Source organism: Nelumbo nucifera, chromosome 3 (assembly GCF_055504915.1).
Source record: "Nelumbo nucifera cultivar China Antique chromosome 3, China Antique-T2T, whole genome shotgun sequence".
NCBI lineage: Eukaryota > Viridiplantae > Streptophyta > Magnoliopsida > Proteales > Nelumbonaceae > Nelumbo > Nelumbo nucifera.
This window is the reverse complement of record NC_142651.1, coordinates 96,733,016-97,021,373: the sequence shown is the minus strand read 5'-3', so window position 1 is coordinate 97,021,373 and position 288,358 is coordinate 96,733,016. Positions and strand designations below refer to the sequence as shown.

Sequence of the window (288,358 nt, the reverse complement as noted above, 5' to 3'; positions counted from 1 at the left end):
CATCAAGTTGAGCGGGAACAACTTTAATCTATGGAAGGCTCAGTTCATGCCAATTTTCAGACTTCATCAACTATTGGGATATATTGATGGTACGAATCCCTGCCCTTCTCAATATGTTAGGAGCTCTGTCCCTGGAACTGATACTAAAGACACAATGAGTGTCAATCTTGCATATATTACTTGGCAACAAAATGATCAAATGATATTAATTTGGATCATTGCCTCTCTCACTGAATCCACTATGGCACATGTTGTTAGCTATTCTACATCCTATGATGCATCGCAGAAACTTACCCGAACATATTCCTCGTCCTCTCGTGTGAGAGTTCAACAACTGAGACTTCAATTAGCAAATCTCAAGAGAGGATCTACTAGTTGTACTTAGTACCTTGAGAATGTGCGTATCATTGCTGATAATCTTGTAGCAATAGACAAACTAAAGTCTGATGAAGATCTCATTTTGGCCGCTCTAGGAGGCCTTGGCCCTGAGTATGGACCATTTGTTACATCTGTCACTACAAGAGCAACTCCTCTTTCCTTTAATGACTTTTGTGGTATGCTTCTTAGTCAAGAATATCGTTTGAATGATCTTTAACCTCACAACTCAGATCTTCAAATACCATCAGTTAATGCAGATACGAAGTCCTATCAAGGTTCACACTGTGGTCACAACAACAATTATAAGGGAAAACAACAGAACACCCACTACAAATAGCAAGGCAAAGGCCAATATCCACATCAACACAATGGTCAGAATCATGGTAGTGGCAAAGGCTACAAAGGGAATGGTCAGTACTCAAATTATAATCATGGAGGTGGACCACAGTATCCATGCATCTACAGTCAACTCTGTAATCAGTCGGGACACAAGGCTCTGCATTGCCCACAACATTTCAACCATGCACTCATAGGTGAAATGACATCCAACATGGCTACTACTCATTTTAATAACTTTAGAAATGTGTGGTATCCTGACTCGGGTGCTTCAAATCACTTAATTGCAGACATATCCAATTTGTCCCTTCACTTTGAATATCAAGGTCCAGAACAAATTTCAATTGGTAATGAAACAGGTTTGTGTATCTCCCATGTTGGCTCTTCACAATTTGTCTCTAGCTCTTACCCCTATATGATGAAAGATATTCTCCTTGTTCCTAAAATCAAGAAAAATCTTTTATTTGTTAGTCAATTTACATGAGATAATAATGTTGTATTTGAGTTTCATCCTACTCATTTTGTGATCAAGGATCGAGAGACGGGGAAGGAACTAGTTCAAGGCCCGAATAAGAATGGCTTGTACTAGCTCATAGTAGATCGTGTTCTCTCTACAAATAAATCTCATTTGTCAACAATGACTAGTGAATGTACCACTTACACTCAATGGCATCATCGGTTTGGACATCCCTCCATGAACGTTTTGAAGCGTATTCTCAACCAACATGGTTTACCTTGCATAAATAAATTGGACAAATCTCTATGTGTTGCATGTCAAACCAGCATAAGTCATCGCCTTTCTCTTCAATCTAGTTCTACTAAGAGTATTGCACCACTACATTTGATCTTTTCAGATGTTTGGGGGCTAGCACCTGTTGCCTCAGTGGATGGTTTCTGTTACTATGTATTGTTTATGGATTATTTTTCTAAATATACTTGGATATTTCCCATCTCACATAAATCTGATGTGCTTCATGTGTTTATGAGATTCAAACGTCTAGTTGAAAATTACTTTGACTGTAAGATCAAATCTCTTCAATCAGATTGGGGTGGAGAGTATCAGTCATTTTTCAAGTTCCTTGACTCTCAATGTATAGTACATCGGGTTTCTTGCCCTCATACCCATGAACAAAATGGGTCAACAGAGCACAAGCACCTCCAATTGTCGAATCTGGCTTGGCTCTACTTCATAATGTTGGTCTTTCATCTACCTTTTGGTCGTATGCATTTACAACTGCTACATATCTTATTAATCGGTTACCCATGAAGTCCAATGGTAATTTATCACCGTATGAGTGCCTCTTTCATCAAGCTCCTAATTACACCTTTCTAAAAGTTTTTGGGTCCTTGGCTACGACCATATACCAAGAACAAACTTGAGCCCAGGTCCAAACAATGTTTTTTGTAGGGTACAACCCCACTCACAAAAGCTATTTGTGTTATCACCAAGCAACAAAGAAAATTTTTATTTCTCGGCATGCAGTCTTTGATGAATATACTTTCCCCTTTGTAGCAGCAAGTACCATTGATCACTCATCCAAAGAAAGAACTTTGTTGCTGCTTATTATTTCTTCTCCATTATAGCATAACGCAATGTCTTCATCTATGCCACATGCTGAACCTCCACCATCTACTAGTAATCTACCACCATCTATCAACACTCCAAGACCCACAATTGACAACCACTCATCTATAACTATCTCTCCATCTAATGTTGCTACATCATCCGCTCCAGTTTTTGTTGACAACACATCATCAAATGTTGTAATGCCTCCAGCACCCACTCGATGTCATCCTATGGTCACTAGAAATCAAGATGGGACCCGGCAGCCAAAAATTCTTTTTTTAGGATTTTGCAATACAAGTGATCAAATAGAACCCACAAGCTATTCACAGGCAGTTAAAGATCCACAATGGCGTCAAGCCATGACCGATGATTTTAATGTTCTCATCAAGAATGGTACTTGGGTATTGGTTCCTCCCAACTCTCATTAGAACTTTGTTGGTTGTAAATGGGTTTTCAAAATTAAGTGGAACCTAGATGGTACTATGGAGCGTTATAAAGCCCGTCTCGTGGCCAAGGGCTTTCATCAACGAGAGGGGGTTGATTACAAAAAAACATTTAGTCCAATTGTGAAGCCCACAATGATTCGACTCATTCTTGCCATTGCTCTCTCACAAAACTGGATGGTGTAGCAACTCGATGTATCCAATGCCTTTTTACATGGCTACCTGGACGAGAAGGTGTATATGTCCCAACCCCCCAGGTTTGTGGATCCTCAATACCCATTCCATGTTTGTTTACTGCAATGCTCACTCTATAGGCTGAAACAAGCCCCAGGAGCTTGGTTTCAGCGTCTCAACAATTTTCTTCAAGCACATGGATTTGTTGGATCTAAAACTAATTCTTCACTCTTTATTTACTGCAATGGAGGCACTCTCATTTATTTTTTGGTGTACGTTGATGATCTTGTCACGGGCAATGACACTTTCAACAATGAACTCTCTTTTGCAGTCCCTTGGTTCTACCTTTGCTTTACGGGACCTTGGTTAGCTCAATTATTTTTTAGGTGTTGAAGCCACCTACAACTCTACGGGTCTATTTCTCAGTCAATAAAAATACACTAGGGATCTTCTCCAACGGACTAAGATGGCTAAACCTAAGGCTATCCAAACACCCATGTCTCCTTCTACCACTTTAACTTGCACATCTGGTTCAGCTCTCCCTGATCCAATAGAATACAAGAGCATTGTTAGTATGTTATAGTACTTAACTATTACTCGACTCGACATAGCCTTTGTGGTCAATCGTGTATCTCAGTACATGCACAAACCGACCATTGAACAATGGACAACCATCAAACACCTTCTTCATTATCTTAAAGCCACTCTTCACTTTGGATTGCATTTCACTTGCTCTTCCTCTTTCAATTTGTTTGCTTATTCGGATGCGGATTGGGCTGGCAATCCAGATGATCGTAAATCCACAAGTGGTTATGCCATCTATCTCGGGCCCGACCTTATCTCATGGGCCTCTCGCAAGAAATGCTTGATAGCAAGGTCTTCTATAGAAGCTGAGTATCGCTCTCTTGCCTCTGTAGCAGCTGAACTCACATGGTTACAGTTTTTAATTGGTGAACTAGGTCTCTCTTTCACCACTCCTCCAACACTATGGTGTGATAATGTTGGTGCAACATACCTAACTGCCAACCCGATTTTTCACTCTTGCACCAAACACATGGAGATAGAGTTTCACTTTGTTCGCGACAAAGTGGCCTCTCGCAATTTAGAAGTGCGTTATATTTCAACAAAAGATCAGGTTGCAAATATCCTCACCAAAGCCCTTCCTAAGGCCCATTTTGTTGATCTTCGTTTCAAATTGAACATCACTGAGAGTGAGCTCAATTTGCGGGGGCATGTTAGCACATGTACAGCTCGACAATTACTGACTCAGTCACTCACTAATTCTCCTATTAATTACTTAATTATTTTATAACTAACCAAATTTACCATGTGTCTTTTTTTTGAAATTCAATTTGATATTGTAGCTGACAATTGTATATATTTGGTTTCAATTACAATCAATCTCACGAGAGAAAATCCTTTTTTTCTATACTGTCTAGTTTTTGCATTCTTCCTAACTGAAACATATTATAATGCTGATAAAGTAACAAAGTCCTTTACATTAGGAGCCCATGAATGGTAATTAGTAATAGTAAAAAGATCCTGGTTCAGAGTTTTTGCTTTCTGAGCTATTGTGTGTGGGCTTGGAGATTATATCCCCAATTTAATTACAAAACAAAAAGAGAAGGAATTGAAACTGTTAAGCAAATTTTCAGTCTTTTATAAAAGCGAGAGGTAAGACCAAGGAGAGCAGCTTAGTGCTTGCAACACCAAAAGGGAGTCCAAGCAAATGAGAATATGTCCTTGAGAAAACTGCTTTGCAAATTGGACTCCTTGGAAAATTGCCAATAGCTCATCTTCGGCTGCAAATCCTCGACTTTGAGCCTTTCCATCCACTAAACCTAGGCAATAGAAGGAGTTATATAGGTAAATCACCCCAAAGGAACAATTATTCGCGGATAATGATCCTCCATTAGTAAATAAGATAATTTGTATATGAAGTTCTAAGTGCAAATTAAAGTTCTAAGCTGCAAGATTTTGTATAAGATTAGGCTTGGGAGTGTTTAAAAATAAGTGTCTATTTGGGTCGAGACCGTACCATGCATTAATCACTTATTGGTGTTTGAGAAATAAACCTGAAATAAGTGCTTATTTAAAAAATAAAGGCTTATCTTGTAAGCCCAAATTTCTAGCTTTTTTAAAGTGCTTATACAATAAGCACTTATTCAATTTTTTTTCCAAAATTATCCCTAGTGGAATTGTGAAATACCACTTATAAAACTATCCCTTGTTGAATTTTATAGAAGTGCTTTTATTAAAGTGCTTTCATAAAAGTACTTTTATAAAATGCTTTCATAAAGTACTTTCATAAGAGTGCTTTCATAAAAATATTTTTATAAAAGTGCTTTCGTAAAATGCTTTCATAAAAGTGCTTTCTGCTTTCGTAAAATTTGAAAGAAAATGAAGGAAAAAATAGTCACATGCTTATTTAAGTGCTTATCAGAGAAAATTAAAGACTATCAAACTCCCAACATGAAATATGTGCTTATTTTTTGAAGCACTTGAAAAAGTTGGGTGCCAAATGTAAATAAGTGCTAATTTGAATATGCACTTGCTTTTAAGCACTTATTTATAATATGAGCATTCCCAAACATGGCCTTAAGAGATTATTCACTTTCATTAAGATCCAATGCACAGAAATTTGGTGATCCTTGAAACATTTTTTATCGCAAGCATACCAGATATAGTAAAAGGCTAATGCATACCAACTTAAAATCAAGTTGGTTAGATTCTTATCTGGGATAGAATTGAGGAGAGAATTAATGCACTGGAGCCACGAGTCTTGGAATAGGGAGTGGAGTGAAATGTTCCGGGGGCTGCAAATAAGATTGCTTTGGAGAAGGGACACTAGTGTAAAAAAGATGATTCATTGATTCAAAGTCCTAAACACAAAGGCCACATTGTTTATCCTGAGGATTTCCTCAGTGAAAATCTTTTCTTTCACAAGAATATAATAGTTGATGATTCTCCAAAGAAGTAATTGATATCTCGATGGTATGGGGAAGTTTCCAAATCCTTTTATAACAATTCCTCTAGGACTCTGAGATGGATTGAGAATTGGTATGGTTAATCTTGACATAGGTCTATTTAGTTAAGAATTTCCCTGAGGGATGAAGTCGCCAGATCCAAGAGGTGAGGGTAACTCCAGGAAGGATGGGAGTACTTGGGGCTTCTCATTTGGAACTTGTTATTATCTTGAATCCAAGGAACATGCTCAATTGGGGTGTTTGAATGGAGGTTATCAAGTACCCCACTTCATGAAAATGCAACTACCATCCAATGGAGCGAGCTAGATTGCTTGACGAAATAGGGGAAACTACCTACATTTTTTAGATACTTTGATTTTCATATTTGGGCCCACAACGTTATGTTGTTCATTCAGGAATCACCAGAAGCAGTGTCCTAAAAGTCCCCAATGGGCATTAAGTTTCTTTCCTGTTTCTCATATATTATGCCATTAACACTCTCTCCTTCAATAACTCATGACACCAATTCTCTCTCATCTTCATTATTTCATTAAATTTCCTAAGATTCATTAGGGTAAATCTCTTAACTACCCTTAAGTTTTAGGAAATATATTAAAACATCTCCTATTGTTTGCAAAATCCATTAAAGTACCCCTAGGTTTTCTGACAATAGGAAAAATACCTCCCATCCATTAGTTCTCTGTTACATTCCACTCACATGTGACATCACATGACTGTTATAATATTTTAAAAACCCAATTTTCCCCTTTTTCTTCTTCAACATTTCTAATTACTGAAACTCATCTCTTCTATCACATGCATTCCCACTACCAAAACCCATCTTTCGTATCACTGGCTTCCCCGAATGGCACGAACAAATATTATGCTAAAAGCAGTAATTATGGCTACAACAAAGTGTTGTATTCAAATACCCTTAGTTGATTAAGGTTATGTTTGGTTTAAAAGAAATGATAGGGTAAGGTGAGGAAACCTATACAAGGCCCTTGTATAGGTTTCCCTACCTTTTTTATTTTAAACAAAACACATCCTTAAGGAAGCTTTTTAGATGAAGAACTACATAAGAAACAAAGAGTGATTGTAGAAGCAATTGTAAGTTTGCTAAATCAAGATTCGCTCCTCATAAAGCACACTTCACACCAACCTCACAACACTTGCAACCACACACTAGGAATACCTTTTGTACTTGTGTGTTGTCATTCATGGGGAGATATTCTCGATGCATGGCTGCAATGTGTTGTGAGGTTGGTGTGAGGCACGCTTTGTGAGGAGCAAATCCAATTTCAAGTTTGCTACCAATTGAGTTAAGAAAGGGTTTAGTACCAAGTTTGCTTGAAAACACAACAATTTCTATGTTTTCACATATTCCATAGGATATAGCAAACTTGTTATTCAATATAAACTTTTTCACCTTGTTGGACTCTTTTAGGGCCTATTCATATCCTCTCAACTCTTATCTCTAAAATGGCATTGTATCACTTTCACAAAGAGAGGGGGGTGTTCAGTTGCCACTTTTTAGTCAGCCTTAATGTACCAAATGATGTCATAAAATCTTTATTTACTTTCCAAAAATACCCCCATGTCCTCCTTTTATATATATATATATATATATATATATCAAGGTCTAACCCATCCAACCTATATAGTTGAACTATTGGCCTACATTCCTAGAGGCAAAACCAATTGAACCTCTAAGTTAGTTTTTTAATTAATATTTAATTAATTAATAGAGCAATATTTAATTAATACCTAACTATATATTAAATAGTAAAAATTTAATTACTTTTTAAATAATTGATTTTTAGTAACTATATATTATTAATTATTTTATCAAATATAAAATAATTTTAACAATTAATATATTAAAATTAAATATTTTAAATAATAACTAATTATTATTAATTAAATGATTAATAAAATTAATTAATATTTAAAATTAAGTATTTAAATTTAATAAGTATTAATAAATTTAACGTAAATAATTTAGCATAATAATTAATTATTTAATTAGTTTATTAATAATTATTAAATAAGAATAATTAATTAACTATTCAATTACTCAATTGTTTTGTAATAATTATTTATTTTTATTAATTATTTAACTACTTAAATAATTATTAATAATTATTAAATAAGAATAATTAATTAACTATTCAATTACTCAATTGTTTTGTAATAATTAGTTATTTTTATTACTAATTAATTATTAAATAATTAATCATTTATACCTATTTATTTTTTATTTTTTATTAATTATTTGTAGTTATATTTAATTATTAAAAAATTATTTAATTATTTATAATTTTTGTTCAATTTATTTATGTTTTAACCATTTTATTTTTATTAATTAATTTTTAGTTGTTTTGTTAAATAGTTAAAGATACTTTCTCATTTCCAAGGTTAAAACAATTAATTGCTCAGTTTTAGTACTCAACATTCAGATTTAAGACAATACTAGTAGGGATTCGTGTGATGAGTGAGCTTTGGTAAAGAGAAGTTGAAGCAAAAGGTCTAAAATTATTAATTAACAATCAATATAAAAATTGTTATTATCAATAATAACAATCAATAATTGTTTTTATTATTTAATAAATCATATGATTTTATATAGATAATATATGTAAGTAATTACTAATATATATTTGTTTTTTAGATTATGAATTACTTATTGTTATTAATGATTTAATTTTAACAATTATTGTTAGTCAAATTGTACTTTAACAATAACAATTATTGTTATTCATGGCGGGGGCAGCCGATTCGTAGATCGGAACGACAGGAATTCACTCGTGCCGCTGGGCGAGTTTGTTTGCCGAGTGGATGTCTCGGTCGCAAGTGACGCAGAGGGCAGCAGCGTCAATCTCACAGGTGACACTAGCCAGGGCTTGCTCACAGACCTCGCACATCCAAGCCCGCTCGTGCCGGGAGGCGAGCTTGTTCGTGCCATGAACCTTGGCGTTGTAGTTGAAGCAGAGGAACACCGAGTTTGCCCGACAGAACAATACGGCCGACGCCGATTTGCACGAATCACAGGGCTTTGCCAACAAGCTCCAACTCGTCAGGTATCCCTTGCCACTTTCATCGTCGATGGCCATCTCACTTACTCAAGCAAACAAAGCGGATCGTTTCGTGTTGACTAGACTGAATGTGCCCTTTGCCTGGTTCAGTTGGAGGAAGGAGATATCGTACGTTGGTTGCCAAACTGTTGACATGCCTTCCACTTACGTTGCATTGATCAGTGGTTCGCTTCTCACGCGAATTGCCCACTCTATCGATCGCCCATTGTGGCAACACCCGTGTCCATAGCATTGCTGATGCCCTCTGTTGGGGCCGAAGCAGAGGAAGACAGAGGCCATGATCGAGTTGAGGCTCATAGCCAAGCTGGAACTGGCGGCCACCAAGTTGGGGTTAACGATTCCATTTCGCAGCTGGCTCACTCGTCAAATCGTTTGCTTTGACACTGTGCTTCTCTTATTTGGCTCTGATACCATGTAAAACCAGAGCTTTTCTGGTTTCTCCTTTCTTGTTTTTCATTCATTGAGGATTCAGATATATATATATATATATATATATATATATATATATATATATATATATACAGCCATCGAATCTCTTAAGTTTACAGGAACTCAAACTCAATCCTATCTTTCCTATCTCAACTATACAAGATAAGGATTAAAAGAGAACGAAGACTCCTACTCCAAATTTGACCCTAACTCAGCGGAGTCTCCTAATCCCGGAGACTCCTAATTCAATCCTAACACCCTGATATGCTAGATGATACGAAGGAGTTCACTTGTGATGGTTATTGAAGGATATGCTGAGAGAGAGAGAGAGAGAGAGAGAGAGAGAGAGAGAATGGTATGCACAACCCTGGTTTCAAGAAACTTTTCACATATTTCAACAAAAAGTTATATTTCTTTAAGATGTTTTGTTAGGATTGAATTAGGAGTCTTCGGGATTAGGAGACTCCGCTGAGTTAGGATCGAATTCGGAGTTTGAGTTACAGGAACTCAAACTCAAACCTATCTTTCCTATCTCAACTATACAAGATAAGGATTAGAAGAGAACAGAGACTCCTACTCCGAATTCGATCCTAACTCAGCGGAGTCTCCTAATCCCGGAGACTCCTAATTCAATCCTAACATGTTTGGTTTCCCAAACTGTCAAACGTTAAAGCTATTAGCATGCACGGTATTAACAGGAGTTGGTGCCTTGTTTGGAGTCTAAGAGGTGTTTAAAAGTGCTCAAAGACATGGGTACGAGATGCTTTGAAAGTTCAAACGTCTCTGCCTTCACTTTGTTTCACTCATTTGATTGGTTGCTGGAATAATTATGTGGATTTAAAAAAAAAATAGAAAATTAGAATGGGGGTTTCCTGCAAAGAGAGATGTGCTTACATGGCACATTCCCTTTTAGTATATATAGAGTTCACATCTCTGCCCCACAAAGAGCCGCCCCACAGCACATCCCAACTGTGTATCAGAATTCTCAATACACGGCGGGGATGTGTTGTGGGGCGGAGATGTGAGCTCATATATATATTGCCTACTTTCAAATATTAGAACCAATAATACTTATTTCAGTTTAAGATATCAAACTTAAAAGAAAATGAATAAGCCCTTACGCTGTGTTTGGTTGCAGTGCAATTTTATTTGTACTAGTACAAATGTATTGGAGTGCAAATGAAAAAAAATGCAAATTCTTGTTTAATTTTGTTTTGGGTTTACTTTATTCTGCTTCATGTCTTAATTTATTCCATTTGTACTGCAATCAAATAAAAATAAACTAAAATTTAAAACAAAAATAGGTCAAAATGTACATTCAAATCATTTGCACTGCCATAATTTTGCACAAGTACAACCAAACACAGCCTTAGTCTCTCTAGCCATGCGACAATGTTGACAAGAATCCAAATTTGTTTAGCGAGCCGAAACTTAATGAAGGGGTGAGTTTCATCCTCGTCATCTCAATGTTAATTTTTGGTCAGGATTTTGTTTATTATTAGAAGCCACGTGAACACTTCAATTTTGGACTCAAGTTTTAAGCGTCTACCGAAATTTTTGAGTTCATACATAGTGGCAGATTTTAGTCCAACGAGAATTGTCATTTAAGTCAACGAGATTTTTATCTTTTAAGTCGACATAAATGGTCCGGAGTCATCTTTGCATTCAGCATGTAGGCTGTAGCAGTTTTGAGGCCCCGTTTGATTTACAGAAATAGGGTTCTGGAATTGAAATCAGTATGGATCGATTATTTGATTGAATGGAATCGGAATGAATAAAACAGAGTATGGGGAATAGATCATTCTGATTTCGATTCTAATTGCCAACCAAACGGACTCTTAGTATCCAAAAGATTAACTCATGAAATTAATCTAAAGTGGGTGATGGGTATTGATGCCCATTTCTCACATCAATGATTTCAAAATCACATATTAATTTGCTGCTTAATTTGGCCGATTTTTGAAGAATTCGCAAATTAGTTAGAAATGTGATTATTAAAGTCAGGCTGAAAAGAGGAATCACAAAAAATGATGACTCCTCTTGTGAGGATAGGTACCCTGTAATTTAGGCCGAGTGTCAATTTAATATCATAACTTTAAAATGCAACAATCTAGTACCTAAAATTTCATTTTGCCAAAATCTAATACCCTGCGTTAATCAGCGGCTAAATGGCATACAAAAAAACAAAAATGCCCTTCAAATATAAACTCCCAACCTTACTCCTCTGTGTAAATTCCCAACCTCCCACAGCAACCGCTTATATGGTGAACTGCCGATATTGGAAAGTTAGTCTCAGTGACAAGGGTAGTAACTCGTACGAGCGAGGTTCAGCCCGAGCTTCTGCAAGGGACATTCAAATGCCTGGACTGTGGGCACGTTATTAAGAAGGTCGAACAGCAATTTAAATACACTGAGGTGGGTGTTTCTTTCTTTCTTCGGATTATGCCCTTTCCCTTTGCATTTCTGCATGGCAATTTTCGAATGTTGAGATGCATTTCCTTTTGGATGATTGGTTGCAGCCAATAATATGCGCGAATGCGCTCTGTGCAAAAAGAACAAAGTGGGCATTGCTTCGCCAAGAGAGCAAATTTGCAGATTGGCAGAGGGTTCGGATGCAAGAGACCTCGAAAGAGATACCAGCAGGCTCTCTTCCACGATCAGTGGATGTTTTTCTGCGTAAGAGCTTGTTTCTCAAGCTTTCCAATTTGGTTCAATGTTACTGTCATTTGTCTTTCTTTCAAGGATTTAAGGAGCATAATTGCATCTCATTTTCTGCTTCTACAGGATCATCTTCACGGGTACTGTTGTCGTAATACCTGACATAATGGCATTAGCGTCACCGGGCCGGTAAGAGAGCTGAATGCCGCCGAGAAGCCTCCAAGCGTCAGAATTCTGCTGCTGGAAATGAAGGTGTTAGGGTTTTACGGGCATTGGGAGTGAGAGACCTTAACTATATATCGCCTTGCCTTCATTGCCAACTCAGTGCAGGCATGTGGGAAAATGATCTACAGAAAAGTAGAAAACATTCAATGAGTCCACATGGATATAGCAGATTACCAAAAACAAGCATGACGTGCGGCAAAAAAGTTATCCAATTAAAGATCTTAAACAATCTGCTAATGACAGTTAAAAATCAGATGGCCGTATATCCAAAACAATCTGAAACAGAAGGATCGGTGGTTACGGCGTTCTATATGTAGTCTGCTTCACATATACAAGAATAAGTATTGTGCAAGAAGTGCAGAACTAATGAACTCTATCTAGGACTCCAATATGAAACACCCATCCAGGTACAACCGAAGTAAGGAGGGCAGAGTGAGCTGATTGAATGGAAGAAATTTGATGCATCAATAGATTAGACAGACTACTCAGTATCAATGTTGGGTTGCTTCCATACTCAGTATCAGATTATGGACATGGATGCAAATTCATCGAAGGTCATGCAAAAGAAGCGGGTAGTGGTCCAAGAACTTACTGTGAATTGCGTATTATCATCTTCATCAGCATCTATCTTCATCAGCCACCTGTAGCAAAACCAATAAGAATGAGATCATTGAAAAGCAATTTACAAATTTTGCCAGACTGACATCGAAATAACTACTACTTGAACATCAACTAGATTCCCTATTAAGGGGTTTCGATGTATACATGCCATGAAAGCATCCGACAATGTTCAGCGTTCAATGAAACATGTCGCCGAATGAACAATCTTTCCTAGTGGATCTTATCATTTGCATTCTAGATTCATGTTTGTCTTTCTTTTGATCCTCTTACAGGCAGAAGAACTAGATGAAATCCAGAGGATGAGGAAGCATTCTTCGGTTAAGGGAAGGTGAACAGAGTATAAAGAATTTGCAGCGGAGATACAGGTGATCGGACGCGTTAAGGACCCCAATATTGTAAGGTTAAGGGCTTATTACTGGGCTGCGGATGAAAAGTTTCTTCAGTGGCGATGTTGGGGTGGAACCGGGCATGGCCGGAGACATTATTGCAAGCATTCTTCGGTGTGGCAAAGAACATCTGGCTGATGGTGGATGAAAGCTTCATCTCCATCAAGAGATTTGGGTTCTCGGATCTGATCTTCATTTTCTTGAGAAAGAAGATGATGAACCGTGTATTTGGGCTATATTTTATTTTCTTGAGAAAGAAAATTGATGAGGGCAGATTTGGCCCTCCAATGAAATTGCGATACGTGGCACCTCGTGACAACTAGGCAAGCCCCCAGGCAACAACTTACCAAGTTGGTCCCCCCCTGGGGCACCGGTCTGGCGCGACCTCGCGCGACCTGGCGCGGCCTGCGCGCGACCTGGCGCGACCTGGCGTGGCCTGCGTGCGACCTGCGCGGCCTGCGCGCGACCTGCGCGCGAACTGGCGCGACCTGCGCGAACTGGTCGGATCAGCCTGCCACATGCGCCGACCTGGCAACATGGCCCAGACACAGGCGCCGACCTGACAACATGACCCGGACACAGGCGCCGACCTGATGACCTGACCCGGACACAGGCGCCGACCTGGCAACCTGGCCGGACACCGACCCGCCGACTGACAGGCGCCGACCTGGCAACCTGACCCGGACACCGACCCGCCGACTGACACAGGCGCCGACCTGGCAACCTGGCCCGGACACCGACCCGCCGACAGACAGGCGCCGGCCTGGCAACCTAAACCGGACACCGACCCGTCGACTGACAGGCGCCGACCTGACGACCTGGCCCAGGCGCCGACCTGGACGCCTGGCACAAGCGCCAGCCTGACAACCTCGAGGAGTTCATCACCGTACCCCGGTTCTGACGGGATATGACGTCTTACCATTTGAAGGCTTTTCACCCACCTAACCCACGAGGGCACCACTATATAAGGACTCCGACCCCCAAAACAAAGGGGAGAAAAAAGAGTATGGTAACCCCCGCTCTCTAGCTCTCTCATTTCTCTCCAAGCCCTCTGTAATCAGAATGCTAACTTAGGCATCGGAGAGTCCCCGCCGGGAAAATACCCCCGGGTCCTCTGATTTAGTTCCCGCAGGTCCCTCAGCTCCCGCTGTCTACAAAGGAGAGAAAATCACCTCACGCAGGGGGTAGTCGGGTAGCGCTGCACCAGGGAGCTCCACCATCCTCTGAGTTGCAGACCGCCTAGGAGCAAGTCAAGTGACGAGTTCGCCATCAGGGAGCACTACTAGGTAGTTCGCCACCAGGCAGTTCGCCATCAGGCAGTTCGCCACCAGGGAGCACTGCCGGGCAGTTCGCCACCAGGCAGTTCGCCATCAGGCAGTTCGTCACCAGGCAGTTCGTCATCAGGCAGTTCGCCATCAGGCAGTTCGCCACCAGGGAGCACTGCCGGGCAGTTCGCCACCAGGCAGTTCGCCATCAGGCAGTTCGTCACCAGGCAGTTCGCCATCAGGCAGCGCCACCAGGCAGTTCGCCATCAGGCAGTTCGCCACCGGGCTGTTCGCCACCAGGCAGTTCGCCACCGGGCAGTTCGCCACTAGGCAGTCCACCACTAGGCAGTTCGCCACCAGGAAGCATCACCAGGTAGTTCTCCCCTGGGAAGTTCGCCACCAAGTAGCTCATCACCAAGGCACGTCACCACCAGGTCAAACACGAGGTACTTAGCCAAAAAATTTTACACATCCCAAAGAATGGTACGTGACCAAAAACGGTTACATCAATTGGCGTCGTCTGTGGGAAATACGCTACGAAAAGCTAAGTTCTCATCCTACAAAAGCTAAGTTCTCATCCTACCAAAGCTAAGTCCTCACTTTTTTGAAGATATCACTTTATAGTTTACATTTTTTATGAACTCAAAAACTATGCAGGGGGCTAACAAACTAAGTAGCTCTACCAACCTTACTTTCGATTCAGATGATGCCTCATCAGTCCTCTCCACAAGGTCCCCCTACAAAGATGAGCTCTTTGTGGCTTCCGCGGGAGTTGACGGCCAATAGACTACATAGGCGCCCTTACCGGTCGAGCCTTCCAAGGCTCCCGTGTGAGCTGGCAACCTAAAGTTAGTAGTGTTGCCCCTGAAGGTCGAGCCCCTAGTAGCTTCTTGTAGGAGTGGGTGACCAGCATTATGAAGCTGATGCAGCACAATCATAGCTCGACACCTCATAGGCAAAGCATACGGGCCACATTACTGCTTAAGACCCGGTCGCCTCTCCGGCACGGGCAAAGTCAAAAAAGAGTAGACCACGGGTCACTCCCAAAAGCCTACGGGCCACATTATTGCTTAAGACCCGGTCGCATCTCTGGCACGGGCAAAGTCAAAAAAGAGTAGACCACGGGTCACTCCCAAAAGCCTACGGGCCACACTACTGCTTAAGACCCGGTCGCCTCTTCGGCACGGGCAAAGTCAAAAAAGAGTAAACCATGAGTCACTCCCAAAAGCCTACGGGCCACATTACTGCTTAAGACCCGGTCGCCCCTCCGGCACGGGCAAAAGTCAAAAAAGGGTAGACTACGAGTCACTCCCAAAAGCCTATGGGCCACATTACTGCTTAAGACCCAGTCGCCTCTTCGGCACGGGCGAAAATCAAAAAGAGTAGACTATGAGTCACTCCCAAAGCCTGTGGGCCACACTATTGCTAAATATCCAATCGCTTTCTCAGTAGGAACAAAATCAGCAAAAGTGAACTATAAGTTGCCCCAGAGCCTAAGGGCTACACTACTGAAACCGGCGGAGACCCCCTCGTCTTACTGGCAACTCGCCACATACAAGCAGCTCCCAAAGCCTAAGGAATTGGATCAAAATTTATTAGCTCGTCGACTTACGGGCCAAAAGAAATCTACTCCCTTCGCTGAGTTACTCTTAGCTCGGGAGTGGGGGGCAATTGATGAGGGCAGATTTGGCCCTCCAGTGAAATTGCGACACGTGGCACCTCGTGACAACTAGGCAAGCCCCCAGGCAACAACTTACCAAGTTGGTCCCCCCCCCTGGGGCACCGGTCTGGCTGGCCTGGCGTGACCTCGCGCGACCTGGCGCGGCCTGCGCGCGACTTGCGTGGTCTGGCGCGGTCTGCTCGCGAACTGGCGCGACCTGCGCGAACTGGTCGGATCAACCTGCGACATGCGCCGACCTGGCAACATGGCCCGGACACAGGCGCCGACCTGGCAATCTGGCCCGGACACAGGCGCCGACCTGACAACATGACCCGGCACAGGCGCCGACCTGATGACCTGACCCGGACACAGGCGCCAACCTGGCAACCTGGCCGGACACCGACCCGCCGACTGACAGGCGCCGACCTGGCAACCTGGCCCGGACACCGACCCGCCGACTGACACAGGCGCCGACCTGGCAACCTGGCCCGGACACCGACCCGCCGACAGACAGGCGCCGGCTTGGCAACCAGGCCCGGACACCGACCCGTCGACTGACAGGCGCCGACCTGACGACCTAGCCCAGGCGCCGACCTGGACGCCTGGCACAAGCGCCAGCCTGACAACCTCGAGGAGTTCATCACCGTACCCCGGTTCTGACGGGATATGACGTCTTACTATTTGAAGGCTTTTCACCCACCTAACCCACGAGGGCACCACTATATAAGGACTCCGACCCCCAAAACAAAGGGGAGAAAAAAGAGTATGGTAACCCCCGCTCTCTAGCTCTCTCATTTCTCTCCAAGCTCTCTGTAATTAGAATGCTAACTTAGGCATTGGAGAGTCCCCGCCGGGAAAATACCCCCGGGTCCTCTGATTCAGTTCCCGCAGGTCCCTCAGCTCCCGTCGTTTACAAAGGAGAGAAAATCACCTCACGTAGGGGGTAGTCGGGTAGCGCTGCACCAGGGAGCTCCACCATCCTCTGAGTTGTAGACCACCTAGGAGCAAGTCAAGTGACGAGTTCGCCATCAGGGAGCACTACCAGGTAGTTCGCCACCAGGCAGTTCGTCATCAGGCAGTTCGCCACCAGGGAGCACTGCCGGGCAGTTCGCCACCAGGCAGTTCGCCATCAGGCAGTTCGTCACCAGGCAGTTCGCCACCAGGCAGTTCGCCACCAGGCAGTTCGCCATCAGGCAGTTTGCCACCAGGCAGTTCGCCACCAGGCAGTTCGCCATCAGGCAGTTCGCCACCAGGCAGTTCGCCATCAGGCAGCGCCACCAGACAGTTCGCCACCAGGCAGTTTGCCATCAGGCAGTTCGCCACCGGGCAGTTCGCCACCAGGCAGTTCGTCACCGGGCAGTTCGCCACCGGGCAGTTCGCCACCAGGCAGTTCGCCACTAGGCAGTCGCCACCAGGAAGCATCACCAAGCAGTTCGCCACCAGGCAGTTCTCCCCCGGGAAGATCGCCACCAAGTAGCTCATCACCAAGGCACGTCACCACCAGGTCAAACACGAGGTACTTAGCCAAAAAATTTTACACATCCCAAAAAATAGTACGTGACCAAAAATAGTTAGATAAAAAATGATGATCAATATCTAAGGGTAATTTTGATATTTTAAAAAGTCTTAAATCCATATAGAATCACGTAGTATACATAATTGACGATCTATTAACATAGGTATTAAATTGTCACAAAAAGAAAGTTCGAGAACAAAATTGTTGCATTTTAAAATTCAGATACTAAATTAGCACTCGGCCTAAGTACAGGACACCTATCGGAAATTTTCCCATTTTTGAATGACGTGGCAGATAGGGGCCATACATAAACACAAATTACTACTGAATACTGATGCTTACTACCAAACATAATTGCTCTTATTTCTGATATAATATGATGAATAAATCAGTGGTTTTTAAAAAATCTAATAAAGCAATGAGCATCGATCCCAAACATCTCCTAAATTAATGCCAGTAGTCTATTGCGTTTTCACTTTTAAGTCGCCTCCCACCAGCTCCTTTGTTTCAACACTTTCTGGAGGAATGCATCCGAGCGTACTTCAGCCGTGGCAGTGGCGGTGGTGGTGCCAGCTTTTGGGAGGTTGCTAACCTTCTTTCTTCTTTACCCGAGAGTCAGTAAATGACAGAAAGGTATATCGATTGAGCTGCTTTCTGTTTTTCCTAATCAAACCTTGATTGCTAAAACCTAAGAGAGCAAACCCAATTTTTTTTGGTTTTTTTTCTTTTTACAAATACTGCATAAGTCACCTAAAGGGATAAGCGGTTGCTCTCCTTAATTTATGTCATCAACTGATGTCAAACAGCCACTTGAGCCGCTGCTAACCTAGCGATTGGAACCCTGTCATCAGATTTCAGAAACCAAAATTAGAGCAGAAAATTTGATATCAGAACCAATCATGGGTGGTTATGGCTGGACTGGATGGACAAAACAAAAATTAACTCTTATCAACCAATCGTTGCATACCTGAATGGAGAACATGAGACGTAGTCAAGTCCAACTTCTGCAAAGAATGCTACAGAAGAAGGCTCTCCACCATGTTCTCCACATATACCAACCTGTTTATCGGCATTGTCAAACAATGTAATTAAATCCGTATGAAAAAAAAGAAAAAAAAACTGCGTATTGAGATCATACATAATGTGCTGCAGAAATTGGTTTAGTTGTTCATGTGGCAACCTTGCACAGAGATGTCTCAAAGATGATCCGAGTATGACACAGAATGACTTTGACCCAACTAGGCGCAAGTCAGGTGAGTACACTCATTTGATCATGTCAAGTTTATGGATGATTCTTTTTATTGGACCTGAAGATGCTTATTCCCACTAACTCACACAGAATCTAAACTGTGTATTTATTGACTTCTTCAAATTAGAAGAGGCATTCCATGTTATTGGATTTGAGTGTGTTGATGGCAAAAGTTGCATTTTAAGATTGCAGAATTCCAAACACCATTATGGTAAGAATGTTGATTTACGGGGCTAGATTTCAACCATGGACAGAGGAAAAATCCCATAATAGCTAAAGTAAGCGATCTAATTCAATATTTACAGGTCAAGATCTACTACTGACCTTCAAGCTGGGCCTTGTTGATCGTCCTTTTTCTGTGGCAATCTTGACAAGTTGGCCTACACCTTTCCGATCAAGTACCTGAAACCCCAAACCCATTAAATCACGAACATTGTTGTATATTAGACCATTTAGTAGTCTCATTATATTTTGGAGTTCCTTGTTATATTTTGTAGGATAATTTGAATGAAAAAAGGAATGCAGAAATTAGCCTTTCACCACAACTCCCCAGTAGGTAGAATTTTCTTTTCATTGTATGCTTAGTTCCCAAAATTGAAGAGTTGAGGTGCAATTCTAAAGGATAGATCCGGTGAGCGTGAACTTAATTGTTTCATCCCTTTGAATTGGGCTTGGCCCTGCAACCCAGAATTGCAACTCATATGAGGTATAGGCAAACTTCATTGCATGACAGTATGCACATCTTTTGGTCTGCAGAAGTGTCTCTAGCAATCCCAACTGAAAACTAAGCATGTCTTGATCTATTGGCTTTAAAACTGTGGCTTCAACCAAATTTGAGTGGATTACAGAGATCACAGTAAAAGTTTACAACATTCATGTACTCTACCTCGAAAGGATCATGCTGTAGGATGCCCTTGGATAGATATATGGGAAGAAACTTGCCAACATCATCTCTACTATAACCAAATGTCATTTGTGTGAGGTCATTCGTCCCAAATGAGAAGAACTCTGCTTCCTTTGCAATCTATAAGTGCAAGTCATTCATGAAATTAGAAAAAGTAAATGGATAAATCTGAAAAAAATAAAATAAAGTTGCCTTTTCATCTCCCTTGATATTGAGAATAGAAAGGTACAACATATGAAGGTTAGAAAGGTTCACTTGTTAGGTAACTTTGAAATCAAAATTTTGTATGCTAGCCTATCCAGAGAATATATAAATAGACATTTTCAAAGTGGGATTAGTGAAAAATGTAATAGAATATGCTTGTGAAAACAATAAATGGAGTTCTGTTATTTCAACACACCTCATCTGCAATTAGAGCAGCTCTAGGAATCTCAATCATTGTCCCGACCTTATAGCTTATGGTGCTGCCCATCTCAGAGAACACTTTCTTTGCGACATTCCGTATTAAATGGATTTGGTGTCCCAATTCCTGCCACTCAAAATTTTCAGTATTCAAAACAGAATTTTGATTACCTTCCTAAATAGTAAAAAGCCTATCTCATGTCTTTGGAAACTTGAGGCTGCTTGAGGACTCAGGGTTGATAAATTAGATTTATCGAATGCTCTCATGAGGTTGGGGGACAAAATGAAAGGCAAGTAAACAAAAGAAATAAAATTCATGCCTGAGGTGTTCCAACAAGGGGAACCATTATTTCAGGGTAAACTTTAACACCCTGGTTGCTCATAGACATGGCAGCCTGAAAGATGGCATTCGCCTGCATTTCAGTTAGTTCCGGGTACGAGATTCCAAGCCTGGTGACACATGATCAAGAGAAAATAAGTTCACAAATGAATACTTTTGAGATCCTTTTATGTACTTCTAAAGTTCTGTTAAGGATCTAATTGCACATTATCAATTTGAACACATGCGAGCTTGCACGTTAACAAAGGGCATTCATCCCAGTTGAACTACATGAAGTGAATTTGCTGGAAGATTTAGTTCAGTGAGTTTACATTTTGTTGTACCTGCAACCCTGTCTTTTAGCAGATTTGCATTTATCCCCCTAGGTTTTTCAAATTTTATATTTGTTTTCCTTTATATTTTTAAGTCATTTGCATCACACTTGATGCAAACAAGTATCGACTTTTGAGGCTTTTTCTTATAGTAATAATACAAAAGTAAATAACTAATTCTATAGATATATAAATAAAAATTTAATAACAAAAAATCATAAATAAAGTTGACCAAAACATAGGACCATATGTCCAAAAAACCCTCAAATAAAATAAACAGTGTATCTCCTCACTTCTCCTTTCTCTATTAGTCATACTCTAGTTGCATGCCACAGTGTGCACAAGCGCATCATGCTAGACAATGTGATCAGCCGGCTAGGATGTCCATGCCCAAATAGATTGGAGTATTAGCACAGATGAAGAAAACAGGGGGAACCTTTTCATTTCTTAAAATAAAGGTTCATATTCACATGGGTTTGGGAAAAGTGTTCATGTCAACTGTCAACCTGACAATTGTTTACCCAAGCTTGAGAAATTATAATTTCTAGGCGATATGCTATTGATGGATTAACGTAGATACAGACAGGTAAATGAAAATCTGAACTATGTAGAGGTCCGCTAAATAAGCAGATTTTAAGATAAATCAAACTAGAATTGATGATTTTAATTTTTAAGGTAAATCAAACTAAATGTAGAGGTCCTCTAAATAAGTATATGCATTGCAGTTTTAGTAAAACCTAGAGCACTTTAGGGTTGCAACCAAAATTGATGACTGAGAGGTATTCTGAAGCAATTATATTTGTTACTACAAGGAGACAGTTCCTTAGCATTAGAGTGGGTTGGATGAAATGGAGGCATACATCTGCCCCTCCCCAGACCCCACATTGATGGGAGCCTTGTGCACTGGGCTGCCCATGATTGATATTGGCAACCGCAATAAAATGATTGCTTTATAATATGACTATAAGATCCATAATGGTGTATGGATTAAAATATTGGATAACCAAAAAACATGTTCCCATAAGTTGAGCATAGATGAGATTAGTGGTAACACTAAAAATGAAAAGAATTAGAAATGAGCACATTCATAGGAACTTAGGAATAGCTGCAATTGGTAAGAAAACGTGGGAGAGCCAACTAATATGGTTTAGGCATGTGCATGTATGAGAAATGAATGTGCAAATAGGTATGAATAATTTGTTGCAAATTGAAGGCTTTAGATGAGCGAGGAAAAACCAAAGAGGACTTGAGTTGAAGCAAAACTCGGTAAGAAATCAAACCTGCAGCCACGGAAGCCAAGCATGGGATTTACTTCTGAAAGTTTCTCAACTCTTGAGAAAACCTCATCCTCAGTCATGCCGGTGTCAGATATTAGTTCAGTGACAATATTTTCTATGTCACCTTCTGGAAGAAATTCATGGAGTGGAGGATCTAATAATCTGATTGTCACAGGAAGACCTGTAATACCAATATCTGGTGTCATGTAAACTAAAAATGCCGCACAAAAAAAAGCAGGGAAATGTTCAAGGAACTGTAATAAGAAAACTACCACACTGTATATGGTGGGAAGACAACATTACAGAATGAAAAACTAAATTACTTATTTCAAGTATTTCATAATGTATGCTTTTCCATCACATTTACATTTAAACAAACAGAACCAAAGACATCAAGATGCACCACATAAATCAGCATACAATAACAGAAAGGCAAGGGTTACACATGCAGTACCATGTCTGTTAGTGGACTGGTGCGTGAAGGATCTAAGACATTCAAGCATACTAAGTAGGGATCATGAGAAGCTCCATTCCCATAGAATTAAATTTAGGTCTCCAATGTGTTTATTGACTGTCTGAAGAATGGAGGGGTTAAACCTACTTGACTGTTTGGATCATCATTTTGAGAATGCATTTTATGTAGGATATCTTCTATTTAGAGCAATTTGTTGTGATTGGGCAGGTAAGTACCTCATCCAGTGGTCCACAAGGAAAAGATCTTACAAATTTCCCTTAACATAGTTTCATAGAGGAAAGAAAAAATTTACCATCCATTGCACGGAAAATGCCTTCAAAGTCAGATTTTTGATAAGGCAAAAGCAAATCTAGTGCTGCTTTTCTTTGTTCAGGCGTTGCTGCCATTATCATCTGTCTCACGGCCTTTATCCTCTCATCTGATGCAAAGAACTGACATACAAAAAACAGAACTCAACAGTTATTCAAGGTAAATGTATCAAATAAAATGTAAGATTTCTTAATTGAGCTACAAAATTTATTTGCATTGTTTTAAATTGAGGACAAAGCATACACATGAGACTACATTTCTTAAGTTGTTTACTTTCTTACGAGGAACAAAAATTTTGATTAGTCTTGCAGTAGTAAATACACTCACAACTTTCCATGAGAAAATTAATTTTTGCACTTTTTAACGTTCTATCTTCCTACAAGTATTAAAAGGAATGTTCTCGTAGTATTTAGAAATCAAAATGAACCAACAATCTCAAGAACCAGTTTCCTACTTTTTTTAGCTTTATTTGGTGGGGGGAGTTGGCAAGCATTCTATAATTATAATAGGTGTACAGGTGTGTCTACCTACTGGGGCAGCACATCCTGGGAGGGGTTTCAATTCCTAAATCTCTCCCTAAGAGGGCCGAACAATACCAACTTTCCTGTTGATATGAGAACAATGTTGTCATAAAATTTAGAGTTCTAGAAAGAAAAAAAAAGTACAAAAATTCATCATCTACCATGTGCTCCGTCCTACAAAGTCCAATCCCTTCTGCACCATTGTTTCTTGCAGTTTGTGCATCATCAGGTGTGTCTGCATTTGCCATAACCTACCAAAGCACCATATTCCTCATACATTAGCTGGAGTTCCCAAACATACATACAAGCACAATTCAATCCCTTCATTTGAAATGTAAGTTTGATAAGATCAAAACCTGGTGCATTAATGCATATACGTGTATAAATTGGCATTGAAACTTTACCTTTATACGCCGCATTTCATCAACCCAAGACATGAATGTCTGCAAATCACCACTGATGGCTGGTGGAGAGAGTGGTTGTTTCCCCAATATCACTTCTCCTGTAGACCCATTAAGTGATATCCATTCCCCTTCCTTAATAACCTTATCTCCAACTAAAACCACCTGCTTTATGAATAATACAATTGATGTATAAGTAGTGCGCTGTTATGTACTTAACATCAGTTACTCAGTTCGTAATAAAAAAGCATTTATTTCACCTTCTCACTGTCATTCACTCTAATATCAGAGCAGCCTGAGACACAGCATTTTCCCCATCCACGAGCTACAACAGCTGCATGGGAGGTCATGCCACCTCTAGCTGTCAAGATACCAGTGGCTGCATGCATCCCCCCAACATCCTCTGGGCTGGTCTCTGTCCGAACCTTCATCCACAAGCAACCCACTCAATTTTATGGACATTATTCCAATTATAAACCGGAAATAGACAATTGACCTACATGATGGCAGGCATTACAAGAACTCATGGATGAAGAAATTTGAGATGATTATTCAGAAATTTCCTCAAGCCAATATCATTTTCTGAATAAAAGTAGGTGTAAAATAAAGATATATAGCTTTGTGAAATTAAGATGGCAACTTTTCCAAGTAGAGAAATAAAAGGTAATTATTAATTCAAATGGACAATTTCAGGTGGTGATGGGTCCCCCTTAGAAAGTACTTCTAACCACAAACATCACCATCATTTAATCAACACCATCCGATATGTTACATTCCTTTCTATAGTTAAGAAACAAGCATGACAAACCACTGAGAAGAAGCTAAGATGACACTGCTAGGATCAAGGTTCATACCAAGATAACTGCCATTCCTTGTGCATGCCATGCTTCAGCATCATCAGCACTGAACACTACCTGACCCACTGCAGCTCCTGGTGATGCAGGCAATCCAGTGGCAATCACATGCTCCTTGTAAGCAGTTGGATCTTCAAACTGATCCAGGAAAATTAAGAATTAGATTATTTGAACACATTCTTCTGTCCAGATGTTAAGGTATGAGGTGTAGTTCAGAATGCAAACGGTGTTACTTCAGCACAAGGAAGCATAAGCCTCCTCAATAGGTGTAAGCTTCCTAATTCTTCTTGCCGAGTCAAACTCCCAAACATGGTGTCAGATTCTGATTCATGTGTCTGTGTTCATTAACACTGGCGAAAAAAAATAATTTTTATAGCTACATAACCCCAAGCCGATGAATCCCAATCCACTCTGAATGAGATTTGACTCAGGTCACTCACCTCAAATAGATTTTGAAGTTAGGCCAGGGTTTTAACCAAAGTCTAATAAGCCGCCTGATCAGATGAACCAAGTGTATAGATGCCACTCATGTGGATGGACATAGGGATTAATAAAACGATGCTAATTGTATCATTAACTGTATGTGCATGAGTGCATCTGGGAAACCTCGTGTTTCAAAACATGCATATAAACATAGGATTATCATAATTTATAAGGCAATGTGATTTTATAAACAGAATAAGATACACAAAAGAGTAATGTGTATTAACTTCATGCACCCAGGGTTACGATGGTGTTCTCAGTCCAAGAAGTTCAGTTACATTCCACCACTACTGTACTAATTCCTCCTAAATGAACAAGTAATCTAAAATAGGTGATAATTATGGTAGGAGTCAGTATCCACTAAAACAAGTTAGAAGGTCAGTGTCGGTGTTATTAATTTTATATCATGCCCAATTCGTTTTAGTATGTATACCTGTGGATGAAGAAGTTGGTCAAGATGTTGTGGCTCCACCATCTTAATAGAAGAACGAGTATCAACAAGACCTTCTTTAACCATGTCAACTGCAATCTTTACAGCACCTCTTCCAGTTCTCTTCCCTGATCGGCATTGCAACATCCACAGCCTATTTTCTTGAACTGTAAATTCGATATCCTATGATCATAAATGGAAAACCATCTCAGTAGTAGAAGCTATCTAAAACTAAAAGGAAAATATCCACATAACAAACTATCAATAATTAGTCAAAAATATCTTAGCAATATAGTCACGTGACTTCATGTCCCAATTTGAAGATGAACCTAGCATCAAGATACTAAAAATTAAGGGAGGGAGGGGAGCAGCATTTCAAATATAAAATTCTCTTGTTATGTTCAACAATTTCTTAAGAGACATGAAGTTACACTTTTAGGCTTGTCTTAAGCTGAATTGAAGGACATGAAATTTATTGGCATCAAGGTCAAGGTGCCTCCTTACAGTCTTAAATCCAAATCCCATTGGTCTTGTTTCAAAAAATGCAGGATGCATTAATTGCAGATTGTACTCCTTGGGGCTTGCCGTATATAGAACCCATGTGCCTGATTTTCTGATCAGCAACAACGTTTCAGTCAAAGAAACAAAAAACAGTAATAGATACTTTTTGAAGTTATTTAAATTCATATTTATTTATAATGTTCAAATTGTTTAGGAATTTTAAAACACTAGTAAGTCTCCATCACAACAAGCTTTCCTTTAAAGCCTGCAACCTACAGAGTAAATGTCATGTCTTTTTTGGTCCATTTATTAGCATTATAACCAATTTTAAATACTGTAAATGAATCAAAATGTTAGCCTTAACTAAAGAATTTTTCCTCTGTTGTCGAATTTGTTAATTATGTTTTTCTAAAAAAAAAAGATTTTTTTTATTATGTTATTACTTTGTTCTTTTACTTGCATAAATCAAATGTTTGGATGTTATTACCTTGGCATGCAAGCTGATACTTTTTTCCTAGATACCCGTAATGGATGCCATCTAATTTTTTGCAACTTACCCTTGAGCTCACAATCATTATTATTCCATAAACCTGAGTATAAAAGATTCATTTCTTCAAAAGCAACTTGAAAGCCATGTTGGAGCTAGTACATAGTTCCCTTTCTCCAACTGAGAAGAAAAGTGTGACTTAGATCCCTAGTATCAAGGTACCATTATTTATTTATTTTTCACAAGGTGGTAATTTGAAGCAAAACTGATATTAATATGCCTCCTGGGTCATAGTTCCCTAAATAATTGTCGGCTTGCATGTCACCCTTTATGATTTTTCTAAAGTATTGCCCTGACAAAATCTCAGAAACACATGAAGCACATTCCCTCTCTAAAATACTAGTTTGGCATGTACTGCAAACTAAGAGAAAATATGTGATTTAGATCCCAATGGAACACTTAAAATAAGAAGTCATCAACTCAGTAAAGAAGGATCTCGTACTGAAATATTTTACCATCATATCTTTGTAGTGTTTCTCCAGAATTTTACAGTTTTCCACAAGCTCCTTATAAGCTTCAGGCATGCATTGCTTCATGGTGTCCAGGTCCTCCGGTGTTCTAATTCCAGCAACTACATCCTCTCCCTGCATAAATAAAAGCCACGATTTCCCCATGAGTTTAACTATCAGATCACTCAACAATAAATCCAATAGGAAAGATGCTCCAAATTTATATAAACAAGAAAGACTAGGATGGAAATAAGATTTTGTGCACCTGAGCATTGATAAGAAATTCACCATACAACTTCTTCTCCCCAGTGCTTGGGTTCCTAGTGAAGAGAACACCTGTTCCAGAAGTTTTCCCCATGTTTCCAAAAACCATAGATTGAATGTTGACAGCAGTTCCCTTCAATCCAGTTATTTGGTTGATGCTCCTATACTTGATGGCCCTCGGACTGTCCCAGGAATCAAAGACTGCTTTGACAGCTAATTGTAACTGCTTTTTTGGGTCTGCAGATACAGGCAAGCAACTAATATAAGTTTTTGCATACTCCTTACAAAAAATAATAGAACTACACCAAGACTATTTGGCTGAATGGAATTAGCCTTAGAGAGAGGTACCTGAAGGAAACTCTTCACCGTTGGCTGCGAGGTAGACTTTCTTGTATTGTGCCACAACCTCTTTAAGATCAGCAGCTGTTAGGTCAGTGTCAAGTTGAACTCCTTTTGTAGTCTTCAGGTTTTCTAACTTCTCCTCAAATAATGAGTGTGGAATGCCCATGACCTCCAATCATGGAACAATTAGATAAGGTTAAGACAGAGGCTATAACAATTAGGTGAAGTATTAAATAAAGGCAATTCAGAACAAGATGCACCTTGTTGGAATTTCAATATTGTGGTTTTCAGTTGCATATGAATCAACAAATGTTCAATCTTGCAAACTAAAGATGGAAATGAGATAATTTGACGATTTCAAGCAATGAATTCATTTCCGCTCTCCTTTTTCTAATAACTGGAACTGATGACCTTTTTCTTTTGTTGTAATAATATTGTGAATTTTCAAATGCAATGAAAACTAAGACCAAATAATTAGATTTCATGTAGCTCTCAGACATTTCGTACGTGAATTTGCAACTCTCAGATAAAATACTAGGTAAAGAAGACATTAGTTAAGACCTTTAGTTGGGCAATTAGACAAACACAAAAATGCAACAACACAAGTGAGAGAATTAACAGAAACCCACTTAATAAAAACATCAATTTTAGAATGTTTGTGAATGCTAAATACATAAATAAAGAACTATTGATTAGCTTTGCAAATAAAATGATTAATATATGTCTATGAACTCCGTGCATCCATGGACATCACTTACAACATCTCCAAACATGTCTAGAAAACGTCTGTATGAGTCGTAAGCAAAGCGCTCTCCGCTCTTCGCAGCCAAACCAGCGACCACTTCATCATTGAGACCAAGGTTAAGGACAGTGTCCATCATGCCAGGCATGGATATCTACATGAAAGAACAAAAGAATACTCTTAATTAGTAATTCCCAATTAATCCAATAATGGATCATTTAGTGCACTAAACATTACTCTCAAAACCAGTTCAATCCCGAAATTGAACGGGCTTTGTTCAGCATAGAAAGTTCCACAGTGGCCTCCGAGTGAATGGTGATGATGCTGACAAGAAATATGTGGTACCCTACCATCTTGCCACGTGGAATGTTCGTATTTGTTTAGTTCCACTAAAGCAACCCAACTAGATAGATCATACATGAGACGCTTACCGCAGCTCCTGATCGCACAGAGAGGAGGAGGGGCTTAGAAGGATCACCGAGAAAAGCTCCCATTTCCTTCTCCACGCTCTTCAAAGCCTCTAATATCTCCTCCCACAGGCCTTCTGGCAATTTTTTTCCATTCTGCTGGTAGTCTTGGCATGCCTCTGTTGATATTGTGAGACCTGGTGGTACAGATAACCCAATGCTTGCCATCTCTGCAAGGTTTGCTCCTTTCCCACCCAACTGCAATACAAAGATTATTTAGGAGACAAGGTACAGGAATCACATTAACGGATGAATGACAAGTGAAAAGGTGATGACGCATTAATAAAAGCTCTTATGTATGATATTTACCACACTTGTACAGTAGTCTGGTATATTTCAAGTTGGGAGTAAATCAGTTTACTCCACTAAAATGTATATTGGGCCAAAACAGTGAAATCACGGCCTTGGAATTTCAAGCTTTCAAATTTGTCCTCCTAGGACTTCGGAGTTAAGACCCACACTGACCTAACTTTTTGAATTGCCGAAAGGTGAATCCCATTGTCCAATCCCATTACTTTCATCGGGAGAATAAAGCTATCTATAGATCGGGTCTGATTCCAGACAGGATGGACCAATCTCAACTGATTATTAATTCTACAAAATAGAACCTGATTTAAGATCCAATTATACGTAGCCCCATTATTAATCTATAAAATGGACCAGTCCCAGACTGACTATTAATCGTGCTAATCGGGTCTGAGCCATTAAATCCAACTATACTAACCAATCTGAATTCAATTATTAATCAAGACACAAACCACAGAATCAGAGCTGATATGATCGGTTCAATTCTATCAGCTAGAACCGATCCATTGACAACCTCTATGGGAGAATGTTATCGTCAATTGCGAACTCACACTAGGGGTGCAGGATGCTAGAAATGACGTCTGATTTCATAATTTCCAGTTTGTAAGGCAATGCATATAAGTCAAGTATACACCAGTCTTGTTACAATAATGTTTATCTACAAGAAGAGGATTACTTACCAATGATTTCATGCCCTTGTTTCCTTCGCTCCTTCCCTTGCCAAAAGTAAACACTCGCTGTTGTGCGCAAATTAAAAGCAAACAAGAATGATCAAAACCCAAATGAAGACACATCTTATTATAATAAAGTTAGATGAAGCAGCCATTAAAAATGAAAGAAAGACCACATTACCTACGACTATCAGGCTATAGGTAATAAATACCTTCATGAATCATGATACCAATCGTACAATTGTGGCACAAGTACCCACATAGTGTGTTCAGCTTGTAGGCAATCTTCATAATTACACATCATATATAAGGTGAGCAAATGGGTAAGTTGTATCTGAAACTGAATGAATTTGATCTTAAACCGGTTCTATCCAATTTGTTACCCAATAAGGTTCCTCCACCTAGGCTGGTTCCAAGGTTTAAAGGTTTACCTTAAATCAATTTAAAGAATCAACCTCGATTGGTCTTCGTGGAACTGGTCTTGGAATTAAAGTTGTCTTGAAATAAATCTCAATATATTTTGAGGATGTAAAGATTTAGACTCGTGGTTACACTTGACCATTGAATCCCTTAAGTGATTTGATCATTTATCTTTATTTTAATATGTGAATGTGTATAATAATTAATGTAAAAGATATCACAAAATTTAATTATAATAATAAGTTTTGAACTATTTTATTAATATTATTATTAAATTTTTAAAGAATATGTTAATTTTTTTAAGAACAAGTTCTTGGAATCGATCCCGATACCACCAAGCTAAAACCAACCCCAGATCTGATTTTGATAGGATAATTTTCGATTTCAAAAACATGAAAATGATCACTATAAAATAGGTTCCAGGTTCTTCCTTGACACTGAACCTAATCGACCCCATGCTCACCCCTACCCGTGTATACATGACTCGTTAACTCTAACACCTAGAGGTACAAGTTACAAATTTCTTACGCAGTGAATGCTGAACATCAAGAGGACCCTCACCCTATTCACAAATGGGAAATGGTCGTTCAAGATTCCACGTGGCCCAAGTACCCAATAAATTCTGATTGGACAAAGGCAGACAAGATACGTATGCCAATTGCCACGTCTCTTCACCTTAATCCTACAATTATGTTTCTTTTTTATACGTCTTTATTTATTTATTTATTTATTTATTTTCGAAAAATACGTCTTTATTTATTTGTAGAATTGTAGTTGATATAAGTAACATAACATATAAGCTCAACTATGTACCTTCTTAATAATGGTGGGCTTTGGCTCAGAAGTCGGCATTGGCTCGGAAGTCAGGACGGCTCGGCGTCGGTATCGGCTTCGGAGTGGCGCCACGCATCTCTTAACCTTCGAGTATGGGAATCGGGGGTTAATCATGATGCGTTTGTCTTGAGCCGAGTTCAAGCCCAGCCGGTGGAAGCTAACAGAGAAACCACTTTCTGTGGGCTGCAAACCGGTGTGTTCCATGTTCTTGTCCTTCAGATGATGCCTTTGATTGTAGACGTCGGGGATGGACCCTACAAGCATACCTTTGATCACCGTAGACATTTCCACTTTGTTTCCTGATCCCACTCCTCTCTGCTTAAAACAGAACAGATGAAACAGATGAAACAGCTGAGCCATCCATGCATAAAGTCATAAACCGTATATTTAACCCTTCTAATAACAAATAATTTTCCATTTTTCATTTCATTTGTTTGGAGTGGGACTGTGGGATACTAAAAAGGATAAAAAAACAAGGGAAAATCTATTATACCCGGAAAGACACGGTGCACAAGAATTTTGTCCAATCAAAGCATCCTGTAATGAAGGGTTCGACTACGATGCTAGAAAGTCATGATATTAAAAAAGCTTACAACCAATCAGTTAGGTGAGCTTTAGCTAAAATTTATGGAGAATTGTAATTGGTCAAAGCCTTTTCCATATCATGACTTTTTATCTTTTTGGCATTTTGATGAATATCACCTGATTGTTCACCTTTTATTGATTGGCCGTAAATTTTTCCAGTATCATATCTTTCAGGTATCATAGTCCAATCCAACAATTGTTTTGAAAACATAACGTATAGGCAATACTATTGTATCTTTAATTTCTTTACAACTTAATTCTTAATATTCTATAGTAAGTCAATGTAATATTTATTGCACAGACATACATTCTTCATTTCAATTTAACATTTTTGTTGTTATATGGGTTTGTGAAACTTGGATTTAACCAAATGGGAACAGTCCAAAGCCCAGGCCCAAAACAGTATAAAGCCAAGCCCAACGCCATCTACTTGATAGATATTTGAAACTCGAACATAAAGAAGATCCAGTCAACAAACATAGGGAAAATGCCCATATCCAATAGCAGATCGAATATCAAAAGGCCCGCTACATAATGGGCCCTATCACTGGGTTTGGTCCGGTCTCCTTTTTATCGGGACCAGGTCTACCATTACTTGGACCAGACCAGACCCAAAACCAACCTAATTATTAATAAGGAATTTCGGTTCTGATATGATAAGACACAATTATAATTGAAACTTTAACTCGAACCGAAACTTCAACTGCCCCAATCCAACTTGACTTTTTTTGGCTTGAATTCGGGCTAACCCAGACCAAGTTGCATTCCTAATTTCAACCCCCGAATGCAACCCAATCCCCAGACGGCCAGACCATCCATCCAATTTAGAAAGAAAACAGTTCAACACAGTTTATAAAACTCCCACGACCCATGTGCAAATTGGGTCCGGTTGGTCCACATTCACGCTGCAACGTGATTTCGAGTAGTTCTATCAATAAGAGTATAAGACCTGGACTTCACCAGATTCTTGGAGTATAACGCAGTCTCCAGGATGAGGGCGGGTCTAGTATCACTTATGAGAAGAACTCTCGAGAGTGGGACCGAAAGAAAATACGTACTAACACGGTAACACCCTATGATCTTGATGTGACACCGTTCATCTACCGTAATGTAGTGTTTGATAGAGTGTTGGAATATGCGGTGATCTAAACTTCATGATTAGTATAACGTAATAAGATCACATCTCGCCCTGCATACTGAGCACAAATGCAAACTCACTCCACACCCAGTAATAAAATACAAGAGGCCCACAACAGAATATTGTTGACACGCCTTTTTTCTATTGTAGGCAGAGAGAATGGGATCTAACAGTGCTGGCTAATTTCTATAATTCTATGGCCATTAAAGTACAACCTTTCAATCTTGGACTAATTAGTAAATAATATATATATAAGGGGTTACTGATTAACCAAAATATGTTAAAAATGCGTGTGGTTCTGACATGCGCCATTTTCTTAAAAAAACGACAACAGTCTCAAAAACCAGGACAGGAAGATTTGTGTTCATTTCTTTTCTTTACATATTGTCAGAAGATGAAATCACAATATGTAAAAGATCGCAGTGTTGATTCACCAATCAGGCAATCACCAATATAGCGTTGGCGTTAAGCCGGCAGTTCCAAAGAGCAAAACTGATAGTGATCATTTCAAGCTCCAATACACTGTAATGTTTTGTATGAGCGATCCTCTTTTTTTCTTTTTCTTCTTGAGAAGGCATTGATTTCCTTCTCAATTCAAGAAAAGAGTAGTGAAAATGTTCACTATTTAATTATTTATCGATCATTTCAGGCTCAAATGATTCACAGAAGGAGAAGATGAATAGAATTCTATTCAGTTCTACTTGAATATCAATATATTGATCTTTCAGATATCGGATTGCAGAGGAGGAGACATGAATGAAGAGACAAAAGAAAAGCATGATCATCATGATCGTGTTTTTTGTGAACATCCTACCGATTTCTATAAACGACGAATTGAATACAAAAGAAAACGAGAAGGAAAATTTTAAAAAAGTAAATCAACTTACCTCAGCGACGGATAGATAGATAGATAGAGTGCGCAGATCGTGTACTTCCGAAGCTTTAATCCGTAGCCTTGTAATATTCCCAAAGTTGAGGAATGAAAATGGCGAATGATCAGGCTTGTGTTAAATAGCAGAAAAATAACGGAGAGAGAAGAAAGAAGGATATACAAAGTCTGACCCAGCTACTAAATTCCAACTATATCCCTGATTCCTAGGCAATTTGCTTGCCGTCACTATTTTCTGAGGATGGGAAGGAGGAGGTTGAGGACTGAGGGAGTAATTAGACGGGACACACAGTCACACAAATACTTTATCTCACCCTCGACGGAGATAAACTCCTCAGCATTTATTAATTTACCATAATGCCCCTATCATGAATCATTCACATTTCACACGCCTTTCCCTCCTCCACCCTCCACCAACTCTTGTTCACATTTTTTTCTTTTTTTTTTCTTTTGCTTGAAAAATGGTTTTTTTTGGGGGTGGTGATGGGTTTTAGGATTTTAGCTAAACCCAACCCTCCCCAATTCACTTATTATTATTTATGTATTAAATGTTAAATTTAATAATATTTTGAATTTTATGTCGAGGATTAATGATAGTTTATATGTTTTTTTTATATGATTTAATCAAATAATTGAAAATTTTGATGTTTGTTCATATTATTTTACTTGTTTATTACTTATACATAATATGAAATTAGATGTGTGCTTTGAATTGAATCCAACAATATGATCTGCCCCACCCTCAAATGTGGGAAGGGTTTTGCATTTTCATGTAAAAAAGGGGTTTGGATTCTAAAATTCCAATTCACAATTACTTTTGGAATTTACACCCCCCCCCCCAAAAAAAAAAAAAACAGAAAAACTAGGGATGGCAATGTAGTGTGTTCAGGGAGAGTTTTGTAAATTCGAAACATTACCCACCTCCCTGACCTCTCAACCCATGCCCTCCCCAAAAGTAGTAATAGGTTGGATTTTCAAAGTTCAAACTCTCCCCCACATATGAAAATGCAAAACCCTCTCCAATCCTATTCTTCATGTATTTGAGGGTGGATGGGTTGGGTTGGGTTGGGTTTAGAACCCGTTTCTAATTTTTTATTATTTCTTGATATATATAAGCAATAAACAAATAAAATAACATAAACAAGCATCGAAATCCTACCAATTATCCTTACATAAAATTCAAAATATTATTAAATGCAATACCTAATACATAAATTCACATGCCTCTCAATAATATGCAGGTTGGGGAGGGTCAGGTTTAACCTAATAACCTACGGTATCAAGGTTGTAAAATCCCAAAATCCATACCTGCCTTAAAATCTATTTTTTGAACAAAAAAAATTCACCCCATTGAGATAAAATACCCGCAGGGTAGAGTGGAAATTGCAATCCTTACCCCAAACCCGCCCAATTATCATCCCTTCTAAGTGGTCACTCAGTTATTGGCTTAGTCATCAGTCAAATTCAAGTTTGTTTCCGGGTTCCGCTTCAAAAGGAGTTATTCGGAGGTAATTAGATATATTTCGTAAGGGTATTTGGGGGATTAGAGCATCTTATATTTTCTGGTCTTGGATGTTGACAATGAAATTGGGAAGCAGTAACCCATTAAAAAGGGAAAAAAAATAAAAGACGTTACGGGTAACGGGTGGGTGGAACCACCGATTATACTTTGATTCCACTATTCATAATGCCACGTGTTTCTCTCTTAAACACAAGTTTGATAGAGCCGTAATCCACCTCTCACCCTCTCTCTCTCGTATGGCTTATCTTATCCTGGTCCGAATCTGGTAGGCACACCCGGTGAACACAGAGCCTAAGCACTAAATCATCACCCCCTGTCCTACAAATTTGTTTCATCGTCACATGGATGGTCCATTTGTTTAATCGTATGCTTTATAATCAACTCTTATCAAACGCTTATAAAAGCCAACTGATCAACTCTGTGACTCGTCGAAATAGAGACCTGGGATCTATCCCACTGCCACCAGACTGTCAAAAGCGAATTAAACATGGACACGGTAAATGAAGTGTAGCGTGTTCATGGCGGTTTTTGGAGAACAGTGTCGACTCAGCGCTAAATTGATAAACGTTTCTCTTGGGTTATGTGAAAACCTTTTATCGGAAAAACTTTAAAAATAAACTTTTTTTATCATAAGCATCTTTTCACTGTTTGATGCATGTGGTGTTTAATGTCACCTACTCGCACTAAATTGTAAAAGAAAATGTTTAAAACAAATTTATCTTGATTTTTTATTTTTGAGACAAATTTGTAGGAAACGTTTATCAATTAAAAATTGGACCAGAGATGAAACCATTTTGGCGATGGTTTTTAAAATCAGATCGGACCAGATGGTCGAATTGGAAAAACTGGAAACCAGTCAGGTGATTGGTTCCATTTTTTTCTCCAAAACCGGATTTTTGCCAAAAAAACGTTGATTTGATCAGCAAATCACTGACCCGGGCAGTTGAACCGTTCGAACCATTCAATGGTTTTGACCGTTTTTTATTTTTTAATTCATTTTTTTTATTTTTTGTCAGAATGGGCCAACCGTTCGAGCCGAGAACCAAACCCCTAACCGGTTTGTTGTTCGAGTCGGTTTTAAAAACCTTGGTTTTGGCCACCAATTTCAGGGTCAAAAGGTTTGACTGTTCAATTTGAGTGGATGACCTGTTATGATTTTAAAAAGTAAGAAAATACTTAAAATAAAAAAAAAGTCAAAAACCATTATCCGGATCAGCAGGTCAATAGTTCGACCACTCGGGTCAATAAATTGCTAACCAAGCCAACAATTTTTGGCCAAAGAACAGCTTTAAGGTGAAATAGAACCGATTACCTGATTGATTTCCAAATCAACTGGTCCAACCATCCAATCCGGTCTGATTTTCAACACCTGGGTCAAGAGCTAGTAATCCCAACCAGGAGCAAATTAAACCACTCTCTTGCGGTGTTCGTTGTAAAGAGAAAATGCATGTAGAGTCGCAGCAATATGTGACAAAATACCTTGTGTAAATGAGCCCATGTAGGCCCAAAACATTATGGCTTTTATGTGGCTTAAATTCCTATGTAAAATTATCTTTCATCCACTAATCCAGCTTGTGATAAATTGATAATTAACATCCATGGTAGAGCTTCATGGACTGAATAATTGAGAGTAATGGTCTCCGCCATGTCAGCAATATGCTTCAGGGCAAATTGATTGTGGCTTCGCAAATCCTCCATTCCTAATTGTTACAAATTTTGGCAGAAACAAATTAATGATAATTTGCATAATAACTTGACCTTTATATTCTTAGAAGATTAAGGTGGCGTTTGATAATATTTTTAAAAGGTCTAAAATTTGAAAATATTACTTTTCAGACTCCAGTAGCGTTTGGGTGTATATATATATATGAAAGTTGATCTGAAATGTTGAAATGTTTAGACTGTGAGTCATCACTGAACGCGCTCAAGCACATTTCAGATGTGTCCAAAAGTCTAAAATGCCCCTGATAATATTCAAATAGACAATGCATGTCCCTTTTTAAAACCAAATTTTTTCTCATTCAAGCTCTTGAATGACAAAGGGACTTGCTACATTGCCCGACCAACGAACGCCTAACCATCAGTGATGCATTGGACAAGTCTCCCAGTGATCTAGGTTATCGTTCTCCCGACGATCCATATTTTGTTCTCCCGACGACCATCGGAGACTCATTTACTAACACATTTTTGCTGACGCCAACAACTGTGGCAACAGAGAGAGAGAGAAATGGAGATTTTTGCTCTTAGTTAATCACCAAAAAACCATTTGATCACTAGAATAGACTTTTTAAGTGGACATTGTGTTTTTTTCTCCTTAGGGTTCCGACAGGTTTGATCGCTAGAATAGATTTTTGCTTTTTGTTCTCCCATTTTCTTCTTCCGATGGGGCATAGAGTTTGGTTTCATTGGTCTCTCTCCCCTATCTTCCCACCACCACCACTACAACTATCAGCAACGGCGGTTAATACCCTCTCCCCTGTCTTTCTACTTTCCAGTTTTATTTTTATTTTTTATAATTAATTTGTATTTAATAGTTTTAAGATATTAATAAATACTTTTTTTTATTTTTTATTAATTTGTATTAATTATTAAATATTTTAATAGTTTTAAGATATTAATTTGCTAATTATTAATTTTTTTTCATTGCTTCATGGACTTTATTACTATTTTCATTATTATTTTAACTTTTAATAATTTATTTTGAATTTATAATTTTATATGTATTTTCAATTTTATAAAAGATGTATTGAGCTTTTAGGGTCTTATCTTTAAAGATAAAGATTGTTTGGTAAGCAACTCGATCTATTAGACTTTTAAAAACGCGTTTAGAGGCAATTTATCACATTGAAAGATCAGAAAGTTTCATTTGAATCTTCCCAAAATTCAACATTTTCAGTCTTTTTGGGAATTTTTGTGCATGCGTCTTCTAATCTTTCCAGCTTTTGATTACAAAATGGAAAAGGACTAATTTTCGATCTTCCTAACACGAAAAAAACTTTCCAAACATCGTCATAGTTAAAACTCCATATATCAACAAGTAGGAGCAACTAGAGAATTGTCTATCTAATTTAGTAACTCAGGGGTTTGAAGTATTCTGATGTTAAGCCGAGAGAGTCATAAGTGGTTGATGATATCTGAGAAATGCTACTTGATTCAATATCTTACTCTTGAAAAATGGTAAGGGTCCGTTTGGTTCACAATCAGAATTAAAATCAAAATCCCTTGGAATCATAATCAAAATGATCTATTTCCAATAGGGTCACTACAAGAAAAACCATTTTTAACCACAGTTTTTCTAGCAACAGACCAAAAACCATGGCTAAAATACTATATTTAACAACGAAATATACCATTTGTGGCAATATTCCCATTTTTTGTTTGCAGCCTGGCCATGGTTTCCTGGCCGTGGCTTAAATATAATTTATTCAGACGGTTTTTAATTTAACCGTTGCAACACATCCTCATTTTTTATTAAGAAAATATTAAACCGTGGAAATTTAATTTGCACGGGTTCTAAAATCTAAAAATTTTGGCTTGTGCGCATTCTTACTTCCGCATCTCTCTCAGCTATCATCTTCACTCTCTCTCTCTCTTAAACATCTGAACTTGCTCTAACTCTCTATCAGTCGAACTCATTCTCACTCTCTCTGAAAAAATTGGGATTCATCATCAACAACGTCCATTACGGGGCAGCTAATCTTTACCTTGTGAGAGAGCAACTCCCAATAGGGTCCTTTCGAGAGATTGGCACCTCCCGACTTCCATTTTTTTAACCCTTTTGCCGGTGAATGGTATGCTAGCGTTCTGTCAACCAGGGCCTGTTCTCTCAATGTCCTTATTGAGACCAAGACCAAGGTAACAGCTCATCAACTTCCTCATTCTTTTTCCTTACCCATTAATTTGTATCTTAATGATGGGTTTATACGATTTATTATTTGGGATTTGTCTTTTCTGATCGATACACCCTAATAAGATCTACTTTGTCTTCTATCTTGCAAGAAAATGTCAACTGAGTTTACTTTTTTTGCCTCCTTCGATTCTAAGTTTTGGTAGGTAGCCACTTGTCTAGATTATTATTATTTCAGTGGAAAATCGTACAATCAACTAATTTGGATGTTTGCATTCATATGATGAATAGATTACTATTTCAATGGTGAATCCCATAATCTATATTTTCTTTGTGTACTTTCATTCAATTTTAGTAGGCAACCACTTATCTAGGTTAATTGGTTTTATATAAAATAAAATTTTATTTCTTAGCAATTTCAAAATCAAACAAAAAATTTTAGAATGTTGGATTAGTGGGAACTGTTCTGTCCAATCAATGACATCCATGTCTAGCACTACCTATGTTTCTAAGCTGCTCATGGCCAAACAAATGGAAAGTCCATTACAATCAATGCCTTTTGGCATCAACAAATTTTCCATTGGTTTAAAATTGTGGAGGCTTTTCATGGCCAAACAATCTTTCTCATCATCAGCAAGAATCAAATAAGCAACAATATTGCAAACACCCAATTTAAATAAAAGAAGATATCTTTGATGGGTGATTGGGTGAAGCCTAGGGAACCTAGGACTATCTAGAATTAGGAGTATTTAAAAATTAGGAAGGACATATATGACTCTTTTGGAGCAGAATAATGAGCAGTGTTGCATGATCTAAGGCTGGCTAAATCTCTCAACTATAAATGTTTGCAGATTGAATGACATTTAGAGGTAGTAATTGCTTTGGTAAAGAACAAAGCAGGTTTGTGGAAGATAACAAGCACCTCCATTTGGTGCCAAACCGTCCTGTTGGAGAAGAAATCTTCATTTGGTGCCAAGCCTCTTATTATCTATCTTATCATCTAAGAAGGAAAACCATAGAGGCATAGCAACACCATTGTTGCATAAAAGAATCAGGTTAGATGACAGCCACTAAACACTTGTTATCACCTTACAAATTCTGATTATTTAGGGCTTTCCTTTTTGGTTTCATATGCCAATCAATGACAAAACTGTGCCAATGACTCAATGTATTGTAGGTCATGCATCAACTCTAACATTTTTTAGACAAAGGTATGTCGAGTCATTGAGTCATCATGTTCTTTTGTGTTGCTTGTTATTATTTAAAATCTATTAATTAGAACATTGTGCTTAAATAGGCCAGACCAGGTTGAATATCTACTTATCTATTCAAAGTAATTGAAACTAATGTGAGGGAATTTGTTCCCCTTTAGTTTAGTTGATCTATTTGTTTCTTTTTCACATGTCTAATTGTTTTCATGCTTAGTTTAATTGTTTTGGGAAAGACAACATTTTTGGAATCTTATTACTATGGTCCCCTACCAAGCTTTGGATCCCCTGTAGTGTACTAGTGATGGGGGACACATAGTCCTACCATGTCTAGAAAATGGGAGCTTATGAGAAAAAACAAAGGAGAAAAAATGCAAGGGGTCTCAAATGACTAGGTTGTATGTTTTCATGTTGCAGGTCCGGAGGCATCGCTCCCATTTTTATGACAGTTAAAGTTAGGTACATATTCTTTCCTATGGTCTTTTGTTTTTTCTTTTGTTGTTAGGTACATACTTATGTATCAAATTACTCTTGTGAACAAGTTTTAATACATCAAGTTACATTGAGATCACATTAATAGTTATAATCAGTGGTTGTACACTATTGTTAATCCTAGTGGTTGAACTAGTGAAATGGTAAATTGGATAGCAGACCAAGTCTTGGGTTTTGTTAGTGCTAGACTGCCTAGGCCTTGACTGCCAAACCTATTAGTTGATCAGCTTTAAATGGTCTTGCTAATTCTTACTCCTTAATTCTTTACACTACTTAGAACACATCATAAACATTATGTTAGTCCTTAGTTCTTTACACTATAGAATTTGTTTTGCAGGTTTGGCACACACTAGATAGCCTAAATTGCTCGATCATACTATAAGGCCTATGAACTAGTATGCTTTTTACTAATTTGCAAGTCAGTTCATGATAAGTAGGATCTAAAGCTTAGGTAGGAAATCTCTTATTTGGTTGCTCAGCATAATTATGCCTAATAAATAGGATAAAAAGCTTGGTAAATTTGAGATTTTTTTTTAAGAAAAGGGAAAGAATAATTCTTATGTTTTCTTGTCGAACAAAATGCAAACTTCATATGGACTATGAACATTGAACTCTATAATAGTCAAGAGAACAACCAATAAAAAAATGAACAAAACACTTTGGTCAATTGTCCCTATAACTAATCCCCTTGTACACTTAAGTCCTTAACATTTTACAAATCTGGTTCTTGTATGTAACATGTAATCTAGTTCATGGTACAATTTTGTTTTCATAATCATACATTCTAGAAGTTTGGTACAGATAGTAGCACCATTTAATCAATTGCATGGAGATATATGGAGATTTTTTTATCAGTATGGAGATATGGAGATATTCAACATCAAGAGCCAACCTATTCAAAAAGAACTATCATGGTAAACCCAAGGATTATAATTTTTTCACGTATTGAACGGGGGGGGGGGGTGGGGGGAGGGGGTGTATTGGCCAATATGTGTCATATCAGGGCCCCTTTGATATGCCCCTACACTTACTGTTTCGGGGTCCAACCTATTTCAAGGGGTAGACCGACTTTAAACCAACCCCCTGAACCAATTTCAAAGAAAAAGAACTAAAAAAATAGAGAGCTCTGGTGCAGGCCGATACGTCCCATCTGGCATATTGGATTGTATCGATATTTTGAACCTTGGGTAAACCTTGTTTGGCCTTGTTTAAAAGAAATGTCTCTTATCTAGCTCTACTGTAGTCACCTTTAACAACCAAAAATGAAAGACAAGAATATAGTCTTTTAAATAAGAATGATTAAGATATTGTTTTTTCCTTGAGAAATGCAATTAGATATGCTCATTTCTGTGGTTCTTCTATTATTAGTAATGTTACTGTTTTTTGGGATTTCATGGTAATTTGCAAGTGGAAGATTTTTATAATTTGCAAAGCTTTATGAAAAGGCTTCACACACGGCAAATGTGTATGCACATGATATAGGAAAAGATCTTTCATATGGTAATAAGGTAAAATATTGTGATTCCAAGACAATAAAAGTAGCTCACGTCCTAGATGAAGGTAGTATAAGATGGGGAACCATGTGACTAAGCAATAGGAATCATTAAACAAGGATATGAATATAAGGAGTTAGCTATGAATATAGTTTCACTATTTCTATGCATCTTTACCCAACTCCCAACTATAAGGAGTTAGCTATGAATATAATTTCACTATTTATTCTGCTCAGTGTGTTATCAATTGTTAACTTATGAGTGCTTAAATCAATTCTTAGGTTCTTATTACTTTAATTAATTAATGTACTTTTTGGTTTGTTCCTAATCCCTCTATTCTTTTCAGCTTGGAAAAATCACTTCTAATAGTTGTTGGAGCTAGTCATTTTTATTTATTTATTTATTTATTTGGTAGAGAGAGCCGGTTTTCTATGCATGTGATCAAACCATCTTAGTTCAATTTTCTCATTTTATCATCTATTTGAGTTATTCTTAAATCCCTTCTAATGACTTCATATTCAATCCTATCTTTCTAGTTTTCCACTCATTGTCTCATCCATCTTGGTGCATGTGTTTCTACTACACTTGTTTTTTTTTTTTTTGATATGTTGCTTCGTGACTGTCCAATACTCTGCTCCATAAGTAATGCTGGACTTGCAATTGTTTTACAATAATTATAACAATTTGATTGTTTTGGATTGATTTATTGCATTAATTTACTTTCTATAGTTATTTATCTAAAAAAAAATCTAAGATGGTAGATGGATGTTAACATCTGGTTGTCTTGCTTTCCTTAATATTATTTATTTATGTTGATTGATGTCAATTTGTAGGACTTACATTCACAAGGTGTTCTACATGGATTTAGTGAATTTAGATACCTTTGGAGAATGATGTAAGTGACAACTTTTTTGTTTAGTCTATTCATTTTTTGCTATCTTTTCTAATACTAGAATCATGTAAAATCAGCCTTGTACAAATAAGATAAGTCCTTCACAACTTGGACTAAGACATAGTCTTGTTGGTTTAACTAGGGCCTACATCCCCTAACATTTTAGGTTAGGTCACAAGGAAACTGTGAAGGCAATAATAGGGAGTTCACTTATGGCTATTTCTTAAAAATAGCCTGGGCTACTTTGGGAGTCTCTGCACATGTCACCTTAGCTAATTCAGGTCCTAATTTGTCTTTTCAACTAAAAAAAAATATTTGAATATAAATACCTTTTTACCCTCACTCATTATGAGATGTCAATCACAACAGTTTCTTACAACATGCAACCAATGTTTTATATAAACAGTCAAAGTTTTTCCAATAGCAACTTTGTTGGTTCCCTAGAGGCTAGATCTAGGGCTATATCTAAAGCTGGTAAAAGAAAAGCCAGTAGCCAGGCCTTCAATCTCATGTAATGTTGACAATGCATCCAAAGGAAGGGTAGTAGCCTTTTTATATATAAAATCCAAATCATATAAGTTGAAGAAAAAACAGATTTTGTTGACTTTTCCCTAGAGCTAGTGAGCTAGGGCTATACCTAAAGCTGGTAAAAGAAAGCTAGCAATTAGGCTTTCAATCTCATGTAAACTATATTTATATCTATAGTACCATTAAAACTAGTAATGAGCTTGTAGAATGTGTAAGATAGGGGGATTTAGTTTGGAAAGGTACGCTATGTACTATGTAGACAGATTTTGGTTTGTAAACCCTGATATGAGATGCACCCCTCTTCATTGGGAGTTATTTTATCATATGGCCATTTTATCCATTAAAAGACAATAGTCACAAACACAAGTCATTCAGTTCAGGCACTTCAGCGGTTTTCAGACAATCCTTTAGGGGGCCTTTAGTGCCAAAAACACAATGAATTTTGATTGGATGCATGCCTTAGTGCCAAAAATTGTAACCAAACATGTTTTCAGTGTTGTGGTTCAATAGATCACTAAAAATGTTATTTGCAAAATAACTTGAATTATTATTGTCTTTCATATTTTGTGTATGATTTTTTTTTTTTTTTGAACTTAAGTGTATAATTGTATATTGGGCAGCAATAACTTCTTACTCAATTGTCGGACCTGCTTGAGCTGAGGGTTCAGTATTTGGTGGGACCAAATGACAATAAGTGCAGTGAATGTGGGTGTTATTAGAATTGAAATAATCCAATGATGCCATTGTCAATTCATATGGTTTTACTCTAATGCAATAACACCATTGTTTTCTCACAAGATTTTACTCCCATCTCACCCCAATCCATGGTCCAGAGCTCTATAATTGCATCATGTATAATGGGTTTCATGAACTCGGGTTTGGACATTTTTTGTTACTAAGTGGTAAAGCCCATCCAAACCCAGCCTAAACCCAGGCCTTGAACAGGTCTAATCATCAATGAAACATTCATTCAAATTGAACATGATTTAAAAGAATGTGCTTACCCAAAAATGTGTTGCCATCCATCAACTTGGACTTGGAGGGAATTCATGTATAACAAGGACCACCTCCTACTCAATTGCTTGATCTGTTTGAGCTGAGGGTTCAGCATTTGGTGGGACCAAATGACAATTCAGTGATGCCATTGTCAATTCATATGGTTTTACTCTTATGCAATCACACCATTGTTTTTCCTCAAGATTTTACTCTGATCTCACCCACAGTGCATGGTCCAGAGCTCTATAATTGCATCTGGACAGGGATCTTTGCAATAAATCTCTCTCTCCCTAGTATTAGACTAGTGGGGCAAGGTGAAGGGTACAATCATTAATGGTAGTGTTGGGTTATGATGAAAGAACACATTTAGGGCCCCTAAATAGAACAACATTTAATTCTGTAAGGGATCCATGGCACTGTTGGGCCACTTGGTCAAAAGTAGAAGATTTGTAGATAAGATATCCATGGTGGACCCAAGGCATGTATGAACTATGAATGGGACACATGGAACATGGCCCATCTAGAAGCAAGTTCTATCTTGAATTTGGTTTCTATTAGTTCTTATCTAAAAAACAAACATCAAAAGAGGAAACTAGCACTTGAGTAGATGTCAACCAAATCTGATACCAATTCATGTTCTATGGTCAGGCATAGAAGGTTGGACATGAACCCCACATAGGAGTCTCAATAACTGCAAACAGGCCTCCACCTCCCAATTGTTCAGGTGGCACTTGAACTGAGGACACCGAGAGATGCCTGCCTCTAAAAATCAAAACAATCTCAAACAGTAACACTCCTATTGGTCATATGCGTCAAACTTTTGGCTTAACTATGTTGATCTTGCATTGTACTGTGTGCTTACCTGTTAAAGTAGTGAATAGAAAAGAATAACTCTCCCCTTACCTTTAAAGAGATGACAATTCTTGGATCCTTTACAGAAGGGTTCAGATTTGACAGTTATGATTTAGAATAACCTTCCCCTTACCTAACCCAAAATTCTTTGCTATTGCTATATAGTTTTGATAATTCCTTGTTAATATTAAAATGCTCTTTCATGGTTTTCATATTGATGTTTAAAAATAACTTGTTTTTTGAATCAGCAAAGATCATGAACCAATCTATTGCACTATCCATTGAAATTAGATATGTCTATGTTTCTTTATCAATTTGATAATTTTCCAATGATCATGTAGTGTAAATTTTGCACGAGGAAGAACAATCATTTTATGGATAATTTCCAGCCTTTTCTCTTGCTTCTTTACACACTTCCAATCCTGGATTGCATTTTTCTACTTCTTTTTGGTAATAATAAGATGACTTCTTTGCCTCTACTGTGTCCATCATGTGATTGGTCACATGCCTCGGTGGATTTAGTTCATCATCTTTCTCCATTTCCTTATTCATGTTAGGGTCATGCTTACCACAATTTGTACAAGAGGGTAGGAAAATATGATGCAACAGAGCATATCTTGAAAGTAGAATAGGCACACCCTGATGCATGCATATAATGTTGGAAGGTTTGGAAACTTCTTATTATTTTTCCAACCAGCCCATAGGAAGGTTCTCATCTTCTTTTCTAGTTGCTTTGCATCCGAAAAGGGATTTGAAGTAGTGATAAATAATAAATTTGGAAGGGATGATAAGACACTTGTTATCATGTGAACCTCTAAAGGGTGTTTATTTGGGGTTAGCGGGCCCCCTTGAGAAGGTGAAGAATGTTAAGATTTTACAACAAGTGTAGGGGGTCTTCTCCAACATGAATTGCTTTCTTTATTGCTCCATCTTGATTTTGATTCCCTTGGATTTTTTTCTAGGGTAACTCTTGGAGATGCATTTGGATCTCACATCACATTGGTTAAATCAATGGTAAGTGTATAATGCATATAAAAATCTTACATTATTTAATTTATATATCTAATTATTTACATCAATGCTTATGTATTCATTTTTGTTGAACTTGACAGATTGAAGTTATGATCCAAAGCAAAAGTCTTGGGTATGATGCACGTGCATATAAGCTACTGTTCAGATGCAACGAGGATAATTTTGTTAATTCTGTTTTCTTTTTTGGTGATGAAAAAACTTATTAAATGTGTATATTGAACAAATACTACTACAGATATTTTGTGTAATTTTATACAGGTTTTATCATATAAGAACAGGTGAAATTAATTCTTTTTGTAATGGCATTCCTTCAAAATTTAAATGACAATTTCAATGGTTTTATCAAACCATTGCTAAAACTTCCAGACAGCAACAATTTTAGGAACGGTTATATTTTCTAATGACCACTCTACGACATTGGTTGTTGACCCTAACCGTTGCTATAAGAATTTTATGGCAACCGTTAATGCAAAAAACTGTGGTAATACAAAAGAATAGCTAATACTTGTAGCGACGGTTTTACCTAAAACCGTTGCTATTTCTACTTATTCATCAATAGACCATATTCTATAGCCATGACTAAAACCGTTGCTATTTCTACTTATTCATCAATAGACCATATTCTATAGCCATGACTAAAACCGTTGCTATAGCAATTTGTGGAAATGGTATAAAATAAATCCATTGCAATAAAATTTTTAATTAGCAATGGTTAAAACCATGGCTATACATACATTTATAGCCATGGTGGACAATATCCGTGGCTATAGGTTTTAGCCATGCCAATATCCATCACCGACAAAAAACCATGGCTAAACTGTTGTTATAGCCTTTAGCAACGGTTTTTTGTATCTTTTTGCAACGATTTTGTCCGTTGCTAAAGCCAATTTTTCCTGTAGTGGGTATTTGGTTCACATAGGAATCGGAATTGGAACTAGAACAAGCTGGAATGAGATTTCATTCCCAAGAGAGGGGGAGGGAAATGGCCATTCCCTCAAATGGGGGAATGCCATTCCACCAGTCATGGGAATGGAATTTCGATTCTACACAACCAAACAGTTGGAATCAGAATGGATTATGTAAAACTTTTGATTCTACCCATTCCGATACCGATTCCAAACCCCTATTTCTGCAAACCGAACGTGCCCTAAGTCTATAACTTAGAGGAGACATAGAAAATTGTCCACAAAAGGATTGAGATTATTTATTTATTTATTTACGTCAATGGATCATGTAGCATCATATATGTTGATTATATTGCATACATACACACATGTTACATATTACACTATTGTTATACAATAGCTTGCTTTAAATTTATGTTATTCTACTTCTTGAAGAATGAATTCCTTTAGTTTGTACAAGTTTCCCTATCTTTTCTTTCAAACCAAACACAACCTTATATGATTCGTCTTAGATTCAATATGTGGATGCTAATTAAATAGACACTGGAATAAGGTTATCTGAGATTTTCTTGTGGGAAAAAATGAACTTTAACAACATGAAATAAATCCATCATAGGTGAGTAGTGTAAAACTCAAGACCATTTAAAACTAAATTGAAATTAAATCTTTCATTTTTGGTAAATTTTGGGCCTTAAAGAAAAAGAAAAGAGTAAATTATTCCATTTCACGTGATGTCTACCAAGGCTACAATGACACTTTTATCATTTTATCATTATTTCTTCGTATATATCCTTAATATTTACATTTTTATGTATTTATATACTATTTTGTAATCATTTTGATCTTAAATTTAGTGCTATTAATATATTTATAAAATTCGTATGTATTTACCTATTGTATCCATACGTTTCCATATTTTTTGTTCGTATCCATGCATTTCTAAAGTGTATCTGTATTCGTATCCGAGTTGTCCGATACAATAGCTGATACTAATACTTTAATCATTGGCCCCACCCTTATAGGATTTAACCCAATACCAAATTGATCCAACCGTTAACTTTTCAATTGCATTTTTATAGTACATTTTGAACATTTAAAAGCAATTAATTTAAATTCGAATTTAGTTTATGGTTTCAAGATATTACATCATTCATTGTGTGTATTGCACGTGGTTACACACATGAGCAATATCTTCTTAGAGAATATCATTACAAAAAAAAAAGGATGATTTGATTTAGCATACATAGATTGTATTCAATTATTGCAATTTGTAAAACTTTTAAAGTTTAGAAATGTAAACATTCAAAAAAAAATATGTTTGAGCGTATGAAAATAGACTACTAAGGTCATCATCTAGTAATAATCTTATTTATTTTTTAATCTTCTTGGTTTTGCTCTCTTCATCAAATCCATATCCTATATTCAATTGAAGATGTTTGATGAATTGTCAGGTTTAAATATATTAGTCATTACAACTTTGTCAAGGCTATCTGTCAAGTTGCTTCTCTTATCAACCCAAATAATGAAGACAGATTTTTTTCTTCTAACTATATATTGTATTTTTTATGAAATAATTTCCATTTGGTCTTGAAAATTTATTTAAGTCATGTTAATATACAATTTTTTTAATAATGTAATTATTGCATGCTTTATTTGCAACTCTAACCTAAGCTTGACAAGATCAACAACTGGGCAACCAATTATTTCTTTAATTGCCTCAGATAATGTAATTGTAGTCTTTCGATTGTCATCTAAAATGATCATTTTGAGCATATATTTATATGATGCATATTTGAAAATTGTAAATTAATGGATATTGGTGACATTGTTTAAAATTCAAATTTTACTATGTTATGGCTCTTACTTATATTGGTATTTGGTGGTCATTTTTACACTTATCACAATATGTTCCTCGTGCTATTGGTGAAGATGTATTTTTCCTTTTCTCATCTACAATTTTGATCTTTCTTTACATAGGAAGATCTATCTGGGCAACCCCAAATAGTTGGAAAATAAAATATTTTTTCTTCAGTTGTATTCATGTTTTCTTTTTTTTTTTTTGTCAATTTGTAAATTAGGTTGTGTTTGCATTGATGCAAAACTATAGCAGTGCAAATGATTTGAGTGTAAATTCTGACCTATTTTTGTTTCAAATTTTAGTTTATTTTGTTTGATTGCAGTGCAAATGAGTGCAAATGAAGTAAATTAAGACATAAAACAAAATAAAATAAAACACAGAACAAAATTAAACGAGAATTTACATTTTTTTTTCATTTGCACTTCCTTGCAATTGTATTAGTGCAAATAAAATTGAATTGCAACCAAACGCAACCTTAGGCTCAATTTGGAAAGAGTACAAATACAAATATGTGCGATACAAATACATACAAAATACAAGGTTTTTCACTCTACATATTTGTATTTATACTCTTTCGAAACTGAGCTTTATTGGATTTGAATTTAATTACTTTCATTTTTTATATTAATTAAATATCTCATATCATATGTTAGTTACTTATCTTTATACTTGGGCTAGATTGCATTCTTTGAAGCTTGCACTATCATTTCATCAGAAACAAACCCACCCAAGTGAAATTTTAAAACATAGAAGTGAAAGTGAAATTGTTGAGTTTGTGATTAATTTTTTTTTTTTTCTTATTTGGGCATATGGGAGATAGGGATCAATTATCTTGAGGATTTTGATAGGGAGTGAGGTTATGCTTTGTTATATGCATATAAAATGGATAATGGATTATCATAAAGCTAAAATTTATTGGATTTGAAGTCTATTGTTGTAATATCTTATGGTGCATTATGAGATTTTTCTTATTTATAACAAGAAAAGCCCTTTTTCCAAATGATCGAAATAATGGAATGCAGTGGTTTTTAAATTTATAAGCTTTTGATTTTTACAATATGGGTCCAGCTTCCTATTTACACTATTATCTATTTCAAACGCAATCCATCAATGTTTTTGAATGAAGTTTAGGGTAATCTAGTCTAAGATGCCTTCCTAAACAATACATCACAAAAGAATTATAGAAGAAATAAATTACAAATATATAAATAAAAAATGAAACCACATGATATCATTCTAACTAAAACCCGTCTATAAAGAGTATATAACAGTTAGCTTAACTGTATATTGTCATTAGTAGACTGTGAATATGAACTCTTTCTTCTTCCACCTCGTTGTTTTTGTGAATTAGATTTCTTCGGCTCAGAATTTATAGGCACCTCTAGCATTTCTCTTGTTTACTGCACAAATGACCATGGTTTTTAAAACCGATATGGTGATAGGAACGGCCCGACTGTTTGAACCGAATGCTTGGCCCATTCTGATAAAAAAATAAAAAATTTAAAAACGGTCAAAACCGTTTGAATAGTTAATCACTCAGTTAAGCGGTTTGCTGACCAAAATCAACGGTTTTGGGGGGAAATTCGGTTTTTGGGGAGAACAGGTTCCCAGTTTTTCCGGTCCGACCATCCGGTTCGGTCCGGTTTTGAAAACCATGCAAATGACATTCCCATTCATACCAATCTTCCGAAATTGTTTCATTCAAACAACCAAGTATGCACATTGGCATTTAAGACAAGAGAATGAATCAACTAAGATGGTGTTTGGAAGCGTGGGCATTTTTTGGGACCAATTTTCAAAAAAAAAAATGCCTATGCTTGCTAGACCTGTTTTTTACAAAAAAACGCCTTGATATGTTTGGGAGTGTTTCTGCCACATAGGCAGTGAGCAACACTATGTTGTTTGGTAAGGTGATTTTCATCACCATTTTTCATGTATGTATTGACAGGTAAGCGCCACATAGGATACACATAATCACCAATCAGTCAACCGTTGGGGGCAATGGTTCACCGAAGCTTGAAACGCCAAATTTGACGTTTCATGCAACAGTTGGGTCCCGATTTACGAGGCTACCCATTTTTCAGCACTTTTTGAAAAAACGCTTGAACCAAACAATCATGTATGTGGGCGTTTGTGGAATCGCCTACGTGAATCCAACGTGGCACCGTTTTTCAAAAAAACGGCTACACTTCCAAACATCCCCTAAATCATGGTTTTTAAAACCGAACCGGTCAGGGGTAAGGTTACCGGTTCGAACAGTCTGACCGTTCGACCCGAACGGCCAGCCCATTCTGACAAAAAAATAAAAAAAAAATTGAAAAACGGTCAAAACCGTTTGAACGATTTGAACGGTTCAAACGGTTAACCGACCGATTCAACGGTTTACTGACCAAAATCAACGGTTTTGGGGGAAAAAGCGGGTTTGGGGGAAAACGGAACTGGTCAGGTGACCAGTTCCTGGTTTTTCCGATCCGACCATCCGGTCCGGTCCGGTTTTGAAAACCATGCCCTAAATCTCCGCTTTGTTGCTAAATTTGATTGTAAATCTCCTTAGGTTCATATGAACCTTTTTTTACCACTCTTCTATATATAATAAACTAATATTTGATATCTCTTCAAACTATTCAAACGTTACAGATCGATGAAGGTGATGAAGACGCATTGCCCTCTTGAGTGTCAAATGTTCCAACTCTTCACACAATCCTCTTCTAAACGGTTTGAATAGATTATACTTGCCAAAAAAAAACCAAACATAAGAATAAATCAAGGTATTAGTAGTTCACGATAATTAATAAAGATAAATACAGTTTTTGATCACTTATTTTCCACAAGAGTGTTGGCTTCGAAATGTTGGGAGTATTTTGTTGTTGTTTTTGATATCCCCATTCATAGATCACAGCATGTGAGGAGTAGAGTTATGGATTGGTGCGTCTTTTGCACCCGAAATTCTCAACAAAATCAAATTCTTATTATTTTGCCTTTAGTCTTCTATAGAAAGTTTGGGTTGAAAAGTGATCACTACTATGAAGGAAAGTATTAGCAACTCGCTAGATTATTATTCGTATTAAAAATTGATTCTTTGAAATAATTTATCTCCTCCACCTCGATCTTTAGACCCTAACACAAGATGGACCATTGATCTTCAAATCATTAAGACTATTAAAAGTAGATCCCCAAGAGGATTAATTGATGACCTCCCACCCCAATGGTATGGTTAAATTGAATACAAATAGTATTTCCGAGTTCAAATCAGCCCCCCACAAGACTGCCCCCCCCCCCACCACCACCACAACGTTCAACATCATATCCCTGTCGTGTATTGGGAACATCTCCAAATGATGACATCATCATTTTTGGTACTACCATTAGGAGATGCTCCCAATACATGACAATGATGTATTGTGGGACATTGTGGGGGACAGTCTTGTGGGGGGGTGATTTGATCTCAGTGCTTCTAAAGGAAATCCAAGCTTGGGGGAGGATGGGGTGTGATAAGAGACATGGAAGATAAAATTTCTTGTTGGCTTTGCCTCTTATACTTCTATGGAAGTTGAAGCTTGTGCTCTCCGTGATAGTTTAAAATCTTAAATCTTTGCCTTGAATCTAATTGGACCCATTTGTTAGTTGAATGTGACAATAGAATTTTGGTGGACATGATATTTTTGCTTGAGCTATCCACTATCAATTGCAAATCTTTCGTTAATAGCGTAAATGAGTGTGGCCATTACCCATGTGTATAGGGAAACTAATAGACTAGTAGGCGTATTGGATAATCAAGATATTGATTTAGGCTCTAATGCTATTTTTATAGTTTTCTTCTAGTTGCCAAGTTAAAACAAAGTCTCTAATTCGGGATGTCTACTTAGATTTGCCTATCCCTAGACACTTATGTAATGTGTTGTATTGGTTTTCTTTTTCTTGAGGTGAAGTTGAGAATGTCTACGAGAGTTCATCTGTTTTTTGGCCTACGGCAAGGTGGGCTATGTCCTCCCCTGTATTTGTTATTTTTTATTTTTATGATTCATAATAAAATTTTTAGGTGACCCCCTCCACTTGGAGTAAAGTTTGGAAATAAATAATAAATAAATAAATACAATAATAAACAACATTAATTTTTATCAGTTACCTTGATCAGAATTTAATTAGAATTCTCATTACATTTGCAACAATAAATTTCTAGATGATAAATCCAACTTCAGTTCCTTAACCATTGAAAACCTTACAAAGAAGTACTATAAAAAATATCATTTACTCTTGTAAATACCTTACCATTTGATAATACAAGTTTTAAGGTAATGGAAATGAAGAATTAACCCACCATCTGATGGGAATAAAGAAGAAGAAACCATTTGCTACCTTAATGACCAAGAACTAAACCAGTGAAAATAGGTTCTTGAGGATCTCTTTACTGCTAAAATCTCCTCGTCGCCTTGGTACAGGTAGCACACACCAAAACCAAGATCCCTTGGCTTCAATTAAACGACTTCAAACAACATCAAGAAATATATGGATGCACTAAGACGAATAGTTACCTAACATAAGTGACATATGGATCCACGGCCGTGAACGCAGTGAGGAGCTGTTAGACTGATGAGAACAGGTAGAACATCAAAAGCAAGCTGCAAGAGCTCAATATAGGGATCATGAGCGCTTGGGACCTATCTAATATGATGGACTCCTTCGACAAATCACGGTTCTGTTCCACGTCTTTCTCGTAATTTAGAGCTCAAAATACTGATCCGAAAGTTACAACTACAACAGTCAAAATGAGAGTCACCGAGGTGGGTTCGAGCAAATAGGCGAACTTCCATAGTAGTTCCATTTGATACACCACCGTAAATTGCAGTGGATGGTGCGCCGATGGGAGAAGAAAATTGAAATAGGGGCGGTCATTGATGCTCCGTAAAATAAGAGATTAACCCTTTTGACACACCACTGTAAATTGTAGTGGCTGGTGTGTGCCAGTGGGAGAAGAAAACTAAAACAGGGGGCATCATGGAGTGGTGAGGGGGAATCAGAGAGAGGAGAGAGAAATGAATGACAGGAAGGTGACGAGGAGGAGAGAAACGATGAGAGGGAGTGGGACGAATGGGGTAGAATGTGAGAAAGAGATGAAAACATTGCCGTTGTTGGAGTTGCAGCGGCAACTGTGTATGTGTATGAGGTTAAACAAAGAAGAAAAAAAGAGAGAAAACAGAGAGGGGGAGAGGAGGTGGTCAGATGTCGATTGAAAAGGAACGAGCGAGAGGAGGAAAACACTTACCCCTTTGATCGTGTCAAACCCAAAGAAAGAAGAAAAAGGGAGAGAAGGAAGAATAAGAAAAAGAGGAGAGAAGAGAGAAAAGGAGAAGTCAGATTCGATGTAGATGCTGCCAATTTCTGTTCTTGTCTTTGTGAGCAATCAAAGAATCACTAGCGAAGAATCAATAGAGACCGTAACAGTGACGGTAACAGTTTCGCTCATGGGCGGTGATTCTTACTCAGCTTACGTAAGAGGGACAGAGGGTAATATTGGGTTTTAAAAAAATTTATGCTACATGGTGTCATGTGTACGGATTTTGGATTTTGACAAAACATTAACAGATGCTGACGGAAGTAGAGTTAGTAAATTGTCAAAAAACTTAGGAATACTCTAAGACAATATGTAAAGAGTAATGGTAGAGTTAGTCAATTAACTAAATAGTAGCGGTAGTTTAAGAAATTTGTCCAAAAATGAATCACTTGTCCATTAGCAAGTTGAAAATCTTTTCACAATGGTTCATTTGGCCCAATATTGGTTGTTGAGAACAAATGTACTTTTGGGTCATGCCTTTAATTTTAGGTCATGCTACTAGGACTATGTTTCGTTCAATGGTGGATAAAGTAAGATCTAAATTAACTTTGTGGAAGAGTGATTCTCTCTCCTTAGCTTGTCCACATACTCTAATTAAAAGTATGACTAAGAATATCCCTAACCACAGGATGCATAGTTTTAAAATTTCAATACAAATGGCAAACGAAATTGATTAATGTAAACAAAATTTCCTTTGGGGTTCAACTCGGCAAAATTAAAAGCAACATCAAGTGAGATGGAAAATTTTGATACAACCAAAAGATTTAAGGGGATTGGGATTGAAAGAAACTTCTCTAGTTAATAAAGCTTTTCTCATAAAAAATGCTTGGAGAATGGAGGTTACTATACAATCAAGACTTATTATGGGCAAAAGTTATGATATCAAAATATGGGAGAAGCAGAAGTTTTGGGGATATGAAAGCTACTGATAACGACTCCTGAGGATGGAAAAGCTTAATTAAAGGCATTGGATGGTTGAAAATGGGGATCAGAAGTAGAAGTAGAATAGGGACAAGCCTACAAACAAAATTCTGGGATGATTGTTGGGCTATGGACATCCCATTAAACCAATTCTGATTGGAAGGACCAATAACACAAAATAATCCAATCATGGTTCCTGATTGTATAAGAAATAATGATTAGAATCTTCAAGAAGTAGAGTCCCCTTGGCCTGAAAACGTTACTAGAAGAATAAGAGTTTCCCTTCTAACTTGGATTTAGAAGATGAGTGGTATTGGGGAAATAGCAAATATGGTCAAGTAACGTTAAAATTAGCCTACTAACATCTCTTCAAGGAACAATATGGTAATTTTCAAAATTTTCCTGTTAAAATATGATAGTTACCATAGGTGAAATATTTTGTTTGGCAGCTGCTTTTGGGTAGACTCCCTACTTCAAGTTAAACTTACAAGAATATAATTCAAGATCTGAGCTGTAAATTTTGTGGAGCTAAAGTCGAGGATATTAGTCCTCGACTAAATTTCCTCCACTAAATTTAGTCATGTTAAATTTATCAATAATGTGGAAGACAAGAAATGAGTACAGTGATGGCAGGGTATGGATAAACATTAATTGGGAAGCTCCTCCTAATGGATGAATTAAGCTTAATACTGATGGTGTTGTTAAATCGGAAATGGGAAGGTGGTTTTACAATTACAATCAGAGAACAACAAATGAGGTGGTTAAGTTATGGGCCATTCATGAAGGCTTGTTGCAGGCAACGAGTAGAGGAATTCAAAGGCTTATTGTCGAATAGGAAATGTCCATTCCCCACACTGGAGGCTCTCTTTTTAAGTACTTTGGAACAGCTAGAAAATATACAAGTTTTTTTATTGGTTCATTGCTATAGGAAAGCTAACAGATGTGCTGATAGAATGGCTAATATAGCTATGATGCAAAGGTCTAGATATAGAAACTATATCCATCCTCTAGTGGAGCTCCTATCGGTCTTATGGGAGGATATATCTGGTATAGCTTTTTGGTGTTTGATGTAGTAATCAGACCCATTTGTAGTGTTTTCTAATACTCTATATTACAAAAAAAAAAAAAAAAAGAACCGTAGGATGCCATGGCATGTTTTCTTATTACTGAAAAAAGGAGGGACTTCTGTGTTTTTTTTTTCTAACAAGCATTAAATGGGAATGCAAAATGACATTTTTTGTCATTGGCTTGTTTTACAATTATGAACGAAAAAAGAGAGTTGTATTTTTCTCTTTTCCTAATAAGCATTAAATAGGAAAGCAAAATTACATTTTTACCATTGTTCATCCGATTCAAACTTTAGAGATGGAGCATTTCACATCTAGTAAAAATTCCACAAACCAATGATATCTATTCACATTTTAGATAAATAAATAAATATATATAGAGAGAGAGAGAGTTTGATTTTTCGACCGCCACAAAAATTCTTGAATAACAAGTACGATCCATCCTAAGTGGCATAGACAGACCATGAAACAAGAAAATTTGGCACACTGATCAAGGATATGCAGTGTAAAGACATCAAACACCAGTTCTAAACAATAGAATGACCAAGATATGATAAACTTCTATCCTTCGACAAAAACTGTGAGAAGCAAAATTGTTAACAAGGTATCCCTAAAGTTGGTTTTCATGGGCCCTCTCAAGTCTCAACATTCTCAACCCAAATGCAGTCTGTTTTGGTTTCCATGGGATCATGGCATTCTCAACCCATTAATATCTGTTTCTCACTGATACATCAAGAACAAGAATCATGACTGATGGAATAGTAGAGCCCAGCTGTACAAACAGAAGAAATCTAATAGGTACTGCTTTGTGATCTGAAGCATGTACAATATTTTTCCTTTGTTGGCTGACGAACTTCTATAAAATGATTTTGAACAAAGCTTCAAATGATAAGGAAAAAAAACCAACTAAAAACAGGCATTTTCTTGTTATCTGAAAAACTCTGTTCATAATATAAATCTAACAAACCCCAATAATCAGTTGGACTCTTGTTCTCTCTTGGAATGCCATTCATATGCAAGATCTAAGTCATCAATTAACAGCCACTCAGACCTCAAAAAAACAATCAGAAAATAAAATAAATACAACATAATTGCACTGAATATTAAATGACCCAGATCCTTAAACCTAATGATGTGAAGATGTCACATAACTCCTAAGCTCTCATCTGTAAAAGGTAGGATGAAAATGACAAGGAACAAATGGTGAAACTGTGGTAACAAGTGATTTCATTGGTAAAAATATGTCAAACAATAAAGAAGACATAGTGATAGGGAATCAACACGAAGTATGAAATTTATAAGGGCAACTTGATTGTCTAAACTCTGAAATACTCAAGGTGCATTATTCATTTCCAAGGAACCCCTTAAATCATTATTCAAAATGCTTCACAGTTGCAAAAAGTTGGTTTTTCAAGCTAAGAACTAGCATAACGTACACAAATACGCCGCTGGATGGGGGTCCTACAAGAAGGACAATCCTTCATTCCTTGTCTCTCATGGAGCTCATTGCATTTTGTGCAAACAACTTGATGGGCACATGGGAGGAAAACTACAGACATCTCCTCGGAGAGGCACATAACACACTCTCTTTCACGTTTCAGATTTTTGGTCCCCAAATAGTCCTGAATATCAGTAAAAATCTCAGATTTGTAAGGGGTTTGGATCCCCTTGGGAGCTGGAATACTTTTTCCATCAGTCAGGTGGCTAGCATAACTTCCATCAATGCCCCTTCGCAGTGCTGCTATTTTTGAGGAATCGGTTTTCAACCTCAACTGGGAAATCTCATTCTCAAATCTTTTGATGTCATCTTTATATTTCTGTAGATCATTTTCAGCCTTTTGTCTTATCATGTCCTCCTCCTGTTTTCCCCGAGCCTCAATTTGTTCCCTTTCTTTTCTTAAAGCACCGGATTGCATGACTAGGTCTTCCTTTGTTTTTTCTTCCTGCTTCCATCTAGCCTGTAATTTTTCCAAAGCTTGATGAGAAAGCACCCAGTAAAAAAAAAGAGTATTTTTTAAGAATCCAACTAAAATGGATAAAATAGTAAAGAAAGATATGTCAAGTTTAGGACGTCTCATTTTGTAAAATAAGGCATTCAAACTGAAGTATACAGAGAAATCTGAGGTACATGTCACGAAGAATCTGGTAGAGAGAACATAAGAGTGGCTTGCTGATGGCAAACAAGTACTTGTGACACATGCAGATGGAGAGAACCTTGCTACTATGTGCTAATAGGCCTTATCTGGGAAACAGTGTTGCATGGACTTTCCTAAATGGATGAAGTGTCCTTTTGGGACATGCATTGGATTCAGACACTATGCATTCTTGAAGGACAATTCCATGTAATACTTTCCTTTTCTCCCTGATTATTTGACATCAATGAATAGATGTATGATTCATAAGTGCCATATTTCCTATAAAAAAAAGTATCAACTATTCTAAGGGTCCGTTTGATTTGCAGGAATAGGGGTCTGGAATCGGAATCGGAATGGGCTATTCCGATTCCAACTGTTTGGTTGGGCAGAATCGGAATCCCATTCCCACTCCTGCTGGAATGGCATTCCCCCATTTGAGGGAATGGCCATTCCCTGCCCCTCCCTTGGGAATGAAATCCCATTCCTGCTGATTTTAATTCCCATTCCCATTCTTGTCTGAACCAGACTATGGGAATGGACCATTCCAATTCCGATTCCAAAGGATTTCGATTCCGATTCCAACTACGAACCAAACGGACCCCAATAGTTTTTACTTTACTATAATGTGTGTCCACAGGTCCTTTAAAAAGAAAATCTTTCCCAAATTAGACTTGGACATGCATCAAAACCTGGTCCATGTATGTGTGTTTGTCCATGCAAAATTGGTGAGAAACATCCTAACCACAAAATGACCTGATTGGATTTTCTTTCAGTATCCTTTTATGGGCATTTTTTTTCTGGAAAAGTGCAGTATCCTTCTCCCATTGCCCAAATGAATGCAATCATTTCTATTCTATCTTCAGCATCCAACCAGATCAGTTTGTTGGTAAAGGAGACCTCTGGTATAGCATATATACCCTGCCTTTTCCTTTTCCTGCATGTATGCAATTTATACAGTTATATGTCATTAGCATACCACCCTTCACCAGGTACTTAAAAATTTCCTCTCTACAGAAACTTACCTCAAGTTGATCCTGGAGATCTTTAGCTTGCTGTACTTCCTGTTGCAGTTGAGCTACCTTCCGCTTCTCAGTACCAAGCTCTTCCTGAAACAAGGTATTCTGCCTCTCCCATGACTGGAACTTCTTCAGTGTCTTTTTCTCCCTTTTTGACACTTCCTGACAGCTTGCAGCTGACTCTGCAGCTCGCAACTTAGCAGCCTCCATCTCCCGCCTCAACTCTGAATTCTCCACTTCAAGCCTGCGAACAGCAGCATTAGCCCGTTCAACCTGGCCACTAGCCTTACATAGTGCATTTTCCATTTCAGACAACTTCTTCATGGTGTTTTCTTCCAATGTTTGCTTTTCCTTCTTGAGACGTGCCACCTCTTCTTTCTCTTGCCTTAGGGCCTTAAGCTCAGTCTTGTCCTTGCTCAGCCTACGAGCAGCCTGCATGACCTTCTGGTTAGCCCACTCTGTCCACTCTTGGAGCTGGGTTTGCAATTCCCGCACCCGGGGGACCAATTTCAATATCAGCTCATCCTTCTTGTCCTGTGGGACCCATCGACCTAGGGTTTTATCATATGGAATCCCATAATAGCTACAATCAGGAGCATCAGTATTACAACTGATAGGCATTGAAGAATTGCTTATTTTTGAAGGCAATGAGAGAGAAAACTCAGTACTGGCAGCAGGTATCACAGATTGGGAGTTGGCTATAGGTGATGCAGATGGAGGATTGACAGTTTTAGGGTTAAAAGATGGAGTAGAAAGTCCAGCACTGGTTAAAATGTTATGGCTTCCATCAGCTTGAGATGCTTCTCCTCCCATCGATTTACTCATCTTTAAGGAAGAACTCTTTAGATTCACACCAGTTGAATCAGAGACGGCCTTTAGTTTCTTATCCAAGATCAAGCCACCCAAGCCACTAAGCTTCCCTGTTCTCAGAGCACCCTTGGACCCATATGCTCGATAATTTTTCTCCAAATGGAGTGACTTCTGTCGAAGAATAGATTCTCTCTTTGCACTATTGGAATGGCCCTTTCTACCACCAACTGACTTCTCCTCTGGGACAGAAGATTGGGATGTCATCTGGAGACGTTCTCCAATAACACCTGAGGGCTTATCAGCACCATCAGAGGTGGACGTTGAATTCTCTTTCTCCGGGGGTAGACCTTCAAGAACAAGGGGGTTACGTGGATTAGGTAAATTTGGGATTCCTGTCACAGTGGGAGAATCTGAGTGAGGACCATGGGAGCAAGGGAAAATTGGATTTGGTTTAATGGGATTTGGAAGATTGAGTTCAGAACTGTTAACCTCTGTCTTCAATTGGGGAACAGTAGTGACAGAGGGACTACCCCCAGGGGCCTCATCAGCACCAAAACCACTCAAAGGATCACCATCCATTGCACAAGCATGAGATACATTCATATCACAGATCAGCAAGCACCACATTGCATCCCCCACACTGAAGAATGGTCTGACCTCTCGAAGAACACAAACCATCTCTGCCAATATATATTTCTCCAGTTGCTGTAAATCCTCAAAGAAGTGCTCTTTTGAAGAATCGGCCTCTTGCCCATGTTTCAGAAAAGCCAATGTATTATCCACAATATTTGACACAGTGTCCTTGCACCCATAACAAAGGCCAGACCTCAAGACAGCCTTTGTGGCGACCTCCTCACTGTACCCACATGCAGCAATCTTCTTGATTGCACTCTTGAAAATTGTGTCCAAATTGCTCAAGACAAGTTCTTCAAGATGGCTTTCCGTGAGGTCACTCCAATCAGCATCCTGGAACTCTTCTTCTACCTCCTCCTTAGGCCGAGTGGACCCTTCCTCAGATGATCCTGGGATACCTGGCACTCTAATATCAGGTTTTGGAGCATCGATATGGTCTTGGTTGAGGCCACATAGATCACAGGCACCCTGCTGCTCATAATTGAGACTATTTTGGGATTTCTCAGCAGAGAATTCATAAGTTGGGCATTCAGTTTGAGATGAAGAAGGGAGATTGTTTGAATCACCTAGAGGCGGATCAGCCCTAAATTTTCTCTTGTTTCTACTTCCCTTTTCTTGGATTGATAAGGACGAAGACACCTGACTGCCACTACCACCACCACCTCCACTGCTACCACTACCCTTAGCGACCACTGCTGCCATTTTTATATAATGCGAAAGAATACCGTCTTCAAGATCTTCACCACCACTCACACAACCTCTATCTATAAATCACCAATACAGTACCAATATTCCAATTCCAGCATCAACATAACCTAAAAGAAAAATGAAAAAAAAAAAAAAAAGAAAATGTATCGTCATAAAAGGAAAATTTGGGAACAGAATTACAGAACCACTGTTACAGATGAATCAAATTAATAAAGAAAATCGACAATTGATCGTCACAATCAAGAAGGAGAAAAAACAAAGCGAAAAATAGCGTACCACTCGGTCTAGCAATTACAAAATAATACTCATACTCCTGCATCGAAACACTCAAATTGATCAAAGCTCAAACTACCAGGAAATGAATAAGCAATAAGCGATGCAGGAACGAGATACCAAGTAAGCAAAACCAAAAAGATTCATTCATGCAACAGAAAAAAATAAAATAAATTAAAACCCCAAAATGAGTATATTCTACAAGAAATCCAGATAGAAAATAAACCACCAATTCCTCTGGCACCATCTCCCGATTGAAAAAGTATAGAAAAAAAAAGTCAGAGATATCACACAAGATTTACTAGAAAAGATCCATAAGATAAAACAATACAGAAAACAATAAACTTGATTCCCAATGGCAATAGACCGATCGAGACGTACCGGCCGTAAGCTCTTGCTCAATCGATGATGAAACTCAATCTAAAATCATCGGGAAGGAGGGGGAGAATAGAAAATTTTTCTACGTTTATATATATTTATTTATCTTTTCTCTGCGAAGTCATGAACAATTCGGGCAGGGGGAGAGGAGGGGGTATTTACTTGTATTTATATTTAGAAAATCAGAAATTTAGATGTTAACCAAACAAGTAACCATGGTTACCTCATTTGCGCTTATGCAAATTAACCACAGTTAAAAACCCAAAGCCATGCCAAAGCAACATATACGGGATCTGAGAGCACGGCATCCAGCCGCACATCGTGAACATCTACTCATAAATTATTCCCGATGTACGGCTGGGTGTCATGCTCTGGGAGTATTTACACGGTATTTACTTTTACGAGATCCGGGTTCCAAGCAACATGTGTTAACCATTTGTCCCGAACCCTGTAATCCCTCCTGTATTATTCCATACATGAAAATATTCGTTAATATACACATTTAGGAAGTGTTTGTTTCCATTACCGTTTCAGGAGAAAACGGTAATTTAAATCGGATCCGATTTTTTAGATTTGGATAACCCTTTATTGGATTTTTGGATTAAATAATGGGATTCGATTGAAAAATCCAGTCCAATTTGAATCACCCCCTATATATTAATATATTTATAAATACGGTTATATTGCATTTTTTGTAAATTTATTATAAAAAGACGTATATATTAATATATATTATTGATATAGTTGAAAAAATACTCACCTTTTTTATTTATTCTTTATATAAACTGTTGTTTTTTTAATAATTTAGTATTTTTCAGAATTTGAAGAGGATAGGATCATATTCAGATATTTGATAGCCTTAACAGATTCGAATTCAAATCATCATTTATGAGATCCAACCAGATCTTCGGATGGGATCAGATCTAGGATATGTGCTATCGGATCATATTCAGATATACCTTGCTTTGAATCCAATCTAATCTGTTTGCATCCCTACAATGATTAGTATCAATTTTTAGAAATCAGTCAAATTTGATGTTCAATTAATCGTTTTTCTTAAAAAATAGCAAAAATAATGCATCTCATCGATTCTCAAAAATTGGCATCACTTCTGGAAATGCCATTTTGATGCTTTCCTTTCTTTTCCCTTTTTTATTTTTTTTTATTTTATTATTATTTTTTTTTTTGCATTGGATGATCATTGCAAGGAATGGTTACTGATGTGACTCTGATGTGGTACCATTTTCTCATAAAACAGCAATGGGAGTGTGGGACCAAATATCTCTAAACATTGCCACAGAAAAACACCATACCATTACACCAACAAAAATGACAATGAAACCAAATACCACCTTAATTTCACCATCATCATGCCATGTCCAACCTCTTCAATCAAAATCAAGAAAATGAAAAAAAAAGAAAAATGAAAAGAAGAGGCAAGGAAAATAACCATATACACATGAATTCTACATTCATTAGCATTTGCACATAAGCCATGTATCCTAGAGTGTTTAATATCAATAATTCCTTAAATATATCAATGTCGTCATTATAGAACAAATAAAAAGAAATAACAAAAATGGATTTGCAGGTGCCTTCATTGTATGTGAACATAAACCATCGCTAAATCTTACATATTAGTTCAAATACATGCATACAAATTATGTATGTATAGATGTCTGTACGCAGAAAAAATTAATTCCCCTATGAATTTTTAATAGCAAAAAAGAGATAAATCTTTAAAATAAGGAATGCCAAATGCAGCCTAAGCCAAATTCCATACTCCTTAAAATGTTTTTCCTTCGTCTGAATTTGTTAAATTTTTAATGGATCCAAACTCTAACCAGGTTCAGGGGTAGATGGGTCTTAAATCAATCCCTCTGAACCAGGTTGAAGAAAAAAAACTAAAAAAAAGGGAGTGACTTATGATACAGTCTGATACGCCTCAATATTTTTAACCTTGGTAATGACTAATGAAGAAAGATTTATAGCCCTAATCTCTTCACAAATTTAACTTCAACCACTGGTGAGAGGAAAAAAACAGAAAATCCTACACTCTCTAATCTTTGACACTAGTTGGATTATTGCTTAGTACACCATAATTTCAGCTTTTCTCTTCATCACCTCTTGAATTTGGCAAAAGCCAAAAAAACAGAAGGAAGAATAAAGTTTCTAACCTCATCATTTTCTATTAACCTCCTGATGAAGAAAATTTATATATAACTAAAAAAAGAAAGAAAAAAGAATATTAAATATATTAAGCTAAGAAACAAAAGCGGAGCTGTACAAATCATATGGGTCGCTCACACCATATTTATCAAGGTTTTCAAACCTTCATTGATTGGGTAGTCGGACCATGGGTCGTTGATCCGGACAGTTGAACCTTTTGGTTTGGAAATTATTTAGGTAATTGGTTCTGTTTCACCCTAACCCGGTCTTTTACCAAAAACCGTTGATTTAGTCAACGACCTGCTGATCCAAGCAGTCGGAACTGTTAACCGATTCAACCCAGACAATTATTTTTTACCGTTTCTTTGTTTTAATCATTTTTTTTATTTTTTAAATTGGAATGGATTGTTCGTTCAAATTGGATGGTTAAACCGCTGTCCTGAAAACCAGTGACCGAAGTGGTTTTAGTTCCGGGTTGGTTTTTAAAACATTGAGTCAGACTGTTCAGCCTAGAAACCAGTTACCGTACCAGTTCTGTTTCAGCCCCAAATTGTTATTTTTTTTTTCAAATAACCGTTGAATTGGTTAATAGTCCATCGATCTGGACCATCAAACTGTCAACCTGTTCAACCCAAACAATATTTTATTTTTTTTTTAATTTTTAAACCCATTCAACCCAAACAATGATTTTGGGGCCAATTTTTACTTTAATTAATTATTATTATTTTTTTGTTTTTTAAAATGCCATGGACTGATCTGTTCATACCGAAGAGTTTAACCACACTGGCCTAAAAACAGGTGGCAAAAGGGGTTTCAGTTCCGATTCCGAGTCGTTTTTTAAAACATCACTATTTATATATGGTTGCTTTCATGACCATTTGGCTGGTACATCATGTAGAGCCTCAGTGTTTAAAACTAAAACAGACCAGAGCCCACTAGCCCAGGTCCCACTTGAGGAGACCAAATCTGCCCCCCACAACATCCCACAGCATATCCCCACCGTGTATTAGAAACATCTTCCAACAATAATCCCAAAAATGTTTATGCCATCATCGGAAGATGCTCTCAATACACGGTGGAGATGTGCTGTGGGACGTTGTGGGGGGCTGATCTTGAACTCCCACTTGAGGTAGTAACAACTAAATCCATGGTATCTTATCAACTCCTATACAAATTCATTTTGATGAGAATATGTAATTAGAATTCCTCAGGAAATGATATTTTGCGTTTTTAGTGAGGAAGTAAATGGAAGAAAAGGAATTGCTGTAGATAACTGGATATAGATAGGGTGGTACCACCAAATAAAGAAGGGATATCGTTGGAAGCATAGATACTTGAAAAAAAATGTTTTTTATTTTGTCTTTTTATTTCCCCACCTTTTACTTTTAGGCCAGTTTACTTTTCGGTAAATTATTTATTTAGGTAATTATTTTTTTTTTGAGAAACACTTATCCATGTAAGTGTATTTATCATATTTTTTTATTTTCCAAGTAAAAAAAGGCAATGATCATTTCATCTATAAAAATTTATTATTAAAAGGGTCAATTTTATCCCATTCAAATGTTAAAAACTTTTCTCTGGTAGAAAAATTATTTATTCACTTAGAAGTTACCTATTAAACTAAACTTTCTCGATCCCTACATTAATCTAAAAAATGAATTGGTATTTCGTTAAATCAGCCCTTTTATTTTATTTTGTTTTTCTCATGGGAAAATGGAGTAAAGAACTCTGACTCACTCAAGAATAATGACAAGATATATTGCGTAATGGGTGATGTAGCAAGAGAGTCGGATTTTTAATTGAGCAATGCTACCATGAGCATCTGCACAAACCAACCCTTCTGTTCAAGAATTCTCAGCCATGAGATATTGCTAGACATTGAGGCTTGGTGTCTTAGGTGGGCTCCAGACCTCCAGTACTCCACTGATACTACACGGGGTGGAGCCTGAGTGTCTTTAGAGTTGAGAATAGTAGTCTTCTTCAAGCTTAGATAATGAGTACATCGTATTGTTCAATGGTGATGCAGGTATACCATATTATTTCTTTTGCATAGTTATAATCCACATTGCATAACTCTTGCCCAAAGGACACATTATTTGCGTCGTGCTCTTGCCGATTAAACTTTTTTTTTTTTTTTTTTTCATTTATGGAGAGTAGTTGGTGGGTCAGGGTTTTATGAGGGCCAACTTTATATTATGGATGCTTTCGTGTAGATTAAAACTATGTCCTAAGTTCTAACTACAAGGCCCTAATACTCCTGTACTGGTTCTTGAAATCAATAATATTTGGTAGGAGGCCAATCCCATCAATTTTAATTCCTTCTTGTAGATAATATTTTATGATTGAGTGCAATTCTTATTTATATTATATACTATACGCCGGTTTGGTTTGTGGGAATAGATGTCTGGAATTGGAATCCGAATGGGTCATATTTGAATTCCAATTGTTTGATTGGATGGAATACGAATTTCATTTTCATTGTTGCTAGAATGGCATTTTCCCCATTTTAGGAAATAATCATTCCTCATGTTAATATGGTCTGTGTTTGCTCCAAAATCCTTGTTCCTTTTTTATTCTTTTTTTTTATTTTTCATTTTTTAAAACCATGTAGTTTTGCATGAAATTAATTATGAGATGGCAGCCCATTAAGTTTTGGATCCGTTTGGTTCGTAGTTAGAATCAAAATCGAAATCAAATCAAAATCCCTTGAAATCAGAATTGGAATGGTCTATTCCCATAGTCTATTTGATTTAGACATGAATCGAAATCGGAATTGGAATGAGTTGAAATGGGATTCCATTCCAAGGGAGGTGAGGGAATGGACATTCCCTGAAATGTGGAAATGCCATTCCAACGGGAATGGGAATGGGATTCCAATTCTGCCCAACCAAACAATTGGAATCGGAATAGCCCATTCCAATTCTAGTTCAAGATCACTATTTTCCTGAACCAAATGAGCCCTAAATTGTAGATTATGCTAGATTTTATTTAACTTGACTACCTATCACACATCTCTCTAGACTTCTCCTATATGTCTATTGGCTTTTAAGTTTCGACCTTCTCTAAGATGTAGTTACTTCTACATAACTAAAGAAACTATATAATTGTTGTTTTATTAATAAATTAATTAAAACCTAAAATCTATATAAATCAAGCATTTAATAATTAATTAATTAAAATAATGAAATAATAAATAATTAAACAAATAATAAAAAAAGTAAATATGTAATTAAATAATGCATAGATAATTCATATAACAACAACAACACAAACAACAATAATAATAGTAATAATAATAATAATAATATTTTTTAAATATTTCCTCATCATTATTATTATATTACATTATTATTACTATCATCATCATCATCATCATCATCAAGGCTTACAAACCATTTTTGGCCCTAATAGTTGGACTGCTCGTATCGGTTTGGGTCGGTATTGGTTTGGTTTCACCCTTGAATCACTATTTTCCCATAACACCATTGAATTAGTCAAAAACCCACCGAACCAAGCGATCGAACTTTTCACCAATTTAACCCAAAAAATGGCTTTTGGGGCCATATTTTTATTTTAACTTTTTTTTTTAATTTTAAAACATCACGAGCTAATCGATTCATATCAAACAGTTGAATCACTAACTGGGAACCAGTTTCTAAAGTGATTTTGATTTTGGGTTGATTTATCTAATGGTGGTGAGAGATCATAATGATGCATTTATCATAGCTAGGTCTATGCCCTCCTTCAATGTTTTAAAAACTCACCTGGAATCGGAATCATTCTGGCCACCGGTTTTTGGGTTGACGGTTCGAACAGATGACTCATTTTGACAAAAAAATTAAAAAATAATTCAAATAAAAAACAGTTAAAAACCATTCAATGGGTTAAATGGGTTAATGGTTTGATCGTTTGGATCAATGGGTCATTGACCAATTCAACAGCTTTTGGCTAGGGAAAACAGAACTGGTTGCCCAAATTGTTCCCAGGCCGAACAGCCTAACTGTCCGGGTCAACGACTGTTCGAAAACCTTGCCCTCTTTATTTGTATTCCCCGGTTGAAGCTGAAGCATTAACATTAGGGCCCATTCGGTTTTTTGGATTTTGAGAGGGGGAAAGCTGATCAAATGAGATTCTAGTTTCCATTGACCAAGATATCCATGTTCTTTTTATTTTTTCAGATTTATATGGAGTACAGAAAATTTATTTTTCTTGGGTATCACTTACCAATCTCCCAAGTGAGTATATAAGTATGGGATGTAATGAATCATTAATCTCTGTTGTTTTGAATAAATACCATTATTACTTAAAGCAAAAATAATAATAATAAGTAACTTTTCCACGTGGGGGTGGGGGGTTGCCAATACTTGGATAGGATAAAATTGCCTCTTTTAATAATGACCTCTTGTCCATAAAAGGTCATTATTTTATGGGAAATTGTCTAAAACTCACCATGTCACCAATTTGAAGTTAAAGAGACTAACGGGTGTTAATATATTACCATTTTAACCTTCATAGAAAAAATATAGAATATATACATATATTTTAATATTTAGACATAAAAAAGGAAAAAGTTAAAAAAAAACTTCAAATATAAAATACATAAAAACACAGAAATTACAAAAAATATAAAAAGTTATAGAAATTGCACAGGAAATAAAAATTTATTTTCAAATTATAGAAACTATAGAAATTGAAAAACAAAATCAGAAAATAAAAATTGTAGAAAAACACCAAAAATTATAGAAAAACACAGAAATTGCAAATAAATAACAAAATATACAGGAAATTTTATAGATTGTAGAAAATAGAAAAATGTGAAAAAACAGAAATTATAAAAAAACTGGAAATTATAACAAAACATTAAAAATGAAAAAAAACAATAAAATTGAAAACTGAAAAAGACCCTTTTCCTCTAACTCACCATTCAAGGGTGATTTGGTCATGAAAATTGTTATTTATGCTGACATGGACACCTCTGTTAAGAAGCATTAACAGTGCACTAACATAAGGTGAGTTCTGGAAAATAAAAACTTACTAACATGATGAGTTTTAGACATTTTGAAAAGTTGTGGTGAATTTAAGAGAAATGCTAAAAATTCATGATGAGTTTTAGACAATTTCTCTTATTTTATTTACCTGAGAAACAAAAGAACATGAATAAATACAATTAGGTGGGCAAGTGTTTCTTAGAAAATATTAAAATGGGGGCCTTAAAGTGAGGTAATCTTTGGATTTTCAGTTTCACTACATTATTGAGGGAGGTGGAACATGTAGAATTACTCAGTTTGAATTTGAATTCTAACGCCTAATTGAAATCCTCTCTCATTAATTAATGATTCTTTCTCTCATGTATGTAGTTGTTACTCATTAATTACATTGGCCATATAATTTTTATTTTTAAGTAAATATTTATTTTTCTTAGTGGATGTTACATGTTTATCGATAAATATATCGATTATTTGAAAATTAATGTATAATTTTCCATTATTTTTCAATGGTTATTAATTGTATCTCACATTTTACATAAACCATTAATTTATGTTTATTTACATTTAAATAACTTATTTACAATCATATAAAATTTGCATTATTATTATTATTAATATGCTTTTTAGGATCTATTTGAGTTTTCTAGCATATTGATTAATTGATATGTATCTTGATTTTTCGTCTATATCCATACATATCTAAAACGTATTCCGATACCTCTCTTAAAATTGGTTTTCCGATACACCTTGCATTTATAATACTTTGAACCTTGATTCTCAACTACATTGCTGATTGCAGAGTGCTAATGGAAAGAACCCCTCACTGTTCAGTTAAATTCACTAATCATTCAGATAATGAGTTGGCCCACCTATTGGCCAAATGTGCTCTTCATATCTCATGTCTTTGGTTCTTGAATTTCTTTTATGTAGTTTTGTATTTTTGATAATTAAGGTGAACATGGAGTTACGCTAAGTATTTTTGTTTCAAGAAATGAAAGAAATCTGGTTAGGCCATTTTTTTATAGAAGCAGCAGCAATACATTTCTTCAATTGAAGCCACAATTTATTTTTAATTTTTGAGCGTTCAATACAGATTTTTAAATTGACAATATATATTTATAAAACCAGAAAATTAATGTATCAACTTAGAGAGTAAAATACAGCAAAACTAGATGAATTTTATAAAAGAAATATATAAGGAGTTTAACTTCAATGTATTCACCAATATTGGCTGCACTTTAGGGGTGGAATGGGTGGGTTGGGAGAGGGTTGAGTATCAACCCACACATATTGACCCATTAACTCATTTCAATGCATGTTGGTGGAGGTCAGATCTGCACCCCACAGATCTGTTCCCAATATTCGGCATAGAAGTGCTGTGGGACGTTGTGGGGCGCAGATGTGAACTCATGTTGGAGGGTCACAACCCATCCATATGATCTGCTTACACTTAATATGTAAAAACAAAAGAAAAATATAAAAAATGAAGAAATTGCAGATAATACATAAAATGCAGAAACGTATAGAAGAAAAATATAACAAAAATAAAAACATATAATATACAAAATATAAAGTGCAGAAAAATATAAAAATATAAAAATTACAAAAATACAAAAAAAGAAAAGTTTATAGAAAAATACAAATTACAGAAAATATAACAAAAGTATAGAAAAATAGAAATTTCAAAAAATAAACAACAGAAATTATAAAAAATGGAAAATATAGAAGAACACTAAAATGCAAAAAAAATACAAAAATAAAGAAAAAATAAAAATTACAGAAAGATGGAAAATATAGAAATTGGCCTTGGCGAAGAAAACAGAGGCACAAAGTGAGACTGCAGTGGCTTGTTGGGACAGGGTTGGTAACGCTTTGTTGGTAGTAGACCCTTGTTAGGGGTGAGCGAATGGGTAGGTTCTACCCAAAACCGAATGGAACCAACCTTGAACCAGCCATGAACCGACTCTACCCAATCTATTACAAGGTAGGGTCTGGTTCAAAATTATTGAAACTGACCCTACCCATGTCAGTTCTAGGGTCTAGGGGTTTACCCTACCCAAACCAACCCAATGAACCAGCCTTGGTGGAATTGGCCTTGGAACCAAACTTGTCTTGAAATAAACTCCAAAATATTTTTAAGAATGTGAAGATTTGAACCCAAGCACTCATTGTTACAAAAGTCATGGGCTCACTTGACCATTGAGTTATTTAAGTAATTTGATCATTTGTTTTCATTTTAATATTTGAGTGGTATAATAAATAATGTGAAAGGTAATATTTATAAAATTTAAATTATAGTATGATAAATTTTGAACCATATGTTAATATATTATAATAATCCACATATTAAGCTACTCAATTTAATCAATAAACATAATATAATTTTTAAATTATATATTATCATTATTGAAAAATGACTTTTTAAAGGGCATGTTTCATTTTTTTTAAGAGGGAGAGTAAACAAAGAATAGGTTCCACGGGTAGACCCTGGAACCGACCACAAAACCACCAAGGCCAAAACCGACCCTGGAACTGATCTTCACTGGGTAGGTTCCAGGTTTTGCCATGGAATCGAACCGAACCGACCCATGTTCACCCCTAGCCACAGCCAAGTTCGGATCAGCTACCAACATACGGTGCCAAAACATTCATATTCAGTTTATCATATTGATTTTCCTCCCAATATTTGAATCGCTTTTTTTTTTAATTTCACGTTAAAAATAAAACATTAAGGGGGCATTCTATAACATAAAATGTTTTTATTTGGTTTTGGAATCGCCACATCTGCAAAATAATACAAACATGTTCTTGAATTAAGTTTTTTGTTTTTAAAGGAAAAAACAAGTTGGTTTTGTTTCAAAAAATAACACATGTTTTTCATTGAAACCAACAAAATATTGGTTTTTTAACATAAAAATAAATTTTATAATATAGAAATTATATAATTTACAGAATATGGTGTCTAATAATAAGATGAAAATATGTTTTAAAAACTGAATTCAATAACATGTTTTTTATTTCATTTTTTAAAACAAAAAAAAAAGAACACACAACCAAGAATATAATTTTGGTATTTTATTTTAAAAAACAATCTATTTTCAAATGATTAAATGATTTTAATTTATTTTTAAAACCGGCAACAAAAAAAATAATTAACCTTGAAACACCCCCTAAAATTCAACGAATCATTTTCAATGCAACCTTGATTCGGTTATATTAAATCATTAAAATCTTTGTTGATGATTTGATGTAACCTGTAACGAGTTCTTCTAATCTCAGGACAGTGTCGTTTTTCCTATCCACAAATGAACGTAATCTGATGTAATATTTACACCCATTTTCTGCATTACAAAGTGGGAATGAAACCTGACCTTAGAGCACCGCCTTAATTATTCTCTGGTGAAGACGGGTGTAAAAGGTTCTAGAGAATCAATCAAACCTATCAAAGCCTGTCAAAAAAAATCAAACCTATCAAAGGAAACTTTCCAACCCTTCGAACCCGATTAACTTAGGTTATGTTTGGTTTGAAGGAAAAAGAAGGGAAGGAAGGAAAATAAAGGAAAATCTATACAAGTTTTCCTTCAAACTAAACATAATCTTGACGTTAGCAATACTTCTAATAGGCGTCAAGGTTAAAAATTAATGGCGTATCACAATTTTCTTCGAATGTTCAAGTTAGAGGTCTAAAACGGGCCAGGCCTGCATGACACAGCTTGTGTATCACAATTTTCTTGGAGGGTTCATGTTAGAGGTGTAAAATGGGTCGGGCCTGCATGACACAGCTTGCCTGTGGTCTGTGCAAAGTGCGAGCCGTGCCATGTTAGCCCATGGGCCGTTTTGGCCGTGCCACCCTCCCTAGGGATAATTTGGGGGATCGGCCCGTTATGGCCCACATTCCAAGCCTGTGCTGGCCCGTGTTGTGCTGCGAGTCTGGGCCAGGCAGACTGCAGGCCATGCCGGGCCTTGGGCGTGGGTTGAACCGGGCCAGATGGTTTTTGTTTTTTTGACATTTTTTATTTTTTTTATTTCTTTGCTAAGTAAAACTAAAAAAAAATTAACTTTCCTTTGAGAACTATTTGAAAAATAAGAAGTCAAAGAGACAAAGACTCAAATTGAATAACAAATTGAAAGAAAATTAGGAATTTTATTTCATTTAAATTTGAATGATACAAAGCATACAATGGTTGGATGAATGAAATATGAAAATTGGAATAAATTAATAAAATATAAAAAATACAATATAGTTACAAATTGAAAATAAAAATTACGTTATTAAAAAATATCAAATAAATTAAATAAAGCTAAAGCAAATTTCACAATAATTTGAAAAAATGCTATACAACCGTTGAGTATAAAAAAATATTGACTTCATCATTTTCTTATATTGTTCTTGACTTTGATCATCTGCTTCAGGGGAAATATCAAGTGTAGTGTCATGCCCTCCTTTGTCTTTTAATCTATCTTCAACATCCAATCAATCTTTAAAGCAAATGCACATCTCTAAACTTTCATCATTCATATAGCTATTTTTTTCGTCTAACACCCTAGTATATGCACTAAAACAAGAATCCAATGGAACTGTAAACACTAAAGGGGTTAGTAGATCACGTGCCATGGTGGCGAGAATTGGATAGGGCTATTTATAGGAAATGAAAATAATTCAATTGTCCAAAATACCCAAAAAAAACTAGTCATTTTTTAGTTGTTGGGAGGGGTATTTTGGTCATTGTAAAGTTATTTATCACTTTACCCAAAATGCCCCCAAACTAGCTGTTATATAGCTGTTGGGGGGCATTTGTGTTAATCTTTCTCCCCCCAAAACCAAAATACATAAATACCCCCTATATAGTTGTTTATACCTATTGGGGGGTATTTCTGTAATAAGACCCTCGAAAAGCTAAAACTAGCCATTGGGGAGTGGAGACCAATGGCTAGTTCCTTAGACAGGCCGACCGTGGCCCACTATGGGCCCACAGGCCATGTCGTGCTGTGGGTTGGGTCAAGCCGGCATGTAGGCCGCAGGCAGCACACCGTGTTGTGTTGGCACGTGGACCTAGAACCCAACACGACTTGGACCATTGACCTGATGGGTAAGGTCGACCCAATTCCACCTTGACCCTTTTCCCTTTATGCTACGTTTGGAAACAATGCAAATGGAGTGTAAATCCCACTTCAGGGTAAATTTGCACTTTGGTTCAGTTTTGCCCGGATGGTCAGACCGTTCAGCTCGAGAATCATTTAGGCAACCAATTCCGTTTTACCCCAAACTTGGCATCTAGTAAAAAACCGTTGACCCATTCAATGTTTTTTGACCATTTTTTATTTATTTATTTATTTTTTAATTTTGCTGTTAGAACGGGTCGTCCGTTCGAACCGAACGGTCGAACCGTCGACCCGGAAACCGGTGGCTAGAACGATTCCATTTTTTAAATCGTTGGTAAGAAGTACATGAGGCCTATTATCATACCACATTCAGTTCTATAGATTAACAAGTTCTGTTTTGGGAATCGTTTTGGCAACAAGTTCTGTTTTATCCCAAACTTGATATTTGGTCAAAAACTATTGAATTGATTAACAACCTATTGACCCGAGTAGTCAAACCGTCAATCCGTTTGATCCATTCAACGTTTTTTGGCCATTATTTATTTATTTTTTATCAAAATGGGTTATTCATTTGAATCGGATGGTCAAACCATTGACCCAGAAACCAGTGACCAGAACAGTTCCGATTCCTAGTCATTTTTTAAAACATGGGTAAGCAAGTATCTTCTCTCGATGGGTTTTTCTAATTACAACCTACTTTTCTAGAGAAACAAATAAAGAGGGCTTCAGGCAAACTAGATTCAACCCAGTAATGCCTAACCATGTATCCAAACAGCCCTTAACTACTGTCAGTCAGCTTTTTCAACTTGTTGTGACTCAAACTCAAGTACTTAAGCAGTGTTTGTTTGTTTAAAGGAAAAAATAGAGAAAGAAAAGGAAATGTAGAAAAACCTATACAAGGTTTATAAAGATTTTTCTTCCTTTCCCGACCTTTTTCTTCAAACCAAACATAACCTTAGCAAATGAGAGAATAAAATCTATAAGAGATGTTCACGTATCTTCATTCCTAAAGTTGAGATGAGATACTATTATTTATTCGAGAGTGATTTGGGCACATCCCTTCGTTAGTCAAAAAGCAATTGGATAAAAAAGGGCAGCTACTTTTTTCATTTCAACATCATGACTAGGATGGGCTATGTCCGTTTATAAAAAATGGAACGTGCCCAAATTAATTTCAAACATTATACACAAGCCCCCTCATTTACATGTAGACTGTAAAGGGATCGGAATGTTTGTAGGTTGAATTTTGAAAACATGGATAAAGAGAAGTTGGATCACTCTTAATGTCATCAAATTCAAATTCAGAAAAATGCATACCATTTACGGTCCTAGTAAAAATCTCGGGTAGGCATTTTCATATCGATCTGTATTTAATGGAAACGGTAGCAGCAACAATTTTGCAGAACAATAAAAGGGAGGGTTTTATTTTTATTGTCTCCTAAGTCTTAACCCTATATATTTTGAAAAAAAAATAAGGGTTATTATATAAAACTCCTCTATATTTTTTCCATTTCTCTCAAATTATCCTAACTTTTCAAAACATCCCTAGACCCCCTTGATCTACAATTAGGCTATGTTTGGTTTTGAAGTAAAAAGGTTTTACTTTCTCTTCCTTTCCCTATTTTTTTCCTTCAAAACCAAACACAGCCTTAGGGACTCATTCTTTTGCCGGAAGGGAAAATCTATGATGCGGAAAAGATATGGTATGGAAAGAGTTTTAACCAATCAAAAATCACCCATAAATTTTGATAAATAACACCAGATTGGCTATCATGTTTATGATTCTAGTTGATTGGTCATAAGTTTTTCAGATATCATATTTTTTCCATATCATAGTCGAACCCTTGCCGGAAATATATTTACCTGGTTAAATGTTTACTTGTGTTCTTTTGTCAAGAAATATTTTTTCTCTATTACCATTTTTGCCTTTAGGTTTTGTGCGCCGGTAGAGGCATTTTAGTTTCCACAACAATTTGGGCAGCTTTCCCCTTTCATAGGAACTAGGAATGACCCCTGTACTAAGTACATGATCATTAATCTGAATTATTTTAATTTTTTAAATTATTTATATTCGACATTTAGGTTAGGCTTTTTATTTGACTTAAGAGACTTACCATGTTTTATCTAGAGAATGACCCCATACTAAGGGGCAACTACAGTATCATTTAATTTGAAATTTACTATTTAACTATAAAAAATTATATTAGAAAAATTAACATGGGTCTTACATCTTTGTAATAATCGGCAATCTATTTTGACTTGTTTTGTTTGAAATCACTATTAATTTATGTTGTTTTAAGCAGTAACCCACTTTAATTGGTATTTACTATTTATTTGATAAATTTATTTTTAAAATCTAAATTAGGTTACGCTTTTAAAAAAAATTAAATCTAGTTTGCAATTAATAAACTATTTCATCTAAAAGAATGAAACTCACACCATTTTGTATTAATTGTTTAGTCAATTTTATGAATTTCATTTATTTTTATTTTTATCCATTTAATATTTTGAATATTTTTAAGTTAAATTATTTGTTTAATCATTACTTTTGAAATGGTTGTATTTGAATAAAATTCAGTTACTACCATAATATTTGAAGTGACCACTTTTTAGGGATTAGGATGCTACGTTGTGTGAATTTTAAGAGAGTGAAGTTATCACTTATTTGTGGGTGGATAGAATTTTTTAAATGTGAGAGTTTAAGCTCATCTAAGATTTTATCTATTGAAATTTTACAATTCCACGTGTATGAAGGATGAGGGTTGTTGCCTGAAGACCTTCCTTTAATAATATTTATATATATAATAGATGTGATTTACCCACTAGGTGAAGTGATCTAAAAATTTACCCAAGAAAATGCCTTTCTGTGGGCCCTACTGTTATTTGCAAAAGAATGTGGGAAGTTGGTTAACAATTCTCTCCTCCCTTGTTGCTTACAAAAAGAATAGGGCAGGGCCTAGAAGATGAATGTTTTATGATAGATTCCCTTGTTTCCATTTGTACATCCCCCCACTTTTCAAATTGGATTTAGACCTACCCTTTGAGATGATTTCTAATCCTTATTACCCTTTGCTCTATGCATCCTACTTACGTTTCTAGAGCCAAGACCACTTTCACTACACCAGCCTTACAATGTGAACATCCATGAAATTTTTACTGTTCCAAGATTAAAAATAATAGTTGTCCCTAATTAATTACAATTAATCTATTCCAAATTCAACCCTGGGTATATTAGTCATTACGGTTAGAGATAACAGTATATAAATATGAGAGGGTTTAAATCTGGGAGAATGACCAATCAGCCCATATCAGAATTTTATAGCCCCAAAGTACAGGGGGAATGCATCCTGACCGTGAAATTCACGGACAGTATGTGGTTTATAGGGGGGGAGAGGGCTAGTAGTAGGGGGACTGGAAGATAATTTCATCATTAAAAATAATTAATGGTTTAATTGGATAAGTTCTATTAATCGTCACTTAACAATGATGTGACGGAAGATAAGCTTAAGTAACATAAATTATTTGACCCAAAATAAAAATGAAAAAGAATTAAGTGTATTAACAAAAAAAGGTAAATTGTTGAAACCTCACCTAAAGTTTTTCATTGTTGCTAAGACCTCTCTTGAAGTTTGGTAATTACAATTACCTCCTCTAAACTTTTTAACACAATTGCAAGTAGACCCCTCTATTAGAATCCTCTAACAAGAGCCATGAAAATGTCTAAAATACCCATATAGTTACTTTTGACCAAAATGTTTGTTTTCCTAATTTTTTCTTCATATCAATCACTATCCATGCCTCTCCTATCTCTTTTCCAAAATTGATTTATTTTTCAAGTTTGCCTTCATGTAAATTGCTCAAATGTAAAACTACAACTTTAAACTCTTTTTTCTGTTCATAAAGTTTGTATTGTTTTTTTTTTCTCTCTAGAAATCAGCCTCAATAATAATTGCATGGGTATTTTGGACATTTCCATGCTTCTTATTAGAGAATTTAAAGAGAGGGGTCTACTTGCAACTATGTTAGAAAATTCAAGGGAAGTGATTGCAATTATCAAACTTTAGGAGAAGTTTCAACTTTCATCAGACAACAATCAGTCGGAGAAGTTTCACAATTTACCCAAAGAACAAACCTTTTGTGATACAAACCTGTTGTATTCTCATTGGTAAGAGTGTAACACAGCCTGCCTAATTCAGCACAGAGTGAGAGTAGCATACGTATCTTCAGTTCACAATTTCACGTGTTCATTCGGGGATGCAACTAAGGGTGATCATTTCAGCTTGGCTTGGCACGACCTGCACAAACCTAGCCCAAAAATTCTGGGCTTAGGCATGGGTTTTGTGTTTAGGCCTAGCTTGGGCTGGGGTCTACATTAGGCCTACAAATTTTAGGACCGGGTCTAGGCCTGATATTTCAAGTTCGGCCTAGACCCAATCTACCCTATATATATATATTTGTGTCTGTGTTATTTTATATATAAATATTATAATATGACACTTATAATTTATATTATATAATGTATAAAATAAATTTATATACATGTTATATGTCATTAAATATGAAAATTATATATCCATTTGTGTGGATAGATGCCACTCATCCTCTCATTATTTATTTATTTTTTTGATAAGACTAGAAGGGGCATAAGACGAGGGTAACACGTCTCCACAAATCACTGGAACAAATAAAAGCAAAAGACCAAGGAAGCTTACAAAGGTTTAGACAAACACAACCATTAACCGATCACTGGACTTCATGTGCATGGTGGGCCAGCCGATCTACAGCCTGATTAGCCTCACGAAAGACATGTCTGTAGATGATTCCCTTCTCGCACCTCTCTTTCAGCTCCTAGTAGTCATAGATGGCATTCCGCAAGTTCCACGAGCAAGGCATTACCTTATTAAGGCAAGAGATCACGATCTTGGGGTCTCCCTCTATAATAAAAGGATAATTCTTGAAATTCAAGGCCAAATTATGGGCTTCTCAAGCAGCCCATGCTTCAACTTTGTTAATAGAAGCAAGGCCCAATTTATAGGCTTTAAAATCCAGCACTTCAATAAGGTGGTTTCCTAGCAAGTGTAGCAATGGTGCACAAACCACCTTCCAACCGCAAAGCATCAAAATTTATTTTAATCACACCCCTCTCCAGGGGGGTCCACCTTAAATAGTTACAATTCTTGATACTATTCTCTCCCTTGATATCTATCATGCTATCCTCAAAGGAGACAGGCTTTATCTATGACTTTAGTAGGGGTATCGAAATATTTTTAAAAACCCTCATGATTTTGCTTTTCCAGCGTTTCCATAGAAAAAATACGAATTTTTCCCTTGACCTTTCCTCCTCATTCGGTAAGTTGTTGAAAAGGTCCAATCACCAATCTCTAAGGTTATGTTTGGTTTGAAGGAAAAGATAGGAAAAGGAAAGGAAAGGTAGGGAAACCTATGCAATGTTTGTAAAGACTTCTCTATCTTTCCCTTCCTTTCCCTACTTTTTCCTTCAAACCAAGCATAGCTTAAAGGATCTTTCTTTCTCGTCCAAACCTTGAATAGTTGGATAGATAATCAACCAATAGTTCTTTGCAAATGAGCAACCTCTGAAAATATGATTCACATCCTCCTCCTCTCCACATAAATTACATCCTCCATCAATATTAACTCCTCTACATCTTAAAAAAGACTTGGTGGGTAGTCTATTATTCAGCAGAGGGAACATAAAAACTTGCAGTTTTGGAGGCCACTTGAGATTCCATATAATCTTATTCCAATTGAAACCATTCATAGGATTCACTAAGGCTTAGTTTGGAAGCAGTACAAATGCAAATATGTACAGCATAAATACATACAAAATAATACAAAATATAAGGTTTTGCACTCTACATATTTGCATTTGTACTCCTTCCAAACTCAGCCTAAATGATTACACATTTATACATCAATCTGTAAGCGAACTTAGAAGAAAAATTTCCATTAGAATTAAACCACCAAACCAACTTATCCTCCTTTTGATCTGAAGGAATGAAAGTGGCCTTGATCTTCAACCAAACATTGTTTGGAACAAGATTACAGATTTTCTCCCTCCATACTTTTCTTTCTTGATCAATTACATCACTCACTAAGAGCTCCTCAGTAACAATGTTTTCTTGAGAAATCAAATCAGCAATGGCCTTATCTCCAAACCGTCTATCTTTCCAGAAGTTCATTGATCTACCATTGCCAATCTCTCACCCCATACCATTGATAAGTAGATCTCTATCCTTTAGAATCCCTTCCCATACCATGAAACTCCTTTTTTGATTTTAACATCCAAAAATTATTTTAAAGGTATTTTCTCTTTACAATTTTCACCCAAAGGTTGTCTTCCTCGGTGAGAATTTTCCAACCCATTTTTTCAAGATTAGTTTCATTAACCCAAATAAGATTTTTGAGCCCTAAACCACCCTTATTTTTATGAGTGCAAGCTTTTCTCAATTCATTAGATGAATCGGCTTTCCACCCTTAGAGTTGGGAAGTTCTTTTGACACCTATCAATCTCCTCAATCACATTTTTTGGAATTTGGAAAGATCTCATAATAAATTGACAAGTCATATTTAAAGTAGAATTGAGAAAAGTAATTTTTCCTGCCATAGAGGGGGTATTCTTCTTCCAATTGGCCAACTTATCAACAATTTTCTCACAGAGATTTTGGAATGTATTTCTAGTCACCCTACCATTAATGATTGGTGCCCCTAAGTAGGATTTGGAGTTCACTTCCAGGGGGATTTTCATAATTTTAGCTAAAAATTTCCTAAATCACATGGGCATATTTTTGGAAAAAATAACTGTAGATTTGGCAAAGTTAGGGCTTTGCCCTGATGCCTTAGCATAGTCATCAAGTATTTCTTTGATTTTAAGACTTGCAGGGATAGTGGCTTTAGCAGAAATAAGACAATCATCTGCAAATTGTAGTATAGGAATCTTGGGAGCTTCCCTAGAAATTCTACAGCCAATAGGGTTACCACCATCCTAAGATTCTTGCTCCAACTGTCTTGCAATAGCTTCAATACAAAGAACAACAATGTAAAGAGAAAGAGGGTCTCCCTACCTTATGCTTCTAGTGGGATAGATTTTTCTGGAGGACTTGCCATTAATCAAAATCTGGTAAGAGACAAATTTGATGCATTCCATAACACAGCCCACCCATTTCTCATGGAAACCAAATATTTTCAAGATTTTCTCAATAAAATCCCACTCAAGTCTATTATAAGCTTTTTCCATGTCAATCTTACAAGCCATCAAACTGGATCTACCCTTCATCTTCCTCATAGAATCGTATGGGTGACTAAAATATTGTCATTGATTTGTCTATTTGGCACAAAGGCACTTTGAAATGGGGAGATAATTTTATCCACCAAAGGTCTGATTTTACTGACCAAAATCTTAGAAATAATTTTATAAATGACATTACAAAGACTTATAGGTCTATAACTATCCATTGATTCTAGGTTTTTCTTTTTTGGAATAAGAGAGATAAAAGTTTTATTTAGAATCCTACATAACTTCCTTGAGTGAAAGAATGCCTTCATCACTTTGCAAACTGAATCTCTAACAATAGTTTAGTATGTTTTGAAAAATAAAGCATTGAGATCCTTAGGGCCTGAAGCTTTGCTCCCATTAAAATTCACCCAATTAAAAGGAAATGTACCCTCCCTTCACATACACCATTGTAAATGTAAATTTTCCTCCCAGTAAGGGAACAAAGTTTACAAACAAAAAAATTAATTATAAATATATGGAAAAAATAATAGTTAAAGAAATCAAATCTAAATCTAATCAGTTATGTAGAAATATAAAAAAATGTAGAAAATATAAAATAATATCATTGTCATCATAAAAAATTGCTACATACAAAGCATGTACACACTTACTAAAATATGAAATACATAGGCCCGAAATCAGGCCTGGCCTGCTCTGAGATCTGTAGACATTGGTTCAGGCTTATGTTTCAGGCCCGGAACCCCGGCCCGGCCCGGCCCGGCCCATGATCACCCCCACAGCAACCCAAAGAAGAGCACGGCCCATGATCACCCGAACTCCATGTGAACTTAGCTCACAGGAAGCGTTCTTTGAGGCTTGACTCATTTATATTCGTAGTGCATCCAATGATTTACGCAGACCACGAGTATCTAGCGCGTGTGTTCGAATCAGAACTGAGCTGAACTATGATGAAACCTGGCAGTCAATCAACCCCTAAAACCTCAGAGGTATGGATCTTCACCTCTCCCTCAATGTGATTCGATCGCTTGTTCTACTTCATTTCTTAGCTCTGTTTTATCTGACAATCTAAGTTTTGAAAGGGGAAAGTTGGGGAAATGGAGCTTAGTTTAATTTCCATCTTCTTGTTTAATCAAAACTTGGTTTCACCAGAAAAATTTAGAAAACAGGGTTTTAAGTTCATCTTCCGATCTAGGTATGTATTCATTCCAATATATTCTTTCGATATTGTAGGAATTTAAGTTCAGTTCAACGATGAACTCAAAGGAAAGTGTTCGTGGTAGTTGAAATTCTGTTTTTGCTTCTGACTTTCAGTCGTTCAGGAAATCCATGTACCAGATTTTCGTTTTTTTTTTCTTGACATCTTTCCCTAATTTATTAACGTACAAAAATTGTCACGTGAGGTTGAGTCAGTGAGATTTGTTAGTCTCGAGGCGGACTCTTGTTTCGCATTGATTGGCATGAGATGGTATATAGGATGAGCTGCGTTTCAATGGACAGTGGTAAATGTCCGGATAAATTGGAATTTAAGACAAATATAAGGATGCAAGAGAGGTTTTATCCTGATTTCCTTTGTAATCCTTTTTGGCGATCAAGTCTGAGATGGCCTTTGGTTAGTGAAGGAATTCTTGTATCCAATACTTACTGTAACAATGTCTTTAGCTGGATGAATCAAGATTATCAGCTGTAAGCTTCTCTTCCATATAACCAAATGCTTCCCCCTTAACGGATCTCATCTTTCAGAAATTTTACCTATGAAAGCATGTCCTGAGCCACCCAGCAAGAACTTGCAGTAGATGTGAGTTAGAGTCATGTTTACGTTCATGGGACTCTTTAAAAGATATATTTTTTTCTTACATTTTGATTTTTTTATCCTCCCCTTTGCCTGGAATCAATAATTATTTGTCCTTTTCTTTTGAAAAATTGAGGAGATTTTATCATAGTTTTGGGTACAATTTATATTTGGTATAGTTTACCAAGATATTGGTATTCTATTTGAAAGACATGAGTACCATATAGATATCTTAAGGTGCTAATTTAAGATAAAAATTTCAAATTTCCTTTGAGACAGGCTCATTGACATCTTTAAGTAGGTTTCTGCCTTTTGACTATATGGAAAGAGTTAATGTTATAGTAGATTTTTCTGAAATTTATAGTGTCTCTAAACTTGTTCACTAACAGAGGATCATTTCTACTAGGATTTCCTATTTTAAACTATGGTAAAAACCTATAAAATTGAAGAGATCCAATTTCCTGGCATCTCTGTCACCAGAGTTTCAATTGTATTTTAGTTGCTTCGGGAACATTTTGGAAACATGTCGGAAACTGTTCATATCAGTCACTGAAACTGGCATGAGTGGGACTGGTAACCAGACCTAGAGCACGATTTCACACTGTTATGATTTAGCCACAACTAATATTTGTGTTTGAGTTCTCAAGAAATTGTCACTGTACTGCACTTTCCCACCACTCATGACTCATGAGTGGCAGTATCTGAGACTTTATATTTAAGGAGTAAGCCATATAATTGGCACGATTCATCTTTCAAAAGGCTTGTGCTATAACTCCAATATGGTGTGCATTTTTGCCAATGCCAAATACTTCAGAAACCTCACTATCAGCTTTCAAGAACCCTACCCTGTAATTGCTAAAAATCCTTTTGATTTCTGACTCCATACTCTTTCAGTCACACTTGTTTAGGGCTTCTTTGAAATGTCTATACTCTATTAAATTTCAAAGATCTTTTTTTTTTTTTTGAGTCATCCTTTCATTTAGTTAGTCTTTTGAGGCTTTATCCAAACTTCATAGCAAGATTTGCCTACTTTCAGTCCATTGATGATAATTTTTTCTTTGTTCAGTCTTTTGATATTTTACAAGAAATCTATATGAAGCTTTTAGTGCTTTTACTAAAGAGTCTTCCATCAGTGACAACTCATCCATGAATTGGATGAGCCCAGCCGCTTGCAATGGTCACTAACAGACTCCTTTTATGTGTGTGTGTCTGTGTGTGTGTGGGTGGGGAGTTATTAAAAAGACAGGTGCTAAAAATTCAGTAATGGTCACCAATACATAGGTACGTTGAAGGCCCCTCCTAGGCAAGCGTATCCCTGATATTTAGTTGGTTGTAATATCTAGAAAAGAGATGCCCATGAAGGAATGTATAAAACAGGTTTCTGTTGGAATACACTACAGTCACCACATGTATTTAAACTCAGTGGCATTTATGAATATCCTTTTATAATCATATTGGGAGTAGAGTTCTTTTTGACTCTCTTTGATCTTTCCAATTACTGATAAAGAAATGTTTTCCAGTTATCAGTAAAAGAATGAGAAATAAAAGCAAAAACTCAGTGGCATTTATGAATATCCTTTTATAATCATATTGGGAGTAGAGTTCTTTTTGACTCTCTTTGATCCTTCCAATTACTGATAAAGAAATGTTTTCCAGTTATCAGTAAAAGAATGAGAAATAAAAGCAAGGTGCTAACCAGCTGGTTGGTAAGGTCTCCTGCTGGTCGTAGCAGAGACTTGGGATCGAATCCTGCCTGCACCTGGGTTGGCGGGGGGGTTATGGGTTGGGGGATGGGCTACCCCCCATTGTGTAGCCCTTCAAAAGAAATAAAAAAAAAGAAAGAGAACAAGAAATAAAAAAGAAAAGTTTCTGGAGGCTGCTTAGGTTTTCACTCTGAGTGGGTGGGGGGTGTCTGCATGTGTATGCTTTTATGTTTCTCATTTCAATACCTGTTTATTTATTTATCTTTCTTTTTCCAAGGTTTTGTACAATCAGAACATCTAGTCATGTATGTATGCTAGTCTGATTATGTTGCTTGGTTTAACTTCAAAGGTCTGTTTAGCTTTGTATGAGATTGTATGGTTTACTGAATAGTACACATTTTCCATGTAGAAATCAAGGGGAGGCACAGGCTCAGTTAGTCTATTTGCTGTACAGTGTGGCAAATGCTTCAAATGGAGGGTAATTCCCACCAAAGAAGAATACGAGGACATCAGAAGTAGATTTGTTGAGGATCCATGGTTCTGTAGCAACAGATCTGGTATCTCCTGTGAGGACCTAGCTGAGATCGAGTATGATAATACTCGTACCTGGGTCATTGACAAGCCAAACATACCAAAGACCCCAGATGGTTTTGAGAGGGAAGTTGTGATGAGGAAAGACTACTCTAGAATGGATACCTATTATATTACACCAACTGGGAAGAAAGTCCGAGCTCCTTCGGAGGTAGAGAAGTATCTAGAAGCAAATCCAAAATACAAAGGTGTGGCTGTTTCAGACTTCAATTTTGCAGTCCCAAAAGTAATGGAGGAAACAATTCCTAAAGGTGTGGAAGGACGGGGTTCCACAAGCAGTAATAAAAAACTAAAAATGTCAAAGGTGGGTGATGATTGAATATTCTCAGATTGATAAAAAAAAAGAGTATTCTCAAGAGTTCTCTCCAAAGTTTGTTAAAATGCGTTGGTTTTATGCCAGAATTGTATTTGCTATCCTCCACACATTTGATTGATTTCTGCTGTTAGGCTTCTTGGCCAGCGTATCTTGTGATTTATTGAGATTCATAAGATACTTAACCATGTAAAATCATTGATTTTTTAATCATATTTGTGTTGTAATAGTAGTATCATTCCTATTTCTTTTTCACATGGGTGATAAATCTTTTGTAATTTTCATGTGGAACCATCTTCCTTTTATACTTCTGTGGTAATTTGCAACTTCCTTAGACCGAGTTTGAACCTGAACTAGATCCATTATGAAGTGTCTGTTGTAGGAATGCAAAGGAGGAGACGGTTCATCATATTTGTATTGAAGGTACTCTTGTTACTAAGATTTGGAGTTATTTTACTTCCATTCTGGGTTTGTACATTTATTAGTGCAGAGGACTATTGATAGTAGTAGACTTCATACTTGGCAGATTAGTGCAGATACTAAAGACTCTCAATGGGGCTGGATTGTTGGTAGCTTACCCATTGTTATTTTATGGGAAATATGGAAAGAATGCAATAAGTGTTACATAGAGAACAAATTTTGTAGTTCCGAAGGCATAATCTCTAAGATTATACATCGGCTATAGGAGATGTGCTACCCTCTAAGTTTTACAAAGGCTCCTAGTCATGTTCAACTTGCTCAAATTGATTCTTTGGGTGTACTCAGCAGGCCGATAGCTTCCATGAGAGCTAAGATAATCATTGGGTTCCTCTGTCTAATGAGGTTATGATGAATGTTGATGGGGCATGTGGGGGTAACCCTAGTATTAGTGGCAGTGGTTTCGTTTTGAGGGATCATCACAATGTTATTCCTTTTTCTTTTGCCCGGTTTTGTGGTCTATCAAATAATCTAGTGGTTGAGCATTGCACTCTATTTTATGGGATTTGTTTTGCTGTGGACCTTGGTTATACTTCCCCAGCTATATGTTCTGACTCAAAGGTCCTAATTGTATTTTGGGATCCTCCACTCCGCCTTGGAGTTTGTGGTATTGGACTGAAAGGATCCAGTTTTTTTTTTTTTTTCTTGGGCAGAAGATCCAGTTAGTTTTACAGCAATGCTCCTACATGTTTCTTCAATAACTACTGAGAAGGCAATCAAGTGGCCAATGCTCTTGCCAATGAGGCTTGTAACACCGGCACGGATTGTTTTTCTCATAATAGAGAGGAGCTTCCTCGCCAATATTCAGTATCTGGTCGGGTATAATGGCACAGATTTACCCTTCTTTATAGTTTTGAGGGGTAAGGCTTCTACCTCCTCCCTCCTAGGTTCCTTTTGTTGATATTAATAAATTTACAGTGCCCCCTCCATCGGGAGTAAAGTTTGGGGTTAAAAAAGTGATTGTATGAAGTGATTATAGTTATGGTCTTTTTATCAGTGACAGAAAGAAAAAAAAAAGAACTAGAAGCCCTCCTTATTTTATTAATCAATAAACTCTTTCAGCAAGCATGTAAGGTCTTTAAGTATGGATTGAAATATTGATATGCACAATACTCAAAGCTGCTTATTGACGCATATTAAATCCAGCGATACTTTTTTAATCTTATAATGATTAGAGGGTTGGGACTCACATCTCTGAATTTTTAAATTTTATAGAAGACTTTTGTATCAGTGTATCCCAAGGTTCAACATATCGATACAGGGCGATACGCCAATAGGGTGTGTATCGGCCTGTATCAGTACTGTTTTTTTAATTTTTTTTAATCTGGTTCCAAGGGGTTTAAGGCTGGTTTACCCCCTGAACCAATCACTGACCTGAAGCACCCCCTATAGGGGCGTATCGGGAAGGCCCTGATATGATACATATTGGCCCATATTAATCGATATGTATCAAACTTTTGAACCCTAGTGTATTCAAACATATCTGGACAGATATGGATATGATAAACCCCGATATTGCATTGATATTTTAATCCTTGGATTAAAAAAATTGGGACCATCAGAAACATAATTTACCAGAGATCCCTACTATTACCCCACCATGAGAGGGAGAAACAACTCTACTCCTATGCTTATTAACTTTTTGTGTATGATACATCTATGCTCATTAACTTTTCTACCAAAAGATTACCCTACACTAATGCTATGTTTGGTTTGATAGAAAATAAGAGAAACAAATAAGTTATAAGAAAGATTGTAATATATTCTCTCAAGGCCACTATTTCATAACCAAGCAAGCACAAACACAATCACAATTAACCACCCAAACTCACTAACAGGTAAACCCTAAAAATGAATTGTGTGTGTGTGTGTGAGAGAGAGAGAGAGAGAGAACTTTGAGCTTTGCATGAACTTGGCGATTTGCACAATCTGCTCCAAAGTTGTTAATGAGCTATGTCAAGTTTGAATTGGGAAGAGTGTAAATATAGATGTCCAGTGCAAATATAAGGTCTTACATGGTACATATTTGTATTTGTATTATTTCCAAACTCTGCAAATAAAAATGTTCAATGCAAAACCTTGTATGCAGTATTTTTAAATCTTGTATTTGCACTCCTCAAACTAAGCTTTGGTTCATTGCAAGTTGCAACAACTTTACAAGACTAGTATTAGGGTTTGTTCATATTCTCTGATGCCCGACATCTGAAAGTGCAATAATTACATTAAGAGGTATATTGGTATTGGTGAACTTTTATTTCCTTTGAACTTTGAATGCATAGAATGTTGTCCTGAATTTTGAATTCTAAAAAATGTCAAATATCCAATTTAACCCCATATAAGAGAATTTTTGTTTTTTATATAGTTCAATAAAAGCAATATTAAAAATTATTATAATAATTAAGTATTAATTATTATGATTAATTAACTATTATTAATAGTAATTAATTAATAATAATTGATTAATTAATTATTCATAATTCATAATTAATTAAGTAATGAATGAGTATTAGTATTATTATTAATGAATAATTATTAATTACTAATTAGAATATTATTATAACATATTATAATGAATAATGTAATATAATATAATATCAGTAATATTATAATATTATAGTATTATGAATATTATATTAATATTATTATTACTATTCATAATTTATAATACTATTTAATAATTAAGTGGTTACTATTTTATTTAATAACATTATTTAATATAAATAATTATTGGTTTCATTATAATATTATGATTGGTAAATAATATTCTAAATAATTAATTATAGTAATTATTAATAGAACTATAAGACAACAATTAATAATATAGTTAATTAACTATTATAATAGTAGTATAATATGAATATTTTGTATATTATAATAATATGATTGATAATATTATGGGGAAAATAAAAGATCGGTGGTGGGTCCGATGGGTCTTCATATGAGATATTATAGGTTAATTGAACATTATAGGGACAATATGGGAAAAATTATAAGAATAATTACTTCAGCCATCATGTGGCTTCAGAGTTAAAAGGTCCGAAGACGTCTTTAGTGCTGAAAGTGGTACGAAACCACTTCAGCGTTAAGAGATTAGAGGCACCGAATCCCTACCAAAAAATACAGTATGTGAGTTGCTTATACAAGGGATTACACCAGGCACCGGCAATAGCAGCATCTACACAGTTTCACACTGCCACATGCTTCCACACATGGTGTTCTTTGAGTTGAGGCACCGACACCTGGGGAACACTGCATACCAAGATGGGGGCAGACTCATAGTCATAAAAGCCACTGAAATAGATATTGCCACATGTATAGACATATAATAAGAATTGAGAAATCACATCTTGACCGTTTAAGATACATATCTTAAATCTCGTATTATTTGGAATGTCATATATTGTCGAAATGGACCAGAACCAGATGCTTGCTTTGAGCTTCCAATCCACTCTGTGCCCAACTGACATAGATGGTTCATAATCCTTTAACACTAGGCTTTATATTCCTTCTACTTTGAGTGAATCTTTTTATTTAGAAGGCAGGTTAAGCATGTCCTGATTCCTGAAGATAACCGTCCGCCTACTGGGGGAGGAAGGAAACCAAAAGCGCTAGAAACCCCAGATGAAAACATAAACAACAGAAATTTAAAATTTCTAATTGAAAAGTCGCATATCAGAAAATAAAGCAACCTGGAAGCATGTAGTCTCTTTTAGGCATAGTGTTGAAAGACTTAAATGGGAGAAAACAATAGCAACAGGGGATTCAGGTTTATGCATAAACGTTTCTAACAAAATTTGATGCTGTAATTTGACAATTGAATGCGAGAGAATAAACATGATGTGAGAAATAAATTATGCATCTCATTATAAATTAGCTTGTAAGAGATTATAAATATTTGGGCCTATCCTTGGCAGAAGCTAGGGGCCAACAACCTAATCAAATGTCAAAATATGTACATGACAATCAGCTGCTGAACAGGCAACCTAGCCCGAGCAGGAAGACCCTACTGCAAACTATAGATGGACTTGCATTTGTGGTCACTTTCATCTGTAATCCTCACTATTCTTTAACTTCGAAGAGTTGAGGAAGCCCCAAACTAGACCAGAAAGGTAAAGATCCATCACAACAACCAAATCAGCCTAGAAAATCTCTCCATGAATTCTGCACTTTCAGAAACATTTTCTCATCCTGCCTTGGTATCAATGAAAACTGTAAGCTAGAAAACCATAGGGCTACTGTCAGAACAACAATATGCTTTCAGAATGTAAGTGGGTTAGTATTAATCACAATCGATAGCTCAAGCACCATGTGGCAATTGCTGACGTGAGAACAAAATGCATTCATCTAGTCGGGTTTAGTGTACTCAAGAAGCACATGTGGCGATCTGTAAATCTTCACCAGAGTCCAATACAAGACTTCTTCAACTTCAAGCTCACCCTCTGCTCTTGCAGCATAGATATCCTCACAGATTGCTATCAATCTATCCAATTAACAGTTAATAAACCCTTTAGACCAAGAAGCATAGTAACATTGCACTATTAAAGTTCAAGATCTCCAATTAAGGCTCATCTTGTAGCTCAAGGGTGCAAATGGGAATATGACGTTGACTCAAGGTTCAAAGTATCGACAAAGGCTGATATGCCGGTAGGGCGTATCGGCCTGTATTGGTACTTTTTTTTAGGTTTTATTTATCTTTTTTTTCAAAAACGGTTCAGAGGGGTCGGTTTAAGGCCCGGCTACCCTCTGAGCCAGGGTCTGACCCAATACAACCCCTGGAGGGGTGTATCGGGAAGCCATTGGCACGATATGTATTGGCCGATACGTATCGATACTTTGAACCTTGGGTTGACTATGAAGAAACCCTTGCTCCTATGCTAAAATGACAACTATTAGGGTTGTCCTAGCTCTTTCTGCAATTAATCATTGGACTATCTTTCAGATGGATGTAAAGAATGCATTTCTTCATGGCCATTTGAAAAAAACAATTTATATTTAGCAACTCTAGGGCATTTTCATAATCAGTCCTTGGATTTCAAGTTAAAGAAAACATTGCATGAATTAAAGGAAGCTCCAAGGGCATGGTTTGAATGCTTTAGGGATGTGATAATTAAGGTCAGATACACACAGCTGTAATGACTATCAATTGCTTGTTTATTCAAGATCCTAAGGTGTGACTTTCTCACTATTATATCTTGATGATACATTGACAAGAGATGGCACTGAGGGCATTGAGCAACTAAAGTTGATTCCAAGTCAACATTTAAGATGGATTTGGGTTCATTGACTTATTTTTAGGACTAGAGGCTCATTTTTCTTGGGATTAATGTTGTAAAGTGGCCAATCTTACAGATGATTAGTGAGTTACTACACCCATCAAACTCAATATTGAATTTTACCAACTGATGGTGGCTCAGTTGGTAACTTCTCTGGCTAGTAGTTGTAGTAGACTTGGGATCAAATCCCATTGCCACCAGGGTTGGGAGTTTATCGGTACAGAGGACAGGCATCATCTTGCTTTGCAGTCTTCTCCATGATTTGTCTGCCAATTTACTTTGTCAGTAACTCTTCTTTATGCAGACAACACTAGTGCCATAAATATTACCTCTAATCCAGTTTTTCATGAGCAGACTAAAACACAATTAAGTAGATTGCCATCTCTCTCTCTCTTTTTTTTTTTTTTTTGATCAGTAGATTGCCATTTCATTTCTAACCAGTATTTGACTGGGACTATTACTCCCCATTACATAACCACTGACTCTCAATTTGTAGGCATCTTCACTAAGGCTGACTTAAGTTCAACATGATTTCCCAGTTGACAAACTGTGCTTTCACAGCCTTGGTTTGAGGGGAAGTGTAAAATAGGCAATAAGGAAGTATAATAACAGGAATAAGAGAGTATGATGATGTATCATATTATGGTATTGTCATGTATAGTATCATAACTGTACACATTTCCTTTTCAGGATTCTCTCTTTTGCTATTTTTCTTCAAGTCCCTCTTAGGGAACACTTTATAATTGTAATAGTTTAATCTCAGATAGAGAAAGTTTTTGAACCTAAATATCGCTCTTGTTATTAGCTTAAGCTCAAGGATACAACAGATTATAACATCTCATTGATTACGACTTATTTTAAATTGCTCCTAAATTTATTAGTTGTAACAGTTTAAAATTAATTGAAAGAAAAAACATAAAGCCATAAATAAAGCTAGTATACCTGTCACAAGATGGAAGGTTCTCATAGGGTATTCTCATTCGAAGGTCCGAGCATTGGAGTCTGATAAACCGACCAACTGCCAATACAAAGGTAATATAGAGACCCCAGATGCTGAACTTGCTAAGAGTTTCACCAAGAATACCCTCTGGACAAGTATGAAGGATTTAGATGTGAATCCACGAGAAGAAATCAATAACAATTTTATAAGTCTTTCTTAATTGAAATAGAGAAAAAACTATAATGGTTGTGGTTTTTCATTCAACTTACGTGGTGTTTCTTCAGATACAATGATGGCCACAGGTCCTGTCAATCCTCCACAGCCACCCACATCTGATGCATTGACATCATAGAAAGACCACCAGTCAGGACTTCCATGATTTATTGTAAGGTCCCCACTGACAAGATTAACCTGTATACCATTAATAGTAACTAGTAAGTGATGTATGAATAGCAAATCCATAATAATTTTATATGATTAGTTAATAACAGTAAAAGTAAAAGAAAAGAAACAGTTACATCCATATCAAGCAAACAAGAGAAAGATGGAAAGGTATTGAGCAAGGCATACCTCCTGCTCAAGAAGGCGTACATCACCAGAACCAGTAACCCGGAAGTATCTTGGGTAAATATTGTATATCCTAAAACTGTTGGCAGTACCATTGAGCACTGCCTTCACTTCTGATGGCTCTGGAAGATCCTGCTTCTGAATAGGTGGATCATATTTGACAACTTCCTTCCCTTTTGGCCTATCCCTCGTAAATACCCAAGAAAAAATAATTTTCATGTTCTTGTTGAGAGATTGAATGAATCTAGCCTGAACCACAGGGGGAACAAGCCACAAGGTGCTAGCATCAGATTGGCAGCATATTAATTGGATATCATTCTTATTATATGTATCTAGAAAACCATGAGGGTCCAGATTAACATCAACATCCAACTGATCCCATGGAAGCCTTTCACACAGAGTGGTATGGTATAATGTCAGTCTTCCACCAGCTGTCTTAACATCAATCTGAACACTAGCATCCTTAATAGGATTTGCAATGTTTGTTGGGTTACCACTGCTATACATCTGTCAAAAGAGAACACCAATAAATTTCCATGCAAACATTAACACTGATGTCAAAAGGCAAAAGGAGCCCATTGCCCTCAAAGAAAGAAAGTACTATTCCATATTATGAACAGGTATATAAGCTCAATAGGACAAAGAAACTTGTGTCAGTTAGGGCTGCAAGTTGGGTTGGCCCGAGTCAATAGTTTACACTGTTTCGGGCTTGGGCTTCGGGTTGGGCCTATTGAAAATTTGACAAATTCCCATATCATAACTCCAACACGTGCATAGCACATGCCATTACACTAGTAAGTATAAAAAAGTATATGAGCTTTGCAGCCAAGCAAAGCAAAGAAAAAGGTAAATCAGAAATTATGTTTAAACTAATTGATTCAAATATTTCCCATTGATATGTAATTAAACAATTTTTCCATTTAAACATTGGCAGTACTTATAGAATTAGGACCAACCTACTATCTAGGATCTTTAATCAAGTTTTGAATGTGATCGAGAAACCACTTATCATAAAACCTCAAGTACAATTCCCCACCAGGTTTTTGGCAGTAAAAACCATTAATCATATAAATACCAACTGCTTAAATAAGAGATTTGTTATGCAGGAGAGAAGAAGAGAGAAGAGAGAACTGAGAGCTCAAAGATTACTGCTGGCGGCGCAGCTTTTTAATATATATACTAGGGTGACAGCAACTAAAATAAAAAGGAGCAAAAGTACAATAGTACCCCTGCAGTACTATACATAGGAAAAAATAACAGCTGTTAAAACTCCCCCTCAAGTTGGGACATAAATGTCAATCATGCCCAACTTGTCACATAAATCATGATGTCTTGAGTGGTGTAGTCCTTTTGTAAAGATGTCTGCAAGTTGATCCTCAGAGTTGACATAGGGAGTACACACTTCCCCTGTGATAACTTTCTCTCTGATAAAATGCTTGTCGACTTCGATGTGTTTAGTTCTATCATGTAGCATAGGGTTAGCAACAATGTTTATGGCTGCTTTGTTATCACAGAATAGGGTCATAGGTCTGTCCATTGGAAAACCCAACTCACTCAACAGATTCTTTATCCACATAATTTCAGCCACTCCATGAGCCATTGCTCGATATTCAGCTTCAGCACTGGATCTAGCCACCACACTTTGCTTTTTGCTTCTCCAAGTAACTAGATTTCCTCCTATGAAGGTACAGTAGCCACTAGTTGACTTTTTGTCATTTAGGGATCCTGCCCAATCTGCATCAGTATACACTTCAACTTTCAAATGTCCGTGCCTTTGAAACAATAAGCCAACACTTGGAAACCTTTTAAGGTATCGGAGGATTCTTTCTGCTGCTTCAAGATGAGTGGTCATAGGGGCATGCATGAACTGGCTAAGGACACCAATTGCATAAGCAATGTCTAGGTGGGTCATAGAAAGATATAACAATCTCCCTATAAGTCTCTGAAACTGTTTCACATCCTTGATAGGTTCACCTTGGCTGTCACCTAATTTATGGTTAGGATCAATGGGAGAATCAACTAGCTTCACTCCCATTTTTCCTGTATCCCGGAGTAAATCTAGGACAAACTTACTTTGGGAAATGAAGATACCCCTTTTTGAGCGGGCAACTTCAATTCCTAGGAAGTATCTTAGAGGACCTAGATCCTTTACTTCAAACTATGTGGCAAGAAAATTCTTCAACTTTTGGATTTCATCCTTCCAATCGCCAGTGATAATTATATCATCAACATATGCTATCAAAGCAGTAATTTTACCTTCTCCTCTTTTCACAAACAATGTGTGATCAGATTGACATTGTTTGTATCCTTTTTGCTGAACCGCTGCATGTCATTTGCTGAACCAAGCTCTCGGTGATTGTTTCAGCCCGTATAAAGACTTCTTCAATCTGCACACCTTTTGTTCATTGCCTTGAGCCTAAAAACCAAGGGGTTGCATCATGTAAACTTCCTCTTCAAGGTCACCATTCAAGAATGTATTCTTGATATCAAACTGATGTAGATCCCAGTCAAGATTAGCAGCAAGAGAGAATAGAACTCTAATGGAGTTCATCTTGGCAACGGGTGCAAAAGTCTCTACATAATCAACTCCGTACACTTGTGTAAACCCCTTTGCTACTAAATGAGCTTTATACCTCTCCATTGTGCCATCAGCCCTATGTTTGACTGTGAACACCCGTTTACATCCAACTGGATCCTTTCCCTTAGGAAAATCTACAAGTTCCCATGTGCCATTTTTATGAAGGGCATTAATTTCTTCCTTCATAGCATCTGTCCATTCAAGTACTGAAAGAGCTTCTGCCACATTCTTAGGGATAGGGACATTGTCAATGGATGTGAGAAAGGCTCGAAAAGAGGGTGATGTTTTCATAGGAAACAAAGTGGGAAATTGGGTGTTTAGTGGTGCACGATCTAACACCTTTCCTGTGAGCAATAGGAAGGTCAAGGTCATTAGCAACAGAGGTATCAATTGCAACAAGGTCAGGAACATCAATGCGAACCAAGATACCTGAGTGAGTATGATCCGCCCCTGAAGAGTTTAATGGCACTGGAGGTACAACTTCTGGATTCTCCACAACTCTTGAATTTGGTTGGCCTTTGTGACGACGGAAGAAGACACGAAAAGGAGGAGGATCAGGAAGAGGAGGGAGCTGAACCAGTTTTCCTCATTCCTACTCTCCCCCTGAGGAGAAACAGGGAAAAAAGGCTCACTCTCAAAGAAAGAGACATCCATGGAAACATAGAATTTCCTCAGACTACATAATGGCATATACTTCTTGGACTAAAGGAGGGTCACTACTACCCAAATTTTGAACACAAAGAGGCTCAAACACAAGATTTTAGCCTAACAAGAAAGAAAAAACTCATTGTTGAGAAACTAACTTCTTGTTTGCTTTTGCATCATCATCATCATTCTTTCATTGAATAGTTTGGTAGTGATCCAATTCTTTGCGAACAGAGGTAAGGGCAGAGTAGTAATTAGACAAACTACGATCACCCTACTTACATGTAGATGATTCAGCCTACAACTAAGAAACCTTAGCATAATGTCTCTACTCTAAATAGGTTAGTTTTGCCTGCTCCCAAATCTTATTTGCTGTATCAATACACATAATTCTTCCCAACCTCTAGTTCCATCACAACAAGGAGCCAGGACCTTACCATACTATTCTCTTGGTCCCATCTATCATGTTCAATAGTCCTTAACTTGGGTTCTTTCACTTTACCATTGATTTAACCAGCTTTCCCCCTAGCTGTAGCATAAAGTTTAGTAGAAAAGTGTTGAAATAAAAAAATCTGTAAAAGAAAAGAATATTTCTTGAAGAAAAGAGGAGAGGAGAAAGAAAGAGAAGAAATTTGAGAGAGAAAAGAGAGCAATAATGCTGGTCGCCCTCTTCACTATTATCTAAAATAATAAAGAGTACAAAGACCAATATGCCCTTATAGGGCAGCTAACACATAAAACAACATAAAACACTTACAATAACTACTCAAAAGGGACCCAACAAGAGTGCTGTGGTCCCACTTCCTATCTAAACAATAAATAATAAAAAACTACCACAATAGACTACACAAATTGTCTAAAACCTCAACACTCCCCCTCAAGTTAGGAGTAAATGTCACACATTCCCAACTTGCATAGATTGTATTCAAGCTTGTTCTTTGCAACCCCTTTGGTGAAGACATCAGCTAACTGTAATTCAAAAGAGACATAAGGCAAGCAAACTTCTCCAGTTGTCACCCTTTCTCTTATGAAGTATCAACCTCAATGTGTTTAGTCCTGTAATGCTGAATTGGATAGTGGGCAATATTCTTAGAAGCTTGGTTGTCACAATATAACATCATGGGCTCCTCAGTTTTTATTCCAATCTCACTCAGTAGAGATCTCACCGAAAGTAGTTCTGAAACACCATGAGCCATAGATCTATATTTAGCCTCTACACTTGATCTAGCAACAATTGACTGTTTTTTACTCTTCCATGAGACCAAGTTCCCTCCCACAAAGGTGCATACCCCTGATGTAGATCTCCTATCATCTAAGCAACCTGCCCAATCTGCATCTGTGTAGGACTCCAAACTTTAAATTTTCATGGTTTGAGAAAAGAATCCCTCTGCTAAGATGCTTCTTCAGGTATGCAAGTATCCTCTCAGTGGCTTCCAAGTGCTGAACCTGAGGAGCATGCATATACTGACTCACAACACTAACAACATAGGAGATGTCTGGGCGTGTCATACATAAATATAGTAGTCGACCTACCATCCTCTGATATCTTCCCACATCCTTAACCAACTCACCATCCAAAGCATTAATTCTATGATTTGGGTCAATAGGAGTATCACCTGGTTTAGTTCCTAGCTTCCTAGTCTCCTGTAGTAAGTCCAACACATACTTCCTCTGAGAGATGAAAATCCCATACTTGGATTTTGCAACCTCAATCCCCATAAAGTATTTTAGTTCACCTAGATCCTTGATCTCAAACTCTTGTTGTAGTGACTTCTTGAGTGCATCAATCTCCTTCAGATCATTTCTTGTAACAACTATATCATTTACATATACAATCAATACTAACAAGAGTGCCTCTCTCCTTTTTACAAAGAGAGCATGGTCGGATTGAGTTTGTGTGTACCCAAAACAAATAAATGCCCCTTTGAACCTGTCAAACCATGCCCTAGGTGACTGTTTCAAACCATATAGTGATTTCTTCAGCTACAAACTTTTCCCTTACCAACATTCTCATAAAAACCAGTTGGAATGTCCATATATACCTCCTCTTCCAAACCACCATTAAGAAAAGCATTTTTAACATCAAGCTAGAATAAAAGCCATGAATAGGTAGATGCTAGGGACAAGAGAATTTGAACTGAGCTCATCTTAGCAACTGGTGCAAAAGTCTCCAGGTAATCAATACCATAGGTCTGTGTATATCCTTTTGCAACCAACCTTGCCTTGTACCTCTCTATACTGCCATCAGCGCTGTACTTCACAGTGAACACCCTTTTGCATCCGACTGTCTCTTTGTCTGTAGGAAGATCAACTATCTCCCATGTCTGATTCTTAACCAAGGCTTCCATTTCTTCTTGCATAGCTAGTTTCCACTCAGGTTTGAAGAGAGCCTCACTAACATTCCTGGGTATAGACACAAAATCCAAGAAAGAAAAGCGCAGTAGAAGGGTGATAAGGCATTGTAGGAGAGATGGTATGAAATGCAATGGGCTGTACACTTTCTCTTCCCTTTGTGGAGTGCAATGGGAAGATCAAGATCAGTGGGATTAGTTGCCGCAACAGTGTTAGGTACAAAAGCATCATTACCAGAGGAAATAACAGGCTCAGACTCAAGGGAAATACTTGGAACTGTAGCAGCTGAACCTGGGATCTCAGACGGACTGACGGAGAATGGTGCAAGTTCTTCTATCTAAGCATGTGTAGAGTCAACCCTCTTTTGGTGGTACTGATAGAACTGTGAGGCTGGCCATAGTGGATCTGGTAGTGGGACTATAGTTGCTGATGGTGGAATAGGTGAATCAAATGAAAGAATAAATGAAATAGGAAGAGGGACAGGTTGTGTTTGTGAGTTCTCCTCCCCAAAACACTCCCCCTAAGGAGAACCACCTAAGGAAAAGAAAGTAGACTCAAAAAAGGTAACATCCATAGTGACAAAACTACTCCCAAACACTATATCATAACAACAATACCCGTTTTGGTTTTGAGCATACCCACGAAAAACGCATTTCTAGGCCTTAGGATCCAATTTCTTGCGATGAGAACCAAGAATGTGAACAAAGGAGACACAACCAAAGACTCTCAAAGGTATATGAAATATCTCCCCATCTAGAAAAAGCAAGTTGAAAAGTGCCTTAAACCCCAAAGTGCGTGAAGGAACATGGTTAATCAGATACATGGCTGTGAGAACTACATCCCCCCAAAAACGAATAGGAACTAAGGCACACACCATAAGGCTCCTTGCCACCTCCACAATATGTCTATTCTTCTTCTCTACTACCCCATTCTGTTGTGGTGTGTATGCACAACTACTCTGATGAATCACACCATGCTCCAAAAAGTATGAGGACAAGTCCTTCTCAAAGTATTCCCTAGCATTATTTGATCTGAAGACTTTAGTCCTCACTCCAAATTGTGTGAGAATCATCTGGTAGAACTGTTGCACCAAAATGGGTACTTTTGTAGAGAAGATGGAGGGTAATTATGTAATTTTATCTTTCTTTCTTGTATTTTAGTAGGCGTGTACATTAGTGTACAACTACTTTAATTCTTTTGTAAGGACAAATTTGTCCATTCATATTTCTTTAATATAAATACTCTCTTTTTGGGTTGGTTCGATCAAATTGATCAACCCTAACAGATCTGGACTATTGTTCTTCCTCTTGTCTCTTCACTTTCTCACAAACAAACATGGTATCAAAGTAGGCTCTTCTCTGATCCATTACTCGTTCTTCTAATCTGTTGGGAAAAAGGTCACAATACAATCCAAATCTTTGGTGATTTTAGAAACTGAAAGCAAATCTTTATTAAAGTTTGGAACATGCAAAACAGATTTAAGAGGAAGATCCTTTCCAAGTTGGATATCCCCTTTTCTAGAATAAGGGAAAGAGAACCATCAGCAACTCTTACTTTATCTTGCCCAGAACCAAGATGATAAGATGAGAATTAGGAGGAATTGTTTGTCATATGTTCAGAGGCACCCGAGCCAATCACCCAAGGGTCATTCGGATGAGGCTGAATAGCACAAAGGGCGGAAAACATACCTGTCTTGTCAAAGGATGAGGAAGGAATAGCGGATTGTTTCAATCGAGCCATAGCCCGATTTAGAATGTCTACCTCTGCTGCTGTAAATTCAGGGAAGCTACTTGGGAAAGTAGTGGTCTGTCCCACACACGAAGAAGCACTCGAGGTGATAGGCTTTTGCACTCCATCCACCAGATTTGAACTTGCCACATGTCCATAAGGTCCTGGACCTTTATTCAGCTTTTTCTCCTTCCTAAGAGCTGCTGGTTTAAGGTGAGGATGCAAGATCCAGCAGGTATCTTTGGTATGTCTCCCTCCCCCACAGTGAGAGCACTTCAGATTTCTTTTATCTCCCCCTTTCCTCCTTTTTGTGTGGTTGAAACAACTGTTGAATGTTCACCCAGTTGTGGAGGGGCTTCTACCTTCATTTCTTTTCTCCGGATCTCCTCATTTCTAATTAAGTAGTAAACATGCTGCAAAGAGGGAAGTTCATCTCTCCCCAAGATCTGAGAACTGATGCTCTCATAAGAAGAGTTGAGTCCAACAAGAAATTTGAACACTCATTTCCTCAGTTTGCTTTTGGTGCATTTCTTGGTCCTTAGAATTCTTCCAATCAAGAACAAGATGATGATCAAGTTCATCCCAAATCCCCTCAAGAGTAGCAAAGTAAGTTGCAACTGATAAACTTCCTTGAGTTAAGGCTGCAATGTCTTGTGTCAGTCTAAAAATTCTTGCATTGTTTTTCCTTCGTATAGGGGGTAGATAATTTTTTCCAAATCTTATGAGCTATAGGATAGTGTTGGACTGTCCTAGATATCTTTGGTGTCATGGAAGATAACAGCCATGTCATAACAAGTGCATTTTTTTCTGTCCAAGTTCCATATGCAGGTTCTTCTTAGGTTCTTTGACTTGTCCATCTATGTAGCCTAATAAACCATGACTTGTGATGTGAAGTTTTGCAAAAATGGACCACTCCTTGAAGTTGTATTAGTAGAAGATCAAGACTGTAATCAGTCTTGAATCCTAATAGGTTTTAGGTTTGCAAAACAGAAGAAAAGTGAGAGAAAGGAGAGAGAATAGAAGAGAAACAAGAGAACACAAGTTGTTGAAAGGAGGGACAGATTCTAACAGATCTGCCGCCGCCACTCTCTTAATATTTATAGGTTATGTTTAGTACATAATAGAAATGACACATCTGCCCTTGGTACTTACATAATAAATAAAGTAAATAAAAGCTGAAATAAATAACAACTGAATTAACAAACTGACTCAAACTGACACTACTATAACTGAAACAAATAACTACACTGCTGTCCTACGAACACAGTGGGGACCACTGCAGTGGGGCCCACATCAGTGTTCTCTACACTCCCCCTCAAGTTGGGAGTAGATATCTATCATTCCCAACTTGGATAGGTCTGTCTCTAACTTCTTCCTTTGTACAGCCTTGGTGAGGATATCCGCGAGCTGCATATTAGATGTGATGTATGGAAGACACTTCTTGTGATGTGACCCTTTCTCGCACAAAATGTCGATCAACTTCGATATGTTTAGTTCTGTCATGCTGCACTGGGTTGTGAGCTATATTAATAGCTAGCTGCCTAATTATCACAATACAGCATTAAGGGCTTTTCATAGTCAATACCCAACTCTTCAAGTAGTGACCTCAGCCATAAGATTTCAGCCACTCCATTAGCCATTGACCTGTATTCCGCTTCAGCACTGGAGCGGGAAACAACACTCTGCTTCTTACTCCTCCAAGAGACAAGGTTACCTCCCACCAGGGCACAATATCCAGAGGTAGACCTTCTGTCATCAACACTTCCAGCCCAATCGGCATCTGTATAGACTTCCACCCTCATGTGATTATTGTTCTTGAGCAATATACCTCTACCCGGGCATCTCTTCATGTATGCTAATATTCTCTCTGCCGCAAGAAGATGAGAAGTTCTAGGGGAGTGCATGTACTGGCTAACAACACTAACTGCATAGCCGATATCCGGCCGAGTGAGGCAGAGATATAGAAGCTTTCCAACCAACCGTTGGAACATAACTTTGTCTTCAAGAGGCTCCCCACCCTCTGCACTAATCTTGTGATTTTGTTCGATGGGTGTATCAGCCAGCTTAACACCCAACTTTCCAGTTTCTGCCAATAGATCTAGAACATATTTTCTCTGAGAGATAAAAATCCCCTGCTTGGATCTAGCAACCTCAATACCCAAAATGTACCGTAGTACACCAAGATCTTTCACCTCAAACTCTTGATGAAGGAGCTGTTTGAGGGACTCAATCTCATGACTGTCATTTCCTGTCACCACAATATCATCAACATATACTGCTAGTAGTGTCAGAGAGGACTCCACCCTCTTGATGAATAGTGTATGATCTGACTGGGCCTGTACATAACCAAACCTTCCAAGGGCTAATCTGAACCTATCAAACCAGGCTCTAGGTGACTGCTTCAAACCATACAATGCCTTGTTCAGTCGGCAAACCTTCTTACCTGTCTCTGTATCATAGAATCTAGGAGGCAACTGCATGTAAACCTCTTCTTGTAAGTCTCCATTCAGAAAGGCATTTTTAACATCCATCTGAAACAGGGGCCAAGAATGATTTGCTGCAAGGGATAACAGAACTCGAATGGTGGTCATCTTGGCTACTGGGGCAAAGGTCTCCAAGTAGTCTATACCATAAGTCTGAGTGAACCCCTTTGCAACCAGCCGGGCTTTGTACGTTTCAATAGATCCATCAACATTATGCTTCACAGTGAACACCCATCTGCATCCCACCGGTTTCTTTCCTTTTGGTGGGTCAACCAGTGCCCAAGTATTATTCTTCAACAGGGCATCCATTTCGACTTGCATTGCATCTTTCCATTCTGGAACTGATAAGGCTTCTTGCACTGTTCTTGGAATAGGGACATCGGCAATGGAAGTGAGATAGGACCGGTAAGATGGTGACGGACGATCATAGGATAAGAACTGTGAGATGTTGTGAGTTGTAGAAGTGGTGCAATGTCGTTTCCCTTTGCGAATGGCAATAGGGAGATCAAGGTCATCCACAGGAGGGGAAGTGGCAACAGTGAGAGGTATCTCAGTAGGCTCTGGATCTGGAGCCGCAGAAGGAACTGGAGCTGGCCGGGACTGCCGAAGACTAGGATCAACCTGCCTGCATCGCCTGTGATAGATTCTCAACTCCGGCTCCCTCTGACCACCCTCACCACTACAACCTTCATTACCCAGTGGGGGTTCTCATATCAAGGACCCGGGAAGGAACTCGATTAATGAGATAAACTGCCGTGAGGATAGCATCACCCCAGAAGCGAATAGGTACATTGGAGGTAAACATAATGCTTCTAGCCACCTCCAAGATATGCCTATTCTTCCTTTCGGCAACGCCGTTCTGCTGTTGTGTATAAGGGCAAGTGCTCTGGTGAATAACTCCATGGCTAAGAAGGTAAGAGGTCAATGGTTGAACAAAGTATTCCTTTGCATTATCAGATCTAAGGACTTTGATTTTGGTCCCAAACTAAGTGAGAACCATCTGATGGAAGTTTTGGGTCAGAGCAGGAACATCATCCCGAGAACGCATAAGATAGACCCAAGAAAAACGGGTATGGTCATAAAAAAACAGTAGAAAATATCTGTACCCACCCATAGAAGAGATATGATATGGCCCCCAAACATCAGTATGCACAATATCAAAAGAGGAATTACTCCTTTTATTACTTAAAGAATAAGAGGTTCTACAATGTTTGGCAAACTCACAACTCTCACACCTCAACTTTGATAACTCAACAGACTCAAATAAAGCAGGAAACAAACTCTTCAAAGACTTAAAAGACAAATGACCTAATCGGTTATGCTTTGGCATAACCGAACTCACAGACTGGGAAACAAAAGACTTCTTATCCACTGACTCTTCCCGACGAGAACTCTCTCCAAGCAGATAGATCCCGTTCGTCTCACGGCCAGTCCCAATCACCTTCCTCATCTCCAAATCCTAAAAACCACATCGGTCAGGGAAAAAGGTTACTGAACAGTTCATGTGTTTGGTAATACTACTAACTGAAAGCAGGTTAGTATCAAGCTTAGGAACATGCAAGACAGAAGATAAAGAGATAGTATCCGATAGCTTGATGTCCCCCTTGCCCGAAATGGGAACAAGAGAGCCATCAGCAATGGATACTCTATCTCGGCCAGAGGACAAGTGATAAGAAGTGAACAAAGATGGCAAGCTAGTCATATGGTCAGATGCACCTGAATCTATTACCCAGCAGTGATCAGTATTACTGGAGCTGAGGCATGGTAAGCTGAGGCTCGAGTACCTGAATGTGCAAATGCAGATGTAGCAGGAGCTGATGGTGACTGAGATGGCTGAGCTGAACTCCCAACTTCCTTTTCCAACTGTATGAGGGCAGCCCGAACAGTAGCTAAAGTCTCTAGGGATGTGCCTGATGAGGATGTTGAATCAGTGTTCACTGCCATATGAGCATTACCCTTCTTAGTTCTTAGTTTTGCTGGGACCAAGTGAGGATGTAGCTTCCAACAAGTATCTTTTGTGTGCTTAGGTTTCTTGCAATGTTCACATACCAGATCCCGTTTATCTTCATTCTTCCGGTCCCTTTCTGAGTCACCCCCTGGCTTAGGTTTAATAGCTATCAAGGCTGGGAAAGAGGGCTGAGGCTGCATCATGACTTTCCTCCGGGTCTCTTCACTATGCACCAGGGAGTATGCTTGAGAAAGGGTCACACTATCTCTTGTCAATATCTGTTGTCGCACAATGTCATATTCTGAATTCAAACCAGCCAGAAACTCAAATACCCTATTTGTCTCGACTTGCTTTCTGTGAGTCTGTGCATCTTTGGGACTCTCCCACTCAAGGGTCTCTAGATGGTCAATCTCATGCCACAAGGATTTCAAGGTAGAGAAGTAGACAGAAACTGGCTTCTCTCCTTGTTTAAGGTTGTACACCTCACACTTCAGTTCATAGGCTCTGGCAACATTAAGGGGTTGGGAATAGGTTTCTTTCACAACATCCCACATCTCTTTAGCTGTCTTTGCCCACAAGTAATTTCGGCTGATATGTGGCTGCATAGAATTACACAGCCATGCCATAACCAAATAGTTCTCTTGAACCCACTTGGTGTATGTTGGGTCCTCCTTGGAAGGTTCTTTCACATCTCCCAAGAGGTAACCCAGTTTTCCCCTTCCTCCAATAGCCATCATGGCTGATTGAGCCCACTCCAAATAATTTGTCCCATCAAATCTCATAGTTGTAATCTGAAACCCGGTTTCAGATACACTACCATAACTGTGGTTTCCAAAACTACTTTCTCCCTGACCCTTAAACTCCATCTTTGATCAAGATTCAGTGGCTACAAACTGTTAGAGCCACTATACCAGAAAACAGAGTCAAACAAGCAAGTCTGAAATTTGATCCGAAACCAACACAAATCTGATCTGATCTGATCCGATTTGAAACCAACCCAAATCTGATCTGAAATCAATCGCCTATCACAGTATATGCAAGAAATCAACTCAAATCTGATCTGAAATCAATCGGCACGCACAGTACCAGGCAGCCTATCAATCTGAGATGCTATTTTCTGAAATCACTACTGTGGGGCCCACTGCTGCGAGAGCAAAATTAGGGTTTCAACTGTAGGTCTGAAGTAAGTGCTCAGCTGCACTCTCCAAGCAGTCTGCACAAGTGGGACTTGTCGTAGGGCAATATGAAACCCTAAAAACTAATCACCTTTGAAGAGGGGGGTTCGGCCCAACAGTCAAACCCTAGAAACAAACTTAAACACAGTTCGGCAGCCAAACCCTAGAAACAAACTTGAACACAGTTCGGCCCCTCTTTCTAGATAGGTCCAACCTATCTCGACTGATTGCAGTCTCTGAAACTCAGTAAAAAAAACTTACTTATGTACTTCGGTTTATTGTCTTCTAGGGTTACCTGAACCCTAACCTTCGCTGCCTCTTCCAGATTACCAACTCTTTGCAAGCCGCGGCAAGTCTTCAACTGCTGCGAACCTCTCCTGGTAATCTCCAAGATTCAGCCACCGAAAACTTCTTCAAAGCTTCCAACCCTAGCTAGTCCTCATGTGGTCGGCTGGACTAGACACACATGAGAAGCCCTAGATAGGCTCTAATACCAAGTAGAAGATCAAGACTGTAATCAGTCTTGAATCCTAATAGGTTTTAGGTTTGCAAAACAGAAGAAAAGTGAGAGAAAGGAGAGAGAATAGAAGAGAAACAAGAGAACACAAGTTGTTGAAAGGAGGGACAGATTCTAACAGATCTGCCGCCGCCACTCTCTTAATATTTATAGGTTATGTTTAGTACATAATGGAAAGGACACAAACTTGTGTTCTTTCCATAATAAATAAAGTAAATAAAAGCTGAAATAAATAACAACTGAATTAACAAACTGACTCAAACTGACACTACTATAACTGAAACAAATAACTACACTGCTGTCCTACGAACACAGTGGGGACCACTGCAGTGGGGCCCACATCAGTGTTCTCTACAGTATTCATCTAGTTTCACATTAGTGATCTGAAGATTTGGGAAGCTAGTGTTCTCCATGTTGAATAAGCTTTTACTTGGCTGACTTTCCTTGGAGGTTACCTCACTAGAGTTTGAAGACATAATGAACTGTTTCTGATGTGAAATTTCACCCAAAAAACAAGAGAAAACAATCAGTACTACCGGCCTTTAGACTGGAAAATACTCCAACACAAAACAGCAGGACAAAAATAGAGGAACTTGGGCTGCAACACAAAACAAACACCTGGTCTGCAACCAAACACTGCTCAGCTTCTAAAAAAGCTTGAAGTAGAGGGCAACAACCTATACTTCACTCCTAGTATGATGGAAGCCTCTAACCAAACATAAAAGGTCTTCCACAAAGATATCTGAAAACCTACTTGGACTGCACCTTCCTGAAGTTCAAAATCTTAACTTGCTTACTACAGGTTACTCTAGTAGTCCAGAGACTACTCACAGCTTGTCTTGCCCTATTGGAGCATTACCGAACCTCTTCTAGGTTCGCTTGGATCTTCTCCCAAGGGAAAACCCAAGAAAGCAACTGGGTTTAGAGAACCACAAGCAGAACTAGGGTTTCTTTAACACCCTAAGTAAAGAAAACGAAAAAGAATAGAAGAACAGTATATAAAATTTTGAATCAATGAAGAGGATAGTATCAATGCTTTGATACCATGTCTGTATTTGTCTGTATCCAGTTCTATAGAAGAAGAAGAAGAAGAAGAAAATAGAAGAAAAAGAGGTTTAGAAGAAACGGGCAGCCCCTTCTCCATCACTCCAAGACAACTTTTATACTAGGGCAATAAGAAAGAGATACAATGACAAATCTGCCTCTGATTTGTAGGCTGTAAGAAAAACATAAAAACAAAGTAGGCCCAGGCCCATTTAGCCCAGGAAGGAAGTTACACAAGTAAATGTTATGACATAACATAAATAGGCCCAAGCCTACAATGCTAGGCTACACAACACGCACTAAACATATTGAGGTGGATTGCCACTTCATTCGTGATCTTCTCTTTGCAGGTCATATCTCTCTCCCACATGTCTCCTCGGGCTTACAACTTGTAGACCTCTACACCAAAGCCCGACATAATTTTCTTATAAACAAATTGATGCTTATCCACCAACATCAGTTTGAGGGGGAGTGTAGAGAAGATGGAGGGTAGTTATGTAATTTTATCTTTCTTTCTTGTATTTTGTAGGCGTGTACATTAGTGTACAACTTTAATTCTTTTGTAAGGACAAATTTGTCCATTCATATTTCTTTAATATAAACACTCTCTTTTTTGGGTTGGTTCGAACAAATCTAGACTATTGTTCTTCCTCTTGTCTCTTCACTTTCTCACAAACTAATAACTTCATCACATGATCAAATATATCCAAGAATATTGTGTATGATCATCCACAAACAAGAGAAAATAATGGTAACCACTCATGGAAGAAATGTGGTAAGGACCCCATACATCAGTGTGAACAATATCAAAAGCAAAGGAACTTCGCTTATTACTTGGTTTAAAAGAATGTCTACAATGCTTTCCCAACTAATAGCTTTTACATTCCAAACTAGACAATTGAATAGACTCAAACAACTTTGGAAACAAAAACCTCAATGAAATGAAATAAAGATGACGCAAACGATTATGCCAGAGCATAATCTGACTCACTGACTTTGATCCACTACTACTGCTGCTACTAACATGATGGCTCTGATGTCTCGGAATATCATCCAGAAGGTAGACTCCATTCACCTCACAATAACTCTCAATCATCTTCTTTGATTCTAGATCCTACAAAACACAATTACCAGGAAGAAAGGTCACTGGATAGTTCAAATTTTTTAATAGAGAGCTTACTGAAAGAAGATTAGTGTGGAGTTTAGGGACATATAAGATAGAGGATAAAGTAATGTCATTAGTCACTCTAACTGTCCCTTTCCCAACAATGGGAATATGGGAACCATCTACTGTAGAGACTCTATCTCTACAGCACAACAGTAAGAACTAAAAAGGGTAGATATGTTGGTCATGTGCTCAGATGCTCCAGAGTCTATAATCCAGGGAGGTCCCTTCTTACTTGAGGTGGATGCATGATTTGCAACTGCATATGAACTACCTATATGGGCAAAGGAAGTAGTTTGGTTGGCTCCTACACTGTTCTACCCATCTGAAGAACTAGAACTGGTTAAATCCTTCTTATTCATAAGCTGTCTATACTTTTCCAATTCAGTCCTCACTATTGTTGTTGTACTCCAGATCAACCTGGGAGAGGGGTCCTGAAGGATCTCCTATAATTGCTACATTTGCATTTCCCTTCTTGTTCTTGATCCAAGCTGGTACGAGATGAGGGAAAGCTTCCAACAAGTGTCTTTGGTATGCTTAGTCTTCTTGCAATAGTCACACACCAAGTCCTTCTTGTCCTCCTTCCTAGCCTCTTTACTCCCCCTGACTCCATTTGGCTTAAATTTAATTGTACTAACCATAGCTGACTAATCAATCCCAAGCTATCTCAACATGACATTCCTCCTCTCCTCTCCAGAGACAAAGGCATAAGCTTGAGAAAGAGTCACACTTTCTATAGAAAGGATGTGTTGCCTAGCAATGTCGAATTCAAGGTTCAGCCCAGCCAAGAACTCAAAAACCCTATTCTTTTCTACCAACCCCTGATAGGTTGCTACATCCTTCATACTCTCCCAAACCGCAGTTTCTGAGTGGTTGATCTCCTACCAAAGAGTTTTCAGCATGGAGAAATAGGTGGCAAGAGGTCTATCTCCCTATTTTGTACTAATCACCTGATTCCTTAATTAATAGGCTTTAGCTACATTTTGTTTATGGGAATAGGTTTCAGTCACTCCATCCGAAATCACCTTTGTAGTATTAGCCCACAAAAAATTTTTACCAATGTGAGGTAACATAGAGTTACACAGCCAGGTCATCACCGTGTAATTCTCTTGTACCCACCGGGAGGGACCTATATCAAGTTTCTTCTCCTCCCCAGTGATGTACCCTAGTTTCCCATGAGCACCAATGGCCACCTTGGCTGATTGTGCCCATTTTAGGTAATTTGTACCATCAAATTTCACTGTAGTAATAATCCCAGACCCAAAAATATCACTACTACCTCCAACACCTAGACCCATGTTACCGGTGGACTTCTGCTCGGTACTCCAACTCTCCATTTTGCTTCAAACAGGTCAAAAGCAGAAAATAATTAGGTAGAGAGCCTCTAAGATCAAATCGATCTCACACACAAAGGTAACAAACCTTTCCGGAAGAAAAAAAAAAAAAAAACTATCCAGAGAGAAATCTCTCTCTTCCCACTTTCTCCCACCGGAGAGAAAAGTGAATCGGTCACTCCAGAAGGCCCAGAAAATTCCAAAAACCTAACCACCCCCTATAGAATACCTAGGGAAGTCCAACAATACCTGAACGCCCAAGATCATATCAAAATTGAAGAGTCCAACTTGACTAGGACTCTTCCCCGCACTCCAGTTCTTCCTGATTTTGATGCCAAAACATAGATCACCCTCCTGATGACTAGATCACACCAAAGAATCCAAGAATTGGGCAATCTGAAGTAGATTGATCAGCCCTTTATCTCCTCATGCAATCGGCTGATCTAGGACTGCGTGGAAAAAACTCCAAGAAACCCTAGCTGAGCTCTGATACCAAGTAGAAAAGTGTTGAAATAAAAAAAAAATTGTAAAAAGAAAAGAGTACTTGAAAAAGAAGAAGAGATTTGAGAGAGAAAAAAGAGCAATAATGCTGGCTGCCCTCTTCACTATTATTTATAGTCTAAAATAGTAAAGAGTACAAAGAGCAATATGCACTTACAAGGCGGCTAACACACAAAACAGTATAGAACACTTCAAATAACTACTCAAAAGGGACCCAACAAGAGTGTTGTGGTCCCCACTTCATATCTAAACAATAAATGATCACAAACCACCAAGCTTTACACCCTTAGACCATTCTAGATAATTCAGCCCATTCAAAGGAGCGACAAGCATGGGAAAACTCATATTGTCAACTCCCACACTGGTAGTTACTTGAGAGGAACCAACTCTGAAAGAAGCTGAATTATCTGCTGCCATCAAAACAAATACTAGAAACACTAGAAGAGAGAAGCTGAAGGAAAAACATGGATCACACTACACCTCTAACATCTACAATTACTAGGAGTACAAAACATCACCCACAGCTGTTGAAACACTAATAAGAGTAGCTACATAGCATCATAAACTCAAGGTCCTAGCAGTTTCAGCCTGTAGTTCGGCAGTGATAAAAGATAGAATAGGAGAAGGAAGAGAGAAGAAGAAAGAAAATTTCTATTTAGTAGAATGGCTGGCAACACCTAAGTTAATATTTATACTTAGGGCGACAACTTATAACAAATAACAGAGAAAAAACAAAAATACCCCTACTAGTACGACACATGTTACAACACTCCCCCTCAAGTTGGAGCGTATATGTCAACCATGCCCAACTTGTCACACATTTCATTATGTAGCAAATGGTGAAGATCCTTGTAAGGGCATCAGCTAATTGTTCCTTGGAACTGATATAAGGTGTACAAATTTCCCCCTTTTCAAGTTTTTCCCTTATGAAATGCTTGTCAACTTCAATATGCTTGGTCCTGTCATGAAGAACTGGATTGGCTGCAATATTAATGGCTGCCTTCTTGTCACAGTAGAGAGACATTGGATCATCAACAGGGAAGCCCAACTCTCCAATCAAATTTTTTACCCATAGCACTTCAGCAACTCCATGTGCCATGGCCTTATAGTCAGCCACAACACTAGATCTGGCCACTACACTTTGTTTTTTGCTTCTCCAAGTGACCAAATTTTCACAAACAAAGGTACAATATCCACTACTTGATTTCCTATCATCAACTGCTCCGGCCCAATCTGCATCTGTGTAGACTTCCACTTTCATATAGCCATGTTTCTTGAATAGTAACCCAGTTCCTGGATATTTCTTTAGATATCTGAGTACTCTCTCAACTACCTCTAAATGGGAGGATGTTGGTGTATGCAACAACTAACTAAGGTCACCAACAACGTAAGCTATATCTGGCCGAATCATTGATAGGTAGAGAAGTCTTCCTACCAACCTTTGAAACTTCTTGACATCTATCACTGGTTCTCTAGTACAATCACCAAGCCGATGGTTTTCCTCAATAGGGCAATCTACAGGCTTTGCTCCTAACTTTCCCATGTCATGCAAGAGATCTAGGACATACTTCCTTTGAGAAATGAAGATGCCCCTTTTTGAGCAGGCAACCTCAATACCAAGGAAATAACATAATTGTCCTAGATCTTTCACCTCAAACTGCATAGCAAGGGATTCTTAAACTTTCTGAATCTTAGAGTCCCAATTCCCAGTAATCACAATGTCATCAACGTAGACAATCAATACCACAACATTCTTCTGGTTTATTTTGACAAATAGAGTATGGTCGGATTGGCACTGCTTGAACCCAATTTGTTGAAGAGCCAAGTGAAATTTGCTGAACCAGGCCCTTGGGGATTGTTTCAAACCATATAAAGATTTTTTTAGTTTGCAAACTTTCCCTTCACACCCTTGTGCTACAAACCGAGGAGGCTGAATCATGTAAACTTCTTCTTCCAGATTCTCATTCAATAACACATTTTTTATGTCCAGTTGGTGGAGTCCCCAATCGAAGTTAATAGCCAAGGATAGTATAATCCGAATAGTGTTCATTTTAGCAACTAGGGCAAATGTTTCTACATTATCGACCCCATACACCTGTGTATACCCTTTTGCAACTAACTTGGCTTTATACCTTTCAACAGACCCATCTACTTTGGGCTTTACTGTGAATACCCACTTGCACCCCATTGGCTCCTTGCCTTTAAGAAGATTCACCAACTTCTAGGTGTTGTTTTTGTGTAGAGCACCAATTTCTTCCTTCATTGCATCTGTTTTCAATGGCAATAAATGGCAATAAAAAAGGCACAAAATGAGGGTAAAATGTTTTCATAGGACAAGAACTAAGCAAAAGGATGCTTAGTACATGATCTAACCCCTTTCCTATGAGCAATTGAGACATCAAGATCATTAGTAGAATCATCAAATAGCAATAGGTTCAGTAATGTCAAAGGGAACAAGAGTACTTGGGTTTCCTTCAAGGAGTCAGATGGTGTTGGATGTATAGTCTCAAGCTGCTCCACAACCTTTGAATTTAGTTGTTCCTTATGGTGCCTCAAGAAGACACGGAATGGAGAGGAGTCAGGAATAATGGGAAGAGAAACTTGAGGGTCTTGCCTCTCCCCTTTCACACTATTCTCCCCCTGAGGAAAGACTTGGAAGAAGGATTCAGATTGAAAAAAGAACACATCCATCGATACAAAGTACTTATGTGTGACAGGATTGAAGCATTTGTAGCCCTTCTGGGAAGATGGACAACCCAAAAAGAAACACACCGACTTGGGATCCAATTTACCCCGGTTTGAAAATAGATCATGAACAAAACACTTACAACCAAACACACGTAGAGGAATAGAAAATAAAGGGGATTAAGGGAAAAGAAGTTGATGTGGGGCCTTGTATTGCAAGAGGCGTGATGGCATACGATTGATAAGATAAGTTGCAGCCACCACATCATCAACCCAAAATCATTTTGGAACATTCATGTGAAGAATCATACTACGAGCAACTTCAAGAAGATGTCGGTTCTTCCTTTCGGCAACACCATTCTATTGTGGTGTTCTAGCACATAAGCTTCTATGAAGAGATCCATGAGAGGAGAAAAACTTAGCTAAGTCATGATGAAAATATTCCTCCGCTTTATCCAATTGGAAAATTTGGACTTCAACATGAAATTGAGTAAAAACCATGTGGTGGAAATCTTGCACAATCTTGGATACTTCTTCTCTGGAATGCATAGGATTTATCCAAGTGTATCTCGAATAATCATCAATAAAGCTGATAAAATACTTGTGCCCACCCTCAGTAGGTTATGTTTACAGGGCCCCAAAAATCAGAAAAGACAACATGGAAAGTTAAAGCAGATCTTTTATTATTTGATAGAAATGTTGTTCTACAATGCTTACTCAATTAACATGTTTGACAATGTAAACTAGTGATAGACACAGACTTAAACAATTCAAGGAACATAACTTTCAAAGACTCAAAAGACAAATGACCAAGGCGATTATGCCACAACCACAGTTGACTTTTTGTAGACTGACTCATAAGACTCACAGGAGCCGATGCCGCAGGACTAGCTTTATTCTCCAAGATGTAGAGGCCATCAATCATATCTCCTTTACCAATCGTCCTCCCCAAGGATAAATCTTGAAAAACACAAGAATGAGGAAAAAAAGGTTACACAACAGTTTAAGCATTGAGTAATACTACTTATGGATAACAAATAAATAGGAAGTTTGGGAACATGAAGGGCATAGGGTAAAACAAGGCCATTAGGAAGGGATATAGATCCTGGACTAGCAATAGTGGATAGAGACCCATCAGCAAGTCTCACTTTATCTATCCCAGAGATAAGAGTGTAGGTCTGAAATAAATTTGACTTACCAATCATATGGTTTGATGACCCTGAGTCAATAATCCAAGGTGACTCGGGAGCAGAGGTACACACATGAAATGCAGAAGCACCTTTATCTGATGTAGAAGAAAATGAAGAAGGGGTAGGAACCAACCAATCTATCTGTTTGAGAATCCTACCATACAGCTCCAAATGATCTCTGAAGGAGTTAATGATGTCTTCCTTGGGATCAGAACCACTAGGATGCTCTTGGGAAAATCCAGTAGTCAGATTATTTGGTCGGTAATCTTGTGCAACCAGATTTACAAAAGTAAATTTCTTCTGAGGAGGCTTCTTTGAAGTGTCTTGATTCTTGATTGCCCACTTGGGCTTCCCCACTAGCTCCCAACAGGTCTCCCGAGTGTGTCTAGGCTTTTGCTAGTGAGCGCACCACAATTTGTCCTTTTCCTCATTTTTTCCTGATTCTCCCTTTTTCATTCCAATGTTACCCCCTCTTGCTGAAGGGATCAGAGATCCATCATACGGATGGCCGAGCCCTGCAGGAAGGTTGGGCGAAATTTCAAAAATTTCTCTCTCCCATTTGGGAATCACATTCCCTATTTAAGAAAACTGCATTTTCAAGGATCAATCTTGAACCACACCGGACCAGATCTGAAGCCAAAAGGGAGGAGAGGGAAATACCTGATACGAAGTAGCAGTAACTCCCAATGAAGGTGTTCACACCCAAGGAGAAAACCACAACCTGCATCCACTGAAGATGACACAGTGTGAGGTGAAGCGGGATCAATAGGACGGCTCTTCAGCAAGAACCGAATTCTTCAGCAAGAATGGAGTAGAGGGCTGGTGAGCACGACTTCAGATTGCTCCTTCTACCAAGAAACAATATCAAGAACAATTCTTGATCACTCCCACAAGTGGAGATCGAACTGGGTAGGGGCGGCAAGAACAGGGAAGAACTCCGCAATTTGCTATGTCTTGTCTGGTGTCTTTTTCATGTCCGCCCAGCTCTCTTATTTATAGCCTTAAAGAGACAACCTCCTAATCTGATTAGGAGTTTCCTGATCCAAATCTTTATTTGGATTTGGACTCTATAAGTGATAAGGATAATCCCTTATCTTATTTGTAGTTCAAGATCATCTTAATCCTAATCAAATTAGGAGTTTCCTGATCCAAATCGTTATTTGGATCTGAACTCTTTAAGTGGATAAGACTTATCCTCTTATCCTTATCTGCTGATTCAAACCCAGATCCGCCCCCTATTTAATTAATCTAATTAACCCAATTCGAAATTGGGCTTTAGGCCCATTAAGTTTATGTGCTCACTTAACCTCTTAACCTGCTGCCCAGTTGGCTCTCTTTGCATGGCGTGGGACCCAAACATTGATCTACACATCAGCCACATGGGTTCAGCCCAGCCTTTGTTACAAGGCCTGGCCGAATTCACTGTAGGAGACAGTGAACCCCAAAGTCCATCACTATGGACTCTTAATTGGCCTAATATTTACACTAAATGGTCCTTGGGTCTAGCCACCTTATGAAAACCCAAGGACTGTGGGCAGATGCAAGATTAGCCCATCAGGTATTACCCTCAGCGGTCTTACACTTGACCTCTCAGCCCATAATGATCAAACACTACCCGACAAGAGAGGACCTCTCCCTCGGCTACAAGGAATAGTGCTGCACTCTCTACTCACATGGATCCCGGGAATTAAAACCTTTTGCAAACATTTTCAAACCATAATATATATATGCATATCTCTATATAAATATATTTTGCAAAAACAAATTTCAACGGTAGAAATCAACTGTCAGCAGTTTAGGTTTCCATCAGAGAGAGTGCATCCCCGATCATTCACTTTGTCTGACAAAGGGGCTATCCTATCACTATGATCAACCACTCAGATGAATTCTCAAACTGTCCCAACATACCCAGATTTTGACCCCCTCTAAGGATCTCACTGATTGGCATATCAAAGACAGCCCGACCTGACACCTAGTGTAGTACCATAATCGAGTCTAGGGGTCAGGTGTAACATTCTAGTTTTGCCCATCTATCTCCAAGGTCCAGGGCAATACTGGAATTTTGGTCCGGTTCAGGGTTTCAAGAAAACCCACACTACATGTACCTCAGGTCTCACCCTGGCAGCTGAGACAAGCCACCCCAACCAACTTGGCAGCACATCAATGTCAGCCTTGGTAGGATAAATCTCCCCAGATCTATCCAACGACTATGTAGATTCTAAACTAACACAAGTCTCATAAGTGTCCAGTTTAAGGTATTACACAGAAACACACCACAATGACATGAATCAATTATGTACTTTGTTCATTTACAATAAATGTAAAAAGATACATGAATCTGATTGGAGCTAAGGGCATAATTGTCTAACAGCTCACACTTGCACTTAGGTCCAATCGGGTACAAGCCGAGTCCCATACTTTCCACGTGTTTCTCAAACACTTTCTGTGTCAGTGGCTTAGTTAATGGGTCTGCTACATTTTCCGCTGATGCTGAATCAGGATGTCCCCTCTTCCAACTATCTCCCGCAGTACATGGTACTTCCTCTCGATGTGCTTCGACTTCGAGTGGGCTCGTGGCTCCTTAGCCTGAGCAATTGCTCTAGTGTTGTCACACAACAATGGAATGGATGATGTGCTGGATGGAACTACTAATAATTCCTAAATGAACTTCATCCAAATGGCTTCCTTGTCAGCTTTACTTGCGGCAATGTATTCAGCCTCGGTTGTGGAATCTGCAGTTGACCCCTGTTTGCTGCTTTTCCAGCTAATAGCACACGATCCTATCGTGAAGATATAACCAGATGTAGACTTTCTATCATTTGGATCTGACTGGAAATCGACATCAATATACCCCTAGATCTGTAGTGAACTACCATCGAATACCAGACAAAACTCTTTTGTCCTTCGAATGTATTTTAGTATGTTTTTTACAGCAGTCCAATGCTCCTACCTTGGGTTAGATTGGTATCTGCTTACCACACTCACTGCCTGAGAAATGTTAAGACGAGTGCACAGCATGGCATACATGAAGCTCCCTACGGCTGAGGCATAGGGAATCTCTTTCATGCCCTCAATCTCTTCGGGAGTCTTGGGAGACATACCCTTGGAGAGAGTGACTCTATGCTTGAAAGGAACATTTCCTTTCTTGGAGTTCTCCATACTGTATCTCTTGACTATCTTGTCAATGTAAGTAGACTGGCATAATCCTATTATCCTCTTCGATCTATCTCTATATAGTCGAAGACCCGATATGTAGGAGGCTTTTCTAAGATCTTTCATGGACAATTGCTGTGAAAGCCACACTTTCACCGTAATTAACATTCCTACATCATTCTCAATGAGTAAAATGTCATCTACATACAGAACCAAGAACGTAACCTTATCCCCACTGGTCTTCCTATAAACACAGGGTTCATCCGGATTTTGCTCAAAGTCAAACTGTTTGACGGTAGAGTCAAACCGGATGTTCCAACTCCTAGAAGCTTGCTAGTGTCCATATATGGATCAGTTGAGTTTACATACCATGTGTTCCTGACCTGCAGCTATGAAACCTTGCGGTTGCTGCATATAGATATCTTCAGTAAGATCTCCATTTAGGACCGCGGTTTTGACATCCATTTGCCAAATCTCGTAGTCATGGTACGCTACAACAGCTAGCAAGATCCTAATGGATTTCAGCATGGCCACAGGTGAAAATGTTTCCTCATAATCGATTCCCTCTTTCTGCGTGTACCCTTACGCTACAAGACGAGCCTTGTAGGTCTCAACTTTACAATCGGGGCCCTTCTTCCTCTTATAAATCCATTTGCAACCAATTGCCTTTACCCCATGGGGCGGATCTACTAGAGTCCAAACTCCATTGGTTTCCATTGAGTCCATCTCAGCTATCATGGCATCTACCCACTTCAAGGAATCTATGTCCAACATAGCTTCCGAATAAGTCATGGGATCCTCCTCACAGGTCGTGGCTTCCACCAAGTAACTTTCTTGGTCATAGCCGTAACGAACTGGAGGCCTGGAAACCCGGGGAGATCTTCTAGGTTGGTTATTTTCTGGAGCTACTGGGACATCTCCCACTACCCCTGGGCTCTCCTCATCAAGAACAACTTCCTAATGATGATTATCCAGGATGTAATTTTCTTCTAGGAAGTGGGCATTTCGACTACAAAACACCTTTTGCTCTTTTGGATCATAGAATAAGTAACCTACAGAGCCTTTGGTGTAACCTACAAATAGGCAACGGCTGGTCTTGGATTCCAATTTGTCAGCACTAGTTCTTTTAACATGTGTCGAGCAACCCCAAATATTCAAGTGTCTCACACTTGATTTCTTACCGGTCCATAGCTCATATGGAATTTTTAGAACGGATTTGGTTGGAACCCGGTTCAGCACGTCAATCACAGTCTCTAATGCGAAACCCCAAAAGGATGTGGGTAACTCTGAGTGGACGAGAAGTGATCGGACCATATCTAATAGAGTCTGATTTCTCCTTTCTAGCACACCGTTTAATTGTGGTGTAGCAGGAACTAGTTGTGATACTATCCCATTGTCCTTTAAGTAGTCCATGAATTCGTCAGAGAGATACTCGCCACCTCGATCTGATCGAAGGGTCTTAATTTCTCTCCCAAACTGTTTCTCGACTTCTTGTCTGAATTCTTTGAACTTTTCAAAAGATTCAAACTAATGTCTCATTAGGTACACATAACCATACCGTGAGTAATCATCGGTAATATTATAAAATAAACGTGCTGGTTACGTGTCCTAACATTCAAGGCACCACATACATCAATATGTATCAGGTCAAGTGTGCCTGTAGATCTTTCAGACTTACCGGTAAATGGTCGCTTAGTCATCTTACCCTGAAGGCAAGGTTCACAGGTTGGAAGATCTTCTACAGTTAGAAAATCCACAGGACCATCCTTTACCAACCTTGTGATACGATCTATATTAATGTGGCCAAGTCGGTAATGCCATAGGCACGTGAGATTAATTATATCACGAGTCATCTTCTTGGGGATTATTTCCAACGTAGTTTCGGTAATGTTTGTTTCCAGAGAAGGATGGAGAACATAGAGACCGTTCTCAAGTTCTCCGTATGCGAGGAATTTGTTATTCCGTTTAATAGTAATCACATTAATGAATAAGATAGAATAACCAACCATGCACAATTTTGAGACAAAAATCAAATTTCTTCTTAAATTAGGTCCGAAAGACAATCTTTAAGTACAATTGTTCCTTCTCTGAAAACTAGTTTTACAATTCCTATGGCTGTAGCTGCAACTATTGCAGAAGTCCCCAAGCGTCACTTCTCCGTCATTCAGTCTTTTGATTATCTTGAACCCCTGTAGTGAGTTACATGCATGAGTTGAAGCCCCGGAGTCAATACACCAGGAAGCAGAAGAGACCAACAAATTGGTCCCTATGATAAAATATTTGAAATTACCTTGCTTCTTAGTCTCCAGATATTGAGGACAATTCCTCTTCTAGTGGCCGGTCTGTTTGTAGAAGTGACAAGTGAAGAAAACTAAAGAGAGGAGAGCTTGAGAGTTCAGCAATGAGGGTCTGAGAATGAGAGTTTCGAACTTACACTCTCTCAGCACCCTAACACTCTTTTATTAAGATATATTTGAATAATTACAAGGAAGCCCTTAGTTGGGCAAGAATTTACAAAGAACTTAATATAGACAGGATGGGCCCAGAATAAGGCCCATTACAGAAAAGAAACATAAATAACAAGAAAGAATAAACAACCTATGGGCCATTCGGCCCATCTTCTCTACACTCCCCCTCAAGCTGAGCATAGATGTCAATCATGCCAAGCTTGCTGGTATCATGCTGAAGTTTTGCCTTGGAAATGCCTTTGTTGAGAAAATCTGCCAACTGTCCTTTAGATGTGATGAAAGGAAGACACACTTCACCTGAAGAGATCCTTTCCCTAATGAAGTGTCGATCAACTTCAATATGCTTGGTTCTATCATGTTGCACTGGGTTGTGAGCAATGTTGATGGCAGCCTGATTATCACAGTACAACATCATTGACTTGTCATATTCAACTCCAAGTTCTTCCATCAATGATTTTAGCCATAATAATTCAGAAACTCCATGTGCCATGGCCCTATATTCTACTTCAGCAGAAGACCGAGCAACAACCGATTGTTTCTTGCTTCTCCAAGAAACAACATTACTAGCCACCAAGCTGCAATACCCAGAAGTAGATCTTCTGTCATCAATGTTTCCGGCCCAGTCAGCATCGGTGTAGGCTTCAAGTTTTATATGACCATACTTGGCAAACAGGATTCTCTCTGCTGCTGCCATATGAGTGTCTCAAGGAGCATGCATGAATTGGCTAATGCAACTGACTACATAAGCAATATCTGGCCGAGTCATGCATAGGTACAAAAGTTTCCCAAGAAGTCTCTGAAAGATTCCTTTGTCTTCTAACAATGTCCCTTCTGAGGCTGAGAGTTTATGACTCATATCAATAGGAGTAGCAACTGGTCTAGCACCCATCTTTCCAGTCTCGAAGAGCAAGTCAAGAACATACTTCCTTTGGGAGATAAGAATCCCATCCTTGGATCGAGCCACTTCTATACCAAGAAAGTATCTCAAGTCCCCCAAATCTTTAATCTCAAACTCTGTATGGAGAAAAGATTTTAGATCATGAATTCCTGAAACATCATTGCCAGTCACTACAATATCATCTACATACACAATGAGGTATACTGTTAGAGGTCCACTCCTCTTCGCAAAAAGAGTATGATCGGACTGTGTCTGCACATAACAAAAGTTAACAAGTGCTGTTCTAAATATCTCAAACCATGCTCTAGGGGACTGTTTTAGTCCATAAAGAGATTTCTTCAGCCTGCATGCCTTCCCTTTCATATCAGTTCCATACATCCCTGGAGAAAGAGACATATAAACCTCCTCATGTAATTCACCATTCAGAAATGCATTCTTCACATCCAATTGATAAAGGGGCCAGTCAAAGTGAGTAGCTAAAGATAGAAGAACCCTCACAGATGTCATCTTGGCAACAGGTGCAAAGGTCTCTAAATAATCAATCCCATATCTCTGTGTATAGCCTTTTGCAACCAGCCGGGCCTTGTACCTTTCAATAGTGCCATCAGCTTGGTATTTGATAGTAAAGACCCACTTGCAACCGACTGGATCCTTCCCTTCAGGCAAATCCACCACTTCCCATGTGTCATTCTTGTATAGGGCATCAATTTCAGATCTCATAGCATCCCTCCACTCTGGAATCTTAAGAGCTTCTGACACAGACTTGGGAATAGGATGAGAAGCAACAGAAGAAAGATAGGCAAAGTATGGGGGTGAAAGCAAACTGTAAGAAAGGTGCTTGGAAATGCAGTGTGCAGTGCATTTCCATTTTCCTTTCCTAACAGCAATGGGAATATCAAGGTCAGGGAAGGATGAATCCAAAGGTGTTGAAACAGTACTTGTTGTCTCTTCTGTGACTGGAAGTGTATGAGGCTCATGTGTTGTAGGAGAAACAACCTGCACATTTTTGGATCTTTGCCTTTGATACACCTTGGGATTGAGGATAGGATGAGGAGGTAGAGTACTGGAACAAGGAGAAAGGAACAGCTGATCCACCCTTGATGCATTTGAAGGAGAAGCAGACACATCAAGAGACTCAACAGGGACAGGAAGAGGAAGAGCAAACACCTGTGACAAATCCTCCCCCTGTGGACAATGTCCTTCTGGAGAGGAACCACAAAAGGGGGAAAAGCTCATCAAAGGTGACATCCATTGAGACATACCGATTGCCAAACTTTGGATCAAAACAACAATAACCCTTCTGTGTGGGGGAATAACCAATGAAGATACACTTTTGAGCTTTGGGTTCAAATTTATGCCTTTGGACACTTGGAACATGTACATAACAGGTGCAGCCAAAGACACGAATAGGAACAAGAAAAAGGTCTTTGTCTGGATGAAGAAGATTGAAGGGAGACTTAAACTCCAAAACCCAGGATGGCATACGGTTTATAAGGTAGGTAGCAGTAAGAACAGCATCACCCCAAAACCTGGTAGGAACATGTGAGGCAAATAAGATACTTCTTGCAACTTCAACAATATGCCTATTTTTCCTCTCAGCAACCCCATTCTGTTCTGGGGTCCTAGCACATGAGCTTTAATGAATAACCCCCATGTCAGAGAGATAGCAGGATAGGTTTTTCTCAAAGTATTCTTTTGCATTGTCAGATCTGAAGATTTTAATCCTGGTATCAAATTGGGTTAAAACAAATTCATGGAATTGTCTTACAAGTCTTGGAACTTCATCAGGAATATCCAAGTGAACCGAGAAAAATCATCAATAAACAGGATAAAATATTTATAGCCACCCATTGAAGGTAAGTGGTAAGACCCCCACACATCAGAGTGCACAATATTAAAAGGAAAAGAAGATCTTTTATTACTCAAAAGATAATTGTTTCTACAATGCTTTGACAATTCACAAGACTCACAATGAAGACTAGACAAACTAATTCCCTTAAACAGTTCAGAGAAAAGATGACTCAAGGCAGAAAAAGACAGATGACCAAAACGACGATGACACAAATAATCCGACTAACAGACTCTGAAGAAACAAATCCAAGAGCAGCATTCCCAAGATGATTAGTGCATTGTTCTGGGGTATCAAGCAGGTATATTCCGTTTGCCTCATGGCCACTCCCAATCACCTTCTGAGACTCTAGATCCTGAAAAACACGGTAGGAAGGAAAGAAGGTTACACAACAGTTTAGTGACTTGGTTAAACTGCTTACAGACAACAAATTTGTATTTAGTTTAGGTACATGAAGGGCAGAAGGTAGGAACAAGGAATCCGTAGCCTTGATGGTTCCCTTACCAGAGATAGGGGCAAGTGAACCATCAGCTAAAGTGATTTTATCACGTCCAGGAAGCAAGTCATATGAAACAAATAAGGTAGAAAGATTGGTCATATGGTCAGAAGCACCTGAGTCAATAATCCAAGGGATCTTGAGATTACTTGAAGTGGTAGCATGATTGGCAGAAGCCCTTATACCTGAATGAGCAAATGCTGAAGCAGCAGAAGAATTGCCTGAAGGGTTGGAAGAAGAGGTCACATCACTCAGATGACTGATCATCTTCTCAAACTTTTCATATTCTGCTCTCATGGCTGCCAACTGTGCAGAAGCAGACATTTCTTCACTATCTGGCCCGGCAGCTACATTTGCACTTCCTGATCTTTTACTATCATGCTTTTTCTGAAACCGACTGGGAACAAGATTAGGATGTAGTTTCCAGCACTTGTCTTTGGTGTGCTTCGGCTTCTTGCAGTACTCACATATAACTTCTTTCTTTCCTATGCCACCAGAAGTTCCAACATTCCCTTTGGGTTTAATCCCCATATTGGCAAAGTGATCATTAATATCAGCCCCTTGAACCTGAACAGCCCTTCTGCTCTCTTCACTACTCATCAATGCATAAGCTTGTGACAAAGAGACACACTCCTTGGAAAGAATATTCTGTTTTGTGATATCATATTCTGGGTTTAGTCCAGTTAAGAACTCAAATACCCTGTTCCTTTCAACCAAATTTTTGTAGGTCTCTGCATCATTGGTGGTGTCCCAAGTTACAGCTTCTATTAGGTCAATCTCTTGCCATAGGGACTTCAGGGTTGAGAAATATACAACAAGAGGTTTCTCCCCTTGCCTTAAATTCTTTACATCACTTCTCAATTTATATGCCCGGGCCACATTGAGATTTTGTGAATAGGTTTCCGCAACACTATCCCAAAATTCTTTTGCTGAATTCATCCATAGGTAGTGTTGGCTGATTTGTGGCTGCATTGAGTTCACAAGCCACCCAATGACAGTGTAATTTTCTTGCATCCACTTCTCGTAGGATGGATCATCTTCTGGGGGAGCCTTCTTACTCCCGGAAATGAATCCCCACTTTCCTCTACTACAAACATGAATCTTTACTGATTGTGACCATGCTAGATAATTAGTTCCATCTAGTTTAACTATGGTCACAGTCAATAAGGAATCACTTGGAGTCCCCTAAACCAGTCCATATTCAGCACCACTTTTGTTTTGAAACTCTGAGGAGTACATCATGTAAACACTCTAAACAGAGTTCAGCCGACCACAAGAAGACAATATACTGAGTTCAGCCTTCAAGAAGTAATCAGAAACTCCTAGGCACTATGCACTCAGCCAAGAAGAGTAAATACCAATTGGTATTGCTGAACAGGCCTTTTCACAAACACAGTGTGGGCAATAGAGACAACCCCACTGTCAAGGAAGAGAAAATACCCCAAAAACAGTTCGTACAACCCCTTAAAACGGCCAAATATGAGTAACAATACACAGCCTTGTTACAAGGATGTTTCGGCAGGTTTTAACAGTCCAAGAAGAAGAGAAAAACAGCCCAGAAATTTCTGGGTTAAACCAGATTTAATGCAGTCGAAGGTAGTACAGAACAGCTAGGATTTTTGGACCCTTCAACAGTCGAAGATGGTACAGAACAACCAGAAAACTGAGCACAACTTACAGTTCGAGCTTCAACAGTCCAAACACAGTCGAGCTTCAACAGTCCAAAACACAGTCGAGCTTCAGAGCAGAAAACTGAGCACAACTTACAGTTCGAGCTCCAACAGTCCAAACACAGTCGAGCTTCAAAAACAGAACCGAGTTGTTCCCCTTCCCCTCTTTTTCTCTGATTCTTCCTGGCCACCGAACCACTTCCCCAAGAGATTCTACTCTTGGGCTTGTCCACTGACCTCCATGAATCAGGCAGTACGTGACTAAGCTTCCAGCCCTATGATATTCAGGTTCAGATATGCTCTGATACCATGAAGAAAACTGAAGAGAGGAGAGCTTGAGTTCAGCAATGAGGGTCTGAGAATGAGAGTTTCGAACTTACTCTCTCTCAGCACCCTAACACTCTTTTATTAAGATATATTTGAATAATTACAAGGAGGCCCTTAGTTGGGCAAGAATTTACAAAGAACTTAATATAGACAGGATGGGCCCAGAATAAGGCCCATTACAAAAAAGAAACATAAATAACAAGAAAGAATAAACAACCTATGGGCCATTCGGCCCATCTTCTCTACAACAAGCATCCGATGCCTTATCTTTCTTCTGCTTTTTAGTTTTGTTACCCTTCTTCTGAGGCTTCCTTTTAGCCTTCCGCTTTTTCTGGCCCGATTTGCCACCTTCAACAAGCATGGCTATCGGCCTATCCTTCTTAATCAGTTCTTCGGCCCACTGCAACATATTGCTGAGTTCCTGAAGGCTAACGTTTAGCTTATTCATGTTGTAATTCATGATAAACTGATTAAAGGACGGAGGTAAGGAATTGAGGACAGCATCAATTTTGGTGTCATGATCTAGCCCTGACCCGAGAGCCTCCAGTTCATTGATATAACCCATCATCTTTAGACAATGGTCATGAACCTGTTGGTTCTCGGTCATCTATGCGGTCATAAACAATTTTAAGACTTTTTGTCTTGTAGAACGGTTCTCCTCTTCATACATAGTGTTCAGACTATCCAATATATCCTTGGACACTTCGATCTTATCGAATTGTCGTTGTATCAGATTGTCTAAAGAGGCTATAATATAACACCGGGCAAGAGAGTTTTTCTCTTCCCATTCTTGATACTCTCTACTTCGGGCCTCAAAATCCCTGTTACCCGGACGATCCGGAGTAGAGTTCTTAGCAATTTTGTCCAATTTCTCGGACGTCATAACAAACATAAGGTTTCGGAACCAGTCAGCATAATTAGGGCCCTTGAGTTTGTTATCATCCAACAATTTGGTGAAGTTTCCATTTGCGATTTCTGGTAAAGGTAAGGCAGATTTATAAGTCCATAACCTAATTGATTCATGTCATCACATAGAAAGGGCTTTTAATCTATGTTCCATTTCCATTTTGGGCATCTCTGAGATTCCCTCCAATCTCAATGATAGAGACAATTGTATCTCTGGAAATGTGGGAAACCACATGGGGTGCATGGAGCCAACTGTTTCAACTACAAAACCCCACCAGCTTCTGTGAATGATCTCATCCACTCATCTTATGAGCTTTTCCTTTGGCCTCTGTCAGACAAGGTTCATAGCCATTTTAGGTTAAACCTTTCTGTCCAGTAAGTGCACACCCATCATATTCGTGAACGCCAAGGTACAATGAGAAAGTCTTCCATTTTAGGATAGGCCCCTCCCACATCGGTCTATGACACCCCTATCATCTCATGAAGCAATCCAGCAACTGCATTAGTAGATGGATAGCCCAATTTTATGGTGCATCCCCACCCACCAATACAGCCAACCTTCATACTAATGATGAAAGGCCTTTAGAGAATTCATCAAATAAAATTCCCTATCACATGCACTTATATTTAATGGAGGGAACGAAAAACCCCCTAGATCTGATTTAGGTCAAACCAAAGTGGCTCCCACTGGCTTTCATAAAGCTAGACTTAGATGGGCCCTAAACGACTAGGGTTCCGTACGGTTCCTCTTGGGGAGGAAGCTGATGTGGGGCCCACCATGCAAGGAGATCATCCAATGATCTTAAGGGCATCATGGCAATGATGTGCATTCATCCATGGTGTGTGAAAGAGCCATTATCGAATCAGCATGGGCCAAGTGCTTATGGCCCATGAACGTAGCACATCACACATCCATACATCACATGCATGAAATCAATAGTTGATCCAATCAATTAAATAACTGTAAAACCCATATATAAAGCCCATTTAATTCCATAATATTACCAATTAATATTATCTAGGTATATGGGCCGAATTGCAAAAAGCAGTTCGGCCCATATAGCATTTATGCTGAATTGGGCTAAAGCAGTTTTAACAGATTAAAACTGGGTTTTATAGATGTGGGCCGAATTGCATCTTGCAATTAACCATCAATCCGTCGGCCCATGAAGGAAATTATAGGGCTGATAACAGCCCCCATCGAACCACAGATTCGGTCCAACCAATTTGTTCCTATTGGTTAGAATCGGTCTAGGGCTTGATGTTTAATTCAAGATTCAATTCAAGAGGATGATCTGAAATTAAACAACTGATACATGACATTCAAGAATCAGTAATCAATCGAAAAGGGGGCGGTTCGCAAGGCTGCTACCTAGCAAAACAAAGATCAGTTCGCAGTATGCAGTTTCCAAAACTGCAAAACACAGATCGCTGAACCTGAATCTGCGAAATTCTCTCCTTTGCGCTCTCAGCTTCGTTTTCGAATGAAATAAAAATAGAAAACCTAATTTTTCTATTAATATTACATCAGATTTGAATACCTATACATTTCATCTAAAATTAAAAAATAAAATAAAATTTCTTGTGCCAAAAATGAATAGAATAAATCAGTAGGTGCGCAGACCAAGAATGAATAGAATAAACCTAAATATAAATCAGATTGTGCCAAAAATCTGAATAGAAATAAATCAGCAGGTGCGCAGATTTCTTGTGCCAAAAAGAATTCGATCTCCACCATACGAACAACCCAAAATTCAAGAAAAATATATAGAACAATTCTAAATATAAATCAGATTAATAAAGATTTAATTTCAGATCATTCGCCCAAAAACTGGGAACCGATTTCTCAGAAAAACGCTAACTGCGCAAATCGAGTAGAACGCCTACTGCCCATTTGCACAGATTCAGATCTGGTTTAATTCGGTTTTAGATTTGAACCTGGTACTGATACCATTGAAGGGATGAGAAATCCATCATATGGATGGCCAAGCCCTGCAGGAAGGTTGGGCGAAATTTCAAAAATTTCTCTCTCCCATGTGGGAATCGCATTCCCTATTTTAGAAAACTGCATTTTCAATGATGAATCTTGAACCAAACCAGACCAGATCTGAAAACAAAAGGGAGGAGAGGGATATACCTGATACAAAGTAGCAACAACTCCCAATGAAGGTGTTCACGCCCAAGGAGAAAACCAAAACCTGCTTCCACTGAAGATGACACAGTGTGAGGTGAAGCAGGATCAGCAAGAATAGAGTAGAGGGCTGTTGAGCACAACTTCAGATTGCTCCAGAGATCCATCATATGGATGGCCGAGCCCTATAGGAAGGTTGGGCGAAATTTCAAAAATTTCTCTCCCATCTGGGAATCGCATTCCCTATTTTAGAAAACTACATTTTCAAGGATCAATCTTGAACGAAACCAGACCAAATCTGAAACCAAAAGGGAGGAGAGGGATATACCTAATACTAAGTAGCAGTAACTCCCAATGAAGGTGTTCACGCCCAAGAAGAAAACCAAAACCTGCTTCCACTGAAGATGACACAGTGTGAGGTGAGGCAGGATCAGCAGGATGGCTCTTCAGTAAGAACCGAATTCTTCAGCAAGAATGGAGTAGAGGGCTGGTGAGCACGACTTCAGATTGCTCCTTCTACCAAGAAGCAATATCAAGAACAATTCTTAATCACTCCCACAAGTGGAGATCGAACTGGGTAGGGGCGGCAAGAACAGGGAAGAACTCTACAATTTGCTATGTCTTGTCTGGTGTCTTTTTCATGTCCGCCCTGCTCTCTTATTTATAACCTTAAAGAGACAACCTCCTAATCTGATTAGGAGTTTCTTGATCCAAATGTTTATTTGGATCTGGACTCTTTAAGCGATAAGGATAATCCCTTATCTTATTTGTAGTTCAAGATCATCTTAATCTTAATCAAATTAAGAGTTTCCTGATCCAAATCTTTATTTGGATCTGGACTCTTTAAGTGGATAAGAATTATCCTCTTATCCTTATCTACTGATCCAAACCCAAATCTGCCCCTATTTAATTAATCTAATTAACCCAGTTCGAAATTGGGCTTTAGGCCCATTAAGTTTATGTGCTCACTTAACCTCTTAACTTGTTGCCCAATTGGCTCTCTTTGTATGGTGTGGGACCCAAACATTGATCTACACATCAGCCACATGGGTTCAGCCCAGCCTTTGTTACAAGGCTTGGCCGTATTCACTGTAGGAGATAGTGAACCCCTGAGTCCATCACTATGGACTCTTAATGGGCCCAACATTTACACTAAATGCTCCTTGGGTCCAGCCACCTTATGAAAACCCAAGGACTGTGGGCAGATGCAAGATTAGCCCATCAGGTATTACCCTCAGTGGTCTTACACTTGACCTCTCAGCCCATAATGATCAAACACTACCCGACAAGAGAGGACCTCTCCCTCGGCTACAAGGCACAATGTTGCACTCTCTACTCACATGGATCCCGGGAGTTAAAACCTGTTGCAACATTTTGAAACCATAATATATATATATATATATATATATATATATATATAAATGTGTGTGTGTATATCTCTATATAAATATATTTTGCAAAAACAAATTTCAACGGTTGAAATCAACTGCTGGCAGTTTAGGTTTCCATCAGAGAGAGTGCATCCCCGATCATTCACTTTGTCCGACAAAGGAGCTGATCCTGTCACTATGATCACCCACTCAGATAAATTCTCAAACTGTACCAACAAACCCAGATTTTGACACCCTTTAAGGATCTCACTAATTGGCATATCAAAGACAGCCCGATCCGACACCTAGTGCAGTACCATAATCGAGTCTAGGGGTCAGGTGTAACATTCCAGTTTTGCCCATCTATCTCCAAGGTCTAGGGCAATACTGGAATTTTGGTCCGGTTCAGGGTTTCAATAAAACCCACACTGCATGTACCTCAGGTCTCACCCTGGCAACTGAGACAAGCCACCCCAACCAACTTGGCGGCACATCAGTGTCAGCCTTGGCAGGATAAATCTCCCCAGATCTATCCAACGGCTGTGAAGATTCTAAATTAACACAAGTCTCATAAGTGTCCAGTTTAAGGGTATTACACAGAAACACACCACAATGACATAAATCAATTATGTACTTTATTCATTTACAATAAATGTCAAAAGATACATCAGTCTAATTGGAGCTAAGGGCATAATTGTCTTAACACTTGCAGCCAGGGCAACAGGTTTCTCCCCCTCAGAAACATTCATTAGATTCTTTCTGCTCTCTTCAGATTAAACTGAGGCATATTCCTAAACTAAAAGAAGTTCCCTACTTCCTAAAATCTATACCCGAAGAGGTTCGTAAACAAGATTCAGCCCATGCAAGAATGCAAACACTTGCTGTTGGGAGACAAGTTGTTTGTATGCTTTTGCATCCTCATCATTCTTCCACTCAATAGTCTAATAATAGTCCAACTCCTTCTAGACAGATGTAAGGGCTGAATAATATGTAGATAGGCTACTGTCTCCTTGCTTACAAGTAGATGATTCTGCTTGAAGCTTGTTAGAATACTCGAATCAGGGGTATTTTAGACATTTTGGTTTATCTGTTTGAGAGTGAAAGGTCTATTTTATCTAAGTTTAAGTTATGTGTCCCATCTCTTATGAGGGACAATGTGGTCTTTCTTGTAACTCTATTATTTGGAATAAATACAAGTGGGTCGGCTAGGGAGAGGTGATTTTTCCTCTCTTCTAGTATGGCCGAACTCTTCTCTTCTTCTTCTTCTTCTTCTTTCTCTTTCCTTCTTCTTCTCTACTTCAACCTAGAATCGAATAGGGTTTACTTACATGGTATCAGAGCGGTAAAGCCTTGTTCTCCTCTTTGTTTTCTCATTCTTTCTTGCTGCTGTCTTCTTTCTGGGTTCGCCGCCAACTATTACAGCCATCTTCATTCTTTGGCTGACCTGAGTGGAAGTTCGACAAGGGGCTGAAAAGGAGTTGTCGTTTTATGGTCCTGGAGGTGAGAATGCCTCCGGTCGTTGTGGTGGTGGTCGTTGAAGTGATGTACTAAACACCCTCTATTCAGTGTACGAAGAGGGCTGTATGTGGACAGGTATGAACACTGCTGTCTTTTGCCCAAGTAAGGGACTGTGAATGCTGTGTTTTGCTTCAAAATTTGTTTGTTGTGGAGGTTTGGAGTGACTGATATGCATATCAGTCATGTTCTTCTTCGTTTTACCTCATATGTGTGCTGAAAGAAGAGTCGTCGACTGCTGAAGTTCACGACAACAGTGGTGTGGTGGTGGTTGTGTCGTGTTGATTGGTGTATCTATGATTCTGAACATTTAAAAGTGAACTCTTAGACCTTGTGTGTAAACAGTTCTGCAATGTGTAGAACAAGTGTTTGATGTAATGACTGAGTGACTTTAGTCTTAGTATTTGATGTGCAATGTGCATTTGAAGAAGTTGGAGTTGGTGGTGTTGTAAGTAAGATAAGTCTTGTGAAAGTGTGTGAGGTTGTGTAGCATATTTGAAGGTGAAATAATTAAGATGGCTTCGATTGGAGATGGGAATGACAATAAAACAGGTGTCATGCTTTCTCCAGACTACCTAAGTGTTCAAATGACATCCATCAAGCTAAATGGTGAGAATTATGTACCATGGGCAAAATCTGTGGAGGTGTTCTTAAAGGCCAAGAGGAAGGTAAAACACATGAGAGAGGAGAAACCTTCCTCTGATTCTCCGGGGTTCAATGACTGGGAATAGGAAGATGCACAAATAATGACATGGCTATGGAACAGCATGGAATCAAAGATTAGTGTGAACTTCATGTTCCTAGATACAGCTAAAGAAATCTGGGATCATGCTAAGAAGCTATACTCCGGACAAGACAATACAACTAGGGTGTATCAGTTGTATCAAGAATACTTTAATCTGAAACAAGGAAGTCAAAGCTTGGAGGAATACTATGCAAGTCTGAGGAATATCCGAAATGAGCCCAATGTGTATCATTCTCTAACATCGGATGTTCAGATCCAACAACAGCAACGTGAACAACTTGATGTGACAAGGTTTCTTGTGGGTTTGAAGGTTGAGTATGAGTCTGTCAGAGCACAAATATTGGGGGGGGGGGGGGGGGGGCTCTGCTCTTCCCTCACTTGAAGTTTTTGCCCGTCTTAAGAGGACATCTATCGAGTCTGTAGTGCATTCTTCTCTCTCGGACAGATCTGGTCTAGTGGTGACTAAAGGGGGTGGCTATGGAAATAGAAGTGGTGGTGGTAGTAGTGGACTTCCAGGCAACCGTGGTGGTCACATGTTTAACCGCACTGGTGGCCGGAGTGGAGGCCGAGACTCAGGGGGAGGTCGTGGTAAAGGAAGAAGTAATGCCCAGAGAAAGTGTACACACAGTAGTTTAGAGGGACACACAGTTAACTTCTGCTATGATTTACGTGGTCCACCCAACACTTGGGCTAACCATGCTATGACTAAGGGTAGTGGTACAATTACTGAAAGCTAGCAAACTGACCCCCCCTCCACATCTACTAGTACTTCCGGGAAGGAAATGGTGATTGTACCACGTGCAGTATATGAGCAGTTCCTTCAGACATCTCAGCATAACACCGCTACCCTTGCCCATTCAGGTATGGCTTGCTTAGCTTCCAAAGCCTCACACTGGACCATTGATTCCGGAGCCTCGGACCATATGTCTAGGACTCCTGATGTATTTTCTTCCCTTTCTCGCTCCACATCTCAAACAGTTACTCTTGCTAATGGTTCTACATCTCCCATCTGTGGTGTTGGTGATGTTGATCTCTCCTCCTTGTCTTTATCATTTGTTTTATATGTTCCCCCAAGTTCCCCTTTAACCTTATGTCTGTTAGTAGATTAACCAAGTCTCTTAATTGTTTTGTAACCTTTTATCCTTCTTCTTGTATGTTTCAGGATCTCAAGACGGGGAGGAAGATTGGTGGAGGGCATGAAGTAGGTGGATTGTATTACCTTGATGGTGGTGGCCCTCCAGTAGCTTTTCAGTCGTCTCTTACTCCTCTTCAATGGCACTGCAGACTTGGTCATCCTTCTCTCAAGGCTCTGAAGTTGTTGGTCCCTTCCTTGAGTCATCTTTCATCTTTAGATTGTGAGTCATGTCAATTGGGAAAACATCATAGAGTCTCATTTGGTCCAAGAGTTGATAGTCGTGTCTCAAGTCCTTTTTCTTTAGTTCATTCTGATGTATGGGGTCCAATCAAAGTGATGTCATACAATGGAGTCCTTTTTCTTTAGTTCATTCTGATGTATGGGGTCCAATCAAAGTGATGTCATACAATGGCTATAAGTATTTTGTAATTTTTGTTGATGACTTTTCAAGGATGACATGGATTTATCTTATGAAAGACCGTAGTGAATTGTTCTCTATTTTTCAAAAATTTTATGCTGAAATACACACTCAATTTGGTGTTCATATTAAAATTCTTCGCTCCGATAATGCCAAAGAGTACAACTCATCACCATTTCAGCAATACCTAGAGCACCATGGGATAATTCATCAAACTTATTGTGCCTACACCCCACAACAAAACAGTGTAGCTGAACGAAAAAATTGACATCTCCTTGAAACTGCTCGGTCCTTGATGATCAATATGAATGTCCCAAAGCATTTTTGGAGTGATGCTGTCCTCACATCCTGTTTTCTGATCAATCGGATGCCCATGTCCATCCTTGGTAGTCAATCCCCCTTCTCGGTGTTGTTTCCCACCTTGTCTCCATTTCCTCTCACCCCAAGAGTCTTTGGCTGTGTTTGTTTTGTTCAACACTTGGGGCCTGGTTTAGACAAGTTAGATGCACGAGCCACTAAGTGTATCTTCCTTGGCTACTCGAGGACTCAGAAAGAGTATAGTGCTATAACCCTAAATTCCATAAGTCATTTGTGTGCTCTGATGTCACCTTCTTTGAATTAGTCCCATTTTTCTCAGATGTTGTGGGTTCTTCTCCTTCCTCCGTAGTTCCTCTTCCCGTCCCTATTGCGGATCCCCTTCTCGTGGCTCCTATTCCTACTGCAGATTCACATCCCATGCTAGTTACTACTGAGAGGCCACCAATCACACGTGTATACCCGCATAAGTGCATCGAACCCTCCTCCAATTCAGCCCTCGTCGACAGATCCTGCTATTGCTTCTCCTCCCTTAGATCTTGATCTTCCTATTGCTCTGCGGAAAGGTAAACGTACTTGTACTTCTCATCCTATTTCCAACTATGTTTCAACTACTCACCTTTCTACTTCTCATCGCAACTTTATATCATTACTCTCATCTGTTTCCATTCCCAAGACTATCCAGAAAGCCCTTACCTCCCCAGGGTGGTGGCAAGCCATGGGAGAGGAACTCTCTGCTCTACAACACAATCACACGTGGGAACTCACTGCTCTTCCTCCTGGTAAGCATGTTGTTGGGTGTAAGTGAGTCTACACAGTGAAGTATCTTCCTGATGGCAGTGTGGAGTGATTGAAGGCCAGGTTAGTGGCCAAGGGCTATTCTCAGCTGTATGGTGTGGACTATATGGAGGCATTTTCTCCTGTGGCTAAGATTGATTCAGTTCGGGTGTTGATTTCATTAGCTGCTATGTATGATTGGCCTCTTATACAACTTGACATCAAAAATGCCTTCCTACATGGTGATCTCATTGAGGTGTATATGGAGCAACCACCAGGGTTTGTTGCTCAGGGGGAGGATGGTAAGGTTTGTATACTCAAAAAGACAATTTATGGACTGAAGCAATCTCCACGTGCTTGGTTTGGTAGGTTCAGTGAAGTGGTGAAAGCCTTTGGGATGAAACAGTGTCAAGTAGACCATTCTGTGTTCAGCCATGACTCAAAAGATGGGAAAATCTTGCTAGTGGTGTATGTGGACGATATTGTCATAACTGAGAGTGATAGTAACGAAATCGACAGGTTGAAGAAATTCTTACCGGACCACTTCAATACGAAAGATTTGGGTAAGCTGAAGTATTTCCTGGGAATAGAAGTTGCAAGGTCAAAACATGGAATTAACTTATGTCAGAGAAAATATGTTCTTGACCTACTTGAAGAAACAGAGCTGTTAGGTGCTAAACCAGCAGAGACTCCTATGGAACTCAATGCCAAGTTGAGTGTTGATGCAGGTGAAGAGTTTGATGATCCTGGAAGATACAGGAGGTTGGTGGGAAAGTTGAACTACCTAACCATTACTCGACCAGATATATCATTTGTTGTGAGTATGGTGAGTCAGTTTATGCAACACCCTCGAGTTCCTCATTGGGAAGCTGTTTTAAGGATTGTTAGGTACCTGAAGGGTGCTCCAGGTTGTGGTTTGCTATACCGAAGTGGAGGGACCCTTGAGATAGTAGGGTACACAAATGCTGATTGGGCTGGTTCTATATCAGACAAGAGATCAACTACAGGGTAATGTACCTTCCTTGGGGGCAATCTTGTAACTTGGAAGAGCAAGAAACAAACAGTGGTGGCAAGGAGTAGTGCAGAAGCTGAATATAGGGCTATGGCTCATACCACATGTGAACTAGTATGGTTGAAGAACTTGCTACAAGAGATGGGATTCTCAGTTGATATGCCCATGAAACTATTCTGTGATAACCAAGCTGCTGTTCACATCTCTTCCAACCCAGTCTTCCATGAGAGAACTAAGCATATTGAGGTTGATTGTCACTTCGTAAGAGAGAAAGTGATAAGTGGAGTGATAACCACATCTCATGTGAGCTCAAGAAATCAGTGGGCAGATCTCTTTACAAAGGGATTGTCTCGGGGCAGAGTAGATTATATTTGTAACAAGCTGGGACTATATGACATATACTCTCTAGCTTGAGGGGGAGTGTTAGAATACTCGAATCAGGGGGGATTTTGGTCATTTTGGTTTATCTGTTTGAGAGTGAAAGGTCTATTTTATCTAAGTTTAAGTTATGTGTCCCATCTCTTATGAGGGACAATATGGTCTTTCTTGTAACTCTATTATTTGGAATAAATACAAGTGGGTCGGCTAGGGAGAGGTGATTTTTCCTCTCTTCTAGTCTGGCCGAACTCTTCTCTTCTTCTTCTTCTTCTTCTTTCTCTTTCCTTTCTTCTTCTCTACTTCAATCTAGAATCGAATAGGGTTTACTTACAAAGCTGATAAATCTTGGCAAAATGCCTTTGTTCACAATAGGTTGCCTTGGCTTGTTCCCAAATTTCACAAGCTATGTCAGCCCATATGAATTTTTTCTTTACATGAGAAGCATGGAACCTAACAGCCATGACATAACTATGCTGTTTTCTTGATCCCATCGATCATGTTCAGCAAGCCAGACTTTGGTTCTTTTATTTTTCCACTTGTGTAACCAACCTTCCCCCTAGTTGTGATATAAATTTTGATGCCTTTGGACCATTCCAGATAATTTAGGCCATCAAAGGGGGTAATAGACATAGAGAAATTCATGTTGTCCATTCCCCCATTTAGGTTTCCTTGATGGGAAGTAATACCAGAGGTTGCTAAATCCTCAATAGCCATTTTTTCTCAAAAAGCTTGACAGCTGATTTTTCAAAAAAAGGACTGAGATAGAAATTTTGTACTTCAGTAGTTTAAGAAGGCTCCAAAAAATAGGTTCAACCGGACTGTAGGTCAGTAAACCCTAGCCGAAACACTTCAGTTTATAAGAGAAGGAGACAACCAGCCCACAACCCCAAAACTGTGACATTCACAGTAGTCATACACTTAAATATGAATGTAACAGTACATACCTATGGTACAGAATTAATTCCATGACTTAAATAGAAAAACGCCTTCCTGCATTCAGCTGCCACCACGAACCTCTTCTTGGTACAGTGACCAAGAGAGAAGAGAGAAAAAAAACGAAGAATGAAGGGCTAGATCAGTCAGATGGAGTCTTCACTTCCTCTTCCAATCAAAAAATTACAGTTTCAGATGAAGAACAGATCTGAGAAGGTTGCGCCCAGATCAGAGCTCGGATACCATGTAGTTCAGCAGTGATAAAAGAGAGAATAAGAGAAGGAAGAGGGAAGGAAGAGAGAAGAAGAAAGATACGCTCTATTCTGTAGTATGGCTGGCAGCACCTAAGTTAATATTTATACTTGGGGCGACAGCTTATAACAAATAACAGAGAAAAAACCAAAAATACCCCTACTGTGGCTTAATATCGAGCTATGGCTCATGGTGTTGCTGAACTTCTGTGGCTTAAGATCCTTCTTGGTGAACTTGGAATAAAGATCGAGTGCCCTCTCAGGTTGTACTGTGACAACAAGGCTGCCATTAACATTGCAAATAACCCAGTGCAACATGATAGAACGAAACATATTGAGATAGACAGCCACTTTGCCAAAGAAAGAATAGTCTCAGGAGAACTATGCATTCCTTATGCTCCCTTCGAGATGCAGATCGCAGATGTTTTAACTAAAGGGCTAGCTACAGTAAAATTCTTGGACTTACTTGGCAAGCTAAACAAGATTGACATCCATGCTTAGCTTGACAGGGAGTGTTGGTTCGGCTGTCTTAATATGTTTATTTATCTTTGTTGGGTCTTTAGTCTTTTGTTATTGGGCCTTAGTTATTGGGCCTAATCTTATTTAGTGTTTTTATTTGTCTAGTTGTCCCATCACTAATCAGGGGCATTCTAGTCTATTTGTGTAACATTATGTAATACACTTATTAATAATAAAGTAGGGCTGGCTGAGACTTATTGCCGCCATTCTGAACTCTTCTTCTTCTTCTTCTTCTCTTTTCCTTCAGCAGCTTCATTCCAGCAAACAAAAATCATTGTCCTAGGTCAGTTGTTATCAGCCTTGAAATACAGTTTTTTCTTGTCACAGTAGTTTAAAGCCTCTTCTTAACTTAGAATGGAGTACAAGAACCAAGGGGAAGGTGCTTTTGGGACTAGTGGTTCAGGTAACATGACTGAAAACACCTTTCAGATTACAACTGTTAAGTTTGATGGATCAAACTACTTGGAATGGGCCCAATCAGCCATGATGGCTATTGGGGGTAGAGGAAAATTGAACTTCTTGCTAGGGGATGTGAAGGAACCCTCCAAGGAGGACCCTACTCATGCTAGGTGGGTCCAAGAGAATTTTTTGGTAATGACATGGTTGTGCAACTCTATGTAGCCACACATCAGCCGAAACTACTTGTGGGACAAAACAGCTAAGGAAATATGGGATGCTATGAAGGAAACCTACTCTCAGCCCCTTAATGTTGCTAGGGCTTATGAGATAAAATGTGAGGTTAAAAATCTAAGGCAAGGAGAGAAGCAGGTCCTGTTTACTTTTCAACCTTAAAATCCCTGTGGCATGAAATTGACCATCTTGAAATAATTGAGTGGGAAAGTCAGAAAGATGCACAAACATATAGAAAGCAAGTTGAAACTAACATAGTTTTTGAGTTCCTAGCTGGTCTGAACTCTGAATATGACATTGTGAGACAGCAGTTGTTGACAAGAGATAGTGTGACTTTATCGCTAACCTATTCCCTAGTGCATAGTGAAGAAATTAGGAGAAAGGTTATGTTGCAACAACAGCCCTCCGAATCAGCCTTGGCAGCAGTTAGACCTAAATCTGGGGGGCATAAGGAGAAGAAGGAAGCTAAGAAGGACTTAGTATGTGAACACTGCAAGAAACCTAAACATACTAAGGACACCTGTTGGAAGCTGCACCCTCATCTAGTTCCAGCAAAGATCCGAAATAAGAAAGGGAATGCTAATATGGCTATCAACACTGATAGTACAACTTCACCAGGCACAAGAGGCACCCCTCTAGATACCCTAGTTGTAGTCTGAGCTGCTCTGACTCAGCTAGAAAATGAATTTAGTAATTCAGCTCAGCCTACATCAGCTCAACAGCCTACTTCAGCCCTTGCTCATACAGGTACAAGAGCTACTGCTTGCCATGCTTCTGTCCCAAGTAATACTAAACCTTCCTGGGTAATAGAGTCAGGTGCTTCAGATCATATGACCAGCATATCTACTCTATTTAGCACCTATTGTCTATCCTCTGGGAGAGACAAAGTTTCTATTGTTGATGGCTCTCTTGTACCAATTTCTAGCAAGGGAGACATCAGATTATCATATACCATCAACCTATCCTCAGTTTTGCATGTTCCCAAGCTTTGTGCTAACTTACTTTCAGTTAGTAGTATTACTAAAAATCAAAACTGTTCGGTAACTTTTTTCCCTGATCGGTGTATTTTTCAGGATCTGGAAACAAAGAAGGTGATTGGGATTGGCCGTGAGATGAATGGAGTCTACCTTCTGGAACATTCACAGGGGGAGCAGAGTGAAGCAGGGAAATTGTTTGTTTCTCAGTCTTGTAGTAAGATTATGCTTTGGCACAACAGCTTAGCTTAGGACATTTATCTTTTGGATCTTTAAAGAGTCTTTTTCCAAACTTGTTTGAGTCAGTAGAAGTGTCTGGGTTAAAATGTGAAAGTTGTGAACTTGCAAAACATAGTAGATCATTTTATCCTTTAAGTAATAAAAGAAGCAACCTTCCTTTTGAGATTGTGCATACTGATGACATAATAAAAAGCAGAATTACATAAGTTCCCTTGGCGGCACACTCTAACATATAAAAAGAAACAAGAAACTCTAACAACACATACCTTTCCTCACCCATCAACTTACAAGTAGTAGCACGAATACCTGAATGTGCAAAAGCAGAGGAAGTGGTATTGCCTAAAGAGCTAGAAGCTATGACTGTATTCTCAAGATGATTAATCAACCTCAAGTACTTCTCAAATTCAGCCTTCATTGCTGGCAGCTAGCCAGCTACTTAATAGTAGTATTCTCATCACTAGAGACCTTTCCACTGTCTGGAACCATGGCTGCACTAGCATTCCCACTTTTCCCATTTCCAACCTTATTATTGTTGGAATTTCTGAATCGGGCAGGTAAGAGGTGTGGGTGTAACCTTCAGCAAGTGTTCTTTGTATGCTTCGGTTTCTTGCAATACTTACAAATGATGTCTTTCTTATCCTTACCTGTTGAAGCCTTAGGCTTCACCCCAACATTATCAAAACAATTAATCAGAAGAGTTCCCTGAACCAGAATTTGTCTTTTCCTTCCCTCACTACTTACCATAGCATAAGTTTGTGACAAAGACACATCATCCTTTGCCAAGATGTTCTGCTTGGTAATGTCATACTCTGGATTTAGCCCTATCAAGAATTCAAACACCCCAGTCCTCTCCACTTTCTATATGTTTTAGCATCTTTTGTAATTTCCTAAACCACTATCTCCATCAAGTCAATCTCTTAACAAATAGATTTTAGCACAGAGTAGTAAACTGCTAATGGTTTCTTTCCACTGAAGATTGTTTACATCATTCCTCAACTTATATGCCCTGGCAAAGTCCATCCACAACTAATGTTGGTTTATATGGGGCTGCATAGAATTCACAAGCCAATCTATGACAGTTTAATTCTCCTACATCCACTTCTCATAGGAGGGAACATCCTCCTTAGGCTGCTGTTTCTTACTACCAGAGATGAAACTCACTTCCCTCTGCTGTAGACATGTATTCTCACTGGCTGTGATCATGCTAGATGATTAGTTCCATCAAGTATCTCAGTGGTCACAGCCAGAAAGAGGTTTATAGAAGCCCCTGGACCCAGTCTAGAATTTGAGGTTTGCTTAATCTCCACTTTGGAGTTTTCCATTAATCTAAAACTTCAAGAAAAGGTTTTCAAATAACTAACAATAATGACTGGAAGGTAAAACAACCAAGAATTGACCTTAAATAGGAACCTAAAACTAGAGCTGCGCAGAACCTGGAACACAAGAGAAAACTGAAAACTATAATTGCTCCTTGTCTCATTGGATTTTAGTGCAACTTGGATCGATCTCCAAGATGACGAAAAATCTTCCTTTCAAGCCCAAAGTGTTTTGGTCACCAATCTGAAAGCTTATTTTCTCCAAAAAATCTGCCAACTAGGCTGCATGAGTCTTCAAAGAATCACCAACTCAGTTCTCAATACACTTTTTTTTTTATCAATAACAACATTTCATTAATTAATCACAGAAGTAATTACATGGAGGAAGATAAACTTTCTTATCTTCCAACTGGAGATTGAGCTCCCAAGAACAGAAAAAGGAAAAAATTACACTTGTGCCCAAAACATTGATTCCCTCTCAACCCCTTGCTTAGCTAATCCATCAGCAAAAGAGTTAGCTGATCTTTTCACCCAGCTGATCTTGACTTCCATCTCTTGAACCAGCCACCTAAATTTCCTCCTCTCATTATACATCCATAACCTGCTATTTTCTTTATTCAGCCACCCTACCACCACCTCTGAGTCCCCTTCAATTATGAGTTTTCTTATATTCATCTCCTTTGCTCTTTGGAAACCTTCCAAAACTGCAAAGATCTCAGCCCTGAGAGAGTCGCCCACTCCAATTGGGCCTGAGAACAGGGCTGAAACAAACCCATTTTCATCCCTAAACACACCCCCAATCCCCAAGTGTCTAGGTGGGCAGAGGGGGGCCTGGATCCAAGACACGCTCAATACTGTTTTGGCCTGGGTGCAATTAGCAATCTCACCCCACTTCCTCAACAAATCATCCACTGTGAAGTCTGTAAACAGCTCTGAAGATTTCAGCCACTGTACTACCCTTATATGGATCAATTCTCTCAGTTCTTCATTGCCTCTCTCTACTTCAGAGAAGATCCTGGAATTTCTTTCCTACCACAGAGCCCAACATACTACAGCCCTCAAACATCTCCACATGGTCCTTCCCCCTTTCATTCGGCACCTGAAGAAGGAAGGGGAAGAAAGACTTTGCAAGTTTTATGGAGGATTCCACCTACACCAAAGAGGGATAAACCCCACACCCAAATGGACTTAGCAAATGGCAAGACACTAATAGGTGAAAACCAGTCTCCCCATCCGCTTTACAGAGAACACGCATGTGACTCTGTGAGGGGATAAACATGTCTTGGGTCTCTTCTTTTGGAGCAGATCACCAGTATTGATTCTTTCCAGAAAAGCTTCCCAGCAAAACCTACCAACCCTAGGGGGAATTGGTCTGTATCAAACCTCATTAACCGGGAAGAGAGGGGCAACAGGATTGGGGTACTAACTTAAGACTTTGAAAAAAGAGGCATAAGAAAATGAGCCAGTGGGGGTGGGGGTCCAGATTCTAGAATCCAACTTAGCAAGGTCCAAGAAAACATTATCAAGGATACCAAGGAGGCTCGAAATACTATCCAAGTCTAAATCTCTCACAGCCCTTCTCAAGCCCAAATTCCACCCAAACCTAGAAAAGGAAGATGAGGGGGGTTATGAAGGAAGAAACTGGCTCATTTTTTAAGTCAAAAAGGGCATACAAGGAAGGAAACAGGTCCTTAAGAGGGGCATTCCCCACCCATGTTTGTTCCTAGAATTTTATGGAGTTACCTAAGTTCAAATTATACCTGATGAGAGGGGAGAAAGTTGGAAGCAGATCATGCATGGCTTTCCAAGGTGGCACACTTGTGGTCCTAGTTCAGATCCCAGCATCCCATCCATTTTGCTCCAACCCATGTATGCCTATCACTACTTTAGCCCATAGTCTCTCATTTTCTATTGGAAGTCTCCACAACCATTTCCCCAGAAGAGCCAAATTCTTTTTCCTGATGTTCCCAAGCCCCAAGCCACCTAGGTTTTTGCTCCTAGTCACCACCTCCCAACTCACCCTATGGTCCCTTTTGTCCTCTCCCGGCTCCCATAAGAAATCTCCCATCATTTTTTCCAATCTGTTAGATACCTTTGCTGGGATTTTGAACACTGAAAGGAAATAAATGGGTAAGTTGGCTAAAGTTGCCTTAACCAGTGTAATCCTCCCTCCAAAGGAAAGGTAATTCTTCTTCCAATAGGCAAGTCTCTTTTCAAATCTTTCCACCACCAGATTCTAGAAACTCACTTTCTTTGGGTTATCACCCAAAGGCATCCCTAGGTAATTTAATGGCCATCCTGAAACTTCACAACCCAGCAATTCTGCACTTTCCCTAATCTCTCCCTCCTCCAAATTCACACCCACTACACAACTTTTCTCAAAATTCACCTTTAGGTTGGACATTTGTTCAAAGAAATGTATCACCAATTTCATGTTCCTAATGTACCTCAAGTTCCCTCCTTCACAAAACATAATTGTGTTATCTGCAAACTATAAATGGGTAAGGGGGATTTCCTCCCTCCCAAGTCTCCAACTTCTTAAGAGGCCCCTAAAATCTGCTCTATTAATCAGTCTCCCCAAGACATCAGCAATCAGAGTGAACAGAAAGGGAGATAAGGGGTCCCCCTATCTTATTCCCCTAATGGATGGAAAGAAACACACCATTGTCCCACTCACTAGCACAGAATAATGATAGTTCCAAACACACCCCATGATCCGTTTACACCATCTAGTCCCAAACCCAAATTTAGTCATAACTTTCATCAAGAACGACCATTTCACCAAGTCATAAGCCTTTTCCAAATCCAGGTTACAAACCACTCCCTTCTTCCTGTCCTTCCTAAAATTCTCCACACTTTCATTAGCAATCAGGATTTGATCAGTAATTTGTCTTCCACTCACAAAAGCTCCTTGATTTGGAGAGATTATTACTAGCAATACTTCCTTCATCCTCAAAGACAAACCTTTGCTAAGATCTTATACAAGCTATTTACCAGTTCTCAATACACATTGTGTATGGGATTAAAGAAAAAGAGACAAAGAGGCTGTACCACTTTGATACCAAGTAGAAAACCAGCATTAGAATAATCAAAGAAAACAGAATGGAAGACAAGGAGAAGAAGAATAGAAAGAAAAGGGAGGAGATGAGAAAGAAGATCAGTTCTCAACTTCTCATCCCAGCCCCTAATTAGCTTTTATTAGCACTAAGTAGAACGTCTAGTATAATTACAAGTATACCCTTAAGAGTGCAGCTGTTTAAGAATAACAAATAAAAAGATGCTAACAGGCACATAAGTGATAGGCCCATTTAATGTATGCAGATTCTTATATAGAAAAGATTTTCAACTTTTTTAGATTTATTATCTGATAAAATACTTTATCAAAAAAAATATTATCTGATAAGATAGCATAGGGCCACATTTTTGAAAATCTTCTATGTCCATCGTTTCCCATAGTTTTAAACAATCCTAGACAATGATAGACAAATGAATTTTGTCTAAATTTCCTTACCAGCATTGGGGCCCAAATAACACAGATTAGTATGAAGAATAGGCATAACCCATTGCAGAATTTCGTCATTTTTGTCTGCTTCTGTCCTTGTTGATGTTTGGCTCTGTTCAAATCAGCATCACACTTAACGAGATACAAGCTTGCATGAATGTCCTCCAACTAAGAAGAAAGAAAAATGTCAGGTCTGAATATAGACAACCAGGGAACTAAAACAATTAGTTAGATCAGAAGAATAATTAAATAAATAACTGAATATTCACTGAAGTATACAAGAGAAAGACTACAATTTCATCAATTCAATAATGTTCTGTATTTTAGTAAAGCATTTAAATGTCCACCCTTTTTACTGATATTAATTTGCTAGAAAAGTTTGAGCTTTGAAAAGAAAAAAGATTAAGATAAATGTCTTTGAGAATATTGAGGAAGAAAATCACATCACTACTTCCTTTCTCATTCAATCCATTTGGAAATAGAGAAGTAAAACAGGTCTCAAAAAAGTGAGATTTAACTAGGATTTAATGGTAGAAATTGAGAGGTTGTTTGGTACTATGGCCATTTATTGAAGAAACGTTTTGTACGGGATTTGTCTTGAAAAACGAGAATAAACGTTTATTGCTGTTGTTTGACAGGTAGGTACCATTAGATGCCATTAGGTGCCACATAAGCTGAACAGTAAATAAACGGCTGGGTGTTGGGGGAAACATTAAAAATGGTGTTTCCCCGAATGGTTTGCTCACACACAAACTGAGATAAACGTTTATCTAATAAACATCTTAACAAATAGCATTTTGGAATAAATGCCTATGTTGCAATGAGCTGGCACCGTTTTTCAAATAAACAGCCACAGAACCAAACACCATCTGAGAGAGAAAGGTTCAGATTAGAAGAGAGGAGGAAGAAAAAAGGGTTTAGGAGAGTAGAAAACTAATCTGTCTCCCAGACCCCTAAACTGATTTATTTGATTGATTAGAAAAAAAAAATTACTAAAAGTGCAAAGAAACCCCTCATGGGGAGGCTGTAAAGAATAATAAGAAAGTAAAGATCTAACAGGCCCATCAAACTAAGGCCAACTAGAAATAAAATAAAACAGGGCCATAACCACTAACTCACGATCTCAATACTCCCCTTCAAGCTGAACATAGACATCAATCACGTTGAACTTGCTTACATATTGCTCCAACTTATGCCTAGGAACCCCTTTAGTAAACACATCTGTCAATTGTTCTTTTGAAGCTACAAAAGGAAAACACACCTCTCCAGAAGCAACCCTCTCCCTTATGAATTGCCTATCCACTTAAATATATTTTGCCCTATCATTTGAACTCGATTATGAGTTACATTGATGGCAATCTGATTATCACAATATAACATCATAGGTTTGTCATGACCCCCCCCCCTCCCCAGGCCCCAACTCTCCAAGGAGTGATCTCAGCTACAATAGCACTGACACCCCACGGGCCATTGCCCTATAAATATCAACAAAACTTTCCAAAATTGGCAATGTTGCAATACTATTCTTTTCATGTTCTCTAATTTTAAGTGATTGACATTTCTACAGAAATTAACTTTATTCATGATTCAACAAAGCACTGTCCTTGTTACTTACATGAACCGTGGTTTGCCATTCCACTTTATAATGGCTACTAGTACTTTTTTTTGTTGGTTGGGAAAATTGGAGAGCACCCTGATTTATGACATTATGGAGAGATTGTTAATTTATGGTTTTGAGTTTATGCATTTTCCAAACATAAATTTCACATTAGAATATATGTTTTCATAGATGCATTCAGACATTAAAATTGAATGTAAAGATTTTGAACATTATGAGCATGGTCCAAATGCAATGGATATGTAGATAGACAATGAGTGAGGAATAGCTACATCAGGAATGATAATAAAAATAGGTCATGTGTACATCTACAAGAATTGGGATTCATCATTCAATGGATCTGCAGAGATTTTTTGGATCAACAGTCCACCTGATAAGATGAACCTAACTGGCCCATCTGCTGTGAAGTGGTTAACAATTACATGATAAGAAAAGAAACAAAAGGGAAGTATTTTGAGGAAACTGATCTATATAGTCAAACAGAACATAAAGAATTTCTTTTAAGAATAAAAAATGTACCCCCCTCCCACTCCCCTCCCCTTGAAAAAAAAATAATAAAAAGATCACGAACAAAAACTAATTGAAATGGTCTTACCTTCAGCCAGTCATACATTGTCAAAGATGTGGTTGTGCATGACCAATCAAGCACACATCGCAGTTCATATAGGAATGGTAAGGCACGGTAGAGACGAAATCCCAAATAATTAACCTGTGAAATTTTACTTGTCAAAAACTGACGATACAATGTGCTTTTATTGGGAATGCCATATCGGATTTGGATAGCCTGCAGTGCTAGGGAAATCGTCTTTGTGAGGTAGATTGCACGAAGCGCTAATCCTCCGGCATGTCGGTGTGAAGGCTCCATATGCCAAGCATACTCTGTCACAGAGTATGTAAAGAGGACAAGGTTGGAAAGATAAAATATAACTTTTCCAGTGGCAAATGAACAGAGGTAAATAATGCGATCAAGCACGATCAAGAAAAAGATTATCTGCACATAAAAAAATGAACAGATTATCCAGTTAAGAACATAACTCAAGAGGTTAGATGGTTGCTTAATGTTCTATTTAAGGTGGAAAAGAATTGACTAAAGCAGTTATTGCATATTGGCTCAGTTAAGCACTCTGTGACTTAAATGAGTTTAAAGAGAAAGTATATCGCACAAGAAGTCATCCAAAGTCTTCATGCTCCCTTCTTTAGCCACATAGAGCCTGTATTTGGATAGCAGGAGTGGAATGTATTTGAATTTTGAGTCTGCCTTAACTATGCAGAAAAGAAATGACTAGCACCAAGAGTAGATCAAATTCTACTAAAATGTGGAATTGATGGGAACTTCTCTGTGTTAATTGAAGTTCTGAGATTCTGAAAAAAGAGCTCAAAACAACAGAATCAAGAGACCTATAAAATTTCAAACCTGATGCCAATCCAGACACTCCATCATCAAGCAACCCCCTGGATTGCTACTTCGTCCATGCCCAAGACCACATCAGCTGTATATGCTGATTTTGTCTGGACTCTCTCTAGTAATGCAAGCTATGAAATTTCAAACCGTTCAGTTAAAAAAAGTCTCTATTGGCATTTCACTCTATCAATGGCCATATCAACTGTCAAATTGTGGATAAAGAAAGCCTAACTACCAAAGAAGCTTAGCAAAATCTCCAGAAAGAAAGCTTACTCTTAGCACATGGTAGGGGATTCCCCATTAATGATTGCAAAGGTAAATATCTCTATCTATTTCAGAATGCATGTAAATTTCTCTGATCCCTTCTGCAGAAAGGTCCCACCAGTCCCCAAGCCATTTAATCATGAAACAGCTCAAAAAGTTGGTTTGGGTCATAAATATAATAAATTCATACCAAAAGTATACTGTGCAAAGTAACAAATCTTCTAGACTTTGCTTATTTATCTCTGACCATGTAATGTTAGACAAGAAAATGGTTTGACTTGATAATAAAACAGAAGAAAAACATACCATTAAGATAAATACAAACTCCTTTGGGAATTGATCTTCAAGCTGATACACCTCAAGAAATTGACTGTTGTTTTTTATGACCGATTGATAGAAAATGGAAACCAAAAAGAAAACAGCCAAATCAGCACCAAATATGTAGGCATATAAATCAATTTCTCTTTTACCTCCCCCAATTACAGAGAGTATAGGATATGGGAATCCTATCTCATCAACAAACCCTGCATGTTGTGCTTTGAGAATCTCCTTTGCTACATCAGCAGCTGGAGTTAGTGACCTGTACCATTCAGTTGGGGGGCACTCCATCAAAGGGGACGCATATACCACCTCAAAGACAGCAAGTGCCACATTTGGATTTTCTTGACTCCTCTCAATGCTTTGAACTCGAACTCTACTTGCACAAGGGCAAGAACTAGGATTTTTTTCCTTGCATCTCTCATCATGAACATACTTCAGCAACTTGTTTATCCGTGACTCAATCCTCTCTGGCTGAATTCCATCCTCTGGCCACAAGTTAACTTCCATTGAGAGCTGCACAAAATAGGGAGGAGATTCTGCTCCTTGTGTCAGTGATTTCCAGTACCTAGAGAAGCCCCTAATTGTCATTTTCATGGAATTTGTAACTGATCGGACCAGCCACTGTGCCTTCTTCCAATAAGAATTCAAAAGAACCTTCTCTGGATTAAACGTTCTCCCCTTGAAAGAACTGAATTCTGTAAAAGTTGCCCATTCACTATCTTTTACTGTTATAGAACTCTGTAGTAGGGTAAACAGATATACCAAAAATAGAGGCAATGTGCTGATAACAAAGGATGACATAATTTTATGTGAAGGAAACCCTAATTCTTGCAGTAGGCTCCAATTGATGCTCAACCCACAGTGTTGGATGATAATCTGATACAGATACTGAAGTAAAATATAGACTTCTGTGTAAATCAGCATAATGACCCAGAAAATGTAGCTTGGGCCAGTATTTACACAGAGAGCATATAAGAAGAGAGCCACAAGATAGACCATAGAAAGTAAACTGAAGTTCCAAAGGAATACAAGAACAAAGCAACAGTAACACACAATGTCATTATTGGATCGCATCTTCAACCATATGTAACAAAAGATCCTTCCAATTTGCAGGCTTGCAGCATCAGACATGGTCCTTTCACTCTCTGATTGAAGAGAAAGTGCCCTATCCAACCGCTCATATCTAATAGTCTGACTCTCTATCTCATCATACATGCCATCCTCCGCAGAGGCATAGTCATTGGAATCTGATTCTTCATGTGCTATGTTCAAGAAGCTTACAAGGTTGGTAACTGCTTGATTTCCAAGAGATTGTACTTGAGAAACACCATCACCTATCATCTGAACTGCTGAAATTAATGGATTTTCCTTTGATCGGACCTTTTCATTCTCACTTCTGCTCGAATCCACAAATGTACTGTGAGCATCCTTTTCTTCAAGTTCAGTGATCTCATGAAAAAGAGAATCTGTTGAATGCATAGGGGACGGCAATGGTGATTGAATTCCACTTTTTATACTTGTAGGAGAATTATGCATTTCAAAAGGGAACACTGACTCTGTGCTGTTAACCAGGTCATGTTTCCTCAGAATGTTTTCCTCTTTATCCATGGTCCTGGTCTTGGTCTCTCTTAAATTTAGTGAAGAAGTTCGTCTCCGTCTTAGGCCCTCACTTTCAGGAGAAGCATTACCACAATTTGCAGTAGAGTTCATGCTGTAAAGCTGGATTTGTAGGTTGAGCATCTCAGATTTCATCTTCTCCACCTGCAAGTTACGCTGGCGTTTCTGCTCCTCACATTTACGAATATGCTGCAACTGCGCAGTCTTCCATGCAGCTTTTCTTTCTTGTTCACGCACAATGGCACCAATTTGCTCTGCCTCAAGATATCTTGACACATAATGAAATTCCTGGGAAGAAAACATATAGGATTGCAGTGATACCAGCGTAAATATGATGATCTCAACCAATGCAGATCTCGATGTAATCCGAAACCCATAATCATATTTATAAAATCCAATCACCTCATAGACATAATCTATGGTATCACACTTTTCTGCATTAAAATCCCCCAAGAAAGGAGATTGATAGGCTAGGGAAAGAACAATAAGAGCAAAATTATACATGCGCAAAAACTTGAAAATTCTGTTCTTCTTCTTTAGTATTTCAAGTCTCATTCGGAAGAAAACCAAAGCAAAACCAAGATAGCCCAGATGTAGTATGTCATACTCAAGGGTTCCGGTAATTAGAATTAAAGCAAGCACAAGATCCAACAAATGACAATAACAGTAAACCCTCAGGTAGTCAAGGAATGTCCACAGGCTTTTAGTTTCAAAAGAGAGATCTCTCCAAACCACTGCATTTTTACGTTGAGACATCATTTGGCTGTATGTACGTGATCTAGAGAAACCAGACAGATGATCAGCGCGGAGTTTAAAGCATGCAAACATCAAAACCAAAAAGTAGCTGATAAGCATTCTGGGATCGTCAACTATAATTCCTACAGAAAAGTAGCAGAAAAGCTCAACTTAGCAGCTAGTGTGAGAAATAAATCTGCAGTATATATAAGGAAAAAGAAGATTGCATATTGGCCTATATCAATGTTCAAGACTTTGATGTGACTTTATCAAAATAACAGGTCAAGTTAATGAGTCAATGAGATAGCTACAAACAAGTGAAATGAATCAAGATATCTTGATTTAAAAACAGTCAGATTTCTATTTTTCAAAACTTGTCAAGTCAAAACCTTGATTCGAAGTTTTTCTTTTCCTATAACAAGCCAATGAAAACCCCACCCAAGTGGATGGGCAGACTCTCAAGTCTAACGACGAATTGATGATAAAGATAACGATAATAATAGTAATAATAATGACAATAACAATAATAATAACAATAACGACAATAATAGGAGACAGGAAAAATAATAATAGTAGAAAGCCTTATGTGCTGATTCGGCCAAGCTTCTTGTGAAAGAAAGAGGAGAAAGTTGGGGGTTTCAGCAATAGACAGAGGAAAAGGAAGAAAAGGAGAAGAAGGTCAACTAGGATAGTGATTCATAACCCTAGCCGCCAGCCCCTCATTCTATTTATAATTAACTTAAATATGAGATATTACAAAGATGCCCCTAGTAGGGCGGCAACTCAAACTAAGTACTTACAATTCTTTTAAAAAATAAAAACTAATGGGCCCAAGGCCCAACAACTTCTTAATTTAAAAGAAAACAAACTAAACATAAATCGGCCCCCTCAACACTCCCCCTCAAGTTGGGAATAGATGTCACACATTCCCAACTTGCGTAGATCATGTTCCAGCTTATTCTTCGCAACACCTTTTGTGAGAACATCAGCAAGCTGCAGATCAGAAGAAATGTATGGAAGACAAACTTCTCCAGAAGTTACCCTTTCTCTGATAAAATGTCCATCTACTTCAATGTGCTTAGTTTGGTCATGCTGGACTGGATTATGGGCAATATTGATTGTTGCCTAGTTATCGCGGTATAGCATCATAGGTTCTTCTGCCTGTACACCGATTTCTTCTAACAGAGAACGGATCCAGAGAAGTTCTGAAACTCCATGTGCCATGGCCCTATATTCCGCTTCTGCACTTGATCTTGCCACAACTGTTTGTTTTTTACTCTTCCATGAGACTAGGTTACCCCCAACTAGGGTGCACACTCCTGAAGTTGATCTTCTGTCATCAAGGCATCCTGCCCAATCCGCATCTGTATAGGTCTCTAGCTTCAGTTGTCCATGATCAGTAAACAATATGCCTCTGCCTGGATGTCCCTTCAAATAAGTAAGGATCCTGTCAACTGCCTTCCAGTGCTGATCTCGTGGAGCATGCATGTATTGACTCACTACACTTACTGCATAGGAGATGTCCGGTCTTGTCATACACAAGTATAGTAGCCGACCCGCAAGTCTTTGGTATCTCACAAGGTCCTTCACTGGTTCACCTTCTGATGCACTGATTCTATGGTTCTAATCAATGGGGGTGCTAGCTGCCTTTGTTCCAAGCTTCCCTGTATCTTTGACAAGGTCCAAGACATACTTCCTCTGAGAGATAAAAATTCCATGTTTCGATCTTGCAACTTCGATGCCTAAGAAGTATCTTAGTTCTCCAAGATCCTTAATCTCAAATTCCTTATGCAGGTTCCTCTTCAGACTATCAATCTCACTCAGATCATTCCCAGTGACAACAATGTCATCCACATAAACAATTAGGATTGACACCAAAGATCCCCTGTGCTTCACAAACAAGGTGTGATCAGATTGAGTTCGAGTGTAGCCAAAAACAATCAGGGCCTTTCTGAATCTGTCAAACCATGCTCTGGGAGATTGTTTCAAGCCATATAGTGACTTCTTCAGCTTGCATACCTTTCCCTTTTCAGCATTATCATAAAAACCAGCTGGAAGATCCATATACACCTCTTCTTGCAAATCCCCATTTAGGAAAGCATTCTTTACATCCAGTTGAAACAAGAGCCAAGAGTATGAGGCAACAAGAGAAAGGAGTATCCGAACAGAGGTCATCTTTGCAATTGGCGCAAATGTCTCTAGATAATCAATGCCATAGGTCTGTGTGTACCCTTTTGCAACAAGTCTTGCCTTGTACCTCTCTATACTTCCATCTGCCTTATACTTTACTGTGTAAACCCATCTGCATCCAACTATCTCCTTGCCTTCTGGTAGGTCCACAATGTCCCATGTCTGATTCTTAATCAAAGCCTCCATCTCTTCCTGCATAGTTGTCTTCCACTCAGGTTTGGAGAGAGCCTCACTAACACCCTTGGGTATAGACACTGAATCAAGAGAAGAGAGAAAAGCACAGTAGGAAGGAGAAAGTCCATTGTAGGATAAGTACTGTGAGATACAATGAGCAGTGCACTTTCTCTTCCCTTTTCTAAGAGCAATAGAAAGATCAAGGTTATCTGTAACGGTGTCAGTAGGATCAATGGGGACTGAAATAGTAGTGGGATCAAGAGGAATACCTGAATCCGTATCAGTCGAATCTGGAGTCTCCAAGGGATCGACAGAAAGTGGTGTGAGTTCTGCTGTAGTCGAATCAACTGCCTTATGGAGTCTCTGCCGTGAGTAATGTTGTGAAATGGAATGCAAAGGAGGTGGCAAGGTGGGTGACATCGGGTGGTGGTCAAGCATAGGAGTAGCCACAGGGACTGGAACTGGGAGAGGGATAGACTGTTGACTTACTTCCCCAAAACACTCCCCTTGAGAAGGATCCTTTGAGAAGAAGTACGTAGATTCAAAAAAGGTAACATCCATAGTAACATATCGGATCCTAGAGACTGGATCATAGCAGCGGTACCCTTTCTGGTTCTCTGCATATCCAAGGAAAACACATTTCTTTGCCTTGGGATCAAGCTTCGAACGGTAAGGGCCAAGAATATGCGCAAAGCAGACACATCCAAACACCCTTAGAGGAATATGAAACATCTCCCCCTGAGGAAAAAGAAGGTTGAATAGGGTCCTGAATCCGAGTACACGAGAGGGCACCCTGTTAATCAGATATACTGCCGTGAGAACTGCATCACCCCAAAAACGAACCGGAACTGTGGTTGTGATCATCATGCTACTTGCCGTCTCAACGATGTGTCTGTTCTTCCTCTCTGCAACACCATTCTGATGTGGACTATAGGAGCAACTACTCTGATGGACAACACCATACTCCAACAGATATGAGGCAAGATGTCTCTCAAAATATTCCCTAGCATTGTCAGATCTGAACATCATTATTCTCGTCCCAAATTGTGTTAGTACCATCTGGTGGAATTGCCTCACCAAGGATGGTACTTCATCGCATGATTTCATCAGGTAAATTCAGGAATATCGAGAGAAATCATCCACAAACAGGAGAAAATAGGGATAGCTGCCCATAGAGGGAGCATGATAAGGGCCCCACACATCCGAATGAATAACATCAAAGGGAGAAGAACATCTTTTGTTACTAAGTTTAAAAGAGTGTCTACAATGCTTTCCAAGTTCACAACCCTCACACTTCAAACTTGACAGACTCACAGACTCAAATAGTTTTGGAAACAAACAACTCAAAGAAGAAAATGATAAATGACCCAGACGGTTGTGCCAAAGCATAATCTGAGCCACAGATTTTGACTCACTGTCTCTGCAAACATGATGGCTTTGGTGAAGAGGAGGAGCATCCAGGAGGTAGATTCCATTCACTTCACGACCACTCCCAATCGTCCTCTTTGAATCCAGATCTTGCAAAATACAGCGTCTAGGAGAAAAAAATACTGAGTAGTTCAGATTCTTAGTCAAACTACTAACAGATAACAAATTAGTGCTCAATCTAGGAACATGGAGGACAGAGGGTAAACAAATAGAATCATTAATCTTGACAGATCCCTTCCCAGCAATAGGAACATGGGATCCATCAGCTATGGAGACCCTATCTCTGCCAGAACAGAGCTGATAAGAAGAGAAAATAGTGGAGCAATGGGTCATATGCTCTAAGGCTCCAGAGTCTATAACCCAAGGAGATCTCTCCTTACCTGAAGCAAAAACATAGTTTGCAGTGACATGTGAACTACCTGTGTGGGCAAAGGAGGTAGAGTGAGCTTCACCTGTGCTACCTGTACCTTGTTGTCCGCTTACGGCTGAACTGGAACTAGTTGTATCCCTCTGATTCAAAAGTAACCCAAACCATTCAAGCTCGGCCCTTACTGCAGCAGCTGCAACAGACTCCAAGCCAATTGTAGTAGGGGGGCCGAAGTATCACCAGTAACTGCCATGTGCGCATTTCCTTTCTTATTCTTCAATCTGGTCGGCACAAGATGTGGGTGAAGCTTCCAACAAGTATCTCTTGTATGCTTAGGCTTCTTACAGTAGTCACAAACCAAGTCCCTTTCGTCTTCCTTTTTGTTTTCATTGCCATTCTGTTTAGATTTCACAGCACTTACCATAGCAGACTGATCAGAACTGAGATTTTTCATCATTACATCCCTCCTGCACTCCTCTCCTGACACAAAGGCATATGCTTGGGAGAGAGTGACATTGTCCCTAGAAAGAAGATGTTGTCGTGCAATGTCATACTCAGGGTTAAGGCCTGCAAGGAATTCGAACACCCTATACTTCTCTAAGTGTCTTTGATAGGTAGTTGCATCCTTGGTGGTTTCCCAAGCAAAGGTCTCTAGATGGTCGATCTCCTGCCATAGGGTCTTAAGGACTGAAAAATAGGCTGCAACAGATCTATCTCCCTGCCTTGTGGCAATAATTTGATTTCTCAGTTGATAAGCCCTAGCAACATTCTCCCTTTGTGAATAGGTTTTTGCAACCCCATCCCATATCTCCTTAGCAGTGTTTGCCCATAAAAAATTTTTACTTATATGTGGCAACATAGAATTACACAACCATGTCATTACCATATAACTTTCCTACACCCACCGGGAGTTGCCAGTTTCAGGTTTCACCTCTTCACCAGTAATATACCTTAATTTTCCACGAGCCCCAATGGCCATCTTTGCAAATTGGGACCATTCCAAGTAGTTTGTACCATCCAACCTAACTGTAGTAATGGTCCCAACTCCGAAGGGGTCTCTAGCACCTCCCCCCACTAGTCTCATTTCATTCCCGGGCTTATATTCAACTTTGTGTCCCTCCATGTGTCTCAAAAGAGGTACAGAAAACAACCAAAAAATGCAGCAAGAACAAACAGAATACCTTCTGGAACCAACGACACTCCTTTGGTGTCCTAGACTTTCTTCCCACGAAAGATTCCCTTTCTGTGGGATGGGAGAAGAGAGAGAAAAAGCAACCGCCCTCTCTAGAAGCCTCCAAAACACATGGAACTTGAATCGCCCCTTACAAAAAACCCAGAGGAACCCTAAAAAATTAGGGTGCCACTACCTAGGTCAAAATTGAAGAGTCCAACAAAATCAGGACTCTTCCCCTTTCTCCAGTTTTTCCTGATTCTGATGAGAAACCCTAGACCAGCTACAGGGCATACAGATCCATCAAGAAAATCCAAAAACTGGGCTTACCTGAGAGCTTCGATCAGCCTCTTAAATCTCCATGCAGTCGGCCGATCTAGGGCTGCAGGAGTGAATCTCTTCAAGAACCTTCAACCTGCTCTGATACCAAGTAGAAAGCCTTGTGTGCTGATTCGGCCAAGCTTCTTGTGAAAGGAAGAGGAGAAGAAGGTCGACTAGGATAGTGATTCATAACCCTAGCCGCCAGCCCCTCATTCTATTTATAATTAACTTAGATATGAGATATTACAAAGATGCCCCTAGTAGGGCAGCAACTCAAACTAAGTACTTACAATTCTTTTAAAAAATAAAAACTAATGGGCCCAAGGCCCAACAACTTCTTAATTTAAAAGAAAACAAGCTAAACATAAATCGGCCCACTCAACAATAATAACAATACCAAAAATAATAGGAGACAGGAATAATGATAATAACAATAAGTGTTCCATGTTAGCATGGACTCTCCTTGCAGCTAAATGGCTTATCTTTTTTCTCCAATTGTTGCATTTTTTTGTTTTTTCTAAGAATAAAAACCACATAGATCAGACACATGAATTGATTGTACACATGTATTGGTTATAGGGAAGAGTGAAAATACTCCTTAGGCCATTTCGTTTTTCAATGCCCAATGCTCATCCCCCTTTCCATCGTTAACGAGAGAGAGAGAGAGAGAAAGACCTCCACCCCTTCCATTATTAGCCTACATTAGCATATGAGAGTGAGAGAGAAAATTTAAAATCATATTCTAAAACCTGCCCCAATCCCTCCATCATTAGCCTATTTTTGTGTTTAAGGTGGGATTTGATTGCAAGTCTTCCTACAACCATTCAAATTAGCTAAAAAAATTATAAAAAGTAAAAATTATTAAAAGTAATAAAAATAAACCATTTGTAATCCATATAAAAAAACAAAAACCCTGGAAATGGCCTCTTTGTATGTGTAGGGTTAAGGCTATGTACATCTATCCCTCCCCAGACCATGCATTGGCAAGAGCTCATGCATTGGGCTGCCCTTTTTTATAAAAGTAACAATGGCTCAATTGGAATTGTCATAAGGCTCCTTCTTCTTAGGGATGATCATTTATGATCCAACCTAACCGAGCTCGCAAATTTTTTGGACCAAGCCAAAATGACAATCCCTTTTTCTATTTAAATTATAAATAAAAATTAATATAACTTAATAGTATTTAGTAAATAAATATAATTTAGATAATAAAAATAAAGTGTTATTTAAAAATATTATTACTAAATAATAAATAATAATTACTAATTAATAGTGAATACTAAAAACAAGTAATAAACATAAATATAAACGCTTTATTTATAAATACAAAATAAAAATAAAAATTTGTGTGTGGTAAAAAAATAACCACTAAAAATAATTATTATCTAACTTTATTTTTATATATGATTAACTTATTAAATAATAAGTAATAACAAATAAATAATTAAAAATAATAAATTATTTAAAACAATAAATCAAAAAAATAGAAATATTATTTATATAATATAAAAATAATAAAATATTTATAAAATAAAAATAATAAAAAGTAAAAACCAAATAACGAAAATCATAAATAACAAAAAATAATATGAATTTAAAATGCATTATATTTTTTTCCAAGAGCAATATAATATACTTTGCCTTACATTAATTTGAAATACATTATTGTTGACTTACATTAATTTATGATTTCTTCCATTATTTTGTTCCAAAGACAATTGATGTATGGTTTTCAATTCCTTTTAATCCCTTTTATCATCATATTGGAAGTCGGTTTTTCTCATCCATCACACGAGTCCCCTGCTAGTAAACAAAAAAGTAGAGTATTCAATACATATTGTCACATTAGAATGTTAAGAGTAAAGTACCCAGCCAACAGTTTTTGCAATAACTGAAATAAACATTTGAGCTTCTCCAACAATCATGACATTGCACTTTTGTCTCACTGGGCACATGATGAATCCAGGGGATCAAATTGTTCCAGATGGCCAAGTACTCAACAGTGAGAACAGATGCAAATAAGAATACAAAAATAGGCCACAATTTGCGTATAACACGCTGATCCAAAAGAATACAGGCAGCAAGTGATGCAATATATAACATTGAGATTGCATTTAATATGGCAAAGCTTGCAAGAAGTAATGCAATCATGTTAATATGAAGGCCCAGGAGTTTGAATATATTCTCTATCCAAAACTTCAAATATATCTTCAAGGTAGCCTTCTGCATGTCAAATCTTTCCTTCCTTAAGGCAATAATTCGCTTCTTATTCCACTTATGACTCTCTTTAGAACTTCCCCAGAAATACCCAAATGAATATCTACTGGTGCTATTATTCTGTGTACCCATTTCGGAAGAAACAGGATCAGTTCCTTGATACATAGCAGACAATAGGCTTGAATCTGTTAATGGTTTAGGTTCTTCAGCACAAATGGAAACACCAGCTAAGATGTCTTCTCTTGAAATAAACAATGGGCAAGACTCTTCCCATTTTCCTGCATTAACAAGAATACGAGGCATTGTTTCCAACCAATGGAAGACATTGTACTGAAGAGTACATGCTACTATCACAAGAACTTCCCCCCTCAAGCCCAATTCTAGACCCCAAAATCCAGGTTTAAATAACTGGAAACCCAGAAAGAGGGACAAAGTAGAATGCCGTTGACCAGGAAACATCTCTGCTTGTTTACCCCACATTTGAAACAGATATTCACTTGTCACCAGAAATCCTGTATAAACTAAGAATATTTTGGATGGGGCCCGAGAAGCTTTAGGCAAAAGTAAACAGACGATGAGGCCAACAAGATACAAAAGTCCAAAAGCACTAATTGGAGATAAGGATGCATAAAATACTGCTAAATATAAGATCTTATCACTGTGCCAAATCAGAGCCCGTCTGATAAAGCCAAGCGCTCCAAATTCTGATGGGTCTGGATCATCTGATGTATTAAACTTGTTCTGTCTCCTTTCATAGCTAAAAAGTTGCATCACAATCAAAACAGCTAGCGATTCCCAAACATTTTCCAACAATGAGGCTTCTGGGTTGTATCCCAAGTCAGGATACAAATTTATCATCCTGGACAACCATGTCTTGAAAGTTGAGAAAATGTTCAAGCTATAAATGAAAATAAAGACAGTAACTGCATAAACTTTCAAAGGAAACCATAAGCGCCTTTTTGTCTTCTCCGCAAGCTGTCTTCCTATAATCCAGACCAGAAGGAAGAAAAGATACCCAAATGATATATAATTAGGAGTAACCAGGTACACAGTGAGTAGAATAGTCAGGAAAGAAATGTACGTTCCAAATGAGCGATATGCAGAAAGAAACTTCTGTCCCATTGCAGTGAGATATGTTGCTATTCTTCTCTCTAAAAGATGATCAAACAAAAAATAAGTATAGTTCCTTATTGTCACAAAAGTTGGTTATTGGTCAAGTACAGTGCTAATGACATAAGACTAAATTCACAAAAACTAAGCATATAGTTACCAACAAGCGTAATATCAAGACATGGCTCAAAGAATAGGTACACATTGTTAGATGGGACTATTGATACAGAGTCCCTAACCTGTGAATAGGTGCATATTGCCACATGTTCATGTCATTATGTTTACAGAAGTCAGAACATAGCATATCAGACACCTCCAAAGGTTAACTGACCAAGGAGCAACAAAACCAGATGAAAATGTAGAGATAATGAGTCGAATGGGCATCAGTTTTTATTTTTCTTTATGTTTATGACTTGTGTTAGTAGGTAGGGGGCCTTAGTTATGGGCCTGTTTTCTCTTCTGTTATTGTTTTTTATTGCTGTCTTTAGTGATGGACACCCCACTAAGGGCACTCATGTAATTGTATACATTGTGACTCATGTAATTGTCTACATTTTGAACTATTCTCTCTTCTTCCTTTTCTTCCATCTTCTTCCTCCACTTCTCTCTCTTCAATCTCCTTTTCTCCTGTTTCTTTTCTTCTAATTCAGATTATTGCATGTGTTATTTACTGTGTTTGGGTCATTATCGTTTTGTTTCCAGGCTTCCAGCATTGTTTAAAGAAACTAAGTTGTCAAATCAGCATTGTGAGTCATGGGAGTTGTCAAAGCATGAAACTCTTATTATGCAAGTAATAAAAGATCTACAGTTCCTTTTCATATTGTTCACTCTAATGTGTGGAGATCATACCATTGACCTTGCATGGGTGGTTATAAATATTTTATTCTGTTTATTGATGATTTTTCTCATTATACCTGGATTTATCTTATGTGTTCCTGTGTTGAAGTACCCAAACTTGTAAAACATTTCATGAATTTATGCTTACCCAATTTGATACCCACATCAAGATATTTCTATCAGATAATGCTAAGGAATATTTTGAGAAGGATCTTGTTAAATACTTTGAAAAGTTTGGGGTTACACATCAAAGTTCTTGTCTCCGTACTCCAAAACAAAATAGGGTAGCAGAGAGAAAGAACGAACAAGTTGTTGAAGTAGCCAGGAGCATCCTTTTTGCCACCCATGTTCCAATGAGATTTTCGTGTTATGCAGTGATGACCATAGTTTTCAAGGTGCCAAGGCAAGGCTAGGTGATGAGGGGATGCCTGGTCACCTAGTCGCCTAGGTGATAGATTTTTTTTATGTAGAAAACATAGATCCTAGGGTAGTTCCCTAGGTACCATAACCATATTTCCTTAATAATCATTCATAATTTTCATAAGAAAAGTATAGAGTACATGTTGAAGTATAGAAAATCAACATATTCATGAGAGGAAAAGAAGGAAAAGAAAATTCAAAAAATCAGGGATTGTGTGAGATTTGAATTTTCTCTCACAATCAAGGATTTGAATTTTCATGTTCCTGCCAACGGCTCGCGATGTGTGGGAAGTAGTTAGGGAAACCTATTCGGATTTGGACAATCATTCACAATTGTTCAAATTGAATACCCGAATGTGGAAGATGCAACAAGGTGAACGTGAAGTAACAGCTTATTATAACGAGATGATGGTTGTTTGGCAGGAGTTGGATTTATTTGAAGAAGAATGGGAAAGTCTGAGTGACAGTGCTCGGTACAAAAAGAAGATAGAAAGAGGCCGGGTATTTGTTTTCTTGGCTGGTTTGAATAAAGAACTCGATGAGGTTCGGGGACGTATCTTAGGGCGAAAGCCCTTGCCGACTATGAGAGAAGTTTTTTCGGAAGTGCGTAGAGAAGAAGCACGGCGGCAAGTGATGTTGAAGAATGTTAGTGAAACAAAAACAGAGAATGAGGGGTCTGCTCTTGTGGCCCGAGGTGCAGCCTTAGAAGGAGATAGACGAGGAGGAAAGCAGAGGCCTTGGTGTGACCATTGTAGAAAGCCGTGGCATACCCGGGAAACCTACTGGAAGTTGCATGGGAAACCGGCGGGTTGGAAGAAAAAACCAGGCAGTGACAACAAGTCAGGGGGAGATGTCCGCGCATTTCAAGTGAGCAATTCGGATCCAGGGAAGCAATCATCCTTAGAGTCCCTTCCTTTCACAAAGGAACAAATAAAGCACTTATATAAAATGTTTCAATCTCAATCCTTAGGAAATTCTAACCCATCCTGTTCTCTAGCTCAGTCAAGTAATTTTTTCACGGCAGCCATTGCTTGTACCAAGTCTAATGGCTCCTGGATATTAGATTCAGGTGCCACTAACCATATGACCTACACTTCACAATTCTTTTCTTCATATACACCTTGTGCAGGGAATCAAAAGGTTAAAATTGCAGATGGTTCATTTGCTATTGTTGCTGGGAAAGGAACAGTGTCTATTTCTCCTTCTCTAAACCTTAAAGATGTTCTGCATGTTCCTAACCTATCATACAATCTGTTGTCTGTCAGTAAACTAACCCTTGATCATAATTGTCGAGTTAAATTTTGGTCTTCTCGTTGTGAATTTCAGGATTTAACCTTGGGGGAGATGATTGAGAGTGCTAAACAAGATGATGGCCTCTACCTCTTTAATAAAGGATCAACCTTTGGAAGGCAAGACCGACAGACTTGTTTCAATTCTATTTCTGTTTTTAGTGATAGTGAAATTTTGTTATGGCATTATCGATTAGGACATCCTAGCTTTCAATATTTAAAGAATTTATTTCCCAAGTTATTCATGAATAAAAATCATTCAGTTTTCCAGTGTGAATCTTGTGAATTAGCAAAACATCATCGTGTTGTTTTTCCGTCTCAACCATATAAAAAATCAAAACCATATACCATGATTCACAGTGATGTTTGGGGTCCTTCTAGAGTGACAACTTTTTCTGGAAAGCGTTGGTTCATTACTTTTATTGATGATCATACTAGGGTCACTTGGGTTTTCCTTTTAAAAGAGAAATCTGATGCTGAAACTGTGTTCAAAAATTTCTACAACATGGTTCAAACACAATTTCAGACTCAGATTAAAATTTTTCAAAGTGATAATGGAAAGGAATTTTTTAACAATGTGTTAGGGAATTTTTTTGTTGATAAAGGAATTGTACACCAAAGTTCGTGTAATAATACACCTCAACAAAACGAGGTGGCTGAAAGGAAAAACAAACATCTCCTTGAAGTTGTTAGAGCTCTAAGTTTTAAAACTAAAATTCCTAAGTATCTTTGGGGGGAAGCCGTTTTAACAGCCACTTATTTGATTAACAGACTGCCTACACGAATTTTGGATTTTAAAACACCCATACAGGTTTTCACTGACTGTTTTCCAAACTCTCAGCTAGTGACAAACATTCCCTTAAAAATTTTTGGAAGTGTGGCCTTTGTTCATAACCATGATCCTAAATGTTCAAAACTTGATCCAAAAGCACATAAATGTATTTTTGTAGGCTATCCCACTAACCAGAGAGGTTACAAATGCTTTGATCCAGTTTCGAAAAAGATGTTTGTGTCTATGGATGTCACCTTCTTTGAAGGAGCCTCATACTACAGCAACTCCCATCTTCAGGGGGAGAGCAACACTAGTGAAGATGGTTTTTTAGATGGTTCTAATTTAATGTTTGAATTTGTCCATAATGATGTTCCTCACAACCGGTCACCGAAAGAAAGTGAGGCAGAAAATATAAAATTAGTGGAAACAAATGAATTAAATACTGAAATTGTTGATTCTACCAATGAACAACCTTTGGTAATGTCATCTCAAAATGAAAAAGCTAAAACAACGGAGATGCGTGTGAAACGGTATAAAGGTCTTGTATATTCGAAGGAATATCTAGCACAGAAAAGGAGAGGCACTATTCCGCAGCATCAACAAGAATCTGATCAGAGGTTGGATCATGAAATTCATGATAATTCTTCAAAAGTTCCTGAAAATATTCCTCCAAGTAATTCTGAGTCAAATTCTTCTAGTCAGCTTGATCTTCCCATTGCTCTTAGGAAAGGTGTTAGGTCTTGTACAAAACATCCTCTGTCAAATTTTGTATCTTACAAAAATATTTCACCTTCATATTGTGCCTTTATTTCACAAGTGTCTAGTGTATCCATTCCTAACAGTATCCAGGAGGCTCTAAATGTTCCCGAGTGGAAAGAAGCTATTTTTGAGGAGATGAGAGCTTTGGAAAAGAATGCTACTTGGGAGAAAGTGGATCTGCCGGATGGGAAGACAATTGTTGGTTGTAAATGGGTGTTTACTCTAAGTACAACTCATATGGATCCTTGGAGAGATACAAGGCTCGCCTAGTAGCTAAAGGCTTTACTCAGACATATGGAGTGGACTACTCTGAGACCTTTTCTCCAGTGGCGAAGCTAAATACAGTTCGAGTACTTTTATCTGTTGCAGCTAATCTTGATTGGCAACTGAATCAGCTGGATGTGAAGAATGCCTTTTTGAATGGAGACTTTGAGGAAGAAGTATATATGGAGCCTCCACCTGGTTTCACTGAGAAGTTTGGAACTAAGGTATGCAAGCTAAAAAAGTCTATATATGGACTTAAACAGTCTCCCAGAGCCTGGTTTGAAAGATTCACAAGGTTTGTTAAAAGTCAAGGATATAGTCAAGGACAATCTGATCATACTCTTTTCACAAAGAGATCCACCAAAGACAAGGTCTCGGTTTTGATTGTCTATGTGGATGACATAATCTTAACTGGAGATGATATAGAAGAGATGAGCAGACTGAAGCAGAGCTTAGCCAAGGAATTCGAGATTAAAGACTTAGGCCAGCTAAGGTACTTTCTTGGAATGGAAGTGGCAAGATCAAAGAAGGGCATTATGGTTTCGCAACGAAAGTATATTCTAGATCTCTTGAAAGAAACTGGAATGAATGGTTGCAAACCTCCAGACACTCCGATAGAAGTTAATGCTAAGCTTGGAGAAGTTAAAGATGGGATTCCAGTAGATACGGGTAGGTACCAAAGACTGGTTGGAAGATTGATTTACTTGTCACATACACGTCCTGATATTGCCTTCGCTGTGAGCATGGTGAGTCAATTTATGCACTCCCCGTACGAAAAACATCTTGAAGCTGTGTATCGAATTCTTAGGTATCTAAAAGGCACACCAGGAAAAGGACTCTTCTTCAAGAAAAATGAGAAGAGAGGGGTTGAGGTGTATACAGATGCGGATTGGGCAGGTTCGATTACTGATAGAAGGTCAACTTCGGGGTACTGCACATTTCTTTGGGGCAATTTAGTTACTTGGAGGAGCAAGAAGCAAAGTGTAGTTGCTAGAAGTAGTGCTGAGGCTGAATTCAGATCAATGGCTCAATGAGTGTGTGAGGTTCTTTGGTTAAAGAGGGTTCTAGCAGATCTTAAGAGACCAGTGAGTTTCCCTATGAAATTGTATTGTGATAACAAGGCAGCTATCAGCATTGCTCATAATCCGATTCTACATGACAGGACGAAACATGTTGAGATTGGCAGACACTTTATAAAGGAGAAGCTTGAAGAGGGAATAATTTGCACTCCGTTTGTACCAACCACGCAGCAAGTTGCAGATGTTTTGACTAAGGGCTTGTTGAGACAGCCATTTGAGCTTCAAGTTAGCAAGTTGGGCATGATAGATATCTTTGCGCCAACTTGAGGGGGAGTGTCGGTAAATTAGGAAAGTTAGGATTTGTTTGTTAGAGATTTGAATAAATTTAGGAATGTCATATCGTAGGATTAAGGAAAAGAATTAGCCAATCCCTAATTGTGAGAGATTCTAGGGTTAGCCTTTCCTATCTTTTCTTATTTAAGTTGTATGCTCAATGTGTTTTAAGATTAATAAAGAAAATATTTTCTCCTTTCTCTCCCTCTATATTTCGCTACACGTTGAAATGTTTTCTTCACCACTTCCTCTGCCTTCTAGTTGATCCTGAGGTTGAGTCTCCTGTGGTTCTTCTTGTTCCAGTGGCAGAACCTCCGTTCTCCAGTTTTTATTACTCCTCCTCCTCCTAGTTCTACCATTCATACTCCTCCTCCTACTAATCCTCCAGTTTTTATTACTCATCCTATTGTTCAGAGGTGGTACCAGAGACAAAGGCTACAGCATGATCAGGTTGTTCCCTCGTCTATAGTTGAGCCTTAGACACTCTCAACCCCTGAAGAGAGGACATGTCCTCCACCGCCTGCTCCAGATCCTCCCTTCCCAGACTTGGACCTACCAATTTCTATGAGAAAAGGTAAGAGGAAATGCATAGCACATTGTATTTCCAAACACCTGTGTTATAGCTTGTTATCCCCATCTTATCATTCTTTCTTAGCCTCCATTTCTTCTCAACCTATACGCAAGTCAGTTATAGAGGCCTTGTCTAAGTCAGGACGGAGGGAGGCTATGAGAATTGAAATATTGTGGGATATTGTGGGTGTAAGTGGGTGTTCACTATAAAGTATCATGTTGATGGCACCATTGAGAGGTATAAGGCTTGGCTAGTATCCAAGGGTTACACTCAGGTATATGGAGTTGATTATATAAAGACTTTCTCACCAGTTGCAAAAATGACCACAATGAGAGTTATGTTATCCTTGGCAGTGAGTTATGACTGGCCCTTATATCAACTTGATGTGAACAATGCTTTCTTAAATGGAGACTTAACTAAAGAGGTTTATATGTCACTTCCACCGGGTATGTATGGTAAAAAATACAGGGCAAGGTATGCAAGTTGAAGAAATCTCTTTATGGCCTCAAGCAATCCCCAGGAGCTTGGTTTGATAGATTCAGAGCTACATTTGTTGAGTACAGCATAGTTCGACCATACCTTGTTTGTGAAGAGGCGAGGCACTCAGGTTGTCATTACAGGGAATGGTATAGAGGAAGTTCAGGCACTCAAGACATTCCTAAACTAAGAATTTGAAATTAAGGATTTAAGGGAATTGATATATTTCCTGGTAATCAAAGTTGCTAGGTCTAAAGATGGCATCTTCATCTCCAAACGGATGTATGTGTTAGATCTTCTCACGGAGACTGGGAAACTTGGTGCCAAACCTATTTCTACACCTATTGATGCTAACAATAAACTCTCAACTGATGATGGTGAGCTTTTGGCACACAAGGGAGTGTTCCAAAGACTTTTGGGGAAGTTGCTATACCTTTGCATGACATGACCAGGTATTTCATATGTTGTTAGTGTGATCAGTCAATTTATGCATGCCCCTAGAGACATTCATATGGATGTTGTAGAATGAGTTCTATGTTACTTGAAAGTAACTCCAGGAAAGGGTATCTTCTTCTCTAGGCATAGACACATAAAGCTAGAGGCCTACACAAATTCCGATTGGGCTAGTTGTATTAATGATAGGAAATCTACATTTGATACCTTGGTTGTAGAGAACATTGTCTCCTGGAAGGGTAAGAAACAGTTAGTAGTAGCCAAGTCTTTGATTGAGGCAGAGTACAGGGCAATGGCACATAGAGTTCCAGAGTTGTTATGGCTCAAGTCACTTCTAGTGGAGATGGGTATTACACATGACAAGCTCTTAATGCTTTACTATGATAATCAAGTTGCAATCAACATAGCTCACAACCCAGTCCAACATGACAGGACAAAGTATATTGAAGTTGACCAACATTTTATAAGAGAAAGGGTAGCTTCCAAAGAAGTTTGCCTTCCTTTTATTACCTTAGAGCAACAGTTAGCAGATGTTCTGACCAATGGTGTCCCCAAGGCAAAGTTACAACATTGTGTAAGCAAGCTAGGCATGACTAATATCTATGCGCAGCTTGAGGGGGAGTGTAGAGATAATGGGTTGAATGGGCCTTAGTTTCTTTGTTTTTCTTTAAGTTATGTTTACGACTTGTGTTAGTAGGTAGTGGGCCTTAGTTATGGGCCTGTTTTCTTGGTTTTTATCGTTGTCTTTAGTGATGGACGCCCTACAAAGGGCACTCATGTAATTGTCCTTATTTTTTACAACAAAAGAATAAAAGAGATCATTGGGGGATGAAGAGAGGTTTCAGAACAACTCTCTCTTCTTCTTCCTTTTCTTTCATCTTCTTCCTCCATCACTTCTCTCTTCAATCTCTTTCTTTTCTCCTATTTGTTTTCTTTTATTGTAGATTATTGAATGTGTTATTTAAACCTCATAAGCACACAAATATTGCAGTTTTACAACAAGTGTCAAATTAACAGTTTAACAGTATTAAAATTAAGTGCCCAACTTGCTAGAAACACATAATATGACCATGGTTTAAAATGTCCCTATTTTCCTTAATATTCCATGACATGTTTCCATTTCCATGGGTAATGACACGGAATTCTACCGAAACCAACATTTCCCCAATGAACACTACCAGCACTATGTGGAGTACAAGAGATAGTTTCCACTTCCATGGGTAGCAACATGAAATTTTATTAGAATCAACATATTTCCTAGTGAACACTACCAGTACTATGTAGAGTCCAAGAGATAGTATTATAACATAAGTTGGTGACAATATTGTGGTATGTGAAGTAACGATGTTATTGTATACCTAACTTACATGATTACCACTTGGAGCTAGCTCAATATTCATTTCAAACATGAAGTTAATTATTAATTTTTTGTTTGTATAATAGATTATATGCTTGATCTATTACAACTATTTACATTTTCTATGAGTTTAAATTTTGCTTTAACTCATTCTATTATGAAACTCTTAATCTTAAGGTTTACAGGGAAACTTCAAAACATATTCTCTTGTCTTATAACCTTAGTTTCTTAGCCTTGTTTAAAGATTTAGACAAGATAATAATTTAGAAAGGTGTGCCTATGCTTCTTTTACCATTTCATAAAATATCATTCTATATTTTGCATATTTTACAATGTTTCCACCATGTTTATAATTTTTACAATATTTCCATCCAATATTTCCGACATATCTCTTATATTTGGATGACCGACATTTTAAATCTTGAATATGACTATGACTAACAATAATCTTTTCAAGTCGTAAGATTGCCACTTTCTGATGGCAGTCTACCATGATAAAATTTTAATGGTAGATGGTCAAAGAACCATGAGGCAAACTATTGATGCATTATGCTTTTTCAGAGGAGGTTCACTTGCTGCTCCTTTGACTATTCTTCTTTTCTTTAGGTATTTCAGTTGTCTTTGTTTAAACTGAGTAGAAAAAGAAGTATGAGAAAAAAGAGTTAATAGAGAGGGGGAAGAGAGAATAGATGGAATATAGAGGTGCTACAGAGAAGAATCACTTATAGGTGTGCAGCCCCCCCTCCCCCACCCATATATTAATCTCAAAATTACATTTACTCCCAACCAACCATAACTAAACAATAAGAAATAAAAACAGAAACAAAAAGAATGCAATATCCCAACACTCTCCTCAAGCTGAGCAGAGATTTTTTTATTGGTAGCTGAGCATAGGTAGCTAGCATGCTTAACTTGCCTAGAAAATGACCTAACTTGGACTTTATGACTCTTTTGGTAAATACATTAATGAACCGTATATCATTCTACCTATTATTAAGTCACCTAATGTAATAATAGAGTGGGAAGCCACCAGACCCACTTAAGATTCTCTCATTTAGGCAGATCAGAATTGTGCCATCAGAATTTATTCCTCCTGAAACAAGAATTTTAAAATACAGCTTTGTTCTAGGGTTATTTTAATCTTTTCTCTTCTTTAAATCAGTGTTTTTTTGTCTCTATTCTCAAGCATTTGTATACAGGGGTAGTATTGTAATTTTACCTTTTATTATGAATTAAACATACTGGGCGGCAGTTCTCTCTTTCGATTGAGACTGTGAAGCCCTATTCTGTTCAACTTCTTCTTCTCTTCTTCTTCTCCATCTCTTCCCCGTCTAGGCTCATATCAGAAGCTTCTTTTTTATTTATTTAATTAAATACAAGCCTGATAACATGGTATCAGAGCCTGGTTGATCAAGTTTCCTGACTGCATCAGTGAAGGACGCCTGTAACTGGTTCGGCTGAGTTTTTATACCAATACGAGAAGAGAGGAAGGGGAAGACCCTAAAAGGACTGATCATCCAGAAGGTTAAGAGGCTTCTATGCCTCAAGCTGCACTGTTGATCAACTGTTTGATGGTGGTTTAGACTCTCGGCAGTTCGAAGAGGGACTGTGAATGTGAAGTTCGGATGATCGTTGGTTGTGGTTGATGTGTTTGGTGGGTTATTTTCTAGGAATCAGGAGGTTGGTTGGCTTGTAGAAGTTTTTATGCTGATGTTCCAGGTTTAGGGGTTGCGGCTATGCTGTTGAAGTTTCAAAAACAATAGTTAAGTCAGTTGAATGCTGTTGTTGAGTCGGGAAGGTGTTCGTCTTGGGAGAGTGTTGCAGAAGTAACCGGTGGCTACCTCTGGCAGTGAATACAAAACAAGTGTGATGGTACAACCTGATTTCATGGCTGTACAAATGACTTCGGTTAAACTTAATGGTACCAACTACGTACCATGGGCAAAGTCGGTGGAGGTAAATTTGACGGCAAATTGTTGGGTTATTGCCCAACTTAGGTGCCTTACCAACACGCTCCCATGGCCATCTTCCTTGGACCTTCAGAGTGAGACCATGAGCCCCAAATCCATTATCTTACTCTTATAATAATCACAAAGTTGTCCTCTTTTCCTTCAGAACTACCAACTTTATCTTGTGGAACCTTAGCTCTGGGTATAGTTAGTGTCGAATAGTCAATGGTAGGTGCCTAAAGCATAACTCTCCTCCTACTCTCCTCAATATACACCAAGGAGTAGACCTAGGAGAGAGTCAAGTCACTATGTGTGAGTATATGTTGTCTAGTAATGTCGTACTCCTAATTTAGCCCTACTAGAAACTCAAAGATCCTGCTCCTCTCCACAAACTTCCTATGAGTTGTTACATCTTTATACTTCCACTCCATGGTCTCCAATTAGTCTATCTTCTTTATAATTCCACAGTAAGTTTTGAAATCTTACAAGAGTAAAAAGGTGAACTGATTCCTCTTCTAAGCAACACAGATAGCAATAGCTTTCCAGGCTGAAGCCCATGTTCTTCAAGTGTTGGAAGTTAGGATCTTGCCCAAGACTACCAGCCAAGAAAAAGCCTCTACTCTAGGAGGCACCAGGTTCCCCCAATAACTAAAAAGCGATATATTATATGTTGGCTTGTCAACACATTGAAATAAGGTATCTCTAGTTCTATTGCTTATATATATCTTAATACCCCCATTGTTGTGTGTAAAGGTGTTAAATCATGTACCATTAAATGTCTATTGTTCATTTCACCTTTTGTTTATCCTTATCCCCTTCCTGTCATACTTGCTTATTTGCCATATCAGCTGTGTTTCTATCCCAAAAAATATCACAAAAGCCCTGGCTCTACCTGAGTGGATAGATGCTATGGAGGAAATAAGTGCCCTACACAAGAATATGTTGGACCTAGTTGATCTTCCTAAAGAGAAAGAGCCATAGGGTGCAGGTGTTCTCAGTGAAGCATAGGGCAGATGGATCTGTGGAGAGATACAAAACAAGGTTAGTTGAAAAAGGTTTCTCAGATGTAATGGTTGATTATACTGAGAACTTTGACCCAGTTGCTAAGATGAACTCTATGTAGAGAGGATGAGGGGTAACTTTGTAATTTTACTTTCTTTTATTTGGCTCTTTTGTATATCTCTTTGTACATTACATATTTTACTCTTGTAAGGACAACTTTTTCTGGGCGTGTGAACACAGGACACACCCATCCATTTTCATGTGACTCTCTTGTCTCTTCTCTTCTTCAACTGGAACTGACACTCTATAGGAGTCCTATCGCTAGCTACTAACTTGGAGTAGAATCTCCATCAACTTGGTATTAACAAAGCATTCCTTAATGGGATTTTGAGAAAAAGGTGCACAACATCCAACCCTCAAGCTTTCATGTCAAGGGCTGTGAGCAGAAAATATGTTGGTTGAAAAGGTCCTTGTATGGATTGAAACAATCACCTAAGGTATGGTTTAGCAAGTTCAAAAAGGTAACAACATGTGAGACTTAGACAGTGTTAGACAAATCAAACACTATTTGTCAAGAGAAGTCAGGACAAGATTGTCACCCTAATTGTGTATGTGAATGATATAGTCATTACTGGAAATTAGGAGTCAAGAGTGGTGAAATTGAAGCAATTCTTGGGGTAGAGTAGTTTCTTGGTCTACTTCTCAACGATGTTTCAAGGATATACCATACAATTTATTTTTTGATTATAGTATACTTTTTGTATCTGGAACATACAAAGGATGTACAAGTCCTTCACTTAGTATCTAGTCAAGCAATGTTATATTACATATGCTTAACACTTATAACAAAATACTTTACACTTTCTCAAAAAGAAAAAAAGAAAAAAAACTAATAAATTCTTGACATCTAAATTTGAAGTTAAGAATCTAGGCCCTCTTCAATATTTCTTTGGGATTGAAGTTACTTGCTCCAAGAAGGGAATCTTCATTTCCCAAAGGAAATACATCTTAGACCTTCTTCAAGATACTCTAGAGTCAAGGACCAAACTACCTAACACTCCTATTGAGTTCAATCACAAACTTGGGGCAGATAAAGAGGTACTTGTTGTTGTTAAAAAGTTTCAGAGATTAGTGGGGAAATTGTTATACACGTCTATGACTAGACCTGAAATCGCATATGTAGTGGGTGTTCTTAGCCAAAACATGCATGCTCCCAACATCTTGTCAATGCAAAGTTGGTGATTACTTGAAGAAGCACCTTGGAAGAGGCATTTTATTCACTAAGCAAGGATACTTGAAGTTGAAGGTGGACATGTACAATGATGCTGGTGGGGCGAGATCAATTAATGGGGGCTCTTGATGAGTTGCTTTCTGTCTTGAGTAATGTTTTTTTCGATCCCTCCTTGTTAAATAGTTGTGTGTGGTCTAACTCTCCTTCAGCGTTCTTCTCGTGTTCCTCCTTTGATGCCCTCTTTCATTCTCAACTCAACCAATGTCTTTTCCAGCTAAAGAGGTTTGGTGTAGCCCAGTACCTCCAAGAGTGAGGACCTTTTGATGGAAGCGGTTCTCAATAAGATAAACACTTGTGACTTGCTACAAAAAAGGAGGCCAAATCGGTGTCTCTCCCCTAATATTTGTTTCCTCTATTTTGACTGTGGTAACTACTTCCCACTTATTAATCTCATGTTCATTTGCTTCTTCTTGCATTTGGATGTGGTTTGCTTCTCGCTTCGGTTGTAAGAGGACACCCCCTTCTTGTGTTGCAGGTATTTTGAGATGAATTTCATGAGGCAGCCAAAGAAAAGAGGGAAGACAATTTAGAGAGATACAAGGGCAAGTAGATTGGGAACTTTGGGAAGAGAGAAATAACTGACTCTTTCAAGGCAAAATCAAAGGAAGAGCTAATAGAGGATCACTTTTAAGGTTAAACATTGATTAAAAACATCAGACATGTTCAAGAACTTTTCCTTTGATGATACTATGAGAAGTTGGCAGGCAGTTGTGGACTCTTCTTCCCTGAAGGCTTTGGTTCATGGGAGTTGGGCCCCACCAATAAGTCATAATTTTAAGATGAATTTTAATGGAAGTTCTTATGGCAATCTAGGTCCCTCATGCATAGGTGGAGTGATAAGAGATAGGGAAGGAAAGGTAGTGGCATTATTCTCTAGGCCTGTAGGGGTGGGTGGCTCTCTAAGAGCTGAAATTTTAGCACTTGTTCAGGGACTGAGATTGGCAAAGCAGTTGAGCCTTCAAAATGTGGAAGTGGAGGGTGACTCGAAGGTTGTGATAGGGTGGTTACAAACAAGCAGAGTGGGGATATGAATTCACAAGCAGACTTTGAGAGAAATTAGAAGACTTACAAGAAAGATTGGTGTGTCTCTTAAGTGGGTGAGGAGGACAGAAAATGGTTTGGCTGACACTAGCCAAACAAGGGATCAACAGGGAAGTTTTATTTTAGGCTGAGTTGTAATTTTGTTCTTGCTGGGGTTAAGGTTCCCTGATTCCAGGGCTGGAGCCTGTGTACCTTCCATTAAATTTTAATCACAGTTACAGTTTCCTATCAAAAAAAATCTCTCCAACTTTTGTCAACAAAAAAGAAATTATAGATGTCAAACATGGAATTAGAACTAAGGGGAGTTGTAAAAAATGGCCATATAATTGGCCATGAGCATAATGGGAGATTAAGATGTTAAGATGGCTAAATGGTATAAGTGAAGGGATAAAATTAGGAACACAGTGCATTTGAGAAGTCAAGAGTACCACCAATTTGCAATAATATAGAATAAGATTGAGATGGTTTGGGCATGTTAAAAAGAAGACCAAGAACTGTGACAGTGGAATAAGTGATTTAGTACAAATTGATGACTACTAATAGAAACCATAAAACAACCCATGTTCAATAAGGAAAAACGTGTTAGCTCAACCTTTAAGGCTTCACTCAAGATGCATACCACAGAATGGCTGGAGAGAGACAAAGAGAGAGCAAAGATACATATATACACATGCATACATACATTAATATATGGAGGAAAAAGATTGCTTATTTCATCTTTAGGAAATTAAAAGAGTCCAATAATTTCTCTCGACTTCTTAAAGGAGTAATTGAAAATATTGAATAAACCATTCCAGGTTGTGGTTAACCCTGGACGCGTTTATATTTTATACCATGGGAAGAGATGTTAGACTGACTATCTCTGGCAGTTGGAGAGGCATAAACTGATAGCAGAACTGATTTGTTCAAACCAGCTTTCAAAATGCTAAACCCGAGTGGAGGGGAGGGAGTATGCTGCACAATGGCCGAGAATGAAAAGAGCATTTCAAAGCCATGATTATGAACTGCACACAAGCATACAAGCATAGCAATTTCCAGGAAATCCAAGGAACTAGCATGTTCAAGGAGACCTGCATATACAAAAGAGGGAATCAATAAACAAAACAAAACACAGCCAGATAATCAACAAAAATTAATACATTTATATAATTGTTGACCTTCAAAGCAGAAACAAAATCCAGTCGACAAGGAAAAATCACATCATATTTTCTAAAACAATAGATAACTTTAGCATAACAACTGTACTAACACCTACCTAACTGTGACAGAATTTCCATGGTCAAAGAGCCTTTTTGCACCAAAGCCTCATGGACCAGATTAAGTTGAAGGATGTACAGCAATGCAAAATGTGCTTCACATAGAAGAATCAGGGATTGGCGTATCTTTCGGCTCACAGTGTGACTTAACAAATATGTCAAAAAGAAAAACACTGAAGCAAAGAGATGAATTTGGAACCAATCAGTTAATTTCTATACAGTACATTTTGTTGTGTTGAAACAGGTTGATATACCATAAATTTCAAAGCCAATTGAAGGTCATACAACCACAATCAGAAAACTGGAGGCTTCCCATGAAAAATGAATATATAATTTTTTTTTTATTTTACTTACTATATATAGCATGGATGAACCCAGGTTTCATGGCAAGAAGAAATATCAGTGCTAGTGTGATACCACGGGAGCTTTTACGTAGCCCCCATGCTATTGTAGCCACAATTAGTACTTTCGTCTCTTCTTTCTCTGCAATTTGAAGATGAGCTAAGTTAGTGACTTCAAAATTACATGAAGCCTAAGAATAAGGAGAAGCTTGTTGATAATGATGATGATGATGACAATGACAACAACTGGTAGGATTGCAAATGGATCATAATGAACTCAGATTGGGGTATATCTGATACATAAAACATAGATTCAAATTTGATTTGCTTAGATATCCAGATATCCAATCCAAATCTGGCTAGGTGGGCTCCTAGATGTCCAAATGAAATTTTTGCTTGCTGGCAGATTCTGGGAGGAAGCAAGAAAGCAAAAAATTGTGTGGCCACGCGTACCATTTGCAATCTGCTGGGAGATTTGGAAGGAGAGGAACACAAGAATCATCAATGACAAGGAAAAATTCGATGGAGGAATTATGTTCTCTTATTGGAAGAAGAATCATTGATTGGATATTAATCTTCCTTCCTGACTTTGTAGGAGTTCATAGAATCTTTTTTTTTTTTTTTTGAAACAGGTAAAGTATAATATCATTGAAATAGAGCAAAAAACATGTATACTAAGGCACTGCACACAGGGAATTACAATACTGCCCATGCAGCCCTATACCCCCAAACCCTGATTTAATATCACTGATGCATTTGACAAAATGTTGTATGGGAGAACTGATGTATTTGATAATATTTTGCAGCTGCTTGGATCTTTATCTTTTTGTGTTCTTGGTTGGTGACTTCTCATCAGGTTTCCTGTTTGTAACTTTTTCTTATATTAATAAAATTTCATTTTTTATGTTTAAAAAACCCCACTTAATTATACAAAATTTTAATACTAAAAAAATGGTATTTTATACATGTATGTATATATCTTAGCAGACAGAATCAAGCAATATCCAGATTTGATCAGATTCATAAACAGATACATCTTTCAGATCCTATTATGGCAAAATGGATATCCAAGTCTGACTCAAACAAATCAAATTCGAATTTAAATCAGATTAAATCCAATCAATTTACAGCCCTAATGACAACGATGATTATGATGATGATCTAAAAGCTAGAAAAAGAAACATAAAAGCAAGAGAAAAAGAAAGTCTCAAACACAATTTCATTCTTGTGGATGAAAACAGAAAATATTAAATATATTAGCCATATGCAGAAGTCACATGAGGTCAGAGATAGAGAATCGGAAAGATCAGTCATCAAGTAGCAGATTGGGCAACAACAACGGCATATACTTTGAAGAACCATATATCCAGACCTAAAATATCTCAGCTCAACTTTATCAATTTCTTATGTAATGTTGGCAGTACTACAGGGGTTAAGATTGGCAAAAAGGATGTTCTATGTCAATGTGATAATGCAGAGGGATTCCAAGTGGTTGTGGGCTGGGTGCAAAGATGGAGAAAGATGTCCTTGGCAGTACAAGAATTTAATGAGGGAGACAGAGCATCAGAGAAATAGAGTGATCTCAGCGCACTGGGTTTACAGGTCCAGAAATGGTTTGGCAGATTGATTGTCAAACAGGGGGTAGAGAGAGGGAATGTTTTTTGGAGGGATGGTAGTACCCTTTGATGTACAATTTCTGTGATCAGGCCATCTCAATCTCTGGGCTGCCTGTCTGTTGTACTTTCTGAAATTTCTTTAATAAAATTGATTAAGTTATTCATCAGAAAAAAAAAAAGAATGAACTACACAAAATACATATATAAAATAACAAGGAAAGCTTCTATCAAATAAAAACATGAAAAAAAAATAAGAGTACAAATGGCACTACAAATATTGAAACTTAAAACCTGCAATCTACTCACCTTCAACAGTAGAATCATCACTTGAGGATAGCCCATATTCATCAGACAAGTACAGAAAAACAGAGTTATTTACAAGATTACCCAAGGCAACAAGAATTCCAAGACAAAACTGTGCTAGTAGAAAGAATCCAGGAATGGGGTAATGCCACAAGCCAATGGTTTCCCAAATCTTCATGTCCTACAAGTACATTGTAGAATGATTCCATTAACTTCTTAGATTTCACCTATCAATTTAAAAAGAAAACACACACCTGAATGAATAGATAATTACTTTCCGCAGTTTCTTGTTCAGGAGTGTGAACGCCACATTGAAGATATATGTGCTAGCAGCCCACAACAGAATGAAAACAAGAAGCAAACCATTTAACCGGTGCAGGTGGAACAAGGAAGGGAAGGCATATAGAATGTAGCCAACATAGGCAAGTAATCCAAATGCACATACACTTGCAAAATTGAAACTCCAAAATGAAAGAGCAAATAGGGAAACCTGTCACATTTACCACTGAAAAGTCTTACACATAAGCTAAAACATAAATGATCCAGCTAAAATTCTAATATAAATTAAACTCTGAAATCACAGATAAGAATAAATGATATCCCTGAACATACTATAGACAAAATGACATCTCTGCCTGAGGGGAAGAACAAACAGGAAATAGAAGCATATAATTTGCCCCTTCCACATACAAATCCGCATATAAAACACACAAAAAGAAAGAAAGAAAGAAATACAAACACAATCATGAAAAAAGACCAAAAAATCTTTTTCATAAGTTTCAGAATGATTTCTACAAAGCTTCAGATAAAGGATTCTGAGTTGCAGCTTCCATTTTGCTAGTTTCTAATGTGTATGCATCAGCAACAAAAGAGTTCATCACATATCATAGAGGAAGATACAAGAAGCAGCCATAAGGCCCATGGAAAATGAAAAGCAGCCAATATTTTTGGCAGACTCTGTAGCTAAGGCTGGGGTTGGGAAATCTCACTTAGATCGGGGATGCCCAGGACCAGCTACTAATGTGTAATTTCTAATCAGTTCTGTTTCTGCTTTATTGTGTTTCTTTTTCTCTGTTGTCAGATGTGGATGGCCTCTTAGGAGGCCCAGCTTTGTACGCTTCTTTGGCTGCACCTCTGTGTGCTCCTTGATTTCAATGAACTTTCTCCCTTTGTTGCTTATCAAAAAAAAAGAACCAGAAATAAGCATATATCCACCAACCTATACCTACCCCTTCCCCAGCCAGCAAAAAGGACCCCCACCACCACCATGCCAGATACAAAGATGGAAACAGCCCAGCCATTGGCAGAAAACATCCCCCTCACTGTACAAAACAGCAAAAGAGCACTTCTTCCCTGACTCCAATAATCCAACACGCCAACCCCTAAACAACGAAAATTCATAAACAATCTAATAAGATGGCCATGCTAGCATTTCCTTTTTTTCATATTTTGACTGATAAGATGGTTCTGCTAGTCTCACCATATTAAAATTAGTAAAATGTTCAGGATAAAAGCTCAGTTTCCAATTAGTATAGAACGCCTACCGGGAAACCGTAGGTGAAAAAGTTGATACTGAATGTCCGGAAAACTGCTCTCTGCAATAAAACATTGGTGTGTCTCACGCCAGACCTATGATCATTGAACAATTGATTAACATTGCTAGCAAAAAATAATGTCTGAGACTCAGAGCAGCCAAATAACAGCCAATTCAAAAATTACGGAAGAGAAGCTTTCAATGATAGAATTTAGGAGTGATCCAGAGATCAGTATGTGGTATTAATTAATGGATTAGCTCGCTGAGAACATATCTTTCAGACAACATGATAATCCATTTAATCAATAAGAAAAATGATCATCCACTTAAGAAGGCAGGAAAAGACTTAAAATTATCTCCCTTTAGAGAAGTGTATCCCCCACAGTGATTTAAAAGGCACACCTACGCGCACAGGCAAGGCGCATTTTAGGGTAGGCGCCTCGCCCAGGTCCTAGGTGTGCGCCTTGCGCCTCAGTCCAGGCATGCGCCTTTTGAAAATTTGACACTTTTTTGCTTTTTTTTGTGTCCAGCGGATGGTAATGTTGTTCATTCATTACCAGGCGTGCGCCTTTTGGTAATGTTGTTCATTCATTCATCCTAATAAAGTATCTTCTTAAAAAGCAATTAAAACTATAAAATCACTATTTTTTTGTGTGAGAACTAAGAATTTAAGACATAACGTGGACTTGTTTGAGTTTGCCTCGAGGGGCGTGGCACAAAGGCGGATCGTAGAATCAGGAATGGAATATGTTTTACATCATACTAGCTACTCGAAGTAATGCAATTGTGAAAAAAAGAGATTGTGGATTTTATATGTTTGATTTTATTTTTAAATTATCATTTGAATATGCTTTACATGTTATATTTATGTATTTTAATTTTACATAATAGGTTTTTTAAAAAATTTATTTTAAAATTTAAGTTTATATTTTATTAATATTATGTTTAATAATTTTTTGATTTTCTCGCTTTTTTTATTTTTTGTGCCTTACTTAAAAAGGCGCGCACCTCGCCTTGCACCTCATGTGCAAATTGACCCCTGCGCTTTGCGCTTTTAAAACACCGATCCCCCATAACTACAGAAAGATCATACAGTATGACAGAAACTCTATATAAAGTTAATAAAACAATGAGTTTCTGATCAAACAACTGAAACTTTACAATTAACATGTGAAAATGGAAACAACTACGCATGCAAAGAAGGAAAAAGGATGCCATAATTCATAGATATTTAATGACATGTCTATAATATATGAATAATCAACCAGGTTTAACAGGGTAATGGACCATATGGTGAGTCTGGATCTGCTCCTCACAGAGCGCTCCCTCATACTGACCTCACAGCATGTACCAGCCGCACATCAGGAACATCTCCTGTACTCCTATACATAGTTTTCAAGGCGCCAAGGCAAGGCTGGGCGATAGGGGGCGCCTTGTCGCCTAGGCATGGATTTTTTAAAGTAAAAATCACAAATGCTAGGGTAGTTCCCTAGGTTCCATAACCAACTTTCTTTAATAGCTATCCATAATTTTCATAAGAAAATTATAAACTTCATGTTTAAGTCTAGAAAACCAACATATTTATGAGAAGAAAAAGAAGAAAGGAAAGAAAAGTCAAAAAATATAGGGGCTGAACCCTATTTCTGTTATAAGAAAAGGTGGAAGAAGAAGGAGAAGAAGAAGAAGAAGAAGAAGAAGAAGACGATGATGATGATGATGATGATGTGGAAGAAGAAATGTGTTGATTAGACAAAATTTTAAGTTCTTCCCTTACTTATTGGTTCAGATTTTGAAGTCATTTAGGGTTCGATACAGCAGTTAGCAATGTTTGTGTTGATTAAACCCTAACAAATAAGAAAATAATAAAAAGAAATTAGTTTATAAACACAAAAAATGAATATTTTTCTTTAATAATGTCTATTTTATAATTGTAATCTCAAAAAAATAACAATATAAAAGTATTCTATTACACAGTATGCAAAACTGCTTGGCGACTGGGTAAGGCGAGCCTCCAAGGGTGCCTTGTCACCTAGGCATCACCTTGACAACTATGCTCCTATATTATTACTCATGGGAGATGTTCCCCATAAACAGTGGGATGTGGCTGTGAGGTCAATGTGAGGAACGCTCTGTGAAGAGCAGATCCCAATTCCCATATGGGACAAGTAAACAAGGTCACTGTTTTGGCCACATCCCATCTTCCATAAACTTAGTGAATCCCCCTTAAAAGACAAAAATGCCCCTGTTTATTATGATAAGATCTAATACACATATGGACACTTCCGTTTTCCAAATCTTGCTACTTTGAAGAAATAATCAGGGGTATACCTAACCTTTTCTGTTCCTATCAGCTTTTACCTGGCTGGGATAAGATTTCCCTTGTCGATGGCTCTCTTGCTCCTATTTCTGGAAATAGAGACATTTGAGCCACCAAGACCCTTACCCTACCTTCTGTCCTCCATGTACGTAAACTTAATACCTACCTTCTTTTTGTTAGTAGTTTGACTAAACCATTGAATTATTAATATAACCTTCTTTCCCCACGTTGTGTTTTCAATGACCTAAAGTCTCAGAAGGTGATTAGAAGTGGCCATTGGCCATGAGGCGAACAGGATATACCTGCTTGACGTGCCTGAAAAGAACCAGTTATCATCACAAAGGGTGGCTTTCGAGTCAACTATGCTTGAGTCTTTTCATAAAATTATGTTATGTCATTTTTGTTTGGATCATTTGTCCTTTTCTTCTTTGTGCCATTTATTTCCGTAGTTGTTTAAAAGTGTTGGTCTTTCTAGTCTGCATTGAGTCATGTCAATTGTCAAAACATTCTAGAAATTCTTATCCCTTAAGTAATAAAAGATCCAAATTTCCTTTTGATATTATGCACTCTGAGTTGTGGGGCCCATACCATATACCTTCTATGGGGGCTTATAAATACTTCATTTTGTTCATTGATGATTTTTCCAGATATACATGGATTTATTTGATGTGTTCACATGATGAGGTCCCAAAGTTAATAAAACAATTTCATGAACTTCTTCTCACTCAATTTAAAACCCGTATCAAAATATTCCAATCTGATAATTCTAAGGAGTACTTTGAAAAGGATTTCTCTACCTATCTTGCTGACTTTGGAGTTATTCATCAAAGCTCTTGTCCTCGCAGCCCTCAACAAAATGGGGTAGCTAAAAAGAAAAAATCAACATGTTGTTGAAATTGCCAAAAGCGTTTTGCTTGCCTTTCACTTTCCTATAAAATATTGGGGAGATGTTGCTCTTACAACAACTTATTTGATTAATCATTTGCCTTTACAGGTCCTTGGGTACAATTTTCCTTCTAGTCTTCTTTTCCCTAATGAGGATATATTCTCTATCCCTCTCAAAGTGTTTGATTGTACTTGCTATGTACATATTCCTACTTCACAAAGACACAAACATGAACCTAAGGCCAGGAAATTTATCTTTCTTGGGTATGCCTCCACACAGAAGGTTTACCACCGTTATGATCCTCTTAGTGGCACCCGGTTTGTTTCCATGGATGTCACATTTGATGAGTCATCTTTTTATCTAGTTCCTTCTCAAGAGGAGAGTCCCCTTTTTTTGATATTCCACTTCCAGCTCCCATCCCTAGTGACATTTTTGGTGAGTCACTAATTATTCCTAGTTCTACAGTACCTCCTTCTCTAGTTCATGTTCCTCTAATGTTCCTTCTTCTCCCCTACTAGTCTTCCTTTGTCTACCCCCCAGGCCCAGCCAATGACGGTTTATCTTTGGTAAACGCATGGATAGGTTGTTCTCCCACCACCGAAAAGAACCTCTTGGACCTCTCATGATCCCATCATAGCCGAGGCAACGGATCCAACACTTCCTAACTTGCATTCACCCACTATACCAGACATTAACCTTCCCATTTCTAACCACCTTTCTTATGGCTTGTTATCTCCCTCTTATTGTTCCTTTTTAGCCTTTGTTTCTTCTCATCCATACCCAAAAATGTGTTGAAAGCATTATCCAAACCAGAATGGAGGGATGCAATAAGAGCCAAAGTGGAAGCACTTTGTAAGAATAACACATGGGAGGTTGTTGATTTGCCTAAAGGGAAAGAGCCAATAGGTTGTAAGTGGGTATGCACTATTAAATACCATGTTGATGGATCAATTAAGAGGTATAAAGCAAGGCTAGTTGCTAAGGGTTATACTCAAGACTATGGGGTTGAAGGTTGATTACCTAGAAGCCTTTGCTCTCGTTGCCAAAATGAATTCTATTTGAGTTCTCTCATCTTTAGCAGCTTCTTTGTCTTGCCCTTTATATCAATTTGATGTGAAAAATACATTTCTAAATGGTGACTTTCATGAAGAGGTGTATATGTCTCTCCCTCCTGACATGTATGGTAAGGTGTTAGCAGGGAAGGTTTATCGACTGAGGAAATCTCTCTATGGGCTCAATCTCCACAAGCTTGGTTTGAGACGTTTCATAATGCTCTTGTTGGGGTTGGGTATGTTCAGACCCAATCTAATCACACCTTCTTTGTGAAGAGGAGAGATGCTTTAGTTACTATCTTCATTGTTCATGATGATGATATTGTTGTTACTAGAGATGATGTGGAGGAGATTGGGAAACTTGGGCATTTCCTCAATACTGAATTTGAAATTAAGGACCTTGGTGCACTACGCTATTTCTTGGGTATTGAAGTGGCAAGGTCGAATGATGGGATCTTTATTTGGCAAAGAAAATATGTGCTGGATTTATTAACTGAGATAGGTAAACTTGGTGCCAAACCTGCTCCAACACCTATTGATGCAAATCGTAAGTTATCTATCACAGAAGAGGAGTTATTAGCCAATAGGGGAGTGTTTCAAAGGCTTGTGGGGTGTTGGAATCGACACTAGAAGGGTAGTTAAGTCTTTTGTCTATCTAATTAAGGTTGAGTTGTCTATTTTGTCTAGGTTTAAGTTGTGTGTCCCATACTTAATGAGGGACAAATCCATCTTTCATAATCTAATACAAAGAGTATAAATATAAAGTGGGTCGGTCGGCTGAGAGAGAGTGACTTTTCTTCTTCTCAAACCAAACCCATTCTCCTTCTCTTCTCTTCTTCTTCCTCTTCTTCTTCTTCTTCTCTTCTTACTTACTTCAGACCTAGAACTGAACTAGGATTAATCGAATAATTCACATCGTACCAAAGCTCAAGAAAATCAGTTTAAGACTCAGTTTTTTTCTCTCCCTTCGTCCTCTTGAGATCGCCATATCAGAACTTCTCTTTGAAGTAACTCCTAAACGAATTGGAGGATCGATAACGGACCAAAAAGAAGTGGTCATTTTTCCTTCTTGGAGGTAAATATGCCTCCAGTTGCTCTGGTGGTGGTCGCAGTGGTGGTTTGCTAGAAACCCTCTAATCGATGACACAAAGAGGGCTGGTTGCAGACAGGTGTGAACAGAAATCTCTAGCCGGCTAATAGTGAAGTGTGTTCTCTTTTTTTTCGGACTGGATTTCATCCATGTGGCAGTGTTGATTGATAGGTAGGTATGCATATGAACTTTTTTTCTCTGTTTATGCCTAAATATGCATGACAATAGTAGGGTGTTCTGGTGCTGAACCCAAGACAGCAGCAGTGTCGTCATAACAGTACTTCATTGTGTGGCATGTGGTGTAGTGCTGAATGGTAAAGGGTGACTTTTGTTTATCGTACTTGGATATTTTTTTGGGTGTGTGTGACTGTTGAAATAGTTTATTTTATTTCTTGTTTATTATTTTCTGTCTTGATAGGGTCTGTTTGGTCGGTTTAAAGTCTTTTTTATTTGCTGTTATATTACTTTATTTACAGAAGGGGCACAAGGGTCTTTTTCCCTTTCTTTTAGTCACCCTATAAATACTAATATAATCTGGCGCCGCCAGAACTATTCCATTGTCGCCAATCTCTCTTCTTCTCTTCTACCTTCTCTCTTCTTCCTCTCTTCCCTTCTCTTATTTCCAGTCGACTTTATACTGTCAAGATGGTATCAGAGCAGGATTACTGATTCTGAGAGCTGATCGAACAACACTTTTTTTTAATTCGACTTGCTGAATCTGAGCGGAACAAAAAACTGAATCCGGGCTGAACAAAACTGATCTATGACTGGTACAGTCCTTCCTTTTTTTTCTCTTTTATCATTCTTGGTCGTGTACCAAGAGAAAAATCAAATGAATCTGGGCTGCTGAATGTTGTCAGACCTTTGTGAGGTTTATACCTCTTTTTTCTTGGATCATGTGCTCCTGTACCTGTGAAAAGGTGACTATAGGTCACGGATGACCTGTTATCCCCAGTTTTTGGTATGATTACAAGTTTTTAAGGATCTCTCCTGATGGTTAGTGTACTTAGACATTCTGGAAGGTTGGTAGGTTGGGACTGTTAACCTGTACAGGTCTGAAATCAGTCTGATCTTGCCTTTTTTTCTGGAAATTGGTGCTGTTTTGTGCTTAGTTTGAGTCCAAACCAAAGTGTGTGTGTGTGTGGACTGCTTACTTGTGTGGAGCTAAGTTTTTTTTTTGTGTAAGGAGGGACCTAAGTTGAGTATTGAGACCGAAATTCTTTTTTGACAGATGCAAATCAGTCCTCAAATATTAGGTGTAAATTTGAAGATTAGAAGAAAGGAAGAAGAGAAGTAAGAGCAGCAATACAAGAGAAGATGGCGAAAAGAGAAGGAGAAGAAGTAGAATTATCTCCCCTTTCTCCTCTAACCCTTTTTTTATTAAGAATTAAAAATTAGAGTGATGACAAGTATGCCCTTAAGTGGGCGGCCAGCTACGCAGTAACATAAAGAGATTAAACAGAAAGAAATAACAGGCCCATTAAGAGAGGCCCATTAACCAACAATAAAATAAAAGATATTACTAAAGAAAATGCTAGGGCCCATTCGGCCCAGTCTCTTTACACTCCCCACTCAAGCTGAGTGAGCAAATGCTGATGAAGATGATGTGTTGTTGGAAGGGTGAGCTGAAGAAACTGTAGCTTCCAGGTGATTTAGGAGCCTCCCATATTTTTCAAAATCCGCCTTCATTGCTGCCAACTGCTCAATGGTTGATTTATCTTCACTCTCCTTATTTCCCCCTTCAGGTACTGTAGCAACATTAGCTGTCTTAGGTTTTCCTACCTAACTGCCCTTCTTAGAGCTGTTGTTATTCTTAAACCTATCAGGGAGAAGCTCAGGATGAATCTTCCAGCAAGTGTCCTTTGTATGCCTCGGTTTCTTGCAATATTCACATATCTGCTCCTTTATCTCAGTAGGGCCCTTTGGCTTCATTCCAGCATGTGCAAAATGTTCTATAGGTGAACCCTACAACTGAACTTGCCGCCTACTCTCCTCACTACTTATCATAGCATATGCCTGTGAAAGAGTAACCTCATCTCTGGCCAAGATATTCTGCCTAATGATGTCAAACTCAAGTTTGAGTCCAGTGAGAAATTCAAACACCCTATTTCTCTCCACCAACTTTCTATACATTTCAGCATCATTCTTACTCTCCCATACAACTGTCTCCATAACATCAATTTCTTGCCATAGGGATTTCAGTATAGAGTAGTAGATTGCTACACTCTTCTCCCCCTGTCTTAGGTTCTTCACATCACTTTTCAACTTATATACTCTGGCTACATTCAATTTTTGTGAATAGGTCTCAGTAACATTGTCCCGTATCTCCATAGCCGAAGACATCCAGAGATAGTGCTGACTTATATGAGGTTGCATAGAATTGACCAACCATCCTATGACAGTATAGTTCTCTTGCATCCATTTTTCAAATTCAGGGTCTGTCTCTTCGGGTTTCACTTTACTACCTGTGAGATACCCGAGTTTTCCTCTACTACAGACATAAATTCTTATAGACTGTGCCCAAGCAAGATAATTTGTCCCATCTAGCTTGATTGTGGTTACACCAGTCAAAACGGAATCTACCGAGCCAAGGCCTGAAATCGGCACTTGCTTGAACTCACTTCTGTATGTCTCCATCAATCAAACGAAAATCAAAAAAACAGAATTTTTTTCTGTATAAACTTACTTGAAGTCAAACCAGAACTCAGATGCTTGAAAATTAGGGTTTTACTCCGTCCATCTGTTGGGGAGGAAGAGAGAAAATGCAGCCACTCCTACTAGACCTTCCCAATCTCTTCCAAACCTGAACCACCCTCCTTCAGGAGTCACAAGACACCTCCCAAGCACAGAGCACCACACTCAAGCTTCACCTTTACCTGGTACCTTCGAAAATCTCTAATCGGCTAGGTTTTGGGCAGCAACAGAACAGCACTGCTTCTTGGCAATATCCAGCCAGATTTAAACTCTCCAAACCCTCTACCAACTAGGCCGGAGATCCTCTATACTATAGAGAACCTATCTCTCCATACACTCTCTTAATCTAAGGGTGTATGGCAAAAGAAGAAAGAGAAAAAGGAAGAAATAGACCTGCTCTGATACCAAGATGCAAATCAGTCCTCAAATATTAGGTGTAAATTTGAAGATTAGAAAAAAGGAAGAAGAGAAGTAAGAGCAGCAATACAAGAGAAGAAGATGGTGAAAAGAGAAGGAAGGAGAAGGAGTTGAATTATCTCCCCTTTCTCCTCTAACCCTTTTTTTATTAAGAATTAAAAATTAGAGTGATGACAAGTATGCCCTTAAGTGGGCGACCAGCTAGGCAGTAACATAAAGAGATTAAACAGAAAGAAATAACAGGCACATTAGCCAACAATTAAAAAAAAAAAGATATTACAAAAGAAGATGCTTGGGCCCATTCGGCCCAGTCTCTTTACATTGACCATGTCCTCTGAGAATTCTGCTACTTCGGGGGTTTTAGGAAGTCAAAATGGAGTGAGTGGGGGAATGGATATTAGTTTTTCCATGGCTGTAATTCTCTTTGCTGGACTAAACTACCTTGAATGGTCTAGGGGAATAAAACTCTACATCACTGCTAGGGGGAAAATGGGATATATTAATGGAAAAGTGAAGAAACTGAAGAATGAAAGTGCTAAATATGATAGGTGAAACCAAGAAAATAGTATGGTGATGGCATGGCTCTTGGTTTCCATGCTGCCACAAGTAAGGAAGACATTCATGTAGGCTGAAACAGCTTGTGAAATATGGGAACAAGCAAAATTTACTTATTCAGAGCAAAGGCACTATGCCAAGATATACCAACTACAAGCTGAATCCCCTACTTGCAAGCAGGGGGAGAGGAGTCTCTCAGTGTACTACTCATATCTGACATCAATCTGGAAAGAACTGGATCACTATCAAAATGTGAATTGAAAATGTGATGAAGATGCAAAGGCATACAAGTCACTTGTTTCTCTGCAACGAGTATTTGCTTTTCTTTTGGGGTTGAACCCTTCATATGAATCTATTAGAGTTCAGATCTTGGGAAGTAAAGACTTGCCATCAGTTCAGGAGGTTTACGCCTTAGTCCAGTTAGAAGAAAGTAGAAAAAGTGTGATGAATTGTGCAGAGGGGGAGCCGGTTGCCCTAGCTATCCGAGGATGTACAGATTCAAATGTCGGAGGCTCCTTTAAGAAGGGTGATTCTCAAAAGAGAATGGACGACAAGTGTAAACTTTGGTGCACTCATTGTCAGAAGACAAGGCACACCAGAGATACATGTTGGGTGTAGGAAACTGTGGACCCCACATTGAGAGTATTCGTGTGACACCCTGAGATGTACTTAGATTTAAATGATTAGGATCAGCTTTCCTAGTAGGATAAGGATAAGTTTTATTCTATCTTATCTAGGATTAGTTTTATTTTAATCGTATCTTTTATTGCCATGTAAGCATTAAAGTTCTTTTACAATTAGGAAACCATGTATATAAATTAAGAAGTGGGGCGGCTGTTTTAAGCACTCCAACCATTCTCTTCTTTCAAAGCTTCTCATGTGAGTTTGATCCAGCCGACCACATGAGAACCGCCTAGAGCTGGAAGAATAGAGAAAGCTCCCTTCGGCTAATTCTTGGAGGTTATCTACAGCAACAGTCCAAAGATTGGATCAGATCTTTGATAACTAGAAGAGAAGAGGATCAAATCAGTTCTTGATCAAGACTAGAGGTGGTGATCAAAGTTTCAGAAGAATTCTGGTTCAAGATCGATTTCTGCTATTCAAGACTGAAGCTGATTATCAAGATCAGAGTTTCTCAGAATTTTCTGGTAAGTTTTCAAGCCTTACCAGAAATGGGCAGCAAGGGTCTCTTGATATAAGAGGTAAGGTTAAGAAAAAAAACCTTCCTTTCTGCATCTTTTAGGGTTTAAGAGAAAACCCTCAAGTTTCAGGGTTGCTATTGCTTCAAGGAGGTAATCAGATTTGTCTCCTCTCCCTTTATTTTTCTTTGCTCTTTGGAAGATCCAGTAGTTCCTTTTAACAGGGCTGATACAATTCAGTCTTGTTATAATTCAGGTCTGCCTAGGGTTCATTCTCTACGCACCCTATCTAGGGTTTTCCTCTTTTTTTTCTGTGTTCGATTGGAGATAAGGGAAAGGGCTGAAAAGGAGTGATCGCCCTCTTCCCTTGGGGGTCTCTATGCCTCCAGTCAGGTCGTATGTGGTTGGTTGCTGTGATTTCTGAGATCGCCCTCTCCTAGTAGAGGAAGAATAGAGGGCCGAATTGTGTGGGCAGTGGCTGTTGTGTGTGAAGCGGCTGTTGTGTGTGGATTGCTCTCCTGCTCGTATGGGTGTTACTTCAGCGATAAGGTAAGAGATTTCAGTGCATGATATCTGTTATGGATTAAATAGGAGGTGTGTTTCAGACCATATGCTAGGGTTTCAACCTGTAAGAGCTAGGGTTTATGCTGGTTTCTTTGTGCATTTTGAAGGAAGAGATGATCATATAGTGGTGAGATTTCAGGTAGTTGTAGGGGTAGGGTTTGTGGTGTGAGCACACTTTTCAGCAACAACAAGTGCTGAAATCAGTGTGACAAGTGTGATCTAGGGTTTGTGGTGTAAAGAGCACACATTCCAGCAACAATTAGTGCTGCAATCAGTGTGACAGGTGTGACCTAGTGGTGTGTAGTGTGCAGATCTCAGTGATAATAGAATTCAGCAAGTGTGCAGAATTGGTGATAACATAATGGGAGACAATAATGATTATAAACCTAGTGTGATGGTGCCTACAGACTACCTGAATGTTTAGATGACCTCCATTAAGTTAAATGGAGAGAATTATGTGCCTTGGGCTAAATCCGTTGAAGTCTTTCTGAAGGCAAAGAAGAAGGTAAAACAGATCAGAGAGGAGAAACCCTACTCTGACTCTCACGAGTATGAAGACTGGGAGCAAGAGGATGCTCAGATCATCACATGGTTGTGGAACAATATGGAACCCAGGATTAGTGTGAACTTCATGTTCCTTGATACTGCCAAAGATGTGTGGGACCATGCGAAGAAATTGTATTCGGGGCAGGACAATACAACCAGAGTTTATCAGCTTTATCAAGAGTACTTTAATCTGCAACAGGGCAATCAGAGTCTTGAGGAGTACTATGCCAACATGAGGAACATACGTAATGAGTTGAATGTCTATCATCCTCTCACTTCTGATGTCAAGATTCAGCAACAACAGAGAGAGCAGCTTGATGTGACTAGATTTTTGGTGGGACTAAAGTCTGAATATGAACCAGTATGGGCTCGGATATTAGGGGGATCAGCTCTTCCGTCCCTAGAAGAGGTATTTGCTCGACTTCGGAGGATTTCTATCGGATCTACTGAGAACTCTAATATCTCGGATAGATCTGCATTTGCTGCATCGAGAGGTCGTGGTGGTAGAGGTGGAGCTCAGGGAGCTCAGTTTGGTCGTGGTAGTGGTAGTGGTTCTACATATGTCCGAAGTGGCAATGGTGGGTCTACTCATAATCGTGGTGGTGGTCGTACTGGGAGCAGAGATTCAGGGGAAGCCCATGAAAGAGGACATAGCTCAGGCCCGAGGAAGTGCACTCTTTGTGGTATGGATGGACATACCATCAACTATTGTTATGATCTACATGGTCCTCCCTCAACCTGGGCCAATCATGCCGCGACCGGTGACTCAAGTTCCAGCTTTAGACAGGAGAATCATTCATCTGACCAGTTGCCTCCTACATCCACAGATGGTCCCATGAAGGAGATGGTGAGTGTTCCCCGTGATGAATATGAGAGGTTTATCCAATCACAGCAGAACACGGCAACTTTTGCTCACTCAGGTATGGCTTGTCTGGCATGTACACCCAATCCCTGGATCATTGACTCTAGAGCCTCCGATCACATGACTGGAACTCCAGGTGTGTTTTCCTCCTTATCTCATTGCTCAACATCACAATCTGTCACCCTTGCTAATGGTTCCACATCCTCAATTTGTGGTGTTGGTAATGTTGACCTAGATCTTGTATCCCTCTCATCAGTTCTGTATGTTCCTAAATTGCCTTTTAACCTTATGTCTGTTAGTAAGCTGACCAAATCACTTAACTGCTCCATTACCTTTTATCCTTCTATGTGTGTCTTTCAGGATCTCAAGACGGGGATGAAGATTGGTGGAGGGCATGAAGCAGGTGGACTGTATTATCTTGATGGTGGTGGTGGTAGAACTTCAACAGCTCTCCAGTCATCTCTTTCTCCTCTCCAGTGGCACTGCCGATTTGGTCATCCGTCGCTCAAAGTCTTGAAGTCCTTGGTTCCGTCCTTGAGTCAGCTTTCTGTTTTGGATTGTGAGTCGTGTCAGTTTGGGAAACACCATCGTGTTCCCTTTAGTTCTAGGGTTGATAACCGTGTCTCGAGTCCTTTTTCTTTAGTTCATTCAGATGTTTGGGGTCCTTATAAAGTAATGTCATATAATGGATACAGATATTTTGTCATTTTTATGGATGATTTTTCAAGGATGACGTGGCTCTATTTAATGAAAGAAAGAAGTGAATTGTTTACCATTTTTCAAAAATTTTATGCTGAGATTCGTAACCAATTTGGTACCCACATCAAAGTTTTCCGTTCTGATAATGACCGCGAATATTTATCCTCATCATTTCAGGAATACCTGGACCAACACGGCATTATACATCAGACCTCGTCTACCTACACCCCACAACAAAACGGGGTGGCTGAGAGAAAAAATTCGGTCTGACTGAGTTCAATTATGTAGAAGAAAAAGTGATAAAGAAAGAGAGAGAGAGAGAAAGAGAGAAGAGAGAATTCTGGTTCGAACTGAAAGAGTCAACCCGCCTTCTCCCAATCGACCAGTAAGTATTTATATTATTATTAAAACATGACTGAAAAGACCTATGTGCCCTTACTTAAGTTAAGAGCACATATTTCAACACAACATTACAGATCAGCAACATCAATCAAGGTATAAAGACAGAAATACCCCTACGCTAACAAGTCTCAATAGGCCGACTGTCACAAAATTAGGGTTTCTAAATCAGAACCCTCCTGTTATCTACTACAAACCCAGTAGGCCGATTGGTATAGTAATTAGGAAGCATTCTAATGGAGTTTAAAAGCCAAGGGGAGGGTGTTTTTGGGGCTGGTTCAGGCAGCATGGTTGAAAACACCTTGGGCGATGTGAAGGAACCAACCAAGGAGGATCCCACTTATACTAAGTGGATTCAGGAAAATTATTTGGTGATGACATGGTTGTGCAACTCTATGCAGCCACACATGGTTGTGCAACTCAAAGGGGCATTTATGTAGTTCTAGCTTAATTAAGGAGTCTTAAAGGAGAATTTTTATTTTTTGATCAATAACAGTAATTTTATTAAAAATATACGAAAATTACAACCAGATTGGAGGGGTAAGAAATCTTAACCCTCACTTACAGAACTGAAAACACCTATTACAATATAGCCCAAAAGAAATTAGATCTTCCCACCCCCTGTTTAGCCAAGGTGTCAGTCATGGAATTAGTGCTCCTCTTGGCCCATTGAACCCTTACAATCATATTCTGAGTTAGCTGCTTGATTTTCTTTCTCTCATTTGAGAACTTCCACAGGCTAGACTCTTCCTTCTGCAACCAACTAACAATCAATTGAGAGTCTCCTTCCACCAGCAGCTTACTAATATTCAACCGCTTAGTTATTTTTACTCCTAGAACTACCAGGATTTCAGCTCTCAGAGAATCCCTGAAAACATAGCAATAATTTGACCTTCTTCATCCCTGAAAATACCACCTATAAATCCTAAGAACATAGCAATAATTCGACCTTCTTCATCCCTGAAAATACCACCTATGCCTAAAGGGCCTAGATTACCTTCACTGCTACCATCAAAGTTCAATTTGATGAAACCCAAATCTAGTGGAGTCCAAACAGGTTCAATAGCACTAGACATAGGAGCTGACCGAGCCACTTCTTCCCAGTTTTTAATGATGTCTCCTACTGAATAGGCTTCAAAAAGCTTCAAAGACTTGACCTAGTGTGCCACCCTAACATAAACAATTTCTATGAGGGCTTCCTTGCTTTTTTCTTTGTCATGAAATAATCTTTGATTTCTTTCTTCCCAGACCGTCCAACAAATAGCAGCTCTAGCACATCTCCACAAAATTTTACCTCTCTTCTTTAAACCCCTCGTTGGAGTGGAACTAAACAAGCTTTGCACGCTTGAAGGGGAGGGCCACCTGCAACCAAATAAAAAAAAGAACCAACACCAAATCTCTAAAACAAAAGGGCAAGAAACAAGTGATAACAGCTTTCACCATTCTTCTTACATAAGATGCACCAATGCGGAGATAAACACCAATTAGGCCTTTTCTTTTGAAGTATGTCACAAGTGTTATACTTTTCTAGGATTGCTTCCCAACAAAAAGCACCTACCCTAGGAGGGATAGGGCTACCCCAAACTTCCCAGACCGGAAAAGAACACCCAGGTACCGGACTAGGCTGTGTCAATGCTTTGAAAAAAGAGCAGCAGGAGAAGATACCCGAAGGGACAAGAGACCAAACCCTAGAGTCCACACTAGAAGGTTCAAGAGCTACCTCATCCAAGATTTTAAGCAAATTCAAAATGGGTTCCAACTCAGAATCTCTGAGAGCCCTTCTAAGACCCAAGTTCCAACCAATAGCAGAATTAGATAGGGTAGCAAAGGTTGCTACTGGTTCATTTTTAAACCTAGACAGAGCATACAAGGAGGGGAACTGCTCTTTCAAAGGAAAATCCCCCACCCAAGTGTGTTCCCAAAAATTTACCGACAAACCAGAACCAAGATCATACTTGATGAAGGGAAGAAAAGACTAAAGGATGGCATGAATGGACTTCCAAGGAGAAGCTCTTGAAGCCCTAGATGATAGTCCCGGATCCCGGCCAGCTGCCTCTTGCCCATGAATACTTAGGATTATTTTAGCCCATAGATTCTCCTTTTCTTTGGACCACCTCCATAACCATTTCCCTAACAGAGTTCATTCTTCTTCAAGTTCACCAGCCCCAGTCCCCCTTCACTTTTAGCTCGATCTATCATAATTAAAAAGGAGGTTACATAAATGCCCCTAGTAGGGTGGTTGTTAATAAGAATAAGAGAAAGAAAATAAATAAACACAACAAAAGGGGCCTAAGGCCCATAATAACTAAAACCCACAATAATAAAAAAAAAACAAAGAAATAAAGAAAGGGACAACTAGGGAGTTGTCCGACTCAATATCTCAACACTCCCCCTCAAGCTGAGCATGGATATCGATCATGCGTAGCTTGCTTATATAGTGTTGCAACTTAGCCTTAGGAACTCTCTTGGTGAGAATATTTGCCAATTGTTCTTCTAAAACAACAAATGCTAGACAGACATATCCAAATGCTACTCTCACCCATATAAAATGTCTATTTGCCTCAATATGTTTGCTTTTCAAGTTGAATGGGGTTATGAAAGTTGTAAGTCACAGCTACAATAATCTAAATTAAAAGAAAGGAAATAGGAGAAAAGGAGATTGAAGAGAGAGAAGTGATGGAGGAAGAAGATGGAAGAAAAGGAAGAAGAGAGATGACCAAATGACTCGAAGAAAAAAAAAGGAAAGATAACTTATTTTATTCCTCCAGTTTGCTTTAAAAGTCTGGAAGCAAATGACTCGAAGAAAAAAAGGAAAGATGACCAAAATGTAAATGACATAGAATGACTCGATTAATAGACTCTAATCAAATAGACTCCAAAACAATTCCTTGAGGTGGTACTAGACTCTTGTCAGGTATATACAGCTAGTATATCCCATTCCCCTCATGGCAACTCCCAATCATCTTCCGAGATTCAGTTCCTGAAGACTGCTAAACTACTAACCGACAAAAGATTAGTATTATGTTTAGGAACATGAAGAACAGAAGATAAAACAAGAGAGACTGAGGTACTGATGTCCCCCACTCCCCCTTACCTGAAATAGGAGCAAGGGATATATCTTTTCACGGCCAAAAAGGAATTGGTATAAGCTAAAAAGATTGGACATGATAGTCATATGATCAAAAGCACCATAATCTATAATCTAAGGAATTCTACAATTACCTGACATAGTGGCATGATTTGCAAGAGTACAAATACCTAAGTGCGCAAAGGCGGATGAGGAAGTGTTGCCTAAAGAGTTGGAACCTGCAACTATGGTCTCCAGGTGGTTTATCAGCCTCCATATTTTTCATATTCTGCCTTTTCAACAGCCAATTACTCGATTAATTTCTCACCACCACACCCTTTTTCATCCTTTGAAATAGTAGCCATGTTTGCATTTCCAGTCTTCCCAATCTTCTCATTATTATTATTGTTATTCCGGAACCATTGTGGTAGAAGCTCTAGGTGTAGTTTCCAACAAGTATCTTTAGTATGCTTCAGCTTCTTACAATGATCACATATCACTTATTTCTTTTCATTAGTGCCCTTAGACTTCATCCCTGCATGTGCAAAATGTGTTGAAAATGGTGGAGCTGTAATTGTACCTACTGCCTGCTCTCTTCATTACTGACCATGGTGTATGCCTGAGCAAGAGTCACTTCGTCCTTTGCCAAAATATTCTGTTTGGTTACATCAAACTCAGGGTTGAGTCTAGTGAGAAACTCAAAAGCCTTGTTCCTTTCCATCAACTTTCTATAAATCTCAGCATCCTTATTACTTTCTCAAACCACCATTTCCAATACATCAATCCCCTGCCATAGGGACTTAAACTATTGACATCATTCTTCAATTTATAGGCCCTAGCAACATTCAATTTTTGAAAATAAGTTTCTATGACACCATCCCAAATCTCCTTGGCTGAATCAGACCAAAGGTAATGTTGAATCAACCATTATGGAGTTGATGACTATAGATGTTTTTGGATAACTGGATATTATTTTGTTAGCATTATGGAAGGAGACCCTCAATGGTATAAGGGGCCATTTCTATGCAATGGTAAAACCATTAGTTGACAAGCACGAACACAGGTTCAACTCTGAAAACAGCCATTTCATGCCAACATGATTAAGGTTAAGTCCATAACCAGTCCACTCCTCCCAAGACCTAGGATGCCAGGAGGCCCAGGACCATGCACTGGGTAATAACCTTTTTTTATCCTTGGCAGTATAACATAAACAAACATTTTGTTGTTAATTACCTGGATTCACGAATGAAAAATGAATGCCTTGAGGGAAGAAGTTGCTCTGTCAAGTTTCTTTCTTGCATGGACAAGATAAAATCCATTTCCTCCAGATCGCCTTTGACACAGGATAACTGATGAGAAAAGAACAATGAAAATGTGTGGACACCAACAACATAAACCATGTTAGTGCATAGATCAACACATAAAAATAAATCAATACAGAGAGAAAAGTACTCTATTTGTTTCTTTCTTTTTAATAAAACACTCTCATTAGTTATCCCTAGAGAAACTGAACAAAAGAAGGAATGCATGGACATGCATATTTTTTTATAAAAGAGTTGGACTTCATAATTAAGGTAAATGCTCTCCTAAGGAATCATACAGCATTTGCTTCTATGTGGGCCTTCTAAAGCTGTATAAATAGTGTAGTTGTTGAACTGGAGTCCTCATTTGTCAGATCAGAATCCAAGTGCACCATGGGCACAAAACACAAAGTCAAAATGGACAACATCAGCTGAGTAGAGCCAAATGATCTGGCTGCAGAAGATTCTAGCAGCAGTATTAATTGTCAATAGTGGCACTGTTCAAGGAGAAGAAAAATTGCAAAGATTCCATTGGATAACCTTGATTTTTTCTTGCTTCCTTTCTTATTTTAATAGGTGTGAAAGAAGGTAAGTGGTTAGTCATTAGCAGATGGATAACGAACTTTCATCCTCATCCAGGAGTTAACCCAGCAAACCTTACTAATTGTTGCCCCTGTTTCTGTAATAGCAGAGACACTAGCCTATCATGATTTCCTTAGCAAGTGCTGTAGACAAGTGTTCTATGTAAATTGGCAGTTCATCTTCTAATGATCATTTTAGCCTTCTCACATTTTTAATCGACAGATATTCATCAAAAGAAATAGAAATATGAAATACAAATAAATAGAAAGCTGTAGGTGTCATCCGTAGGCCATTCACAATGAGAAATGATCAAATTCCCACACCAGAGAGGGGGTATATAAAACTCAACTTTAATGGGAGTAGCATTGAAATTCTTGGACCCTCACACATTGGAGGTGCTTTCAGAAATGAAGAAGGAAACATTATAGGCATGTTCTTTGCACTGATTGTATTTTCCCTTTATTTAATTAATATAATAAAATGATTGATTATTGATCAAAAAAATTAGTGATAACTCCGCCACTGTGAGCTTTTCTTGCATTGCTGGTCGCAAACCCAGATAAATGAGGGTTGTACCAAGTTGGCAGTCATTATTAGAACCTTTTTCCAAACTCTTATGGTCATGGATCCTAAATTGTCTTTTCATGCTTATGCTAGGCCTTTAACTGGAAGCTACGTGCTACACCTTAACCCAAGTGTAGTGAGAAATGGGCAAAGGCATGCCAATGCGTTCCCTAAAAGTGATGCACCACAACAACATCCAGTTGTGGAGAGAAATAGGCAAGGGTTTCCTCATCCTTTTGGACAAAGGCAGTCAAAGAAGTTAGTCAAAGAAACACAAATTCAATTGGCCAATTGGAATATAGGAACATTAATAGAAAAGACAATGGAATTAGTATTAACAATGAAAAGGAGAATGATTAATATTGCATCTTTTACAAAAAACAAAATGGAAGAGGAAAAAGCTAAAGAAATTGATGTCTACAAACTATGGCACATGGAAGAAGTAAATAATAGAAATGGAGTAGGAGTAAGAGGATACTAGACAAAGATCTAAAAAATGAAATTTCAAATGTTAAAAGAGTTGAAGATAAAAGACTTTTTAATTAGACTTGTTTTAGGTGAGGATATCATTAACATAATTAGTGTTTATGCACCCCAAGTGGGTTTAGAAGAAAGCATATAATTAGGACAGGGCTTAGATGATGATGATGATTGTAGTAAAATCCAGTGGAAAGAAAGAAAAGAATGGATAGGGGAAGAGAGAAAGAATAGATCCAAAAGTCAAAGTGGTGGCTGTTCCACTTTGTCTACCACACAGGGATGGGGATACAACTCCAAATAATTCATGCTTCCTCGTTACTCCTACTTTTTCTAGCACACAGGGATGGGGATACAACTCCAAATAATTCTTTCAACCTTCCATAATGTCCAGAACACAGGGATGGGGATACAACTCCAAATCATTCTTGCTTCCTCTAAACCTTGGCCAAGAAGAAAATATTTCTGCAGGTGAGGAAGGTTGAAAATCCGGCATGCCACAGGAAAGAGTAGTACTGCCAAATATAGTTCGCCACCTAAAAGCATGTCTGTATTTCCATGGAGCTGATCCGAGATTCTTGGACCAAGATATGACTAACTGAGAATCTCCTTCCATTTCCAATTCCCTTACTCCAAATTGTACAACAAGCCTTAATCCATGTAAGACAGCCATCACTTCAGCTTGTACTGAATCTCCAAAGCAATTGTCCTGAAAATAATGCCACCACTACTCCTTCGTGGTATCTAAAAACACCTCCTATCAAGTTAAGCTTCAATTTGTTAAAAGATGGAGGTTTCCAAACCATTCTTACACTTTCTGCAGGTCTAACTGTTTGTGCCACTTCAGTCCAGGATCTTATCATGTCATTTGTTGAAAATTATTGAAAGAGACCCAATGTGCTGTTCTTACTATTACGGCTTCAAACAGCTCCTCCTTTGGTTTGCTCTTCTCATTAAAGATTCTCCCATTTCTTTCTTCCCATACAGTCAAGATCAGCGCTGCTCTTGCTGTCCTCCACATAACTCTTTTTTTTATCAGCAAAAAGATTGTTTCATAAATTAAAATGTGGAGTTAATTACAGAATGATGACCCAATAGTCATCCCCAAGGATTACAACCCAAGTTACAATCAGGCCCAATATAGTTGCTGCCTTGCAGCCCCTTGTTTGGCTAAAGTATTTGCTAACCCATTTGCACTCCTCCTGATCCACCTAAAATCACCATTTATACCCTTTGCTAATCTCTCCACTTCTCTGAAGGTATACTTGAGGGCCCATGGGACATGTCCATTACATTTTTCCCAAGATATTACAAATTTTGAGTCCCCCGCCACTTCCACCTGACAAAAACCCAATTGCTTTGCCAATCAGAGGCCCTGTAATAATGCCAATAACTCAGCCTTTGTTGAGTTTGTAATACCAATTGGTCCTAAATATAGACCCAACATCTTGCATTCTTCATTTCTGATTGCTCCCCCAATTCCTGCCACTCCCGGGTTGCCCATAGAGCTTCCATCAAAATTCAGTTTCACTTTGTTTACCTCTGGTGGTTTCCACTCAACTCTTATAGTTTCCTTGCCCCTAGAGGACTGTGCTATCTCTTTCCATGTCCTTTAGATGTCAGTTACAGAGAAAACTTGAAAACTGTCCAAGGTTTTTATCCACAATGCAACCCTCAGTTTTATGTTGTCAATGACCTCTTCCAAAGTTATAGATTTTCCAACAAAAATTCTATTATTTCTTTCCTCCCATACTCCAGCAATAGCCGCTTTTGGTAACCTTCCACATAATTCTCCCTCTCTTCTTTGGTTGCCTCATGAAGTTAGGATTGAAAATGTCTGTCACCTCTTGGGGAGGCTCCCATCTGCAACCGAAGAGAGAACAGAAAAATTCCCAAATACGACGTACAAATGGGCAAGAGATCAATAAGTGGGAGAGGGAATCTCCACTATTCCTACAAAGAAAACACACATGAGGAGAGAGACTAGTGGATGGCCTCCTTTTCTGCAGCAAGTCGCAAGTATTTACCTTACCAAGGAAAAGGGTCCAACAGAAACCTTGGATTTTTGGTGGAGTAGGTTTGCTCCAAATTTCTTTCACTGGGAGAACTACCCCTTGGGGCCTAGCATAAGCAAGATGACTGAAAAAAGAGGAGCAAGAGAAGAGCCCATCTGAAGAGATTACCTAGAATCTAGAATCCTCCAAATTGGGGTCTGAGTAAACTGATTGCAAGGTTCCAAGGAGTTCAGTCAACAAGATACACTCTCTATCCCTAAGGCCTCTTCTGAAACCAAGATTCCAGTTGATACCTGAATTGGAAGCCACACCCAAATTAGAAATGGTTTCATTCTTGAAGTCGGAAATGGTATAAAGGTCAGGGAATTGATCTTTAAGTGGTAATTCCCCAACCCAAAGGTCTTCCCAAAAACGGATTATATTCCCCTTTCCCACATCAAAACAGATGGAACTAGAGAATGTATAGGGTAGACTTCGTGAATAGCTTTCCAAGGAGAGGCTGAAGTGGAATGATGAGCCAATTTAGCATCCCAGCCATTGCAATCTAGACAATGAATGCTTGCAATTACTTTGTGCCACAACCTATCTCTTTCGAAGGGAAATCTCCATAACCATTTACCCAACAATGCGGTGTTCCTTAGGGCAATGTTTCCTAATCCTAGACCCCCTTGCTCTTTTGGCTTAATAACCTGTTCACATAACTCTTCCTCTCTTCTGTTGCCTTAAGAAACTGTCCTCCACAAAAGGGCGGGTAACAAGTAAATGAGGAAAGGTCTCACCAATTTCCTTGCAAAGGGTACACACATGAGGAGAAAGGCATTTATTGGCCTTCTTTTCTATAGCAAGTCACAGGTTTTGATCTTCCCAAGGAGCACTTCCCAACACAAAGCTTGTACTTTAGGAGCAATAGGTTTGCACCAAATTTCTTTAACCAGGAAAACTTCCCCCAAAGGCTTTGACTAGACAAAAAGGTTAAAGAAGGAACCACAAGAGAAAAGGCCACTAGGCGAAAGGAACCAAATTCTTCCATCTGGAGAGTTAGGGTCCAAAAAGACATTTTCGAACTTTGACAATAAGAAGACAAGGGAATCAAGCTCAAAATCTCTCAGACCTCTCCTATCCCAAAATCCCAATTTATACCAAGTTCTGATGGTAAACCAAATTTTGAGATGGGTTCAACCTTGTAATTGGAAAGAGAAAAGAGTAAGGGAAATTGTTGTTTCAGTGGTAGATCCCAAAGCCAAAGATCTTCCCAAAATAGGACCCTCTCCCCATTGCCCACATCAAACTATGTGAAACTAAGAAAGGTTGGCAATACCTCTATTATTGCTTTCCAAGGGGATCTTGGATAAGTATGAGGTGCTAAATTTGCATCCCAGCCATTTTCTGTCATACTGTGAATGCTTTCGATGACCTAGTGCCACAATCTATCTCTTTCTAAAGGAAATCTCTAGAGCCATTTTCCTAGTAGAGTTGTATTTCTCTTTTCTAGATTCCGAATTCCAAGTCCTCCCAATTCTTTAGGTATGCCTCAGGTGCAAGAGGCATACACCTCTTGCGCTTTTTTCATGAGGTGTGCTAGAGGCGTACGCCTCTTGCGCCTCATGCACACCTAATATGAAAATACAGGAAAAAAAAAGAAAAAAGAAAAAAAAGGAAAGGAAAGGAAAGGAAAGGAAAGGAAAAGAAAAGAAAAGGAAAGGAAAGAGAAGAAAAAAAGAGAAGGGAAGAAAAGAAAAGGAAAGGGAAGGGAAGAAAAGATAAGGGGAAAGAAAATGGTTTGCCCCCTGCCCCTTTGAACTACTGCTATGCATCTTTATTCTTCTTAATATAAAAGATTTTTATTAAAAAATAAAGAAAAAAATGAGATCCCCCCTTCCTCTTCATCCTCCTCCTAACCCCCTCCTCTTAAGAAGGTTTATGCCTCCTTGTGTTCGGGAGGCCTACGCCTCTTGCGTTCTGAATTACGCCTCATGCCTCTAGGTAGTGGAACGCCTCGCGCCTCCGCATTTTAAAACATTGGTTTGCATACATGTTCCAGTTTTATAAGATGATCTCTTCCTTCGTCCCCTAGTTCCCACAAGAAATCTCTCATATTTTTTCTTCAAATTCTTTGCAATTCTAACCGGTATTCTAAAAGTGGAAAGGAAGTAGGTAGGCAAGTTGGCTAAGGTGGATCTAATTAGAGTAACTCTTCCTCCCATAGAAATGTAACTCCTCTTCCAAAAAGCTAACTTTTTTGTGAACCTTCCTATTACCGGTTTTCAAAAACTTTCTAACCTAAGGTTACCCCCCAATGGCATACCAAGATACTCCAGGGGCCAACTCCTAACCTCACAACCTAGCATTTTTTCCACCTCCTGAATATCTTGTTCTCCCATATTAATCCTTGCCACACAACTCTTCCCCCAATTCACTTTGAACATTGATACCCTTTGGAATCCATTAACTAAATGTTTCAAGTTCCTCACACTAGATTCATTGCAATCCTCACAAAAGATGATTAAATTGTCTATAAATTGTAAGTGGGTGACAACAACCTCCTCCCTACCAACTTTCCATTCTCTAAGCAAATTATTTAGATCAGCCTTTACACTCATTTTGCTTAACACCTCAGCCACAAATATAAAAAGGAAGGGAGAAATGGGATTTCCTTGCCTTAATCCTCTTTTGCTAGGAAGAAATCCTTAGCTACTCCACCTACTAGAACCACTAAGTGTACTGAGCTAATACATCCTTTAATTCATTTCCTCCACCTCTCACCCAACCCAAACTTTTCCATAAGAACTAGAAGGATGAATCCACCATATCATAGGCTTTTTGTAGATCCACCTTACCAATTAGGCCTCTCCCTCCTTGTTCTTTCTTTTCAGCCATACAATCATTTGCCACAATGATTTGGTCTATTATTTGTCTCCCCTCTACAAAAGCTCCTTGATTTTGGGAGATTACCAAAGGTAACACAGATTTCAATCTTCCTACCAAAACTTTAGCAATGATTTTATAGAGACCATAGTTGTCAAGGCGACGCCTAGGCAACTAGACGCCTTTCAAAGAGTGCCTCATCCAAACACAAAGAAAATATATGTTAAGTGCATGCTTAGGGGATTGAAGCACATATATAATATATAGTATTTATTAAATAAAAATAGATATAAAATATATAATATTTTATTGGTTGGTTTTAGATTTTTTAATAGAGCCTGTTGCATGTTATCATGTTTTTGTTGTGAGGAAAGTAAAAGCAAAATAATCTTCAAGGGTTTCACTTTGACAAAAGAATCGAACTGAGGAAGAGGAGAGAACAACAACCCTCCATCATTCCCACACACACTGACAAAATAATCTTCTTCTTGTTCCTGGTTTAAAACAGTGGTTATGCCCCATTTTTCTCTTCCTTTTTGTATCTTTTCCCAAAGCTTGTTGAATCATTTCTTTTGTTCTTAAATTGTTTGTGTTTTCAGCTTTTTTTCTCTCACTATTGGTGTCTGAAACGGGGGCTCAGCCCCTTCTTTAATTCTTCACATTCTTCTTTTATTTTAGTCTTTTTTCACCAACTTTTCTGGGTCTAGAACAGGGTCTCCGTCCCCTTCTTTTGTTCTTAATTTCTTGCATATTTTTCAGCTTTTTTTGTTCTCAGCATTGGTGTCTGAAACAGGGGCTCCGCCCCTTCTTCTCTTCTTCATATTTCTTCTTTTGTTTTTGTTAGTAAACCCTAGCAGATTCTAGGTTGAAGTAGAGAAGAAGAAAGAAAAGAGAAAGAAGAAGAAGAAGAAGAAGAAGAAGAAAGAAAGGTTCGGCCAGTCTAGAAGAGAGTCAAAAATCACACTCCCCTAGCTGACCCACTTGTATTTATTCAAAAACATAGAGTTACAGGAAAGACCATTTTGTCCCTCATAGAAGATGGGACACATAACTTAAACTCAGATACAATAGACCTTTCACTCTCAAGTAGATAATCCAGAATGACCAAAATACCCCTGACTCGAGCATTCTAACACTCCCCCTCAAGCTGGAGAGTATATATCATATAGTCTCAGCTTGTTACAAATGTAATCTATTCTTCCCCGAGACAATCCCTTTGTGAGGAGATCTGCCACTGATTTCTTGAGCTCACATGAGATGTGGTTATCACCCCACTTATCACTTTATCTCTTACAAAGTGACAATCAACCTCAATATGCTTAGTTCTCTCATGAAAGACGGGATTGGAAGAGATGTGAACAGCAGCTTGGTTATCACAGTATAGTTTCATGGGTTTGTCAATTGAGAATCCCATCTCTTGAAGCAAGTTCTTCAGCCATACTAGCTCACATGTGGTATGAGCCATAGCCCTGTACTCTACTTCTTGCCACCACTGTTTGTTTCTTGCTCTTCCAAGTTACTAGATTGCCACCGAGGAAGGTACAATACCCTGTAGTTGATCTCCTGTCTGATATAGAACCAGCCCAGTCAGCATCTGTGTACCCTACTATCTCAAGAGTTCCTCCACTCTGGTATAACAAACCATGACCTGGAGCACCTTTTAGGTACCTAACAATTCTCATAACAGCTTCCCAGTGAGGAACCCGAGGATGTTGCATAAACTGGCTCACCACACTCACAGCAAATGATATATCTAGTCGGGTAATGGTCAAGTAGTTCAATTTGCCCACCAACCTTCTGTATCTTCCAGGATCATCAAACTCTTCACCCGCATCAACACTCAGCTTGGCATTGAGTTCCATAGGAGTCTCTGTTGGTTTAGCACTTAACAACCCTGTTTCTTCAAGTAGATCAAGAACATATTTTCTCTTACATAGGTTGATCCCATGTTTTGACCTCGCAACCTCTATTCCCAGGAAATATTTCAGCTTCCCCAGATCTTTCGTATTGAAGTGATCCTGTAAGAATTTCTTCAACCTGTTGATTCCATTGCTATCACTCTCAGTTATGACAATACCAGCCATGTACACGACTAGCAAGATTTTCCCATCCTTTGAGTTATAGCTGAACACAGAATGATCAACCTGACATTGTTTCATCCCAAAGGCTTTCATCACTTCACTGAACCTGCCAAACCAAGCACGCGGAGATTGTTTCAGTCCATAAATTGCCTTTTTGAGCCTACACACTTTGCCAAACTCCCCCTGAGCAACAAACCCTGGTGGTTGCTCCATATACACCTCCTCAACTAGATCACCATGCAGGAAGGCATTTTTTATGTCAAGTTGTACAAGAGGCCAATCATACATAGCAGCTAATGAAATCAGCACCCGAACTAAACCAATCTTAGCCACAGGAGAAAATGTCTCCATATAGTCCACACCATGCATCTGAGAATAACCCTTGGCCACCAACCTCGCTTTCAATCGCTCCACACTGCCATCAGGAAGATACTTCACTGTGTAGACCCATTTACACCCAACTGTGTGCTTACCGGAAGGAAGAGCGGTGAGTTCCCATGTGTGATTATGTTGTAGAGCAGAAAGTTCTTCTTCCATGGCTTGCCGCCACCCTGGGGAGGCAAGAGCTTCCTGGACAGTCTTGGGAATGGGAACAGATGAGAGTAATGATATAAATTTGCAATGAGAAGCAGAAAGGTGAGCAGTAGAAACATAGTGTGAAATGGGGTGAGAAGTACAAGTGCGTTTACCTTTTCGCAGAGTAATAGGAAGATCAGGATCTGAAGGAGGAGCAGTAGCAGGATCTGTCGACAGGGGCTGAAGTGGAGGAGGGCCCGATGCACTTCTGCGGGTATACACTTGAGTGATTGGCGGCTTCTCAGTAGTAATAGGCATAGGATGTGCATCTGCAATAGAAACAGGAGCTACTGGAGGGATGTCCACAATAGGTACAGGAAGGGGAACCACAGAGGGAGAGGAAGAGACCCCAGCATCTGAGAAGAACGGAACTGACTCAAAGAAGGTGACATCAGAGCACACAAACAATTTATGGGATTTTGGGTTATAACACTTATACCCTTTCTGAGTCCTTGAGTAGCCAAGAAAGATACACTTAGTAGCTTGAGCATCTAGCTTGTCTAACCCAGGCCCCAAGTGTTGAACAAAACAAACACAGCCAAAGATTCTTGGGGTAAGAGGAAATGGAGATAAAGTGGGAAACAACACGGAGAAAGGGGATTGACTTCCAAGGATTGACATGGGCATCCGATTGATCAGAAAACAGGATGTGAGAACAGCATCACTCCAAAAATGTTTTGGGACATTCATATTAATCATCAAGGATCGAGCAGTTTCAAGATGTCGATTTTTTCGTTCAGCTACACCGTTCTGTTGTGGGGTGTAGGCACAAGAAGTTTGATGAATGATCCCATGATGTTCTAGGTATTGCTGAAATGGTGAGGAGTTGTATTCTTTGGCATTATCGGAGCGAAGAATTTTAATATGAACACCAAATAGAGTGCGTATTTCAGCATAAAATTTTTGAAAAATAGAGAACAACTCACTACGATCTTTCATAAGATAAATCCATGTCATCCTTGAAAAGTCATCAACAAAGATTACAAAATACATATACCCATTGTATGACACCACTTTAATTGGACCCCATACATCGGAATGAACTAAAGAGAAAGGACTTGAGACACGACTATCAACTCTTGGACTAAATGAGACTCTATGATGTTTACCCAATTGACATGACTCACAATCTAATGATGAAAGATGACTCAAGGAAGGAACCAGTAACTTCAAGGCCTTGAGAGAAGGATGACCAAGTCTGTAGTGCCATTGAAGAGGAGTAAGAGATGACTGAAAAGCTACTAAAGGACCACCACCATCAAGGTAATATAATCCACCTGCTTCATGCCCTCCACCAATCTTCCTCCCCGTCTTGAGATCCTGAAACACACAAGAAGAAGGGTAGAAAGTTACAGAACAATTAAGAGACTTGGTTAGTCTACTGACAGACATAAGGTTAAAAGGAAACTTAGGAACATATAAAACAGATGATAATGGCAAGGAGGAGAGATTAACATCACCAACACCACAGATAAGAGATGTAGAACCATTAGCAAGTGTAACTGTTTGAGGTGTGGAGGAGTGGGAAAGGGAAGAAAATACATCATGAGTCCCAGACATATGGTCCGAGGCCCCGGAGTCAATGATCCAGTGTGAGTCTTTGGAAGCTAAGCAAGCCATACCTGAATGGGCAAGTGTAGCGGTGTTCTGCTGAGATGTTTGAATGAACTGCTCATATACTGCACGTGGTACACTCACCATTTCCTTCTCAGAAGCACAAGTAGATGTGGAGGGGATTGGGTCAGTTTGCTGACTTTCAATAATTGTGTCACTACCCTTAGTCCTAGCATGGTTAGCCCAAGTGTTGGGTGCACCACGCAAATCATAGTAGAAATTAACTGTGTGCCCCTCTAAACCACAATGTATACACTTTCTCTGAGTATTACTCCTTCCTCTTCCCCGACCTCCCCCTGAGTCTCGGCCTCCAATCCGACCACTAGCCCTGCTAAACATGTGACCACCACAGTTGCTTGGGAGTCCACTCCTGACACCACCACTTCTATTTCCACGACCACCCCCTTTAGTCACTACCAAACCAGATCTGTCAAAGAGAGAAAAATGTTCTACCGACTCAATGGATGTCCTCTTAAGACGAGCAAAAACTTCTTCAAGTGAGGGAAGAGCAGATCCTCCCAATATTTGTGCTCTGACAAGCTCATACTCAGCCTTCAACCCCACAAGAAACCTTGTCACATCAAGCTGCTCACGTTGTTGTTGTTGGATCTGAACATCTAATGTTAGAGGATGATACACATTAAGCTCATTACGAATGTTCCTCAAACTTGCATAGTACTCTTCTAAGCTTTGACTCTCTTGCTTCAAATTGAAATACTCTTGGTACAACTGATACACCCTAGTTGTATTGTCTTGTCCAGAGTACAACTTCTTAGCATGATCCCAGATTTCCTTAGCTGTATCTAGGAACATGAAGTTCACACTAATCTTTGGTTCCATGCTGTTCCAAAGCCATGTCATTATCTATGCATCTGCTTGTTCCCAGTCACTGAACCCAAGGGAATCAGAGGGAGGTTTCTCCTCTCTTACATGTTTTACCTTCCTCTTGGCCTTCAAGAACACCTCCACAGATTTTGCCCATGGTACATAATTCTCACCATTCAACTTGATGGATGTCATTTGAACACTTAGATAGTCTGGAGAAAGCATGACACCTGTTTTGTTATCATTCCCATTTTCAAATGAAGCCATCTTAATTATTTCACCTTCAAATATACAACACAACCTCACACTCTTTCACAAGACTTATCTCACTTATAACACCACCAATTCCTGCTTCTTTAAATACACATTACACACCACACACTAAGGCTGAAATCACTCAGTCTTCACATCAAACATCTGGGCTGCACACTGCAGAACCATTCACCATCAACACACTAAGACTGAAATCACTCAGTCCTCACATCAAACACTTGGGCTGCACACTGCAGAACTGATTACACACAAGGTATAGGAGATCACTTTTAAATATTTTGAAACATAGATACACCAATCACCACGACACAACCACCACCAATCTACTGCTGTTGTGAACTTCAGCAGTCGACAACTCTTCTTTCAACATACATACGAAGAGAAATGCAGAGGAACACGACTGAGATGCATATCAGTCACACTGAGCACCACCACAACCGACTTTTGAAACAAAAAAAAAAAAATTCAGTCCCTTACTTGGACAAACAACAGTAGTGTTCATACCTGTCCACATTCAGCCCTCTTCAATACTGAATAGAGGGTTTAGTATACCACTCCAACGACCACCACAGCAACGACCAGAGGCATCCTCACCTCCAGGCCCACAAAACGACAGCTCCTTTTCAGCCCCTTATCGAACCTCCACTCAGGTCAGTCGAAAAGGAAGAAGATGACTGTGAATGTTGGCGGCGAACCCAGAAAGAGAACAGCAGCAAGAAAGAAATGAGGATACGACCTTACAGCTCTGATACCATATTAGTAAACCCTAGCAGATTCTAGGTTGAAGTAGAGAAGAAGAAAGAAAAGAGAAAGAAGAAGAAGAAGAAGAAGAAGAAGAAGAAGAAGAAGAAAGAAAGGTTCGGCCAGTCTAGAAGAGAGTCAAAAATCATACTCCCCTAGCTGACCCACTTGTATTTATTCAAAAACATAGAGTTACAGAAAAAACCATTTTTTCCCTCATAGAAGATGGGACACAACTTAAACTCAGATACAATAGACCTTTCACTCTCAAGCAGATAATCCAAAATGACCAAAATACCCCTGACTTGAGCATTCTAACAGTTTTAATATCTTTTCACCAGCTTTTCTAGGTCTAGAACAGAAGCGGTACTTTTCTTCTTCATTTTCTTCTTTTATTTTAGTACTTGTTCTCATCAAGCAACATTACAAGAAACACAAGCACAAAAGTAAGTGCGGAATACATAAAACCAAAAAAACTATTTCAGAAGGGGTAGAAATTCATCGGCTTCTTATTTTTAAATTCCATCACCTAGGCGCCTAGGCGACCATGGTCGCCTAGTCTCGCCTTGGCATCTTTAAAACTATGATAGAGACTACCAATAAGACTTATGGGCCTAAAGTCTTTTGGAGTTTTAGCCTCTCTCTTTTTGGGTACTAGAGCAAGGAAGGGACCATTCGTGTCTGGTGAAATTTTCCCTTTACAGTGGAACTCAAAAAACACCTCCATCAAGTCAGCTTCTAAGATCTGCCAACAATCTTGATAAAAAGCTATAGAAAAGCCATCAAGACCCGGAGTTTTGGCTCTCTCCATTGAGAAAACTGCTTCACTAACCTCCTCTACAATGAAAGTCCTTTCAAGTAGGGCAGCTCAAGTTTCAGGCACTCTAATCCGATACAAATCTTCCAAGTTTAGGTGACTGTCACTTACAGCGGAAAAAAAATTGATTTAAAATGATCCACAAGACACTTAGAAATTTCCTCCTCCCAGTTTGTCACCCAACCTTCAATCTTAATGCTGGTAATTAGATTTTTCCTTCTTCCATTTGCCAAAGAGTGAAAGAATTTTGTATTACCATCTCCTTCCAAGAGCCATTTACATCTTGAATTTTGTCTCCAAGAGATTTCTTCCTTCCTTAGGATCCCTTCTAGTTCTACTTTTAAGTTCCACCTCTCTGTTCTATCCTCCTGACTACATTCTTTTCTAGCCTCCTTTTGATCAAGCTCCTCTGTCCTTTTCAAGATTCTTTCATTTAACTCCTCCCCCATTTTGAATCAAATATTGTTCATGAACACCTAATAAAATTTCACAGTTCCTTTCCACACAATCACTCTGTAAGACACGAAGAACTCTCTAGCAACCCACTCGAATTAAACTGCCCCATACTTGCTTAAGATGATCGTTCTCCAAAGTGCCTCTCACTCTAACACAAACATCCACCCCTTTTCCTTCACGAAGACACCTCCCACTTCACTAAATGAAATTTGTTTTCCCACTATCATCAAGAGATTCAGATTGGATTGGATACTTTTCAATTATTTTTCTTTGAACAATAATGGAAAATACAGATTTGAGTATTCTGGTATGTATACACAAACAAGTGATGATTTGTGCAGGTAACCTGAAATTCATGATGCTACTCAGAGTTTTGGACTAATGGGAAGTCATTCAGTAGATTACTAAGAGAGAATTTCTGGTTTTTTTTCGATAAATATTTCTGGTTTAATTTTTTATACCTGGTAATTATAACCACTCTCAAAAAATCCACTTTTCTTCACTTGGTTTGGCCCAATTATGACAGCTTTGATGTTTTCTGGGTATGAAACACTAGTTGGCATGATTTTTTGTTGAGTTAAAGGTGCTGTATCAGCATTAGTTTCTTAAATGTGGAAGTTTCCTGTAAACTGATTATGAAGGTGTTAGTGTTGCTACCTTTGAATTATATTTACTTTAGTACAGACATATCTGCTGATAATTTGACCTTTGGCAGGCATTTGCCTAGAGTAACATTTCAAACCATAAATGGCACCTCTGAAAGAGTTAAGGGTCATAAACATGCAGAAATAGAATCTTTCCACTAGGCAGATCTCTGTGTTCTAAAGAAACAGTAGACCATGAAAATTTTAGTTGTATCCCAAGATTGAATTCTTTAGTCTGCTTTTCCAGGAGTTGTGTGCTTATATACCACTAAGGCCTCCTCAATACCAACAAATACAAAATAAGAAAAGGCCAACAGAGGGAGAGACCTCCACCCCCCTCCAAACAACCAAAGCCCTGCTGAGATAAACACCTATATTCTGCTCTCCATCCCCTCCCCCTTCCCTGCACTCTGCACCTGCCATATTCCCAAACCTTTCATGATGGTTGTTGACTACTACACATCCTCTTTTTCTTCTTCTTTTTTGCTAATATGTGCACCTTGCCAGTTGCCTCCCCCCCTTTTCTTCCAATATCACCACCCCACACTTCATTCTCCTCATTGCTATAAAAAAGCCAAAAGCCTCCTCTCTTCCAACTGCCTAAAGTATTTTACTTCTTGTTTGTGACCCCCTGTCAAAAACCAATTCCATATCACCAAAAATTGCAACTCCTGCAACAAGGAGACAAAATCCACCTAACCAACCCCCACCAGCATTGCTTTTTGGCTCCCCCCCCCTAACTCCACAAATCTAGGATGAATAAAGCTCCACTATGCTCAGTCCACTTTTATAACAGGAGCGCAATTACTTTTGTTTCATGAAATGAACTCACCAAATGGTGTCAAAGGAAAATTACCATTGGGCACTCATCTTTGTCACAACAATGGCACATCTCTTTTTTGTAGCTATTATGAATATTGCATATAGCACATGGAAGCCCCTTTATCTTTCGTAGTTGGAGGCTGATTTTTCTTTTCTTTTTCCTTTTCCTATAATTCTTGTATGTTTTCTTCCCTCTCTCTATTAAATTTCTCATTGCTAGTTAAAAAAGTTCAGATGAAAGCTAGTTTCTTATGCAAATAAATTTAAAAAAAAAGATTTATAACCGATATTCTTGGGGATTCAGTAAATGCCATTAAGAGGACAAAAAAGTTGGGTTGGGTCCATGGAGACTGATGCATTACCAAATGAAATTGGAGATAACCTAAGCGCCTTCAGAACCACTTTCATTATATTCCTAGTAAGATGGACTTGATTCCTGCTGATCTGTGTAAAGTAGATATGCAAAGTTCTTTTTTTTTATGTTGGGATGGGGAGGTTAAGTGGTAGCCCTGTACCTATCAGGTTTTCTCTTTTGAGGATGAAAGTGCAATATACTATATGCATGTGTGCATCCTCTCAAATATTCACCACCTTTTTAATTAATACAATCCAATTTACCTTCTTCGGGAAGTGATGAACCCAATTTACAAAACAAAAATGCATGTATAATAAAAAATATCCAAGAAGACCTGACTTGGAAAACATCATACAAGGAATGAGCTTTCCACCACTAAGAAAGGTTAAACTATAATGGATGCATAGAACTTAAATTCTAGAACCTGTACTAAAGCAATTTGATGTATATATATTAACCCTTCTCACTTAAAAGAAAGCCTTCTCAGCATGTGCAGCTGGGTCCTAAATTTGGAAGTAGAGCATGAAGGGATACCATGAAGTAAAAAATAAGGAGAGAAAGACAAGAACAGATTTCTGGCCACTCCAAGGTTGAAGTTATTTTGTAAAGCCCAATGAGGTCTGCCACCATTCGGAACATATTGGGGAACCCAACAGGAAGCTGATATACATAAAGCAAGACAATGTTGAAACCTGCATACAATAGAAGAGGCCTCCACCACCTTCAAACCCATAGATGTAAGTGTAAGTCATCAAAATGACCAAAATCAGATTGGAACAATAAATACAAACACTGACAAGGAAAAAAATTTTCTACTAGCAGGTAAAAAGGAAAGAAGGGATTTCAAAGAACTTACCTAAAAAGGCCAAGAAAGTTGCTTGTTAGAGACCAATCAACAAGGCCAACACAACTACAAATAAAGAATGGTAGGGAAGCCCAAGAGGGACGACTAATTCCCACTACCAGCTGAATAACAGGCAAAAATAAGCAACATGCAACTCTAAGATGAGAACCTTCAAGGAAACAAAAGAAGAAATTAAAATAAAAATGGACACGTGTTGCTGCAAAATCACTAAAAAAAATTAAAATTCAAAAAATGGACACATGTTTCTGCAAATTAAGATTAACAATGGATAAAAACCCAATCTTGGTATGCCACAATAATGGTCAAGTGAAAACAACTTGACCCTATCTAGGTAAGTTGTATATTGTTATAGCCTGACAAAATTGCAGATGTCATATCAACTCAGGAAAGCTGAACCATTTGGTAATTTTTTCCCAATTAATAAGGATATTTCTTCATTTGCATAACAGTATGGGATATTTCATAAAGGACATGCTAGACAAACTGTGGTCAATACCAGCCTCTTTACTTTAAATACTACAACAGTGAAATGTCTTCTTTCATTTTATGATCTACCACTTTGACAACTTAATAAGTTCCCAAGGTAACTGTTACTATAATTTTTGCATTCCTACTCATGGGAAAATACCACATCTTAGTCTAAAGATGAAATTCCCAAGTCCATTTGTGAAGAAATTCTAAAGAACTGCATGAATAAGCACAATAAAAAGAGAGGGGGGGACAATATAATCAGGTAAAAGATATTGAAGACTGCAACTGCTACATTAACAAACCTAAACTTTCAACACATGATGAAAAACTTCCCCAACAAGAATCTCGCCATGGAACCAGACCAAATCTATTTCCATAGATTTCAACCGTAGCAACAAAAGCCACTAATAGTTGTATGACCAAGAAGTTAATTATAGATGAAAATCTTGAGTTCTGGACACTGCAAAAAAAAAAAAGGTAATATGCACCAGAGCATTTCGTTTAAATGAAGCAAAATTTGTAATAAAAGCAATACTACCAACAACTGGAAGAAAAAAAAAACAATTCCTGATTAAAAAATAACTAGAAAATAAATTACAAAGAAAGAAAACATAAGAAAGAGCTTTCACCTAACATATCCAAGCAACTTGGCCCACCAAGCATCTGCTATACTCCATTTATCCCCCTCAATAGCCCAAATAATATAAAATATTGCTTGGGACAGTATAGCAAACAGTGAGTAGATAAGAATATACCATGATACAAGATAACGCCTCTGGAAACCAAATCCTAATCATGGAAAAATGGCAGTTGTAGTCACTCAGAATTTAGAATACAAATATAATCCAACCATAAATGACAAACAGATATGTTTCAATTATCTTGCTAATCAAGCCCAAGTGATCAACTACTGGAAGCAGCTTACCTATTTTTGTAGTAGTAAATTGAATGCCAAGAAAAGCTACCAAATCAACCAAAGAGATCAAACTCCAATTGGCTAAAGCAGCTGCATGAAATGGAAGAAGAAATTTGAAAACACAAAACAGGGGAAAAGAGATATCTGCATTTATCAGAAGCAAATTGCACATAGTGACTCTAAAGAGGGAATCCCACTAAAAGATCTAACACCGAAAATCTACAAATCACTATACCAACTCTAAAAAATAACACATTTAGCCATGAAAGAACTGGTAGTAGCAGATCCAGTTATTTTTTGAAAATTTGCCAGATTATCAATCAAGGCCTTTACCAAGTTGACCCATTAAAATGAGGTTCCTCCAGTATTTGAAAAAATAGAAAACCGGAGATCCGGCATCTAGCTACTTGCCTAGTGGCAATTATACAACAGAAGATGTAATCCCAACAAAGATTCAAGTCAATGTTTTCTGGATGGAAGGAAAGGGTTTCATCAACAGCCAGAGTAAAACCTTTACCAGATTTTATCATATTCTTTGTTTGCACTGTTTCAACAATCACAAATAGTTTAAATAGAAAACCCCTAGAGTAAAGCAAGTTGTAAATCCACATGCCATTTGCTAACCACTTGACCATATGCAACTGGTATTTGGGAGTTTTCTTTTCTCTCTTTAGTTGCAGGTGGAATCCTTCAATGGACATGGATCATTTTTTTCCAAGATTCATTCTTCTCCCCACCTAAGAAGAGAGGTTGGATAATGTGGAGATGCACCAGGATAGCAAAGTTTTGGAGACTATGAGTAGAAACTCTAGAATCTTTCAAGATAAAGCACATACAAGATCATTGAAAAAATCATCGTGAAAGCTATAAAACCCAGATATCTGTACAAGGGTGCCATATTGTGTCAGATAAATCAATTTTTAGCATAAATTTCATATCTAATACCATCTTAACGTATCCAGGCAGCATATCATGAAATCAGGTGATTGTCCCCATCAGAGAGTGGAACCACTAAGTTGAATTTTGGGGTGCAGTTTAGGTAACCGAAGGTACTCAGGCATTGAAGATTTTTTAGAGACAGTCAAGGCACAATACCTGTACTTAAAATCTATTCGAGGCCTATTGGTTATGGCAACTCAATTTGGGCTGAGGCACTAACAGCATTGCAAGGTTTAAGAATGGAAAAATCTCTCAAATATAGTAATTTTGTGTTAGAAGGCGACTCTAAGGTGGTAATCAGATGGATCAAAAACAAAAAATGAAGGTCCTTGGATGTACAGACACATCTTAATGAGTAGTGGAGCAGCTGGCTACAAAAATGGGAGTTTCAACTGGGTAAAGAGATCAGCAATGGGTTGAATGATACATTAGCTAGGCAAGGGGCTCATGGATTGAAGGTACTTTGTGAAAAGTGGCTAAATGGGGGGTGGATGGATGGGGCTAGCCTACCAAAGAAAGGATAACTGGAATACTGGATCAGCAAGTGACTTTATAGTTTTTTATTTTTTTTGAAAAAGGTAAAGTATTATTGAGAAAGAAATACACACAAGAGGCTGAGATCAGTCCCAGAACAGGCTGACTGATCTATTCAGCAATTACATAAGCCATCAAGACAAAGAAAAAAGTACATCTGACACATTATTTCTAAAATCTGCCACCACAGACAACCAAGAAATCAGCTTGCCCACTAACTTCTGGGTTAAGTCCTCCAGACTTAGAAACTTGTTACTAAACACCCTTCTGCTCCTCTCGGTCCAGATACACCAAATTACAGCACTTGGAATCATCTTCCATAAAGTCTTCTTTTTCTTGCTCAAGCCCAAGATATGCCAGCAGCATAACAGCTCTTTTACTGACCTCGGCATCACCCAACAAACCTTCAAGAAGTTGAAGAAGTGGTTCCACAGCTGAGCAGAGAATGGGCAGTGAATACACAAATGATCAAAAGATTCAGCACTGCACCCACATAAGCTGCAAGACAGGTCCAAAATCTGAAATCCCCTGCTCACAAGGTTCTCCTTGGAAAGGCATTTATTAAGAGCCATAGTCCAAACCAGGAAACTGGCTTTAGTCGGACTAATGGGATTCCACACTTGCTGAACTGGGAAATCAGGAACACCCTCCTACCAAGCATAGCAGCCAAAGATTTAACTGAAAACATCCCATCAGAATTCCACTTCCAAAGCCACTTATCCTCCGAGCTATAATCCAACTCTTGAAACTGAAGACAGGTCAGGAGATTCACTGCCTCATCCACCTCCCAATCAAAGTGACTTTGTAGTTATTTATTCTTTCGCATCAAATCAATAACATTTCAGTTACTGGTCAAAATAAAATAATCACAAACAGAATACAAATGACATGTGCATGCAAACACGCTCTGTATTTTGGAGTTGTGGCCATCTTATGCTTAACTCAAAGAAGGCTTTTCATAATAATTTGGGATTGACAAGGTTAATCTTACTATACGAGCATGGGATAGTAAGTGGAAAAAGAGAATTTGTGCACAATTTCTATCGTTTAAGTTGGTTTCTTTTTGCTTAATGGAATCTTACTAAGGAAAGTTCAAAATTTCAAGCTCACCCTCAAATACTTGGAGTAATTCCAATATTCAGGAATGAAGATTAACATGAGACTGTATGAGATAGCAGACTATAATATAGGCATTGATGAATGAGATGACACATGGTGTGTGAGAACATGTGTGAGAACATGTAATGGTGTAATGGTAAAATCTCAGGCTGGAATATGTGTGAGAACATGTGTGAGAACATCAGTGAAATATGAGAACATGTGTGAGAACATGTGTGAGAACATCAGTGAAATATGATAGGGGCCATTACTTAGTGTAATGGTAAAATCTCAGGCTGGAATGTGTGAGAACATGGGTTCAAGTCTGAGGGTTGCCACTTCATGAGAAAAAATGCCAAAGGTTAGGACCATACCCAGTCTACCCCTTCCAAGATAGAGGGCAAAGGATCCACATTATTGTTTTACTATTATTGCTACCACATTTCTATTATTTATTTCTCCCATCTAGTTCATATGCCAAGACAGGTACTGCACTTACTTATTCCACATCTTTTTGCCCATAGATTGTAGACTCTGGGGCTAATGCCCATATGACTGGTATGCCTTCACATTTATCCTCATACAAGTTAACCCCAGGGAAGGGCAAGATTACTGTTGTTGGTGGATCTCAAACCCCTATTTCAGGTCAGAGAGAGGTCAAACTCACTCACAACCTTTCTCTTGGATCCGATCTTCATGTGCCCCAGTTACACAAAATTTGTTTGTTAGTTTTCTTACAAAATCCCATAATTGCTCAGTGACCTTTTTTCCTACCCATAGTGTTTTTCAAGACCTGAGCACCGGGAAGATGATTGGAAGTGGGCATTAAGATGATGGAGTCTACCTCTTAAATGGACCTTCAGAGCATGGATTGTCAAGATAGACTGAGTTTTGTTCAAATGTGAAAATGATGTAGAGATAGTGAGAAGATATAGCCGCAAGGCTATTTTTGTACTTTTACCATCTTTTGTTGTACACATATTTTATGTACTCTTTATTTTGTACAGTAAGGGCAGATTTGTCATTTTATCTTTTTTAATATAAATATCTCCTTTAGGGTGTCAACAGCCACTTAGTGACACACCCACCGATCTGACTCTAACATGGTATCAAAGCAGGTCACAATCTGATCTGCATATAACCTCTTCATAACCCTTTTCTTTTCTACTATCTAGAGTACTCCCTGACACTATTTGGGAGGCTCTCGAGTGCTCTGGAATCCCTTATCTGAGGCTGCATTTGATCAGAACTCTACACACTTTTTCTGCACTGTTGCACCATCAGATTTCTCTTTTTTGTTGGATCTCCTTCTAGAGGCATCGGATCAAGCTGAAAATTCGGATCTAGTGTCACCTAGAGCAGATCTACGGACTCTAATTGGTTTGGTTTGGATCAGAGATTTAGAAGGGTTTTGAGCCACTTCTGAGTTCGGCATACCCTTACAGTTTCCTTTTCTGGACATCAGCTGAAAGCCTGAAAGGTACCTCTTTCTTCTGATTTGAACCCTAATCTTTGTTTAGAAGTGTGGTTTTCTTGCTCTTGTGATTCAATGGCATCAAAAATGATGGAGATTCTCCCTATTAAGTTTAATGGTACGAACTATGCACTTTGGAAATTTAATTTTCAATTTCGTGTGGAGGCAAAAGGTCTCTGGGGATATCTGGATGGATCTGTAGTTAAACCTAATGATTCAGACATTAAGGGTCTTATCAGTGGAGAATTGATAATGCGAAAATTGCATCATTTTTTTTTGGAAAAGGTGAGGTAATTTTATTCAAAAAAAGAGAACAAACAAACAGAGCTCAGGCCAAGGAAAATAGCCTGAGAACAACACAAGTTACAAGCTCCAATAGGACTGAGACCGAAATAAAAAAGGCAAGTTCAGGTCCCTGAAGCTTGCGCACTGCTCTTTGCACTAGTTCTTCAGGACTTTTAACTCTATTACAGAAAATTTTTTTTGTTCCTTTCAGTCCAAATGGACCACAAAACTGCTGCAGGAATGGTCCTCCACACTAATTTTCCTTTCTTACTTAGGCCTTTTACTTTCCAGCAGTACAGTAGCTCCTTGACCAACCTAGGCATGTTACGAAATTATAGGCTGTAAATATGTAGTATTAGCCCAATTAGGAATAGCTTGATTATAGGAATTATTCTTTCTTTGATTTTCTTCCTATTTTTGTATTTGCAAGGTTGTATGATTTTCTTCCTTTTTAGTATCTACAAGGTTGTATATATATGTACTACTTTCTCAATAAAAAGACATCAATTTCTTCCAATTCTTGTTCTATCACATGGTATCAGAGCTGGAGACACCAATTCCAATCTGAAACTAATTTCTGGTTTTCTTCCCTCTACTGCCCAAGTGAGCAGCTTTGAATTCTTTACATTGCCCAAGTGAGCAGCAGCTGCGATCTCTAGGTCACCCATTCCGAGTGACATCTGCATCTCACCGCCCCTACCAGTGGAAGCGGAATCCCAGATCGGCCTACCCACCTTCGCCCATCTCTTCTTCACTTCGATCGGGAGAGGGCTTTCAAGTCTGCAACAGGTCGGCGAGCAGCACAGCAGCCTCGGTGTTACTCCTATGGTGTTTGTTTGCCCATCAGGAAAGTCTTTCTTCTCTGTTCTTTTTATACAGTTGATATTTCGGTGCTACCAGTTGTGGTTTCTTGCTGTTTGGGTGTTGCATCTGTTGTCGATTCTGTTTAAGTGTGTTTTATTGGCTTTGCTGGTTGTTAAAAGTTTATTTTCCTGTGTTTATGATGGCGGTTGAACAAAAGAACTTGGCTATGCCTAGTGTTATCCCCATTCTGTCTAAGATCACTGAACAAAAACTAAACGGAACTAATTATTTAGACTGGAGTAAGACTGTTCGTTTGTATTTACGAAGTATCTCTAAGGACAACCATCTGACTAAGGACCCTCCTACTGATGAGACCCACACTGAATGGCTAAGGATTGATGCTCAATTGTTTTTGCAAATCCGCAATTCTATTGAGAATGAGTACGTCGGTCATGTCTCTCACTGTGAGTTTGTACAAGAACTAATGGAATATTTGGCTTTTTTGTTCTCTGGTAAAGAAAATATTTCCCGTATTTTTTATGTTTGCAAGACATTTTATCGGGCTGAACAACAGGATCAGTCTCTTCAGACCTATTTCATGAATTTCAAACGCACTTATGAGGAATTGAATGCCTTGTTACCTTTCAGTACTGATATCAAAGTTCAACAGACTCAACGTGAACAGATGGCTATTATGAGTTTTCTGGTTGGCCTTAATCCTCAATTTGATGGTGTTAAGTCACAGATTCTGTCTAATCCTGAGATTACCTCTTTAAAAGAGGTCTTTACTAGGGTTCTTCGTACAGATATTGGTTCCCATACCTCACCTGTACAACAACCTAGTGCACTTGTCAGTCAGAATAGTGGATCAACTGGCCGGTCTCGTTCTCATAATAGTAGCAGAGGTGGCAGTAATAGTGGTTGGAATGCTGGAACTCAGGCCACATGGGGAGTAGTTTGCTACTATTGTCATGAACCAGGATACACTAAAAGGACTTGCCAGAAATTGCTAAAGAAAAACCAGAAGTCTTCTGGGTCTCAGTCAGCTCATGTTGTAACTACGAGTGATGCTTCTCATTCATCACCAAATCAGACCATTACAATTTCTGCAGATGAGTATGCAAAATTTACCCAGTATCAAGAGGCATTAAAGAACTCCTCTCAGCCCATCATTGCCCTTGCTGAGTCAGGTAAAACCAATACATGTCTTCTTTCTTCTTCCTCTCAGTGGGTCATTAATTCTGGTGCAACAGATCATATGACAAGTAATCCTAGTCTCTTTTCCACTTTCCAATCACACACTTTTCCTTCTTCAGTCACCTTAGCAGATGGTTCTATTTCTTCTGTCCTTGGTTCTGGCACTATCAATCCCACACCAACACTTTCTTTGTCATCCGTATTGAGTTTACCAAAATTTTCTTTTAATTTGGTATTTGTTAGCAAACTCACTCGTACTCTTAACTGTTGTATCTCATTCTTTCCTGACCATTGTCTGTTTCAGGATCTTATGACGAAGAGAATTATTGGTAAAGGACGAGAATCAGGAGGTCTGTACATTTTGGATACCCAAGAACCTCAGACCATTGCCTGTTCCAGTGCTTTATCTTCGTTTGAAGCTCATTGTCGGTTGGGGCATCCATCTTTACCTTTGTTAAAGAAGTTATCTCCTCAATTTCATGATGTATCTTCTTTAGATTGTGAGTCTTGTCAGTTTGCAAAACATCATCGTCTATCGTCTGTTTCTCGAGTTAATAAAAGGGCTAGTCATGCTTTTGAGTTAGTACATTCAGATGTTTGGGGACCTTGTCCTATTATTTCTAAGACTAGATTTCGATATTTTGTTACCTTTGTGGATTATTTTTCTCGTATGACTTGGCTTTATTTAATGAAATCTCGTTCTGAGTTGCTTTCACATTTTAAAACCTTTTGTGCTGAAATAAAAACCCAATTTGATGTGTCTGTACAAACATTGCGAAGTGATAATGCCAAAGAATATTTCTTTGATTCCTTCTAGACTTGCATGGCTCAGAATGAAATTCTCCATCAATCATCTTGTGTTGATACTCCATCTCAAAATGGAGTGGCTGAGAGAAAAAATAGACATCTTCTTGAAACTGCCAGGGCTCTTTTATTTCAAACACATGTTCCTAAACAGTTTTGGGCTGATGTTGTTTCTACAGCGTGTTTTTTTATTAATCGCATGCCTTCCACTGTTCTAAATGATCAGATCCCTTATAAGATTTTGTTTCCTAATAAATCTGTGTTTCCTGTAGAACCTCGAATCTTTCGATGTTCTTGTTTTGTTCGTGATGTTCGTCCGCAGGTTTCCAAATTGGAAACCAAGTCATTAAAATGTGTCTTCCTGGGATACTCTCGTCTCCAAAAAGGGTACAGGTGTTTTTCTCCTCTCTTGAACAAGCATCTTGTGTCAGCTGATGTTACATTCCATGAACATCTTCCTTTCTTTACTGCTCCATCTACACCTGTGTGTCCACAAGAGGATGATGATCTACTAGTGTATCATGTCACCGGTCCAGACGCTAGTGTTGTTCCAATACCCCCACCACCACCTTCTCAACCAAAACTACCTATTACTCAAGTCTATTCTCGACAACCTAATCCTCCTGTGACAAGTCCGGCACCGGTCTCTTCTTCGTCATCGGATCCAATGCCCAGTGATATTGATCTACCTATTGCTCTTCGGAAAGGTAAACGTCAGTGTACTTATCCAATTTCCTCTTATGTTACCTAAGATCGTTTGTCCTCTACTTCTTGTTCGTTTGTTGCCTCTCTTGATTCTGTAGGGATTCCCAAAACTGTTCACCAGGCTTTATCCCATCCTGGGTGGCGTGATGCCATGCTTGAGGAAATGAATGCCTTGACTGAGAATGGTACTTGGGATCTGGTCGATTTACCTGCTGGTAAGAAAGCAGTTGGATGCAAGTGGATCTTTGTAGTCAAATTTAATTCTGATGGATCAGTGGCTCACCTGGTGGCCAAAGGCTATGCACAGACATATGGAGTGGACTATTCTGATACTTTCTCCCCTGTGGCAAAATTGACTTCAGTTCGATTGTTTATTTCTCTGACAGCTACATATGATTGGCCACTTTACCAGCTTGATATTAAAAATGCTTTCCTGCATGGAGTTCTTCAGGAGGAGGTTTATATGGAGCAACCACCTGGGTTTGTTGCTCAGGGGGAGTCTAGGAAAGTTTGTCGTCTTCGAAAATCGCTGTATGGACTAAAACAGAGTCCTCGAGCTTGGTTTGGAAAATTCAGTCAAGCAGTAGAGAGGTTTGGGATGAGGAAGTGCAAATCTAACCATATTGCTTTCTATAAGCAGTCCACATTTGGCATCATTCTACTTGTTGTATATGTAGACGATATTGTTATCACTGAGAGTGACACGAAGGGAATCTCATCCTTGAAATCCTTCTTGCAGAGTCAGTTCAATACTAAAGATTTGGGGCACCTAAAATACTTCTTGGGGATTGAAGTGGCAAGGAGTAAAAGAGGCATTTTCCTGTCTCAGAGGAAGTATGTTTTGGACCTGTTAACAGAAATTGGGAAACTGGGAGTCAAACCATGCAGTACTCCAATGCTTCCTAACCAGCAACTCACAAAGGATGGAGATGCTTTTGATGATCCTAAACGATATAGAAGATTAGTTGGAAAGTTGAACTATCTCATAGTGACTCGTCCAGACATTGCTTACTCAGTTAGTATTGTAAGTCAATTTATGTCCTCTCCTACAGTGCATCATTGGGCAACCTTAGAACAAATCTTGTGTTACTTGAAAGGAGCTCCTGGACGGGGGATACTGTATCAGAATCATGGTCACAATAACATTGAGTGTTTTTCTGATGTGGACTGGGCAAGTTCCAAGATTGATCAAAGGTCCACTACTGGCTATTGTGTTTTCGTTGGTGGTAATCTGGTTTCGTGGAAGAGTAAGAAGCAAAATGTGGTGTCGCGATCTAGTGCAGAATCTGAGTATAGAGCAATGGCACAAACTTCGTGTGAGGTTATGTGGGTTTCTCAACTCTTAACTGAGATCGGACTTAAAGTCTCAGTTCCAGCGAAGCTATGGTGCGATAATCAAGCTGCGATTCATATTGCTTCGAATCCAGTTTTTCATGAACGAACTAAACATATTGAGATAGACTGTCATTTCGTTCGTGAGAAAATTCAACAAAACTTGATCTCTACAGCATATGTGAAGACTGGAGAGCAGTTAGGAGATATCTTTACAAAAGCTCTTAATGGAGCTCGGATTTCTTATATTTGTAACAAGCTGGGCATGATTGACATCTATGCTCCATCTTGAGGGGGAGTGTTACGAAATTATAGGCTGTAAATATGTAGTATTAGCCCAATTAGGAATAGCTTGATTATAGGAATTATTCTTTCTTTGATTTTCTTCCTATTTTTGTATCTGCAAGGCTGTATGATTTTCTTCCTTTTTAGTATCTACAAGGTTGTATATATATGTACTACTTTCTCAATAAAAAAACATCAATTTCTTCCAATTCTTGTTCTATCACAAGGCATAACCCAGCTGATGTCCATGGATTTCAGAAAGTGCTCCCACACCTGAGAGGAGATCGAGTAGTGAAGACACAAATGATCTATAGATTCTGGGAGAGAACCACAAAGACCACAAGAAAGATCCAAGATTTGAATGCCACACCTCTCAAGATTTGATCTGGAAAGGCAAATGTCAAGAGCCATTGTCCACACCAGAAAATTGGATCTAGATGGACTTGTTGGATTCCAGATCTTAGTAGAAAGGAAGTCTGTGGAGCCCGAGCTGCATAATTTGGAAGCTAGAGATTTGACAGAAAAATACATCAGGATTCCATTTCCAGCACCAATTATCTTCCAAGCAAAGGTCTATCTTCTGCTTCTGAAGAAGATCCATCAGCTCCATAACCTCTTCCAACTCCCAGTCAAATAAGTTCTTCCTAAAGAGGGGGGGTCCAAATAAAAGAGTCTCCTGAAAAACAATAACTCTCAGCCACTGAGGAATCTTGATTACACTGAAAGAGGAGAGGAAAGGAATCAGCCAGTGGGCCATCCATACACCAAGGGTCCTTCCAAAATTTAATTCTATCCCCTTTGCCAATCTTGACTGAAATTCCTTCCAAGAAAGTAGAGAAATTCTTCATGATGCCTTTCCAAAGGGAGTTACCCCAACTTGGAGGAGGATCCCTAGATTTCCAGTTGCCCCACTCCACCCCATATTTTCCAGATATAAGAGATCTCCACCAAGCATTCCTTTCAGAAGAAAACCTCCGAATCCACTTACTTAGAAGGGCTGAATTAAAACTCTTCAATTTCCTTATTCCTAAATCTTAATCCACCTTCTGCCTTAGAAAGACACATTTGGTCCCACTTGACTAAGTGGATTTGTTTTCCTCTTCCCAACCCCTCCAAAGAAAGTTTTTCTGAAGCTGCTCCAATCTTTTCGCTACTTTGTTTGGGATAGGGAAAAGAGAAAGGGTACTTTTTATCAAACTAACCCTGCCCCCAAAAGAGAGGTATCTTGCCTTCCAGGAACTTAATTTTCTCTCCAATCTTTCAATGATTGGGTCCCACACCGAGGAAGAAACTGAAATTGCAATTCCTATGAGAGGATACAGGACCACCTATGAGATGTATGAGTATCTTGAGAAAAGTATATCAGCAATCAAACACCTCAAGACAGTACCAGATAGAGGTTGACATCTTCTCATATTATCAAGGAGAAAAGAAGGTCTAGGAATATTATGTTGGGTTTATTAACCTTTGGATAAAGTATGAGCTTGTACACATGGGAAAGGATCCATCGGAATGTTGCGTGAAGTATATGAATACTTTAACAGAAGGAAGATAATGCACTTCCTAATGCACCTGAAGCCTGAATTCGAAGTTGTCAGATCTAATATCCTAAGCCGAGAAACACTTCCTGACTTGGATACTATTCTTGGGGAAATTCTGAGAGTTGAAACCAGATTTGCTACACAGACTACTCTGGATGGGAGAAAAGAGTCCAACATTGATACGGTTTTCCCGGCAACAAAACCGAAGGGGAAGAAGGACTTCTCTAAAGCACAGTGTTACAAGTGTAAGGAGTTTGGGCATGTTGTCTCCCATTGCAAGAAAAAAGAATACATGCACCTACTATAAGCAGTTCGGCCATATTATTACTAAATGCCCTACTCGGCCTCAGAAAAGCAGTAGATCAAATCAGAAGAAAGGAAGTTACAAGGCTTATCAGACTATTGTAGATGGATCAGATGCAACGTCCTCCATTACTTATGTGGTTGGCCAAAATGAAACTTCAGGTGGCATGTCTGAAGAACGGATTCGACAGCTCATGTCCTCGGTCATCTCTTCAGCCTTCTCTGCTATTGGTCTACCTGGTAAGTCACCGACCTATTGTCCCTCACCGAATCATCTCTGGTATATTGACTCAAGAAACTCTAACCATATGACAGGGGCCACACTTGGTCAGTGTCCCAAACCCCATCTTCCCAATAAACACATAGTCAATGCTAATGGTAAGAAATTGGATATACTTGGATGTGATGTTTGTATTTTTCTACTTCTAAGTCATCTCCATTTCATTTATCCAAAACTTTATTTGTACCCAAGCTCACCACCAATTTTATTTTAGTTGGCCAACTTGTAGAGGAAGGTAACACTGTCTCATTCACTTCTGATGGTTGTTTGATACAGGACCAGCAAACTAGGGAGGTGAAGGGAAAGTGGCGTAGACTGAGACGACTATTTGCTTTAGAGTTTGAGAAGAATAAGGCTGCACCAGTTTCTACTTCCGGTTTGATTTCTACTACCTCTAGTTTAGAGTCCTTTAATTGTAATAATGATTGGGATTTGTGGCATAAACGCCTTGGCCGTCTGTTTTCTAAGAAACTTGATCAGTTATTTGCTTTTGGTAGTTTAGCTGTTTTTGCTACTTCCTTTAAGAATGTTAATAAAAATTGCATTGCTTGTGGTTTATGTAAGAGTCATATTTTACCTTTTCCTTCTCACTCTGAGCATGCTACAGTCCCTTTTTACTTGATACATAGTGATGTTTGGTCGTCTCCTGTTGCTTCACGGCTAGGGTATACGTATTTTGTAACCTTTATTGATGATTGCACTCATTTCACTTGGCTTTATTTTCTTCGAAAAAAATCTGAAGTTTACTCTATATTTAAACACTTATGCTTATGTTACTACCCAATTTGATGCTCGGATATGTGTGCTAAGATCGGATTCAGGGGGAGAGTATTTTGATGGGGATTTCCAAAACTTACTTAAAACAACATGGAATTCAATCCCATAAATCCTATCCAGGCACCCCACAACAAAATGGGGTAGCAAAAAGAAAGAACGAACATATTTTGAGTGTAGTTAGAACACTTCTACAAGACTCCCATGTACCCTCTTGGTTTTGGGTGGAGGCGGCCAGCACTGCTGTGTATCTCATAAATCGTCTTCCTTCGTCTATCTTAAATAATTATTCTCCTTTCCAATCTTTCTTCCACAAACCCCCAGACCTCTCTATGCTCAGGGTTTTTGGTTGTACTTCTTCTGTTCACCTTCCACCACATGAACACACAAAGCTAACTACACAAGCGGCTCTGTGTGCCTTTATGAGGTACAATTCTGAACATAAGGGGTTCCTTTGTTATGATCCTTCGGCTCAACTCATTCGGATCTCTCGTAATGTAGTTTTACTTGAAAGTGTGTCATATTTTGAACATATTGTAAAATTCCCAACTCCTTCCATTTCCTTGTTGCACAGTTTTGACTCTACAAGTACCTCAAGCATACCAATGCCACCTCCGTAGCAACTTCAAACCTACTTCAGGAAGCAACGGTCTTCTTTTTATTATTAAAAACCCAGAATCCCTTTTCTTCCTTTTGCAGCCACTCCACTACTAGCTTTGAATCACCTTCTATAAATCAACTTCCTTACGTTCATGTCCTTTTCCTTTTGTAGTCCCTCCATGACAGCCCTAACCTCATCCCTTAAGGAGTTGCCTACTCCAATTGGGCCTGAAAATAGTCCAATAATTCTGCCTTCACAATTTCTAAACACCCCTCCAATACCATAGGGACCGAGGTTACCTACACTACTCCCATCAAAGTTCAGCTTGATGTAGTCACTCCTTAATGGAGACCAAATAGGGCATGCATTTCTGATACTTTAAACCTTGGCCTCAACAGAAAACTTGGAAATCATTTACTACTTCTTGCACTTCCAAGAAATGAAAGAATCACCAAGGAAACACACCAAACAATAGTGGATAGTCTGGTGTTCAAACATCCTGCCCATTCAGCATCAACATAGGCAGTCAACTGAGTAGATGAGGAAGATGAAAAGAAAAGTCCATGAGATAAGGTACCTCTGACATATCTGATGATCCAAAGAATTGCTAAAAAATGAGGCTGTTGAGGAGCAGATACAAGTTGACCAACTATTTGTACTGCAATAGGATATGTCTGGTCAAGTCATAGTGAGATAAATAAGGCTGCCAACAAGTTAACAATATAAGGTGGCATCATGTAGTAGTTGTCCATCATCCTTACTAAGCTTCAAGTTGAGCTCCAAGGGCGTACCAACTAGCTTAAGATTCAGTAAGATTGGCCATCTGGGCCAAATCACTAGCATATTTCTACTTAATGACAAAGTATCCCTGAGGACTCCAAGTAACTTCAAGGCTAAGGAAGTAGTTCACTGGACCAAGATTGTTCATCTTGAAGGATTGGCTAAGAAGCTGCTTCAAATGACTAATCCAAGGATATCATCAAGTATCAACATACACCAATAGAAGAGTCAAGCCCTGAGGACTCTTAAGAGTTAAGAGGAATAATCTAATGACCTCTGTTGAAATTCAGCTTCAATTTCATGTACATTGTCCATTGCTTAGCAGCAGTAATGGCAAGAATAAGTCTTACAATAGTCATCTTTTAAACCGGGGAAAAAGTCTCCTCTACCATGTTCCTGTTTATACTTTATACCCTTAAGCAACAGGTCGGACTTTATATCTATTTGAACTGCCATCAGAATTCAGCTTGACAAAGTATACCCAACAACTACCAATGATGGAAGCATCTTGTGGTGGGGGAACAAGGTCCCAAGTATCATTCTCCAATAAAGCCTAAATCTCAAAGTCCATGGCATCTTTCAAATGCTTGACTGCTAAAGCCTATTAGTAAGATTTTGGAATATCAGAAGAAGACAATATAGCAGAAAAGGAGCTATGAGTTGCAAAGAATCCATAGCAATCAGGAAGACGGGACACTTAGGTATAACAACATAAAGGAGTAGGGGTAGGTGGTGAAGGGGTGGTATCACATTGTATTGCATATCATTAGTCTATAAGTAGATTATCCCCAAGAATTCACACTAGGTACAATTGTTTTCCTGCCTCACCTATTTCTTTATATCATGTCATAATTACACTCATATGCTGGTGCACGTACAACTCATCACTCATCTATATATTTAATTTTTTATATCAACATTTAGTTCCCAAATGAAAAGGCAATGCTCACACCGAATTCCTATGAATATGATACATTTCAACTAGGTTTTAAATATATGAGTTCTACTGGAAATCTAAATAATCTAGTGCAGACCGTAATCATATATTTCAAATGATCTTACTGACACTTTCCATTCAGTAGTCATGGATCAACCAAAACCTTAAGGAATAAGCAAACAAGCATGCAGTCATGAAGAACTCATAACCTTACATAAAGCCAAAATAGTCATACCTATTAAAAGAAGCAGAGGCAAAACCAAACCCCCAAGGAAATTCCCCATGACGAGCTTGCCTTGCCAATACAATCACTTGACTGTCATCAACATTGTCACGAATTACAGTGCATTCGGTGTTGGGTCTGTTCATGTATGATTAAAGAAACAAAGAAACAGAAACCCATTTTTGGAAACAAACATCCCTTCCTCGGAGCTACGAGTAAAGAAAAGAACTCAAGACTGGAATTTCTCCCTAAAAGCTCTGCTTCTCAATAAGGACTTGTATGCCTTTCCAGTGTCCAGAGAAAAAAAAGAATAACCAGAAATTTGTTGATGGGTTTTTAAATTAAATTACAAGACTAAAACCCATTTCGAAAGAACACAAATTTTCTTCGTAACTACCAATTTGAACTAAACAACGCGAACTAGAATAAGAGAGGTTTTCGCGCTCTGTATACGCACGCATAAAGAACTCCGAGGCACGGCCACAGCTGGATTTAGAGGGAATGATGGGGTACTAAAAAGGGAAGTAGAATTGGGGTTTTGTATAAATTAATGAGGTAACGTATAAGAGAACTTAGAACTTAGAACTTAGCATCGAAACAGAAAAATGTTGACAAAATAAGAACTCGGAGTTCGAGATTTGGAAAACCGTATCTTACGGTATCTTACGCTAAAACTATTGGGGCGTAATGTGGTGCAGTTGTTAAGGGCTTAAAGCAGATTCTTTCCATATCGAGCTTGCTGGCAAACTATTCATGTTTTGACACGTATGCCCTCGATTAGTATTGTATTTTCTACTTTAGTTTACTTGCATTTACATCCTTTTTTTTTTTTTTACTTCCCATGCTTTGTGGAGAATATGCTTCAGATTCCTTCCCTTGAAGTTGAAGCATCCAGCGCTGGAGAGTACGTCAATCTACAAATTCAGCGTGGAGGTGATCTGAGCAATACCCGGTACCTGCGGTTGCCGGATGATTGAACTGGTTAATCCATCACAAAGCCAGGATTGCTGATCTTTTTCACAATTCATGGGCCGGGCCAGGCTGGGTTCAGGCCGGCCTGTGAATCATACTCAAAAATTGGACGTCCAGTCCAATTATCTCAGATTAAGATGATGTATTTATATAATCGGATTGTATTTGGATTTGCAAAATGCATCTAATCGGATCAGATATGGATTTGATTCCATTCGATCTGATTAAAATCTGAATCTAATTATATTATAATATTTATCGATTTTAATATATAAATTTTATATAATTATTATTAAAATTATAAAAATATATATTTTATATGCTATATTATATATGAATTTATATATAGTAATTCAATGCGAAGTTGGATTAAATCTAAATCTGATCTAAGTCCAATAGGGTTTGGATTCAAATCCGAAGTCTTCAAATCTAATCGGATTAGAACGTACATTTTCAATAATCGGATCGAATTCAAGCTTTGTTGAATCTAATCTGATTGCAGCCCTACTCTAGATCAACAAAACATATTCAGGCCTGAAGAATACTGAATATTTTATATTTATATTAAATGACCTCAAAACCCAAGAAATACTAAAAAGTTTCACTACAACTTGAGAAAATAGAAAATTAACAAAGAAAAATATATTATATATTTTTATTAGATAAAAATATATCTTTTGTTATATAAAATATATTTTTTATTATATAAAATATTATCAATTTAGGTTCAGGCTCGGTCCGACCCATGGGGCTTTCCGAACCATGAACAAGTGTACAATGATCCAACCAATTAAAATTCTAAACCATTTAACCCAAACAACATGTCATGAGTTCAATATTGACTCTCTTTTTTTCAATTTTTTGGTTATTTTGACCATTTCCATCATTAATAAAAATAAGTATTCTTTATCATGTTCATTTTTGTTTAATATGATGAATAATATAATATTAGGGATATGTCCAAGTTTTTACAAAATTTGAGTATTTTTTGAAATTTTTTATATTTTCTCTCTTTATATTTGTTATTTAATTATGACATTACGGGTCACCCATCTCATGTAGATGGTTGAACCTCTAACTTGTCACCTAAACAAAAAAGTGGTTCCATTTCTAGGTCAACTCATTGTTCATTACTAGTCACAATTTCGGGTCTAATTTTCCTAGAACCAATGATTTGGTTAAAACTATTTGACCTGAGTGGTTGAACTATTGATCCATTGAACTTGATCATAGGGTCATGAGTTACATACTACATGTGTATATAAACTTCTAGAGGCCATAATTTTGTGCTTGATTGTGTGTAATAATGCCTTGACCTGCTATTTTTGAAAAAAAAAAAAATTTTGGCATCAAGCCTCAGTTTTAGTATTTTTATAAATAACAAATGTTAAAGTAAAATAATACATATACCCCGTTTGACCTGGATGGTCAAACCAGCAACCCACGATCCAAAGGCAAAAAAGAGTTCAACCTATGGCTTGATTTTTAAAGCATTGGTCAAAAGGGTGCAACCAAGGTTCAAAATTTTGATACATATCATATCGTGAGCTTTTCGATACACCCCTATAGGGGTGTTTTAGGGTCTAACCTTATTTAGGGGATAGACGGGCCCTTAAACCGATCACTCTAAACAATGTTGGAAAAAAACAAAAACAAAAAAAGGATGCAAGCCTCAATATAGTCAGATACAACCCTAGTGACGTATCAAACTGCATTGTTTAGATGTGGCTTTTGTTAGTTTGTAGACCCAACCCGAAGCAGTGTAAAATGTTAGCTCAGGTCAACCCAAGCCTGATCAAGTGATCATGCAGTTTGTTCTCATTTTAGGTTCACTATCCCGGTTATGTTCTAGGAATAGGAGTATAGAACATTAAGTTGAAAGATATATTGGTCATTGTAATGGTTTCACTTCCAAAGCATGTCCGTCGCTAGCTTAAGAATTCAGGTTTTTTGGGTAAATTACACAACCTCCCTGTATTATGAGTCTATGGCAAAGATCCCCTGTACTTTTTTTGCAACAAGCACCTTGCACCCCTAAACTTTTACATTGCAACAAGGACCTTTCGACTGTTAAGCTAGAAAAAATGTTAAATTACCAAAATACCCCACTAACATTTCTCCATTTTTCCTTTTTTGGGGGAAATTCCCGATTAGTACCCTATACTTTGGGCCTAGTGCCACTTTGGTCCCCAAACTTTAAAATGCGACAATTAAGTACCCGAACTTTCAAAGCGTGACAATCCAGTGCCTATCTTTAACTTACTGTTAACCAACCGTTTAGTGGCATTTGAAAAAGACACAAATGCCCTGTGTCATCTAATTTTCTTTATCAACCATCCAAACATTGACAAAAAATTTAATAATCTCAAATCCGTGCCTCTTCTATTCAAGAAAGTTGGGGTCACCAAAATGCCCACTCAAATGTGACCCCAACTTTCTTTAATGGAAGAGGCAAGGATTTGGGATTGTTAATTTTTTGTCATGTTTAGATGGTTGACAAACAAAATTAAATGACACTTGAAGGGCATTTGTGTCTTTTTCAAATGCCACTTAACAGCTACTTAACAGTACGTACTGGGTTGCCACGTTTTGAAAGTTCGGGTACTGAATTATCACATTTTAAAGTTCAGGGACCAAAATGGCACTTGGCCCAAAGTATAGGGTAATAATTGGAAATTTTCCCTTTTTTTTGCCATTCTCTCTTAAAACCTAACTGACCGAAAAATATCTTCTTCGGCAATTTGTTTCTCCCCTTTCTCTCATACAATATTCAAACAGTTCATTTTCCCCTTTTTTCTGTCAACAATCGATAGAAATTCCCCAAGTCATTACAATCTCAAGAACAAGCGCATGCAATTATTCCCCAACGCCAGGTCCCACTGTATATCCGACTGATCTCATGTCGTTCATTGTGAACCTTTGCAAGAGAGTTGCCGTAAGGCCATTTATTCTACTAGAACACATCAAGTTATAGCAACTCCAATAACACAATTCAGACAAATATTCTGTTACTGTCTTCGACCAAACCACCTTCTCATCGTTGATCAACTTTCATCGTTGATCAACTCCGATAACTCAATCTCAACCCAGAACGTTGTCAGATTTCTCGTTATGGCCTTGGCTACAGCTACAACTACCATCTGAATATCCCTGGCCATGCATGTGGACGAGCATGGGAGCATTTCGGCTTGCTCTAGGAAATTGAGGAGAGCCTTGCATTACCTTCTTGGTGTCACTAGTATAGAAATGGAGACATTACCTGCTTGGTGTGAAGTTTAGAATCTTAACTGATCATAGGAGTTTGGGCTTCCTTTTGAAGCAAAGGATCCATACCCCAGTTCAATAGAGGCTTATCACCAAACTATTGGCCTTTGATTATGAGATAGTGACCCGGAAGGGAAGGGACAACATTGTGGCTGATGCCCTCTCTCGAAGAACTAAAGAAAAGCTATTGGCTATATCTCACCCCATTCCCAATTGGGTGGAAACAGTGAAGGTTGAAATGAGTAATGACCCTTATCTACAGCAACTCATCTCAGAATTACAGAAAGGAAAGTCCAGTCCAAAGAAGTTTGAATACCGAAATGGGCTTTTGTGGAGAAAGGGAAGAATAGTGATAAGCCCATATTCAACTATTAGAAGAACTGTATTTGAGGAAGCCCATGATTCCCCTTCCGGAGGATTTTCTGGGTACATCAACACACGATTCTGCTACTAGAAGGGATACAAAGCTGAAGTTAAAAAATGGGTCCAACAATGTAAGGTGTGTCAAAGAAATAAAACCGAAAATATGCACACTCCAGGGCTATTGCAACCACTTCCCTTGCCTGAACGGATTTGGATAGACATCAACATGGACTTCATAGGCGGGCTACCCCCCTCACAAAAGAAATCCTCCATACTTGTAGTGGTCGATAGACTGTTCAAATATGGACATTTCATAGCCATACAACACCCATACTCATCCCAAGACATTGTTAAGATATTCATCGAGGAGGTGTTCAGGATACACGGAATGCCAACATACATTGTTAGTGACCGAGATCCCATCTTCACCAGCACTTTTTAGGGAGTTATTTAAACTACAAAGTACAAAGTTGTGTTTAAGTTCGGCCTATCACCCCCAATCGGATGGACAAAATGAGGTATTAAACCAAACACTAGAGAGCTATCTGAGATGTTTTGCTGGCACTCACCCTCATTAGTGAGCCAAATGGTTAGCTCTAGTGGAATGGTGGTATAACACCACCTACCACTCAGCTACCAAGCTGACCCCATTCCAGGTTGTTTATGGCATACCACTTCCGAACCCCCTGACATATGTTCCTGGAATAGCTAAGGCTCAGTCAGTAGAAGAAGAATTGCTAGAAAGAGATAAAGTCTTCTCTCTGCTCAAGGAGAATCTCAATCATGCAAGAAACAAAATGAAAGTAATGGCGGATAAACACAGGAGTGAGAGGGAATTTGAAGTAGGAGACTACTGCTACCTTCGTCTCCAACCTTACAAGCAAAGTAGTTTGGCCCTAAGAAAGTCACAAAAGTTGGCAGCTTGTTTTTTTTGGGCCCTTCAAGGTGTTAGAAAGAGTCGGCCCAGTAGCCTATCGACTGGAATTGCCGCATGATTGCAAATTGCACCCCGCCTTTCTTTCTCATGTCTTAAGAAAAAATTGGGAGCCCATTGCCAATCCATGACCTCATTACCCCCTCTTGATGGTGCCAGAATGTTACTACCTTACCCTATCGCCATATTGGACAGAAGAGTTATCAAGAAAGGGAATCGAGTAGGAGTTGAGATACTGATCCGATGGAAGGGATCCCTTGCTTTTGATGCAACTTGGGAAGATTGGGATGAACTAAAGAACAAATACCCAGGTGCCCGCCTTGAGGACAAGGCTTGGAACAAGGGGGAGGGAGTGTTGGAGTGATATATATCCCAAAATATGCTACAACCCAGCCCACATTCTTGGGGTCCACTAAGCAGTATGAGCTTGTTAGCGGCAAGCCCAACTGATTCATGTAGAAGCACACGTCAAGCCTATGCCACCACCAGCCAACAACTCAAGAGGAATTAGTTCATTTTACAATTTTCTTTAAATAATATCAATTGTAATCATGTGGGATGTCAGGAGGACAAAAGAGTATTCAGACACCTGGCAGGTTGTTGAAACAACCTGGTATATTTGTATCCTCTCCTCCTTCGACGTGAATGAATTTGTTGAGTCCTTGTTTCCTTTGTTATCCTCTGGAGCGGTGAAAGCTCTCACTATAGCTCGAGGCAAACCACGAGCCTCTTCTCATTGACGAGAAGAGGTCGATAACATCTGATCCTCCCCACCTGAGTTTTCAACAAATGGTGTGACCTACTTTGTAACGTGACAATCCTCAAGTTTGACTGCGTCTATTGTTTGTACTTACCTAGACTGCTCAGAGCCAAGAACAGAGATCCCACGGTGATCAAGAAACAGTCACAAAGGAATTAAGACGAGAAAGATTTGTGCGTCACAGTAAGGAGGAATTAAAACACGACAATCTAATATTCGAACTTTCAATTTGTGACAATCTAATACCTGGCGTTAACTCATTATCACGTGACATCAGGTGCGATTTAAATATTTTTATAATGCGAACCTTTATAATAATATTCGGACCATTTTCTCCTTTATGATAATAATATCCCACTTTAACTATGCTTATACGTCCAACATGTCAACCGAATTTCTCCTTTAGGAGAGTACTAACTATTACGCATCCAAACCCAAAGAGAGTATCCATGTCACGTGCTTTTGATTTGGTAGCTTGTGAGATATGATTTTAATATTGTGCATGAGCAATGCTCTACTGTTTGATCATATTTTTAGACGATATTCAACTTATGATGTAAGGTTTTGACTAATTTGATCACAGAGGGTATGAATTACATGCATTGAAAGCTAGTGCTGAATCCGAATGCACCAAAACATGAATCTCACGAGATATGAAAGAATCAAAGAAGAGCAATACAAGATTGGAGAAATAATTTCTTGCCACTCCACTCCACACTGAATTGATGATTTTAATTTGGGTTAGGTATAGATATAGTCAATTCAAATCATTAGACTAAGGCCCCGTTCGCTTTTCGGTAAGTTACTTACCCAGGTAAATGTACTTACACGGGTAAGTGTTTCCCATGAAAGACTTACCTGGGTAAGTGCATTTACCCATGCTCTTTTATTTCCCATGTAAATAAGGCAATGACCATTTTAGCCATAAAAACCCATTATTAAAAAGGGCATTTTTGTCCCATTCAAAAATAGCGTAGGGTGATGAATATGGATCAATGTCAAAGATAGTCTAGGGTGATGAATTTCCTCTTGTCAAAGATAGCGTAGGGTGATGAATATGGATCAATGTCAACCCACCCAAGATTGTTGCACATAGCCCCACTACTAATACCACTACCACCAATATATATCGAACATTACCTTTCAATATGAAAATGCAAAATATTAACGGTTGCTTTTAGTACACTAGAGAGAGATCTGATCAGTTCTCCTCTCTCTCTCTCTCCCTCCCCCACTCTCTCTATCCCCCTCACTTTCCCAACTGTTTCTGATCATTTTATTTGAAAACTGATAAAAAAATATGATTAGAGCACCTCTCTCTCTCTCTCTCAAAATCAACCAGAAGTCAATGTAATATAATGGTAGTAAAAAAGCATAGAAAATGATAGGGAAAATAGCAAAAAAGCATACCTTGGTTGCTTCTTCCGGTGCTGACAACAAGAGGCCATCTTCTCCGGCAACAGTTGAGTTAAAAACAAGGGGTACCAACAACAGTTGTGATTTATTCTAACGATTTCTTCCAAAATACACGAAGAAGATCTTCATACGACGTTGTCTAGTGTGTGACTTGTCGACAAGGATTAAAATATTGATATGGGGTGCATCATATCAGTATAGTGGTAGCGGATACGGGATACGCTGCAACTAGCATTGTATCGTGCCAATCGTGTGTACTGCTACGTACCGTATTGGTGTGTATCGCACTGTATTGACCAATACATATCGATACATGCAATACACAAATATGCACGCAACTTCTATCCTAAAAAATGTTTCGTCTGACGCGATAAAAAATTATTTGTTAATTGATATTTTGATTTACACTAAATAATAAATATTTATTATTTATAAAAATAAAAATTTTGTTTACAAAATATTCAAGCATATAATATTATATTGAATCTATTAAATATACTACTTTAAATTTATATAAAAATGATTTATAATTTCAAAAAAATTATTGAAATAAAAGTGTTAATAATGGAATAATCATTTTAGTAATTAAAAATTATGTATTTACAATATTATATGCTTTTAAAAATTTTCATATATAGATATGAAATATTTTAATTTAACATTATATATTTTATAAATTATCAATTGATATTTTGATTTATATTTTATAATAACATATTTATTATTTACAAAAAATATATTGTTTATTAAATATTTCAAAATTTAATATTTGGTTGACTTTTTTCTATTAATGTTGAAAAGTAAATATATTAAAATAGAAAATAATTGATATAGTAATTAAAATATAATAGCATTTGTTTGTGTCTTAGAATTAAATAGAATATAACATAATAATTGTTTTATGCATGCATTAATTTATAAAGATCTATATAATATGAGCCTTAGACTCCTATTGATGTATTATTAATAAAGTTGTATGATATTTATGCATCCCATAATATTAATTGTAATATATTCCTTTATATATACTATTAAAATATATATTTTATGTATTTATATCTTATTTATGATTATTTTGACTTTAAAATTAGTGCAATTGATGTATTTACAAAATTTGTATATATTTTTATAACGTATTCATATATTTTTGTATCTTTCGCGTTTGTATACATGCATTTTCAAAACGTATCTATATCTAAATTGCCGGATACAATACTCAATGTGGATACTTTAATCATTGCTCGTCGATTTAAATTTTTATGACGTTGTATTCCGCTTCACCTCACTGGTGGGAGATCTTCGGAACTTCAGGACACGAGTGGGTGAACAGTGTAGTTCCCACTTGCAGAGAAAGGATGTTATAATGGGGGGCTTTTTCGTCATTTCGAAATACATTGATCGAAAATAGAGTAGTTATGTCTTTTTACATTCTAACTGACGGTAAATAATACTAGATTATTGCGTTTTAAAATTCGGATACCATGATAAAGTACAGATATTCCCAATATACGGCTGCATGGAGCTGTGAGGATGATATTGTACCAAAATTCGACTTCGCTGGCTAATCATACACCTTATATTTCTCATCTCTGGCCTTCTCCGCTCTTCGAATGAGCAACGCTTCGAAATAAAGAGAGTAACGGCAAAAGAGAAATACAGGAAAATGCAGGCGTTAATCTCAAATGTCTCCTGTTACTCCCACGTTTCGAGATTCCCTACGACTTTTCCCATTCTCAGAAACGATTCCTACGACACGAGGTTCCGCAGAACGACGATAAAAATCAGGGCCAGTTCAGATGGTGCTGATACACCGACGGCCGAGGAACGCGAAGGAGAGCTAGAAAGTCCAGACTCTAAAGAAGAAAGCAGGAATTCTAATCCATCATCTACAGCTCCTGCAATCGACAAAGACATCAAAAAGGTCAGTTTATTTCTAGAATTTGGTCATGCATTAGAATACCCTGTTCATATGATCATTTACTCTAGTATATTTATCGTTTTCTTTATTTTGGGTGAATCTTCAAAGCATTGAAATCGATCTGCCTTCTCCTAACTGAAAAGAATAAAATGTTACGGCAGTGCCATACCCATGCATGGAATGGTGGAAATAACAAGTGGTTTCTTTTACTGATATTTCTTTGCTAGAATCCTTGTTAATGTTTTACTTGTTTCACTAATTGAACAATTTATTTGGGCTTGCCAATTCTCCTTAATTGTCCTAGTTGAAAAAAGAATGAGATGCTTTAATTCTAAATTTGTCAAGCCATTTCAAATTAAATTGTTTCAGTGTTTCTTTTTCTAAAGAAGTTTCCCAAATGATGGTCCGGGCACCGGGCTAGTATGTTCATGTTTCTGCAAGGATCAAGTATACGCTGATTTAGTGTTTATGAATATCAAGAAAAGATAGAAGGAAGCTTTTAGACTAATTCGACACTTGAGCTTAGCATCCTTGACATAGGAACCAGCCTGCCTGTATCACCAAGTGCTACTCCTAACTCCTGTTAACACTCTGTGCTTAGGACATTCTGCAGACTACTCGACTGTATGGGTGTCAACTGGACTGGATTTGGTCCAACCCGATGAATATTTTGGACCGGTCCAATCCAATGTCTGGACCGTCCAATCTGTTCAAATTTGTTTTAACTTAGGTTGGTTCTAATCCAAACCCGATCCATTGACACCTATATTCTTATCTTCTATTAATGGACCAGATATTGGCTCAATCCAACCCAATCCATTATAAATTCATTATGGATGGACCAGGTCCAATCCAATCCAATAAATATTTTGGACCATTAAGTCTGGACTGGTCCAATTCTGTCTTGTTGGTCCATCCAATCCATCCAAATTGATTTTGGTTTGGATGGGGTCCAATCCAAAACTGGTCCATTGACACTCCTACTTGACTGATAAACCATGTTCAGTGTTCATAGCTACTTAGTGTAGAAAAATGAGAAAAAAAAGGAAAAATTACACTTCAAATCGAATTCTACTAATGCTAACCTACGCACTTTCCAAATGAATGGTCTGTTCACATCACATGGACATCCTAGTATACGATGATTGGCTATGAATTACCCAAATGTAATCAATCTAATTTGTGAGAACATTCTGGTCAGACCTTTCTATACAATACAGTGCTCCAGTTAACTTCAATAGATAGCCTTATTATGCAATACTACATAATGCACCTCATAGCCATCTATGATCTTTCAAGTTCTATGATGACAAAAACAAAGATCTAAAAACAGTTAACAAATAGAGAATCAGAAAACATAGCAACTCAAGAGCACACAGAAGATTTAATGTGGTTTGGCATTTGGCCTGTGTCCACAGGTGAAAGAGGAGCAGAAATCCACTATATCAGAAACAATGGAGTACAAGGTTGTTCAGCCTCATGCAAACCCTAGTGCCCAATACACCCCCAAAACTTTCTCTCTGTTTTATATGAAAAAACCTAGAAACATGATATATATACTGGACCTAAATACATAGTGGTTTGGGTCTGTACTCTGGGGGGGCAGAGCCCCTGAACAACCCAAGTAATCCATCCACACAGACCTCAATGAAATTTCCCCTTTCAGTTCTTCTCCACAAAGGTTGGGGTGGGTCATGGAGTGGACCGCATATAGAAATTCAAGGCGCAACTGAACAAGTTCTTTATATATAGTACACAAATGTGTGCCAAAGGTCTTCTATGCAACTAGGAACCCAATGGCAACATGCATATTTGTATTCCTGTAATAATGTTGATGTCTATTAAGGTTGTGATTGGTACCATTGCTGTTTCTACCTGAAATGTTTTGGGTTGATCAATATAAATTGGCATACAATTATTATTTGAGGCTATTTATGGTTTAAATAGGCATACCTTAAAAATGCTTGTGAGAGAGGCTGTTTCTAGAAACATCAAATTGGTGTTTCTTGCTCAGGGAGTTGAAGTCTAACCATTCTAGTTGAAATAACTCACATATGATGTGACAACACCTCTCTCACCATTTTGTATTGATCACCCAAAACGTTTTAGGTGGAAACAGCAATGGTACCAAACACAACCTAAAGCATACCAGCAAGCTCTAAGTAAGGATCACATATCAATATATTTATCCATTTTGAAAATGTCGATAACTTTATGCATTTCAACTCTCTTCATTCTTAATTCCCTTATAGGTTAAGTTTCAATATGTAAATGTTGAAAAACTCTTTTACCTTTTTAGTTAATCAATTTATTTATTGGAAATTAAATATTTCTTTACATTGGATGGAAAATCTGCCAACAAAATTTTAATTTTCAATTTGATTCTATGTACAAGAAACATGAGGAGCTTTGAACCAAATTTCAAGCATTTCAGGATTTCTTTTGAGCAAATTTGAAAGATTCAACGTTTTAATGTTTTAAATATCCACTTTCCAAGCTGTCTAAAATTTATATTATTGTGACAGAACTTTAAGAAGAATTTAATGTTTCATGATTTCTTTTGATTTTAAACTCAATCAAAATTTATGTTAACTGTTGAAGCTCAAGACCCTGAGTAAAAGGTCTTGTTTTCCCCTTCATTAATATTTTTTCCTGGCTCTTACATGATGCTCATAATCAGCATAATGGAGTGCCCATTCCTGCCTGAATAGCAGAAGTGGAATCATGTATAAACTGTGCTCCCAAGAATTAGGAGTGCAGTTAATAATTTTGTGTTTGCAATTCCATGTTCAGCAATTTAAAAATAGGCCCTTTGCATTCTCAAAACATTTGGTAAAATTAATGCTTCAGTACACATGTCTCTCTCTTAAGTGAGACTCATTGAGGCATTCCGAACACAAAGATATTTAAATTTGATATTCCAACTTTACACACTTTCCCTTAATTTCTGAAATTTGCTTTTGGTGGAAGTATTTGTGTAATTGACTTTTCTGTTTCCAACTTCTTGGTATGTGTATACATATAAACCGTTTCATCCAACAGGTTGTTCAAAAGACTGCTGCCACCTTTGCACCAAGGGCTTCCACTGCCACCAAGAACCCTGCAGTACCTGGAACGACTTTATACACAGTTTTTGAACTTCAAGGTTATGCATCAATGCTGTTCGGTGGGGTCCTTTCCTTCAATCTCATATTCCCATCCAATGAACCTGACATATGGAGATTAATGGGCATGTGGTCTATCTGGATGTTCAGTAAGTTAAGCTCCAGCTTGGTTCAATTTTATATCACTTACAAATCAAATAAATATATTATATATGCTTACCTGGTTGGCTCTTTCTAGTGCTCCAAGACATTGCTTTCTGCAGGAGGACCATTTAATTATTAGAAAAATTTTATTTATTTCTTTTTCACTTTTTAAATCTGTCCTGATTGGGCATTACCCAAATTGTTCATATAGGTCGAAGCATTTTATTGGTACATCAAGTTATATTGTTGTTGTAGTTTCTATTGACCTCCTTGTCAAACCTATTTTTCATTGCTACCTTGAGATCCTATCAAGTCCCAGCAAAAACTTTTTATAAGAATACCAGTTGGGTTTATTCTTTGCTGATCATTCTTCGTAAATGATGAACCGTAACTTAAAGAGTAGTTTATTCTACAGTATTGACTAGTCACTTTCTCGATGGTTGGTAGAGGTACTAGGTTTCCATTTTTCAATGAGAAGGTAGGTAATTAGACATAGAACCTGATTTCTGTACTTCAATCTGATGAAGCATTAAAAGCATTTCATTTTCCTGTTCTGGCAATCTTTTGGTGTTTCTAACCAGCTACAGTTTCCATGAATGAATGGCATATCTCTTGATATGCGTGGGGACATGTACACATTCACCCTCTCTTTTGGTGGTCCATTTTCAAGGAATAGTAGAAAACTAGTGGGACATGTATAGAACTATATGGCATGTAAAGATGCATATGCACGGTCACCCCCTCTTGGTGGTCAGTTCTTAATGGAATGGCAGTCAGCCCTCTTTTCCCTTAAGTGGTATGCCCTTTTAAGCTTCATGAGGTGACCATCAACATCAAACGTGGATCAAAATAAATAGAGATATTTAGCTGCTCTTGACTGGTAAGTTTCTTTTGTGCTCATTTCTGATTTATTCTTTGTGATTTTGCAGCAATCCCTTCCCTTCGGGCCCGAGACTGCTCAAAGAATGAGAAAGAAGCTCTCAATTATCTCTTTCTTCTCATCCCCTTACTCAATGTTCTAATCCCATTCTTCTGGAAATCCTTTTCAGTTGTCTGGTCTGCAGATACTATAGCATTTTTTGGAATGTATGCATGGAAGGTAAACTCCATTCTTTAGTTTGTGTTTGGTCTGGAAATCCTTTGCTTAGTTATTCCTGTTCTTAGTTTGTGTTTGGAAACGTTTCATTACAGCTCGGGTGGCTACAAAAAACAAAATAGGAGCTCGTTGCATCCTTTTGTGCTCATCTCAGGAGTTAAATGAATTTCTCCTGTTTGTTAATTGAAACCGACTTCCAAATCCATGATGCATCTCCAGTTGGATATAAATCACAATACAAGGCATGGAAATTCGCCTTCGCCCATGTAACCATCAAACCAGATGACCTGATCAGCTGCAAGAACATGGTTTTGGAGTCATGACAAGAGAAACAAACACTGTTCAGAGAGTGGTGGATATCTATTATCTTGTATCATATCTTATTCTGAGGGGGTTTGGCCAGAACGCCGGAGCTATATATATTATTACTTTTTGGATAACATGTACTGGGGTGCCAAATTCTGAGGAGTCATAATTTAATAGAGGATATGGCTCTTGATCAAGTGAATGACAAAACAGGATTCATATGGCCGATGCCAAATTGTTGGTATAAGATTTTGTTGAGTTGAATTGGTTGTAGACTTGTAGTAAGGCACCAATAACAAGTTACTTTTAAGTTTTAACCATAATTACCAAAACACATCTCATCAACTAGCTGCCCTTCAACCAAGTTAGAGAACCTCATGTCTGACAATCACATTGAGCAGAATCTCAGTTCTGTGCTTTGAAATCTCACTATTCTCTTCTAACTTCTCAACAGTAATAGTAGCAGTAAGGGGTATCTCGGGTCTGGGACAAGGTTAAAAGTATTGATACACCCCTAAACGGCACAAGGGATATCTTTAGTAGGGGTGCAAACGGATCGAATTCAAATCGAATCAGGTAATATCTAAATTTGAATTTGATTAGAAAATCCGATATCTGAATTAAATTGATATCTGATGGATATTGATAAATAATATTTGAATTTGATTAAATATTTAAATATTCGATTTGAGTTTGACCAATTAATTGTTTTAGTTAATAATAAATATATAAAATAAATATTTTATTTATTTAAAGTGTATTAATATATAAATTATTTATATAATTTAATTATTATTATATATAAATTATATAAAACATTTAAATATTTTATATATTATATATAAAAATTAAATAATCGGTCGAATTCAGATATTTATCCAATCGAATAAGGTCATATGCGAATTCAAATCCGGTTAGTTATTTGATATGAATAGGATATCCGAATTCGATAAATTAGACACTCAAATTATCCAAATTCGATTCGATTATATTGAATTTTGAATTCGAAATAGAATTTTTGAATACCGTTTGACACCCTAATTTTTAGCTTTTGGTTAAATCGGTTTAATATTTTTCATTAATCGACTCTTAACCCATTTTGGTTTATATTTCATGCACGGAGAATTCGCCTGAGTTCCTGTTTCTTTTCAAGCATCTTCCTCCCTTTTTCTTGGTTTATGATGGTGGCTTAGATCAGTCTCTCTCTGCCCCTTTCTCCATCAATTCTTGAAACCTACAGTGTAATGAAGCCAGTCCCAGGCCCTCTCCCAAAGCCCCCTCACCAAAAACAGGGTACAATCACAACTGACCAAGCCCGCTGCCGAATCAATCCACAATTACCCATCTTTCCCAGTCGCCCACTGTAATGGTATTGTTCTTCACCGTTGTCTTTAACCATTCTTCAAAATTTCAAAATATTACTCTGACAGTTGAATTTAAACCACATATTTTTTTGGTAAAGAAAATGGCATGAGAAGGAGAAAAAGAAGAAGAGGAAAGAACAGGGAAAATTAGAAAGAAAATGTCAAAAATAAACTGATCATAGAAATCTCCTTGATGGTCACCATATAAAACAGATGGTGAAGAGGAGAAGGCAAAATTGGGTTTTAAAATATAAAACAGTCGCATGCTATCACATGTCAAGGGAATGTAATGGCGTGCTGACGGAAGACTGTATGTTTTATTGTTAAAAAAACTTGTGGGTCCCGAATAGATTATTGAAACTAGAGGGTATCAGTATTACTTAGTCCATCTCACAAAACCTATGGCTATGGGTACTTTTAAGTATTTTACCAAACAATTGTCTATAGGGTAAAATATTTAAATTATATTAAGTTTTAGTCCCTACTATTTGAAAAATCCCTTGAAATACCTCAAGTTATGGCCATTAGACATTGTTGGAAATGACAAAATGTTGATTTTGTCCTTCATTATTCTTTAAAATGAAGTACCTATATTGAGCATCTCTGTACAAGGTTCGAAATTTCGATATGTATCAATTGATATGGGCCTTCCCAATATGCCCCTGTAGGGGGTGTTTCGGGTCGGTGAATGGTTCAGGAGGTAAACCGGCCTTAAATTGGCCCCTATGAATCATTCAAAAAATAAAAAAAATAAATAAAAATAATACCAATACAAGCCGATATGCCCTACCAACGTATCACCCTGTATCAATATTTTGAAAATTGTCTCTGTATACGCCCACCATCGCCATTCACCACCACTTCCTTCTCTGCTTCTAGGAATCCAGTTGATAGAACAACTCCCCCCCCCCCCTTTTGGAAAATAGGTGCACCGTGAACGGTGTAATAAGCCAATGATGATCTCAGTTGGTATAGAACTAAATTGGTTTAGGCAGGTGGTGAGCTGAATTTCACTGCAATTCCTTCGGGCTTCGCAAATTCAAGCAGCAGGTAAGGATTACACTCACCTTGTGGTGTAGGTTGCATTCAAGAGTGGAAACTACTAGTGGCACTTCAATAGGATTTGTATTAGGTTGGGTGGGGTCTCGATGAAAGATTAGGGGTGTAAACAGATCGAATTTGAATGGGATCAGGCAATATCCGAATTCGAATGTGATTAAAAAATTTGATATCCGAATTTGATTTGATATTCAATGGATATTGAAAATTAATATTCGAAATTGAATCTGATTAAATATTCAAATATTCAATTCAATTCGAATTCGACTAATTAATTATTTTAGGTAATTAATAAATATTTTATTTATATAAAATATATAAACTATTTATATAATTTAATTATTATATATATAAATTATATAAAACATTTAAAAATTTATATATTATATATAAGAATTAAATAATCGGTTGAATTCTGATATTTATCGAATCGAATTAGGTCATATCTGAATTCAAATCCGATTAACTATTTGGTAAGAATAGGATATCCGAATTGACCAATTAGATATTCGAATTATCTGAATTCGACTCAATTATGTCAAATCTCGAATTCGAAATTGAATTTTCAAATACCGTTGGCACCCCTGTGAAAGATTCCATGGGTGTAGGAAGATCAATAAAGCTAGCTTGACTAAAATATTTTCAACTATATCTTCTTTCTTTATCATTTGAATATGATAATAAATGCATAGAAGGAGATTTAGAAAACTTACACAAGGAAGAAACTTTGTAGTTTAGACAACATCAAGGACTTTCATGAACCCAACTCAATTTCTCCATTGATAAGAAAACAAACCTTTTTGGGTAAATTACAAAGGTCCCCGTTACTATGGGGTCAGTGACAAAGGCCCTCTAAACTTTAGCCGTTAGACAAAGATCTCCCTTCATTAGATTTCTATCAATTAACTTAAAAAAGATTCTTATCGGACTGTTTAAAGTTTTATAAATACCCAAACTATCCTCTCTTCTCGTTCAATGTTGTAGTGGCCCTATTACATCTCATCTTTCACGATAAAAACCCCGTAGTCAAGCTGGTTGTCGGTGCCATGATAGAATTCATAGTCAGGCCTAACTCCGGTGCTAGTGCAACAAGACCAGAGCTTCGGATCTTTGTGATCATTTCTTTTGTTCTTCTCATTTTACGTTTTCTTCTCCGGTGACCTTACCAGTTTCTTTTGGACAAACTGAAACCAGTCCGATAACCAGTAGTGCCCCCAACTAGAGAGCAGCTATTTACATTGGTCTGAGCACTTCAGTTGGTATCTGAGTGTTAAATGGTGCTCAGTTGCAGGCCACGTTGTCATGTCCTACCAGCAAGCTTGTATTCCTTGGCTCCAAGAGATCAAATTCGTTTCAAGACAAACTTTGTTGCCTAGGGAACTCATCTCAATTTCAACTTCAAGAGTTAGGGGCAAGGTCCAGTGGACTTCATGGGAGTTTGATTGTTCATTAAAGGGGAAATCTTTCTCAATCTGACGAGCCATTCAAGCGGTTTTATTCAATAAAAAAGAAACTAATCTTTCTACATCTCCAAAGGGTGGATTGTGCCTAAAATTGAATAAGGGATTCTAACTGATCAGGACAACTTTTGGGCCCTAATATCAATAAAAATAAACTTTTTTACATAATTTTTACAATAGTCTAACTTTTATTTCAAATATCAAATAGGGGCAGAAATACTGTTCATCTCCTTCTTCCTCCGGACCATCAAATAAATCTTCCCACCTCTGTTCTCTCTCTCTCTCCCTTCTCTACATCTGAATTTTTCCAAACTCAGAGCAGGACACTCCCATTTCTTATTAATTTCTTCCCCTGAGAAAAATGATCAGAGAGACAGAGAAGAAAAATGATCAGAGAGACATAGGGAAACTGCATGTTTCAATTCGTGGCATCGGAGGTGTACATGAGATGATCAAAGTGGTAACATCTAACAGCGGCATCATGGAGCTATACGCACCCATCACCGTAGAGTGCATCACCAACGAATTTTCAGGCTATGGCATATTCCGGAGCCGCAATCTCTTCTCTCAACCACTCATCCACAATGAAGAGCTCCTCTCCAAAGACTTATACTATCTACTAGCTCTGCATGCCGGGAGAGGAGCCCGAATCACCAGACACGGTGACCTCAGACCAAATGGATCTCTCTCCCTTCTTATTCTTTTCCATTTTTGTTTTGCATCAAACTAGTAACTATAAGGGTGAACAAAAAAGTAAAGATCTGTGATCAATATTTATTAATATTTGGGGAGATTTGTTTGATGATTTGGAGGAGGAAGGAGATGAATAGTATTTCTGTCCCTACTTGATATTTTTCAAAAAAAAGTGAGCCTATTTCAATAATTATATTAAAAAATTATTTTTACTGATATAGGGCCCAAAATTGCCCTTATCAGCTATAATCCCAATGAATAAAGTGGTTTTGGTCCATAGTGGTGGTTCGGATACCTCAGTTATTGTCCCATGGCTAAGGGAGAATTATGGCCATGAAGTTGTTAATTTGTTTCACTGCAGATGTTGGTGAAGGCATCAAGGAACTAGAGGGTTTAGAAGCAAAGGCTAAAGCTAGTGGAGCATATCAATTAGTTGTTAAGGATTTGAAAGAAAAATTTATGAGAGATTACATATTTCCTTGTTTGCGAGATAGAGCAATTTATGAAAGAAAATACTTGCCTGGAACTTCCCAACCTGTTATTGCTAAGAACATGCATGGTTAATGTTGCAAAAGAGGTTGGAGCAGATGCTGTTTCACATGGATGCACAGGGAAGGGAAATGATTAGTCCTGTTTAAACTAACTTTTTTGCTTCAAATCCTAAACTCAATGTTGTGGCTCCATGGAAAGAATGAAATATTACAGCAAGAGAAGATGTAGTTGAGTATGCAAAGAAACATAATGTGCCCGTCCCAGTTGCAAAGAAATCTATTTACAGCAGAGACCGAAATCTGTGGCACCTCAGCTATGAGGTAGACATTTCGGAATACCCTTCAAATGACCCAAAAAAGGATATGCACGTATGTGTTTGGTTTTATTGGAGTTTATTGAAAAAACGCCATCACACCAGTATCACATAGGCATTGACGTTTATTGCAAATGAAGCAAGATGAAACAATTGTTTGGTTTTACCGTTTGTCAAATAAACGATAAAAAACTGAAACACTTTGATTTTTGTACATGGGGAATCTAGGGAAATGTCAAATTCTTGTTTCCCCCAACGCCCCAGCGTTTCTTGAAACCAAATTGGAGAATAAAAAACATTTAAAATGAAGCCCAACCAAACAACAAAAGCAATAAACATTAAAAGTAAAGAAAGTTTAAAGTAAAACAGTATAAATAAACGTTTAAAGTGAAAAAACACAAATAAACGGTCACCCGTAAATGTAAAAGGAACCAAACACGCTCTAAATTATGACTGTTGATCCGGAAGATGCACCCGATCAACCTGAATACGTAGATTCAGGACTCCCTGTTTGGAGCTTTCTCCTGCTGCGCTTCTTTGAGAGCTCAATGACTTTGGTGGGAGGCATGGCATTGGTCGTATAGATATGTAGACTAAAGATTCACTTGCATTGAGCTATATGAAACTCCTAGTGGGACCATCCTTTTCACAACAGTCCGTGAGCTATGCAAGTAGATGGTTTGGTCCACTCCGGCAGGTAATGGACGCATTCATGGAGAGTATTACAAGGACCACCACTGGGTCTGTGACTCTGAAAACTCTTAAAGGGTCAGTTATAGTGACTGGATGGAAAAGCCTGTATAACTTGTATAGGGAGGATATATGTTTTAAGAGAGAATGGCAGAAAAAGAAAATAGAGAAAGGTTAGTGAGATATTTTGATAATTTAACGCTTTCAGTTATCTCTTGAGGGGGTTTTGTCTAACAGCTAAAGTTTAGGGGTCTTTATCACAAATAAAGTTTAGGGGGTTTTGTCACTGAGACCATAATAAGAGGGGTCATTGTAATTTACCCAACTTTTTTTTTAAAGCCTAGGAAAACAAATTTCAAGTCATCAATAGCTCCTAGTTTCCAATTTGCACAGGCTTCGCTGTGTCAATCATACGATATCCAAAGTTAATTTTTTTATTAGCAGTTGGTAGATAGTAGAGATAGTTCTTTGTTTTCCAAACATGTTATGGAGGAACGAGTTGTTCATAGGTTTCCTTTAACGTGGGCATCCAAACAATGTTCTTGAGCTTCCCTTGTTGCAGAAGCTTGCCTATTAGGTTCATAGCAAACCAAGCAAATGAATTGGTTCCCAATCCCATAATCATTTCAAATTAGGCATACTCCATAGCTTTATATGCAACTATCATATTTCTATTCATTTTAAATCAAAATGACCATAGAGATGAAGGTGACACTATGGCGACTTTCTCTATAGTTGATTTCTTTGAGCGTTATGCATTATATGGCAGGAGGAAGCTTTGAAGTTTAGATAACAAGAAAGAATTTCGTGCATTTCTTATTGTTGATGTCAAAGTTTGCAACAAGGGTGAAATTGAAAAGTTGCTAAAGACATTGTCTTGTATAGCTATATTGTCACCTCATCCTTGGAACGCCACCTTAGATGAGAGGGTGTCACCTCGTCTAGGGAGATCTCGACTTTTGGAGGGTGACCTATAATCATAGAGGAACGTCATGGCCCTAGGATGATATCCCAGAGGCATGGACTCTGATGGTTAAGTTAGTAATGTCGAAACGAAGAAAGCTCAGTTAGATGAGGTGAGATGAGATGATATTAAGTGTGCCAAGGTGTTTAGTGTGTGTCTTGTGTGCAGTATCCAGTGTAGTGTCCTGAAACAAATGAGGGGCTCGCCTATTTATATAGAGAGGAGTTTCATTCAAAAATGAGTACATTACTCACACGTGATTAGAGCTCAGTCCACTTGTCACACCCTAGGTTGACATGTTATGTGCATGTGTTAGGCAATGTGTCTACTTTGAATACAATGGCATTGATGCCTTGATGGTTGTCCACATGTTGCTTCATTGGCAAGATCAAGTTAGTTTGGCTTAGCCAGGTTAACTGGTTACTAATTGTTGTTGAACTTTGGTGGTTAGTTTGGCTTGGCTAGGTCATCTAGGCTTAGGTGAGCTCGGCTAGGTCGGTTTAGTCAGTCAGTTAGGCTTAGAAGAGCTTGGTCAAGTCAGCTTGGCCTTCTAAGGTGATGTGGGGTCAATTAACCACTTTTCCCCTAGCATGTTACCACTTGGCGACTTTTGACTGGTGGTCAGTTTTGGTTTATTATACTCAAATGAAAAAGAAATAAGATAAATTACTTGAAAATATTTCAATTGGTGATTGTAGACTATGAGATGTCAAAGTCATCATCAAATATATGTTTGAAATTGCTATCAAACTAGCATTAGTGATCATTGTGATCTTTATAAATGGTGCATGTTTGAATAGTGGTTCTCCTATCATAAAGATATTGCACTTAAACAATTTGGATTTGCTCACAATAAAAAACTATCCCAATCTGATTGAAATTCAAGGAGTTTTGATCGGGTGGGATTCTCCACAAGGCAAGGGACTTTTGTTGATGAGAGGCTGATGGAAGGAGCTATGATGGATTTTGTAAAATTTGATGTTAGTAGCAATAATGTTGTTATTGATCCTAGATGGGTAAGTCATCATTGGTGTGATACAAAAGGTCTAGGAAAGGTTGAGAGATTCGTTCTTTAGATTCTTACTAATGTTGTCCGATCTGAGGTATGTTGAGCCGAACACGCAGCAGATAAGACCCTGCCAACTGGACAAGGCCGGGGTGGAAGGATGAAGACGCGCACTGGGGTCTACAAGCACAAAGAGATATCAGAGGCCCAAGGAGATTTTCTCCAATAAGGCACTTTGATGCTCAAGTCAGTAAAGAGATGGGTAGTTGGTTAGGACGAGTTGAGGAGAACAGATTGGTCTGAATCGTGGTGAATGCTATGGATGCAATTGTGACATAAGAACCAAAAATCCTTTACCTCGAGGGGGAGATGCATTTAAATAAACGAGTGTCCGTGTTGTAGTGACATAGGGGCTTCGTGGGGTTATTGTGATGAGGTCGCCCGTCGAGGTTTTTGGGAAGCTCCGCCCTTCCCAGCGGGAATAATGTGATCAAGGTTAGAGAGATTGAGGTCCATGAGGAGGTTGGCGTTGAGGGGGCTAGAGAGGTCAAAGCCAAGGTGGATTGGAGGAAGAACGGGTTATCACGAGGAGATTTGGGGAGTGCTTTGCCTCGACTCTGTTTGTCTTCTGAGGACATGGTTCACATCCGGGTGGCATATAGCATTTCCCAGGAATTTGAGCTAAGGTGCCCCAAGATAGGTGAGAGGGCCACCTCGGCCCATCCCAGTGAGATCTGTATGTATGAGCACAGCCTAATCACTTGCCCTAGGTTTCCTTTGGACCATGGTGTTGTGACCATGTTGATGTGATACCATGTCTAGTCGGTCCAACTAATGCTGAAATATTTTAGGTATTTGGTCGGGCTCCTCTATTATTGCACAATCCGAGACATACAAATCACCCTATCAATGTTTAGGTAATTTCTCCACATGAAGAAGCACCAACAGGGTTACTATTACCTATTTGCAAAGACTAAACACCAAGGTGCTCGTTGGAGCTCTCTCCTCGATCAAACATTGGAATGAGGGCTTCTTTTTTGTGAGACATTAGGATGTCTAGCCATTCCCTTCCAAGCTAGTTGTCCGAGGACAAAGGAAAAGGCCCCTACTGAGGATGAAAAGTCGAGGGAGGAGGTAGCAACCATTAGGAGGATAGTGCGGGTGCACATTAAGGAGTATGCTTCACCAACATGTTAATCCATGCCGGGTTAATGTGTCCTTTGGCAAATCGGTCCCAGTCCGATCTGTTTGTTTTGTGATTAGATTTTGGCCTTCTTCCTTTTTCTCTTTTCTTTCTTTTTTTTTGACTGATGATTTTGCCTTGTGTATAATCCTACATGGATGGTGGTGATGACTGAGCAAGGTGCATGCAGGTTGTGGCTGCGAGGAAGGATCAGGCGGCGAGGGCCTCAACAACGCTTTGCGAAGATCACACCTCGATAGTCAAAAAGCTTGAGGTTATCCGAGGAGGTCGTGGTGGTGGACTCAAAGGAGGCCCCCTAACAACATGATCGTCAATCCTCCACCCCTTGGGGAGATGTTCCAGAGTAGGTTTGGTTGGGGGGGGGGAAGATGAGACTGGTGCGTATGTGTCGCTTTAGACAGTTCGGCTTACTAACACCCTAGAGAAGGAGGGGTGGCTGAGTAGTTAGCCCGTGGCATTATGTTGTCGGAGATTAAGAGGGAGGACAACAAGCATACTAGTAGCTTCTTGGAGAGATCGGCCTTGCACTAGATTGTGGTGATAAGTCTCTCTTCACTCTTCTCCTTTATGACTTCTTATGTCTTTGTTAAGTTGTTGTGCCTTTTTGCAGGCGGTGTGTTCAATTGTTGGTCTAGTTAACCATATGTGTTGCCTTTGCCGTTTGTTCGAGGCGAGAGGGTTAAGAACACCCAACTAAAGGTCGAGTTGTTCGAGGTGAAGAAGGTGGCGACAGAGAGGGAAGATGCCATCTGGAGCTGAGGAGTCGTGTCCACGATTTCAATGTGGCGCATGAACAACTGAAGAAAGCGGTGGAGGAGGCCGAGGCAAGGGTGGCTCGGGCAAAGGAGGAGGGTGCCTCTGAGTACAAGGCCTTGGTGGCCTTTCAAAATGAGTTAGATGATTACGCAACAAACTCCTAAAAAGAAGGGTTTGCTCGTGTCAAAGGCAGGTGATGGTGGTGGAGGAGGTCGAGGCAAGGGTGGCTCGGGCAAAGGAAGAGGGTGTCTCTGAGTACAAGGCCTTGGTGGCCTTTCAAAATGAGTTAGATGATTACACAACTGACTCCTGACAAGAAGGGTTTGCTCATTGTCAAAGACAGGTGATGTGCCTAATCAACTAGGTTTGTTTTTTTGCCCTTTGGGGTCTTCGGGACGAGGATCAACAGCAATAGGCACCCTTGGGGCTCGCATTGATTGCCCAAGTGCCTCCATCATCGTGATGGGGCAGTCTACCCTTTGTTGTAGGGCATTGAATTGTTTAGGGTCAACTTGGGCAGGTGGCTAAGATCCTTGGGGTGGTGAGATGCGGTGTGAGTGAGTCCCCTAGGATGGGGATTGAGCGCCTGAGCGGTCGGATATGTTTCTAGGCATGGTTGGTTTTGGTGCATGAAAAGAGAGAATAGGGAATAGGCTTTTTGTGTGTATCTCACAGACAATGCCAATATGATGTTGTCCAATTCGAGGTGTGCTGAGTCGAACATGAAGTAGATAAGAGATCCTACCAATTGGATGAAGCCAAGGGGGAAGGATGAATATGTGCATCAGGGTATGGAAGCATAGAGAGATATTAGAGGCTCGAGGAGATTTTTTTCAGGAAGGCACTCCGACGCTCGATTCAGTAAGGGAGATGGGTAGTCAATTAGGACGAGCTTAGGAGAACATATTGGTTAGAACTGTAGTGGATGCTATGGATGCAAATAGTGAGTTGAGAACAAAAAGTACTTTACCTCGAGGGGGGATGCCTTTAAAGACAAGTATTCGTGTTGTAGCTTGATAAGGGCTTCACGGGGTTATTGTGATGAGGTTGTTCACCGAGGTTTTCGGTAGGCTTCGCCCTCTTCGGTAGGGATAAGTCTCATTGTCTCTGTGCGACTTTGCGAGGTGGGAGTGTAGATGCATGTTGACATGGTCCAAGGACTTTGGCCATGGAAACATCCACATAGCACCTTCGGCCAACTAGGACACCAACCAAACACTTACAATCCGTTTGGTTATCGAAAAAGGGATGTTTGTTTTAAAAGAAACACTGAGATTGGAAAAGAAAAAAGTGGGACACCTTGGCGGAGACTAGCATGTTATCGTTAGATAATTTCCTATTCAGAAAATATGAGCTCAGGTAGACCTATTTGGTTGGGCTTTGCCTCTTTATCAACAAAAAATGTGCATGCCCGAGCTCGAGCCTGACCTGACCATCGGGCCTAGATCTTGAGCCCGAGCTCGACTCTTATATAAAGCCCAAAGCTCAAGCCCGAGCCCGATCTGCACGCAAAATGTCCTATTTTCAATGTACTGTTATAAACTAATATTATATTAATTTAGTATTAATTAATAAATTAATAAACTAATTTATATTTCTAATAGTAAATTAATATTTAATAATAATTTAAGAAACACACACACACACACACACATATATATATATATATAACATAAATGTTTTTTTATTATATGTAATAATATCGGGCCGGGCTTATTTGAGAAAGCTTGAGCCTGACCCGAAAAATGACCGGTCCTGGTATTTAATGCCCGAGCCCGTGGGCCTGAAATTTTGTCAAAACCCAAAAAATAACAAGTCAAGCCTAGCCAGCTAGTCGGGCTACCCAACCCATGAATAGGTCTAAGCTCGGGAAGTTTCTCTGCCACAACACCTTTGCAAAGGGATACCATGTCATAAACGCAAGGGACCAACATCGAATGGCATTTTTTACCAAAAAAGGTAAAATTGAAATTTTAAAATATTATATAAGTTGCGTGCTATCACATAAGTTTTAGCAGTGCTTTCAAACCGTTGTTAATCTAGACAATTAGACTATTCGGCCCAAGGTTTAGGCAACAACTTTCGTTTCAGCTTTAATTTGTTCCTTGGCCAAAAATCATTGACTTGGACAACAATTTTTTACCATAACGAGTTGTCCATTCAAATCGGACAGTCAAACCACTGACCCGAAAACTGATGGCCAAAGGCCCAAAGCGGTTCCAATTCCATATTGGGTCGGTTTTTTAAAACATTGAGTTTTAGTCTTTGAATAGTTTAATTATTTTATCCTCATCAATAAAGTATAGCTTTGAATAGTGTTTTCAACCCGCCATCGACCCGGTCGATTGAACCATTCGAACTGTCACCTAGTCAAGGTTCTAGGTCCAGTTCAAGTAAAACCCGGAGAAATGCCAAAAACCGTCTGATTCGAACAATTGGATTGTTGACCTAATTGACCCGGTGACTGGGTCGCATGTTGCATACTAACAAAGATTCAAAATATCAATATGCCCGATATGGCAATAGTGGTGTATTGAGTAGTATTGATAACTTTTTTTTTTTCAAATTTGGTTCAAAGGGGTCGGTTGAAGGTCTATCCAACCTTTGAACCAGTCAAGACCCCGAAACACCCCTTGTAGGGGTGTATTGGGAAGCCCCCGATATGATATATATCGGCCGATACGACCCGATATGTATTGATACTTTGAACCTTGATACTAACTATGTATGCAAACTTCGAAAGTCATAACATTGCACTCTGATGTTCGATGAGATGGCTTTTTTTTTATTTTGATTAACTTTTTGAGATCTATACGTCTCAAGGGTCGTAGCCTGCAATTTTAATATTTTTATAAATAAATTAAATATATATATATATACTGATGTGGCACGGTCTGAACCGTTCATCTGGCCGGTGGGACCTATGACCCACAACCCGGAGGCAAAAACGGTTCGGCCTCCGCGTCGGTTTGGTTTTGAATTTCAAAACACTCTCCCGTTTTGTTTCGTCCTTGGTTATTGGTGGTTGACCGAGGCCATTCCAGCCAGATCCAGATCCAGCTTACATGTCAGGAGGCAGGCTGGACCAGTGATGAAGGGAGTCTAATAATTCTTCTTTCAGGTTAGCACTACCGAAGCGTCTAAGCCGCCGTGTTTGTACTTCATTCCGCGTGCTCGGTATGACATCTGGGCCGGTTTCTTTGTCCTGCCAACCAGAAAACGAAAGCGGGTGAACGATCAGAAAAAAAGAAGATTAGATCGATCTATGGGCCATGGGTGGTAGATTGGAAGTCGTTCAAACGGAAATTTCACTCCTTCTGGAAATGGGTGCTGGATGGAATCTATCCAAACCCCTGTTCAGTTTAGATTAGCTTTTGAATTTGAGAGCTTTACAGGTAAGAAGGAAAGCAGTATGAATATGGATTTCCTTTTTATACATTCTTTTCTAACAGCATTCGCTTTTAAACCAAGAAAACTGAAAACCAACCCGCGATAGAAGAAAACTATATCATCATCATCATCATCATCATCTATTTATAGTCTCCTCGGGGCGCGCCACAAAAGAGAAACCCAGTTCGGTAATACAGAAGAAGAAATGGTTCATCCTGAGCACAAGTTTCTCCCGAAGAGAATTATCCTAGTGAGACATGGAGAGAGCCAAGGTAACCTCGATGGCTCCGCCTACACCACCACCCCTGACAACAAGATCCCTCTAACCCCTCAGGGCCTCAACCAGGCCCGTGCCGCCGGCGAAAAGATACGTCGCGTAATTTCTGATGATGGGCAATCTCAAAATTGGAAGGTTTATTTCTACGTTTCACCATACCAACGGACCCGTTCGACCCTCTGTGAGATCGGGAGGTCGATCCCAAAGAAGAGGATTATTGGGGTACGAGAGGAATGCCGGATAAGGGAACAAGACTTCGGGAATTTTCAGGTGGAAGAGAGGATGAAGGCTATTAAAGAGACCAGGGAGAGGTTCGGACGCTTCTTCTTTCGGTTCCCGGAGGGCGAGTCCGCTGCCGATGTCTTTGATCGAGTTTCAAGTAAGAATCTCTCTCTCTCTATTAACAATTCAGTTTAAGGCTCAAGATTGATTGATAATTATATACGCACAGGTTTCTTGGAGTCGCTGTGGAGGGATATAGACATGAATAGGCTTCACCGTGACAGCAACGATGAGGTCAATCTGGTGATTATCTCACACGGGCTGGCTTTGCGAGTCTTCCTAATGAAGTGGTTCAAGTGGACGGTGGAGCAATTCGAATACCTAAACAATCTGGGCAACTGTGAGTTCCGAGTAATGGAACTGGGACAGGGAGGGGAGTACAGCTTGGCTATTCATCACTCGGAGGAAGAGCTTCAGGAATGGGGACTCTCTCCTGAGGTGATATCCGACCAGAAATGGCGAGCCAGCGCCAACAGGGGAGACTGGAACGAGAAATGCCCGTGGTACCTGGATGCTTTCTTTGATCACCTGCCGGATTCCGATGAAGAGGAAGATGCACGTAGCCATTGTAATGGTTCTAACTTGGATGCTTGACCATTAGGCTGCTTTGCAATTGGGTGTCACTCGCTTGCCTTGTTTGATCCGCGTTCTTTTCGCACTGCAACTTGTAAATGATATCTTCATTCAGTGGAAATCATAATCCTCCAACCACTGTAACTTTTATAATCCATAATGCGCCTTTGCGTCCTTTGTAAGCCTTTTCAAGTGTTTTGGAACTTGATCCCACAGCTAACATTCTATAGACCCTTTCTTTCACCTCTCGCACGAACATTTCAGTAGAAATTCGCCATTTTCATTCTATAAAATTATTGAGACTTAACTGCAGTTAACGACAAAGAAATGAGTGAATTAGAAGGAGAGCAGAGACAAAAAAAAAAAGGAGAGAGAGAGAGAGGATGCATCCTTGGAAACTTACTGCCGATTTGGTTTCATGTAACAAAAAGGGAATTGATTGGTTCAAGACTGCAATGTCACTGCTTCAAGATAACCCTAAATATTGTTTAACTACCGTTAAATTTCCTAAAACCATATTGGTCAAAAAAAATCCTAAAACCATTTAGGATGATGTGATGAATTTCTATTGGAAGGTTCATGTGAAAGGTGAACCAGGGTCCATACCATATGATGAGGCACAATCCGGCTGATCTCAGCTGTCAACGATCTTGCCTCTGAACTGAGTGGCAGGGACCTGAAACGGAGGGAGAAGAGAAGCTCCGGGGAGAACCCGGCGTAAGGGCTCCGAAGCTCAAGTTAGAGTCTTTCAAAGGCAAGATAGACCAGATAGCGCAAAAGTTAGCATACCTCGCTCCTAGGGGGTAGGAGCCTTTTATAACCACCTCGCGCACTCACTTCCAGGCCTCCGTCAGATCGGGCATGATTACTTCCGAACTCCTGCCGGTTCGGATGTCATTTCCTCTGGCCGGACAGAACCGCCACTACTTTTGTCGGAGCCGTCTCTGCGGCTAGTGACGACGGTGGCAAGTGGCGGTTGCAGGAGGCCGTTTGAAGTGCGGCTGTCAGGCGTCAGATCCCAAATCGGCCAGGTGCGTCGCCTTTGGATACGGACGTCCTTGGTGTCAGGTACGTTTGGTCAGCCCGGTGTTTCGGAAGCGAAGTGGAGTGGCGAGCGAGATGTCTTGAGTTCGGTTTGGGGAGTGTTCCGAGCTGCCATGGGCCAGCTCGGGTCACAGCTTTGTGAGGCTTGGGGCCGCGTAGCACTATTCCAGTCCCGCTGCCTTGTTGGTTCGAGGAGCCATCTACATGAAGGATCCAGGGCTCCTCATCCCAGTTCGCGCTTGGTCTAACCAGGAGGGATGCCACACTGGCTGCTACTTCACGGGGTTCGGACTCGTTTGGCTTGGGAGCTCCGAGTTCGCCCGAACTGGGAATCTCGGGCTCGACTGGCTCAGGGGCTTAGAGGCTAAACGTGCATTCTGCGATAAAATCTGCCAAGGCTTGAGCCTTAATGGCAGTTCTTGGCTTGTACTGGAGATTGTATTCGCTGAGTTCGATGGCCCACTTCGTCAGTCGGCCGGAAACCTCGGGTTTGAGTAAAACTTGTCTCAAAGGTTTGTCGGTCAGGACGATGACGGTGTGAGCCTGGAAGTACGGGCGGAGCTTCCGTGCTGCTATCACCAGTGCATACACTAGCTTTTCTATCTGGGGGTACCTTGTCTCAGCTCCCTGCAAGATTTTACTAACATAATATATGGGTCGTTGGACCCGGTCTGCTTCCTTTACTAGTACCGAACTGACCACCTCATCGCTAGCCGAGAGGTACAGTTCTAAGACTTCGCCTTCCTCGGGCCGAGCTAAGGTTGGCACACTGGCGAGTTAACCTTTTAGCTCGTCAAACGCGAGCTGACAGTCTTGGGTCCACTCGAACCCTTTGCCTTTGATTGCTTTGAAGAAGGGTAGGCAGCGATCTGCCGACTTGGACATGAAGCGGCTTAGAGCAGCTATCCAGCCGTTTAGCCTCTGAACTTCTTTTATTTTTCGAGGTGGTCTCATATCTAGGATGGCTTTTATCTTGTCCGGGTTGGCCTCGATACCGCGTCGATTGACAACGTAGCCTAGGAATTTGCCCGAGGTGACGCCAAAGACACATTTGTGGGGGTTCAATTTCATGCTAAACTGACGTAGGATTTGGAAGACAGAGTCCAAGTCATTTATTAGTTCTTGTGAAAGCCGTGTCTTGACGACCATATCGTCTACATAACACTCTATCTTTGTGCCAATCAGGGGCCGAAACAGCCTATTTACAAGTCTTTGGAAGGTCGCCCCGGCATTTTTTAACCCGAAGGGCATGACCTTGTAACAGTATAGACCGAACTCGGTTATGAAGCTGTTTTTTTCCTCGTCGGACTGGTCCATCCGGATTTGGTTGTAGCCTGAGTAGGCATCCAGGAAGCTTAGCAATTCATGTCCCGAGGACGCGTCCACTAGGCGGTCGATCCTAGGAAGGGGGAAGCAGTCTTTCGGGCAAGCTCGGTTCAAGTCGGTGTAGTCGACGCACATGCGCCACTTGCCGTTCGCCTTTTTCACCAGCACAGGGTTGGCCACCCAGCTCGGGTAATGGACTTCCCTTATGAAGTCTGCCGCGAGGAGCTTCTCGACTTCCTCGTCGACCGCCTTCCAACGCTCTGGGGCTAAGTTCCGTTTCTTCTGTCTAATGGGTCTGACTAAAGGGTCAGTGTTAAGTTTGTGAGTTATAAGACCAGGGTCAATACCGGGCATATCGGCCGCGGACCATGCAAAAATATCTAAATTTTGGAGTAAAAAACTTACCAGTTCGGTCCGTAGGGGTTCTTTGACGGAAGCACCAATCTGGAGTGCGCGAGTTGGGTCCATAGGCGAGGTTGGGATCGCGACTGTTTCTTCTGTGGGCAAGGCTCGTTCTTCGCCTTGTTCCGCGGGCCGCTCCAGATCGAGGTCGTCGGCTGCCTTTGTCTTTTCCTTTAGGGCGGCAACGTAGCACTTGCGGGACTCGAGCTGGTCACCCCGCGCTACCCCCACACCGAAGTCCATAGGGAACTTCATGGCCAAATATTAGGTGGAGACCACCGCCCGCAGGATATGCGTGATTGGCCGCCCTATTATGGCATTGTATGGGGAGGGGGTCACAACCACCAGGAAGTCGTGGTTGAGTCTGACCGCACAAGGCCACGTGCCGACTTCCACAGGCACCGTTATTTTTCCAAGGGGCCTGACTTCCTCTCCACTGAAGCCCACCAGGGGAGTGTTAGCGGGCTTTAGTTCGTTCCTCGGCAGCTGTAGCCGATCAAACGCTGATTTGAAGAGGATGTCCGCCGAGCTGCCCGAATCTACGAGTACGCGTCTAACCTCGAAGTCGCTGATCCTTAGTTTAATGACAAGCGCGTCATCGTGAGGGTAGCGAACTCCTCGCGCGTCGTCTTCCGTGAAGAGGATTGGCTCTTTGGTCTTTGGCCTTTTTGGAGGGTTCCGCTCCTCGAGGACCGCTTCGCGAACTGAGGTCCGGGCTGCCGCCGATGTACACCCCGCTACCACCGAACCTCCCACAATTACATGGATGGTTCCCCGAATTGGCCTCTCTACCGGAGGCTGTCGCTGCAACGGTTCGGCAGGCCTGCTGCTAGTTTCGAGGGTGTCTTTTTCGTGCTCGCCTGGTCGATCCACTTTATTGCTATTATTGTTGTGCTGTACAAAGTTTCTTAAGTATCCGCGACGGATGAGCCCCTCTATTTCGTCTCGGAGGTTATTGCATTGCTCGGTACTGTGACCATGGTCCCTATGGAAACTACAATACAAATTCTTGTTTCTTTTGTTCAGATTTCCCTTTAGGCGAGGTGGCCACTTTACGTACGGGGCGTCCTTGATCGTCATTAAGATTACGGTTCGCCTCGTGTTCAGTGGCGTGTAATCCGTCCGAACTGGCAGGGGAGCTCGGAACGACTGGTTCGGTTTTGGGTCCCGGGCCGGGTTTTTTCGGTCGGCTGAGTTAGAGGGCTCGCCATCCCTCTTTCTTTTCTCGTTTCCGCCCTCGGTCCATTGGTTGATTTCCTCCTCCGTCCTCATCAACTTGTCTGCGAGCTTGAGGAACTCGGCCACGGTCGCGGGCTGGTTTGCTACCATGTGCCATTTGAACTCTTTGTGCGTCACCCCTCTTTTTGCTGCGGCGAGCTGCACCGCGGGGTCTAACCGCGGTATCTGTAAGCATGCTTCATTGAATCGTTTGATGTAGCCCCGTATGGGTTCTCCTTCCCTTTGGACTACCCCAAAGATGCTTTCCTCTGCTCTGGGGCACCGTTTGCTGGTGACAAAGTGCGCAGTGAAGACCTGCACGAACTGAGCCCAACACTTTATCGACCCGGGGGCCAGGTTCCTGTACCAAGTGCGGGCTACCCCCTTGAGGGTGGTGGTGAAAGCCACGCACATGCATGATTCACTGGCTCTGGCGAGGTGCATTTGGGACTGGAAAGCGTCAACATGGTCGTTGGGGTCGAAGGACCCGTCATACTTGTCTAGAGGTGGGAGCTTGAAATCTCTGGGCAAGGAGACTGCCAGGAGTTCTAACGCGAGGGGAGAAGGAACTGAGAGAATCGGGGCAACTCCTACCTCGTCCGAGCTCGTCTCGCCTTTGCCTCTGAGCTCTGACAGGACGCGGGTGGCGGTCCGTCGACCTCGACAGCGCCTTCGCTGCTGAGTGGGCCTTGTACTGGCGCTGTTGGCCTCCGTGTTGCCGAGCTCGATGGGCCCGGAGTGCTGGTAGTCCGCTGCTGCCAGTGCGCCAAATCGGTTTTCCACGAGTGGGAACTCCGGTTTGGAGCCCCGAGGTGCCGATCTTGCGGGCGAGGTTCTCGACCCGCCTACGAGCTGCGAGGCGGGGATGACTTTTCTTTCTCTCCGGCCTGGGGACGAGGCCTGGCTGTTTGGGGGGTTCTGGGGCCTGGAGGCCTTTCCTTGGTGGAGGCGCCCATCCTACAGAGAGGCCTTGACCGGCTTCGGAGCAGGGTGGCGTGGTGGAAGTAGTGGTTGGTTCGGTGGCAATTGGGGGAACTGCTGTTGATAGTGATACTGGGAGAGGTTGTGCAACACTTGGTGCTGGTGAAGCTGGTGTTGCTGGAATTGTTGCATCTGGGCTTGCATTGCCCGCATGCACTGCATTAGGTCATCCAACCGATTTTGGCTAGCTACCAGGGGGACGGCGGTTGGTTCAGTGAAGGTAGTCTCGATGGGGAGAGGAAAGGGGACGTTTGCGGCAGGTAGGTTTATAGGCGCCACTGCTTGTGGCGTATTCAGATTGGGAATTCCGTCCACCGAGAGGGGGATGGTGAACTGCCCAACACACACCACGGGAACTTGAGACTGTTCCCCGGTGGTGTTTGTCTCTGTGCCGCGTCCGGCGTTGCTGGAAGAGGCCATGAGTATTGAGTTTTTCAAAGAAGAAGAAAGGGGTATGAGAGTTTTGGAGGGAGGCCTTTTGAAGCGTTCCCACAGACGGCACCAATTGATGAGGCACAATCCGGCCGGTCTTAGCTGTCAACGATCTTGCCTCTGAACTGGGTGGCAGGGACCTAAAACGGAGGGAGAAGAGAAGCTCCGGGGAGAACCCGGCGTAAGGGCTCCGAAGCTCAAGTTAGAGTCTTTCAAAGGCAGGATAGACCAGATAGCGCAAAAGTTAGCATACCTCGCTCCTGGGGGGTAGGAGCCTTTTATAACCACCTCGCGCACTCACTTCCAGGCCTCCGTCAGATCGGGCATGATTACTTCTGAACTCCTACCGGTTCGGATGTCATTTCCTCTGGCCGGACAGAACTGCCATTGCTCCTTTTGTCGGAGCCGTCTTTGTGGCTAGTGACGATGGTGGCAAGTGGCGGTAGCAGGAGGCCGTTTGAAGTGCGGCTGTCAGGCGTCAGATCCCAAATCGGTCAGGTGCGTCGCCTTTGGATACGGACGTCCTTGGTGTCAGGTACGTTTGGTCAGCCCGGTGTTTCAGAAGCGAAGTGGAGTGGCGAGCGAGATGTCTTGAGTTCGGTTTGGGGAGTGTTCCGAGCTGCCATGGGCCAGCTCGGGTCACAGCTTTGTGAGGCTTGGGGCCCAATATAGTTCGTGCTCCTTGTAAGGAGCTCGGGCTCCTTTTAGAGCGGTCTGGTAGAGTTCGGGCTCAGTAGTGAGCTTGGACTTGCTTTCGGTGCTCGCTCCGGACACTCTACTGTCCTGAGTTGCTTGTTTTTGCCATGTGTCGGATGATTGCGAGGTCGGGCCAAATTCCCCTTCATCACCATAGAATGTCAACTCCCGATCCACCAACCTGACTGAACCTATCCCTAGAGCTGGTTTTAGAACAAACACCCAAATTGGGTAGTCCAGTTTTGTCTTCTGTGTTGTTTGATCTCATCCCCACGTAAAGTCTGGGTTGGAAATTATTTAATCCCTGAAGGCTGAACCTGAACCCTTTTTCTCTTTATCTAACATGGGAAAAGGCGTTACGGAGCTGGCAAGAAGGAAACTAGATGAGCTGTAAAAACTTGACTGGGTTATGTTGTTATCCAAGTTTTGTGGGAAATTGACTGTCGGCTTTGCAGCCGATGACCCAGTAACTGCAGCTGAGATGGTCAGTCGGCGCCTCCTCCTGGGATGGAGGCGTGGGATATGGCAAGGTCCGTCGACGTCACGTGCACCCATAGAATAAAGAATTTCGACCATTTCAGCCTTCAGGTCAGACCTTAAACTTTATCCATAATAAAGTTCTCGTCGCACTGTCGTGAGCATCAGATGATGCTGTTCACTTCTGCAACTTGGGCGGTCGGGCCTGTTCAGAATTTCTAATGCACACGTAAGTTTGGAATTGGCATAAGCGGAACCAATGGAAACATGGCATGGCATACCCAAGATGTGAAAGCTTCGTTAGAGATTTGAATGGACTCGTGGACCTCTCTCTGGCCACAGCCCGTGTTAGAACTGTTAAGTCACCCCATGGTCATGGTGATGATCATCTGCAGCATATCGATACAGTCACTGTTAAGTCACCTGTCACAGTGTCACCTACGTTTTTTCCAAGAACAAAAAGAAAACTTTCATCCATGGCGCAGAGAAAGCTTCCCTCCTGAAAATGATAGAAGGGGGAAAAAGCCTGCGAAAATAGATGTTCCCTTTTTTTTTATTTCTAAATGGTTGCGGCCTTGCGGGTGTTTTTTGTTCAAACGGATGGATATGGCACTGAACAGAACGGAATGGTGGAATTGGGTTCATGTAGCCGACCCCTTATAGCTGGGACAATGCTTAGATGATGATGAATTGATGATGTTCCTGGTTCTAACCAATTTATACAGACATTAAATTTGTTCCAAGTTCAAAGCCATAGAGTATCATACTATCATCACAGTCCAAATTTCATCAACAGAACTAATATCTGCATGCATAGAAGCAACATTTACAATATAAATTTCACAGGGACGGAGAGGAGGATGCAGGAACGAACTTGATGGAGATACTGTTCACACAATGGCGTTCATCAGTAGGTGTTCGGAAACCCTCCCCTTTGAAAACATGACCTAAATGACCACCGCAAGCTGCGCATGTAATTTCAGTTCTCCTCCCATCTGGGTCGGGCTGGCAAAAATGCACCAAAAACAGACATACAAGATTAAAGAAAATAATTGAGCAAGAAGACCCACTTGTGCTAAGGTAATGAATCTTACAGTGCGATTTATAGCTCCAGGGAGGCCTTCATAGAAAGCTGGCCAGCCACAGCCGGAATTGAACTTTGTGGTGGATCTATAGAGTGGAGTCCCACAACCTGCACAGTTATAGATCCCTTCACCAAAAAACTTGTCGTATTCTCCAGTGCCCGGGTACCTGTGTATGATTTCAACTATAACAAGAAGCACCAAAACCATAACAAAAACTGTAACTTAAACTGACCCAAAAGGAAATACCGCACTTGCTCTTGCTGCTGCATCCAATGTATGAAGATCTCTCACTAAAGAAGAACAAATGATGCTAATTCAGTGTTAACTTGGTTTCTAAAGTTCAAACAACTCTTATGTGGACAGGAAAATTACATCAACAGCCTTGGTATTATTTCTTTCTCTTTTTTTTTATTTTTTTAGAGAGGGGGTACCATGGTATTGTGCTCCTGTTTTGTCTTCATGTAAGTGCCACATAGGTGATTTGACTTTTAACATTTTTTTTATCAATAACAACTTCATAAATTTCATTGAAATATGATAGGAATAGTTACATCAAGGAAGACAAACACTCTTGTCTTCCAAAGACAGCTTAAGTCCTCAAAGAAAGAAAAGAAAAAAGAAGTAAAATGATTACAACTTAGCCCAAAACATTACATCCCTTTCAGTCCCCTATTTAGCTAGCCATCAGCTATAGAGTTAGCTGATCTATTAACCCAACTCAACCTGATTTCCATTTCCCACACCAGCCACTTGAACTTTCTACTCATTGCTGTACTTCCATAGTCCGCAGTTGTCTTTCCTCAGCCACCCTATTACCACCTCCGAATCCCCTTCTATTATGAGTTTTCTGACGTCCATTTCCTTAGCTTTCTGAACACCTTCCATAACTGCCAAGATCTCAGCTCTAAGAGAATTCCCCACTCCAATTGGACCTGAGAACATGGCTGAAATGACTCCGTTCTCATCCCTAAAGGCACCCCCAATCCCCGACTGTCCAGGATTCCCCCTACAACTCCCATCAAAGTTCAGTTTTAGGAATCCAGCCAGTGGGGGTGTCCAAAACACCTTCACGACTGATTTGGACTTCATACAACTTGCAACCTCACCCCACTTCCTTAACAAGTCATCCACCGTGTAGTCTGTGAATAACTCTATTGATTTCAGCCACTGTACAGCCCTCAATTCCTCAGCCCCTCTCTCCTTATCCGAGAAAATTCTAAGATTTCTCTCTTCCCATAAGGACCAACAAATTGCAGCCCTCAAACCTCTCCACATTATCCTTCCCCTTTTCTCGTGCCACCTAAACAAAGAAGGAGAAAATAGGCTCTGCAAATCTGATGAAGGGTTCCCCCTGTGCCCAAAGAGAGAAAAAGCCCATTCCCAAATTGACTTTGCAAATTGGCACGACACCAGTAAGTGAAACCCAGTCTCCCCATCCGCTTTGCATAGAACACACCAGTGAGGTGATAAGCATGTATTGAGTCTCTTCTTTTGAAGCAAGTCACCAGTATTGAATCTTTCCAGATAGACTTCCCAACAAAAACACCCAACCCTAGGAGGGATTGCTTTGCACCAAACCTCATTAACCAGGAAAGGAGAGGTTGTGGGATTGGTGGACTAACACAAGACTCTGAAAAAGGAAGCACAAGAAAAAAGACACTGTGGAAGGCTCAAGACACTGTGGAAGTTAGAGTCCCTCACAGCCCTCCTCAATCCCAGGTTCCACCCAAACCCAGAATTGGAGGAAGAAAAGGATGAAAAAAAGAAATTGGCTTATTTTTAAACTCCAAGAGGGCATACAGGGAAGGAAACAGGTCCTTAAGAGGACTATTCCCCACCCATGATTTGACTTTAACATTCAAAGAACATATCAGGTTTTGTGAGAGGGGGATAGAAATACTAAATTCTTTCATGTTGTGGCAAATGGGAGAAGGAGAAAAAATTTCATCTCAAGTCTAGAAATTGAAGGGGCAACAATATCCAATCAAAGACAGATTGTTGGGGCTTTTGCAGATCATTTTAGGTCTATATTTAGAAGACCCCTAAATAATAGGGTGCGGCTTGAGGGGTTGGAATGGCCAACTTTGGGGTTAGAGGACAGGGAGTGGTTGGAGAGAAAATTAAACGTGGAAGAAATAAAGGAGGCAATGTTCTCTATGGATAGATCAAAGGCACCAAGCCCAGATGGATTTACTATGGCCTTTTTATCAGGACTGTTGGGAGATATTGAAAGATGATCTATTGATGGTGTTTGATGAATTTCATAATAGATGAGTGATTAACCCAGGATTGAACTCCACCTTCATTGCCTTGATGCCCGAGAAAAGAGAAGCAAACCATCCAAGGGATTACAGATCAATCAGCCTTGTTAATAGTTTGTATAAGATTATTACAAAGGTATGTCCATTAGAATCAAGAAGGTGCTCCCAACAATTATAGAAAATAACCAAGGAGCCTTCGTAAAGGAGAGGGATTAGACAAGGAGACCCCCTCTCTCCTTTTTTGTTTACCTTGGTTGCAGAAGTTTTGGGGAGGCTAATCTCTAGAGTAGATTCCAGAAATTTAATCAGGGGGTCGAGAGTGGGAAGGGAGAACATATCACTTACACGTTTGCAGTTTGCAGATGATACAATACTTTTTTGTGAAGGAGGAGACCCTGATAGGATAAAGAATATGAAGCTCACTGTACAACTCTGTGAGCAAATGTCAAATCTTAAAGTGAATTTCGAGAAAAGTTGTATAGTAGGAGTCAACTTGGGGGAGGGGGAGATTCTTGAGTATGTAGACATTTTGGAGTGTCTAATTGGCCTATAAACTACCTTGGTCTTCCTTTGGGAGATAATCCTTAGAAAGGAGAGTTCTGGATTCTGGTTGTATAAAGATTTGAAAAGAGGTTTGCCACTTGGAAGAAAAATTATCTTTCTCTTGGAGAGAGAATCACTCTAATTAGGTCTTCCTTAGCAAACCTGTCTGTTTACTTTCTGTCATTTTTCAAGGTGTCGGTAGGGGTGGCTGGTAAGCTAGAAAAGTTAATGAGAGATTTCCTTTGGGAATTGGGGGATGAGAAAAAGGACCATAGGGTTGGGTGGAAGATGGTGTGCAGGTGCAAGAAAGATGGAGGCCTAGGTATTGGGAAGATAAGGAAAAGATGGCATTATTGGGGAAATGGTTGTGGAGATTTTCATTGGAAAAAGAAAAGTGGTGGGCTAAGATAGTGGGTAGTACTCATGGGCTTGCAGACAATGGATAGGACTCTGGGATTCTAGCTAGGACTATAAGGGCATCTTCTTGGAAAGCCATTGAAGCTATTTTGCCTTTGTTCTCTCCTTGGATCAGGTATGATTTGCACTCAAGCAATTTCATTAAATTTTGGGAACATGTTTCGGTTGGGGGTTCTCCTTTGAAAGATCAATTTCCGGCTATTTTTGCTTTATCTACCCTTAAGAATGAACCGGTTTCCAAATTCCTTGTATCCTCTAACTTAACCTCTAGGTTTGGTTGGAACTTGGGTTTGAGAAGAGACATAAGGGACACAAAGTTAGACTGTACTTTATCCTTACTTTCCATGCTTGATGGGGTGTTCCTAGAACCATCAAAGATAGACAGTAGAATTTGGACAATCACTCCCTCAGGTTCCTTTGCTTGTGCTTCATTCTTTAAAGCCCTAACCCAGCCAGTTGTTTTTCTTAGGCTGTCCTTCCCGGTTAAAGAGGTGTGGTGTCAACCTATTCCTCCGAAGGTTGGGAATAGTTTACTTATTTGTTTGGGTGCAGGTGGACTCCCCCAATGAATGTGCAAAGCCTGTTTACTTCCACCCCTTCTATCTGGCCGACAAAAGGGGCTAAGGTTATGTGGAAATGTGTCAGGGCATCAATTTGCTGGACTATCTGGGAAGAAAGAAATTCAAGGATTTTTTTTTTCAGAAAAGGAGAGAAGTTTGGAAGTAATTTTGGAGGTAACTCATATAAGGGTGACACATTGGTTAAAAACTCTGGATATGTTTTCAGATTTCTCAATAGATGATTTGCTTAGGAAGTGGAGGGAAATTGCACAATCAACACCAGTTAAGATGGTCTCTAGTTCTTGCTGGAACCTTCCACCTCCTAGTTTTGCTAAACTGAATTTTGATGGCAGCAGCATGGGCAACCCAAGGCCCTCTGAAATAGGGGGAATTTTAAGGGATGAAAAAGGGAACCTACTAGCCATATTCTCTGGCCCAATTGGAGTGGGAGACTCATTGAGGGCTGAGATACTAGCAGCTCTAAAAGGGGTACAAAGAGCTAAAGATACGAATATCAGCAAACTGATCATAGAAGGAAACTCTGAAATTGTGGCGAGTTGGCTAAGTTGGCTAAAAGATGACAACTAGGATCTAGAACTACAGCAATGAAAAGAGGAAATTCAATTGGTTGTCTAAGGATACTGAGGTTCAACGCACTTGGGTAAGAAGTGCAAACTCATTTGTAGATGGTCTAGCTAGGCAAGGGGTGAATAGGAATTCTATCTTTTGGGCTCAGTTGTAATTACTATTATATTTTGGGTGTAAGTCAATAGACTCTGGGAGTTAAGTTATTTTAGCTCCCTTCCTTTGTAATTTTCTTAATCTATTAATGAGCATGGGAGGAAACATCAAAATGATGTTTATTGTATTTGGGAGGAATTCCCACTTTGTTCTACGTAGAACTTAATGGTGCCTTTGTTTTTGAAACTATAATAAAACTTCCTGCACTGTTACTTTCTCTATTTCCAATGTACTTTTTTATAAATAATACAGATTTTATTAAGGGAACAATAATGTACAACAAGTTGTGTCAATACAGCTCATTACAATTCTTGAGAGAATAGCACCTATTATCTCTCCCCACAACAGTTTCTTTTACATCTGAGTCCTAAATAACTCATGCATATTAGACCCTTCTTTGGCAAGAACATCAGCCAAACTTTTAGCTGATCTTTGTACCCATTGAAATGTTAACTGCATAGTCCTTGAATACCATCTAAAGCGTCTTATTTTGTTTCTATAAATCCATTAAAGTATTGCCATCCTTCATCAACCAACCAGTTACTACTTCGGAATCTCCTTCAACAACCAGTCTTTCAACTCCTATTCCTTAGACTTTTGCACCCTAGACACTGCCAGCATAAGTTGGGAACTGATTGAGTTTCCCTCACTTATTGGGCCAAAAAACATTGCAAGTATGACTCCATTGTCATCCCTTTTTTTGATTCGAAACGGTAACTTTCATTAAAGCAGCAGTTAAAAACATACAATGTCAACCACTCACAGCATGTGTTGACCCCATACAAGTATCACTCTATTATCATCGCTTATTACTCCCCCTAATCCAGATGGCCCTGGATTGCCAAGATTGCTTCCATCAAAATTCACCTTCAACAATCCCCTATTCTATGGTGTCCATTTTTATGAAGATCCTACTACTGATCCCTAATTTCCGAAGATTTCATCCATTATGAAGTAAAATAGATCTAATATCTTCATTTCAATGTGTCACATTCACTGTGATGTTTTCAAGTATTGCCTCCTTATGTCTTTTGTTCTCCTCGAAGGTCTGTGCATTCTGTTCCTACTAAATAGTCCAAATCACAGCAACTTGTACATCTCCACATTATTCTCTTTCTTCTCTTTAGCCATCTGAACGTATTTGCCCCAAACAATCTGTCCAAGCCAACAGGGAAAGTCAACCTTCTCTCAGAAAGAACAGAAACCAATCCCAAACACAGCAAACAAATTGACAATAAATTAGTAAATGGTAAGTGATCTCACCATTTATTTGCACATGAACATCAGTTAGGAGAAATATACCAGTTGGTTCTCTTCCTTTGCAACATGTCACAAATTTTAATTCCTCTGTGGAAGACAACCCAAACAAAATGCACTAATTTTAGGAGAAATGACAACACTCCATACTTCCTTCATAGGAAAAGACAGCAGAAGGGGATTGGACAAAGTTAAGAATGTGAAAAAGGAAGCACAAGAAAAGCCACCCATAGAATGGGAAGCCCAAAAGCAACCACCTACCTTACTAGGATTAAGAAACACCCCTTCCAAAACAATCATTCAAGCTGAAACATTCCAGCTTGAAACACCACAGCACCTAACACCTAACACCACATCAGTCAACACCATTGTTAAAAATTTTTATCCAATGAACTCCAAAGGTATCCATTCTCTATGGCTGTATTTAGTAAGAGTACAAATGATGAACCAAAGAAAATTTGCACTCCTATTCAGTTTTGTAGGTTTTTGCTAAGAATATATTTTTGTATTGAAAACGAAAGTAATTTATTTTCCTGACATTTTTGCATTCCAAATGGGAGCAAAGTACGTTTTGTAAGAATACAAAATTTGTTGATGCACAACCAAACCAAGTTTGCATTTTCATGAACTGAACATATTTGCATTTGCACTCTAATCAAATGCAGCCTATGAGTCATACATATGATTAAGATTCTTGTAATGATCCTACTGCCAAAAAAAAACCATAAAGCAATTTTAAGAGCTTATTGGTTCTCACACAGATGAGGGTGGGCCTTGGTGCAATGGTTGGGTTGCTCCATTGCAACCTGGGTGACCAGGGTTCAAATCTTGGAAACAGTCTCTCTGTATGTGCAGGAGAGTATAAGGAGGGAAAAAGAACCTTAAGAGGAGAGTTGCCCACCCAAATATCTTCCCCAAAGAGTACTTTGTCTCCAATATACATATCATACCTTATATGGCTTAAGAACTGAGGAAGAACACCATGACTAGCCTTAAAAGGTGATACCACGAGATACCAGCATCCCGCCCATTGCTATCATGTCCACATAAGCCCTCCACTACCCAATTCCATGGTCTTTCCCTTTCCAGAGGCCATATCCACAACCACTTACCCAACTATGCTATATTCTTCTTTGCTAAGCCCCATATCCTTCCTTTTACAAAGAGTTCCCACTTAACCGGTCAGTCCACCCAGTTCCCACAAGAAATCTCTCATAATCTTTTCTAACTTGCACACCTCCTTTTGAGGATTCATAAAAACAAAGAGATAATAAATTGACAGAATACCACAAAAGACACTTGCCATGCAAACTACTTACTACATATGGAACTTTCCACTATGAAAAAAGCCACTTACTTGGAACTCCCTTTGGGAAAAAAAGAGTTAACTTCATTTGCAAAAAGCAAAAGCAGATTATGGAATCAAGATGAGAACCATGGAAATGTGGGATTTCAACCTAGGTAGTGGGAAAAATCTACATTTTGTTATAGAGACATTAACGTAATTTGGACAATGAGCAAAAACAGAAAGCATGAATGGATGTGGGATTTGGAAGCAGGAGAGCCACCTTCGGTGGTACCTTCCTGCAAATAAGTGCATGCAAAGAGAGGCAACAATTGTTATGTACTTTGTCAACAGACGAATAACTTTCATTATAAATATTATTCACATGCATCTAATGAAAAAGAACCAAGAAATTCTGTCCCTTTTATTTTCAGAAAGATAAGTTGAGCTTCAACCCCAAGTCCCCAAACTCATGGATGCCTGCAAGATGTCAACCAACTCAACTCTTGGCTAAACATTTTATTGATGACGTGGCTCAGAGCAAAACATATCGTCATCCAGGAGATAATAAAAAACAAAGTAAAATACAACCAAGACTGCCAAGTCTGTAAAGTAATCTAGTGTTACTAAACTCACTACAAAATCTAAGAGAAATAACTAGTTAAAGCACAACAGGACTGTCGGTGGAAATATTCACTTATTCAGAAAAGATCAATCACAGGTAGTTGGTAATTTATCTATCCCAACTACATTTGCTTTCTATATAGGAGCATATGGCTATTTCATAATTGTCTTTAAAGGTCCATATGAAAGGAACTAGCTATTCTCTAATGGCATGATCTAGCCATGTTAAGATAACAAGTAAAAACACAACTAGACAAGGAAGCAAGCACAAAACAAGATGAACTAACAAATATCAATATAAAATGTAATTAGATTTGGGAATCATCAGGATGATATGACCAATAGTCAGTTGGAAATGATATATAAAATTTTATCTAAGTTAGATTTCTTATGACAAAACTTTGAGAATCTCCAGCACCGGTAAGGGAATTGGTCATAAGATAAGCGCTTGGCATTCACAAATGCAGGCTATCATGCAGAGTATATCAAAATTTAAAGCAACCAAATCTCAACGATTGGAAGGGGATATCAAAAGTCAATAATCTCGATCAAACGGACTAAAAGTACCAATGCGACTACCCAAACATTTGTCCAGAAGAAAGCAGAACAGAATCACGTACTTCGATAAGCGAATACGCATGTCAAAATCCAGAACACGATTAACAGCCAGACCCAAACCACAGAAACTCCATAAGGAAAACGTCTACACTTGAACTGGTAAAGGCTCAATTTTGTAAATCTTACTCGGTTCCTTTCTGCCGCAGAATCCGGAACTGCTCCGGGGTGAGAATTGCCTGCCACTCTTCTTCGGATTTCTGAACAGAACCAGGTGCAGCCATGGATACCACTCCACCTCTCAAGCTTCTCGTCTTCTGCTGAACGTACCTACCAAACCCAGTTGCGGAAATTGCAGGAGATATAGATTTTGACGAAGATTTGAACCCGGATTCGTGGAGACAACCAGAAATAGAGCCTCCGCGAGAATGAATGTGGCCGAGGAATCGGGTCAGGTGGGTGCTAGGAGTGGGAATTAATATTCTGGGAGATGAGAAAGGGGAAATCCTGAGAAGTTGGACGCCCATCTTTTTAATCGCGACTTGCTCTTTCTATCAGCTAAAATCCATTATCTTATTAAATACTAGCGGGTACCCGTGGAAAAACTTGCAGTTGGGGGCAACGGCCTAGAGAAAATTTTTGAAAATGCCACGTTACCTTGAATAGGTAAATTAGTAATTACATCTTAATTTATTTTGAGTAAAAACCAAAGCATGACTGGTGAGTTGCCCAACGTGCCCAATCTAGAAACTGTGTCAACAGTCTATGCTGTTGGGCCCCAACAGCCAAAGTTAACTCCGTACCCGTCCAATCTATGGGATTTGTTAAGCCCATGCAAAATAATAGAAATGGCCATTTATTAAAGGGAAAATTCTTAATCAATACCCGAACTTTCAAAATATGACAATCCAGTATCCAAACTTTCAAAATGTGGCAATCTAGTACTTATCGTTAACTAGTCCGTTAATCAGCCGTTAAGTGACATTTGAAAAGTCAAATGCCCTAAGAATGCCATCTAATTCTTTTTATCAACTATTCAAACATTGACAATAAAATGAACAGTCCCAAATTCTAGATTCTTCTAAACAATCACCAACTTTTTTGAATAGAAGAGGCTAGGATTTGGGACTGTTTAGTTTTTTGCCAATGTTTGGATGGTTGATAAAGAGAATTAGATGGCATTCGAAGGGCATTTTTTACTTTTCAAATGTCACTTAATGGTTGATTAACAGATTGGTTAATGGCAGGTAGTAGATTGTCATATTTTGAAAGTTTGGGTACTAGATTGTTACACTTTGAAAATTTGGGTACTAGATTGTTACACTTTGAAAGTTCGAGTACTAGATTGTTACATTTTGAAAGTTCGAGTATTGGATTGTCGCATTTTAAAGTTCGGGGACCAAATTGTCACTTGAGCCAAAGTACAAGGTACTGATTGGGAAATTTCCCTTTATTAAAATACCCCTTTCTATTCAATAACACCCCGCTAGTCAATATTTAACAAAACACCTCCTATAATATTTTATTTTTTAATGTTAAATTTTTATTATTTAAATAACATTCAAATTGAATAATTTGGAAGATTATAATCTATATTGTTAGTACATAATTTCATCATGAATTTGTAAAAATATAAAATTATTAATAATATGAATATTATTAAATTTATTATAATTATTTTTTGTGTTTCTAATAAATATTTTAAATTTATTATATAATTTTATTAGAATATTTACATAATTCTTAAAATTTTTAATTCAAACTTTCATTAGATAGGTATAAATAAAAAGTGGGGGAGAGGATAAATAGGAATTAAAGATAATTTAAGAGATAAATAGGAGTTAGAGATACTTTAGAAGATAAATAATAATTAGAGATAATTTAGGAGAAATTTTTAAATAATTATTTTAAAAAATAATTATTGCACAGGCCCCCTCCATCTTCAATTTAAATAGTTGTGTGTAATTATTTATTTTAAATAACAAAACTATAAATTATTCAAAATAATAATTAAAAACAAAAAATAAAATTATTATTATTAAGTAACCGTGTGTAACATGGCAAATCCGACAAGCGTGTATAACACGGTAATTAAAACAAATTGGTCGGAAACGGGTTGATACTGACCCGTACTTGTTAGCGAAAGTGGGTTGTGTTGGCCCATTTATCTTCGTCTTCTTTGCCCAATTAGTAAAAAGCGGACTTTTTGCAAAACATACAGATCACACCTAGTCTCCTTCCACCCTTGCTTTTAGTATAAAACGTCTCTTTTTAGTCAAAAACAATGCACCTGTTTTTAGTCAAAAACAATGAATTTGAAACTGGGTTCAAAATAGAGGAAAAAGAATGGAGACGGGGAAGGAGTTTTACCTATTTGGGTGATGAATCAGAGTAGTTCCACCCCTTTTATTTTGTCTAAAATAGAGTAGCTTTCGTCCAAAATAGCACCTTTCCACCCCCCTGATTTTAGTGAGAAAAACAACAAAATTTAAATTAGATTCGGAATAGAAAAAGGAAGAAAGGAAACGGTGAAACGATTTACCTGGTTGATGTCCTTCCGCCTCTATTTTTCTCTCTCAAAAATAGAATTACTTCCACCACTGTGAAAGGTATAACATGAAGAAAACATAATGAAAATAAGAAATATAGGTATTGATTGTGAGAAGAGAATGAAGAAAAAGAATGTAAAATACTTGACTTGAAAAGTAGAAGAAGAACAAAGTTTTTGTGTTTGAGTTAGACACAATGTAGGAGTGGTTTTGGACGTGATAAACAATCCTAGAATCGTGACAAAACATGACTCTTTGAAAGCCATCGGACGTGGCAAAAAATGGTTCAAGTGTAAGTATTTAATTGGTTAAATTCATAAAAGCGTGGAATAAAAAAATAAAATTTCAAAAAATGGAGAAAATTTCTTCTACCTTGTTTATATATAATGGGAAAATTCTTGATTAGTACCTTGTACTTTGGGCCTAGTGCCACATTGGTCTCGGAATTTTAAAATGCGACAATTTAGTACCTAAACTTTCGAAACGTGACAATCCAGTACTTACCGTTAACTAGTTGTTAACCAGTCATTAAGTGGCACTTGAAAAGGACACAAATGCCCTTCGAGTGTTATCTAATTTTCTTTACCAACCATCCAAACACTGACAAAAAATTAATAGTCCCAAATCCTTGCCTCTTCCATTCAAGAAAGTTGGGGTCACATTTGAGTGGGCATTCTAGTAACCCCAACTTTCTTGAATAAAAGAGGAAAGGATTTGGGATTGTTAATTTTTTGTCAATGTTTGGATGGTTGATAAAGAAAATTAGGTGACACTCACAGGGCATATCTATCTTTTTCAAATGCCACTTAATGGTTGGTTATCAGTAAGTTAATGGTAGGCACTGGACTGTCACGCTTTGAAAGTTCGGGTACTGAATTGTCGCATTTTAAAGTTTGGGGACCAAAGTGGCACTAGGCCCAAAGTACAGGGTACTCCTCGCTTTATTAAAACAATTTCAGGCAATAGAGCTAGGGGTGTACCCAATTTAAGTCCAATCCAATTCAATCAAAGCTTTTTGAATAGGTTGGGTTTGAGTTTTTTAACTTTAAGATGGGCTTGAGCATAAAAAAGTCGGGTCTAAATTAAACTAAGATTGGGCTTAGGTTGAGGCTTTGGGTACTGATTCAATGGATTTTAAGTTTGTCCAACATTTTATGATCTACAAAGCTCAATATGCCCAAGCCCAAGCCTAACCTGAGCAGGGATGGTAGCAAAGTGGGTTCGGGGAGGGTTTTGTAAATTGTAGACTCTACCCGCCAAGCCCCCCTCCCCCCCCCCCATGCACATGGAAATGCAAAACCTTCCACGTATTCAATTGTAGGGTTAGGAGTGATCATTTCAGCCCAGGCTGGAAAATCCGGGCTTAGGCCTAGGTTTTTTGTTAAGGCCCTGGGCCCGGGCTCACATCAGGACCACAAAATTTAGGGCCGAACTTGGGCCTAATTTTTTTAGGCCCAACCCAGCCTAGATATTTAAAAATAATATATATATATATATGTTATTTTAAAATATTTGATAATTGATGTTTTATATATAAAATAGAGATTTGTAGGAGATTAAAGATTTTAATCCTACGGTTTTAGATCTTACCAAATTCTAATATAGTATTTAATGAAATATAGAAATTACTAAACCCTAATATTCTCGTCTCTCTCTCTCTCTCTCAAGTCTCACCAATTTCACAAAACCATTGTCGCGTCCAATCTCTCTCTCACAAAAAGACAAATCTTCTAGTGATGAAGATTCCATTGATGAAGATAAATATGAAGTTTAGAGTCGTTGCAAGTTTTGGGTAAAATTGAAAGCATTTTCAATATTTTATTACTTTTTTATTTACATTAATTTAAATTATTTTTTCTTAGTTTGCTAATATCTTTTTTATTTCACTTTTTATTTGTAGGAGCTTAATGGAAGATGGAGCCCCTTATAGAGATGTTTAAAGTTGTTTTGTGGATATCACATGACAATGGATGATTATTTTTGATAGATATTATAGGTTCTAGGTTGATTTTTTATTGATAGAAGAATTGGTTTGTTAAAATTATCAATTTTAGCATACTAATGACCAATTGAAACTTATAAATTACAAGGTATAATTATTTAATTACTTTTATGTTAGAAGCTTTTATCTTGATATTAAGTTTAAAGTTTCTTACAAGTTACTATAGTTTCCATGACAATAAGTGAAAAAAAGTACAATTGTTTAATTTTGGAACTGAAATACAATAATTAGGCCCGAAATCTTGGCCTGGCCCGGGCCCATGTAGGGTCGGGTCCGGGCTTATATTTTTAGGCCCATAATGCAGGTCGGGTCGGGTCGGGCCTGGGCCTGGCCTAAGACCATTGTTATGAAGGCAAAGCCAGGCCCAAGCCCGGCCCGACTCGACCCATGATCGCCCCTAGTAGGGGTGAGTTGGGTTTAAAATCTCATCTAATTTCTTATTATTTTTTGTTATTTAAAAGCAATAAATAAGTAACATGACATATATAAACAACAAAATTTCCAATTATTTGATTGAGATGTAAAATAACACATAAACTATCAATTATCCTTTACATCTAATTCAAAATATTATTAAATTCAACACCTAGTACATATTCCAACAATATGCAGGTTGAGGGGGTTGGGTTTAGGCTAATATCATACCCTACCCGCAAAGTACGGGTTTTAGAATCCCAAAATCCATCCTTCAAACAAAAAAAACAAGCCCTACCAAGGTGGGTATGGGTGATACCCATCGACTATGGTAGAAATTGCCATCCCTAAGCTTGAGATGCTTAGTTAAGGTTGAGTTAGGCCTAGGTTCTTAAACTTAGTCTTAACCTTGAATCGAACCAAGCTTGAGTTTGAAGCTTGAGACTTAGGATTGGATTGACCATCAACCTGACCTAACCCACTTAAATTGCACCTAGCAAGGACCCGTGCGATGCACAGGCTTTGTTAAGCGAAATCTAAGCATATAAAAGTAGACAATTGTTTTATATTTTAACATTTTAAATAATTAACAATTAGTTATATTTTATATACTACTTTTAATATTTTTTTATAATACAAAAATAACAATAATTAATTTCACCTACGTTGGTCATCAAACCAGTGAAACCGACCATCACGACCCAACTCAACTCAATTTGGTCAGTTTTCTAGTATTTCTAGTGGGCTTTAGTTCAGCAATTTTCCAACCTAACCAAATCGGGTCAATTTCGGTTTGGCCATTTGTAAATCGAAAAAACAAACCAACCCAACCATATATATATATATATATATATATATATATATATATATATATATTCTTATTATCAAATATTATTAAATCTATTATATTTTTTTGTGTTGTTGATAAATTTTTTAAGGTTATTATGTAATTTCTTTATTTAATCTATTTTATTTTTAAATAATATTTAAAATACTATTTAGTTACGATTTTTTTAATATTTAAAATTAGTTATTTAAAATATTATTTATCTATTTAAATAATATCATTATTTAGTTATTTTAATATTACTTATTTATTGAATTTCATAATCCATAAAAAAGTTATGCTATTATTACATAATTTTGTTATTAATTTTGTAAAATATAAAATTATTATTAATTCAAATATTATGAAATCTATTATAATGATTTTCTACTTTTAATAAAATTTTTAAGCTTATTACATAATTTTGTTATTTTGACTATTTAAACTTAGTTATTTAAATATTTAATGAAATGTAAAATATTTAAAAGTTTTCATTATTTAAATTTTATTTATTTTAAAGTTATTACATAATATTAAATATTTCGTTATGTAATATTTATCTATTTTAATATTTTTTATTTATAATATTTAGTTATTAAATTTTTTAAATAATATTTTTAATTTTTATTATTTAAATAATTCATAAGATTATAATTTATATTGTTAGTACATAATTTTGTTATGAATTTCGTAAAAGTATAAAATTATTAATAATATGAATATTATTAAATCTATGATTTTTTGTGTTTTTAATAAATATTTTAAAGTTATTACATAATTTCATTATAATATTTAAATAATTCTTAAATTTTTTAATTCAAACTTTCTTTTGATAGATATAGATGAAAAGTGGGGGATAGGATAAACATGAATTAGAAATAATTTAGGAGAGAACCTCTATACTAAATTAGAGATAATTAAGACTTATATAATTTAGGAGATAAATAGGAATTATAGATAATTTAAGAGAAAGCGAGGGATAGTGGTGCCACATGGCTAGATTATATTAGATTTTGGTATTGAGATTTTAGGAATAGTTTTAGGAAGGGATATCCAAAGGGATAAACATAGAGGAAAGTGGGATGGGCCAGGCGTGCTAAGATGTCACAATGAGAGAGGGAGAAGGGAGTGATGAGGTGGCTTCATGAGGGAGTAAGGAAGGCTAAAATGAAGAGGGGTGAGAGTTCTTAGTTAGGGTAAGTGAGAAAGCTCATACCATGACGTGGCATGTTTCTACTTTAGTATACATATAGATCCCCCACGCTTCACTAGAGCGGGGAGTGATCATGAACCAGTCTAGGCCGGAATCGAGGCATGCTTAGCACATGTGATAAGGGCTATAGCCGAGGCCAGGGCCAATTATGAGCCCGGTTGGACCTGAATTCTGTGGGCCTTAAAGAGGCCTGGGTTGGTCCTGGGCTAAACATAAAACCTAGCCCATACGTGGAGTTTCTGGGCCAGGCTGAAAATGATCACCATGTCACTCCTCTCGCGCAGAATATGTGATAATGCTAGGGTAAATTTTGCCTTTAATATCAAAAAGAGATGATGATTTTATATAATAACTAAAATAGGGTAATTTAAAAAAAATATATCAAGAAAGGGCACTGCTCATCTTCCTCCTCTCGCTCTGTATTCGTGAGAGGTTAAAGTCACCAACGATAACTATGCCCGCGCCGAAACGACAGAAAACAAAAACCCAGAAGCAAAGACTCTTGATATTTTGATGGGCCTGTAGTATGCACCCATTAAGCGTTTGATTAATTTTTAGGCAACACTAGTGAGGATCGGTGTCATGTACAGACTTTTGTTAAGCGAAAGCTAAACAATGTAAATGCATAATAATAGATAATTGTTGTATATTTTAATTTTTTAAGTAATTAATAATTATTTATATTTTATATATTATTTTTAATATTTTTTGTTATACAATAATAATAATAATTAATTTCAATTAGGGTTATTCATAAAAAAGATGAAACTGACCAACCCAACTCAATTTGACCCGAGTTGGTCACTTTCTAATATTTCCAATCGGTTTTGGTTCAGCAATTTCCCAATTGGCTAGGTCGGGTTAGTTTTGGTTTGGTCATTTGTAAACCGACCCAACCATAGATATATATTAATATTTTATATTTCAAATATAATTTTTAATACAGGAAAATGGGAAAATCTTCATATTTTTTAGTCTAAAATATTTTATATTATAAATTTAAATATTTTAATTTATTTTTAAACGATATAATTGTAATTTCTTTAAATTTAAATTTAATTTTAAATAATATCATTGTAATTTGTTTAAATTTACATTTGACTTTTAAATTTAATTTTTTAAGTTTAAATCTTTTGAACTGATTGACCAAATCGATACCAATGTTTTTAACCCACCATTGACCTAGCTAGTTGAACTGTTCGAACTGGCATCTAGCCTTGATTCTGGGTCCGATAGTTATCTCATCTCATATTATCTCACATGTGACTTTAGTGCATCTCCGTTTTGAATGTTATCTCAAAATATAGGGAAAATTCCCGATTTGTACCCTATACTTTGGGCTTAGTGTCACTTTGGTCCTTGAACTTTAAAATGCGACAATTCAGTACCCAAACATTCAAAACATGCCAATCCAATACTTACCGTTAACTAGACGTTAAGTGACATTTGAAAAGACACAAATACCCTTCGAGTGTCATCTGATTCTTTTTATCAACAATCCAAATGTTGACAAAAAATAAACTCCCAAATCCTTACTTCTTCTATTCAAGAAAGTTGGGGTCATGTCTCAATGGGCATTCTAGTGACCCCAACTTTCTTGAATGCAAGGATTTCGAATTGTTCATTTTTTATCAACATTTGGATGGTTGTTAAAGAAAATTAGATGACACTCAAAAGGCATTTGTGTCTTGTCAAATACCACTTAATGACTTGTTAACGGTAGGTACTAAGTTGACATGTTTTTAACACTAATTAGGAACCAAATTGGCACTAGACTTAACACTAATTAGGAACCAAATTGGCACTAGACTTAACACTAATTAGGAAATTTCCCCAAAATATATAGTTCTCTAATGTGGAATCACATGGGTGAGAGCAAAGTGCACATCTAAAGTGCTTCATTGTGCTGCACCCATGTGCATATGCACTAAAATGGTTGCAAGTCTTTATACTCTCTTCTCCATACTTTTAAAGAGTGTAAGTAATAAGTTCATACTTAAACAAGTTTGGTGAATTTCCAATGCGGTACAAAGTATATAAGAGAGAAAATAAGAGACAAACAAGAGTTTTGTTGGGAATTTTGAAAACTACTTTTCGAAGTCCATGTGTAAATGTACTCAACTATGTAATTAAATAATCAAATATCCATGAAACTTGATCTATAATGAGATTAAAATCAACATCAAGTACGCCAAAGCAAGTCCAGGGCTAAGAATAAAAAATTCAAAAAATTGAAAAAAAGAGGTTTGGGTAGGTATGTGGCTCAAACTTAAAAATGCCATGTAGTTATTTGTCTTGCAGTGCTTGTGCTTTGTAGTTGCTATCTACTTCTTGTGGATAAAGCAAAATGAGAGGTTCTTCTGAAATTCCGTCCCTCCTCTTGAGTCATCTCTTGAAGTATGCAAAAAATAGAATCTTATCCATTTATAAAAAATGAAGAAACGGATGACCCGTCAACACACCCTGATTTTGTATTTTCAGGATTACCCTCCTAAAATGGCTAAAATTGTCAAGACATCTTGATCTTATATTTTCAGGTTTGCCCTTTTTGAAAATGCCCCTCACATGCCTTGTCAAGTACCCTTTGTATTGGGAAGTGTGTACCATTATATTTTCAGTTTCGAGTCCAGTTATATTTCGACATGTTACCGGGTGCTGAGTTGGAGTAAACCTGCAACCTGTTAAAATGAAAATTCTCTAAAAATTTTTTCTAAGGTAAAGCTTTCAACCTAGAGTTCGAAAACCTTTTGGCTTCCGTCTCAACCCTTTCCTCAAATCTGAACTCTCTTTGTAGAAATTGTCACCAAGAATTTGTTAGGATGGACAAATGACCCAATGGCCATGGTTTTCTGAGGAAAATACAGTAGAAACTTCCCTTGAAAATGGTGTTTAAACATTGAAGTGCTAACGACAAAGAACACTCAATGCTCTTTACAAATATCGTTAGGTTCTGCAATAATGAAGCTCATATGTTGGTTCTTTTTGGTTAAGTTTATCATTCCTGTGTAGGTGTCAATGAAGTTATACAAAGTTTGAGGGTAATTTAACTTTTATTTTCATGTTTTGTTTTCTCTTTTTTTTTTAAATTTTTATTTTTTGTTAAAGATAAAGCTGAAATGCATTAATCACTTCAAGGACATAATCAGAGATATTAACCAAAGGGGGAATTGAAGCTATTAGCTAGACTTATTAAAAAGGAAAAGGTTCGCTTTCGTTTTGCATGCCACCTCATGAGTTGTGCTGTTGAATCTTATTGGAATGAAGGAAAGTCGAGTCTTTGAAATGGCAAATTTATTGTGAAAATCTGGTTCAGTCAAACACTTCATGTCGATAACAAAGAAAGGGATGAACAGTGTCTGTTCCATGTGGAAAATGGTTCCAATGGCAAGTTTGGCATAAGATTTCACCCAAGTTCATGTTGTGGTCACTCACCATATTGACCAACTTCTTGTTGTGGTCACAACTCAAGAATGACCCAAGCCATGGCAAGAGCTCTAATGTATTACTGTAGCACGAATTGTAGTTGGCCTTAAGCCACAGGGAAGGAGGAGGAATCCAACTCCAATTACCCTCATTATGATCACTCTAGAATCTTGGATGAGGATGGTGTACTACATTGTTGCTCCAAAGTAGCAATGTTGAGGTTGCTCTGGCTGCCCTCGTTCTATTTGTTTTTTCTTCTTTTGAATATATATTTTTTCATAGAAAATGGGTTTTCATTCAGCCGGTTGCAAGTTTGCTCCAACTCAACACCTAATGATGTGTCGAAATGTGACTGGACTCAAAGAGAAAATCCCTTCGAGTCCAAATGCACTGGATCCAGAGTGGAATCTAGTTTTCTTAAACATGGGGACTATTAAACTCCCTGATAGCATATCTCTTGTGGCAAATAGGTACATTTGAACCTCCTATTGTAATTCAGCCCTTGTGATGTAGTTTTAGAGCCATCCACATTAAGATCTTGCATTTGTGACTATTGTCAAATAGAGCCTAAAGTTCATTTTGGAAAGAGTACAAATACATACAAAATACAAGGTTTTATACTCTACATATTTGTATTTGTACTCTACAAATATGCAAGGTACATATTTGCATTTGCATTGGAAACAAATGTAGCCTAAAGAAAAAACAACTATAAGGGTAAAAGACTTAAAACATACCCCGAGTTTTCATTAATTGACTTATATATACCTTGAATTTTTCAAATTCATGTGGGTGGTGGGTAAGGAGGCATGCTAAACTGCTCCCCTCTCTCTATCTCCACATGGCCACATCCAAACAACAAACCATAGAAGATTGTAGATAGAGATGGAGGATTGTAAACCCATACAATACATGTCTTAATTAATTCTCAATTTCACACTGACATTAATGAGGCACTTAAAAATATATGCATATCAAGCTTCTCAAAGTAATATATTAAAGCAAATATCATTCATAGGGATGGCAGTTTTTCCCATAAAATCGGGGCCTGCCCCGAATGAGACAGATTTTCCCTGATCTAATATGGGGATAGGGTTTGCATATAATTCCTTGAACCAACCCCAAACCCAATGGTAATTTAGTAAAATATTCATAGATTTAATATTAATTTTTAAGATATCTCTAAGTTTTTCCCAAATTCTTAAAATCTTAGGATCTCATAATTCCATTTCTAAAGTACGCATAAATTGTCATAACCAATTCTTAAAATACCCTTGAATTCTCATAATCCTACTTGTAAAATATCCACAAATTATATTATTTTTATGTGGTTGCCTCTAGGCGGGGAAATTTTGGGGATTCCCCCGTCCCCAATGAGGACTGGGCTTCATCCAGGAAGTCCATCTCTCTCTCAACCTAGCATGTTTAAGTCTTTTACCCTAATTGTAATTTGGTTTTATTAAAAGGTAAAGTCTAAGGCTGCGTTTGACGAGGCTCCTAATAAGTGATTTTTGATTTTATTAAGTTTATGAAGAAAAAAAAATGCAATATATATATATATATACACACACTTGGTAAAATAGCTGCAAACATTTTTTTTCCTGGATCAACGCCAAAATATGATGACTTCTAACTTTTTTATATTTATAAAAAGCACATTTTAAAGAAGAAAAATCTATTGCCACCAAACAGTAAAACATTTATGAGAAACACTTTTAAAAAAGTGCTTATTAAAAAGTCCCCTAAAAGCCCCTAAAGCTATTGTTCAAGTTGGAGGGTTAGGTTTGGAGGTTAAGACAAAAATAAAATGTGTGCAGGTTAAACTTGAGTTAAGACAGCTTTTTCTTTCTATAAAAAGAGTAAAATGTTTAAACTATCCCTAAGTTTTATGAAATGGACTAAATTTACCCTAATGTTTGGAAAATCATTTAAAACACCCTTAATTTTTCTGAAAATTGACAAAATCTTCCCGTACCGTTAGCATGTCATTACAATTAATCTACTCACATGTTATGCCATGTGACTTATATAACATTTTTAAACATCAAAACTACCCATTTTATGATTGAAAATACTCATTGGCCTTGGCTGAAATATCGATTTTTCTCTTCAATGTTCTTAACCTGATTAAAATTTTCAATAGGTGAAACTGGTGTGTGACAGAGGGCCTAAGCAAGCAGCTGTTGGATGTGATCTCAAAGTAGATTGTATTGATGGGACTCTACTGTTTTAAATTTACGTGGTGATTGATCTTGGTAATTAACAATTCCTTGGGCTCAGTTTAGAAGGAGTTTGTAGAATGCAAAATCATACATTTTGTATTATTTTGTATGTATTTATATCGTACATATTTGTATTTGTACTCCTTCCAAAGTGAGCCTTGGGCTCGATTAACGTTTGACAGTAGTTCAAGTGCCTTGGCCTTATTGAATCAATTGTTGGCATTGAATCGACAATTCTGTAGTTGATCTCCCTCTTATTCAAGCTTAATATTACTGATGATTGTATTGCTCTATATGTGAATCAATGAACATGTTAAAGTTGTACGTGTAAGATGAGAAAGATTATTATTGCGGAGCGTTATTTTGATGCTAGAGATTGATGCAGTCCACTATCCCTAAGCTCAGTTTGAAAAGAATACAAATGCAAATTTGTATTGTACAAATACATACAAATAACAAGGTTTTGCACTTTACAAATTTGTAATTGAATTCCTTCCAAACTGAGCTTAAATGAAAAAAAAAAAAAATCAATGAATAAATTGATGATCCTCTTGATCAAATCATCTCTTTAGAACTTCATTTCCATTGGGCTTGGTTTACTTATTAGAAGTTCCTTTTCAGTGGGCTTGGTTCCTAAAATACTTTAAGTACCCCTACATGTTATAGGTGATGGATTTAGAGGAAGCTGGTTCCTCTTGTATATTTGAGAAAAGCTCAGGTTAAAGTGAAAATATACTAAATTATAGAATCAGTGGGTTCTTTTATTTCCTAAGTAAATAGGACAATAACTGTTTTAGTTGTAAAAAAATTAAGAATGCATTATTAAAAAGGGCCATTTTGTCCCATCCAATATGAGAAAATTAGTATCCACTTGGAAGATCCTGGGTAAGTGATACCCGTGAAAAATAAAATTTTCATGAACCTTACATATATCTAAAAGAAGAACATGAATATCTTAATTAATGGGAACCAAAGTCCCATTGACCAACTTTCCTTCATCAAAATCCAAAAAAGCAAACAAGTTAAGAGGCTTTTTAATTAATAGGGTAAATTAGTCTATTCCCGAAGGCTATGTTTGGTTTGAAGGAAAAGGTAAGGAAAGGAAGGGAAACCTATATAAGTTTTGTAAAAGTTTCCCTACCTTTCCTTTCCTTCCCCTACTTTTTCCTTCAAACCAAACACAACCTAAAACTATTTAGAGGTAGTTTACTTATTTTACTAAAAAAAATATGTACAACATACAAAATGATATAAACGGTAAATTACACGGACCCTTAGTTGCATGAGGTTAGTGAATAGTGACAAAGACCCTTGAACTTTGGCCGTTAGAAAAAGACCACCCTCCTTTGGGGTTCCCTTTTAGTTAACTTCGAAAAATTCTCCTCTCACCATTTAATTTTTTAAATATCCAAATTACCCTTTTCTAATTTAATTTTATTTTACCTTAGAAATCAATTTTTAACACTTCTTAATGTTGATACTTGAATGCTTGTTTAGATGTGTAAAACGGGCCATGTTGGGCTGACAATGCACGACCCGTGGGCGGTCTATGCAAAGTGCGGGCTATGTCGGGC

At 38.6% G+C, this 288,358-nt stretch overlaps 7 protein-coding genes, 3 long non-coding RNA genes and 1 pseudogene across 20 annotated transcripts in view; 5 read left to right on the top strand and 6 right to left on the bottom strand.

Annotated features, from left to right (window-relative positions):
- Positions 1-1,704, top strand: part of LOC104586874 (uncharacterized) — a 5,089-nt gene extending 3,385 nt beyond the window's left edge. Inside the window, exons 1-3 of the long non-coding RNA XR_733515.3 lie at positions 1-911; positions 1,005-1,073; positions 1,247-1,704. The exon at positions 1-911 is cut by the window's left edge and continues 3,385 nt beyond it. This is a non-coding gene — a long non-coding RNA (uncharacterized LOC104586874). The remainder of the gene's footprint in view (positions 912-1,004; positions 1,074-1,246) is intronic.
- Positions 1,705-18,057: 16,353 nt separating this feature from the next.
- Positions 18,058-33,969, bottom strand: LOC104586873 (pyruvate, phosphate dikinase, chloroplastic). 5 transcript variants are annotated; one of them, XM_088901974.1, is made up of 22 exons: positions 33,829-33,969; positions 31,198-31,533; positions 29,974-30,030; positions 28,952-29,185; positions 28,537-28,674; positions 27,785-27,947; positions 27,438-27,673; positions 27,179-27,307; positions 25,679-25,858; positions 24,763-24,900; positions 24,169-24,333; positions 23,912-24,073; positions 23,669-23,758; positions 22,970-23,108; positions 22,206-22,383; positions 20,595-20,724; positions 20,273-20,401; positions 19,855-19,992; positions 19,293-19,370; positions 18,687-18,778; positions 18,471-18,560; positions 18,183-18,328 (listed from the first exon to the last, which is right to left on the bottom strand). In XM_088901974.1, the coding sequence occupies exons 2-21, from the start codon at positions 31,501-31,503 to the stop codon at positions 18,518-18,520; spliced, it is 2,925 nt and encodes a 974-aa protein (XP_088758100.1). In that variant the 5' UTR covers positions 31,504-31,533; positions 33,829-33,969; the 3' UTR covers positions 18,183-18,328; positions 18,471-18,517. The 5 variants fall into 5 exon arrangements, 4 of the variants coding, with proteins under 4 accessions (XP_010242550.1, XP_088758100.1, XP_088758102.1 ...); XM_010244248.3 differs by having other exon boundaries at positions 18,058-18,560; XR_016084438.1 differs by lacking the exon at positions 18,687-18,778.
- Positions 33,970-58,043: 24,074 nt separating this feature from the next.
- Positions 58,044-62,880, bottom strand: LOC104586871 (RING/U-box superfamily protein). 2 transcript variants are annotated; one of them, XM_010244246.3, is made up of 4 exons: positions 62,732-62,880; positions 62,354-62,390; positions 59,933-62,184; positions 58,044-58,733 (listed from the first exon to the last, which is right to left on the bottom strand). In XM_010244246.3, exons 3-4 carry the CDS (start codon positions 62,069-62,071, stop codon positions 58,191-58,193), a joined length of 2,682 nt encoding a protein of 893 aa, XP_010242548.1. In that variant the 5' UTR covers positions 62,072-62,184; positions 62,354-62,390; positions 62,732-62,880; the 3' UTR covers positions 58,044-58,190. The 2 variants fall into 2 exon arrangements, with proteins under 2 accessions (XP_010242548.1, XP_010242549.1); XM_010244247.3 differs by lacking the exon at positions 62,354-62,390.
- Positions 62,881-83,073: 20,193 nt separating this feature from the next.
- LOC104586870 (methyl-CpG-binding domain-containing protein 1-like) lies at positions 83,074-86,907 on the top strand. The gene is made up of 2 exons (XM_010244245.3): positions 83,074-83,229; positions 86,145-86,907. Exons 1-2 carry the CDS (start codon positions 83,188-83,190, stop codon positions 86,643-86,645), a joined length of 543 nt encoding a protein of 180 aa, XP_010242547.1. The 5' UTR covers positions 83,074-83,187; the 3' UTR covers positions 86,646-86,907.
- A 3,189-nt stretch (positions 86,908-90,096) lies between these two features.
- On the bottom strand, positions 90,097-230,112 carry LOC104586869 (piezo-type mechanosensitive ion channel component). 6 transcript variants are annotated; one of them, XM_010244242.3, is made up of 21 exons: positions 229,444-230,112; positions 214,545-214,625; positions 214,249-214,408; positions 213,922-214,079; positions 213,140-213,296; positions 212,818-213,004; positions 196,509-196,624; positions 178,999-179,083; positions 177,729-177,944; positions 177,458-177,635; positions 175,549-175,677; positions 175,194-175,367; positions 174,772-175,008; positions 158,646-160,145; positions 148,760-151,269; positions 147,383-147,778; positions 145,179-145,337; positions 93,900-94,403; positions 93,599-93,740; positions 93,332-93,476; positions 90,097-90,724 (listed from the first exon to the last, which is right to left on the bottom strand). In XM_010244242.3, exons 1-21 carry the CDS (start codon positions 229,490-229,492, stop codon positions 90,625-90,627), a joined length of 7,383 nt encoding a protein of 2,460 aa, XP_010242544.1. In that variant the 5' UTR covers positions 229,493-230,112; the 3' UTR covers positions 90,097-90,624. The 6 variants fall into 6 exon arrangements, with proteins under 6 accessions (XP_010242544.1, XP_088756585.1, XP_010242543.1 ...); XM_088900459.1 differs by having other exon boundaries at positions 90,097-90,698; XM_010244241.2 differs by lacking the exon at positions 90,097-90,724 and adding an exon at positions 90,955-91,596.
- Positions 230,113-238,730: 8,618 nt separating this feature from the next.
- Positions 238,731-244,053, top strand: RPH1 (resistance to phytophthora 1). The gene is made up of 4 exons (XM_010244240.2): positions 238,731-239,061; positions 242,101-242,311; positions 243,236-243,405; positions 243,498-244,053. Exons 1-4 carry the CDS (start codon positions 238,804-238,806, stop codon positions 243,522-243,524), a joined length of 666 nt encoding a protein of 221 aa, XP_010242542.1. The 5' UTR covers positions 238,731-238,803; the 3' UTR covers positions 243,525-244,053.
- A 3,049-nt stretch (positions 244,054-247,102) lies between these two features.
- Positions 247,103-250,185, top strand: LOC104586901 (argininosuccinate synthase, chloroplastic-like; annotated as a pseudogene).
- A 6,617-nt stretch (positions 250,186-256,802) lies between these two features.
- LOC104586867 (Phosphoglycerate mutase family protein) lies at positions 256,803-258,460 on the top strand. Its single transcript, XM_010244239.3, has 2 exons — positions 256,803-257,755; positions 257,828-258,460. The coding sequence occupies exons 1-2, from the start codon at positions 257,305-257,307 to the stop codon at positions 258,250-258,252; spliced, it is 876 nt and encodes a 291-aa protein (XP_010242541.1). The 5' UTR covers positions 256,803-257,304; the 3' UTR covers positions 258,253-258,460.
- A 7,033-nt stretch (positions 258,461-265,493) lies between these two features.
- Positions 265,494-274,706, bottom strand: LOC104586866 (peptide methionine sulfoxide reductase B5-like). Its single transcript, XM_010244238.3, has 3 exons — positions 274,325-274,706; positions 265,902-266,058; positions 265,494-265,812 (listed from the first exon to the last, which is right to left on the bottom strand). Exons 1-3 carry the CDS (start codon positions 274,660-274,662, stop codon positions 265,648-265,650), a joined length of 660 nt encoding a protein of 219 aa, XP_010242540.1. The 5' UTR covers positions 274,663-274,706; the 3' UTR covers positions 265,494-265,647.
- LOC148801760 (uncharacterized) lies at positions 269,632-274,317 on the bottom strand. The gene is made up of 2 exons (XR_016084307.1): positions 271,933-274,317; positions 269,632-271,761 (listed from the first exon to the last, which is right to left on the bottom strand). It is a non-coding gene; the product is annotated as an uncharacterized LOC148801760 (long non-coding RNA).
- Positions 274,707-276,268: 1,562 nt separating the features above from the next.
- Positions 276,269-276,861, bottom strand: LOC148801759 (uncharacterized). The gene is made up of 3 exons (XR_016083860.1): positions 276,678-276,861; positions 276,506-276,595; positions 276,269-276,425 (listed from the first exon to the last, which is right to left on the bottom strand). It is a non-coding gene; the product is annotated as an uncharacterized LOC148801759 (long non-coding RNA).
- Between the last annotated feature and the right edge of the window lie 11,497 nt (positions 276,862-288,358).

Bases quoted from the DNA above. Each gene is read 5' to 3' on its own strand.
- RPH1 (XM_010244240.2), top strand. From the start codon at position 238,804: ATGCAGGCGTTAATCTCAAATGTCTCCTGTTACTCCCACGTTTCGAGA. The intron at 239,062-242,100 runs GTCAGTTTATTT...TTCATCCAACAG, and splicing joins TCGACAAAGACATCAAAAAG to GTTGTTCAAAAGACTGCTGC. The intron at 242,312-243,235 runs GTAAGTTAAGCT...GTGATTTTGCAG, and splicing joins GTGGTCTATCTGGATGTTCA to CAATCCCTTCCCTTCGGGCC.
- LOC104586866 (XM_010244238.3), bottom strand. From the start codon at position 274,662: ATGGGCGTCCAACTTCTCAGGATTTCCCCTTTCTCATCTCCCAGAATA. The intron at 266,059-274,324 runs GTAAGATTTACA...AATCATACACAG, and splicing joins CTGCGGCAGAAAGGAACCGA to GTACCCGGGCACTGGAGAAT. The intron at 265,813-265,901 runs GTAAGATTCATT...CATTTTTGCCAG, and splicing joins CTGGAGCTATAAATCGCACT to CCCGACCCAGATGGGAGGAG.
- LOC104586867 (XM_010244239.3), top strand. From the start codon at position 257,305: ATGGTTCATCCTGAGCACAAGTTTCTCCCGAAGAGAATTATCCTAGTG. The intron at 257,756-257,827 runs GTAAGAATCTCT...ATATACGCACAG, and splicing joins TGTCTTTGATCGAGTTTCAA to GTTTCTTGGAGTCGCTGTGG.
- LOC104586873 (XM_010244248.3), bottom strand. From the start codon at position 31,503: ATGTCTACGGTGATCAAAGGTATGCTTGTAGGGTCCATCCCCGACGTC. The intron at 29,186-29,973 runs GTAAGTAATCCT...TTTGTATTGCAG, and splicing joins ACAAGGGCATGAAATCATTG to TTGGGTGGGAAAGGAGCAAA. The intron at 27,308-27,437 runs GTGCACAAAATC...TTATTTATGCAG, and splicing joins AATTTCTTATCAATGCTCAG to GGAGAGGATGTAGTTGCTGG.
- LOC104586869 (XM_010244241.2), bottom strand. From the start codon at position 229,492: ATGGGGAATTTCCTTGGGGGTTTGGTTTTGCCTCTGCTTCTTTTAATA. The intron at 177,636-177,728 runs GTAATTATCTAT...ATGTACTTGTAG, and splicing joins TGAACAAGAAACTGCGGAAA to GACATGAAGATTTGGGAAAC. The intron at 175,368-175,548 runs GTAAGTAAAATA...TCTTTGCTTCAG, and splicing joins GTTCATCCATGCTATATATA to TGTTTTTCTTTTTGACATAT.
- LOC104586870 (XM_010244245.3), top strand. From the start codon at position 83,188: ATGATGAAACCTGGCAGTCAATCAACCCCTAAAACCTCAGAG. The intron at 83,230-86,144 runs GTATGGATCTTC...TTTTCCATGTAG, and splicing joins CAACCCCTAAAACCTCAGAG to AAATCAAGGGGAGGCACAGG.
- LOC104586871 (XM_010244246.3), bottom strand. From the start codon at position 62,071: ATGGCAGCAGTGGTCGCTAAGGGTAGTGGTAGCAGTGGAGGTGGTGGT. The intron at 58,734-59,932 runs GTAAGTTTCTGT...GAAAAATTACAG, and splicing joins ATCTCCAGGATCAACTTGAG to GCTAGATGGAAGCAGGAAGA.